The sequence below is a fragment of the Felis catus genome, chromosome C1, assembly GCF_018350175.1.
Source record: "Felis catus isolate Fca126 chromosome C1, F.catus_Fca126_mat1.0, whole genome shotgun sequence".
In the NCBI taxonomy this organism is placed as follows: domain Eukaryota; kingdom Metazoa; phylum Chordata; class Mammalia; order Carnivora; family Felidae; genus Felis; species Felis catus.
Genome location: NC_058375.1, coordinates 76,161,790 through 76,450,147, shown reverse-complemented (window position 1 = coordinate 76,450,147; position 288,358 = coordinate 76,161,790). Strand labels below are relative to the sequence as shown.

The window sequence follows — 288,358 nt, the reverse complement described above, 5'->3', positions numbered from 1 at the left end:
GCAAGAATTTAGTAAGTTGTAGCTATTTATATCAGGTTGTAAATATACACAAACACACGCAATCATCCACATGTGTGTGTGCATGTATGTGTGTGTATAATCTTTTTTCATTTTTAAGGCTACAACAACCTGCTACTTAAGGTTTCTCAGCTAATATACTAATTAGTATTCAAACATTACAGGAAGATATAAGGGAAAAAAACAAATGTCTCCCAAAGCCAGCCGCCATCAACATTTGTGGAAAATTCTTCCACAATTTTTTTTTTAAATGTTTATTTATTTTGAGAGAGAGAGAGAGCGCGCGCGCACGCAAAAGCGTGTGAGCGAGCCCACACACAATTGGGGGAGGGACAGAAAGAGAAAGGGAGAGAGAGAATCCCAAATAGGCTTCGCAATGTCCTGGTAGAGCCAGATGCGGAGCATGAGATCATGACCTGAGCTGAAACCAAGAGTCACACACTTAACTGACTGAGTCATCCAGGTGCCCCCACACCTTTCTCTTTCCATACATGTGTGCATGCAGCCAAGCACACACACACACACACACACACACACACACACACACAAGTCTGTATAAGTTGCCTCACAGTGCTTATGCATTTTGCAGTCTGCCTCAAATTCAACAACCTGGCCTGGTGCCCACAAGGTAGATATTATTATTTCCATTTTGGGGAGAGTTGAGAAATCCAAGGCTCAGAGAAGTGTGTACGTTTTCCTAAGGTCAGTCATTTTGTGACTAAGGAAGCAGAGCTAAAATCTGAAACTTCCTTTATCTAATCCAAACCCATGCTTTCTTCCACACAAAGAAGAAACATATAGTTATGCCTAGTAATTGCAAATTCCCCTTAAGAAAAATTCAGTTTTACACAAATTTACTTCTATAAACCTTTTTAGCAACTTGGTTCTACAAGACATGAATGGCAAGCTAGTCCTTTTGGGAGTAATTTTTAAAAAGAACTGAGGGGCCCCTAGGTGGCTCAGTCAGTTAAGGGTCTGACTTTGGCTCAGATCATTATCTCGCGGTTCATGGGTTCAAGACCTGCGTCGGGGTCTGTGCTGACAGCTCAGCGCCTGGAGCCTGCTTCGGATTCTGTGTCCCCCTCTCTCTCTGCCCCTCCCCCACTCATGCTCTCTGTCTCAGAAATAAATAAACATTAAAAAAATTTAGGGGCGCCTGGGTGGCGCAGTCGGTTAAGCGTCCGACGTCAGCCAGGTCACGATCTCGCGGTCTGTGAGTTCGAGCCCCGCTTCAGGCTCTGGGCTGATGGCTCAGAGCCTGGAGCCTGTTTCCGATTCTGTGTCTCCCTCTCTCTCTGCCCCTCCCCCGTTCATGCTCTGTCTCTCTCTGTCCCAAAAATAAATAAACGTTGAAAAAAAAATAAATAAATAAAATAATTAAAAAAATAAAAAAATAAATAAAAATAGAGAGAAAGAGCTGGGATTTGGGAATAGAAGAGAAGGTAAAGCAGATGGCAAAGAAAAAGGAGATTTTGCACTGTAGCCTTGGGAAAGATAAGGGGAGACGAGGGAAAATCAGTCCCTTAGAACTGTCTTTCTTAGGAAGGAGGAAGAGGGCCCATCAGTGGCTGAATGTAGAAAAGGAGGGAGCATGTGCAGACCTAAGCAATCTAATCCCGAGCCATTCGGGTAGGGAAGAGCATTGACTACCTCCTCACAAAGCGCATTAAAGGCTTTTCAATACCGTTTCCATCTCCAGCAGCCGAGTTCCTCTGACTCCACTGCACACACTGGGGGTGACATCAGGAAAGAGGGCTCCCAGCCACAACATGAGGAAGGCATAGAACATTTGTGTAAGGGGTGAGAAAAACACATAAATATGCTTGTAGGCACACGTTCCGTTTACCGAAGCAAAGCAAATTGACAACTGTCCTAGTGAAATGGTGGGGAAGAAAGATACTGAAAACTTTCAATCAAGCTAAATATGGTGAAGAGAAATAAATATGCTATGCATTATTAATAATTTAGGGGGAGATCATTGCTTGACTATATTTAGTATTTTTATGGTTTCTTTTTAATACAAAGACATTTATAAGAGCTTTTATGTGAATATTTCTGATATTTGTCTTAATAATTCCGTTAAGATCTTCAGTTCCTCAAAAATGAATTCCCTCACCACAGTGGTTTTCCAAATCTGAAGTCCCACAGTTAAGGCGATTCTCCTAAGTAGGAAAATATTTGTCCAGACTCTACTGATTTAGAATTTATAATAATTACATGAGTGTTTTGAAATTTACTTTTGTACTAACCAAACAATGAAGACAATGTAAATGAATGTGTATTATAAGTAAGCCCAGAGAAGGCATAATTCTGTTCCATCAAAGGCAGTCAATAAATATTTGTTGAATAATAAAACTATAATATAGTTTATGTTGACTATATTAATTTACATTTATTATTAATTATTTATATTAACTATATTAGACTATATAATCCTTAGGGTCTTTGGCAACAACTGCTCCCAATTTCTTTTTTTTAATGTTTATTTTTGAGAGAGACAGAGCATGAGTGGGGGAGGGGCAGAAAGAGAGGGAGACACAGAATCCCAAGCAGGCTCCAGGCTCTGAGCTGTCAGCATAGAGCCCGATGCAGGGCTCGAACGCATGAACTGCGAGATCAGGACCTGAGCTGGGGTCTGACACTTAACCCACTCAGCCACCCAGGTGCCTCTTAGATTGCTGATTTCTAATGAGCTTCTGCTCTGTATTAGAATGAGCTGGATCAGAACTCTATCCGGTGACCCTGGCCATTAGTTTGCAGAACTGGCTTCATAGGTGTGCATCCTGCATTGTGCTTGGTTTAACGCCCTCCTGTCACTATACTGAAATCCCTAATGATTTTATCTCTGATCTTGTGTTTTAGAAGTCAAATCCAGTGGAACTATGGAGCAGGGGCAGGAGCAGAGGAGTGATGCTCAATATGCATGTTCTCCCTTCCACGTCACTCCTACCTGATGCCCTAAGAGCACAGAATTCCAACGGACCCACAATGTCTGCGTGTTCAGTAAGACTCAAAGTGAGGACAAGGTAAATGTGTTCAACCTGTGACTGAGTTGAACCAGAACTTGTTTCAAATGCAGAAAGAAAGCAATGGCATTTTAAGAAGCACACATGACCAACAAACCCTATCATATCCTTTCTTACCTCCCTGAATCAGCCCACAGGTTGTGCTGCAGGTGGTGGCTTAGAAGGAAAGGGAAAGAGGGCAACTTGTGATTCCCTTTTCTTTCAGTCCTTCCTTACTCATCGGTAAGGTACAGGTAGAAAGTATTGATAGACTGTACTCATCAAGAAGTGGGGGGGCGCCTGGGTGGCTCAGTCGGTTAAGCGTCCGACTTTAGCTCAGGTCATGATCTCATGGTTCGTGGGTTCAAGCCCCACATCAGGCTCTGTGCAGACAGTTCAGAACCTGGAGCCTGCTTTGGATTCTGTGTCTCCCTCTCTCTGCCCCTTCCCTGCTCACATTCAGACTCTGCCTCTCTCAAAAGTAAATAAAAGCATTTAAAAAAAAAAGTGGGGAAAAAAAGTGAATTTGGTGTACAGTTTCCACTGTTCCAGTAAGAACAAAATACATATGCGTGTGTGAGACACAAAATACAAATTGAGTGAGTGTGGTTATTCTGCAAATATGTTAAAAATGTTCCTGTGTTTGCATTTGAAATGGGCATTGAGCAATATAATGACAAACAGTAAAATTCATACTAATTATTCTAATTTTCAATTTTTCCTTTACATAGAATGACATTAAATGGCAAGTGAAAAAGGACCCTGACACACTAGACTACACAAGAAAGAAAAACGCTTTATATTTTAGCATCTTTAATAGCATTTGTTTCCTGGATTTTGAACTGAGGCCTGCAATTTATGTAGCCAGCTCTTTCTATATTTATCTGACAGTGAAAATAGTTGTCTTATTACTTTTCACTGGCTCATTGTTCCATTCATTTGACCAGGATTCAGCATTCCCTACGTATGAGGAATGTGCTAGGGACTGGAAATGTGGTAATGAACAAAATAGAATGTCCTCGACTCCTTTGGACCTCAGTGAATTTTTCTTGCCAGAAATATATGTAGTGCTTTATGTTTTAGTGTTCTCTAATTCAGATGACATTTTTCCTGCTGGGTCTAAATTAGTGACGTTTAGTTTCCTTTAACTGCAGTAAGGAAGCCTAGTTATTACTATGTTTGAACTCCTTCTGAAGGAGCAATTTTATCACTCAGGGTAAATCAGCAAGTAAACAGAGTATGGGATCCGGGATGAGAATCCAGTGAGACAGGATAGGCTGGGAATCCAGGTGCCTGGGTTTCAATAATCCCCACCTTTGGGTAAATGTGTGCTTATTTACCTGTTCTGGTGTCCGGACCTGAGAAGTGAGAATGTGCTGGCCCCACCCCTAACAAGTATACAGTGACACTGTAACCAGTAAGGAAGGAGCTGCCTTCTTAGTAGGAAGAGTCCCTGTATGCTTTCCAGGTGTCCACATTTGCTGTGTCTCACAAAGATGCCAAGAGCCGACATCCAAAGGGACAGCAGTATGGTTCTCTGACCAGAAGATGTGGGGAGTCGTGGAGGAAGACAGAGAAGCCTGGAGAGGGAAGGTATGCAGCACCACTGGGGGAATGGCTCTCTGGGGCCAAGGTGTGGCTTCCCTGGAGAGGGTACAGGCTGGTCCAATCAATAGAGCCAGTAGCTACCCTCCAGTCTAAACGGTACTACATGTGCACAAAGTCCGATCACATACAGTAACTTTCTTAGTACGGTTAACCGAGGCCTGTCTGGTCACTGGTCACAGCCCTTAGAAATCCCTCCCAAGCTTGCTTGTTCTCCATGGTGTAGGTAGCATCAGGAAGGGATGAATATGCCTCATGGGGGAGGGCTGTGTACCCAGAGCACTCATTCTCACCCACAAGGAGAATGGGGCTGCAGGGAATAGTGTTCCAGCTTTAAAAGAAGAAGCCAGAGTTCAGGGGCACAGACACAGATTTCCCTCTGATTGGCCCCCATGCCCTCAGCAAGTCACTGAGCTTTCTAGGCCTCCGCTTCCTCATTCCTTAAATGGTAAGTGAAGAAGCACATTTCACCTATCAACTAAATTTCAAACATGAGGTTTTTTCTTTATCTTTTGTCTACTGTCTTCTCCAGTTAATTCTTTCTAAAAACATGCCACGGCTCAGAGGTTAAGGACTTCATCTCCTTTGTCCTTGATTCCCCAGCACATGGTGTGCACATGGCACACAGTAGGTACTTGAGAAATGTCTACCGGATGAATGTCTCTGTAAATGATCTCTGTGAACGGATGTTGCTTCCTACTATATCTCTTCCCAGAGAAAAGAGGCAGAAATCTATGGTAATGCAATAAGAGGGGGACAGCATTCTAATAGTTGATGACACAGAATACATTAAAGCAATGCTCAGTCACCATACATTAAGTCTTTTTAATGTAGCTTTTAAACAGCTTTTCTTATTAGCCAAATGAAATACAGTAATCCTTTAACTCTCCTGTGTCAGATTATCAGCTATTTCAAGTAAGTGTTAACATTTCTGTCACTGGCAAAAGTGAATTATGTTTTCCTTCCCAAGCTTGCATCAACATGCCCAACAAGCGGGCTGCACACGCCTCTCTAATGGGACAGTGTGAGGTGCTGCTGCTGGGTGATTATGAAGTAGCTCGACATCAGGGGGAGGGGGTGTGTCAGCCCCACCCGGCAGCCCGAGCAGGGCCAGGGAGCCTTTGCAATGAGTGAATGAATGAATTGGGGTGTCATCCTGCGTGAATAACAGGGCTCCTGTAACCTCCCTGGCTTTGTTCTGTAAATAGCCTGCACAGAAAATTCTAGATGTTGTTATCTCTCGTGGCTTTCTATGTCAGGGACTCTGACAATACAGAGGAGGCCAGCTACTTTATAAACAAAGTCCCAATCTTTAGAAATCTGGAAAATCCTTCCACCAGGAAAATTCACTTGGGTGACACAGAGTTCTCAAAAATTTTGCAAACCAATGGATCACGGTATATCAGGGAGAGATTAAACTAAGAGAAAAGCTGCAATATAAATTCAAATTTCTTAGCAGGTGTTGAAAACAAGACAACAAGCCTAAAATGGATTTGTTTATGCTAAGCCCCACATCTCTAAATCGAGACTTAATTACAGTTTCGGCTCTCCCAGAAATGGAATCTTAAACCAGCAGATCAGGAATCGCCTGATCAGCATTACTTAAACAATTTTCCTTATAGACCCCTGCCATCATCTGTATGGGAAGCAACCCTGCAAAAATCAATCTGCTTTTTTGCCTAGTATTCCTCATCCCTGCTCCCTTCTACAGATAAAAGTCTTTTATTTGGTACAGTTCCTTGGAGCTCCTTTTTGTCTGCTAGATTGGATGCTGCCTGATCTGTGAATCGTTGTATAAAGCCAGTAAGATCTTTAGAATTTACTCAGTTGAACTGTGTTTTTATTAACATGGATAAATGTGATCTGACCCTGGAGCACGTTTCTTGTTCACCTGTCCTCCTACTTTGAGTCCCAGCTGGCCGACTTCCTCTAGCCTGCCCAGTGAGCCGCACCACACCACATCCTCTGCTTCTCTTCCTCTTGCTTGGAGTGACCTCCTCACCTCCTCTACCTGGAGAACTCTGCTCGTCGCCAGAAGCAGCTGAAATGCAACCTCTTCTATGCTCCCTAGCACTTAGTACCCACCTCTGCTAGCACTTCCCAGCCTCATTCTATTTGTGTATACCTCGTGTCTTCCATTAGATGGTGAAATTCTTGAGATCAGAAACTATACTTTATGTCTTGAATTCCAAGTCTTATGGCATATATTAGAAGCCCAATAAAAGTTTGTTGAATCAGTTATAACAATATTACTTATAGTACCTCCATTATTTACACTGCAACACTGGAAGGCAGGTATCACTATGTTGATTTTAAAAACAGGATATAGGATAAGAGGGGCACCTGGGTGGCTCAGTTGGTTAAGCGTCAGACTCTTGATCTCAGCTCAGGTCTTGATCCCAGGGTCGTGAGTTCAAGCCCCGTGTTGGGCTCCATGCTGGGTGTGGAGCCTACTTTAAAAAAAAAAAAAAAAAGGAAGAAAGAAGAAAGAAAGACTTTCTTATTTGGGCACCTGGGTGGCTCTGGGTGGCTTAGTTGGTTGAGTGTCTAACTCTTGATTTCAGCTCAGGTCATGCTCCCAGGGTCATGGGATCAAGCCCCATGTGTGGTTCCATGTTGAACTTGGAGCCTGATTGGGATTTTCTCTCTCTCTCCCTCCCTCTGTCCCTCTCCCAGACTCGCACTCTCTCTTAAATTAAAAAAAAAAAATCATAATTTTTTAAAAAATCATACAGAATGAAAGATTTTTGACAACTTGCCCACAGAAATGAGCTAGTGATAAAATATCCTTGATTCAAAACCAAACCAAATATCTGTGACTCCAAAGTTTAAGCTCCTCCCCTTGCACAATGCTCTGTCTTCTAATGGCAAAGACTTCCCAATAACCATATCACTACAGAAAGTCTTTTCATATGCAAATTATCACCGAATCCAACAACCACCTTCTAAAAAGCTGTCTTATCTTCCTTAGGTTAAGTAACCTTCCCGAAGTCCACAGCAGTGTCACATCTCCACCCAGGTCTTCTGACTTCTAAATCCGGATTATTACAAAGGAATCCCAGGAAGAAATTGTGACGAGATGTGTCTGCAGCAGGAGAGGAAGCCCAGGCACACAAAATCCTATAGGACTCCACAGTCCCTCAGCATCCTCAGATAGCACTCAGGTCAATGATGAAAAAGCCCCAATCCCTGGTACATGGAACAAAGACTACTCTACCTTCCTGCACTTCAGGGCTGCCTTGTTTCTGATTCTCCTGGCCCAGCATCCTTCCTAATCTTCCGGGGCACTTTCAGCTCAGCAGATATCAACATGCACCCCTGCCTCCTCATCTGCCATCTAATCAGTGACATAGCTCTTTTTACAGTTAAAAGAATCAAGCTTAAAGCCAAAAATCTAGCTTTGTTGCTCCTCTTTCCTCCCCTCCCTTCCTTCTTCCTTTCTCCTACCTCCCTCCCTTCCTCCCTCCCTCCCTCCAGCCCTGTAGAGTGTACTGCTATGTGTCAGGTACTAACCCTTCTCAGGACCTAGAGTTCCCTGTCTCCCTGGAATAGCATAATTCAAAGACAATATGGCTCTATTATCAGATAAGACGTTGAAACTTCTCCCCAACCCTGAGGATTCTTTTCTCACAGCAGCAGGGCTGTGTGTTTCTTTTTCAATGGATTACTTTTCAAAAGGGTCAGAACTGGCAAGGGAGCCCAGACAGGAATGTAAATGGTTGGGTCTTCTGCCTATTCTAGTCTTTAGGTGAGTTTGACCCTCCATGGTGACAACAAAGAGCAGGAAGGAAATTGAGGCAGCTGATACACAAAAACCACCTCAAGTCCACACAGAGGTGGCCATGAGCAGTGGCTATGCAGGTGACACTATATGGATCCATAAATACCTGGTTTGCTTTCACTATGACCCCAAAGATTCTTGAGGTTATAGGCTCAGCAAACACTATTTGTTTAAATAATTCAAGACTGTCCCCTTGTAATTTTATCCTTCATTCACTGAACTAAATTCTTCTCTAGACTTTCCCCTAAATTGGACCTAACCCTTCCCTAGATTGGACCTAAAAAGACCCTTTGTTTCTCTATCCTTAATTTCTGTTTAGGTACTTACAAAAGGTTTTGCTCATTGTGACTTTATTGAGTCACTGCCACTCCACATATCTGGGGCCAGCAGCTCCATTCTGGATACCTGTTCTGCCCTTGACTCCTCTCACACTTCAGGTCTCAGTGCTATAACACATTCCTGCCTCCTCCTCAGTGCCTTTCTGTTACACCCCTGCCTTCCATGAATTTACACACTGAGTGTGTCATATTTCTATGAACTAAACTAATGTATTTCCCTCCTCCAACCAAATGTATTTATTAGCACTGATCAATCTTAAAGAACACTAATAGTCTTAATACTATCAGTATTACTCATAAAAATACCATCATTTATGATATCCTCACCATGGACCAGGTCTTGCAATAAATACCTTATGTATATTATTTTAATTACTTCTCACTTGGCATTATTTTTGTTATTTGCATTCCATAAATGAGCCTCAGTAAGGTCGAGTAACTTTTCCAAAGTTATGCCAGTTATAATTATGCCTGTCTTCAAATCTGTGTCCTTGTAATTCAAAGCTCACGCTGTTTGCCAGTTCCTTCTAGCCTAACCCCTAATTTACTATCCTGGAGCAAGGGATGTGAGTGAGTAGCAGACATTGATTATTAGTGCCACTTTTAGAGAAATTGCCATCTTCGAAATTCTAAGTCTTTGTGCCTTTGTAGCCTCTCTGAGAAGGGGAAAGATCAGTGCTCACAATTTTTGCTCCATTCTAGTAAAGTCATGCTTGTGTTTTTCAAAAATTAAAAAAAAAAAACACACCTCATTAATCTAGATCACATGAAAAAAATCCAGCTGGACTCAAAGTGCATTTTGTCTTGGAAAGAGGGATATGGTAGAAAGAGAGGAATATCAGAGAAAGAGAGTTACAAGACTTGGATTCAATTCCCAGCTCACCACTGAGAAGTCTTGTGATCTTGATCTTTCTGACCTCAATTTCTTCATGTTTAGAAAAGGGAGACAATCACCCACCTCCCAGAACACTCCTGAGGACGAAGTGCAACCATGCTTGGGAAGGCACTGGGCACAGGCCTGCGGGCAGCAGACTCAGGTTGGTCATGTCCAAATCTGAATTTCCTGAATTCCCTGGGATATGTGAGTGTGGGTGAGATCTGAAATCAGACCCTCCTCTCTTTACACATCTTCCCTTCAGCCTCATGAGGTAACAGAACTTCCCATTCATCAGCACTCTTTCATCATGGAGTACATGTGCATCGCATGGTGCGTAGTGAAGAAATTCTCTTTCCCACCCTTATCCTTTGGGCCATCTCCTTGCATTAACCTCCATTTGAAAATACTGGAAGCTAAATGTGAATGGAAAATACAAAGTTCGCCAAACTAGAAGTCAGGTCAGTGTTTGGGAACCAAAATCTTGCTTTATTGATACCTACAGAAAATTCCTGGGATATTCACGGTAGTTCTCCAGTGCCTGCTACATCACACAGATGCCTGCAACCCTCTGACCTTTTGATCAATTGCTCGTCTATCATCTAACATCTTCTGCTAAGCGAAGAGCAGGGTATCCCTAAGAGTAGCTATTAATTATTAACATGTATTAATAATGCATTGCATTACCCTTTCACTGGAGTGCTGGCTTTTGGATATAGTCAAGTTTTATAAATTGTTGTCAGTTTGAATAGGGTGATTTGAATAGGCATGGCGTTTCTCAATAAATCGCTGCAATCTAGATCAGTTTATCCCATATACCCTCTGGTCAACTGCCTAGGGAAGAGAAATGTCCATATGAGGATATGATAACTTTGTTTATTCTAATTATATTCCATCTTTTCTTTTTCTGGAATATCTTGCTGGCAGAGTTACCTGAACTCAGCCCAAAGTGGATCAGTTAAGTAAGCCTATTCTTCTTCTGTCCTTGGAGGGGTCATGTGACCCAGTCCTAGCCAATCTGAGTGTGGTATTACCCCCTTCAAGGATGGGCATGTGACCTAATCAGAGACAATCAAAACTACTAATCCCAAGACTTTTTTCCCTGGGCTCCTGCCCTCACCTGAATATGGTGGGGGAAAGGGGTAGGTAGCAGGAGGGGTAGCATCAGGCAGGACACAGTTCATGTGGGTCCAGGTTAGCAGGGTTGGGAGGGAGACATATTTCCCTTATTAAGAACAAGATCTTTGGACCTTAAAATCATGAGGAATTATTTCTAGAAAGATCTTTGTTCCTATTTATGGCAGATGTTAATTTGTACTAGGAACTGTGCTAAGCACTTCATATCCTCATCTCACTTAATTCTCACAATAACTCCGTGAGGTAGACTGTAGCATTATGATCCACATCTCGCACATTAAGCAACTTGCCTGAAGTCATGCGGATAGGAGGAAGCAAGTCAGGGTTTGAACCCCAGTCTGTCTGTCCTTCTCTAGCTCCCAGCTCCTACTTTCCACACAGTGGCCAGTCAGCAATCTCACGGACAATTTTAAAAGGGTTTCTAAGTTTCCCATTATGCAGATTTATTAAACCAAGTCTATGTTAGATAAGAAGGGAAAAATATTTAAGTCATTTTATTCTCCTGATAATGGAATTATTTTGGTCATTGTGCCTTCACAATAGGTGTTTTGAAGAAACAGACATGCAGATGAAGGCCTGTATTCTTTTTCCTTGCCAAACTTTTTTCATGCTGATGTGGGACTTAAGCTATGGTGACTTCCCAGTCATCAGAGGAGACCTAGTGTTACAGTTGTACTCCCCTTCATTGATTTAAAAAATAAAAAGAAGAAGCCTTCAGAATTATAAAGGTCAGTAGAAATCACCTTGAGATGTGACTTTGAATTTAGAAAAATGGAATTGTAAAAAAATGAGGGATAATTTCTTGTGACATGAGTGGGCCTATGAATATGCATTTCTCATCTCCCCATCTTGCCTCAACTCATTTGGTATTTCAGTTTGTATAATAGTTAAAACTCCTGGCAGAACAGAGGCAGTAATTGCAAACAGCTGTAAAGTATTACTCATCTTGCTGATCAAAATGACTTCCTGCTAAATAAACCATGAAAAAAGCTTTTCCACCCACAGAGAAGTGAAGTGTAAATGATATATAGACTCCACCATGAAGAGATCAACAGATTGCATTTTCCTATAACTATGGTTTTATATAGCTACAGTCGCTTTCAAAAATGGCTTAGAAACTCAGCTATGTTCAGGAAAAAGAAATTGGGTAATAGCATTAACATGGCGGTAGGAATTCTGAGAAGTACTTGAAGCTTCAAAGCCTTTAGGAAAGCTGTCTTGCTTCTTTTAGACTTTCTAACTTGATGAGAGAAACTTCCAGTGTGGCTTCTGTATCCTTATTTTGGACATCACTCTATCTTCCCCTTATAAGACCTTGCATCTAAGGAAAATTAGCTAGACTAATCCATGTCTTGGGCTTCCTATAATGGTTTTGAAGGTTCAAGGAAACATGGTGGTGATAGCATTGATGATGTTACTACTACAGGAGCATCTCATGCAGTTTTGGCTCTCTGATTTAAGAACAGTCTGCTGCTGGAGTCACAGAGCTGACCTCTGGTGTCACTGCAGCTGTTTGCCCCAACTACACTGCCTGTTTTTTGTGACTCTCTCAAACTAGGGAATTTGCTAGGCTATCTTCACCAAATTGTAAAAGCTAAAACTGTCTTCTCCACAGTAGGACATACCTGTCCCCCACATATCTTCTTTCCCCAAATCAAGACTCATATAAAAATTGCTACTAAACCTGTCTCTCCAGTTGGACTCTTTAAACTTTCCCAGGTCTGTGCTCCTAACACACGTCAAACCCATCCTGTGCTGCTGATTCAATTCCATCCTGAGAGTGTTTGCTCTTCACTCTATTCTCTCCAGTTCTCTGCACCCCATTTGACTCCATACTTTAGCCTCAGACCTTTCTGTACTACTGCACTCAATTTTTATTCAGCCTTGGTACTCTTTTTGGGAACTGTGGTTTGGATATGGAATGTTTTACCATGATGCTATATCAGAGTTAATAAACCCAAAATAATACTGTTCGTCTTCATGCCTAAAATCAGCTCCTCCTTTCAAATGCAGTCATGTCAATGCCACCATTGTCTCCCCAGCTGCATAGGGAGAAAATGGACAGACCACCCCTGGCACTATAACTGTGTACGTGTTCAATAAATAGTTGTTGAATAAAGGAGTGATGAATTTTCAAACAATACACCCTTGTAAGTGGGGTGACCACTACACAGGTGTAAGTTTTAATCTCTAAAAAGAGAGTGACTAAGAATTTATCCCAAGATTCTACACATCCCTCAAGGCAGACTCAGGATATAGATTACAGAATTATTGACCTTGTGGAATCTGCATATGTAATATTGACAATACATTGTGCCTCATGTGTAAGACTTCTGCCAGCAGGAATCTGAACATCATCAACTCTGAAGGTTGATAATAACGTAGCAAATAATATTGCTTCTATTTCACCAATGAGAAACTGAAGCTCAAAGAACTTAAGGTCATACTCTAGGCTGTGATAGAGCTAGAACTCAAACCTAACTGTGTTTATGGGACTCCAAGCTCAGTATTTTTTCTCCTATAAACAATGTCACAGCTCAGAGATGACTTCTTTCAGGCCCAGTGCTAAGATGCCATAGAACCACATTAGCAATGCTAACTAATGCTTCCAAAACAAGAAGTAGAAGAGGACACATGTCACCATTTGCCCACAGCCTTTTAGGGAGTTGGAAGAGAAGACACGCCTGTTACCCTGAATACTTTTTGTACTCTAAGTGGTTTTTCCCCATGCACAGCAATTGTCTAACATAGGCTAAGTGTCTCCCAATTTAATTTAACTCTGACACTATCAACCTGGAGTTACAGTCAGATCCTACAGCTTAGGGGCTCAGCCCCACAAGATTGCCCCACTTCAGATGCCAGTTCCAAGTCCCAGGTTGTCATCTGTACTTCTGACCAACTGGCTGTAAACCAAGGTTTCCAACATCAGTGATAAAAGGGGATCCCATTGACAATTCACAGCCTTTCCAGGATGTTTAAGAAAATTAGGACAAAAGAATATGAAGAAAAAGAGTGACTTCCATGGAACTCTTGGTAACTTGTCCCTCCTGACTATTCCTTTGCTATACCTTCTCAAATTTTAAAGATGAAATTTCCTGGTTTGACACTGATTTTGGTTTTTTTTTCTTTTGGACTTCCTTCTAAATTATAAGCTTTAGCCAAGAATAAAGCATTTTCTCTTTCCCAAGCACCTGCACATTGACCCTGCAGAAAAGTAGACAGTGATGGACACTTGTTTTAAGCCGTCATCCTATGTATATTTCACAAATCTTTAAAAGCCTTAATGACCTACCTAGTCTTTTCATTTTCACCAACTTAATTCTCAAAAGCATGTGAAGTGGCTTATAATAAATTCAGAGATAGTAGGCAGGAAAAATCTATTAACATAGAATAGAAGACACATGTAGTAAAGAGATCGAGCAACTCAGAAACTCCTTTGCCAGCTATTTTGCTGGATGCTCTACACTCTAGAGAAATTCTTACATATGTTTATAAAGGAACATGTTTATACCCTGGAGAAATCCTTACATGTATGTAAAAAAGGACATGTAAAAATATGTTCATAGGACCACTGTTTGGGAATAAAATCAGAAATAACCTAAATGTTTCTTACTGAGAAAAATAAAATAAGGCAAATTCATATGAAGGATTACTGTATAGCATCTGAAAGGAATGAACTAGATCAATATGCATCAATGTGAGGTTTCAAAAAACATGCAAAAAAGCATAACTGTACGTATAACATCTTAGTTATATAAAAGTTTAAACCACACAAAAATACTTTATAAATGCACACACTCGTGTGCAAAAGTACAGACAATGAACTCCAAAATACTCCACAAATTCATCATAGTGATTGGCCCTGGGGACACTGAAGGAGAGTGGGCCTGGTTGGGAAGAGGAAGGGATTAGCTAAGTGGTGATGCTTTGTTTCTTTAAAAATAATGACCAAAAATAAAGACCATAAAATACTAACAGATGTTAATTATGAGAATTGAGGATATAGGTGCTTATATTCTTCTTTGCACACTTGTTTATCTTTTAAATTTACTAAAAGGTAAAGCAGAGAAGTAAAGGGGAACATTTGTCAAAATATAAATAAAGGAGTGAGCAGTTGAAAAAAAGAAAACCTAGTTCTGAGCATCCTGCCTGCTAGCAGCCAATCAATGAAGGAAATGCAAAGGGTTAGACAGTCCCTGGTGCCCACCATATCACCAGGAGAAACAGACTTTCCCATGTGCCTCAACCTGGGGAGAAATTTGCCACAAGGATCTTGAATGACATATGTACAAGGTCTTTGCCAGCAATGCTACCCGAAGTGCAAAGATGCTCTCCTGGTGCTGTAGGTGTCTTGAATCAACACTCAGCAAGGAATCTGGACACACTGTAAAATTCTAATTCTGTGCAGATAGTTCAACCTAAGGGGTTAGAGTGATGTCATACAAACAGGTGGCTTTTTTTTTTTTAAGCTCTGGCTTAGAATCAATCTGGAAGAATCTGGAGGAGCACATGCCTAATATAGCTTCAGGTCTCAACCACTTGCCTTCACATGCAGATGACACTTTACATGGGACAGCCTCCCAAGGGTATACTCAGAATTACGCACAGTTCCCACACCAGAAAGCACATCCTAATTAATCCGTGAGTGAGGATAGTCTCAGAAGGTCAGTCACACTCAAGTACATAGTTGTATGAGTAGGAGTATAAATCATTCACGAGCAATAATTTGTTAGTAATAACAGACTATCTGTGACATTCCTTTCCTTTGTGACAAAATTTCGTTTTGTTTTCATTTTTTAAAATTCTTTTTAGCGTTTATTCATTTTTTGAAAGACAGACACAGAGCATGAGGTGGGGAGGGGCAGAGAGAGAGGGAGACACAGAATCCGAAGCAGGCCCACCATGGGGCCCGAGCTCACGAACTGCGAGATCATGACCTGAGCCAAAGTCAGATGCTTAACCAAGTGAGCCACCCAGGCACCCCTACAAAATTTTGTTTTGATGCCGTGGTTGAAAACACTTGGCTTAAACCAAAGTTCTCCACTATCTGTTGTTTTCACCAAGCTTTTGAGAGGTGCTTTACGTAGGCAATACTGGAGCACGTGTAGGGCAAAAGGTTGATATCACTCTCCCTTCCTATTTCTATGGCCAAAGCAAAGGAGGAAAAAGATGTCTGAGAGAGATACCACAGCTGCCAGGCCAGAGACCAACCTTGTTCCTATGCTCAGGAGTTCATTTTAAGATGGTAGTACAGCAGAAAAAATGCCCAGCTAGCGGTGAGAGAGCTGGCCCCAGCTGCAGCCCACCTCTAACTTTCTGGATAACCTCAGGTCAGTCAGTCACCTTAGTGACCACTGTGTCCTTCTTTGTAAACTGCAAGGATCAAACCAGATAACAGCCCCCAACATTCCTCCCAGCTCTCCTACCCAGCATGCCAGGAAACCCAATGGTGTTGGCAGGACAGGCTACCTAATTTGTGGGACCCAGTGGAAAATCAAAGTGTGAGGTTCCTTGTTCGAAAGATATTACGAATCGCAAGATGCGACAGTCTTACATGACCTTTCTGTGCTCAGGGCCCTCTGTGACTGCACTTGTCTCAAGCCCAAGAAGCCAGCCCAGGTGTGAACTGATCTGTCACTCAGGGGAAAGTGGGAGGGGGCACAGGTAGGTGGAGACAGGACAGAGGGCAAATAATAAAAGCCCCACACAACGTACTGTGAGGGAGAGGGCAGGGCTGCAGAGGGGCTCTACACAAAATATTCCTGTTCCAGATCCCCTTTCCAGGTCTCAGTCATAGAAGGACTGCCTCAGATTTCAGAGCCTCCCTAATTTTGCTCTGACACCCAGGCAAAGTCTGGGGGTGTGAAGTTGCACAAAAGCCTGTTTTTGGACAGGCAGGAGACAGCCCTGCTGGAGATGGCTGAGAAGCAGGTAGGTGCCTATTGCTCCCTTCTGCTGCCATCACAGCTGCTAGGGCTCAGCAGGACACATCTCTGTTAAGGCCCCAGCTGCCACCAAACGTGCTCGCTCTCAGAAGGATCGACTTGGGTAATTTTCTGATATGTGGCCGGAAGTTGTCAGTGGACTAGTCAAACCCACGTTCTGTGTTTTCTCATAATGAGGTCTCTGGTGTCAGGTGACATTGAAGAAGGAGTGTGGTGAAGAAACACCTCTGGGGAACCGCTTTCCAATTATTGAGAATGCAGCTTTCAAATCACTTCCATTACTAGGCTTAAAGAAATCAGGGTGGCCTTGTGAGAGAGCGGGCATAGGGCCGAAAGCTGGAAAACCACTGAATGGCCACAGAGAAGTCATCTGTCCTGCTGTGCTTCTGTTTTTCCACTGAAAAATGGCAATCAAATACCTGCCTCAGGGGGATGCCATGGCCATACAGTGAGGTAACAGGTAAAGTGTACATATGAAAATAAAATCACTCTGCAACTACTGCATATAACTTGGGTTTCTCAAGACACCATAAGCTTCAGGGAGCCAATAAAGTGAGTCATGATGAATAATAATAATCTTAAGAGCTAGCCCCCAACTTAGAAACTGCAGAAATGCCACTCCCATGCCACGGCCAAGTCTCTTGTGAGGTTCTACATTAATCTGTAGAATCTAGAAAGGGAACCACACATATTAGCAAAGTCACATCAAAATTTTGGAGCTACCCAGGAGGGGCACCTGGGTAGCTCAGTCGGTTAAGCATCCCACTTCGACTCAGGTCACGATCTTGTGGTTCGTGAGTTCAAGCCCTGCATCGGGCTCTGTGCTGACAGCTCGGAGCCTGGAGCCTGCTTCTGATTCTATGTCTCCCTCTCTCTCTGCCCCTTCTCCACTCACACTCTCTTTCTCTCAAAAAAAATAAATAAACGTTAAAAAATTTTAAAAACATTTTGGGGGGGATAAGGAAATAAAAAACAAAAGAGGTTTAAGAGATTTACCGCACCCATCTCTTAGTAATTTTCGTGCTCATTATCAGTAAGCTGTGTTTTTCTTGTAAAAGAACTACTTGGGCATGCAGTGACTTGAGATAATTAAGAATGCATTTACATTTTATGGAGCCACTAATGCCCTCAGCATTCAAGGATTTTGCATTAGTTGCTCATGCTACTTTCCCCCAATCAGTGAATATTAAAATATTTAACCTGTGGTCCAACAGTAACCTCTGAAGACACAGACTTGGTTCAGCGATGTTAAGGAGTCAAAAGGGGGTTTGTCAATAGACAGAAACCATAGCTACCCTCCAAATTCCACTTCAATGACTGTTTTTGCTCAGTTTTAATTGCTTGAAGGATCTCATTAAAATTTCCCAGTTAAAACAGGAATTGGAAGGACCATAGAGTAATTTAGGAAAGGATGGCTTTTAACGTTTTCCAAATGATGACACAAAGAAAGGGACATTGCAACTGGCTCTCGGCAAAGTGAGAATAAGAAAGTGAGAATTTGACCAAATGAACTTCTGAGGTCCCTTCCAACTGTAACATTTATGCAATGTCAAAGATGGGAATAGGTGATTGCCCAGTCCTGGTCCTCTGAAGTCACCTGAAGCACACAGATTCAGACTCCCCTTAGTGCCATGGAATTGTGCCCAGAAAGAGAGGAGTCTTGCCAGAGGCAGTTCCTGAAAGTTGTGTTTTCCAATGCCAGTGGATGGACCCCCCCACCCACCCACCACCGCCGACCTTTGCAAATCTAGCCAGCCATCCTGCAAACTGACATATGACCTGGGGAATGAGATGGGCTGAGTTGTAAGCATGTGTTGCATTGCTACCCCTCTTATTTGGGCAAGTGCACATAAATAATTGAGTAAAATAAATTGCAGCTCAATACAATCCACACGGCATCAGGCAGTCAAAACCATCTGGGACTGGATAGGTGAAGAAGGGAGTATAAAAACAGAGTATTTAGGAGTCTGATCTGTCTGAGGTTCTAATTTTCAGAGTCAGAAGAGACGAGTCCCCTAGGAAACTGGACCCTGCTTAGAAAGACATCTGAACTAGGCAATAAAATAATATGAAAATACCAAAAAATAAAAATAAGGAAGAGAAATAGATATGTAACTTCATCACAGGACTCCTGTGGTATCTCACAACACCATGCTTCATGAACCCCAAAGAAAGCAAAAAAAACCCAGCTAGTGTTGTAAATCCTGGTCAGCTGAATTATTTCACATGCTGCAGCCTGACTTAAGTTATTCATCGCAGAGGCTAGCAGCTCCCCGATGCATCCTTCCATGTCACTGGACAGGGTAAAAATAATAAATTGGCCATTGTGAGACACTCTGAGTTTCGTGGGGTTGAGCAGAGCATATTTTATATTCTTCTCTTGGAACTGCCTCTTGTTGGTAGTAAATGGTTGCTAGCGCTGCTGTTTCTCAATAGACAAGTCCAAGAAGTAAAGATAATTCAATTTTCATTCACTCTTAGGTCTCCTGCTACCCATGTTCTTCCTTGACACTGACAAGGCTGTACCTGTCTTCCCAGCCTGAGGCCTGAAGTAGCACTTGTATGTTTGCCCCTTGCCAGAAAATTCCATGAGCCACTCCGAAGAGTCTCTTACCCAGTGCATCCAGTGAACACAAATTGTCTAGCGGTCTTTTTTGTTGGTTCTTCATCCTTAGCTCATTTCCTCCCAAGAACAAAGATATCAAGGTGTTGATTCAGCAGCAGTTTCAGTTGTCCTGAAAGACAACCTAGTTTGGTTTCAATCTTTAAAGGTTTCCATTACAATGGAAAACAGAATAACAACGGTAGCACCCACTGTTAGGTTGAAATTAGATTACTACTCTCAAACTGTTGGGGAGGCAAGTATAATTCCTACAACCTCTTTGGAAAGCAACAGAGCAAGTGATTAAGGACAACTAAAATGTCCCTACCTTTTTGAACCAACAACCTTATCTCTGGGAACTCATTCTTATGGAAATATTGAATAGTAAAAAAAAAATTTTTGTGTGGTACATATACATGTTTCTTCCTGTGGAAACAATAATATGAAATTGATGAAACAAATTTTGAGACAGATGGCTAAGTAGAAACATGGAACAATGTGTCCCCTACAATGTTAAAGGATAAAAGCTTTAGTGAAAGGAATATATTCTGTGACTGTAACTGCGAAAGAAAACACAGATCTATGTAGGGACAAAGATTATAAATGTTCAAAAACTGGGTGTTAGGGCAGTGGGATTACGTGTGGTTTTCCTGCATTCAAATTTGTCCTCAATATGACTTTTCTATTTTAGCAAAAAAAATCTTAAAGATACCAAGTATGCCTCTATTGATGTTTGACATTTCTCCTGAAACTGGGTCTGGATGACACAGTCTGCTCCAATTTTTTTTAATAAGATGGATGAGGAAAGTTACCTTTTTCATTGTTTGTAAATGGCCAGGCATAGGTCTTTAATTGCACGGTTGACTTCTTTGTTGTGAATATGTTGCTTTCAAGCATTTTCATTATTCTCCATGTGATTTATACAAAAGCTGAGAGGTGTGTTTTGGTATTTCCATGGTCTTGCTCCTCCACCATCATGGGATTGTTAATTGAGTTTTTTAAAGAGCCATCATTCTCCATTTACAAGGGTAGAATGCAGAGGCAAGAGCTGGGATTGTGGCAAACTGCCAGCCAAGAATTCAAGCCACAACACACTACAAACCACTCAGATAAGATGCACCCATCAAGGGTTGGCATTGGGCAACATAAAATGTAAACCACATACCCTCAAATAGCAAATATCGTGGGTGGCCTTGGCACTGGTAGTCAGAAAGATGAATAAATGCAATTAAGAAACCAGGCAAAGAAGTAAACATGCCATGTAGCTTACAAAAGGCCAGCCACATTGTGTTTATTTTAATATTGTTTAACAGTAACACCTAATAAAGAGAGCATCATGATTGTGTGAACTAAATTTTCAGTCATAATGAATGCTACAAACTTAACCTCCCAAGTTTAAATAGGCTACAACGTCTTGGGAAAAATGCAAGAAAAATTATTTGATAAAGGTGACGGTTTTTCACACCTGAAAATAATGTTTTTCTTCCAGCCTATCTTGATCAACAGTCGGCAGCAACACATCGCAGATATAATCTCAAGACCTTGTGGCATGTACTTGTCACTACATGCATAACTTACTATGGACAGAGGATCACGGAGATTTTGAACATAATTTCCCACACGACAGGAGATTAAATAGACCACATTGGAAGAAGGCAAGAAGAAGCTAGGTCTCTAGAGTACCAAAAAGTAAACTTCAGCCAGTTCTCGAAGCAGATAAACAGCAGGAAATATACTTTCAGATAGGCTACTTTCTCAATAGTTCCTGCTTTCTAGAACTCGAGGGAAAGAATGAGTTAGTGGGTAAGAATGTAAGAGAAAAAGGGCCTTCGTGGGAAAGATCTGGAGTAGAAGAAAATCAGTGTCTCCTCGTTTACATCTTGCTGTCTCCCCTCCCCTTTCTCAGTTAATCTACTCCCCCAGAATACCTTGCTGATCACCCCATCTGAACCTACTCCTAAGACTGCATTCCTGACACCTGTAACGAGGTGTTAGGTCCATGCCCTACCTCTCAGTGTGTAGACATCATGTTTTCCAATGAAGAATTATTAGCCATCAACAAAGAATTAGGGTACAGAAGAACTTTCTCAATATCCCAGAAACCATTCTACCCAGCATCCTACAGCATGACCTTGGTCCTGCTCTGCCTAGTCTCCTTGCTTGTGAAAATGTAAGAATAGTAGAACCTAACTCACAGGATTATTGTCATGATTAAATGAGTTCATCCTTGGAAAGCTGTAGAGCAGCTGCCTGACATAGTAAGTGCTGGATATGTATTAATTATTATTACCATTATTATTTGGTATGAAAAACTTTCTGAAACAAAGAAATCACATGAAAGTGTCATTGGTCAAAAAATACATGAGTTAAATAAAGCATGTATGGAACTAGTTTATGATGGATAGTGGCATAGTGGTTAAGAGCTCGGATTTTAAAAGTCAACCACCTGTGCCCAAAACCTGATGTTGCCACATGGCCTCTATGTGACATGGATCTCATATTTCTAAACTGAAAAGTGGGAAAACAATGTCTATTACACAGAAGATTAAACCAGCTGAGAAATATAAAACACTGAATAGTGCCTGACATAAAATAAACACCCAATAAGTGAAAGCAGGAGAAAAAAGAGTGTTCTTCAACCAAGATTTTCAAAAATTGTTGTAAGAAAGAACGAGTATTGGGGCACCTGGGTGGCTCAGTCGGTAAAGCGTCCAACTTCAGCTCAGGTCATGATCTCACGGTTTATGAGTTCGAGCCCCGCATCGGGCTCTGTGCTGACAGCTCAGAGCCTGGAACCTGCTTCAGATTCTGTGTCTCCCCCTCTCTCTGCCCCTCCCATGCTCATGCTCTGTCTGTCCCTGTCTCTCAATAATAAATGTTAAAAAAAATAATAAAAAAAAAAGAACGAGTGTTTGGGGATTTTTTTCTTAGAGCTAGGGAGCTACAAATAACCCCTAAGATGTGAACCAGTGAAGAAATTAGCTATCAGAATTAGCCAGTCATAGATGTGGGGGCCGAATGGACTTCCCATCCCTGCAACCGTGAATAAGGCAGACTTGCCCTACAGTCCTTGGCCAAGCAGCACTGCAGACCCCTTCAAAGATGGAAATGAAAAGAAAAGTTAACAGAGAGGGTACCTGAGTAGCTCAGTCAGTTAAGCATCCAACTCTTAATTTTGGCTCAGGTCATGATCTCATAGCTGGTAAGTTCAAGTCCTACACTGGGCTCGTGCGAGAGCTAGCATGTGCTCTCTTGCTCTCTCTCTCTCAAAAATAAACTAGAAAAAATTTAAAAAAGAAAAAAGGGAGGGGCGCCTGGGTGGCTCAGTCGGTTAAGTGTCCGACTTTGGCCCAGGTCATGATCTTGCAGTTCTTGAGTTCGAGCCCCACGTCAGGCTCTGTGCTGACAGCTCAGAGCCTGGAGCCTGCTTCAGATTCTGTGTTTCCCTCTCTCTCTGCCCCTCCCCCACTTTCACTCTGTCTCTCTCTCAAAAATAAAGATTAAAAACAATTTAAAAAAGAAAAAAAGGAAAACTAACAGAAGCTCAGTTTCACCAACTCAGCTACTTCTTCCAAACACCCTCCTCAGGTCAGTCTCTCCTCTTCCCAAGGGGAGGACTGGGTGAGTCTGTGGGGAAATGCTGGAAACTTTCTTTCCTTATTCTCTCCTCATGAAGAGAGGAATGGAAATGCCATGCCCTCTATTATATAATCTTCCCCCAACACTTGGCCTTGACTAATAGATCTAGATGTTTCTGGAGCCACATGTTCTATATGGAGAAACTAAGTGGAACTGTCCTCCAAAATAACTGATAAACACATTAAGTATAAACATTGTGTACTTTCTTTGTGATAGTTTGTCTTCAAAATGACCACCTACAATTCCTCCCATCTAGAATCGAAGCTTGTTCCTCCACCCTATTTTGACAGGTGAGATACATCAGAAGCTGGCTCTAAGAGAAGGCAGCTTCCATGAAAGTAAGAATCTAAACGCCCTGAAACCTCCAGGCTATGAGGAAATCTAAGGTAGCCACGTGGAGACAGAGATGCCCAGCCAGCCCCCAGCTGCTCCATCCATCCCAACTGACACATGGGAGAGAAGAATCCATCTTAAACATCCTACTTGGTCAGTTCTTCAGATGATCCAGCTCCAGCTGCAAACACATGAGAAATTCCAAGTGAAAACCACAGAGCCAAGCCCAATCAATTCACAGAACTATGGGAAGTCATGAACACTAAATGGTGATTTCAAGAAACTAAGTTTTAGGTGTTCATTATGCAACTGATGTCCAAACACTCCCTTTAACAGACTGTACCAAATTTCTCACCAAACCTGTTTTTTGTTTATTTTTTGGGATCTCATTCAAAAGGCACTTGAACAACTGAGACTAATTTTTATTTATTCAAGGGACTTTAACATTAAAGATAGGTGATGCTTGGCATTTGTTTTGGTGTTATCTGAATAAAACAGCAAAATTCTCCTTCTGCAATCTTCACAAAAGATTGGTCCTTAATCCTCAATTAAAGACCTTGAGAAAAATAAATGAAATTGGGTTCCTTCTGCAAGGCTAAATGTCACGTTTCTAATGCAAATAATAGATTTGAGGACAAAGAAAGCGAATATTTACCATGAAACTAATTTTCTATCATTTGATGCCAATTAAGATTATAATTGCTTCCTCAGTATCACCAGATCTTTCACAGTTTCAGGAAGTATGAGTCTATTTGGTTACATTTATTTAACTTGTATAAACTCTTCTGTGATTTGTTATTTCCAGAGGAAAATGGAATTTGAAAACAGAAACACTTCTGATGTAAATTTCTGTAGATGTAGACCTTAAAATCAGATAAATTAGTTAAGCTAGTCATGCAAATGAGTCTGTGCTCACAAGCTTGATATCCAAAAGAACTTAGGAAGATAATCAAAGATATAACCAGGTAGTAATTTAGTTTTCCTTGCCTATGAAAATCCTTCTTATAGATTTGATGGAATTTTTTTGTGAAATGCATTCTTTTAATAAATGACTATCACATGGATTTATATAGAGAAAGGCATCACATGTTTTTATTCTATGGTTATTTTTCTCAAGGTTGAAGATATTCTGCCTGCAAGACTGTACTTACTTCTCTGGCCTAAGAAACCAGGGTACCTGGGACTTGTAGTCTTTCAATTCCTTTGCTCAGGGTTAGCCTCTTTATTTCTCTGAGCTTCTGTTTATCTTCTTGGGCCAAAAAAAAAAAAAAAAAAAAAAAAAAGATGTGTGTGATTTAGGAATTAGGCACATGAACTCATTCATGTAAAAGTGATCAGCTTGAACTCTGACTTTTATAGCACATGATGTATACATGAAAACAGAAAAAGAGAACTCTCCAATTCCTGAAAGCCCAGGGCACTTGGTTGAACGCTTAAATACCGCTGGAAGCAGCTTACATTAACTCTTATGGATAACAAGTAAATTGCCATATTGGTTAACTTCTACTCAAGAGAATCTTGCCAGGATCAGATCTGTGTTCAGGGGTGATGTTGATGTTTCTGTTCCAGAAGACATCTCTACTCTTTTAAACAATTCTACCCTCAATCCTTCCGTTCTAGATCATCTCAACCCACAATCCAACCAAACATAGAGGGCAGAGCAGCCCTGTCTCAGTCACAGTAGCAGATAAAGTAACTAAGACAAGTGTATGAGAGCTTCCTCACTTTGGGCCTTATAAACAGAAAATGTGTTTTTTGTCTGTTTGTTTGTTTGCATTGCACTCTGGGCATCTTACTGAGTTTGAGGATAAAACATATTGAGCACTGATGTAGCAAGTGACCTATCAGACTTTGGTGAGGACCCATGAGTCCCGAAGAACTATAGTTGAGTTATTTTTCCTAGCCCTGAATCATTTAGGACTGCTTTCAGGCCTCTCCCAAGAATTCAGAACCACAGGAAGGATAAGATGATGAGGTAGGGAGAAGGGAAGTATATAGAGGTGGAAATAAAAACAAGACTGTTGAAGAGGTGGTCTCGAAGAGATTGATCTCCAAAGATAACAAAAGAAATACTTTTATTTTACATATGTTTGAATTATCACTGTTACCAAAAATAGTATGTAATCATAGAGAGAATTGAATTAGAATTTTAAAAATTGGTATTCAGACCAAGTTTAAACTAAGGAAATATCGACATGAACACATAAGTTCCTGTAGGAAAATAAACATGACCCAAGCCAGGTAGACATGACATTGATGGTAGAGGCAGCACAAAATGATCCATTTTCTTCCTTTTTATTCCCTATATTGATGTAAAATTTGTGATTTTTTTTTATCCAATAACAAAATCAATAGAACTGTGACTTAAATCTTACACTTTAAATGGCTGATTTATATACTTTTGAAAATACAATCATATTTTCTACAGTTATACTTTTTTCCTGTTATGGAAAGTTGCAAGGGGACATATCTTAACCTTTCCCCAATGCTTTGTGAATGTTGTTGTCTCTAATGATTTTTCTCTAATTTCTCTGAGGAGTCACCATAACATCTAGGCTTCAACTTATATTGACTTTGGAACTTATATTTGTGGAACAAATGGAACTCAAAAGGCAAAACAAAATACAGAGTAGTCATAAATTTGAAATCCTATAAAAGCTTGTGGATAATTTAAATGGAAGCTACTTGGGGCTCCTGGGTGGCTCAGTCGGTTAAGTGTCTGACTTCGGCTCAGGTCATGATCTCGCAGTTCGTGAGTTCGAGCCCCGCCTCGGGCTCTGTGCTGACAGCTCAGAGCCTGGAGCCTGCTTCTGATTCTGTGTCCCCCTCTCTCTCTCTGCCCCACCCCTTGCTTGTGCTCTGTCTCTTTCAAAAATGAATAAACATAAATGGAAGCTATTTTGATTGTCACTGAAAATAACAATTGAGTACCATACTGACATGGATCATGCAATAAGCCCTTGGCAATTATGAATTTAACATTCATGGTTTTGAGTGTTCTTAAATGATCCTGGAAGCCCATAACATGTAGCAATTTTTAATTTTGCTGAGGCATGAATCTGAACTGCCTGCACCGGGAGGCAGGTGTGTGTCATTGAACTAGATACCATGACTTTATTCTCTTCTTGTTTCCTTGTAGGAGTTCTGTGGTTTTGGGGATTTACAACGGTCTCAGGGACTCCTTCACAAACATTCTCATATCTAATATGTCTAAAATAATAGTAAAGGGATAAAGGGGGCACTACACAGAAACTGTCGAAGTAATAGAATTATAGTATGTAACACTGAAATGTTGTAAAATCTCAATGAATACTTATTTTATTGATTTCTTAGTAACAGGAATAATGTATGTTAAGCATTTAACACACTGTCTGACACATTGTGGAGTGTTCTTTATGTGTTTCTTTCTTTGCTTCACGTGTGTTATTGAAACATTGATATGATAGCTTCTATCTATGGAGAACATCTTTTAAATTAGATAAAGGAAGAAAATATAAAAAGCTATCCCTGGTTTGTTTGTTTTTTCAGGATGTGAACAATGTTTAGTGCAAAATCTGCTTAAGAGAAGGGGTCTCTGTTATAAAGCCCACACTTGAATTAGCAGTCTATATTTATGTGTAGCGACAGAAGCATTGTTTATACATTCTCTTAATCTGCAGCCTCACAGTGTGACAGGATTAGGAATCTGGGCCCATATGCAGATGTTAGGGTGTGTGGCAAAATTGAGACACTTCAATAAATTTGCTTTTGAAGATTAGAAATGGGGGCTTGATACACCCATTTGGCTTTTCTCGGTGTCTGAACACAGAACCTCGGTAATCCTTCTGATGGAAATCTCATTAACGTGTGTTTCAGATCACATTATGTTTATACACATATCATGTCTGTTTAAAAATCAGATAAGGCTTGTTTGTCATTAAGACAGTCTTTTTTAAATGAGAGAATATTTCAATAGATGACACCAAATAACTTCTCCCATAGATTCACTAATTTACATATATTATAGATATTCAAATGAAAGATGATCCAAAATGCAGCCATCATTGTCTAAAGCTCAGAAAGCTGAATGTCGTTGGATGCATTCTTGTAACAGATTGTTATAATGAGAGGAACCTAAGATTTTATCTTTGTGTTTGGACATTTTTGGAGGGAAAGAGTATGTTTATAACATCTTCCCCCCACCTGGGTTTCTCAAGTACTGTACTCTCATAGGAGTGACAAACAATAGATATCAACCAATTGTTTGGTCATCAAAAACATGAATATGGTAATTCATGCCAACAGGAATACTGAGCTACCTTCCCTTCAATCAAAATAATGAGAAAGCAGCTACCATTTGCATGAAAATAGAAATGGGGGGGGGAGCATTACAGTTTTCCAGTTGTAATCTGCTCTTCCGCCACCACCCCCCCTTAACCGCCTAAGGTTTGCAAACTGCTTCAGTAACCATCAGCCAAGAAATGTACATGTCATCTGCAAATCACAGATCTTGACTCAAGTGATTGCACAGGGAGAAGTGCTGAAGGGTTCATAGTGGCCAGGACAAGACTTAAAAGTGATGCGAAATAGGGAGCAAAGAGGGCTGCAATTGCCTTGGAGCCTCAAATAGACTGAGCTTCAATGCCAGAGAAAAAATCACCAGCTTCTCCATCATTTCTTTAAAGGTCAAAATTTTTGTAGGTGGACTGGGAGAGCAGCGGATTGCAGATGCGTTTAACAGCAGGATATTTTCCGCTGCCATGACCAGTTAAGGAAGATTTTCAAAAACACATCTGCTGGTAAACAGTTTGGCCCTACTCTGGGTCATCTGCCTTCTCTGGTCTCCTTGCTGCATGGATTCTTACCTGGGCAGAGTCCCAAGCCTCACATCAGTCAAAGCTAGGCTTTCAGTATAGTCCATTACATTTTTTAGAGAGGTACCTCAGTGGCTTTCAGGGAGGTTTTATGATGTGGGGCTGCCTCTTCCCAAATGCAGGAAGCACACACATGAGGCATTCAGACACAGAGCATGGACTCTCACCATTTCCTCTCAGGCTGCTGCTCAGCAGGCAGGCACCGTCACCCACTCCTCACTGGCAACCATCCAGTGGGAGCCAACCAAACTCAGTCACTCCCTCCATGGAGTTCCCCAAAGGAAACAGAGGCGACTAGCTGTCTGGGTACCACTTAGGGAGATCACCCAATGCTCTACCATGTCACATGCAACTGTTGGTTACTATAAACAAATAAGCCATTTGACAAACTCAACCTAATCCCACAGTCAGAGTCAGAGTGGGTGGTGGGAAATCTTTCATCTCTGCCCATATTTGCACGCTGCTCTCCTGGGGTGCATATGAAGAATGACAAAGGCCCAGGAACTCCTTCAAGGAAATGGGAATGACACCCATCTCACAGGTCCCCAGTGGAGAATATATCTCCAGGTGGGAATGTTGGAAGATAAGGTCCCAGTACAGCTAAATTTTCCAAGTTTTTCCTCTGAGCCAAAAACATGCTGGAAACCACAAACTTGCTCTGTGCCAAAAATGCTTGGGTTAGAATGAGATCCCAGTGCTGGTTAGAAATTACACCTTATCTGGGGCACCTGGGTGGCTCAGTCAGTTAAGTGTCCAACTCTTGGTTTCAGCTTGGGTCATGATCTCACAGTTTGTGGGTTTGAGCCCCACATTGGGCTCTGAGCTGACAGTGCAGAGCCTGCTTAGGATTCTCTCTTTCTCTCTCTCTCCCTTTCCCTCTACCCCTCCTATCAATCTCAAAATAAATTAACTTAAAAAAAAGAAAAGAAAAGAAGAGAAAGTATGCCTGCCTGCAGCAGCTGATAACACCTGGGCACACATGGATGAATGTGTCCATAAGTGGGCTGCTGCGAAGAAGGTGTGTGGTGAAAGCTTCTTGTTTACGAGTATCTTCAAGATACTGTTCATCGTATTCATGCAGCCATGCATTCAGGTTGGGATGCCAAAGTATTTAGTGTGACGCGTCTGGGCACGGAACTCCCTGGAGATGGCTCAGGGTCTCACGTGTTCCAAAAGGATGTGATCAGGCCAGAGAAGCTCAAGGTCTTAATTCCTCTCCCTTGGAAGGAGCGTAAGATGTTCACCCCCAACACATCCCAGTACCTACATTTTCCTTTGACAAAGAAATAACAGAAATTAACATTAACCCCTTCTATAGGTTCCTTATTCGATCCTTTACGGTTACCCCCAAGAAAGAGAGTAGTAACTAGGAAGGGGAAGCATGTATTTGTATAATCTTAGGCAAATTACCTCGCCTCTCCATGCCTCAGTCCCTGAGTGTTCCCACAGGGATATTGCAGGGATTAAATGAAGCTATGTGAAAAGGGCTTAGAATAGGTGCCTGAAACATAATAAGTTTCAGTAAAGAGTTCGATTTAAAAGATTGCTGTTGCTGTTATTGTTATTTTTATCTCTTCAACATTTTACCCACCATCCTTCCCTGTAGCCTGGCATGAGTAAAGATTGTGGCCAAGAGCCGAGGGGGAATTGGAGAAGGCTTCCAGGTTTTGCACTGGGGGCAGATGGATAAAAAATCCCCTGGGTTTCATTCATGTGCAAGGGTTGCTGTAGTTTCTGCTCTAGCTTTTTGACTCCCATAACCCACTTTCTCTCTTCACATGCATCTAGATCTTTCTTAGGGGCAAAAAAGGATCCTTTCAAGAGTTTTCAGAAGCCAGTGCAGATACGAGAATGAGTGAAGCCAGGGCACACTGATATAAGAGCTAACATGGGCCAGGGAAGTCGAGGTGGCAAAATCGTGGGCAGGGTCCCAGGATTTCCGCTCACACCAGTAACTGCGATCCTTGTGAATGAGAACACAATAAAGGGGAGGGAGGAATTCAGTTTGGAATCACTAATCCACTCATGCAGCTTTCTTAGCCCTTAATGATCACGGGATCCAAGCAAAAATGCTTTCATCCATCCTGAGAGATGTAGAGTGGCTCGCTGCTTTTGCCAGGCCTGCCTCTGCCTGCTGCTTTAAAAATGCCCAGAGCCCAAATCTGGGGGGAAAGCAAGTGGTAGTTTATGCTAAAATGCTAAAGCTATTTGAAAGCAAATGCATATAATAGAAAGAATTTAAGCAGCTGGTGGATGTCATTACATTCACTTCTCAAGGAGGCCTGTCTTCTGGTGACACCAATCAAAGAACTGGGTCATCTCTCAACAGTAATTTTCTTGGAGGCCATGAAATTCTTGCATTGATTTTATCCCCCTTTGGCTGAACATGCACTGAGAACAGCCAAGCTGGTGAGGACTCAGGCAGCCCATGGGGCTGTCATCAACTCCATCTGAAGGGTTTATATCCTTAATGGGATCAGAGGTCTTATCGGTGATTCTTGGTAAGTGCAACAGAGAAACTATCTTTCTCTCACCACTGATTCCACACCTGACAATTCTCCTATTTATCAGTTAACAATTATTGTCTGAAAGCAAGTCAATTACTAAGAGGAATTTATGAAGTTCTTAGCAACTAAGAAGAAGCTTGATGGAATCTATCCAGTCTGTTCAGAAAACTGAAATGTGAACTGTCTGAAGACAGGACTGACTTCACATATATTAGCACCACATCATAATACAAATCATTAGAACATTAATTCTTGTGTTTCTGTAGATACCCACCAAGTTACAACTATGTATAGGAGGAAACAAAAACAGATGGCTACTGTAAAATGTGGCATGGATTGTGGCTCCCCGCCCCATCCTCCTCTCTGTGCCTCCTTCTCAATACCCCAGGTAGAGTTGGTTCTGCTCTCCTCACTCCCCTCAAGTTTATAAGGCTCAGAATTCATTTTGGTGTTATTTATCTCTTTACTGTGACACCTGTCCTTCAGCCATGGAAAGCAGGGAACTACTTTTAATAGTCCTTTGTGAGGGATGTCGGATGTCTTGTCTTTCTCCCTTGTTCTGAACACTGTACGTCCACTAACAGCATCTTGCCTCAGAGGCTACGTTGCTTTCTGTCTTGGATTTCCCTGCCACCAGAGACTGAGACACTGGCTGGAACCCACTCAGCCATTTCAGGGCCCGCTGGAGAGGTCAATACTCCCTGGGGGTAACTTCTGACCAATGGTGTGTGGGGGCCAATGAATAATGCAGCTCACTAACAACTTTTAAGGTATGTGCACAGGGTTTCCTAGGTTGTCTCTGAGAGGTAGCCCCAGTTTCCTAGTGTTAGCTCAACAGCACACCCTGGACTGGTCTTCCTTCCATGTTTCACTCTTCTCCATCCCTCACTTTGTCTCTGGACTACTTCTCTAAAAACAAAAACAAAGCAAACAAAAAGCAACTGCAAACATGACTTTGTCACAGGGTCTACTGTTTGGGGAAACTCAGGCAGAGTGCAAGCCATGATCAGATTGACCATGACGAGAAATAAAATGAAGGAATGCAATGCTTTAGCCTGTATCCTTATAAAATACAGGAAATATATAAAGAATTCCATAATTAAGTGTACAAAATTAACCATTCCACAAAATTTTAACTTTTAGTAATTCATATTCTTCCTTTGGATTAGTATGAAAATCAGGCCAATGAAAGAGGTTTTCCTAAGTACTTACCAATAAAAATGAATGAATAGCTATTTCTCAAGAAGGAAGGGACTTAAGTTGTTACTTTATCTCATGAAATGAAATAGCCTCATCCAGGCTAAGGTAAAAGCCACATTGACTTTGCCTAGGTTTTTCTTCCCTCGTAGTTCCCCTTTAATGGGATTCATCACATTTGAGATTATTTGCTTAACGCCTGTCTATTCCACTAGACTGCAAGTCCGTGATGGTGAGAGTTGTCTGTTTCATTTAAAAGCATATCCTTAGCCCTTGGCTTTGCATCTGGTGCACAGTGGGTCCTCAATGAGTGTTTATTGAATTTAACTGTACAAAATATAAACTGCCTGACAAAATCCATACCACTCACATGACGACTCAGAGATCATCCCATACAGCATCAGTCCTCTGTGTTCATGTTCCTCGATGAAGGCTCTGGCTGAATTGGTCCACAGGCCATTGACATAGCAATGGAGACATAGCAAAGGTTCTGACTGGTCAGGAGAGAACCAAAAACAAAGGAAATCTGATTTTCTTTACATCTAATAGGAACTCTCTCTCTCTCTCTAGCCAAGTCACCCAGTCTCTCTTTACCACTAGTAAAATTAAAATGATACTAAATCTCGGGTTCCTGAAATCAAAGATCAAAGTCAGTCAAGTAGCCAAACGACCTAACTGGATCTTACAACTAAGAGTTTGTTGCCACTTGGATTTCAAAAGCCTGCAGACCAAGATATTTGTCAATGATCTTTAATCCAAAAGTTCTTTGTGTGCATATAAAACCTTCCCTGTTAAATTGTCTGTGGAGTAAGTCTACCCTTCATGGAAAAAGAGAAGTTTTATAAAAACTCTATTTCTCCTCTTTCTTCTCCAAAGTAACTCTCTTCATCTTCAAAACTCATATATTACATATCCTACCTCAGGCACATGATCACCTTGGGCTCCTTTAGCTTTTTCCATGGCCGCTACATCTCTTTCTCATGCTGTGAAATCACTTCCAAAACCACCACTTTAATAATACCTCTGATAACTAACCTGTACTATTAGTCTCAGAGTTGAACATGGCAGAGGAAAGGACACTTGTCCAAAGACTCTAGTCTCTGCTCTCTCAATACCTGGCTTCATGGCCTGGGGCAGATAATACACCTTTTCTGAGCTTATCTTCCCTCTGTTGCAAAATCAGAGGAAAGGGGATGGATTTCTAGCATACTTCTTAGCTTTAACATCTGTGAATATTTTCAAAGGAGTCTTGGGAGATGTTTTGTATATTGTATTGTGTCTGTCAGGTATCAATTGGTATGCTTGGTTTATCTAGTGACACTAATGATGGTCTTCATCATAAAGGATCGTGATTTTGGAAGTCAGAGTACTTCTGGCAAATTGGTGGCTTTATCATTTCAATTTCAAAGAGCAGGTGTTCTGAATTGGTGCTGGTCTAAGAAGAAAATCTAGATGAAGTTTAAAACCTGGAAGGGTCTAGAATCTCCTCTCTTTGCAGAGCCAGAAGTGGCTTGCAGAGGGCTCAGTTCATAGCTGGTAGTCAACCATCCCTCTTAGCCCTTTCCCCTGACTTTTTAACTACCATATTGGGCAAGCAGTAGAAAAAAAAATCTTACCTTTGTCTCTATAGTGGAACTGCACCGTACCCATTTAGAGATAGCTTGTAAAGGTTATTAACAAAATAAAGGCAAGGGGATGCTGGTGCCATCATCTGTGAGTCATGGAATATATTTTGGAGTTTCAGACATGTGGTAAAAATTAGAATAACAAGAATAAAATAAATCCTGAAAATAGTAAGGACATGTCACTAAACCCAATATGCATCTTATAAAGGATCACAATGACATGGCCTGTGATTTAAGAATACACATTATTATGGAAAGAGCCTAAATGGATAAAGAAATTGTGGTTTATATACACAACTGATAAATGGATAAAGAAATTGTGGTTTATATACACAATGGAGTACTACGTGGCAATGAGAAAGAATGAAATATGGCCCTTTGTAGCAACGTGGATGGAACTGGAGAGTGTTATGCTAAGTGAAATAAGCCATACAGAGAAAGACAGATACCATATGTTTTCACTCTTATGTGGATCCTGAGAAACTTAACAGAAACCCATGGGGGAGGGGAAGGAAAAAAAAAAAAAGAGGTTAGAGTGGGAGAGAGCCAAAGCATAAGAGACTCTTAAAAACAGAACAAACTGAGGGTTGATGGGGGATGGGAGGGAGGGGAGGGTGGGTGATGGGTATTGAGGAGGGCACCTTTTGGGATGAGCACTGGGCGTTGTATGGAAACCAAGTTGACAATAAATTTCATTAAAAAAAAAAAGAATATGTGTCATATAATAAATGGACCACACCAAATCACATAATCATCTCACTTTTTTCCCTAAATAATGGCCATAACATAGGATGGAATCTATATTGTGATTCTGCAAATTGTCCAGAAGATGGAGATACTGAGGCCACAAAATTTCAGGCTCAGAAATTCAGAAAGAAGTTAATTAGATATTTGGGGGCACTTCCTCTCATGAGAGAAACGTGATTTGCTTTTTATTTAAATATTCATTTTAAAGAAATTCAGAGCTGTTCATCAGAAACCAGGATTTTAAAATGTTTTCACTTGATAGCTATAAAAGAATAATTTGAATAACCTTTCCTCCTTAAAGACATACAGTTGATCCTTTACAGTAGATGTGTAGACCCATCTGTTGCCAAATTAACTCCAGGACATTACTTCTTGACCTAATTACCATTAATAATGGTATGTACTCAATTCATCAAATAACTTTATTTTCAATGTATATTAAAGTGTTATTAATTACATTATTAATATATTGATTAATAATGTGTTATCTAATAAGTGAAAAACTTCACAAATGACCCAAAAAACAAGCAGATCAAAAGGGAATTTTCTAGAATTGCATTCAATATTATAGATATGGTTGATTTCAGGAATGCATTGTCCAACTGATGGATGATCAAATCAACCCATTTTTACATTACAGAAATTCTAAGTCTTCTGAGATTGAAATCCTTATACTATTAATGAAGTTTTTCTGGTACATTTTACTAAACCTTATGTGTTCTTTTCCATTATAAATCATAAGTACTCTTTAAAAGTTTTTTTTATGAAATATGTCAGACAAATGACTAAAAGGAAATGTAACAAATTCTTCAGTACTTTCCACTAGGCTTAAAAAATAATATATCACAACTCCAATTACAGAACCTCTGTGTACCTTTCTTCATTTCATTCCTTTCCCTCTCCATAGTATCAAACACTCATCCTGTGCATGTTTTTATACCTTTACTACATGTGAATGTATCCCTGAAATATACACTGCTGTTTTATGTGGTTCCAAAATGTTATACAAATGGCATCACATTCTAAGTATGTGTCATCAACTTACTTTTATTAGTTTAATATTATGTGTTTGAGATTTATTCGTATCTATGTATGTCATTTTTGTTTGTTCATTTAAACTGCTGGACAATATAAATGTACCTAAATGTATTTATTTATTAATTCTCATTTCCATGACTATTAGTATTTTTTCCCATTTTCCCTCTCACAAACAATGCTACGGTGAATATTCCTATAGATGTAACTTTTGCAAGAGTTTCTCTAGGGTATACACCTAGGAGTTAGAATATCTAGAACACTGAGTTGGTATATTCAACTTTGTGAGTATCACCAAATTGCCGTCTGAAGTATAGACTGCCCCAATTTACACTCCTACCAGCATGTAGTCCCCACTGCCCCACCTTCAGTCATCACTTGGTAGGTCCAACATTTTCATATTTGCCACTCTGATAAATATGAAGTGACATTTTACTGGTTATTAATTTGCATCGATCTCTCCAACTCTTATCTTTATCAGAATAAATACCCAAGCAGAAGATATTCTGAAAGTTTTGTCTCCACCATCCCACTCCCCACCCTTCATTCTGCTGGGAAACTCTGGGAACTTATGTATCAGGGGACACTACTGATGTTTTCTTCCATGTGGAGGTGTGACAGTTATGACCTCTCCTCCTCAGTATTAAGTCAGAAACTGTGAAGGGTATGAGATTTTATCCTACTTGGAAGCTAACAAGTTAGAATGCCATAGTTTTATATACATAAACTGACAGAAGACACAAGACCCCTGGGTCAGAGAAACAGACCATTTTTACTCACAGCATGACTCCTGTCTGACAGAATTACTCGCTAAGTCACATACACAAAACTGTACACTAAGCTGCCCACCATTGCTTCTTGTTCCTTCATGCTTAGGACAAATTTCAACCTCATGACCACTCCTGCAATCTGTATTTGCCTTCCCAGACAAATTGGGAGCAGAAATATACTATGGTGAATCTGGCCCTTTTTATTTCTCTAAGAGCCATGCATACCAACAGAGAAATTTTTTGATAAGTATTTTTAGTCCCTTGTTTTTTGTTTCACCAATTACAAGCTCACCATTGTGGCACATTCTAGCCCAACACAGTTTGATTTATTTTGGAATGCCAATTCTGCAATTTTATACCTGGGTGGCTTTGGGCAGGTTTCTTAATTTCTCTGAGATTCAGTGACTCCATCTGTAAAATAGTAGTAACAGTGCTTGTATCCAAGAGTTGACAAACTTGGACGAGCTACTGCAACTAAAGCACCTGATACATAATACACACCTTGGTGTTATCAGCTATTATTATTCTAAAAGTCAACAACATTTGGTAGAAAGTCATTCCTTTCCTTCAATTTAGCAATAACTCTTCTCCTGAGGTCATTTCCTAATTATTGCTCCCAGGGATATTTCAGATTTGGCAGATAATAGCCACTGCCATTATTGAGTATCTATATAGTAGGTGTTTTTTTGAAGGTAGAATTTGTGCTACGCATTTTAAAGATAAGGATACAAAACAAGAGAGGTTAGGAAACTTGCCTATGGTCATACAGCCAGTAAATGTCAGATCCAGGATTTGAACCCATGTCTGTTTACCTTTAACCCTGGGCTCTTGTTTATTCATCAACACAAAATAGGATGTATATATTCTAACAAAGGATCTAGATACTAGAGTTCTCCAGTCATTTTGCTTAGCCATAAATATGAATTTTAACAATAAATACATATCACAGGTTTGGGGTAGAAATTGTGGCAAATTCTTTTTTGATCTTCATTATCAAAGATATCTATCTCTACCAAACACACACAAAGTGTTCAAACTCCTTACATAGTTTGCTAATTATCAAAGTCTCTTAAGAAAATGAAATATCCAAAAATCAGTAATTTTTTTCAGATATTTCCATTGATCCCACTTAACTGAAAGTATTTTGGAAACCTAGCAACAATTAGAAAGAAGCTTCTCTGACACAGAAAACAATTCCAGGCCAGAGACACTTGAGCTCGGGCACTTCACAACCCAACTTACTTTATACTTTTCATTTTTTATGATCTTTCTGCTTAGCAGTAAAATGAGTCAGAGCTATACAGGAGTATCAGAATTTTCAGTGTTTTCAGAATCAGATGGAAGGCTTTACCTGATCTGAGCAATTCTTTAACTATGTTAACATGGAAATACAGCATCAATGGTGGTGGCTTAGATATAAAGAAGCACATTCAGGATTGGATGGCATGTTTAACTTCTGTCTTTTTATAATTTAGACTTATCTGAAGTTATACAATAAGAAAAAAAATCAATGTTTAAACTCTAAACGATGATACGTTCGGAAATCTACCCCCCAAAGTTCATTTTGTACTGGGTCGCTATTTTAATATGTGATTAAAGCACTGTAATGCCATAAGTGATGATGTGAGATTTTCTGTGAGATTAGTCACCCACACTTAGCTTTCTGTCCTGTGCTACTAGGTTGAGCAGAATCTTGCAACATCACCCCATCTCTCCCCGTCTGTCTGCTCCTATTGATATTTAGAGTTAATTTCAAAATAAGTAATTATAAGAACCTATCTGGGTCATCACTCATTCTATACTGTTTCTGATTTCAAATATCATCTTTCTCTTTGCTGCTTAGATTGTTTTGCCAGGAAACTCCAAACAAATGCTTAGAAATAGAAGCTCCCTGAGAACAGCACAGTCAAAAACCAACATGGGATACCTATGAATCCATTAGGAGGCAACCCATTTCCCCAGCTGTTTGAGATATGTAGGAAGACTAAAGTAATTATTCTTTTTTCACTTTAGGCAGATTCTGGATTTAACTTTTAATCACTTCCTAGGAATGACTACCTCTACCCAATTCACTTAAGCAGATGTAACTACAACCACAAAAACACTCTTGACTGGTGTCCTCCAGAGACCTGTTCATTACCTGTCATTAAATGTTTTAAAAGTTTGCATAATTGATCCAGCCAATAAGTCATCATTGATTTATGGGGTTCTGTGCTGAAGAGTTGCTCTTTAAAAATTCATAACATTGGTATGTGTCTTTACAATCCATTAGCTGTTTACGTACCCACAGTCTTAGCATTGATTGACCTTGGTCTGAGATTCTCATGGACTTCTTTTTTTTTCCAAGTCCTCAGTATAGAAAAGCAATACTTCAGCCTTCTCCCTTGGCAGCTATACTTTGATTTTTTTTTTCCCCTCCATCAAAATGGAAACTTTACTTGAAATGATGAATAAATAAAGCATATTCCATAAACAGCTCTTCACTATTATTTAAGCTTATGGGTTTCATTGTGTGAATCTCCTTTCCCCACCATCAGATTCAAGTGTGTAAATGTTCTAAAAGGCTTTGAAAGTTTTATGATGATTTCAGGGGATGGAGGAGTAATAGCTGAAGAGTGAAGCTATTAGTTTTAATATTTATATTGAGTGCTCTGAAACATTAATGTGACAAGATGTAAGATCAGTGCAGTGGGATATATTTACTTCACGACCGCTGCCACGTGACAAAGTGTGTGTGTGTATGTGTGTGTGTGTGTGTGTGTGTGTGTGTGTGTGTGTGTGTGCGTGTGTTTTCTAAAACTTAGAGGACAGGGTTCAAATGTTATTTGCGGGTTATTATTTTCCTTTCCACAAGATTTAAAGTTCTGATTGACAAATACATTAGCTTTCTTGAAATTGAGCTATTTTTAGAAAGCAGGAAGGGGCTGCCAGACAATAGCTGACACATGGGTTTGTTAATTTGCATGGGCCTGCATTCACATAGTCCTCCAACTCTGTCATGGCGAATACCATCCACCAGATGGGTTACAGTCTGTCCTGCCTTCACCCTCAACTGTGTCTGGGGGAAATCTAAAGAATGATGATTATTAATCTGGATTGAGAAAATCTTTACAACAAGAGCTGCTCTTGGTGACTTCACATGGAGAAGAAATGAGGCAAGGAAGTTCTGAGCACTGGATTCTGCCAGTTCTGGTTTCAGTCTCAGCTCCACCCTGAAAGGATAAGCTGTGTGACCTTGTGCATGTCCCTTTACATTGTTAAGCTCGGTTACTGATTTTTTAAATGAGTATTACAGTTCTAACAATTCACATACTTCTTGTAATATTTAATGCAATAATCCTATGAAGACCTGGCCCAATAACTATGCTCTATTATTGCCATAATCAAATGAACAAATACTTTTGGAGGACCTGTAGTGTGCAAGACACTGAATCTGCACCAGTTATTAGATCTTTAAAGTATATGTTTATCATTCTCAAGGTATTAGTAATCTATTGAGAAAACAAGAACATCTGCCCACTTAAATCAAAACAAAGGCAAAAAGGTGTTTCAGAGCTAGAGCAGACCTAAAAGACCTGAGTTTAAGTCCCCGCTCTGCCATGAGCTGCCTGGAAAACACCCGTCTCGGCACTTAATCTCTCTGGAACTTGATATTCCCATATGCAAATTAGGGACAGTGATACTTTACCTCACACAGTTGCCATCAAGATTACAGAAGATAATGTTAATAATGCTTGTGATAACAAATAATCCAGTTAAAAAATGAGAAGACACGAACAGACATTTCTCCCAAGAAGACACCCAGATAGCCAACAGACACAGGAAAAGATGCTCAACGTCACTCATTATCAGGGAAAAGCAAATCAAAACTACAATGAAATATCACCTCACACTTGTCAGAATGTCTAAAATCAAAAACATAAGAAACAGCAAGTGTTGACGAGGATGTGGAGAAAAAGGAATCCCTCATGCACTGATGGCGGGAATGCAAAGCAGTGCGGCCACTGTGGAAGACAGTATGGAGGTTCCTCAAAAAACTAAAAATAGAAAAATAATTAAAATAAAATTACCATATGATCCAGTAACTCCACTACTGGGTATTTACCCAAAGAATACACTAAAAATACTAATTCAAAAAGATATATGCACCCCTATGTTTATTGCAGCATTATTTACAATAGCTAAATTATGGAAGCAGCCCAGTGTCCATGAATAGGTAAGTGGATAAAGAAGATATGGTGTGTATGTACGTATGTATGTAAATAAGAATGAAAGCTTTCCATTTGCAATAACATGAATGAATCTAAAGAGCATATATAATGCTAAGTGAATAAAGTCAGTCACGAGAAAGACAAATACCATATGATTTCACTCATGTGTGGAATTTAAGAAACCACACAACGAAAAAAAGAGACAAAGAAACAGACTCTTAAATATAGGCAATAAACAGGTGATTATCAGAGGGGAGATAGGTGGGAGGATGGGTTAACTAGATGAAGGGGATTAAGAGTACACTTGTGGTGAGCACTGAGTAATGTAAAGAATTGTTTTATCACTATATTGTACAACTGAAGCTAATATAACCCTGATGTTAACTACACTGGAATTAAAATTAAAAATAAATTTGAGGGGCACCTGGGTGGCTCAGTCGATTGAGCATCTGACTTAGGCTCAGGTCATGATCTCATGGTCCATGAGTTTGAGCCCCGCGTCGGACTCTGTTCTGACAGCTTGGGAGCCGGGAGCCTGGAGTCTGCTTCAGATTCTGTGTCTCCCTCTCTCTCTGCCCCTCCCCTGCTCACACTGTCTCTCTCTCACTCAAAAAATAAAATAAAACATTAAAAAAATAAATTTTAAAAAACTGTAGGTGGTACAGTGAACTACTAAAAATGTGCTATGTACAGATAAGCCCAGGTTTGGGGAGTTTAACAAAGCTGAATGGCCACATGAGTTACTAGCATTGTTGGAAGTCCATAGTAATGAAGATGTTCATTATGAAATAAATGAGACAGAGAGCAGGTAATGGTAATGATCAGTGAAGGAGCTCCTTGCTTTATGCCAGTGACCATGGCAGGGGATGGGACTGGGCAGGATATTGAAAGATAATTTCAACATTAACAGGCAATGAAGAGTACTAAAATATGAAGGCACTCAAAGTGGGGTGAGAAATATGAACAAAGAACACAGGTAAGAGAGCCAAGGAGCATGGGATTTGTGCAAGTGTGGATGGGCATGGCCTGAATGACAAAATGTGGGCAGTGAAGTTAGAAAGGTGAGCTGGGGAAGATGGGAGGGCCTCCCTCGGGTGCCAGGCTCAAGAGTTGTTATCTGATGGGGCGCCTGGGTGGCTTGGTCGGTTAAGCGGCTGAATTCGGCTCAGGCCGTGAGTTCGAACCCTGCGTCGGGGGCTCTGTGCTGATAGCTCGGAGCCTGGAGCCTGCTTCTGTTTCTGTGCCTCCCTCTCTCTCTGCCCCTCCCCCATCTGCACTCTGTCTCTCTCTGCCTTTGAAAAATGAATAAATGTTAAAAAAAAAAATTAAAAAAAAAAAGAGTTGTTATCTGATCCTGCAGCCAGTGTTTTCTTTTCCTTTTTTTTTAAGCAGTATAACATTTTAATAAAGTTAACCTCTATTATTTTATTTAAAATTAACTTTTAAATTGTATTATTTAATCTAAGCGGTTCTTAACCTTGGGTGTATATCAGTACCACTTGAGAGTTTTTAAAACCTCAATACTGAGGCCTCAGCCCAGACTGACTGAATCAGAATCTCTGAGGGTGCAACCCAGACATCAGCATTTTTAAAGCTCCCAGGTGATTCTGGTGCAGCCAAGGTTGAGAACCACTGGTTTAAAGTATCCATTTTTACTACATGAAAAAGAGCTATTCCTCTGTTCCACTCCACCACTCCCCTTACCCTGGTACAGGTTTCCTGACTTCCCACGGGGTTATGATAAACCCATAACATGGTGATAATATCATAAATCAAAAATGCATTCAATATACCTAACTTACCTCAAATGTGCGTAGAACACTTAGAGTAGCCTTTAGTTGGGCAAACCATCTCCCACAAAGCCCATTTTATACGAAAGTGCTTAATATCTCATGTAATTTATTAAATACTATATTGAAAGCGAAAAACAGAATGGCTATGTGGGCACAGAACGGTTGCCAACTGGCTGACCGGGAGCTGGGGCTCCTGCCTCTGCCCGGCAACATGAGAAGGGACTGTACACCTATCACTGGCCCAGGGAAAGATCAACATTCACAGTTCAAAGGAGCTTCTATCAAATGCCTATCACTCACACCATCGAAAAGTTGAAAACTTGTAAGTGAAAACATAGTAAGTCGGACACTACATTCTAAAGGCTGTAACTTCTATCTTCTATTTTCCATATATTAGTATCTCTCTTTTATGTTGGAGGTTTTCCTCAGATGTGTGGGAATCTTTGACCCTCTGTTCATGTTTAAGAAGAAGGTAGTGAAAAGATTGCAAAGTATTCTTTTGCATGGATTTTGCATGGATTATGGAAAATTCCTTTGCAACCGTTGAGCTTTACTGTAGGTAAGTTATCATTGAGCTGAATTTTTAGTTGAAGGTTTCTCACATGTCAACATCCATAGGCCTTTTCTCTGGGATTCTTCAGTTTCTGAAAAGACGACTCCTCTGGACTCCTGCCTGGGTACCACATGTGACTGAGTTCATATATTCTGTGAGCTGAGCAGGGAAAGGATGCCAAGGTCCCTACTACTCAATATGCAAATTATCATTTAATGCCCCTGGTTTTTGTCTCTGGGTCTCATCCTTTGCCCTCTCCCATGGCTGTGTTCCCCAAACCAGAGCCTCCCTGGTTCAGTTTTTCCAGAGATTAAATCTCTGTTTTTTGCAGTGAATGTGGGGGACAGGCAGTGGATTGCAAAAGGTGGGAGAGAATGGAGACAGATTCCTAGCTGTTCTGGACTGGGCAGTAGGCCTGGGAGTCCAAATGCTCCATATCCTAAATTCCCACAAATTCCCTGATTTGTTTACCACATAACACAATACCTAATTTTTTTTCTGGGATTCTATTGGGTGAATCTGCTTTTTCATTGGTATAATCCTCTGCAGGTACTTGTGTTTTAACCTCCTCTGCTGAATCATTTGCCACTCTCCATCTACTTTCTATCTTTCAAAATATGTCTTAGATTCTCTTGTCTGCATTGTCTCCCTTCCTGCCTCTTTGTCCCTGTGAGGTTATATAATTTGGGCTTTGTTCTTTGAATGCTACTATAATGGAAAATTCAAGCACAAGAGGAGAGAAATACATGTGGTCAATCTACCAGGTCTAAAGAAGAGTCCCAGGGGAAGTATTCACAAATACTAGTGCAGAACTACGGAAAACCAGTTAAAAGCAGAATCATTCCATGTGAAAGAAGGGTAGAAGAGTCAGGGGCCCCTTGCCCACCTTCTTCCTTTTCCTCAAAATCCAGACAAACTCAGAGTACACAGGCAGAAGAAAGACCTCGTGTAAACAGAGGCTGGTTGGAGGTGAAGACTGATCTCTAGCTCTTGCTCTTTTAGGTCCTTCTGCCAAAATGTCCAATGACAAGGAGCCTTGAGGGAATTATCTTGTTTCCTATACTAAGATTTTCCATGTTTCTTTTGCAGATTCTGCTAATCAAAGAGTCCTTAAGAACTTTCTTCCTAGGGGTGCCTGGGTGACTCCATCAGTTAAGCGTCCAACTCTTGATTTCACCTCAGGCCATGATCTCACGGTTCATGGGGTCAAAGCCCCTCCTTAGGCTTCATGCCAAACATGAAGTCTGCTTGGGATTCTCTCCCTCTCTCTCTGCCTCTCTCTCAAAAATAAACAAACATTAAAAAAAAAAAAAAAAGAACTTTCCTCCTAAAAATGCTTCAGTCTGTAAAGGAAGGAAAAATAAGATAAAAACATGGGGGTGGCAAGCCATAAGAGACTCTTAACAATAGAGAACTGGGGTTGCTGTGGGGAGGGAAAATGGACTAATTGGGGCATGGGCATTACAGAGGGCACTTGCTGTGATGAGCACTGGGTGCTATATGTAAGTGATGAGTCACTAAATTCTACTCCTGAAACCAATACTACACTACATGTTAACTAACTTGAATTTAAATATTTTTTAATGTGCATTCATTTTTGAGAGACAGAAAGAGAGAGAGCACAAGGGCGGGGGGACAGGCAGAGAGAAAGGAAGACACAGAATCTGAAGAAGGCTCTAGGCTCAGAGTTGTCAGCACAGAGCCTGACGTGGGACTCCAACCCACAAACCTCGAGATCATGATCTGCCCCAAAGTCAGATGCTTAACCAACTGAGCCACCCAGGCAACCCAACTAACTTGACTTTAAATAAAAACTTGGAAGAAAAAAAATTGTATGAGGGATACAAATATCAGCAAAATAGTCTCTATGCTGAAGGAATTGATAAGCTAGTAAGAAAGCTGGAAGGAGAATAACTGTCACCTCACATGCCCTTTCAAATGTTCTGTTCCATCTTACAAGTCCTCCAGAGCTGAGAGGGCCTCCTACCATTCCTCAATCTCATCACTTCATTGTCAAAGACCACTTATATCCTAGAGGTTCAAAGAGGGCACAACTAAAATAGTGAACAGGTAAGATTTGTCTCTAAAATCTAACCATGCTCCAATTCCAACTTCCCTCCTCTACTCTCCAGCCTCAGCGGAGATTGTGAAGAATGAACACTTTAGGGCAATGGAGATTCATATCCTCATATTTAATAAGTATTTCCCAGGTTCCATATTCAAAGTGGGAAATATATATAAGTAGATGGAAGTCTAAATATGCACATTCTCATTTTTAACTTATTTTCTCTTTCTCTTTTCCCCTATATTCTTGCTCGTCCTTTCTTCATGTAAAGGATTCACTTAGAGCACCATCCCAAATGCTCACATGGAGGCAAAAAAATATGCTTTGTTTGTCCCTAGCAATGAGTCCTTTAATGTAAAGGTTACATGGTAAATATTTTCTATCCCAAATGTCAAAACAACCATGGACTTCCCTGAGGGGACTGTTTTTCAAAAACTCCGTGAAATCAGGTTGGCAGGCCAGGAAAGACATAATGCTGCAGCCACACATATCCCTTGAAAAACCACGGGAAATGGCATGCTCACGGTCCTCACAGTAACACTTGGGAACACCCCAAGATGGGGTTCCTGGGGGCTAATAAGGCATCATGGGCGGCAGGTACATCCATCTACCCACTCCTAGTTAAGACCTTCATACCATTGGCTCATTTTTCCTGACCAAGAATATCTCTAGATACACCTCACTCAAAAGGAATAGTTTAAAAAAAAAAAAAAAACTTCTGTGGGAAAAACTCACACACCTTTGTGGACTTGTTCTCAAGCTCCACCATGCAAATATAGTAACAGCAGCTTTCCTGCAAATGTTCCTCCCTCTGCAGAATTCCACAGTGCTGCACCCACCATGTGACAAATCTGGCACAGTAATTCAGATTGGTGGGCAAATTCTGGCATCCTCTTCATATATCCTTCCTCTCCCTTCTTAGAAAGGGAAAAGGAAGAAGACAGAAAGGAGAAGAGAAAATATGAGAAACTTACTAACTTGTCCATAGCTTTCCCCTCCCTCTGCCTGACTCAGAGGTTTTCCGTCTTGTCTGTTTACCTGATCTCCATTCCCTAGTGTTCTGAAAAAGTCATACTGGAAGATTCTACAGAGAAAATCAATAAGAATAAAAGAAAACTGCATGCCCAAGGGGCTGTATGAAATGAGAGAAATGTGGCATATTGGGAGGTATTGTACAGAAGAGGGAACCTGGAGAAGAAGAGTATTAGAGACAAATGCAAGGACAGTAGTTCGGTACTTTTCCAAACCAGGTGAGTGAAAAAAATTCCTGCAAGTTCTCTTAAGCAAAACAATGGAAGACAATGGTTGATGTTAGCATATTTTATGTCGGTCTTTGTAGCTGAACCTCCTTAAGTGATTGAGATACACACAAAAGGAGATTCGAATTTTTAGTGATGCTATGATTCTTTAATTATGATGGGTTACACAAGTTTTCTGAGCCTGCCCATAGAGTAGCTCCATACATATTTGAGCTATCTACCCATCTCTTCTGCGACCTCCAGTGATATTTTGTCTCACTCAGCTACCTCCTTTGAATTGTCCTCCTATGCCATCTTTCTCTCCTTTTCCTCGGGAAACGCACCCTTGACTTTGAATAGTTTCCATCCAGAACACTCACCAAATGGAGGCTTGGCCAGTGAAAGGAGAAAGATGTTCACAACAATGAAAAGTTAAGGACTCTTTGATTGATGTAACTTATTGTCTTTTGCCTACCCTTCCAGATTTACCTTTCTCCACCCTGGTCTAGGCCCCTGGGGCTGATTTGTATAGCCTGATTAACGGAACCCCTTGACTTCTGACTTCCAGTTGAGTTTGACCAGTGTGGAGCACCCGAAGGAAATGTAGGGATAAGACTGAGGCTGGTTATTTATTCCCCAAACTTATTTCCTGCTATCCAGAAGTGACCCTCAACCAAAGGCACAGCCTCAGTCTGGAGATACGCTCTGCCTGGCTCTCATGCTGGGATTCTGGTAGCCACTCTTCCCTGTAGTCATTCAGGCCTGGGGTTCACTAGCTCTGGAGTTTGGTGCTATCCCTTGTGGGTTTTTGCTGCTCCTCACCCATATCCTTGCAAATAGTCTATTAGACTGTCTCCAAATTACCCAATTAGAGTCTACCATCTGTTTCCTGCTGAGACCCTGACTGACGCAGTTGGCAGAATGAAATTTAGCCTATCCAGAAGGTGAAAATAAAATAACGTGCTTTTATTAAGCTGTCATAAAAATAAACATAGGCTGAGAAAAAAAATCCCATTTGACTTAAGATATATAAGAAAGCATGAAAATGTAACAAATAAACCCCATCAGTAATACGGGTTTCCTATACTTAGAAAGCCTATGCTTCTAATCACTGTGAATACTGCAAGAAAGCCTGTTAAAAACCTTGTATGATCATCTTTCTCTTTAAACTTCTATAAAACCCCCAAACACTCCTTTCAGCAAAGGAGCGGAGAAGGGTATAATTTATAACCCTAACAGACTGAGATAAAAAGGATCTGGCTGACATAAGTAAAGATTATAAAGAAACAAAAAATGAAACAGAAGAATTAAAATCTGCACTAGACGCAGTAAAAAGCAGAATTGTCACTGAATAAAATCAAGTCAGTGGGTGGAAAGAACTCATTTGAGGAGCTTTATCATAATGCAGAGGAAACGTATGCAGAGCATCAACTGAAAATCAGCTGAGATCGAAATGAAGTTACTAAACAAGCCACGTACAGATAAATATTCAATAGGCAAAGCTTTCCAATATATCAGAACAATTATTTAGGGAATATAGTAGGAAAGGATAACATTCATGTTAAACATCATATTTAATTATATTTGTTATTTGTTTTACTACTAAATTAATTTATGGGATTTTATGAAGAAACCTTCAGAGCTTTACTTAGTTATAGCAAATAAATGAGATGACTTTATTTTATTGGATAGGAAAATTAACTATTGTAAAAATATCAATTATTCACTAATTAGCATAGAAGTTTAAATGCAATAATAATCAAAATCCTAGTGGGACTTTGGTGTAGAGTAAAAAGGCAAGGACTTGACAAAGGATTCCAAATTTATATAAGAAGATATGTAAAGAAATAACAGAAAATTTTGAAAATCAAGTTCAAAGAAAAAAGACTTACCCACTAAATAATTCTATAAAGTTATAATAATTAAAGCATTATATTACTTTCACAATAATAGAAACGGGCAGTACATGAAACAAAGCAGATATTTCAAAAACAACAATCTCTAAGTGTATAATGAGATGGAACCATAAAGCCATGGAAAAAAGAGAGATTATTCAATAATTAGTGCTGAAGCAAGTGGGTAACTTTTTGAAGAAATGTGTTCAACTTTACCTCGTGGTACACCAGAACCAATTCCGAATGGATTAAAGAACTACACTTTTTAAATTAATACTATAAAAAGGTAGAGAAATTAATAAATAGCTATAAGATCTTGGATCAAGAATACATAAAAGTTATGAGAGACGTCCTAAAGAAATAGTTTATTAGCTTAAAAACCTAATTTCTGTGTGGCTAAAACCATTAGAGTAAGGGTAGATTGCTGTGACAGGGAGTCAACAATTTTGACTTTGCAAGTAACTTTGCTTAAAGAAGTGTTTTATGCAGAGTCACCTAGGAGTCCAAGGTCTGCCATTCAGTTTCACCCAAGTTTTCCCAAACCCTTGCTCTGCCATCTTTCAGGGCCCTCCTGTTGCCTGCATGGTTAAAGCTGGGCCTATATCACATCTGGGATTCCAGCCAGTAAGCAGGGAGGAAGGTGTGAAGGAAGCATTCCCATTGTCTTAAAGGCACAGACAGTGGTATCCATCACTTCTGCTCACATCGCACTGGCAAAGAGTCACATGCCTAGCTCTACTCAACTATGGAAAAGGAGAGAAGAAATCTAGGTAGAAAACAGAAGTATCTACCACACCACTATAAAGACAAATTAAAGGCAGAGAGCAAATCAAGGAAAAATATGTGCAGCTAATATGAAAAATAATTGTCATCATTATAAAGAATTTTGTATCATAAATCAAAAAGAAAAACACCAATGCGCCAACTTAAAAAATGGCAAAGGACATACACAAGAAACATAAACATCATATAAACATGAAAAGTAGACATCATTGCTTATAATAAAAGACAATTACATTGCAACAATTAAATAGCATTGTTTATCAATCTATTTTTCAAAATCTTTCTTAATGGCCATTCTCAATGCTGGCACAAAATGATAAGACTACTCAGGTAGATTATAAATCAGAGCATTCAGCCTTTGTCAAATGCACTTGGTTAACACATACCAAGAGCTTCAACGATGCTCTTCTGGAACCTTGAGTCCACATTAGGAATCTACTCTAAGGGAGCACATGGGTGGCTCAGTCAGTTAAGACTCTGACTCCTGATTTCAGCTCAGGTCATGATCTCATGCTTTGTGAGTTTGAGCCCTGTGTTGGGCTCTGTGCTGACGCTGCACAGCCTGCTTGGGATTCTCTCTCTTTCCCTCTCTCTCTGCCTCTCCCTTGCTCTCTCTTTCTCTATAAAAATAATAAATAAACTTAAAAAAAAAAAAAGGAATCTACCCTAAGGAAGTAACCCAAGATGTGGCCAAAGATGTATGCAAATGCGTTCACGTAGCACAAACAAGTGGAAATAACCTAAATGCCTGACAAGAGAATGGTTAAATGAATTATGGCTGGGATTAACACTAGTGCTATCTCTGTGTTCCCATCTTGCTTTGTGAACAACTTCTGTCCACTTCACCACGTGGGAAGTGCTGCCAAAGACAATATAGGAATTTCTTCACTCCTTTCTTGTTCCTTTCCCTGAGAGAAATAGCTGATTTGTTTTCAGAGAACATCATATCTACTGGATCATATTCCACATAGATAGAGTTGGCAGGAAACATGCTCTATCTTCTCTCACACTCAGGATTCTTAGGAAAGGTCAAGCCTCCACCTCTGCTTCTTCAGAAGTGGTGTGATCTATATTAGAATCAAGAACACACTTTCGAGGCAGTTCTAAAACTTCCATGAAGGCGGTTGGTGAAGTGTCTTGGAATTCGTTTTATTAACTCAATTATTCAGACAGAGCATCTAATATTAGAAGAGGGGGAGCCTCAGAGCCTAGTTTCTTTCTACAAGATAAATTCTCTAGGAAATTCGGAATCCAGGAAACTGTGGGGCTCTGACTGATAAGGATTCTTTGTTCCCTACACGACTTCCTGTGCCCATTTTGTACTGGTAAGAACATGCAGAGAGTTCTTAAGCCTTCAACACTGGGGGACATCTGTAAGTAAAATAGTATCCATTTTGTTCAAGAATTATGTTTATTTTTATAGGAAAATGCTATTAGGAAAATGCTATGTGATAGCGAATGGAAAGGCAAGTGACACACTTTTCATGCAACAACAGAGCAAGCCAAAAAATCTTTCTAGAAAAAGGTATATGAAAATGCTGGATAATTTTTTAAAACATGTTCAAGTTATAGCTGAAGTGGAATGAAAATAGGTGATGCCTTCTTCACAGGTCAGGACATATTGAACAAAAGATGTAAGCATCTCATAAAACTGGTGGCTTCAGCTTTAATACGCTATCTGGAATTAAAGGAAAAAAATGCCTGGGCCACTTGCAAAAGAGAGGTTGTAGCAGAGACCCTCCCACATATAGCTGGGACCACAGATGGCAACTCTTTTGATGGGTCAACATGAAAATTCTCTGGCACCACTCATAAGGAGGCAATTAAGGAAATTTTCCAATCACAGCATTGGCTTGTAGGAGAGCAGAGAAAAACTTCCATGAGAATTTGTAACCACAAGCCAGTCTTCACATGGGTTTGAGGCTGGAATTCACACAATAGTATAGCCCCCAAATACCTAAGCCACTAATTTAGTTTAAAGTATTCCCAGGTATCTGGGAGAATCACACACAAATCTTCTCTAGGGAATCATACCACAGAAAAAGTTGGAAGGATCATGAGCTCTCTCCCTTTCAGACACGCGCACACACACACACATTTGAGAACTTAAGCCACCATGGACAATTATTCATAGGAACAAAAATCAGGCAATTAGATCTACAAAGATGGCAGATATTCAAATAACCAGATTCAGAATATGAAATAAGTATATGTTTAGCATTTTTAAGTAAATGAAAGCAATAGATAAAAGCATGACTAAGGAATAAGAGACTATGAAAAGTGACCAGTCAGGCAGATTAGTAAAAGAGAGAAATAGAACTTCTAGAAATTAAAAGCACAGTGAATACAATTAGAAAAGTAATGAATGGGTTAAAAAGAAGATTAAACATTTAGCAATTCCAATCTCAGAACTGCATCACAAGAAAACAAATTAACAGAAGCAAAAAACCCTATCATTGAGATCTTGTTGTGACAATTTCTACAAAGAAAAGCATGGGAATAATCGGCATGGTCAGTATAATGTTTTCATTAAATAAACATTTGTTAAGCTTTTTTAAAAAAGCAGATTAGACATAGTCATAGTCAATTAACTTGTGTTAATATATTCTAGTAATATCTACAAGTATATGTTTTTATATTATGGCTTAATATTTTATGTCTATATAATTTGCCTTTGATTTCAATTTACAAAGCACATTTACTCATAAATTCACATTATCCTGACAATAACCCATGGGATTTTCAGGGTAGACATTAGTTCCCCAAATAGACTGTAAATTCTCTCAAAGCAGACACTAAAATGTATTTTTGGTCTTCTACAAATGACTACATGCAAGCTGTTGAATAAATATTGTTAAATCTATTCAATGCTTCTCTATTTTGTAAAGTATTTGGACAAAATATCTACTCTTCTCCAGTTTAAAAAGTAGGGTTTTTTTCCACAAGTGATTTTGAAATCCTAAAATTGAAGTTTTTAGAAAGGAAACATTTTGGTGCCTAGAGTCCCAGATCTGCCCCAACATAGTATGTGATTTGGGGCAAAGGAAGAGGTATAGTTGATTTAGGTAAATATTGATTGAGTGTCTGCCAAGTGTCAGACATTGTTTGGTGATTTACATATGTTATAATCTCATTAGTCTTGTGAGAAAATTCCCCAAGTGATTTTTGTGTGTATGACACAATGGATAAAAGAATCATTTATTAGGGCTGCGTTTTGTGTCAGGCACTGTGCTGGTTACGTTACATAAATTTTTTTTTCTTCAAATAGTTACCCAGCTTTCCAGCATTTATGTGGCAAGTTCTCATAGAAATTTCTCCTGCAGGAGGCAGAGTGCCAGTGGAATTACACCTGAAGTCTGCTCTGACTCAATAACCTCCCAAGACTCGGGGTGGCAAGAGAGGCCACAACGAAGGGAAAGTCCTACCGGCCTTCCACACAGCCTTTGGTGGTAATAGGGGGCCAACAGATTCTACCCCCCAAAATGAAAGTGACTAGTAGCAGTTCAGTGGGGGATCCCAGACCCTATCTTAGAAGGGAGACAGAAACTATAGCCCCAACTATAGACTACTATTTTAAGAGCTGGTAATGGATCTGTAATCTTTTGCTCATTTCTTGTTTTAACTTCATTTGGGAAAATTATGTATTTAGGGTTTGCCAGAACCTCCTGGAAAAATCCAAATAAGTCATTCAAGAAAATAAAACCTAACATAGATTAGGGTGGCCAAGAACAATTTGAAACCCAAGCCAGGATCATGGCAGGAGTCCAGCACTGAAGCTGGCCTGACCTGGGTTATAGAGTGTACAGAACAATGAAATGTGAGTGGGGAGAGCTGTCCCTTCCCCATAAATCTAGCTAAAACCTTTAAAAAGAGTAATAATAACAAATATCTGTGCAGTGCTTACTTTATTCCAGGCACTCTTCTAAGTGACATACATACATACTTACATCAAATCCTTTTTGCTGAGTTCTATCATTTGTCCCACTTTTATATGAGGACACATCTGCTAGGATCATGGGTACTCCTGTGACACAGCAAGGTTCAAATGCAGGTGGTCTGGCTCATCACCACTAGCTCTCCTGCCTCTCACACACAAGTCACTCTTATTACAGGAATGTACAAAGGACTTTGGTGACTAAGGCATTAACATGTAACCTGGGTATTCTACACTAGTTGTACAGGGTGTTTACAGACTGAGGGTTCCTGAGTTCAGTCTGCAAGCCTTATTCACCTTGGTCGAACTACTAACTTGGAGAAGCATGCCTCTCAGTCATTAGAGCTCAGTTTCTGTTTATGCCAGAGCAACCTCACACTCATTCATTCAGATACCTTTATAAAATAGCCAGCGCTCCTGTACGAACCTCTCCCATGATCTCACTGTGATCTGTGCCTGTGGTTGCCTTCCCCTGATCTTGGATCATGCATCAAAAGCTGATAATATGAGTTTTCTTAACCTATGTTTCCAAATAAGGAAACTTTTCCAGCTCTGCAGGAGCAGTAGTAGATCATTTACTTTGTTTCTCTAGAGCCCTACCTCTTTTCTGTAAAATCCTCTTCGTCTATCCCCATTGCCCCTTGGTCCTTTAAATCTCTCTAGAGTACACCTCTATAGTCACGTTATGTCCATAGTCATGTTATGACTTGGTAATAACACTTATAGTCATGTTATGTCCATATTTTCCACCAAGAACTAGTAGGAGAGCCCTTAAAATATAAGAAATGTGTGAACTTGTCTCTGATGACACCAGAGAAAGTAGCAGCTGGGGAGAATGGCCAATGGGTATGCGGAGGGGAGTGTGAAAATAGAGATGTGACTGGGGAAGACACTGCACTATGTATACACCACGGGCAACAGAAGTAACCAAAGGAGAGTCAAACAGGGAAGTTCTCAGACCTTACTGAAAAGTGATTTGGCCTGAGACGTGACCTGAAGGCCGAGGACCCTGGTATTTCTTGACTGTCCCACCTCTCCTTTCTCCACCCCTGTTTCTTCCATCTCTTCTACCTCTAAAACTCTTCTATTTTGGTGATCAGAGCAGGAATTTAGGACCAGATGCTCAATACGGAGAAGCAGATTGACTCCTTCCTCACTCTTTTAGCACTCAGAACCCCCATCTTACCATGAAGTTTGAGTGTTAAAATATAGTCACTTCTTACATAGGTACAGAAATCTATTTGGAAACAGAAATATAGACTGTCCATCAAGCTGTTGCCTAATCAAACCTGCTCATTTCAATTACGATGTACTTCATTTTCAAGACACTTCTCAGGGTGTAGTCAACAAGAAGCGTGCCTCACCGTGCAAACCCTTCTGATAGTGGGGTAGAAGACATTGAGTGTCACGTCAGAGAAATGAAGTTTCATCCCCACACTGCCTTTCTGCCTTCCCGTGGAGAACAGTGCGATGAATCTCAAACAATGTCTGATATGTTTTACCCACTCCTTTCCGTTTGTGGTTATGATTGATTTTGAACTAAGTGCCAGTGTCTGTCTCATTACATTGGCCTCAGAGTACTGTCAAGTTTGTTTTCAGAGGAAACTTTTCAAACTATGTAATAGGGCCCCAATAAGAAAAAAAGAATGTTGGTAGCCAGAAAGAGAAGGAAGGTGCATTACTATGGCATTGGCATCCTTCTTTAGAGATCAGGAGAAATATGACAAGCGTGACTCCTATTATTGTTATAGCATATTGCATTCAGCTATGATGAAGCGGACTGTGAGCGTGTATCCTGAGGTATTTTCACTTCATGCATCTGGCATTGTTATTAGTTATTGCACTTAAGATACATTGGTCTGTTTACTCCTCATGTTTTCCTCACAGAGAAAATGTTAACCGTGAAAAAAGAATATTTGATGTTACAAATTATCTAGCTTGCTAGACTCATTTCCCTTTTAGTATGCAATTATTTGTTTAGCTTCCCTTAGCAAATGAAATTTCAAGGGCATTTCAAGGAATATAAATAATATAAAAGGGAAGTAGAGCCCCAAAGAATTTTTCTTTCCTTTTTTTTTTTTTTTTTTTTGTATTCAGGAACAGGATTGAATCATGCATATGTATGAATCAACAAAATCAGGTTAGCTAAGAAATTGGAAATTGCACTCCACTAGAACATTTGTCTTGCTCTAGAGATCTTTGTTACGGATTTGAAGGACTAATAAAAAATCACCAGCATGACTGGAACAGATGTTTTTTATGGACTTGGGTTGTTAATAGTCTTTTTAGCTTCTCCTAAGGACTTAAGCAGATTCCTCACTTGTCCTCAATACCTGAAATTATGTTAACACTGTCCAAAATGTACACTAACAAGGTATATTTAAAAAGCCATAAATCAAAATGGGGATGCTGGAGACTTTGAAAAAGCAGAATAAATTTTAAAAGCAGCAAAGTGAGATACATGTCAGAGAGACAAATAGACCAACGAATAAATAGAAGATGTGGGGCTATAAATAAAGGTAGATTTCAGATCAGTAATATCATGAAACAGTCATAACAAAAAATAATTTGCTAATCACCATTTTCTTGTTAAGGCACAAGGTAACCCCCTTTCTCTAGCAGAAATTACCAGGATCACAGGACACATGGAATAGAAAAGAAACTCAGAACGCTGCTCCTATATTTACCTTGATGGTGTGCCTGGAAATGCTTCCCTAAGAAATCATATGCAACACTTTTTGTAAGCCCTTGTAAGTCACTCCCAGTGGAGGCCAAAATTGATCAATTTTGCAGAGACCAAAATAGGTAAGAAACAGCAGCTAACAAGTTTCCTGTTGTCACCGGGGATGGCTGTTTGTTGCCATCTTTTAAACTGCATGAGTAGGTGCAAATGGGGCACCTGCCCCCAGCCTTGCCCTCTCTGCCCATCTCAGTTGGAACACACTCCTGCTGGGCATGCCCAGTCCCATTCAGCTTAAGGCCATTTTGCCATCTGTTTCCTCAACTCCTGGTGTTGCCCACAATTTATTTTCCTTTCATTAATGAGTGATGGTACAGGATGGGAGGCAAAATAAAGCCTAGTAGTACAAGATGATGCTGTGCACTTTCTCCATCGCCATTAATTACAAAGAGATGGTTTTGATGCTGGGTTCAAGGCCAGCTCCCCCACTGGGAAGTGATGTACACTTGAGCAAGCTGATTGAGCTCTGGGCCTCAGTTTAACTCCTCTGTAAAATCAGGGTATACATTTTCTATTTCTCAAGATTGTTGTGAGGTAGGAATGAGTAATTCACATGAAAGTACCTAAAACTGTAGTGGTACATAGTAAGCAGTTAATAAGTGGTCATTACTACCAGTCATTTATTCATCAATTCCACAAATATATTTTGAGCTTTTCCCAAGTATGTCTTAACTTATATGAAGTTATGAGGATAGAAAAATAAAGACAAGACACCGACCTTTCAGAAAGCTTCTATTCTAGAAGAAACAAACATGTAGACAAATATCTATTTTCCATAATACATAATTAAATGTGCCAATAAAGGCACACATGCAATTAGAATTTGAAAACAAGTAGATGGGGGAGCAAAAAACTACTTTAAAACAATGATGGCTACCTTTCTTCCAAGTTGCTGAAAATCATCAACCCATAGATTTAGGCAGAACTTTTTAAACCAAGCCTAAGCAGGAAAATAAATAAATAATAAAAATGGAAAACTATGCCAAAACACATTATAGTCAAATTGCAAGAAATGGAAAATAAGAACATTTTAAAGTATCCAGCAGAAAAAAAAAGACACATTACAGGGGAACAACAATACGAATGATTTCTGATTTCCAATCAGAAATAATCCAAGCTGGAGGACAATGAATCATATCATTAAATTTCTGAGAGAAAACTAAAACTCTCAACTAAGAATTCTATAGCTAGTGAAAATATATTTCAGAATTTAAGATGAAATATATACAGGTTCAGATAAACAAAAGTGGAGAGAATTCACAGGCAGCAGATCCATACTACAAGAAAAATTAAAGACAGTTCTTCAGACCTAAGGGAAATAATATCAGATGGAAAGACAGATCTATAGGAAGAAATGATGAACATAGAAAAAGGGAAAATTGTGGGGAAATATAGTAAGACTATTTTCTTTCTTTAATTTCTTTAAAAGATACAAATAAGGTTAGTAGCATATTAATAATACATGTCACATATTGGGGTGCCTGGCTGCCTCAGAGGAGTGTGTGACTCTTCATTTCAGGGTCATGAGTTGGAGCCTCACATTGGGTGTAGAGATGACTTAAATAAACTTTAAAAAAGAAATACATGTCGCATCTATAACAACACTTGTACAAAGGATGGGAGGGAAGTGGACATATACTGTTATAAGGCTCTCACATTAAACATGAAGTAGTATAACAACTTAAGATAGATTGTGAGAGATTAAGGAGACATACTGTAATTCCTAGAGCAACTACTAAATAATAAACAAACAAACAAATATATATATTAGTATAGCTAAAAGTCAATAGAGGAGACAAAACGGAATAAGAAAAATATTAATTAATCCAAAAGAAGCTAAAAACAGAGGAACAAAAACAGAAGAGACAAATAGAAAGTAAATAGCAAAATAGTAGTTTTAAACTCAGCAATAGAAATAATTGCATTAAATGTAAATGGACACACACAACAACCGATAGACTGTCAAACTGGATGAAGGAAAAAAAAGTTACAACTACAAGAAACACAGTTGAAATATACATATACAAATGGTTGAAGGTAAAAGGATGGAAGAAAATATACCATGCAAATGTAAACATGCAAAAGCTGGTGTGACTATATTGGTATCAGATAAAGGGGAATTCAAACAAAGGATGTTACTGGAAATAAAAGAAGACATTTGATAATGATATATGAGCCAATTCATTAAAAGACATAAAAGTATTCAATGACTATGTATCTAACAGAGCTTCAAAATACATGGAACAAAACTTGATTGCATTAAAAGGGGAAATAGACAATATATTATTACAGTTGGAAATTTTAGTGCTTCCGTCTCAATAACTGATAGAACAAGTAGACAGAAAAGTAATATAGTGATGGAAACAACAAATATTTCATCAAAATGAACCATACAAATACAAATGAAGTCTCGGTACTTGTTTTGAAGAAACAAAATTACACACAGTGTGCTTTCTGATCATAGTGAAATATACAGTAGAGCAACAACACCACAGTTTTTTCTTCGAAAAGATTAATAAAATTGTTAAGCCCCTAGAGAAAGATAATTTTAAAAAAGGAAAGAAAAGCAATGAGCTATCATTCTACAAAAAGACACAGAGGAAACATCAATGCGTATTACTCAGTGAAAGAAACCAACCTGAAAAGGCTACATACTGTACAATTCCAGATATATGACATTCTGGAAAAGACAAAACTATGGAGAAAGTAGAAAGGTCAGTGTTTGCCAGGGGTTTGGAGAGAGGGAGAGATGAATAGGTGGAGCATGGGATTTTTAGGGCAGAGAAACTACTCTTTATGATACTGTAAGGTTGGATTCATGTAATTACTCATTTGTCAAAACCCACAGAATGTGCAATCCATAGAGCTAATGTAAACCATGGACTTTTTAAGTTAACAATAATATATCAATATTGGCCCATCAACAAATGAATGGCACTAATGCAAGATGTTAATATTAAGGGAAAACTAAAGACAGAGGTGTATGGGAACTCTGTACTTACTACTCAATTTTTCAGTAAACCTGAAATTGCTTAAAAAGTAAATAGTTTGTTTTTTAAAAGGAGAGATAAAACCCAAACAAATATCATAAAAAAGAAAACATTACAGGTTTTATACATTTTTAAAAGATAATAAAGGGAGATTATGAAAACTTGTATTACTAAATTTGACAGCATACATAAAACGGACAGATTCCTTGAAAGACACAGCTTACTGAATCTGAAAAAGAAGAAGTAGAAAATATAAGTAGCCCTGATCTGTTAAAGAGCTAGGATCCATAATTTAAAACACTTCCAGACATTTGTGTATTCCTTCAAATATTTTTAAAATAATCATTATCAATCTTACAGAAAATCTTTCAGAAAATAGAGAATGAAGGAACACTTCTCAGCTTGTTTTACTGACAAAGACATCACAAGAAAAAATTAGAAGCCAATAATTCTCACAAAATATTAGTAAATAAAATCTAGTAGTATTTGAAAAGAATAATACCATATGGTCAAGTGGGGTTTATCCTTGGAATGTAAAGTTGGTTTAACACACTTCAAGACAAATCAACCCAATTCATCACACTAACAGAATAAAGGAGGAAAGCCAAATGATCATCTCAATAGATACAAAAAAAATATATTAAGTTGGCATAATTGAGCATCAGCAAACATAATTCAGCTCAATAGATAATAATAGAAAGGAGATTCCTCAAGCTGATGGAGGACAGCTCTAAAAAACATATAGCTACTGAATGGTAAAAATCCTTTCCCTGCAAAGGTCAACAAGACAAGAATGTCTCTTCTCACTACTACTCTTTCACATTGTAGTAGGACCTCACAAGAGGTCCTAGCAAGTGTGGCAAGGAAAGAAAAAGAAATATAACCATTCAGATTGTAAACAAAAACACAGAATAGTTTTTATTCAAAAACAATATGATTATGTATGTAGAAAATCATAACGAATCAACATACCAAAAAAGGCTACAAGAATAAGTAGGTTTAGCAAGTATCCGTTTATAAGATCAACATGCAAGAATTTATTGATTTCTGTATACTAGCAATTTAAGAATTAAATCTGAAAAAAAAGCTACTAATAGCACCCAAAACATTAAATGCAAATGTTTACATATAAATTATCACTGTGTGTGCAAGAGCTATACACTGAAAACTACAAAACTCAGAGAGAAATCAAAGGTAATCTAAATAAATGGAAAGATATGTCATGTTCAAGAACTGAAAGTTTTAATATTATCAACATGTTATGTTCGTATATTGAAGTCCTAGCACCCTGTCTGTACTTCAGAATGTGACTGTAAAGATAGAGCATTTAAAGAGGTAATGAAGATAAAATGAAGTCACGTGGGTGAGCCATAACCTAATATGACTGGTGTCCTTATAAAAAGAAATTAGGACACAGACACACACACCAACTTAGAGGCAATCCTGTGAGGACACAACAAGGAGGCAGCCATCTGCAAACCAAGGAGAGAGGCCTCAGAAAAAAACAAACTTTGTAGACACCTTGATCTTGGATTTCTAGCCCCCAGAACTGTGAGAAAATAAATTTCTGTAGTTCAAGTCACCCAGTCTGTGGTATTCTGCTCTAATAGCCCTAGAAAACTAGTACAGATTTCCCTTCTCCACAAGCACTGCTATTGTAATCAGAATCCAAGTGGGCATTTGTGTAGAAATTAATAAGTTGATTATAAAATTATATGGGCAAAGAATAAGATAAATGGTAATTCAGGCAAAATACCAAAATGATCTTGAAAAAGAAAAGAGTATATATATACCTATATACTACCTGATTTGAAGACCTATAATAAAGCCACTATAATCTAGGCAGTACCTAATAGGATAGACAAATAGAACACAGACAACATAAATAGACCCATATATATGCTATCAGTTTATTGTTTACAAAGGCACCAAGGAATTCAGTAGGTAAAGGAATCTTTTCATCACATTACTCTGGAATAACTACATAACCATAAAGGGAAAAATGAATTTCAACTCCTACATCACACCACGCACAAAAATTAGCGATATATCACAGACCTAGTCACAAAAGTAAACACTACAAAGCTTCTAGAAAAAAAAAAACATGGAAGAACTCTCATGATGTTGGGGTGGGCAAAAATTCCTTGGGCAAGACTTAAAGAGGATTAACTAGAGAACTTTAAAAACAACAAACTGAACCTTATCAAAATGTAAAGCTCTGTCAAAACAACAAAAAAAAGAAAATGAACAGGCAAAGCAAATGTGGGTGAAATATTTATAATATATGTATTGATCAAAGGACTTCTGATCAAAATATATAAAGAAAGGCCTCCCACTAATCAATAGTAACAAGATAGCTCAATGAAAATATCAGCATAAGATTTGAACAGACTCTTCCAAAACAAGACATGAGAGTGGCCAATATTCAATGGAAAGATGCTCAACAGTCTAGGAAACTATTTCAGTGGTTCAGACACGAGTTGTGTCAATGGTGAAGAGTGGTCACAGTCTGGGTATATTTTAAAGTAGAACCAACAGGATTTGGTGGTAGATTGGGTGTAGGGTATGAGAGAAAGAAAGGGGTCAAGAATGGTTCTCAGTGCAGCCACTCTGGACAACAGTATTGAGGTTCCTCAAAAAATTAAAACTAGAACTATCCTACGACCCAGCAATTGCAATACTAGGTATTTATTCAAGGGACACAGGTGTGCTGTTTCGAAGGGACACATGCACCCCAATGTTTATAGCAGCACTATCAACAATAGCCAAAGTATGGAAAGAGCCCAATGTCCATCGACAGATCGACAGATGAATGGATAAAGAAGATGTAGCATACACACACACACACACACACACACACACACACACACAATGTAATATATACTTGGCAATCAAAAAGAATTAAATCTTGCCATTTGCAACTACATGGATGGAACTAGAGGGTATTGTGCTAAGCGAAATTAGTCAGAGAAACACAAATATCATATGACTTCACTCATATGAGGACTTTAAGACACAGAACAGATGAATATAAGGGAAGGGATGCAAAAATAATATAAAAACAGGGAGGGGGACAAAACATAAGAGACTCAAATATGGAGAACAAACAGAGAGTTTGGGAGGGGCTATGGGAGGGGGGCTATGGAGTGGGGGGATGGGCTAAATGGGTAAGGGGCATTAAGGAATCTACTCCTGAAATCATTGTTCCACTATATGCTAATTTTGATGTAAGTTTAAAAAATAAAATTAAAAAAAAAAAAAAGAATCGTTCTCAGTTTTTAGCCTGAGCTCTGTAAGGATTTGAACCTAGTCAGTATTGCTCCAGAGATAGCAAGTCCTTATAGCTGCCTTCCTCCCCAAGAGTTACATTATTGATGCCTGTCCAATCCAGCTCAGCATGCCGACAAGCCCTGCAGCTATTCATGCATCGTTCCGGCCCACCTGCCACCTTCTCTTTAGAACACGCCTTTCTCACCTCATTGTCTCTGGTCAAATCTAGTTTGTGCCTTTCTGTCCAGTTCCTTCGGATTTGGCGCTCATTTGGACCCTCCGGTCCTCAACTACACCTTTGTCCACAGACTGTCTTTTTGGATTCCACACTCCCGACCCTCATGCTTCATGTCCTGAAGTCTTAGGTTACTGCAAACTCCCATCTTTGCAACAAACCCCAGGTCTAGCAAACCCATGGCAGCTTATACCGACCAAGAGAGAAGTTCCAAAAATCTTAAGACTTTAAACAAAAACTAGGTAAACCCATGTCCTGTACAAGGTACCCAGCCAAAGGTCAAGTTGGGGCTCTCTAGTCTCAAGACCTGAGCCCTAGTACTAGGCTACAGCCTAGAGGAAGCAGTACCTTTTCCCAATTCATTCACTCAAAGGAGAGGTCTTTTATGTAAGGCACTTTTTCCTAATTTGCCCAAAGGCACCATGTGTACAAAAGAAGTCTCTGTTTCATGTCAGACAGGCATGACTCTGATTCACAAAGGTTGGACTTTTTTTTTTTCCCTAGAAATAACAGTGAGAACCTTAACAGAGCACTCTAAACTGCTGTCTCTCTTGCTTAGAATTTTTGAAAAATTTAAGTTGAAAGAAGAAACCAAACTTCATTGATATCGGCATATCAGAAGGCAGTTTTTCTAGGCAGCATCTTTGTTTTGTCCCACATCGGCACGTCACTGTTTCTCCTCCACTCCAGAAGTGCAAACAGCCTTTGTTTATTTCTACTGAACATCATTCCTTTTTCTCTGATATTGTCTCGATTGAACCTGAGAAGCTGACATAATTGTGCAACTCATATCTAGTGAAATTTGAACTTTGAACAGTAACTGGAGATCTGAGCAGATAAAGGCATCTGACAAGAGTTTGTACTTGACAACACTTTTGAATAATATTATAACCGGTTCAACACTCAATATTTTTCTGCTGTTGCAATGTTGAATTCAAGTGACAGTATGACCTGACAGTTTATCTGGTAAAAACTCAATTAATTTGTGTTCAGACTCATTAATTGTTCTTAATTCACATTTGACCATTGTATCTGGTCCCTGACCTCTAGTCCCATTTTTGCATGAAAATCTCCCTCTCGGTAAAAACACATCATGCTCTGGCATATAGGCACTCACTGCCGATTGTGACTAGGGCTCTTTACTGTCACCACAGCTGCTGAATTTCCTTGAACATACCTCAGCAATAGATTCAGGGAGACTTCCTTTTTCAAGATAGAGTGAAAAAAAATTAATCTGTTTATAAATCCTGATAAGCTCTTTCCACGTTACTATAATTCACACAGGAAGGCCTGCAGTGGTGTAAACAACACTAAACTAAATGCAGTGCACACACTAGGTGCTCCATCAGTATTTGTTAAATGAGAGAGTAGTCTTAACTCTCCTTATAACCAGCTTATGTCAGGTCAGGTCATCTCGTAGGCACTCAGTCTCCTAGTTTAACATTAAGGGCTAGGAAAGGTAGGCTCTCAGACCCAGAATGGGGGCCTGTGAAATTCCCATCTCTCCTATCACCATTTTCCAAAGTGCTCCTTAGGCAAATTGAAGACAAGGGCTGAAAAACAAGCTCCTGGAACTCAAATGGTCTTTGGAACTTTCTATTGAGTCAGTCCCCCAGAAGTGGACAACTTCAGAGAACAGGCATGCAGTCCTAGGAGATTTTCTCAAATAGCTCAAGCAGTCTGGAGATTCAATAAATCCAGCCAATATGTTGCAACACATCCCACCCCTCTCTTATTTTTTATCTTTTTCTCTCTACTCCATATAATTTTTAAAAGAAAATTCACCTTTAGGGTCTGGTTTGTTTTTCAGGAATTCAGTTATTTTATCTCCTAGTAACTCACTGGGGTATTATAAAAGCACTGGTTGGGAAAAATCTTTAGGCCATTTAGTTTCTTCCTATCTTTTGAATAAAATCACTGATCTTATCAAGGCTACAATACTAATACATTCAAAGACAAAAAAGTGTCTATGTTGATACACTTAGAACAAAATCTTTGTAAATTCTACACTTAGCAAATATTCTCTCACTCAATCTTCTAAGTTTCAGTCTCTTCCATAGCTATTTTCATGGATAGTTTAATTAAAATCGAAGAAGCAATTCTAAAGATTAGTCATAGACATGTCACTAACCTGGGATTCACAAGAACCCATCTCTACTTCAGCTCTAAGTAGCAATATTTAGCTATGAAACATTGCTCAAAAGTATCCTGGAATTTGATATTTGGGAGGAAATAGAGAAGTCAACTATGCAATGAGGAATTACTTTACAAGAAAGCCTCTCTTGCATAGCCTATGTAATTACTTCCTGTGATTAAAAACAAACAAGACCTTACTTTTTCCTGCTTATTTCCATTTCTGGATAGGTATGGTAGAAAGATCAAACCACCACACTTCAACATTTTGGTTCCACTTTCCAAAGCAACAGAGGAAATTAATAATAGCCTATCTATTTTAAGCATTAACTATATGTATGATTACATTTAGATTCACAATAGCCACTAGCTCTGACCAAAATGGAGTATGAGAGAGTTCTGCATTCAACAACTAGAAAAATAAAATCTATAAAACAAAGTTTTTTTTGACATTTTAAAATAGGCAGCATAGGACTATGATCCCCGAGAAAAGGGTAGGAAGAAAGTTAAGTCTTACAATTCTGCTGCTTATTACCTGGAGATAGTTTCCAAGCCATAGCACAGGAAAGGACACCTATATACAGCCCAATGGTCTCCTTTAGGTGACAAGACAGACAAGACAGATATGGAAGTTCAAGAAGGTATGACAGCTATAATCTATGAAATAGAAAGTCAGGGATGGAGTTGCTGCTCTGAAAGAGTGTGTGAGAGGGAGAGCATGCATGCAAGCTCTGTACATCTATAGAGGGATCCCCTTTAGTCTTTGGATGAGGACTGATCTATACATGTAAGAAAGTAAATTCCCCAAAGCCCAGGGGAAACCTTTGGAAAGCAAAAGATCAAACAAGGCCCAAAGCTTATATCATGTTCCTACCAGAGTGGCCAAACCTTGTAATACACAGGGCATCAGGCAAAATAGTCAGAAGTAGCCACATTAAATTACCCATAAATTAAAGACTGGCATAGACTTGCTGTAACAAGCTTAGAGCAAGCCCCAAAAAGATCCAACTGATTCCCAATAATTGCATACAAGAACAAGTCCAACACTATTTAAAGGAAGATACCAAAGTCAACATCCAACAACATAAAATTCACAATTCCAGGCATCTAATCAAAATTTACCAGACATGAAAATAAGCAAGAATAATACACCCAATCAGAGGGAAAAAAATCAATTACTAGAGTTAGACACTGAAATGATAGATGATAAAATTAGGGAAAAGGACACTGAAACAGGTACAGATTGTCCCTGACTTACAGTGGTTTAACTTAACACAATCTTTCAACTTCACGATGGTACAAAAGCAATATACATTCAGTAGAAACTGTACCTCAAATTTTGAATTCTGATTTCTTCCTGGTCTAATGCTATGTGGTATGATACTGTCTGGTGATGCTGGGAAGTGGCAACCCCTAGTCAGCCACACAATCACGAGAGCAAACAACCAATACCATTCTGTACCCATTCTGACAACCATTCTGTACTCACATAGACAACCTGTTTTGCACTTTCAGTATAGTCTTCAGTAAATTACATGAGATATTCAACACTTTATTATAAAATAGGCTTTGTGTTAAATGATTTTGCCAAACCATAGGCTAATGTAAGTTTTCTGAGCATGCCTACAGTGGGCTAGGCTAAGCCATGATGTTCAGCAGACTAGGTGCACTATACTAAGTGCATTTCAACTTATGATATTTTCAACTTACAATGGTTTTATTGGAACATAGCCCCATTGTAAGTCAAGGAAGATGTGCATTATAAATACACTCCATAGGGTTAAGAACAGGAAGGAAAATATGGGTATGATGAAGACATATATAGAAGATATTTTTCAAAAAGACCAAAATGACACTGAATACTAAAATGTCTCAAATGAAAATATCTTTTAGCAATAAAAACTAAAATTCTCAAATGAAACATTTGGACAGGATTAATAGCAGACATATTAGAAAGAAAAAAAGTCAGTTAACTTGAAGACATTGCAGCAGACACAATCTCAAGTGAAGCACAGACAGAAAAATACTTAAAAAATGAAGACAGCACCAATGGCCTGCAGACTAACAGCAACTAATTTAACAGACATGTCAGTGAAATATCACAAAGAGAGTAGGGGTGGACAAAAAAATATTTGAACATATAATAATGACCAACATTTTTCCAAACTTAATGACTACACACCCACAGATCCAAAGGCTAACCAACTTCAAAATGAATAGGACCATAAAGAAAAGTACATTTACATACAACACAAACATATTACCTAAATCCAGGGATAAAGAGAAAATATTACAAACATCCTAAGGAAAAAATGGGTATATTACAAACATAGGAAGATAAGAGTATATTGGAATTTTTGTCTGAAACTGTTTGAGGCAAAAGACAATGGTGTCTTTAAAGTTGTGAAAGAAAACCTGTCAACACAGAATTCTATACCCAGTGAAAATGACTTTTTTTAAGTGAAAGCAAAATAAAAACTTTTTTAGGCAAACAAAATCTAAGGAAATTCATTGCCAGCAGACTGGCACTATAAGAAATAGTAAAGTAAATTCTGTGGATGGAAGATACAAGATACTAAATGGAAATGTGGACATACACAAAAGAAAGAAAAGACCTAGAAAGGGTAAATGTGTAGGTGTCTTAGTCCATGTGGGCTGCTATGACACAATACCATAAGTGAGTAGTTTATAACAACAAATATTTTTTTTTCTCCCAGTTCTGGAGTCTGGGAAGTTCAAGAACAAGGCACCAGCAAATTTGGTGTCTGGTGAGAACCTACACCTGGTTCGTAGATGGTGCCTTTCCACTGTGTCCTTGCATGACATAAGGAGCAAAGGAGCTCTCCGGGGTCTTTCATAACAGCATTAATCTCTCCTAACCTAGTCATATCCCAAAGGCCCTGCCTCCTAATACTATCACCTGGGGGGTTAAGTTTTAATGTATGAATTCTAGAAGGACACAAACATTCAGACCATACTAGTAGGTAAATATAAAAAACATTTTCCTCACTTTTATATCTTTGAAAGATAAATAACTGTTTAAAGTAAGAATAATAACAATATATTGTGGGATTAACATGAGAAATTAATATGTTTAAAATTGCATAAATGATGAGGAAATAGAAGTAAAACTAGACTATCACAAGTTTCTTACATTATATGTGAAATGTCATGATATTATTTAGAGCACATTAAAAGTTAAAAATGTATGCTATAAATCCCAGCATAATCACTAAAAATAAACAAAAATAATATAGCTACTAAGCCAATAATGGAGATAAAATCGAATAAAAATGCAGTCTAAAAGAAAGCAGGTAAAGGGGAAAGGAGGAACAAAGAAAAGACGAACAGAAAACAAAGAGCAAGTTGGTAGATTGAAATTAATTATCAACATAGCCAGATTTAAAAGTAAATTGTCTTACCCTCCAATTAAAGCCCAAGATTGCCAGAACAAGTTAAAAAGACCATCAAGTTAAATATATACCATCAACAATAAATCTTCTTTCAATATAAAGAAACAAAATAGGTTAAAAATAGAAAGATAGATAATGATATACCATGTAAACACACACACACACACACACACACACACACACACACACACACACAAGCTAGGAGGAATGAAAGAAGCTAGAACAACGGTATTAGTATCAGACGTACTAAGTAAAAAAAAAATAAAAAGGGACATTTCCTAATGATAAAAGGGTCAATTCACTAAGAGAACAAAACAATTCTAAACATTTAGGCACTTAATAACAGAGCCTCAAAATACGTGAAGCAAAAGTGAGAGAACAGAGAGGAGAAATAGACAAATCCATAATTATAGTTGGAAAATTCAACACTCCTCTATCAGTAATTGACAGAAGTAGTAAACAGAAAGTCATTAAAGATATAGAAAACTTCCCAGAGTTAAACAGGAGGCAGACTTCACTTCTCTTTTGATTATATTTTGACTGATATCCCCCTTCTCACTACATATGACATTACGTCGACTTCTTTGCCAACCAGTCATGATTCAGCACTTGGTAAAGAGTATAGTCCAACTAATAACAGGATACATTAAGAAGCTTCCAAACACGTGGGTATAAAAATATAAAGACAGCAAGGTAATTGGGGAGAAGCAGCTATTTTCTGCTCACTACATCAGAAACTCAGACAAACAAAAACCTCAACATCTTTGTCTCCATTCTTCTTTTTTTTTAAATTTTTTTTTCAACGTTTTATTTTATTTTTGGGACAGAGAGAGACAGAGCATGAACGGGGGAGGGGCAGAGAGAGAGGGAGACACAGAATCGGAAACAGGGTCCAGGCTCTGAGCCATCAGCCCAGAGCCTGACGCGGGGCTGGAACTCCCGGACCGCGAGATCGTGACCTGGCTGAAGTCGGACGCTTAACCAACTGTGCCACCCAGGCGTCCCTCCATTCTTCTTACATATAGTGACAAACAGGCTTGCCCTTCACAATATGTGTCCAAATGTACAATGGGTGATCCAGCCATCCCCAAGCATCTATCTCCACATATTTATGTTTGTGTATGGGTTGATAGTGTCAGACATTCTAAGAATTATCCTTCACTGTCTGAGCATCATTGGCAGATAGATCCCACATTCCAGTATATACTCATTCCTTTTTCTGGCTCCAACAGTCCAGATTCTTTTCACACATTATGATGAATACATCAACATCAAGTAGTAGCTTTTCCTCCACAATAAGTTAATTAACATCATGCTTAATTTAAATTAGTCAGCTGACCAACTGGTTTTCCAGGAAAAGAATGGCTTGTGCTCTATCTCTCTTGCTCTAATTTTTTTTATACTATCAAATGAAATCCTAAACTTACCTCAGGGACTATCTTGCAACTTTGAATTGTTTTGTATAAAATATATCTATTCATCAATAATTCAATCATGGAACCCTAAAGGTAAGACTGTCAACAAGTCTCCTGCCTGATGGACTGGCTTTGATGGGCCATAGCTCAGGTGCTGGCCAGCAGCTCCCTGAGAACATTCTCTAAAGGTTCTCAGAACAACTACCACAGGAACTTCTTATTCTTACAGTGCATCATTTTTTCTCCTAAGGTGCCCAGAACAATTTCACATGGGCAAAAATTGAAGCAAGAGAAGGGAAGTGGAGGGGGCTAGTAGAAAATTTTAAGCTTTTGTATTTTTTTTAAGTCTCTGGCATTACATAAGATTCCTTGCATACATTACAAGTGAGCAGCAAGAGAACCTATCTTGAGAAAAAAATTGTTTTCAAAGAAATTTATTCTCCTACTCCCTTTGACTTTCATCTCTATCAATGAAATATCCCCTTCTTATACCTCAGCCAGTCCCTATTACATCACATTACTCCATCCAAAATACATCCTCCTAGTAAAAGAAGATACAAAAAATATGTGCTCTGCTAACTTCCAGGAAATTGCTCACTTATCAAGGATGGTTCTACTATCTTGATAGTTCTTAACTGTCACTAGCTTTTTTTTTAGTAACTAATTTTTAATTTTTCTTAAAGTTTATTTATTTTTGAGAGAGAGAGAGAGAGACAGAGTGTGAGCAGGGGAGGGGCAGAGAGAGAGAGGGAGACACAGAATCCAAAGCAGGCTCCAGGCTCTGAGCTGTCAGCACAGAGCCTGATGCAGGGTTCGAACTCACAAACCACGAGACCATGACCTAAGCCGAAGTCGGACACTTAACTGACTGAGCCACCTAGGCACCCCATTTAGTAACTAAGTTTTAAACTAGTTATCATATTTACCCAGGGCCATGAATTTCCGAAATTAAATCATTTATAAAACAAATTTTTAGAGACCTAATATTGGGCTCAAAAAACTACAAAAGGAAAAACTATAATCCTCACAACAAGGACTGCATATAAAGCCAAACACTGTACTTGAACTTGACAAGGTGTTTGGAATCACACAGCTTTTGATCCTATAACAACTATGAAACCCAGTCTGCGCTGGAAAAGAAAAAAAATCAGAGGCAACTCTTACTAAAATGAAAAGCTGCAATTCCCACGTTTCCTTTCTGGTATGTCCTATGTCATGATGACAGTGATTATATCTATTCTTTGTATATTTCATAATTTATCAAGTGTTTTCAAGTACTTCATCTGAGTCAAAGCTAAAGGTTTGAGCTTCTGCAACATGTGGAACAGAATCCATTAGCAGAGTGGGAAAAGCTAGGAAGATAGAACTCCTGGAGATACAAACATGGTGAATTATCACAGAGCAACAGAACTCGTTCAACAGGCCATAAGTCTTATAACTATGTGACATGTTCATAGAGTACGAAGGGTACTGGGTTGAAATCTGTCACTAAGGACAAACCAAACATTAATACCTATTAATTTACTAATTATTATAATTACTAAATTAGTAAATTTATAAATTACTAAATTAGTAAATTTATAAATAAATTTACTAATTTATTATAGAATTGGATTTAAATTGACTTATTATGGAATTGTAGCACATAAACTGTGGAAATGGCAAATTGTCAGGTAAAACTAATGTGCAGATAGTTATTCAAATTGCATCAAAAAGCCTTGCTCTCGAAATCATAATGTAAACACCAATTTTGGCAAAGCAAAAACTAAAGTGACAATCACGCTGCAGAAGAATTTAATATTTCTGTGTCTGTGGAATTAAATGTCCATTCAGCAAATGGGGGAAATATACTGTCAGTATGCCAGAGATTACCTATAACTGATGTCCAAGAACAAGAAACAATTGTTCTCTAAATCACCTTTAAAAAAAAAAACAAAAAAAAAACTCTTTTCACAATGACTTTTTTTTTCCTCTCCCAACATAATCCAGGGATGTGGGGGTTGATACCACTGAGGCTTCGTGTGACCTGCTCTGTAGCTTTCTGTTAGTGAACACTACTCCCTCACTGAAATTTGTTTTCCTATTAAAAAAAGGATATAACAGGGAAAGGGACACCTTTACCTAATTACAAATGTAGCTTTTTATATTTAGACCAGTATGGGTGTGGCTATAAACGAGTAGGTATGGGAGTAGGATTGCTAATTGTTTTAGAGACTGAGAAAGTATGTCAAGAAAGAGGGGATAGGGAAATAGGCAGATGTTGTAAAAGAAAGAACATGAACTTCATCATCACAAAACCCACATTCAAGTTCTGGTTCTAATTCTTACTGACTGTGAGGCCGTAGATAAGTAATTTATGCTTTCCAAACTTTAGTTCACTTATCTCCAAATTAGGATAATAAGGTTGGTAGGAGGATTCATTTTAACAGTGCAGCTAAAGTTCCTGACATCTAGGAAACATGTTACATGGTAGCAGGGAATGGCTTCCGAACCAAAAATTGAAGCCTCAAATCCAGAGAATCCTCAAACCTATTAAAAAAGACTCCTAACATTCATTTGTTCAATCGCTCCAAATAAAAAAATTAATTTAAAATTTAAAGAAAAGCATTATGGGGGCACATGGGTGGCTCATTCGAGTGTCTGACTTCAGCTCAGGTCATGATCTCACAGTTGGTGAGTTTGAGCCTCACATCCGGCTGGCTACTGCCAGCACAGAGCCCACTTTGAATCCTCTTTCCTCCTCTCTCTGTCACTCCCCCACTTGTGATCTCTCAAAAATAAGTAAACATTTTAAAAAACTAAATAATTAAAAAAAATTTTTTTTAAATCATTATGTACCTTCTCAGAGCCAGGCATCCTATAGAGCTATGCTGCCCTTGACTTCTGCCAGTTCACACAGTCTTATGAGCCACAGAGATTATCTTAACAAATAGAAGCCATGAACTGTTTATAGGTATTTTAAGATAAGCAAATATTGGGGTGCCTGGGTGGCACAGTCGGTTAAGCAGTGACTCTTGGTTTCAGCTCAGGTCATGATCTCAGGGTCGTGGGATTGAACCCCACATTGGGCTCTGCACTGACAGAGTGGAGACTGCTTGGGATTCTCTCTCTCCCTCTCTCTCTCTCTGCCCCTAGTGCATGCACACTAGCTTGCTCACTCTCTCTCTCAAAATAAATAAATAAACTTAAAAAAAAAAAAGATAAGCAAATGCCTTCTATGATATCCTTTGCACCCCTCTGTTTTGGACACAGACCGCTAATGTGTGAGATTTGAAATCTAGTCTCTGAACACGATTTCTTTTGCCCCAGAGCCGACTCCCTGTCACTGTGTGTGTAAGTAATTGCACATGGCTTAGCCAGACGCCCTGGATTCTGGGAGTTAGGGAAATTATGCATAGATCTGCCATTAACACTAATGGGGGGCTACACGCACAAATCCTCCACACACCAAGAAGAGAACAGACTCTTCTCATTCATACATAATAGATCTGTAGAAAAATTAGCATGTACGCTTTTAGGAGCTGAACTCTGAAGATGTACCTTTTATGGGAAATATGTAAATAAGGAGAGAGGATACACTGAAGGACAAGTGCTGTAATGTGCTCCCTTTCTGATGCCTGAGCACCTTGTCGATTTTGTTGCTGCATAAAGGGGGATGGGATTCGGCTGTGTGGAGATTTCCCAGCACATCTATTTTCTCAGTGTATTACCAAATTTCACCCGGTAGAGTTTACTTTGCCCAATTTGCCAGTTCCCCTTAGGGAAAGGGAGGTGGGGAGGTGCAACTGATCAGTCAGTAAGCAAGTACTAATATAAACATTTTTCACACAAGTCTTTGTTTCCTTAGAAGCTTTTGCTACCTTGCCTTATAATTTAAGCTGTCTTGGAAATGAGGAAATATGATATTCACGGTAGAAGTGCGGACCCTTCCAGTCAGTGGGAGTCACCCCTGAAAGCCACAGAAATCTGTCATGCTGGGTTTTATCTAGGCAAGGGAGGAAACACCTTCCTGCATCTTTCACTTTTCTGCCTCAGCCCGTAGAGGAAGGAAATTATTTTCCCAGCTTCTCTATCAACCCATTCTTAGGTCCTCCCTACCAGGCTGATCTGACACTCGTTGGGCCACATTTCACCAGCAGACAAAATCACAACCAAGAACGGTGATTCACATCCAGAGGGATGCAGGTACTGTCTTCCTACACAGGAATACTTCTCAGGCCAGGCCAAGGCCACCCTCTTTCTGCCACAGTAGAGTCCAACATTCTCCCTGTGCTCCCAACCCAGTGCCCTGACCCCTGCTCTCTGTCCCCTTGGGGGTTGCATCCAAAGGAGGGCTGTTCTGCAGGCCCAGCCTTCCTCCTAGCTACCTCTTCTAGATTCCTGACCAGCCAGTGGTTGGCTACGTGGACCTAGAGTTTGCTCTGTATGATTCATGGATGAGTAGAATCTTTCCTGGGAGTCCAATCCTACTTACCATAGAAACCTCTCACCTGGAGGGTGGTCAAGAGAGTTGTATCAGAGGCTTTCCTTGATTTCAATAAAAGCTGCTAAACTTCCATACCTTCTGTATATAACTTCCAGAGTGTGGCCCAGAAAGAAAGAGTATTTAGGCACCAAACCTCACCCTGAATGCCTAACAGTTAAAAATGCTAATAATTGGCTCAGTCATTAAGCATCCAACTTCGGCTCAGGTCATGATCTCACCACTTGTGGGTTCGTGCCCTGCGTCTGGCTCTGTGCTGACAGCTCAGAGCCTGGAGCCTGCTTTGGATTCTGTGTCTCCCCTCTGTCTCCCCCTCCCTGGCTCACACTCTGTCCCTCTCTCTCTCTCTCAAAAATGAATAAACTATTTTTAAATGCTAGTAATTACTCTAGTGCCTCATTTATTCAGTCATTCACTCATTCATCAGTGTTGGCTCACTTCCTAATTTCAGGCATGGCTAAGGCCAGAAGTACTCCCAGGAAGATGAGCAGTGCCTTCACTTTGAAGAGCATACAACATATTGGAGAAGAGGAAGAATCAAAAGGAAATTTCCAGACAGTATGAAAAATATGATGATGGAGATAAGCACAGGTGATGTGATAATAAAGAGGTGTCAACCCAGGCTTTGAGGCTGTGTGCACCATCTTTTACTGAGCAAAACTCTTGAGACATGTTGAATAAGAAACCATAAAAACCAGAGTTAGCCATAAGGAAATAATCACAGAACATTCCAAGTATGCCTAAGTCAGGGAGGTTAACTCCTGAAACCCATTCTAGAATTGAGAAATTCTTTTGGAGAGGAGATGTTTTTATTCTTTAACATGTTACATCAAACCTAGGATATACATTAATCACAGGTTTACTTCCTTCTTTTGTAAATGCCCTTAAGGTTTTGACTACTGACACAGTGGTCCTCGAGGAAGTCCTATCAATGGAGAGAATGAATTGAAGCAATTTGTGTGTGACCTCAAGGATTTCAAGGATTTTCTGTCAAAGGGGTGGGACATTCATTTTAACTCCAGGAGAATGCCTTTGTCAAGCAGGGAATGACCAGAAGATTCCCAGACAAGGGCTAGGCAGCCACCTGAAACTGAGGTCTTGTAAGAGGATGGTGGAAGAAAGTTCAAATGCAGTGCTTTATCTGATCCAGGACCACCGTGACTTGATTAACAGCAATAAACCCTAGCCTGTAGATCCTCCCAAAGCTTGCTCTGTAACAGGGCAGACCAAGAGGCACATAGGCAGACACACGGGTAGCTCTTCCCATTTGAAGTATAGGATTTATCAGCACCAAGACATCACCAGAATTCCCAGTCCCAACCCAAGCCTCCAGACCATGCCATGCCACACTATGCTCTAAAAATTCCACTGAAATGCCCATTACCTTAAAAATAAAGTCACACATGCAGACACACAGAGCACCATCTACTCATGAGTCCAGAGACAATGAGTCTGGGCCCTACTACTGCCTTGTGAAATCATAGCCATGAAGCAACTTGGGCCACCAGCTTCGGTTCCATTGTTCTTTTAAAAATCCAATAGCTTGGGATGCCTGGGTGACACCATTGGTTAAGAATCTGACTCTTGATCTCGGCTCAAGTCATGATCTTGTAGTGTTTGAGTTCGAGCCCCACATTGGGTTCTTCACTGATGGTGTGGAGTCTGCTTGGGATTCTGTCTCTCCTTCTCGCTGCCCCTTCCCTGTTTGTGTGCTCGCTCGTGCACACGCTCTCTCCCCCAAAATAAATAAACTTAAAATTTTTTTAATAAAAATCCAACAGCTCAAATCTTTTCTAGAATCATTATTTACATTTTCCTGAAAGTGGATGTGCAATGGGATGGATAGGAGAAAAAGACAAGAGGCAAACCTCCCAACAACGAGTGCAATTAGAATAAAACTTGAGATCTGACAACATGGAAAAACCCATCCCTCCATTAGAGAAAAAGGATTTATGTATCACCATAATAAGTTTGTCCTATCAGGTATATAGCATGGAAATTGACATTTTTGTAAGGAAATTAAGTCAGAGTCTAGAATTATATCTTTTATGTAGCTTAAAATCTCAATTAGAATGCTTTTTGCTGCTATCAATTTTTGTCCTGAATGACAGCATTTGGAAGGAGAGAGTTAAAGAAGGGGAAAAAGCTGAGAAAGATTGAACTAGCATTGCACATGCAAATGAATGCATTATAGTAGTGGGGTTTTTTTCCACTGAATAAATTTACATTTACATCAGTTAGAGCTGATGTAATTCTACAACCAATGGAACTTAAATATATACATATTTTGTCATGAAAGCCCTCACAGCTATAACCTTTTGATTAAAATCTATTGTAAAACTAAGAATAAATTTCAGTCAACCAACTTTAGATTTGACAACTTTTATTACTCATTTTACCCAGAAGTACACTTTAACTGGTATTTTAGCAGCACTCAATAGAAGAAGTCTCCCCCCGTTTTCCTGTTAATTCTCTAGATTTTGTAACAGTTCCCATAAACTGATGGAATTTTATAAACTCCCACCATAAAGAATGAATGATATAAATTGTCTGCTCTTGGCCAAGGGCACATGTATACATGAATGATACATGGCTACCATTTACGTTTTCCCACCAGACTGAAAATCGATCACAAAATTAGAGGAGTGGGAAAAATTGGTGGAGAAATAACTTCCTTCGGGTTAAACTGTCACCTGTTCCTGCTTATGTGAGTCATTGCAAAACTGGTAAACATGGTCTTAAGCATTTGGCGTGGTCACTTGAGGAACGTGCAAGTAAGACTGTGTAGGAATAAGCAACAGCAGCAGGGCTAATGTTCTAAGTGATCACCCAGGGTAAATATAATTTGTTTCCTCACGGTCATTACAAATGGCAACTTAGTGAAGCTGATATTAGGGGGCTTTGCATGGCCAGACTGTGACAAGGTTAGAAAAGTAGCCTGCCACTAAGTTATCAAATTTGGGGGAAAGATATAATTTCAACACTAGTCTCAGTGCCTGTGTGTCAGGCACTGCCCACTGAACTAGTATTTCTGCCACCAGCCTTATAAAGTAGGCATTTCAGTTTTCATTTTACAGATGACAAAAGTAAGGGGCAGAGAGGAAAAGTCCACGTCTAATCCCCACAGTTCGTAAATCGCAAAGGTAGGACAGAAGCCTGGTACCGCCCTATGAAATCACAGCCATGAAGCGACTTGGGCCACCAGTTTTGGGTTCATTAAGAATCTAATGGCTCAAACCTTTTCCAGAATCATTATTTGCATTTTTTAAAGTAGATGTGCAATGGGACGGATAGGAGAGAAAGAGACAAAAAGCAAGCCTCCAAGCAACAACTGCAATTAGGATAAAACTAGAGATCTGATAATATGGAAAAACCCACCATTCCATTAGTCAAAGAAGAAGGATTTACGTGTCTTAAGTGGTCTGTTTCTAAAGTATGTATGCATATGATACATACACTGGTATGTATCACAACAATTATGCTATCACCTGCCATTGTATCCTGTACTGTGTGTGTGGAGGGGGGGGGGGCGGACGGAGGGTGCGGCAGTAGGAAGGTTTTTTTCCTACCACTTTAAGGAAATGACCACTTTCCTTAGCATAGAGCTGTTTTTACAATAGGTGACCTCAAGCAGTAAATGATGGGTGCTTAGTCCCCAAATTCCATATCCGTCTTCAACTCTTCCAACTCTAGCCCAATACTCCCTCAGTCCTAAGGTGTTCTTCCCACAATGCAGAACCAGTCACGTGAAATTTAAAAAGAAACAGATATTACCAGCAAAAATCACAGTATTACATTTTACTAGCTGTATGGGCAGGAAGAACAATGGCCAAGCTAGAGAGAATTTCCTAACAAGTCCACTGAAATCATCTTTAAACATATTCAAATTAAAATTGCATTGCTATAGACATGATGATGTTTTGGTATTTATAAGGATCTTTTGCCTTAGATGGCTAACACCTCATGATTCAACTACAAAATTAAATAAAATAACTAATGGTAGTTGTACCTAATATTTATATTACACTTTACCATCTGAAAAATGCTTCCTTACACATTGTCTCATTCATGCACGGACGAGAGTGAGATGGAAATCAGGGCATGGAACTATATAGGATATCCCAAAAGGAGAATTTACATCAGTAGTCTTCAAATTTAGTGTCAGAATTGCCTTTTCATTGAAATACAGATTCCAAGGTTCCTGTCCCCCAAATTCTTAACCTGTGGTTTTGCAGCAGGTGGGCCTAGGAATCTGCATTTGTATCAGGCACCTGATGATTCAGTTACATGAGGGTGAGGAGAAGATCCCAGGATCACACTTGAGAAACACCGGTGTGTATCACAAGCATCATGCCATCACCTGTTATTATATCCTGTACTGTGTGTGGGGGTGGGTAGAAATGGTTTTTTCCCCACTACTTTAAGGAGATGACCACTTTCCTTAGCATGGAGCTGTTTTTACAATAGGTGACCTCAAGCAGTAAATGATGGGTGCATGGTTGGCTTTGTTCCCAAATTCTTCAACTCTTCAGACTCTAGCCCAATACTCCCTCAGTCCTAAGGTGGTCTAAACCCTCAGTGAGATCCCACACATTTCAAAAGGTTTTAGGGGCACCTGGGTGGCTCAATCAGTTAAGTGTCCGATTTCAGCTCAGGTCATGATCTTGCAGCTTGTGGGTTCGGGCTCCACATCAGACATTTTGCTGACAGCTCAGAGTCTAGAGTCTGCTTCAGATTGATTGATTGATTCATTCATTTATTTATTCATTCGTTCTCTCTCCTCCTCCACCCCCCACCCCTGCTAGCGCTCTCTCAAAAATAAACTTAAAAAAAAAAAAAGGTTTTGCCAATAATACATATACTTGAAATACCTGGCACCACATCGCAGTCCATCCCCAGCCTCAGACCATGTGCCCAGTAGTTCAGCCAGTTACTTAAGGGCCACAGCAGTGTTTTAAGTTAGGATATGTTTTACCTCTATGTACCAGGGTCACATTAGGAATTCATCACAGGCCCCACATATATCAATCTATCTGCTGGTTCAGGATCCAGGAAGGAAACTTCAACATCAGAATCCATGTACTCAGCCCCAAGCTCCCCCAGTGGCAAGGAGGCTCCCCCTAGCACCTCAGCACACTGGCTCTTATTTTCTCTTTCATCACATCCATCTGCCTCATTGTTTTTAATGTTTACTTATTTTTGAGAGAGAGAGACAGAACGCAAGCAGGGGAGAGGCAGAGAGCGAGAGGGAGACACAGAAACCAAAGCAGGCTCTAGGCTCTGAGCTGTCAGCTCAGACCACAATGAGGGGCTTGAACCCACGAACCCTGAGATCTTGACCCGAGCCGAAGTTGGATGCTTAACTGACTGAGTCACCCCAAGCTCCCCTGCCTCATTTAACCTAGTGTACTTCAAGGGCAGAGGCTGTGCTGTATTCATCCTGAAGTCCCAGTGCTAGGCACATAGGAGACGACCAATAAATGTTTTTAATAAAAATTACATCTAGGAAATTGACAGCAAATTGGAGGGAGCAGGTAGGGAAGCAGCCCATCAAAAAGCCAGTCTCTTGAATTCCTGCACTTGTCTCTCCTTCTTTACACAAGAGGAACCTAACAGACATTTTCTCCCAGACACATTTACTCTATAAAAATCCACAGGATGGACAGAAGCATCCTTTAGGTAGGCTCTTTTTACATTAAATGGAAACTATTCTGTGTATTGTTTTTTTAAAGAAGGAAACACTGTCCCTCCCTGTCTGTGGAAAGGCTTCACTCAGACACACAGAAAGAAAGGCTGGAGGAACAAGGGCTCCTTGCTGTGTGTGCGGTGGGTGTGATTTATTGCACCTTCCTTTAACGCCTGGAAGCTGATGCAGGGGCAGCTGAGGTGACCTGACGTAGGGTCATTATTGCACCCTTGGGCAGCACGGGTGTTTTCCAGGTGCTCTGTAATCACTTATTTACTATCCCTCCAGAACCTCCAGGAAGGAAGGTCAGCATTATCTTCCTGGCTTGGGAGGAGAGGGATTTTAAGCCCAGAAGGGTAGACGGCAGGCTACGCTGAGTCAGTGCCAAACCATCTCCTCCAGCCAGGATTGCAGAATCCATTCCTTTGGGAAAGGCAGCACTTTCCATAGCCTCTGCGGACATCTGGGTGGGGAAAGGCCAGGGGACAAGCTTCTAGATGCCAATTCAGTCTGGTTATTTCAGGAGAAAAAGTGAATGGAAACTGAACTTTAGCATGTATACTCAGGGGATCCACAAACTCTTTAGTGGTGAGGAACTAAACGCAAAGCTTAAGTCATATGTAGAAGTTGTTCACAGAGTATCAAGGTTAATTACCAGGTCCAGACTGCTTGTTAGTAGCAGAGTAGCCCCTACCCAGTGGGCAGGCAGAACAGGGCCACAGTTCCCACAGGCACCCCAGCTTTTCTTAGCTGCCCTGCTTTGTGTTCTGTAAGGGAATGGGCAAGGTAGGAAGTGTGTTTACTTGGGGCAGTAGCTTCCAACACAAAGCAATGCACTCTGATTCCTCTCAGCCTCCCTCTCCCCAACACACATGTGTGCGTGTGCGCGCGCGCGCGCGCACACACACACACACACACACACACACACACACACACAGGCAGTGCAGAATTTTAACCTTCTGGATTCACTAGAGAACCAGAAGTGGGGAGACTTGGGTTTACAAGCTCAAGGAATGAGGCAGGGTTGTCTCCCACTCTGCTGGAAGACACATGGAGGGGAGGTGAAGAGATGGAGGTGAGAGAAAGCCCCAAACCTAGTGGGGATGAGCGTGGGCCTGGCAATAACTGTGAGCCTGGCCTAGGACCAGCAGCATCAGCATCACCAGGGAGCTCGTTATAAATGCTGAATATTGACTCCCACGTTGATGTACTTGATAGACTCTCTGAGGGAAGAGTCCAGGAACCTGTGTAATATTCACCCAGGTGATTCTTAAAGACTGAGAAGCCCTGGCCCTGGGGTCAGACAGCCTGCTCCATTACTCTCCAAATACGTGACCCGAGACGAGTTACATAACCTCTCCAGGCCTCCATTCCTACCTTTGTAAATTGGGTACAATGGTAATGCCTACCTCTTGGGGTTGTTGGTTGTGAGAATTACAAGAGATAGTGTGTGTGAAGTACTTCAGTCAGGATCTGCCACACAGGAAACTGTCACTCAAGTATACAGAAAAAATACAGACTGTCCCTTCTTCAAGTCTTAAACCACACTTCCGCCCAGGGCTCATGCTCCTGACTAGGTTAATTCTTGGCCCAAGGTCAACTCTAACTGGCAACAAACTCTTGGATCCTGCCTATGCCATTCATGACCCATTTATTCATTTATGGATCACAGACATTATTCTTTAGTCCTCCACTAAAACCCCTGCCCCTTCAGCAGCTATAGATTCTGCCAGTCTTGGCTTGGTGTATCTTCCCAAGAAAAGAGAGACTTTCAGAGAAATGCCCATAAAATCTAGAGGTGCTTGTGGAAATAGTGGGCTTGATCTCACTTCTGATCTTAGGTTTGCTATTTAATACATGTTTGTTGAGTAAATGAGTATCATAAGACTTGGAAAATACAGCCACAGGGTATGATGACAAGAGGCTGGCATGGGTTTCTTCTCTCAGTTTATTGCAGAATTTATTTATGGTTCATTGATCCATTTAGAGATACCAGGGCAGCTTGGTTTATTATGGCATCTTGCCAGTTTTGCATGCATGCCACACAAGCTCCTTTCCAGATAGAAATGATATTTGTAGTGCAAATTAAAAAAAAAAAAACCTTTAATTCATCCCTACAAAATGTGTTACAGAAAAACAAAGAAAAGTTAATAAGCCATAGATTCATTTGATGTATTGTTAAGCAAAGTGAAAGTCAAATCTTAAGACTAATGAGACTGATAAACATAAATGTTGATGGTGTGTGTGTGTGTATATATATAAACAAAGGAAGGAAGCCAGGAGGGAAAAAATAGATTCCAGTGATACAGGGGGAGAAAAAACAAACATAGATATGTAGTGATGTGCAAGGAAAGATCTGAGAACTTTTTTCCTTTCTCCAATCCTGCCGAGACCAAGGGGTGCTCTACACTGAAGCTTCTCAAACTATCCATGGCGAAAGACAATTTTTGTTCAAACTTTGGTTTTGTTTTTTCATTTCCTATCACGGAATGTTCTAAATTTGATTAAATTAATTGTTTTGAAAATTATATAACATAAAAGCACACAAAATACAAGGCACTCTCCTTGCAGACAGATCAGCCCCCAAGATTGCCCTTACATCAAGGGAGAAAACTAGACACCATGTAAGAACCCGCTTCTAAAATTCTAGGGGCACGTGCGTGGCTCAGGTGGTTCAGTGTCTGACTTCAGCTCAGGTCATGATCTCACGGTTCATGAGTTCGAGCTCTGCATCAGGGTTTGTGAGTTCAGGCCCCACGTCAGGCTTACTGCTGTCATCACACAGCCTGCTCTGAATCCTTTCTCTGCCCCTCCTCACACTCTGTCTCTCAACAACAAATAAAACTGTAATAAATTAATTAATTAAAAAATTTCTAAGACTATCAAGTGAGCAAAGGATAGGACATGGTTGCCCAAAGTTGTGGGTGACATTGGTAGCAGAAATAGATTAGCTCCCCAGCCCCCTTGGCCCTGGCAGGCAATCGCTCATTCTGGAAATAGCCTGTTGGTTTCACTAATGAAGGTTCATGCGAAAACACTCGAAGCAGCTCAGCAGAGGCCTAACCCAGGCAGGAACTACAAGCAAACCTCCTACCTCCTCCCACTTTCCTTTTTTTCTGGTTGAACATGTTATAAAGAGTCACGTATGCCCAGTGGAGATGGACATGTGACAAGGCTTAGTATGCATATTTGTTATTTATTTTCTCTCTTAATTATAGTTATTTCTTTAATCTTGTGCAAACAGTGCTTGCAAGAAGTAAAGACTGAGGATCCAGACTTGCTGTAAAATGTGAATTCCTAAGTGTGGCAAGGGCACGCTTATGGGAAGAGAATGCCTGGGCCCTTCTTGGTGGCAACACTAATAGAAGGGGGACTTCGACACCATTTTGACTCCAGAATATTTTTTATTTATTTACTTTGAGAGAGAGAGAGAGAGAGCTTGCGTGCACAAGCTGGAAAGGGAGAGAGCCCGTTGTGGGACTGGAGCTCACAAACGGTGAGATCATGACCTGAGCCAAGATCAAGAATCCAACGCTTAACTGACTGAGCCATCCAGGCACCCCAATTCCAAAATTATTGACATTGTTTATGCACCAATTTGGGTCAGGCTGGGGTTCTGTGGGGGGAGGAAAGTACCCAATGCTCTCTAATTGTTAATGAGAAATCCTTGTTCCCCACAATGCCCTGGCCTTTCTTCTCCCTGCCATGTGCACTACTGCTCATTCACTTCCATCTCTGCTTCCACCCTTTCAACCTATCATTCTGTTCCTCAGGTAGGTACTGCCCACCGCCTCTGCCCACGACACTCCATTTCTGCCCTTCCTTTGGGGACTTGTGTCTCTACGACCCGGGGCTTTTTGGCCACAGGCATTTCTTCTCCCAAATATGTCCCTTAAAAAGTATAACCTGTGAATAGGAAGTATATAATATGGTAGTAGTAATAATAATGTGGTATCTTATGAGAAGCCTCCCTGATTCAATCAGGTACCTCAGACTCCACAGAAAAGTATGCCCTTCTCGGAGCCTACAGAGGTATGAATATATTTACCAAACTGTCCTCACTTGCTTTAAACATGAACTTCATTCATTAGCTTGACCTTTGTTGGCTACAACAATCCTGGCTAATCCCTTCACCTAGTGCATTATTCGTTCTCGCTGAGCTTGGAGTTTGAAACGCTTTCTGGTTGGGTTGTTGTAACTGCTGCTCAGCTATCAGTGCTCATGCCAGGGCCCTCAGGGAGCATCCTCTCTCCTCTTCCAAGTCAGAGAAACAGGTTCAAGCCCTGGGTCTGCCATTTAGCAGCTGCATCACTTTGGGCGGGCTATTCAGAGTCATAAGACTTAGTTGACTCATCTATCTTATGGAAATAATGATAGCACCTACCCTCAGAGGGGTATTTTTTTTAACTTTTATTTTTGAGACAGAGAAAGCACTGCCAGCAGGGGAAGGGCAGAAAGAGAGAATGAGAGAGAGAGAGAGAATGAGAGAGAGAGAGAATGAGAGAGAGAGAGAGAGAGAGAGAGAGAGAGAGAGAGAGAGAGAGACACTCAAGCAGGCTCCATACCCAGCATAGAGTCCAATGTGGGGCTCGATCCCATGACCTGAGCCAGAATCAAGAGTCACATGCTCAACCAACTGAGCCACTCAACCCATCTCCCGCCCCAGAAAGTTGTTGTAAGGACTAAATGAGACAATGTATATAAAGCAGTTAGTACAGTTCCTGGGACATAGTAGACACTAAATAAAAGCTATTATTTTCATCTGTCCTGGTGGACAGGATCTAGTCCATGTCCTTTAATGGGTAACAAGCAACATTTAACAAAATTGAGCTTAAGGATAAAGCATAAATTAATAATACAGTTAGATCCTATAAGCCTGCTCATTCATTCAGCTTATGTTTATTCAGGGCCCTCTAAATGCTGGTAACTCCATTAGGTTAGGAGGGCAGAATCCTCTAATAAGGAGCTGAGGACAGAGTAGAAGAAACAGACCCATAAAAACAAAGTAACAGGGGTGCCTGGGTGGCTCCGTTGGTTGGGCGACCGACTTCAACTCAGGTCATGATCTCACGGTTCGTGAGTTCAAGCCCCGCATCAGGCTCTGTGCTGACAGCTCAGCTTGGAGCCTGGAGCCTGCGTCAGATTCTGTGTCTCCCTCTCTCTCTATCCCTCCCCTGCTCCCTCTATGTCTGTCTCTCAATAATGAATAAACATTTAAAAAAAAAAGTAACAATTCTTGTACCTTTTTCCTCAGCTAAACAAAGATCTGAGGGTACGCACTCATGCAGTATCGAAAAACCAGATTCCCTGGAAAAACCTACCCCAAAGTAATGGTCCCTCAGCTCTAGCTTGTCTTTGAGGCAGCTTTGAGTATAGATGCAGGAAGGGTGAAGAAGGGGGCGTGGCTTCCTTTGGGACCTGGCCAAAAAAGGCACCCCCAGACCCAAAAGGGCCAGGGCACATCTGTCAGGGATAGTTGCTATGGCAGAGGCACCACTCACATCAGAAAGGCAACCAGCAAGAGCAAGCCAACCCTCCCCCACTCTTTAACTTCTCAAGGCATCATTCCACAGGGCACACACAGCTGCGGCAGGGGCCCCGCCACCGCTTTCCTTCCCGCTATTGTTTATAAAACGGAAGACAGAAAAAGCAGCCCTGGTCTGAGATTAATCTTCTCCTCCGTCCAAAGAACTGGAGCATCTCCACCATCTCTGAGCCAAACGTTGTGCATATTCTCTTGAACAAAGAGCATCTGTGACCAGCTGACTTACACGCTACCAGTACAGGAAAAAGGAGTCTGTGTCACCGCCGCGGCGGGGGCTGTTTTCTCCCTTTTTCCCTTTTCTTTCCTTTCCTTGTTTTGGGGGATTTCTTTATATGCCTTTTTTCAAGGCAGAAGAGGCTCTCCTTTAGAGAACATTTCGTGGTTCGAGGGAGGGTTAAATAAACAAATGATAACAACACCAATCAACCCTCTTTGCTTACAGCCTGCAGAGTCCATCTGCCTCCTGGCTGTGGAGCTACCCACCAGCAAAGGCAAACTAATTAGACACAGACAAACACTTAGGCGATCACACCTTGTGAATGTAAGCGTCTTCCTGTCATTTGGCAAGTCTCTCGGCCGCCTCTGAGCGTGAGACAACAAATCCCCTGCAAACAAGTTCCTCGCTCTCCCGTTAGTGAGACCTAACGGATCACAATGGCTGGAGGTGAAAGGTGGCAGTCCCGTCAGGTAATGACATCTCTCCAACAGCCCATATTAAAACAGCGGCACTTGTTTAGACTAGCCTATTTGCACCTACCTACAGAGGGCCTTTTTAATGTAATTATTAGCCTCTGCCGCCCTGCTTAGGATCTGAAAATATCGTTCATTTTCATCTTGCTTCAGCTACCGCTGCTACCTCCTACTCACTCAGTCACCTCGTCTTCCCACAACCAAGTGCAGAAACAGGCACAAGCTAGAAGAGCTGAATTAACAAGAACAAGCTGGCAGGTGAGCTATGTGACAAAAAAGAAGAAGAAGGGGGGGGAAAAACCTAAGAGATTTGACAATATATTCTAATCACTACCTGTCTGTAGAAACCTCGGAAAAAAAAAAAAATTAAATGGCTTTTCTTAGAACAAAAAGTTATCACAATCACTGACCAAACTCAAAGATATAAAAGCAAAGAGGTTGGAATGTAATAATAGTGTACGGCCAATAAAGCAACTGTATGTTGCTTTAAAAAAAAAAAAAAATAGAAGGAGGCTGGAATCTATTGACAGGCTGACTCAGGAGTTCTGATAACTGCTCATCATAGCGCAGAATTTGGCCTTTGACATTTTAAGTAGCTGGAAGGGATGGTCCCACCTGACCTCACTCTGTATTATACAAACAAATGCATCACCATGTAAAAGTTTGGCTGATACATTACAGACCTGTAGGTCAAAGACCAGAATTTATAAGTCCCCCGAAAGGTTTCCATCTCTGCTTATAAGCATCCAGGTCATATTCGGGCAGAGCGGTGAGGCGCTTCATCAGCCCACTATTAATTGTTAAATATCTGCAGATGCTGGGGGCTGTGCCCACTTAAAAATGATGCAGTTGACTTTCTGTCGAGATGGTTTTCAGTCTTGTTCCTCAAACCTTATCAGTGCCCTAGTTACGCCATAGATTATGGCAGTGGCTCATGAATGGTTATAAGCAGGGATGATTTTTTTTTTTTAAAGACAACTAGCTTAGACTGATATTAAGGAGAGACTTGTGTATGAAGGAATGCACATCTTCCTGTTTTCTTTGTACATTTTTCCCTCTGTCTCTTCACCTCCTCTTCTTCCCCACCACCCCCTGGAGAAAGAGGCAGATTTTAAAGGAGTCAGTTTCCAGCAGAGTCATCGAGGGACACAGCAGCTCCAGAGATAGAGAACAATCTGGGATAAACCTCTAGGGAAGGGGAAAAAGAAAAAAAAAAAGACCACCTGTAAGGACAGTGGCTAGCAAAGAGCGTTTATTCCCTATTTGTTGACCTGCCTTCTGTGCAAGGTGCTGTGTGGGCAACTGAGGCAAGGGGGAAAATGGGAAATGGTCCCTGGCTCAGTGGACTGGGGAAGACAGGACTAACAATAATTAAGTAATTAGTCCTCTTAATTAAGAGGATCCCATCCTTAACTTTCTGACTCGACATGAGATGCCTAGCAGCACACTGAGCACACTGTCAGCATAAGATTCAGAATTGCCACGAGAGAGTGCTGCTCGAAACTGAAAATGAGAGCAAAAATTCAAATTCAAAACAGCAAATGAGAGGAGGTTAGAGGGAAATGACATTGCTTCTTCCAATAAAGGACACCATTTTAACAAAAGCACTTCAAGAGGAAAATTTTTTAAAACAATAGGTACTGCTTATATTTGCTCCACTCTCTGGCTCTCTCTTCAAAGCAGAGGACAGGGGACTTCTGTATCAAGATGGTGGCATAAAGTTGTGCCGGCATTGCCTACCTGGCCTTCAACCTGTGATAAAAACAATCCAGATTAACAGAAAGACAAAAACTGGTAACAGTCCAGAAGCTAAACATGACAGGTAATCATAGGCCATCGTCAAGGGGAAGGTCCCACCAACTGCAAATGTAAATGAGGATAGGTTGAAAAACACGTTCTTAAAATATACACACACCATCTTCTGAAACCAAGCAACATGGAGAAAAATGACAAAAAAGGACTTTGATCCCAGTCTCAGAACACACCCCAAGGTGCAAGGTCTGCTTGCCAAGAGAGAAGGCAGCCACCCGTCAGCAACACTGGAATGAATGGTCTTCTGAGCTTCCAGAATACTGCTGCCCAGAACAGCTCCCGCCCCTGCACAACCATTCAGAAGGTAGCCATGCAGGGGCTCGGGGGGTAAATGGCAGTAACTGCATCTTGGGATATTGAGTCATCTGCAGAAGATGCATTATAAACAGGGGAGGATTCAGGGACAGCTGTGGAGCAGGCCTCTGGAAGACCATGGCCTCTGGAATGTACCATGTCATAGGAACCCTGCAGCCCCCTCCTCACTTTCCAGCATCGTCAAAGATTGCACAGAGATAAACGGAGAGAGATTTTAAGGCAGTAGAAATAAGCCCTCCTAGTGACAGAATGTACCCGAGTCACTTGAACTATTCATTGGAAGAGCCATCACAGGGTCAGAGACCACAAGCCATTAAGACCCCAAAATTTCAAGAAAACTCAGATTGGAAGAAGAGATGTCCAGCTGTTGGAACTTCCAAGAAGAAGTTCCCCAACACTCGAAATGAGTGGCCAAGGCCAGGGAGGTGACAGCAACACAGAGACAGCATTCTAGAGACCGAGAAAGCTTCAGCCTCTTTGCACTCATTAATTAGTCTGAGGAAGCCACCGTCCTACCCTACCCAGAGGTTCAGGCTGCTGCCCTAACTTCACCTGGCCTTTGCAAGCCTCAGACAATCAACGAAAGGGCGATCTGGCCTCAGGGACCTTTCAGAACAAGTTATAAGGACTTCTCAGGTCAATTTCAGCCAGCTCTTTGTCCATATTATCTAACTCTGAATTTATAGCTCTGACTAGAGACACAGCTAGAGCATATGACGAGGGAAGAAAGGAAAATCATGTTCACTGCATATTGCTTCAGAAAGCAGGGAGGCACAATATCTTTTAGAAATACTTCCATCAAAAAGCCGCCTAAAAATGTCAACGCCTAAGCAGAGCTTATGAACCCAAATGCCTTTGTGGACCAGGCATAGGACTTAGCTGTGTCAATCAGGAGGGCTTGCCATCATAGGGAGTGGTATGAGCCAGCCAAAGTCTCCAGGTACATACACAGCCCAATTTGGCTGTTTGTCCTACCAGTTTCCGTCCCACAGCTTAAAGACTTAACTTTAACTGTCTCTAAATGCAGGTATTTGAAATAATACATTCCCAGAAGGCTCTGCAATGCTAAAGTTTGGCCAAACTCTGATTATAAAAGATGCTCTAGGATCAGATGCCAGGGTACACCTTGTATTTTTAACCTTTCCCTTCTGAGTGAGAGCAGTAGGAAATACCAGTGGCAACTGCGTGACCCAATGGACAATGTGATTTCGGCAGGAAAAGGGGGTCTCAACTGGGGAGTAAGATGGAATTATGCAGTATCCAGGGCTCCATATGGCCCCTCAGTCAGGGGTACCATTAGAGTACATCAAATGCATTACCTTCTCTCAAAGAGCTGGCTGGGGGCCTTCTCATTCCATCTGACCACCTGTCCCCCTTTCCTTCTCTGTCACAAAGACTCCTTCCTCTCTTCATACTGTACCAGTACCGGCAAGCTCGGCTCTTACCCGTCACAGCAGAGGTGGGGGAGGTGTTGAGATATCAAGGGACTATCAGCTTGATCAAGGCCTGACATCTCTCAACTCTCCTTAGATTGGAGAGAAGTCAGCTGTCCCTCTGGGAGGGAGTCCGAGAAGGTCCCTGGTTCAGAATCCAAAAGTCAGTAAGGAGTGTTCATTCTTTAAAGAATCATGAAGCTGTGCAAAGATGGGAGAAGCCAGGCCCATAAACGTGTGGCCAGGGTTTCTGGATTCCCCAGGCTCTTTGGAACTGTTTGCAATGCAAGGCAGGGTGCTCTGCACTTGGCTCATGTCCAGACAGAAATATTTTACATATGCTTGTGAACCTGTGTTTGGAAAACAGAAAAATCCTTTTGTTAAAACAGGGTGACTCAGGAATAAGAAATTGAGTATGGACAGGAAAAACACAACACAACAAAACAAAACAAAAACCCTCCTTCTAGCTCTGCCTAGAATCACGGATGATTTTTGGAACGGCTTTCTGCAATACTTTCCTGAATGTCCAAACTGAAGACTGTCATATTCTGCTTTTATATCCTGACCCCTCCCTCATTTCTATTCACTATTTTTTCCCAGTGGAGCTCTTTGAATAAACCTGTCACTCCTTGAGGCTGCCTGTCCCCAGCAGCACTGGGCGATGCCAGCCTCCATGCCTGCGGACAAACAAGGCCGAGCTCTTCATCGTATTTAACACTCAGGATTGCTGATTCCTACCGACTTGCAATTGAAGAATGGAACTACTTCGTCTCTGAGAGAGCTCAGTATAGGGTGAAGACAAATTCTAACCATAATTACCTTTCAGCTTTTTAAAAAATCTACTTCCTATTAAACGTGCTTAGCACAGTTCTAGACCCATGAAGTAAGTCGTCAACAAATACAGCTGATTGGTTAATTGACCGAGCCTCTTCTGCCAGCCCATGTCCAGAAAGACTCCCCATGGTTCTCCTTAAAGGCTTTGCTGTTGCTCAAGAACACCCTGCCTCAGAAACCCCTGCTTTAAGGTGAAATCACACAGAGAAGAAGAAACATCTGCACAGCAAGGAGCCAACGGAAAGCATGACTTGAAAATGGCCAGAGGCACTGGAAAACCCAATTTCACTTTTATTCAGTAACTTCACTTTTTTAAAGATGAGCCATTGATGTGGAAAGAGAACTTCAACTTACTCTAAAATCTTACTCTAAATTCTCCTAGCTGGGGGAGATCGGGACCTCCCTAATTTGAGTTTCACATTCCACGGTCTGCGACTTCCATTGCCAGCTCTTTTTTGCCACTCATTAAGGGGTGTGGTCAGTGATACTCTGAAACCTTTCTGTTTCCCAGACTCCTGTGGTCACTTAGGAATTGAGGCATCTTCCTGTATTTTACGGTGGCAATGGGGAAAATGGAAAAGTAACCACTTACGAGACATGGTCAGGGCTGACATATTTGACTTTAGGTATTTACATTTTATTTTCAGTTGGAACGTCTGCTCTGGTCTCTCTGCCATCTATAGCATCTCAAAATATGGACATCTTAACCATCTTCCCAGACCCTTCCCAAATGCAGTCCCCTCCACAGAATCCTGATTCTGGGCACCAGATGTGACTTCTTCCAGCAACTGTGGTGTCAGGCTGCCTAGGATCTAATGCTGGCCCTGCACATTCTTGACTGTGGGACCCTGGGAAGGGAATTTGAACTCCCTGTGTCCAAATGCCTCATCCGTAAAATGGGGAGAATAATGCAACCTACCTCAAAGAGCTGTGAGACTCAAATAATGCAAACTGTGAAAAATGCTTAGCACAGTATCTGGTGTGTGTAAATACTTGACTGAAGCTAAGTGCTATGATCGGCTATTAACTATGAAGTCTAAAAGAACTTTTATTCCTCTAGAAGATCTTGCCTTACTTCCTTATATGTATGGTATCTTGCTCATCTCCTTCCTCTCACTGTCCTTACTTGTTTAGAGTGAGCTCTCATCTCCCCCAGACAGCAGGGTTTTAGAAGAGCTGAGGGCAAGTTGAAGGTCCATCTTAGAGGAGTAAGTTGCTTGGAGCAGACACAGCGTCCAGATCTCTGTGGCTGGTTCACGTATGTGTAAAACAAATACATACTGAAATTAAACACACGAAGCTTACACAATGCCTAGCATATGCTAAGCTCTGGAAATATACGTGTTGACTTTTTGCTGACATAATTTTATACTAAGAGGAAGAGCCCAAGTATCTCTGCATCAGTATGTAAAGTACATATCGTTGAAAGCATCCACATACAACTCAGACACAAGGCAGAACACAAAGTCAAATTTTGCCCTCTGGTAACCTGACAAGGCTGAAAAACTCTGACAGCACACAAAAACTTTTCCCAACATGCAGAGCTGTCATCGGCACATCCCCACCTTCCCAGCAACATACCAATGCTGTGGCGGATGCCAGAAACATCAGCGACCGGAGCAAGGACAGTGCCCTGCCCGTAGTTAGTAGTTACTATATTTATTCTCACTCTGATCTGCTGTCAGCTCATTCCCTTCAGCTCTATGGTTATATTGCGAGAGAAGATTGCAAATCCTCATCATTCGGCTCGCAATATCTATTTTCAAAATGTTCTCTTGTGAATGCCAGGTAAACCTAACAGTTTTCTTTCTTTAATGTTCCTGGGCACTCTCTGTAGTCAGCATAAATCTTTCCTACATCCCTCTGTGCTTTATTAGAGTTCTCCCCCGGAGAACGCCTTTTGCCATCCCTCCTTCCTGACGCTCCCACTCTGGCACTTGGTCATTTTAAGCTGCTCTGTCATTCTCCAAAGCGACAAATCTGGGCTCCTCTGTGTCAATATCCAGAAAGCTCTTTGGAATGTGATTCGTGTATCTGCCAGATCCTGATAGGAAGGAGAAGACCCGTTCAGATGGAATTCTGCAGAAATGTAAGGAAAGACTATTCACAGAGTGGGGTCAGGGGAGAAACACTGGGAAGCCATTGCCACCATGGGCCTGAAGAAGCAAGAGAAGAAAATAATGTTGCCGGAGACTGGAGAGAGCTGGAGCCATACAGGAGGGGCCAGCCCTCAGAGCCCTACTCTGGGAGGTCATAGCTCTACCAGGCAGGAAGGGAGAGAGGGTGTCGCAGCCAAGGGGTCAACTGCTTGGAGGCCACTGCAGCAAATCAAAAGACAGAGAATGAATCTCACAGATGAGATGAGGAAGGGAAGCAGAGAACATGCAGCACAATGTACGTAAAGGTTTGGGTATTCAAACCTGTAAATGACATTGCACCCCGTCACGCTGCCCACCATGTAAAAGTCCATCCACACAACACACCTTCCAAGGAGCTTCCCACTTGTCCGACTCTCACTGGCAGTGAGAAAGCCACTGCTTCTCACTAAAGAAGGAAAATAGCATAAACTTACCTGTGATTGTGATTCTCTTAGATGTTCCAAAGATTTGTGGGACACCACTTTCTTCTGGTTGCAGAAATACATTAAGGAAGAAACATTTCTCTTTTCCAGTAATTATACCTGAAATTAAAAACAGCCGTGAGGTATCCACAGAGTATACTTCTTTTTCTTTAAGTGGGAAGTGTTGTGTATTTCAATTCTAGTGGTAATGCAGTGGTCTCAACCTGGATGCCTGTCAGCATTACCTCCAGAACTTGTATCTGGTACAGAATCCCATGACCTGGCCCAGAGATTCTTTACTGAGAATCATTAATTTAAAACTCTGGATGTATGATTAGGAAGCTCTAGACAGAGTTTTTATCCAGGCCTCTTTGATCTATCAATACACTTTAACATGTTAGGTTTTTTAAAGCTCCCCCATGTTAGTCTCAAGACAATTTACTATTTGGAAATGCATATCCAAGGGAAATAGAAATTAACTTTCATGTTAACTTTCACATAATGTCATGCTCTTAAAAAGAAATGAATCTAATTCAGAAACGAGGCTTTTCACATGCAGAATTAAAACTAGTTTGTGACTTAAGGATGAGTTATGTCATTTCTGAAAATTACAATGAACAAACTCAACATTGCTGATATAGTTTTCCAAACCCCGCTCAAATCCTCCCAGAGAAGGACACTGTATGTGCCAGCACATTGTATGTGAAAAGGCACAAAGTTTTTATTCCTCAATATCTCCAATAGGTAATTTTGCCATCCACCTTTATTTTCTTATTTATTGGCTTGTTTACTTTAGCACATTTTATCTTCTGGATTTTTTAAAAACACTCATTTGTGTACATGTATGTTGTGAACATTTTGAGGTCAGAGATTGTGTCTTGTTCATTTTTACATCATCGCCCACAGTGCTAGTCCATTGTAGGTGTTTACTGTATGTCTGTTGAATTAATACATTAATTTAAAAACAAGCGTATTTCTTTGTGGAAAAAAATGTACCTGGTACTAACAGTGCATTTCACTGACATATACCTTTCCCTGTCATACTCACCTACGGTGACATTCTCAAACCTTCCACGCCAGGTACAAAGAAGAAAATCTAGATCTCAGACCCAAATACATTATGTCCAACTTGAACACTAAAGGCACCCAGTGGGTTTCTTATCTAGAACTTCAGAAAACATTCTGTTTCAGACAAATGTTTCTATCTATCCAGTGGACTTTCTTGATTTTAGTATGAGCTCTTTGATTTTCTGTTATTACTCAACCCCTCTACCGGTCTGTTGTGATGAACAACAGGTATCTCTCATTTATTTTTACTCTAAGTCATTTTAAATGAAAGTCTAAAAGCCACCTACAGAATGAAAGATATCATTTAAAAATAAATAACGACAGATAATATTTGGTAGCCAGGGACTTCAGGAAAAGATGTGTCTGGAAATATCACCCTTGAAATCATGCACATAATGAACAAGGGCCGGAACTGATGAATTTTAATGCAACTAGGCAAAGACCCAAGGCCTGTCACACCAGCTGGTCATTCTTGCTTTAGCCATTAAAAGTGGCCTTTTTTGTGGCTAACAACAGAAATGTCGGTCAATCAGGCACAGCTGTAGGTCTGGGCTTGGAGCCCGCTCTCAGCTCTGCCCCCTCCCTCCCCTTCCCCCAGGCTAGGGTGGAATGAAAGGGTTGAGATTGGCAGTAGGCACGGAAAAAGGGAAAACCAAGATGCTGAAATCCAGATGAAAGATTGATTGCTGCAGCATCTCAGGCCTTAGCCCATTAGGTAAAGTTTAACCCCTGCAAAGCAGGTCACTTGGCAAAAATGGATGGAAAATACAAACTTCAGGTTGAAAGACGGGGAGGAGGCAAGGGGGAAGGCTCCACTGCATATGGTGTTCCATTAATAGGTATCACACTCCATAATGGGAACATTTTTATACAAATGTGTTCTTTGGAATCCAGCCAAGAGCAGGGCACCCTAGTGAAATCACAATGCACAGCTAATGAGCTATTTTTGGTGAATTTGGCACTAGAGACTAATAGAACCAATTTGTCCCCAAAATGTTAAATCATTTAGCGCTTCTTTGGAGGTGCTAAGTGCATCTAGAACTTTTCGGGACTGTCGATAAAAATTAGAGACTACTCAAAAGCCTTCGGTCTTGGCTTGCAAGCCTTTATCCTTGGATTAGAGGGCTGCTGGGCACCTGAGGAGACTCGAGCACAGCCTGCTAGCTGTGGGAAGCAAGTGGTCGGGCAGAGCGGCAAATGCGCTACCCTGACTAATGAGAGACTAAAGAGATACTGACCGTTCTTTACCAGCCATGCTGTCAACCCATGGCTCTGCTGTAATCAGGCAGACGGGATCATCTCCTCCCCACGCTCCGCAGCCCACTAATTCTCTGTCGTGTCACTGCCATTCGCCCAAGCCCATAATCTTGGGACTTTGCCTCCTCCCTCACACTTGCCATTTCCCCTTGTACTTTCCTCCGTTCCTCTACACCACCCCTCAGCCTGACACCCCTGGATTTCTGAAACTGTCTGCCTGAACTCCCTTCCACCAGCCTCCCTCACTTCCAACTATCCTGCATATTGATGGAAGATGAATCTTCATTAACTAACGCTCTCAAAAAGTTACTCGCCTATTTGGAAACTTTCAATGGCTCCCCGGTACCCACCACATCAAATTTGAACTCGGCTGTCTGACTGTCACAGCCTTTTATAAGATGACCCTATTCGACCAAGATAGCCTTATTTTCCATGAGCTGTCTTAGCCTGCCTGGCTCAGGAGAATCATTAACCATCGTTGAATAAATAAATCCCTGCTACTGCTCACCCTGGAGCCCACTACAAAGAGTGAGCAAGTTACACAGAGCTGCCAGTGTGAGGAACAGTAAAATCTAAAAGTAAAGCCTGCAATTTAAAGCATCTGCCCTTGTGAATTACATTTTAGAGGTTAAAAAATGGTATTTGTTTTCTTGGTCTGTGACCAGCTCACCCTGTTCCCACAAAAAAGTCTCCCTACCCATGAATCTAACTTCGGGCAAATCTATCAAACTATTTTTTTATGCTGCAGTAACAAATAAAAGCAATTTTATTGAGATGGCTGCTTGCCCAGTACGTCTTCCGCCCTCATCAGACTGGCTGTGTTCCATGAACACCTGCATTCATGCTGCCCCTGTGCCTTCACATCTGCTTTGCTCTTCTTGGGACACTCTTCCTCTCCACTCCATCCATCCAAGTCCCATTCTGTAAGACTCAGCCCGAGCTCCACCTCTCTAAATTTGGCTGTCATAAATACCCTGGTCCTCCAGGACTTTATTCTTGAAAACTGTATGTACAATACTACTTACTATTAAAGGTTAATATTCTCTCTAGTACTGATTGCTGATTACCTCATGGGAGTCATTCTTGCTCCTCACAAAGTCAAAATTTAAATGTTTCTTTTTATTTTTGAGAGGGGGAGGGGCAGAGAAAGAGGGAGACAGAGGATCCAAAGCAGGCTGTACATTCAGAGTGATGAGCCCAACATGGGGCTCGAACTCACGAACTGTGAGATCATGACCTGAGCCGAAGTCGGACACTTAACCAACTGAGCCATCCAGGCACCCCCAGAAGAATCATAATTTAAACTCAAGTTTTCACATAATGCTATAGTTGTAGTAGGTGCCAAATAAATACCTTTGATTGGCTAACCTATTCATGCTTTAATTCTATCCTTACAATGCCTAAGATGGTGCTGAGCATATAATGGGGGCTCAAAAACTCTAGTTAATCAATAATTAGACATTTTCATGGAGCATCTTTTAGTCCTCTCATCAAGTTGGAACATTCTCTAACAGTATGGCCAATGTACCAGAGAAGACTAACCATCCTTGCAAAATTTGTGTGCCTCCTTCCATTATACAAAGTTGTCATTGAGAAGCAACTGCTCAGTCAGGCACATTTCCCAGCCTCCTGACATCTAAGTAAAGCCATATATAACTAGTGTTCACCAACAAAACATAAGACAAAGTCATTTCTGGGCCAAAGTGGCCAAGAAGTAGATCTGTCTTATCCACCCTGTCTCCTCCCAGGTGCCACCTGGATGCAGATCCCTTGAGTATTCACAGGATGTTGGAGCCTGGTGTTGGAAAGACCCAGGTCCCTGAATCACCAACCACATAGAAGAAACTTCCTGCCAATTGCATTGGACTTTTACTTCAGGAGAAAGAGACTTTTATTGTGTTTAGCTACTGCAAATCTGGGCTTTGTTACAGCTAACTAATCCAATTACCTACCTCTGGATGAGTGGAAATGCCACTGAGGAGAAGAGTGGTTCAAGATGAGAAGCGGTTAACCTCTCACGCATCAATACATGATGAACTATCAGGCTGAGAACTAATTGGCTTCCAGAGTGTGCCTCTGTACATTTACTGAGGAATTCAGGCATGTTCCACCAGTCCTAACAAAAGTATTTTATTGTACATTCCAGTGCGCTCAGACCTCTGGTTATAACTATTACCTGAAGTTGCCTAGGTCTCCTATCTCCAGCCCAAACCACTTTTCTGAACTAAAGAACTGTGTTGCTGCTAGGTGTCTCCAGCTGGGTGTTCCACAGGACCCTTCAACTTGAGGTCTCTAACACTGATCCTCATTGTCCTCTCACACTCAACTCTGCCATGTTATCCCTCCACCTGGACATCCTATTTAAGTTAGTGGCACTACCCCCTAACCAAACCCTGCCTATTCTTCCCCTTCTCAATATCTCTCATATCCTGCCCTCTTGTCTTCTCTCACTGCCACTGCTGGTTTAAGGTTCTAATTATCTCTAACCTGAATGACAACCGTAGCCTCCTAACTGTTCTCAAAACCAGTGGTACCTATCTTTTGCAGGGATCACCTGGGGGCCTTGTAAAAAAAAATGCTGATTCATGAGATCCAGTCCCCAGTTTCCAATTAGTGGGTCTGGGCGAAGCCTGGCAAGGCAATTCTGGAATGGGTGATCAATAGAATATACTCTTATACCCCTTTTTCACTCTAGTATCTACCCTGCCACCAAAATTATTTTTTCCACCACACAAATCTGATTTTGTTCACTGATAAAAATTCTTCAAAGGCTATACGGTAAAGTCCTTTTGTGAGTTGGTTTCTGCCTACTCATCAGTCTTATTATCCTCCGTTCTCCACCTGACCATTGATTCTCCAGTAATTTTGTTCAACCACCTCCCTCTACCTTTGTATGTTCTCTTCTCTTTACCTGTTACCCTTCCCCAACATACCGCTTGGACAATTCCTACTCCTCACTCAAGTCTCAGCTCCGACAGTAACTCCTCTGGACAATGGGCTTGACTCCCACAAATAAACATGGATCTTTCTACTCCTTCTACCTACCTCTGCCATAGCAATAATATGTGGGGATCATTGTATGTGCATCCATCTTCCCACTAGCCTATAAACTTCTCTGGGACAGGGACCATATCTTTGTATCTGTGTGTTCACAATACTCAAACACTTGCTCAGTGAAATAATAAATTATCATAGACCTAAATATAAAAGCCAGACTATACTATAAAACTTTTAGAAGAACACATAGGAGAAAATCTTCATGACCTTGGATTGGGTAAAGAGTCCTCAGACATGACAACAAAAGCATGATCCATAAAAGAAGAAATTAGTAAATTGGTCTTCACCAAAATCAAAAAGCTTTGGGATTCTTAAAATACCATTATGAAAATGAAAAGACAAGCCACAGACCAGATGAAAATATTTGCAAATTAGATTTCTGATAGAACCTATATCCAGAACATATAAAGAACTCTTAGTAAGAGAAAGACAAAACCCAACTTAAAAATAGGCAAAAGAATTGAACAGACATTTCACTAAAGAAGATACATGAATGACCAATAAGCACATGAAAAGATGCTGAATATCATTAGCCATTAGGGAAATGAAAATTAGACCTTCCGTGAAATAGCCCATCACTCTCACTAGAAAAAACTATACTACAAAAAAGACACTTAAAAGTGTTGGCACGGACATAAATGGGAATCCTTAAAACACTGTTGGTGAGAATGTAAAATAATGCAGCTACCTTGGAAAACAGTTTGGTAGTTTCCTAAAAGTTAAAAATAAATTTACCGTATGATCCAACCATTTTACTACTAAATGTCTACCTGACGGAAACAAAAATGTAATCTATACAAGAGAAATGTATGTCCACACAAAGACCTGTATGTGAATGTTCACAGCAGTATTATTTATAGCAGCTAGAAAGTGGAAACCATCCACGTGGCCATCAACTGGTGAACAAACAGGTTGGATTGTGGTAATGGCCACACAAATCTGTAAATTTACAAACCATAACTGAATTGTACACTTAAAACAGGTGAATTATTTTTAAAGATTAAAAATTCAGTCTGAAATTATATAAAAGGCCCCTAAGTATCATTCAATTCTCCTTTCCAGTCATTTTCACTGGTTAAAACTGACATTGCTGTTAAACTACTACTATGGAAGGCACAATTTTATATCAACACCGTTATACGTTATCAAAAGCAAACTTTGGAGGCACCCGGCTGGCTCAGTCAGTAGAGCATAGGGCTCCTGATCTTGGGGGTGTGAGTTCGAGCCCCATGTTGGGTGTAAAGATTCCTTAAAAATAAAATCTTCTTAAAAAAGCAAACTTTGCTCATCTTCATTGTACTGCAGTTTGTATATCCATCTTCTGAACACAGAAGAGAGTAAAAGATTCTAAAGCATCAAAGTCAGCCAAAACAAAGCTCCCCACTTCCCTTCCATGAACACCAGCCTCACGCACCTATGCCCATATCTGCAACCATCGCTCTAAAAACTCCTCTGCAATGCCCTCACATTTTCAATCCTACCACTTACCCATACCTTACCATGGGCTGTGCATGTTACTTAACAGAAAATGTCTGTGAAAGCCCTAAGTACACTCCTTATAAGTAATACCAATTGTATTTAAATAAAGAAATCTATTGGTGAAGTCTAGGCCCAACTGCTCTGTAAGTAACACTCTGAAAATGAACAGGAAAAAAAAGATGAAAGCCATAGGACACTACATGATTTTATGTGGCTGGCCTTAAACTCGGGTTTGTGCCTCGCTGGACTGCACATTATCAAATCACTGTGTCAGTCAATGCAGTTAAGTCATGTGAGTGACATACGTGTCAGTACAGAGCTATTCCTTACCCTAAAAAAATGAGGTAGACTTTTAATTCTGCTAAAGGTCCCCTGACCCAAATCCACAGTTGATAGAAATGTTTAAGTTCTGACATTACTGAAGATAACTCGTGCAAGGCAAAAGTAAGATTTCTTTCCCTCTTCCACCCTCTTTTTTTTCAACCTGTCCTCCAGATTATAAGCATTAGCCCTTTTCAGCCGAGACTCAATCGATCATTTCATTTCTTCATTACAAATCTTAAGACGACTGCAGCAAACAAAAAATGAAATTTGACTTGCTGATGTTTAATTATTGATGTGGCCTTTTGAAAACATATTTGGTTCTCTGAAACGGTTTCTCAGAACTGTGCTCCGTTTCTCATTGGCTCCTATTTTGTTTGTTCTTGGCCTCTGCGCTCCTTTTCGATTTTCCGCAGGTTAGCAAGTGCTGCATCGTCTGCTTTTGAAATGTGTCTTTAGGCATGCTTTTGTTTGACAAGGAATGCCAAGGCTGAGCTGACAATCTGTTTGAAAATCTTTTTCCAGGTATACAAGATCAGTGAGCCTGTTCAATGTATACTGTGATTAGAATTTTTCTTCAGATATTTATATCAACATTTCAGTTTTAGGGAGAAATGTTTTCTGAGCCTACCTGTCAAAGAGAAACTTATAAAAAGGTAAGGAACTCTATCATTTATATATTCAAATGTAGAACTACATTGACATCCTCCCCGCAAAGCAACTAAAAAAAAAAGAGGCAGCCGACAAACACACAGCCACCAACCGTCCCATAGGCTGGGACTGCCATCTCCTTGGGAGCCCTGGCCCTCAGCTATGGGACTTCAGGATGGAACCTGGCAAGACTTAGGAGATTTTTATCATATGAGTTCGTTTCCTATACACTTTCCTTTAGAGGCTGGGAGAAGCAGTGGCAACAGCGTGAGAAAATAGAGCTAGTGAAGGAAAAATTGTCCCTACAAACCTGTGTGTTAGGACAATCTGCCAACAGCAGTTTATAAGTAGATGCTTTCTTTATCTGACAGCTTCAGTATTCAACTCAGTTTGGCCAATATTCATCTTATCCCCAGACAAATTTGAAAGTGGAACGCATTTTACCTAAGACCTTACAAACCTGGAACATATTATTTCAAAATAAAAACGTGCTTTAAAAAGCTACTTCTTTTTGAAAAACAAAGTTTCGTGTGTTACAAGGAAGGGGTGCTACTTTGGCCACTGGTTAGTTATCTAGACGACAACAGTCAGGCTTACACTAGTTTGTTGTAACAAGACACCACAAAGGGCAATATAATAAAAAATTAGAGTGGAGGGCCATATCAGCTCAAGAGATAATTAAGTATTTTGGTTTGCAGAAATACCCACGCGGAAAAATTAATTTCAAATTTGGTTTACTGAGTTATTAAATCTATTGAATAAAGTAGACCCGCCTGAAAAGTCTTTCTCAACCTTTCCAGTTGGCCGTGACATGCAATAGAACATTCTGCAGTTCCTTACACACGCACCACAATTCAGACAGTGAACTAATTATCCTTGGTTGTAAAAACCAGATTTTACTGGACTACATTTGTCTCTGTTAAATTATATTTTATAAGTCAACCATTTCAGTAACAAATATTCATTGATCAGTTACGAGATACCAGGCACAGTTCCAGATACTGGAGATTTAACTGCAAACAACACAGTCCCTACACTCAGGGAGGCTCAGTCCAGTGAAGGTGGAAAGACAGATTTACTGTCAACAGGTGAACAACAATAAAAGGACTTAAAGACACCAACATGTAAATAGCAATATCAGCCATTTTAAATTCTCTGCAGAATAAGATGGGAAGAATAAACAGATAAAGTTTGAGATCTTGTGTAGCTTTCTTTGGGGGGAAAAAAAAAGCATCTCAGACGATAATGCTTTAATTTTGTATAATCCATCATTGTTCCCAGAGCAACATTGACATAACTGTGTTCCCTTCTTGATAGAGTCTTCTATCAAGAAAAACAAGTTCACATGCCACCTGATTCTGCCACTAAAATGTATGAATGCAAGATGTTTTTCAATTAAATAACAGTGAGGATTGGTAAATCTTTCTTTTTGTTTTCAAGCGCTAACCTATGATGGTAATATACATCAATCCAAGTTTCTGCGTCCAACAGAGGAGGCGGAGGAGACAGAGGCAGGAGTGTCACAGAGCCGTTTACACTTCACTGAGGTCTGAGTGCCAGAGCCTCATTTTAATTGCTTGTCCCAGGAGCACTGGTTCTATGTGCTGCTCTTATACACACACTTAGAAAGACCGAGAAAAGATGTGCCCATTGTGTGGTTAAGTGGCTCATTTTCACACAAGTGAGGAGTACCACCCCAGATGGATGGCTGTCCTAATATTCCCCTATAGCCACAGAGGAGCCATGGCAATAAAGGGGATGTTTTTCTTGGTGACAATTCATGGTAGTTTGGCTGACTTGGTGCAGCTGTTTCAGTCTTTCACAGAAAGAGGTAAACCCATGCCACATACCTGGAGTGTTGCTTTTAAAAATGTCGCAAGATCCCTGTGATGTGGCCCGAAAAAGTGTCAGAATCGGTACTAGTGAAGTGACATGGAAAAAAATAAATGTCATTTGAAGTTGGAGGAGTATATATACAACCTATCTATTTCATTTTGCGTTTCTGCTCGCTTTAACTGGACACATTATACAGAATCTCTTATTTTTCTGCAGAAATTCCAGCCAGAGTTATACATGAATCCCCAAGATGAGAATACCTAATATACTTTGGTAGGTGTTACTATGCTCACAAATTCAAATGATAAAAACAAACAGGGCTTTGCAAAACATGTATAAAACCAACATACATGTTAATGCCCATGGTCTACCAGCTTAAGATAGAGGGCCCCAGAGAGAAACACTTCAGAATTCCATAACTACACCTACTTCAGGCCCTGTTTCAGGAATGAAGAGTAGATAATCATTTGTTTCGGATGCAGAGGAGGTGAGCAGGGAATTTGAAAGGTGAGAGAAGGAATATTCTTATTGGGGATAAAATGGAAATTATTTACTCTAGCAATCCTCATTATCCTGTTGATTTCCATCCTGCTGACACTAAGAGGTTCTCTTATCTCCCTCCCACCCCCACCCCACCCCCGCTCTTACAATTCTCTATTCCCTTTGATTTCATGACAAAAATTTGCAAGTCTAAAACTTATATTTCACTGAAATATTAGTATTCAAGCTCCATGTATTAAAAGGAGGAAGAGGGAAGGCCCCCACTTTCAAATCCACAGTCAACCCTTTAGTATGAGAAGTTTGACAAGCAGAATCACATGTCCGATGATCAATGCATTATCAACATTTTACCTATGTGGGTTTCATTGGCTTTTTTCTAGTGTAGTTATTCCATGCAAAATTCTAAATTCATATCAAGGTAGAATTAAGAACTGCATTTTTTAAAAGTGTGCCTGATGTGCAGAAAAACAATAAAATCTAATTAATCTTTTGTTTTTTTCATGAGACTAGAAACACATTTTACCTGTGGTCTATCGTATGGAACAGATCTTCCTGAAAAGGAAGGTATCTCTTAGACCAGAAATATTCTCAGGGCATGAGGAGGAAAATCCATTAAAGAGTTTAATTCTGCTAAAGTAAGATCCCTAGTTGCCTTGTGCCCGAGGCAATTGATGCAAAGGGTGCAATTTGAAAACTTGATTAAGTAGGCTCCACTACCATTCCTGCGCATAGTACCCTATCTGGTTGCCTTTAGCTCCCTAAGACCCTGCCTGAAATTCAACTTCCAATTCATCAATACCATACCGTGCAGTAAACTTGAGTCAGCCTGGTGAGAATCCCAGCCCGGCAAATCTTATTAACCACCAGGTCATAAGTCTTAGCTTCTTTGTTGGTAAAATGAGTAAGACACTGCCCTAAAAATTTACCTCCCAAAGTTGTCCAAAAGAAAATGATTTATATAAAGCCCCTAACACAACACCCAACATACAGTAGGTACTCCCTCTATGTTTTGGGGAGTATGTTCTCCCAAAAACATATCCTTACCCAGGACATATTCTGCCCTAAACATTTTGGGAAAAAAACACAAAGGGCAATCCTAAAAATAGGCAACTTATTATGAGCCTATTGCCACTCAACCAGAACAGAATACACTTTTTTTTTTTTTTATCGTGTTACTATACCAATTATATCCAAAGTACTCGCCTTCACTAATTTATCCCAAAGGGGGATTATGCTCGTCGATACAGGCCCTGGGTCTAAATCAACAAGCCAGCACTACTTTGATTGGTTTCCAATTTGTCTAGTTGGGCACAGAACCTAAAGAATTTCCCCAAAGCCTCTCTTTCTTATACATCCTTGCAGGAAATTACAAGGGACTTTTATGCTAGGGTAGAAGACTCTTTCTCAGATGTATCATGGACCACAGAAAAAGGAAGCTGTATAAGTAGGCTCTGCTGACCCCCAAACATGCTTTTATTTAGGTAATCAGGACAAACAAGGGGCAAGCTTCTTGGAAAACAGAGCTTCATCCCTCAGCCCAAGAAGCTATCTCATCCTTTGCCAACCAGGAGATGAAGTAAAGACCAAGTTGTTCAGGATGTTTGTAAGACTCTAAAAGGCTTCAGCACCCAGTCCCAGTTCTGGGTATTCAGAGCTCTGCCATTCTCCACAGTCAAACCACACTTAACACAAACATCCCGACATAAACCAAGTCACAAGACCTTCCTAGAGATGGTAACTTCATGCCTCAGCAGAGAAGATGCAGAATCCTCACCACTGACTGAATATCCTCACCACTCAACCAAAGTGGATGCTGGATGGCAGCCTGAGGTGGGTATCTGTGGGAACACCAATGGATCAAGGTTTATGATGAAGCCCTAAGATCTTTTTGAAGCTCATCACCTACCAAAAGATAATATAAAAGGAAATAAAACCACCGGTTACATATAGTTTGAGCTGTTCTATTAAAATGGAAAGCCAAAATGCTCTTGACAAGAAAAAAAAAATATTTTAGAGAGTTTTCAATCTAGTAGCAAAATGGAATAAAACCATTGCTCTGATTCCAACTACATTATTAAAGGACCAATGACCTAATGTAAAAAAGCAGCTCCTCATTCTCTCTCTCTCTCTCTCTCTCTCTCTCTCTCTCTCTCTCTGTCCCTCCCTTGCTCACACCCTGTCTCTCTCTCAAAAATAACTAAACAAATGCATTTAAAAATGTAAAAGAAAAAGGGGGGGGGGGGCGCTGGCGCCTGGGTGGCTCAGTCAGTTAAGCATCTGACTTCAGCTTAGGTCATGATCTCATGGTTTGTGAGTTTGAGCCCCACGTCAGGCTCTGTGCTGACAGCTCACGGCCTGGAGCCTGTTTCAGATTCTGGGTCTCCCTCTCTTCCCCTCCCTTGCTCACACCCTATCTCTCTCAAAAATAAATAAACATTTTAAAACAGGGAAAAGGGGCGCCTGGGTGGCTCAGTCGGTTGAGCGTCTGACTTCGGCTCAGGTCGCGATCTCGCGGTTCTTGAGATCGAGCCCCGCGTCGGGCTCTGGGCTGATGGCTCAGAGCCTGGAGCCTGCTTCCGATTCTGTGTCTCCCTCTCTCTCTGCCCCTCCCCCATTCATGCTCTGTCTCTCTCTGTCCCAAAAATAAATAAACGTTAAAAAAAATTTTTTTAAACGGGGGAAAAAAAACAGCTCTTCATCAATTTATCACTAACGAGAGCATTACCACCTAATGCAAGGGAACTACCCTTCCCCAGGGTTTCTGTTAATGTGAGGCTTGAGCCAGACCACAAGCATAGATAGGAGCAGGTCAGCCACAGGAGGGAACACAACATACATGTTCAGTGTTCCCAGCAAAGGACGTTGCACCGTGGCCTTTAAAACTGATGAGTTTCTGGCACGTTCAAAAAAGAAGGAGGGGGCTGAGTTGAGGAAACTTTCAACTTTCTCATGAGTGTCTTCTTGAATATTTTTTTTAATTTATTTTTATTTTTTAATATTCTGTGCTTGTTTTCAACATACATTCCCCAGTGGCTCTAAATTCCTGCCCAGCTTCTCACTGTTTGTGAGCATGTAGATTTGCAGTTTGGGAGTGATGCCACCTGAAATAACATGGCAATGTAAATGAGTATATTTTTCAAAGGCTAAGATGCCAGACAGAGCCTATATGGGATTACCATCCAGCAATAACACCAATGTACTTTAAATCCTCTAATGGTATTAAATAATTTAATCCCTCCTTAAGAAATCTAAGTAGATCCTGTTATTTTTCCATTAGACAGATAAGAAAGATGAGGCACAAAGAGGTCTCATCACTTGCTCTTGGGTCACAAAGATAATACATGGTGGAGCTAGGATTTGAACCCAGGAACTCTGGCCTCATAATCTGTGCTCTTAAGCAGTGCACTGCAAACCCTGCCAATCCCGCTAATGATAAAATAAGAGCAGACAAATTAGTACAGAACTCTGAGATAACCACTGCATAATCAAGCATCCACACTGGCGATCCTGGGTTCTTCAATTAGACTGTTGACATTGGAGTCAGCCAAACTCAAGGTCTAATCCTAGGCAGGACCTACTGCCTATTAGTGAGTTAAACTTGAACAAGTTATTCACTATCCCAAGCCTCACTTTCTCAATCTTTACAATGGAGATAGTAACAGTACTTACTTCATAGAGTTTTAAGAATTAAATAAGATATTGCCCGTATCAGCAGACTTACATGACTCTAGTAACATATTTTGTGGTCTGTAAACATTAACTATAATAATTATCATTGTCATCACTATTTATTATACACATGGCTCTCCACTGTAGGTGAGTGTTTGGAAGGAATGTGCCTTCTTCTCTCTATCCAAGCACCCTACTGCTTTCAAAAGCCCACACATGTGAGATGGCTGATGGGGATTAAGGGTATTGGCTCCAGCTAAGGATCACAGCAAAGCTAAGGGGCTCACAGGGACCAAACCCCTCAACCTTGGCTTCATTAGCAAGTTTCTCTAGCTGAGCTAACCCAGCGCATGCCAGTCAAGCATTCCCTTGCAAATATAAATCATTACCCAATAAACCACAGACATACAAGACTGTCCATGGTAGATAAAGCTGTGGGTCAGACTAGCCAATCCCTGAGGCTTTTAGGAAAGGGAGAAAAAGCAACGGCATTAATTATATAAACCATTACTTGGAAAATGCTTTAAGCAAGTGTTTTAGATTCCCCTTTAATTGGGATAAATAATTACTGCATTTTCATTTTTCAATGAGCTCTCCAACCCTCCCATGCCTCATCTTCAAATACCAAGTTGAAACACACAAAGATTGGAGGGAATAAACTAACTGTGTACACTTTTAAAGCCACTTTATCTGTCTGGATCTCAGCTTCACCGTCTGTACAAAGAGGAAATTGAACGAGGTAGGTCTCCAAGGCCCCTTCCGGTAGATTTTCCACAACTCCGGGCAGTGCCTTGGGGCTGACATAATGACTACACCACTTTACTCACCTCATGTTCTTTTCTAGAGAGTGGCATAACATTTGAAGATATTAGCTGCATTTGTTTATTGAGCTTCAAAAACTGTTTTAGAAATGTGAACATCAAGACGCCCAGCATTCCTGTAATAAGTGTGTTGTAATAAGGACACCCAGAATAGCAGGCCTGAGAAATGTGTGGAGACCAGTTCAAATGAGGAATAAAAGAACTGGAGATGTTTTTGGAAAATGACAAAGTTATCTCTTTTAATTAGATTTATTATGTGTACCTCTAGAACTGGAGTCAATGGATTACCATTGCACGGAGAGAGATAGTAAGTAACTTTTTAAGAAACAGCTTTCCACCCAAAATAATAGCTCAAATCAGAAAAAAAATTATTTATATAGTTATAAGCATCACTAAAACCAATGTGAAGACTTCCCATCAATACACATAGAGGAAACTCCTCAGTTGGGAAAGTAGAGAGAGATTATTGAGATCACACTACCTCTGAGCCTGTCCTGATTCCCCAGTAGCTCTACTGGGGCACCTGGATGTGGTTAACAGTTGTTTGTGTCACCTTATCAAACCAAAAATGTCTCATTATCTTTTGCATTTACCTGTCACAGCTCCAAACACATAGTAGATTCTTAAGTTATTCTTAAGTTAAAAATGATAATTTTGGGGGCGCCTGAGTGGCTCAGTGGGTTGAATGTCCAACTTCGGCTCAGGTCATGATCTCACGGTTTGTGAGTTCGAACCCTGCGTCAGGCTCTGTGCTGACAGTTTGGAGCCTAGAGCCTGCTTCGAATTCTGTGTCTCCTTCTCTCTCTGCCCCTCCCCCACTTGTTCTCTGTCTCTATCAAAAATAAATAAATGTAATAAAAAAATTTTTTTTAATAATTTTTAAAAATGACTCAGGAGTTTTCAAAGACTTCCCTTGCCCTCAGCGAGGCTTGCAATGTAGCCAAAGAGTCAAAATTAACATGGCTGAACTAAATTTTCTATAGTTCTAATATCTCATACACATCGGGACTTAGTAAATGTTTAGGAAACAAGTTCATTTGGTAGCAGTTAAGCACTGTGTGATGCCAGGAGTTCATCACTATTCAGCTGCTGAGGCTGGCCTAGACCACTGTCCAGGATCTGGCCCCACCTACCTGATTGCACTTTCCTCCCAAACATGAGCTGATTTCTCAGTCTCCCAAACTTATTCACATTCTCACTCCTATACTTTGGCTCAAAATTGTTCTATTGCCCGGACCACCCTCCTTTCTCTGGAACACTAAGATGTTTCCTCCTCACAATTCTCTATCATTATTACCATTTAATAGTATGTCTGTCATCCGTTTGTTAAGCCAACAGTCACTGGCTCTTCAGTATGTGCAGGGTGAGCTACACGCTAGGAATACAAAGGGAGGAGATGTATTTCCTGCCCTCAAGAGTTTTAAAGTTCACTGGAAGCCAAACGCTGTCTATTAAAATGAACAATTTTAATGCATAATGTCATGAGAGAAACACTGAGGACAACACCTAACATAGTCTGCAGGTTTTGACAGATGGTGAAGCAGGTCAGACAGGGAAAGCTTCCTGGCGGAGGTGTCACCAGAGTGGTCTTGAAGAAATGATGGAATTGAGCCAGGTGGAGGAAGGAAAGATCTTTTCAGGCAGAATAGCATGCACAAAGGCTGTAGGAAGAGAAAGCACAGTGAACTGAGTATGGCTGGTGTGTAGGGAAGAGGTGGGCCTGGAGAAACAGAATAAGCTGAATAAGGAAGAACACACTATGTTGAAAAGCCCATTTTTTTATCCTCACACTTGTAGGGAATTTTTATTTATTATTAAATATAATTTATTGTCAAATTGGTTTCCATACAACACCCAGTGCTCATCCCAACAGGTGCTCTCCTCATTGCCCATCACCCACTTTCCCCTCTCACCCCCACCCCCCATTAACCCTTAGTTTGTTCTCAGTATTTAAGAGTCTTTCATGGTTTGCCTCCTTCCCTCTCTGTAACTTTTCCCCCCCTTGCCCTCCCCCATGGTCTTCTGTTAAGTTTCTCAAGATCCACATATGAGTGAAAACATATGGTATCTGTCTTTCTCTGCCTGACTTATTTCACTTAGCATAATACCCTCCAGTTCCATCCACGTTGCTGCAAATGGCCAGATTTCATTCTTTCTCATTGCCAAGTAGTATTCCATTGTATATATAAACCACATCTTCTTTATCCATTCATCAGTTGATGGACATTTAGGCTCTGCTCTTTCCATAATTTGGCTATTGTTGAAAGTGCTGCTATAAACATTGGGGTACATGTGCCCCTATGCATTAGCACTGCTGTATCCCTTGGGTAAATTCCTAGCCGTGCTATTTCTGGGTCATAGGGTGGTTCTTTTTTTTAATTTTTTGAGGAACCTCCACACTGTTTTCCAGGAGAAACAGGAACCCTCTTACACTGTTGGTGGGAATGCAAACTGGTGTAGCCGCTCTGGGAAACAGTGTGGAGTTTCCTTATAGGGAATTATTAAAGGACTGTAAACAAGAAAATTACCTGAACAGACTTGTCTTTTATAATGTTAACTGAGGCAAGAGTGGATTGAAAGGAAGGTCAGACCTTAGGCCTAGATGCATGTCAGGAAGCACCTGTAGGGAGCCATATATAAAGTGAACTAAGGCAGTCTCAATTTGGGAAGAATGGAAGGGACAGGTAATTCTGAACAGGTTGGATCTATGGGGTTGAGTAAGTTATATTGGAAACCAAGGTGATAAGGAAGTCAAGGATACCTTCCAGGATTCTGCCTGGAACATCTGAGTGGACAGTTATGGTGTTATCAAGAGACACACAGTAGAAGGAGTGGGTTTGGTGAAGAAAAGGGCGAATTTTGTTTTAGACCAGATGAGCTTGATATGCCTTTGAGATAGATAAGAAGCAGTTGGATGCACAAGTCAAAAACTCAGGAGTAAGAACTGGGATGGGGATGTGAATTTGGGAGTCAGGGACATACAGATGGTGAAAAACATGAGCTCTCATGGGGATTATGAGTGAGGAGGGACCAAGTCACTGTCACCCACCCCAACCTGCTTCCAAAGAGCAGAAGAAACCAAAAGAGAGCTGGGACCACCCCTTGACCCAAGTGATCACTTCCCCCAAGGAAAGAAACAGATTTTCATGCAAGCTAGGGGGTCAGCAGTTTATCTGCTAATGATTATTTCTCAATTTAAATGCTACCTTTTTGTTTGGTCTGTAATTGCAGAAACCGTGAAAACTGACCTTTGCTGAAATTCGGTGACCATCGCCAGCCCTTATTTTGATGATGCCCTTCCTCCCTCTCATCTGTCCTCTACTGTGTCTAAGAGAAGTAGAAGCAGCTGGCTTCAAGTTCCAGAGCTGTTTTTTTAGCTGATAAAGACCCTACTTTTCTTTTCCCTGAAGGTTGTTTCAGCTGAGCTGCTGTATTTTGCTGTTTCAATTTCAAAATAAAAGGAAAGACACTGAAAAAGAAAAGCAAAGAAAGAAAAAGAATGCCCCCTAGATACGTGAGTGCTTGAGGTCTTGAAGAAACACTGCAAGGGTTATCCACTTCTCAATGTACCTATCCATCTGGACACCCAAAAGCAACTCTAAGCTCCCTGAAGGCAAAGGGCCAGCTTCTATCTGTAGTGGGTCCTACAGAGCAATCAGTGGCAGGGTGCCTTACCAAAGAAGCTGCTCAATAACTATTTATGGAATCAGCGGTTGTTTATACAGTTAGACTAATTCATAGGCACACTTTTGAAGCTCTTGGAGCATTCCATACTATTTAACTCAATTAACTGCCATCTACTGTTGAAGGTGTGCTTGAGAATAGCTTATTCTAGTCCTGCTAATCTGAGATACATATCCTGTCATGTCTTCCAGAGGTATAATGTAGCAGGATAAATTCCTTCTAGATAAAGCAATACATGTGCATCAACACACATTTATTGAATGCCAATGCTGACCAATAAGCAGTACAGGATAAAGTATAAGCCACCATTCCTGTCTCCCAGGAGTTTACTGTCTAACTGTAGTTCTAAGGATGGCACCTGTGAAATAACCAAAGAACAGGACATGGCCCTGTATGGTGACTAATTGTGTAATTTATTCAGGAGAGTTCCTACTGAATTGGGCTGTAGCAGGCTGTGCATGGGAGCTGCACTATGACCTTCAATGGGAGATGCCCATTTCACACACAGATTTGTAAGCAGCATCAGTAATGTCGTATACTTCTTGTGAATTAAATCAGCAATGGCTTCCGATGTAATGCAGGAAGCTACACTCACGGCAGAGAACATATGGAAAGAAGGGATGAGGTAGAGAGAAAGAAGGAGACAAAAGAGAGTAAGAATATATTCCAGGAGGTAAAGGAAGAAAAAAATGTTTTTTTGCTCATCACAAGCAATCTGCAGCAATGGACCCAAGTTCAGAGAGACCAGGAGCACCCTGCATGGCCTCCATATGGCTTCACAAAGATTCTCTTCATTCAAAAGAATGACAGTAAGCCTTCCTAGAGGAAAGGATTACAACAGAATACCTATGTTTCTCTAACTAGTCCCACCTTGACTCCAGGCTTCAGAATGAATGCGGTATCTTGATAAACATTAAGTCACTGGTTGGCTTGTCAAATTGTCAAATACAGATGGCTGCATATTTCCCCTTTCTAAGAGTCCACAGAGATCACACTGAAGAGGGGGATCAGCCAAGAGATCCTAACCTGGAGAGGTGAGCAAGCAGCCTCTGAAAGCGTGCTCAGGAAACATAAGTCAAATGTCTAAGAAGGCCAACAGGAGCTGGGCTTCTGTGAGCCCATGAGTACAGAAACCCACCGCGTGATCATGCCCTGGGCACTGGAAAACCATGGGGTATGTGCTTATAAATGAGAAAGAATAAAATATTCCCTAATTCCTTCTCTTCCTTTTTTTTTTTTTTTTTTTTTTTTTTTTTTTTTTTTTTTTTTAGCATTTAGAGATGTAAGCATTCTGAGAAATTATGGTCACCATGCTAGGACACAAGTCCAGGTCCTACATTTGAACATGTGAAAATCTGACTTAGCAAGATAGTGTAGAATAAGCTGAGTTTTGGTGTATATGCACCAGTAGAGTGGTCCCTAAAATAATGAAGTAATTCTGCCTGAATTAAACTGCTGCTGCCACAAACCTCTGAGTACCCCTAGGCTGCCCCAGCCTTTCTTCCTAGGACAGTCCAGATCTCTCCACTAAGAGATCAATGCCTGACACTGTAGTGGGCCTCACGTGCCTGCTCTTGGCTGTCATGACAATCTGGTGTTCCTATCAGCCTTATGAGAATCTTATCTCCCTATAGGTACAAGAAGCCCAAGCATGAGAAGGTTGCTAGCTGATCACGGAACTGAGCAAGTGCTAACCTGGCAGGATACAGGACAAGATGGCCTTTTCTTTGGAAGTACAAGCTGGGTTTTAGTTTCTGCTCTGTGGGGTCACCTGGCTTCCATTAAATTGTCATATCTTTGGGTAATTACATTACAAACCTATAATGCATGGGAATGTGCTCACTTCCCCCCAAACTACAAACCCCTAAAAAGCGACCAGTCCTCAGACACAGGGAGCCCACCAAGTCCTAAGCCAAATACATTAAACCCACACCTAGACACAATTTCAGTACAACTATTAAACATAAAGGATAAGGAGAAAAGCCTAAAATATATCAAAGAGAAAAAGAACACATACAAAGGAATGACAATTAGTTTCTCAGAAGGCTTAAAACAGTACATGCTAGAAGTTATAAATATCTTCAAAATGCTTAGGGAAAATTAGTCTCAACAAAGAAATCTTTATCTAGCTAAACTAGTTGTTAAGAGTGAGAGCTAACTGGAGTGGCTGGGTGGCTCAGTTGGCTAAGTGTCTGACTCCTGATTTCAGCTCAGGTCATGATTTCATGGTTCATCAGATTGAGCCGAGGTCAGGCTCTTTGCTGACAGCATGGAGCCTGCTTGGGATTCTCTATCTCTCTCTCTGCCCCTCCAGTGAGCTTTTGTGCACATGTTCTCTCTCAAATAAATAAAACTTAAAGAAAAAAAAGTGAGAGTAAACAAAAGTTAGTTGAGTCTTCACAGCCTCTGAGACGTATGTCACCATGTATAAGAAACAATATTAAGTAAATAAACTAATCAACTTTTGGTAAATTTGAATGAGAAGTAACTACTATTAAGGATAGGAGGGTCTGGGTGCCTCAGTTGGCTGAGCATCCAACTCTTGATTGAGGCTCAGTTCATTATCTCATGGTTGGTGGGATCGAGCCCCATGTTGGGTTCCACGCTGAGCATGGAGCCTGTTTGGGATTCTCTTTCTCTCCCTCTCTTTCTGTCCCTCCCCTGCTTGTGCATGGGTCAGTGCACATGCATGCATGCTCTCTCTCTCTCTCTTAAATAAGCTTAAAGGAAAAAAAAGAAGAATGACAAAAAAAGAATAATGAATACATTTTGGGGATTAAATTCAAGGTGAACTAAAACTTCAACACACATGAAAAAATGAAGGAAATGTTCAGATTAAAAGCATCTTAAGGTCTATGTATTGTTCAAATGATACAGGGTTTCTGAATTTTCCTACATTAAGAACACACATTAAAAGAACAGCCAGTGGAAACAACAGAAATAGAATGGATCACTCCAAACTATAGAGAGGAATAGACAGGACAAGTAAAGGTAATATGTTCAAAGAAATAGGAGGTAGGTAAGGAATGAGGAAGAAGATTTTTTTTTTAACTATGACAATAGAAAATGAGTCTAAATACGTCAGTAATCACAAAAATAACTGGATTACATTTAGTATTACTTATAAAAAGTTGGAAATTCTCAGATATTTTGAAAATTGAAAACAAAACAAATTCCAGCTATTATATGGTGTTTAAAAGAGGTACATGCGAAATATAATGACATAAAAATTTGAAAGTTAAAAGAGTGGCAAAAATATACTGAGAAAATATTACCTTAAATAAGCCTGCATAGCCATATTAGTAAGATACTAAGTAGAATTCAAGGGAAAATGCAATGATAGATAAAAACCTATAAAGGCAGAAGCACCTGGGTGGCTCAGTCAGTTACGCATCCGACTTCGGCTCAGGTCATGATCTCGCAGTTTGTGAGTTCAAGCCCCACGTAGAGCTCTGTGCTGACAGCTCAGAGCCTGGAGCCTGCTTCGGAATCTGTGTCTCCCTCTCTCTCTGCCTCGCCCCCACTCATACTCTGTCTCTCCCTCTCTCAAAAATAAATAAACATTAAAATAAAAATTTTAAAAACCTATAAAGGCCATTGGAGGAACAGGGTGGGGAGGGTCTGGAGCAGGGTCTTACACGTGAGGGTCTGGAGCAGGTCCAGGGTAAGAACCAGGGTAAGCACCAGGTGGTGATGGTCAGGCCCTGTCAGCCAAGGCTGACAATGAATGATACTTTTCAGCAACAGAACTTATGCTCAGGCCTAAGCCTCCTGGACAATATGGGGGCCTAGATGCTTTAAACAATAAACCTACAGTCATCTGATGGTCAAGTGACACAGCGTCAACTAGTGCAGCCTCTATAAAGATAGTTCGTATTTAACGATAAAAAGGAAAACCCTGCCAGGAACACCTTACAATCAAGAACTTGAGTGCACTTAACACAAAACATAAAGAAAAACGTATCCAAGGAATAACACCATGTCACACATGCTATAACATGGATAAACGTTGAGGAAATTATGTTCAGTGAAATATTTAAGCAGGACACAAAAGAACAACTATTGTATAATTTCACTTACATGTAGTATCTCTTATAGTCAAAATTCATAGAGACAGAAAGTAGAATAGTGGTTGCCAGGGCTGGAGGAGAAGGAATGCTAAGAATTTATTGTTAAATGGTTATACAGCTTTGATTTGGGATGATAAAAAGATACCCAAAGTGGACAAGTGGTGACCGTCACAAAACAGTGGTGAATATGTTTAATGCCACTAAAATGTACACTTATGGTTAAAATTGTAACATTTATGTTATGTATGTTTACCAGAATCAAAACAGAAAAATACTTTTAAGAGTGTATTGTATCACAAATAGAAATATCAAATCCATGATTATAGTGGAGATCTTAATATGCCTCACTCAAAAGAAATACATCAAGCAAAAAGAAAACCCACAAAAAACTGAATAAGCTTATTACAACAGAGAATCTCACAGTTAAAGAAGCTAGTTGATTTTTTCCAAGTACTCATGAAGCAGCTATGAAAATTGTACTAATCTTCATAAACAATCTATGAGGTAGGCACTATTATATTCTCATTTTACATGAGGTACAGGGGCAAAGTCGCTTATGCATGGCCATACAACTCAGGTCTAAGTAGAGCTGGGATATGAATCCAGACATCCTGATTCCAGAGTCCAATTTGTAACCATAGTGTGAATCAATAGAGGCAAGAACAAAGAATTAATAGAAAACTGAGAAACAGTAGAGGCGTTCAACAATCAAAAGCTGATTCTCTGCAGGGCACCCAAGTGGTTCAGTTGGTTAAGCATCCAACTCTGGATTGACTCAGGTCAATCATGACTCAGGTCATGATCTCCCGGTATGTGGGATCGAGCCCCACATAGAGCCCCACATCAGGCTCCGTGCTGATGGTGTGGAGCCTGGCTTGGGATTCCCTCTCTCCACTCTCTCTGCTCCTCCCCCACTCTATCTACCTCTAGAAAATAAAGTTTAAAAAAAAAAAAAAAGCTGATTCTCTAAGATGACAAAATAACCAACTGCTTATGAGATCAATTCAAAAATTGAAAAGTAAAGATGTATTAGTCATGATAGAAATAAGAAGGAAGAAATACTACAGATACAATGGAGATTCTTTTTTTTTTTAAGTTTATTTATTTTGAGAAAGCGAAAGCGAGAGAGGGGCAAAGAGAGAGGGAGGGAGAGAGAATCCCAAGCAGGCTCCACACTGTCAGCACAGAGCCTGATGCGGAGCTAGAACTCACAAACTGCAAGACCATGACCTGAGCTGAAACCAAGAGTCGGATGCATAACCAACTGAGCCACCCAGGGACCCCAGATACAGTAGAGATTCTAAAATATATTAGAAAATACTATTATCAACTTAATGCCAAAAATTTTTTGAAACATAGATGAAACACACAATTTTCTGAAAAGATTATATTCCTAAAACTGACTCAAAAGGGTGAGAATAAGCCACTGCAATTAAAAAGACTCAGTAGTCAACTTCCACCACTTCCCCCCCAAAAGACACTAGTTTTATAGTTAACATTCTCCAAACTCTTAAGAAACTATTGTCCCCATCTTATACAATTATTTTGCAGAAGATTAAAGAGGATGAGCTTTATTAAGAAGACCCAAAACAAACTTAAATACAGATGGTGAGAGGGGTGATCTATTACTCTTTATACTTTCCTGTATTGTTCAAATACTTCGCATTAAAGAGGATATGGGGAAGATATGGGGCTAGCTCATCAAACAGGTATATATCATATCTTTGATTCAAGATTTAATCACTCATCAAAACATAAAGGGGAGGGGGCGCCTGGGTGGCTCAGTCGGTTGAACGTCCAACTTCGGCTCAGGTCATGATCTCACCACTTGTGGGTTTGAGCCCCGCGTCAGGCTCTGTGCTGACACCTCAAAGCCTGAAGCCTGCTTCAGATTCTGTGTCCTGCTCTCTCTCTGCCCCTCCCTCACTCATGCTCTGTCTCTCTCTCTCTCTCTCTCAAGAATAAATAAAACATTAAAAAAAAAAAGATTTAATCATCTCTGAATCAATAACTTCCAAGTACTTTTTTTTTTTCTTTTTAAGTTTCTATTTCCTAGGGGATGGGCTCCAATATATCAGACCAACATGGAGCTCAACAACTGTCAGCTTGGAGGTAACTTTCTCCCACAGACACCCTTTCTTTCAGAGATCAGTGTAGGGGTTCTCCTCTAGACAGTTTCTGAATTTGTAACCATGTGATCATGCCACCAGGTGAGAATCCAAGATAAATGTAAGCAGCTCCTACCTTGAGAACCTTTATGAGGCTCTGACATTCTTCAGACATTAGTCCTGCTTCTACTGGGAATTATATTTAGAAATAAGTCACCCTAATTCTTTCCCCATGGGTGCATTCATATTAAATTTCTTGACCTAGAGAAGAAACCATCTTAGGGAAGAAGTGACCCATGTAATGCTCTGTTGAAGTCATGAGCTTTGGAAAGAGCATGATTAGACTAAGTTCAGCACAAGTTACAAGAGGAAGATTACCTTCTCAGAGCGAAAACCTTGTCACACTATTCAGTGAGGCTACTAGAGGAATCTGGAAAGGTCACACACAAGTTTTCAATGTCTTCACTGATCTGGAGGAACAACTACATTCCAGGAAATACATCAGAAAGTTAACAAAAGTAAAGTTTAGATGTGATAAGTGATATTAGAAAGACAGTTTTAATTAGCATCAAGTGATAGTAAAGAGTATTCAACATTAGAGTTCAGCATAAAAATAACATAATTTGTGAATTACAGTATAATGGTGTACATACTATATGATTTAGCTGAGGCCATTCTAAGGGCTGGAAACTCTCTGATAGACAAGTTTTATGAATTTGGGGATGAGTACTTTTGATCATCACTCAGACTTTCACTGCTAATCCTGATAATAAATCATTGCACATTATCCTTCAGTAAGGTTCCCCAACCCAAATGTTGCTGAAGAATGATAGAAATCAGTTTTCTCTACTGAGAACATGCAAAGAACAAGGAGAATCATTTTTTAAATTTATCAGAATATTTAGAATTAACTTTTAAAAGGAAATGTAAAAGTGTATTTTTTAAAAAGTATAGTTTTTAAAAGTAAATAATTTTTGGAAGTAGGCACTTCATTTCACATTAAGTCACTTTTTATGTATTTTTATATAGAAGGATCCTGTTGTTTCAGGGGCCGTGTAATTATCCTTTTCTATTCACATCAATACCGTAGGAGTTGTGAGCTATGCTGATTCTGTGTGCATGTTTAAGTTTACAGTGATCTGTAGTATGCCATATATTGTAAAATAAGTTACCCTATGTTACTCTTGATCCCCTAGGCTAGTCAATATGTGAACATTTTTTTCCATATTAATTTCTGTTATTTTCTTACTGTATTTTTTCTTTTTTTCAAATTTTTATTTAAAATCTAGTTAGTTAACATATAGTATAATATTGGTTTCAGGAGTAGAACCCAGTGATTCATCACTTACATACAACACCCGGTGCTCATCCCAACAAATGCCCAACACCCATCTAGACCATCCCCTAGTCCCCTCCCTGTATCAACCCTCAGTTTGTTCTCTATGATAAAGAGTCTCTTATGGTTTGCCTCCCTCTCTTTTTTTTCCTTCCTATATGATCATCTGTTTTGCTTCTTAAATTCCACGTATGAATGAAATCATATGGTATTTGTCTTTCTCTGACTATTTTACTTAGTATAATACACTATAGCTCCATCCCCGTCACTGCAAATGGCAAGATTTCACTCTTTTTAATGGCTGAGTAATATACTCTGTGTTCTCTTCAGATCATATAAATCTTTCACCCTTTTAAAGGTATTTTTAACAAAATGAATTCTTTGTGATGACTGATCATTTTTCTCAACCTGAGCATCTTTAATTGCCTGCATCTTTCTGTATTGTATTCTACCTTACTTTTCTCTCCACTAACAATACACAGCAACATTGTACCAGAATCTCCTTGAAGTTTGTTCATTGATTTTTTTTGTTATTTTGCTAGAGTGTGTTATTATTGCTTCTTTCAGTGTTTACATTTAAGATATGCTTAACCAACATCAAAACACTGGAGATATTCTATTCGTTCACTTTATCCTTCAACATACATTTGTTTCATGTCTGCCTACTGTACAATAGGTTCTGGAAATGCAAAACCTAAATAAGACGCTTGAGGTATTCAATCTCTCCCTTATTTTTGCCTTTCTTTAGCTGGCTACTTCTTCCTTCAAGTTGAATGCTACAAAGGAGGGATAAGATGATGATTGAAAACAGAAAATCAGAGTTGGCATCAAAGAGGTCACTGGAGACCTTTAACAAGAGCATTTTCAATGGGATAGGATGAGGGAGGCAGGATCCAGACAACAGGTGATGCCAATAAGGAATCAGAGCCAATGAGGACAGTGTCTATTTCTGAAGACAGCAAAAAGAAAGGAGCAGATACAGCAACAACATGGAGGGGAAAGATTACCAAATGGAAAAGCTTATTTGGGGTTTGGGAGATATTTGACTATGTTTATAAACTTAAAAGCAAAGAGCCAAATAGTTGGGAGAAACTGAAGATACATGGAAGAATGAAGATTATTTATGTAGAAGACCCTAGAGTCATGTGTGGTGTTTTATGGGCAGAGATTTTTGTTGTGGGAAGGAGAAAGTAATATGACAACAATTAGAATCAAAAGTGAAGAGGAAGGAAGAATAAGAGAAGTGCCTCTTATTCCCATTGAGAAAAATGGAATAGATTCATGCTCTGAGAGAGAGACAGATAAGCAGAGGCAAACAGTCTGAAGAGAATGACAAAGGTCTGGAACTGTTTCTGTAAGGCTGGTGTGTGGCATGTTCTCTTTTAGCCCCCTAGATCCATTCTCCATACTTCTCCACCCTGCTCTGTGTCCTGAGATGCTGGCAGCTATGTATTGTACCAGCCATTTTCCCTACCCTCTGGCTTTGGCTGGTTTCAACCAGTAGAAGAAAGGAAGGTTTGGGATATTTTTTCCAGGTCTTTCTACCTGGCCATGGGCTGCCAGTGGCTGGTGGCTCCTGCTGGGAGGCCTCTGCTTAGAGTCACAGTCTGAGTGGATTCCTTTTCCCCATCAGCTTAGGTATAGTAGTGGCTTTCCCTCCTTTGCTAGCCCCAGGGCACTTCTCCATCCTTTGGGCAGACATTCTTCTCATTAAATGCTCCTAAAATTGGGTTGTGACATTTGTTTCCCATCTGGAATCCTAACTGATACAGAATACAAGAGGAAGCTGAGTGGAGACAAGTAAAAAGTGATCCTTACACACAGGTGAGGGTAGGAGCTATAAGCCTGTGGTACTTATTTACCCTGCTTAACCTAGCTGCCCAGGAGAAGTGGATGGAGAGGATGGTGTGATTCAATGAAGTCTGCTAATGGAAGAGGACATGTGGCGAAAGAAGAGGGAGAAGAATTGAAGGGGCTGGCGAATGGGTCACTGAAATAACTGCCTTAGGCCTAAGAGTCGTGCTTTCCATGTGCACGTCGAGCAAAACACATTTCTAGGTTTCTTAAGTCTCTGGAACAGAATTATGATCTCCCTTGAATTTACCTGTACATTCAGTAAATCTCTAGAAAATAGGAATACACACACACACACACACACACACACACACACACACACACACTTTAGGTCACTTCAGATCTGAAAGTGTTATTGGATGGTTATGAACTGAATTGTGTCCCTGAAGCCCTAACCACCAATGTGACTGTATTTGGAGATAGGGCCTTCAAAGAAGTAATTAAGGTTAAATGAAACCATAGCAGTGGGACCCAATCCAGTAGGGCTGCTGTCCTTAGAAGAAGAGACACCAGGAATACATGCACATAGAAAGGCCAAAGGAGGACACAGCAAGAAGGTGGCCATCTGCAAGAGGCCTCACCAGAAACTAACTCTGCTGACACCTTGATCTTGGACTTCTACCCTCCAGAGCTGTGAGAAAATATTTATGTTGTTTAGGTCCCCTGGTCTGTGGTATTCTGCTATGGCAGCCCAAGCAAACTACCACAAAGATCATCTAGGCCTTCTAACATATAAGGGGAACCACACTTCTTTGGCCATGGAATCCAATGATGCATAAACTCCTTTCTGCCCTCTTGTACTGGCCCCTCTCCTCCTCTTTACTGAATATTATTTACTCTCCAAGGCCAACTCCCATGTCACTTCCTCTAGATAATCTCCCCTGACCAGTCTTATCCTCCCTAACGGAAGCCACTCCTTAGGGATAAGGTCTATCTGGTCTTAGATTATCACTTGTCTTCATTATTCTCTCTCCTAAGGCCAAAGTCTTAACAATTGTATGAACTCACACCAGCTCTTAGCAATGCTGTGTGCAGAGCAAGTGCTTAGTAAATGTTTGTTGATTAACTACTCGTCCTTGATAATGAAAAGAAAGTTAGTTTCATTTATTTCTACACTTAGGACACATCCTGAAAACAGATGAGAATACAGAGCAAAAAGATCATCATAGCCCTGTTTAGAAGCATAGATAGGACTTCCAAACCTTCACTATATCCACCCCCACCCCATGATGTTCAATCAAGATCATCCATCCCCGGCTGGCGACACAGCAGATATGACAAGGCTGTTGCCTTTCACCACAGCTAGTCTTACTTAAGCTGCCTAAGAGCAATAACCAGTTTGTTCTCATTCCCAAGGCACATGGCCTTGGAATAACTTGCACAAATCAGACCAATGAATCCTTAAGTCCCTTGCTATGCCATCATTCTAGACATTGTCTAAACAGAGCCCCAGCAAGGTATGTCCTTGTCTGAGATTAGGTCTCAGACCTATTCTAGCTTTTGTACCTCAACAGCAATAGCTGCTTCTCCAAAATGAACTTACCTCATTTAACAGGCTTTCTGTAGCAAACACTGTTAAAACCATTTCCTTTGAACCTTGCATTTTACTTTTAAAATCACTGGTAGAGTTAACTCTCCCTTTCTCCTGAAGACTATATCACCTTTAAAACAAGCTCATCATCCGCTAATCCATTTCCAAACCCAGTTCGGGAATCTGGGTTAAGCACGGTATAACAGAGCGAGACTGTGGCTGGATGGAGCACGGAGTTCCTTCTTTATCCTAATTGGCAGAGTCCTCACGAGAGAAGGCAGCGCACCTGGTTCTAACTCTAATTTGTCTTCCTCACATGAATAATTCATACTGTCTCTACGCGACCAGCCACTACAACAGTAGGGGATGGTCCCTATGTGCGAATCACTGGCTGTCCCTGCCCGCCCAGCAAGAAGCATTGGCTTCTGCAAATGTGAGAGTTCTTGCTCAAGGTCGGGTTGATGGCCACTGAATGTTAAGTTAAGGTATTGTCAATTTGGTATTAGTAATTCCCAATTTGGTCTATTTAACTAAGGCTGACCTGCCTTGACATTAACCTTTAAAAGAATGCAAGCTGCTTCCTGGCAAAAGAGCATGTCGGTGAACATATGGTAAGAATGGGTGTATTTGAAGTTTTATAGGCTTGCATGTATCTGAAAATGGAACAGAAACTCAGAGTGATTTTGTGTAAAAACAGAGGGGTGGGGAAAGGGAAAAAAAGAGCTAAGGAGGGAGGGAAAAGAAACAGAAAGTAATGTGATCACGTCACTCCTCTCCTTAAAACCTTCCATACAGCTCTCACTGCTCTTAGGACCAGCTTCAAAACTCTCCACATTGCCTAAGCGACCCTGAAGAATCTGCCTCCTGCCTACCCTTCTAGACTCATTCCACCACCTTGCCCTTTGCTTGCTGTACTCCAGCCACACTGGCATTTTTGAGTCCTTGAACCTGCTCAAGGGCTCCCCATAGATTTTCTTCCCTCCTTACCTCCCCTTGCCCTCATCCCCAAGCCTCCACATGGCTCATCCTTCAGGTTTTGTCCAGGAGGCTGCTTTCGCACAGTGGCAGTGACCTCAGACTGAATTAAGTTCATAGATCCCACCCCACACCATTATATTCCCTGGTGACATAGAAGGTCTGTCATCATATAAGCTGCTTTGTCTTTATGAATTTTACCTCACTTTTAACTAAATAATTCTAGACTAGACTAGGAGCTCCAAAAGTACAGAAACTCCACCTGCAAACTGTATTCCCAGCACTTCCCATAGCACCTGATGCTATATAAAAGGCAGCACAAATGGAGCACCTGGGTGGCTCAGATGGTTCAGCATCCAACTCTTGATTTGGTTCAGGTCATGGTCTCACAGTCTGGGTTCAAGCCCTACATTGGGCTTTGTGCTAATGGTGCAGACCCTGGTTGGGATGCTCTCTCTCCCTCCCTCTCTCTCAAAATAAATAAATAAACATATTTTAAAAACTTTTAAAGGTGGCACAAATGAAAGAATAAATGAACAAGTGAACACACTTATGAATGGGGCTCTTCATATATGTAATTATACCAAAGTGCAACTGGAAAACTCATAGTCTGTTGGCTTGTCTTGCCAAAGTGGAGGACCAATAGTCTCACCTGAAGGAATAAACAGATGAGAAAATGTGGACATCCCCACCAACATCCTGCTTCTAGGTTTCAAGGTCTGAAGAGCAGTTCATTTAGTTAGGTAGGCTGAAAGGATCAAGAGAAATGAGAACCAAGAAAATGTATCTCTGCCTGAGGCCACTGAAGAACAAAAAACAGCCAGCCAGGAGAGGTCTTGTTGGAACATAACTTGGAAATCCCTCTGGCATGCCACACTGAAAAGCCCTCTTGCCATCAAAAGACCTACCAGTTATTCTGTTATTGCCTCACCAAGCCTCAGCTTCTGTGTTAATAGAAATGGGAACGATCGTATTTAGCAGATGCTTGTTCAATTTCTTCATGGCACTTTCCCAGCACAGACTTCTGAACCATTAGGTACAGTAGCCACAGTGCCCAGGACCCATGATGCTTTTAGGGGCTCACCAAAATGGTTTAACTTCTTTTAAGACCAGAAGATAATTAATATAATCTAGCCTGGATTGCATTCATCTTTATATCAAGAGGTCATAAAATATAAATGTTAATATACATATGAAGAAAGAGGTCTACAAAGGCTTCAGTGTTGAGGGCCCACAAAAGTCATAATGTAGCCTTGTCCCCACCCCCTTTTGGAGATCTTCCTCTCCCCCACATTATCTGCCTGTTTACAGCACTGCATCCTCAGCAACCAGCTTTGACTCTGCTCCTGTAGTTTGATTATACCAAGACCTTCACTTGGCCAAGGTGGGCCTGTCAGAGGTGCCTCCACTCAGTGCTCATCCTAGCCATGGTAAACTGGATAGATAAGGGGAGAATATCTGGGGCTGGGCCTCCTGCCTCTGGCCGAGCTAGTCAGGTTCTTCCTTATGAATTTAGATTTGATTCTGAAATCCAGCCAGTCTGACTACTCCTTCTCTGAGAGAAGATGAAAATTTGGGAGCTACTGTTTCCCAGTATATGGACTTTAAGCAGAGAAAGCCAATCTGAAGGAGAATATGTCCCCCCCCCCCGCCAAGGAACAGAGGACTAAGATAGTAGGTCCCAGACATATTCTATTCTCAGGCTGGATGCTGTTTCTATGGCTGCTGGCACCCTCTCTCTTGGATTCTCTGAGACCTCAGCAGGGCTGAATAGGATAGTGGTTTAGGATCTAGGGTAAGGAACTAGGCTGCCAACATTCAAAGCCCAGTTACTACCCTCCAGCTCCATGACCCCAAACTAGTATTTAAATTCCCTGTGACTCAATTTCCTCTATCATAATAGGTATGTGTTGTGAGAATTAAGAGAAGTAATCTATTAAAAGTGCTTAGAATACAGAAAAAAATACAAGTCCAGAAACAGACCTGTAAATATGTTGTCAATTGGTTGTTTACAATGGTGCAAAGCAATTCAGTGGAGAAAGACAAGTCTTTATGACAAAGGATGCTGGAATAATTGGAAATCTATAAATCAAAAAATATAATAAATCAGGGGCACCTGGGTGGCTCAGTCAGTTAAGCGTCCAATTTCAGCTCAGGTCATGATCTCACGGTTTGTGGGTTCAAGCCCTGAATCGGGCTTTGTGCTGACAGCTCAACCTGGAGCCTGCTTCAGATTCTGTGTCTCCTTCTCCCTCTACCCCTCCCTCCATTCATGCTCTCTTTCAAAAATAAAATAAACATTAAATAAAATTATATAGAACAAATCAAAAAATGTATCAAAAACTCAAAAAATATATCATAAATTGACCCTCAATCAATACTTTGCAACATACACAAAAATTAACTTGAAATGCATCGTAAACCTAAATGTACACCCCAAAACTATAAAAGTTCAAGAAGAAACATAGGAGAAAATCTCTATGACTTTGAGTTAGGTAAAGATTTATTAGATATGACATAAAAACTGCAATCCATAAAAAAATTAATTGGACTCCATCAAAATTTTAAATTTTTTGTTTGTTTTTGGGAAGACAACATTAAGAGAAAGGCAAACCACAGGTACAAAGTATCTGCAAAACACACATCAGATAAAGACTTCAAATATACAAAGAACTCTCAAAACTAAAATAATAACACAAAGAACCCAAGAAAAAGTCCGGCAAAGATGTGAACAGAAACATCACCAAAAGCAGAGATACGTGTGGCAAATAAGCCCAGGAAAAGGTGTTCAACATCTTGACTCATTCGGGAAATACAAATCAAGGCCACGGAGAGGTAGCACTGCCCCACCCTTAGCACTGCTAGGATGAACACTGAGAATACCCACAGCTGGTGAGGAGGGGAGCTACTGGAACTCACTGCTGATGGGAATGTAAACCATACAGGCCTTACAGAAAACAGCTTGGCTACTGCTTCTAAAATCAAATATACACTTAACGATGATTCAACCGTCCCAGGATTAGATATTTTTACTCAAGAGACATGAAAACATGTATGCACTCAAAAGCTATACACGGATATTTATAGCAGTTTTATTCATAATCATCAAAAACTGGAAACAACCCCAATATCTTTCAACCGGTGAATGCATAAGCAAACTGTGGCACATTCATACGACAGAATACTTCTCAGCAATAAAAAGAAACCAACAACTGATGCAGATATAGGCATGAATGAATCTGAAGGAAAAAGCCACATTCAAAAGGCTATGTAGGATATGAGCCATTGATATTGGGGCTGGGAAAAGGCAAAACTACAGGACAGAAATAGATTAGTAGTTGCCAATGACTAAGGACAGCAAGAAGGTTTGCTACAATGGGGCATGAGGGAACTTTCTGGGGTGACAGAAATGTTCTATATCTTCACTGTAATGGGGGTGACATGACTGTATGAGTTTATACACTACAGTGAATGTTAATGTATATAAGTGACAGTTCAATAAACCCGATTTTTACATTTTTAGGGGAAAAAAAGTAACATCATTGACTTAAGTTGGTCCCAGTGGGTTTCTGTTACTTGTATTCAAGAATCCTAAATGACACAAACACACAGCTCATAGTGTTGTGACTATTTAATGGCACAATGCAGTTTCATCTTAAGATGGGGTTAAATTCTAACATTAACCCGTAAGGCTAACTTTACCTTTAAAAGCCCATTAACTCCCCCATAGAAGACAGTGTACATTTTTTATGTACACAAATTGGTACAAGAATGCATATATATGCCAAGTCTGAGAACCGTGAGCTATTACAAAAGGAAACGTAGATGCAGGTGACTAGACTATTAGCGGCACGGTGTTTCCAGTCAAATTATCTTGGTTCAAATCTCAATTCCACCACTTTCTAGCCCTGGACAAGTTACTTAACCTTGCTATACTTCAGGTTTTTCACGTGTACAATGGTGATAACAGCACCTAACTCAGAGGGTTTTAGCGTAAGTTAGTTAAACATATGGAAAGCCCTCAGTCAGGCACAATGGAAAGGCTGTATTTGTGTTAGCTGTCAGTGGGTCAGATAGGCCTACAACACAATCCCTTCCGTCAATGATTATCTAGTAAGCTCCTACTGTGTACAGCATCTATTAAGCATGCTGTGTGACGTGTTGCCTCAGGCTGCCCACCCAGAAAACTGACCCTCTCTGTTTAGCATGTGAATTGAGTTTGATCTAGATTCATTTTGAGAAGGCTATACCCATCCGCAGGGGCTTCACCAAGCGTTTTAATACCTAATATTCAAATAAAACCATCCATTTGCCTCCACCAGCACTCTTAAAGCCTGCATGTTTCAACTAGTTGGGAGGATAATCTGGTGACCAGGAAAAAAAAAAAAGTCTATGACAAAGCAGCAGTTATTTGGGGAGCCCAGGCCTCACAAAGGGACCACTCTAAGCCCACCGCTACAACTCCTCCTCGCCTCTCCAAAGCTCTTCGTTTCTGTTCTACTTTGTTTCTGTTCTACTGGCCTGGTTTCCCTTCAGTGTAGGTTCTTTAATCTCAGCTCCTTACCTCTTACCTTTTACTTAGGTGTCCACTCAACAAAGCATCCTGCTTGTTAAGACACCTTGAACCTTTGATTTTGCTTCCTGTACCTAAGCTTTTTCTTATGTCTAAATGGCTTAATAGCACCTGCTCTCCGTTTCCCAAAAAAGATGAAATTAGGTAATCAATGTGACAATGCCTTGTCACTCATAGATGAAGAGGAAGAATCACTTTTCATTTTGTTATAAGATGACCTTCCTTTATACAATTGTTTTTCTCAAATGTTTCTTGTGAATCAAATCCACATTTAAAAGTCCTAGGGATAGGGTTCCTGGGTGGTTCAGTCGGTTAAGCGGTTAAGCATCAGACTTCGGCTCAGGTCTTGATTTCAAAGTTTGTGAGTTCAAGCCCCACATCAGGCTCTGAGCCTGACAGCTCAGAGTCTAGAGCTTGCTTCGGATTCTGTGTCCCCCTCTCTCAACCCCTTCCTTGCTCATGCACTCTCTCTCTAAAATAAATAAACATTTTTTTAAATAATTTTTTAAAGTCCTTTGGGTGCTCACAGCATGGTAGAGAATTGTGTCAAAAAGCCAAATTTGTTATTTGGCCTAACAAATATGGTAGTCTCCCCACTTTATCCACAGGGATACACTCCAAGACCTCCAGTAGATGTCTGAAACCACAGAAAGTACTGAACATATATACTATGTTTTTTTCCTAAGCATGCATAATTATAAAGTTTATCTTATAAATTAGGTACAGGAAGAGATTAATAACTAAATATAGAACAATTTTAACAACATGCTGTAATAAAAGTTATGAGATTATTGTCTCTCTCAAAATATTGTACTGTACTCACCCTTCTTCTTAGGATGATGCAAGACAGTAAAATGCCTGTGTGAGGAGATGAAGTGAAGGATACAGGCATGTGACCTAACATTAGACAACTACTGACCTGACCATAGGTCATAAGGAAGACCATCTGCTTTCAGACCATCATTGACTATAGGTAACTAAAACTGCAGAAAAGGGATGACTACTGCAATTGACACTGATTTTTCTAAGCCTCCATACTGGGTTAATTTAGATGATGGTGATGATAACAACAACAAACATCACGAAAGCCATCTTAATTCATTTAATAATTTATGAATTTTTAAGACACTTTCATGCACCTCTCAGCTGATGCTCATAACTACCCCCAGGAGATCAGGTATTATTATCCCCAGTTGCCAGATCAAGAATCTGAAGCCCAGTTAGGTTAATGATTTGCCCAGGTTATGCAGCTAATGGACACGTGCTGAAGGCTCAGATAGTCTCAAAACTCTTACACTGGACCCGTACAAAACAGACCAAGAACCAAAAGAACCAGGAATCATCTGCAGTCTGCAGAAATGCAAATAACTTCCTTTAAGCATTCATGGCGTCAAACCTTAAAATTCTAAAGCCAATGTCTCCAACACATAAAATTCTAAATAAATAGAGGAGACTGCTGACATCTTCAAAGCAGAAAGACAGTAAATGCAGTATCACCATGATAAAAAATGATTAAATGCTAATCATACCAGCTGAAATATCATCAAATTTTGCATTAACAGCCACAATTAAATAGTAGACTTATTAGCAACATTATGTTTAAGTGCATCCGTCCAGAATCTTTGTATTTTTCCACCAAACATAAAAAAGACTTTAAATCAACTTTAAGGGGATGCAAAGAAAAAAGATAAAATAATGTCACCTGTATACACAGTGTGGGAAGAAGCCTCAAAGACCCTAGAGGAAATAGCTGAGGTCTGCAGTTTCCAAATGTCAATTTGGAGGAGACTATTTTAGACACAGGTAGCCTTCTTGCTAATAAGATTCTAGATAAAACTTTTACATAAATTCAACCTTATCTCTCTCCATCCCTCCCAAATATCTCAGAGGACTTGGAATGCAGGCATAATCCTCTACCAGAAGGAGAATATCCTACTATGAGCTGATACAAGCTCCCCTGAAATCTGAAAGATGCAGGATGGCCGTTTCTTTATTGATCAGACCCTTCACTTGTACACAGTTATCCTTGGATAGATGCCCAGAAGTCTTGGGTGCATGACCAAGAATCTCTCCTCCCTCTGATTTTCCCAGTTTCCACCTTCTCCCAGTATGCCAGTGCTATCCAAGTTTGCACCACTTGGACTGGACCACAGAGATCATGATTCTTGCCTCCATTCTGGGGAGGGAGAAGTTAGAGAGGATCCTTCAGTCAAAAACTCCCTAAGTTCTCCTTGGCTTTGTCTGTGATCTTTCAGCATCTTCTACGTAAAATCACTGCAAGGCAAACAACATCTCCTCTTGGCAGTATAGCTGGTTTCTTACAGCCATCTATACTGGCTTACAGTAGGTCATGTATTATTAAACTAAAAGTTCTCTCTCTTACCAGGAGTAAAGTGATAAAATAAAGGGAGACAAGAAAAATTCGTCCTCCCACATATGCCTAAAAGCAAGGGTACTCTTCCAAACTAACCTTTTTTCTTTTTTTGTATGATCTAATTCAAATGTTCTACTCCCACCCTGCCTCCATAATAGTCTCTCCCAATGTAAAAGATGATTAAAATAGGCATGTCTTAGGATTTTCTTAGTTATAAACAAGTAGATGATTTTTTAAATTGAGGTATGTAAAATTGATTGTGTCCTCATCAACACCCATTTTATGTTTATTTGCCAAATTCCAATGGCGGATATAAACAACTGTGTGGCCAGAAATGATTAGGGCTTTGTTGAGGTCTGTGGTTGAACTGCTTTATGGTTGGATTGTTCTGAACTTCCATTCGCAATGCAAACCCACAGGACAATGGGTCACCTTCCAGACTATGCCTTTGCAGAGTTATGTGTAACAGACTTCAACTTTTGGAAACCTGTTGACATCTATTTGAAAAATTCCAGTTCAAAGGATTCTGCAAATTAAATGTACCCAAATATGATGTCTTTCTTTAAAGCTCTGGAAGGAAAGGGAGCATAATATGTGGATGGGCAACCGTTAAGGTTTCTGCATTCATATATGGTCTGCAAGAATGGATTCATCTGTTCATTCATTCATTCATTCAATTATTTGTTGACTGTCAATTATTTGTTGAGGGTGCAAAGTCCTGGGGATACATTAGTGAATAGAACAAGACAGACTGCATACTTGCTCTTAAAGTGTTCCTGCTCTAGTGAGGAGAGAGCTTAAAGTGATAAACTAATTACAAATATTGCTAAGATGTAAAAAAGAAAAAAGGGTACCTGGGTGGCTCAGCCGGTTAAGCGTCTGACTCTTGGTTTTGGCTCAGGTCATGATCTCATGGTTTTGTGAGTTCGAACCCCACATCGGGTTCTGGGCTGGCAGCATGAAACCTGCTTGGGATTCTCTGTCCCTGTCTCTGTCTGTCTGTCTCTCTCTGCCCCCACTCACTTGCACTGTCTCTGTCTCTCTCAAAATAAATAAACTTTAAAAAAAGATGAAAGAAAGAAAGAAATAGACAGAGGTAGAGAATAAAATGGATGCAATACACCTACTTTCAATGAGAAAGGAAAGCTTTCTGAACAGATGACATTTGAGCCCTGAAAAATGAGAGGCTATCATGCATTTAGGACTAGGGAAATATCATTTTCAGGAGAAGGAAACAGCCCAAAATCTGTGAGAAAGGAAAGGGCATGGTGTATTCATGGCACTAAAAGGAAACCTTGTGTGGCTGGAGTGAGCTAAGAGAGGTAGGCATGGGCTAGATTATTCAAGATGTTGAAGGTCATGATAAGGAATTTTTATTTTATTCTGAGGCAAACTGGAAGCTGCTGGAGATTTAAACAGAAAAGTGACATGACCTCGTCTACGTTTTATATGGTACTGGCTACTATGCACACAATGGACTGGAGGGTGAAATGCATGGCTATGGAGAAACAGGAGACAGTTTTAACAGTCCAAACGGGAGCTTAGGAGAGCATGGCATAAGTACAGAAGTGAGATGGAGAGAAGACAGACTCAACACATCTTTTTGGGTAAAACCAAAAGAACTTGCTGGTAAGTTCAATGTGGAAAATGAGCGCAAGAGAAGAATCAGGGATAATCACAAATTTCTGGCTGGGAGGGTGGTGGCGCCATTCATTAAGATGATGAAAACTGGCCCTGGTTTCTTCTGTTCTAGTGCAAGGCCTGCCTGTGATACACATGTGGGGCCCTAAAAGGTTATTTCATTTTCTTTCTAATAGATCTTCCTGTGGGGGGATCTTTCTGCACTCTTTTGTACTACTAGGGAGCTACACACACACACACACACACACACACACACACACACACACACACACACACACAGTTAGCCAACACAGTCCAAAGGAGGCCTGAGACCTGTTTCAGCTCCTAGCATCAGGTTTCCCAGCCCCAATTAATGTGCAGAATGTTAGCAGGTAAGACCAACTGTAGCTTAGTGATGCTCAAGGGAACAAGAAAACCACATGGTAACATAAAGTCACATTTTTCCTGGGAATTAAGACTTGAGTATCAAACCTTTGGCATGAATTGCATTATTGGATGGACTGAGAATTCACACATATGCATCCACTGGCCACTGGTATCAAGTTCTTTAAAGAAAACCCAAATCAAAGATAGGAAGTTGTTCACTGGACAGAGGAAATGGACTTTCTTGGGAAAGGGCACTGAGAGATGAATTTAGGGTCTGCCCTCTGATAGATGGGCTTCTTCAACAAAATGTGTTGTCAGAGAGACTCTTCCAGCCAGTTCAACTCAAAGCCAGTAGCTTGAAGACCACAGTTTAAAGACATTCTCACCTTTGTGGAGCCTGAGCACCACTTGAAGGTCATCAGTTCAAGGGGGTTTATGAAGCTGAGGTCTAATCAATTAAAATAGCTTTGGGGACATTTATTCCATAGAATTCTAGATATCTTTCTTACAGTCTGTGTGGCTCTTGATGCGAACACAACTGGCATGGAATCATTGGCCATGTGTCCTTCCTTCACCAGCTTACACCATCAGTATTTCTGTGCCATGAAAAATGTGCTTATGAGAATTGGTAAGGGAAATCTTGAAAAGATAAAGACATTGCAGAAGAATAATCAGTACCTAAATAAGGAGTGAAAGGGATGGCAGAATTCATCCCACTGCTCTGGATCCAATTCCCAGCTTCCCTGGTATTAATAGAATATACCATCAAGGTAAGACTTTTAGGAAAAATGGGAAGCACTTCAGTAAGAGATAGCTAAAAGGGGAACCAGGCTTTGCTTCACCATTTCCTAATAATTGTATCCTTATGTTTTGAATTTTTTTTCTGATTCTGTTTGTTTAATGAGACTTATCTCTGCATTGATTTTATAGTCCCTCATCATTTCTTTCATTTATTTTTAATGTTTATTTTTGAGAGAGAGAGTACAAGTGGTAAAGGTGCAGAGAAAGGGGGACAGAGGATCCGAAATGTGCCATGTGCTGATAGCAGAGAGCCTGATGCAGGGCTTAAAATCACAAACTGTGAGATCATGACCTGAGCCGAAGTCAAGAGCCAGACACTTAACCAACTGAGCCACCCAAGCGCTCCTTTCATTTTTTACTGAGCTCTACCAATTTGTTTTTTTTTTTCTTCTCTATGGTCTTATCTCCTTTTCGATCATTTTGCACATGTGTGTGCTTCCTCCTCCCCAAGAGATGATGCTGCCTATAGTATCTTTAAGATTCTTTGTCAAATTCGTAAGAACAATTCGTCTTCTAATTTATGTAAGTTATCTGACTTTCGATTACTCTTTCTTCCTCTATTCTTATGCATATTGTCTAATGTGTTCCTTTCTCAAGATTATTCACCTGTATTGGGGCAGTTCTATCTGAGGCCACCATTTGCTTGAAGACTCAGCCCGGAAATTTAAATGTAGTATATTATCTCAAAAGCCTTCTCACCAAATTTGTCCTCCATCCTGAATGCACATTTCTCCTCCTTTCTCTTCAGTTAGGATGTGGATTTGTGTTGCAACCTGGCGAGCACAGCTTCCCCTCCAACCTCCCCATTGCACACCCCATTAGCTAGGAGGCTAGGGCATACCTGTGGACCCTCCACAGGGGTCCCCATCAGCTCCAACCCTCCCACTTTTCTCCAGTTGACACCTGGGTCTGCCAAAGGACATGCCCACTTCTCTTCTGGCCGCATTTCTCTAGATCCCAGGAAACTGAATGAAGGATCCTTTGGACCTGAAGACTGTAACATGCACTTCCAGAGAAATCTGACTCTGCTAAAATCTGAGGAGATTTCTGGGTTCTCAGTCTCCACCCTTAGTTTTAGTCTCAATTTCTCAGCCCTGGCCAGATTTTGTTCATAGTGAAGTTTCTGTATTTCATCAAAGACAGAGTTTTCTTCTTTTTTTCCATTTTTTCAAGAAAAGTTTTTTTTCAAAAACTTTTTCAAGGTCTCAAGGAGGACTGAAGACTGAAATGCTTTTACTTTGACTTCTTTGACTGAAGGCCCTGTTGTTCACTCCTTGACCCACGGCAAGCTTGCCTCTACTTCAAGTTGCTCAAACTGCTTTCTCAAAGATAACTACTGACTTCCTAATTGCTAAATTAAGTCTTTTTTTCCTGTTATCAGAATTTTATTATTAAAATATATATAATTAACACACAGGTTACATTAGTTTCAAGTGTACAATATGATTCAACAATTCTATATATTACTCAGCGCTCTTTATAAGTGTGCTTTTTTATCTTTTTTACATTTATTTTTGAGAGACAGAGAGAGCACAAGTGGGGAGGGGCAGAGAGAGGAAACGACAGAATCCGAAGGAGGCTCCAGGCTCAGCTGTCAGCACAGAGCCTGACGCGAGGCTCAAACTCACAAACCATGAGATCATGACCTGAGCTGAAGTCGGATGCTCAACCAACTGAGCCACCCAGGCGCCCCAGTAAGTGTGCCTTTTTTAATGTTTATGTATTTATTTTGAGAGAGCACGCAAGAGTACATGAGCAGGGGAGGGACAGAGAGAGAATCCCAAGCAGGTTCTGCAAGGTCACGAAGGGCTCACTCTCACAAACTGCGAGATTATGACCTGAGCCAAAACCAAGAGCTGGTCACTCAACTAACTGAGCCACCCAGGCACCCCCATAAGTGTGCTTTAATTCCCCTTAATCTATTTCATCCATCCCCCAACACCTCCCTTCTACTAATCATCTTCTTTATTCACCTACTGATGGACACTTGGGCTGCTTCTTTAATTTAGCTATCATAAATAATGCTGCAATAAACATAGGGATGCATGTAGCTTTTAAAAATTTTATTTCTTCTGTTATGCCTAATGCCCATTCTCTTGCTGTTTTTCAATTTTCCTTCAATTATAGCTATTCTCCTGGGATTTCTGTTTAAATGATCTCCCTGGTCCACTCCTCATTCCCCAGGCTTTAACTGCCCACTGTGTGCTTTACTTCCAAATGTCTCTCATCTATCCCAATCCCCTCTTGAAATTTATACCCAATTTCCAAAGCCAGTTTGACAGCTACACCTCCACATGCACATGCATCTCCATGTATGTTCTAAACTACTATTTTCTAATCTAGTGATGCTCAGAATGTTAGTGTTATTTGTCTTAAAGAGTCACACATTAGTTTCCTAGGGTTGCAATAATAAGTTACCACAAACTGGACTACTTAAAACAATCAGTTCTTTCACAGTTCTGGAGGCTAGAAGTCCAAAATTAAGGTGTTGGCAAGACCACGCTCCCTCTGAAGCTTAGGAAAGCATCTTTCATTGCCTCTTCCTAGCTTCTAGTTGTTGCCAGTGATTCTTAGCATCTCTAAGCTTGTAGCTGTGTCACTCCAACCTCTGCCTCTATCATCACACAACTTTCTTCTCTAGGTATGTCTTTTTCCAAGCCTCCCTCTTCTTTCTCTTATAAAGACACCATTCATTGGATTTAGCACCCACCCTCACATAGCAATACCTCATCTTAACTTGATTACATCCGCAAAAGTTTATTTCCAAATAAGGGGGTCAGAACTTAAACATTTCTTTTGGAGGAACACAATTATCCCACTACCTCATGATAAAATACATTTTGAAAATATTGACTTAAGCAAAATCAGACAGATTCCATCACTATAGAACTCCTCAGAGCTTTAATAAGCTAATATGAATTGTAGGGGTTTGGTTTTGTTACCATTATATTAGATTCAGGTGTGCAACATGACTCAGTATTGGTATACACTGCAAAATTATCACAATTAAGTCTAGTCAACAGCCCTCCCCATACATAGTTACAGACTTTTTTCCTTGTGTTGAGAACTTTTAAGATTTACTTTCTTAGGACCTTTCAAATATGCAATACGGTATTATCAACTATAGTCACCATGCTGTACATTACATCCTCAGGACTTATTTATTTTATAAGCTTATTTATTTATTTTGAGAGACAGACAGACAGAGGGAGCACAAGAGAAAATCCCAAGTAGGCTCTACACTGACAGTGTGGAGCCTGATGAGGGGCTCAAACTCACGAACCGCGAGATCATGACCTGAGCCAAAGTTGTATGCTTAACCAACTGAGCCACCCACGCACCCCTGGATTTACTTATAACCAAAAGTTTGTACCTTTTCACTTCCTTCACCCATCTTGCCTATCAGACACCCCCACCTTTGGCCACCACCAATTTGTTCCCTATTTCTATGAGTTTGGATTTTTGTTTGTTTTTGGCAGTTTTTTAGATTCTACAGATTCTTTAGATAAGTCTTTCTCTGTCTGACTTATTTAGCATAATGCCCTTAAGTTCCATCTGTCACAAATTGCATAATTTCATTCCTTTTTATGGTTGAATAATATTCTATTGTGTATATATGCCACCTTTTCTCTTCCCTTCTTCCATCAATGAACACTTAAGTTGTCTCCATGTTTTGGCTGTTGTAAATCATGCTTCAATGCACACAGGGGTGCAGCTATCTTTCTGAGTGTTTTTGTTTTCTTCAGATAAATACCCAGAAGCAAAATTGCTGGATCACAGGATAGTTCTATTTTTAATTTTTTGAGGAACGTCATACTGTTTTCCGTAGTAGCTACATCAATATACATTCCCCCCAACAGTGCACAGGATTTCCTTTTCTCTACATTCTCACCAACACTTATTTCTGGTCTTTTTGGTAACAGCCATTCTAATAGGTAATATCTCATTGAGGTGATATCTCATTGTGGCTTTAATTTGCATCTCCCTGGTGATTAGTGATATTGAGCATATTTTCATGTATCTATTGGCCATCAATATGTGCTCTTTAGAAAAATGTCTATCCAGATTCTTCACACATTTTTGAATCAGACTTCTTTTTTGCTATTAGGTTTAGGTATTTTTGGATATTTTGATCAAAAATTGATATGCAAACACTTTCTCCCATTCACTAGGTGCCTTCCATTTAGTTGATGGTTTCCTTGGCTGTGCAGAAGCTTTTTAGTTTGAAGTAATCCCACCTGCTAATTTTTGCTATCGATGCCCTTATTTTTGTGTCAAATTCAAAAAAATCTTGCCAAACCCATGTCAAGATTACCACTTACGTTTTCTTCTAGGAGTTTTATGGTTTCAGGTCTTACATTCAAGTTTTGTATCCATTTTGAATTAACTTTTGTGTAGGGGGTAAGATAGCAGTCCACTTTCATTCTTTTGCATGTGGCTGTCCAGTTTTCTCCTCACTACTTATTTAAGACACTGCCTTTCCCCATTGTATATTCTTGCCTCCTTTGTCATAAATTAATTGAACATATAAGTAGGGTTTATTTCTGGGTTTTCACTTCTGTTTCGTTGATCCATATATCTGTTCTTAGGCCAATACCATACTGTTTTGATTACTATAACTTTCCAACTGTAGTTTACAATCAGGGAGCATGATGCTTCCAGCTTTGTTCTTCTTTCTCAGGATTGCTTTGGTTATCTGGAGTCCTTTAATGTTCCATACAAATTTTAGAATTGTTTGTTCTATTTCTGTGAAATGCCACTCAAATTTTGATAGAGATTGCACTGAATCTGTAGATTGCTTTGGGTAGTGTGGACATTTTAACAATACTAATTCTTCAAATTCATGAGCACAGAATATCTTTCCATTTATTTATCTTCTTGAATTTCTTTCATTAGTACCTAATAGTCTAATAGTGTCTAATAGGTCTTTCAGCTCACTGGTTAAATTATCTCTAATTATTTCAGGGTTGTTTTTTTTTTTTTTTAGATATTTGAAATACAACTTTATTCTAATTCTAAATTAAAAGAAATGGAAAGGACAGTGACAAATGAGATTTCACCACTGGATACTGTGATGTGACTACAGCAGTCTTATATTTGAAACTCAGAAAGGTCGGGGCGCCTGGGTGGCGCAGTCGGTTAAGCGTCCGACTTCAGCCAGGTCACGATCTCACGGTCCGTGAGTTCGAGCCCCGCGTCAGGCTCTGGGCTGATGGCTCTGGAGCCTGTTTCCAATTCTGTGTCTCCCTCTCTCTCTGCCCCTCCCCCGTTCATGCTCTGTCTCTCTCTGTCCCAAAAATAAATAAACGTTGAAAAAAAAATTTTTTAAAAAAAGAAACTCAGAAAGGAAACAATTGTGTTCCAAAACAGCTAAATATGCAGGTTCAAAAAATGAGGGTATACACTGTCACATTCACTCCGAAGCCCATTCTTCTCCTTCAGCAACCCATAGATGAAGCACATGTTCCACTTGTTAGTTTTCTAACAAGCCACAGGAAGGGCTGGTCAAAATTGTAGTTACTTTTGGCAGAAATGTCATAGTGTTGAAGGTTGGTCTTATGGTGGAAGATTTTGCTGTACCTTTCCTGTCCTTGATGTCTACTTTGTTGCCACACAGCACGATGGGGATGTTTTCACATATTTGTACCAGATCTCTATGCCAGTCAGGCACGTTCTTGTAAGAAACCCTTGATGTTACATCAAACATTATAATGGTACACCGGGCTTGGATATAATAGTCATCTCTCTAGCCCACCAAATTTCCCCTGACCAGCCGCGTTCCATATATTGAACTTAATAGGTCCTCTATTGTCATGGAACACAAAGGGATGGATCTCAACACCCAATATGGCTGCCTATTTCTCAAACTCACCAGTCAGATGACATTTCATGAACATAGTTTTTCCAGTACCACCATCACCAACCAATACAAGTTTGAACCAGACTTGGGGTTCTCCTTGGACAAGCATCATGCTGTTGCTCCCAGAAGTGTCTCCGGCCCATCTGACCGAGCAGTTTTTCATTATCCTTGATGTAATTATACCTGGGATTGTTTCCTTAATTTTTCTTTCTGATGGTTCATTGTTAGTATGTAGAAATGCAAGCAATTTCTTTATACTGGTTTTGTGTCCTGCAACTTTACCAAATTCATTTATCAGTTTTCACAGTTTTGGGGTGGAGTCTTTAGGGTTTTCTGTATAGAGTATCATGTTATCTGCAAATGGTAAGTTTTACTACTTCTTTCCAGTTTAGATGTCTCTTATTTCTTTTTCTTGCCTAACTTCTCTGGCCAGGACTTCCAATACCATATTAAATAAAAGTGGCAAAAGTGGGCATTCTTGTCCTGATTCTGATCTTTGAGGAAAAGCTTTCAGCTTTTCCCCATTGAGTATGATGTTAGCTGTGGGCTTGTCATCAATGGCCTTCATTATGTTGAGGTACATCTCCTCAATACCTGCTTTGTTGAGAGTTTTTATCATAAATTGCTATTTGTCAAATGCCTTTTCTGCATCTATTCAAATGGTTATGATTCTTATCTTCATTTTGTTAATGTGGTGTATCATTTTGATTTGCAGGTGTTGAACCACTTTTGAATCCCTAGAATATATCCTACTTCATCATTGTGCTTGATCCTTTTAATGTATTGTTGAATTTGGTTTGCTATTATTTTGTTGAGGATTTTCTGCATCTATGTTCATCAGGGATATTGACCTGTAATTTTCTTTTCTTGTGTCTTTGTTTGGTTTTGGTATCAGGATAATGCTTGTCTCATTCCTTCCTCTTCTATTTTTTTAGCCGAGTTTGAGAAGATTGGTATTAATTCATCTTTGAACATTTAGAATTCACTAGTGAAGCTGTATGGTCTTACACTTTTATTTGTACAAAGTTCTTAAATTACTGATTCAATCTCCTTACTCTTAATTGACCATTCAGATTTTCTAACTCTTCATGATTCAGACTTGGAAAGTCACATGTTTCTAGGAATTTATCCATTTCTTCTAGGTTGTACAATTTGCTGGCATACAATTATTCATAGTCTCTGATGATCCTTTGTATTTCTGTGGTATCAATTGTAGCATTTTCTCTTTCATTTCTGATCTTATTTCCTCTCTTTTTTTGGTGAGTCTAGCTCAAGGTTTCTCAATTCTGTTTATCTCTTCAAAGAACAAGTTCTTGGGTTCATCGATATTTTCTGTTGTCTTGTTAGTCTCTATTTCATTTATTTCTGCTCTGATCTTTGTTATTCCTTTCTTCTAACTTTGGGCTTCGTTTGTTCTTTGTTTTCAAGTTATTATTTAAATTCTAGTTAACATATAGGGTAATATTGCTTTCAGAAGCAGAATGTATAACTTGTAGTTTTTGAATCTCCAAGAATAGTGATCATATGGGTTATCACATAGAGCCTTCCCCCAACTTAAATAACCACAAAGCCCTTTTTGGTATGGAGTCCTTTAGAATGATTGTGTCCCAACAACAGACTTTGTATGTTCTTCTACCAGTGCTTCTCAGATTTTCATGTGCATATGAATCGCCTGGGGATGGCATAAGAGTGCTGATTCCGATTCAGTATATCTGGGATAGAAGTCTGAGATTCTGCCTTACTTAGAAGCTTCCTAGAGCTGCCCAGCACAACCAGTCTTCAAACACACTTTCTAAACAAGCTTCTAAGTCAAAAGCTTTATTTCCACCAATAATGTTTCTCTTTCTCCATTGCCTGACTTGGTCAATCATGTCACTATCCACAGTTACTCAACTGGAAACTTGGACACCAAATTCCCTTCCCTTCACTCCTTCAAATTTAACCCCACCTCAAATCCAACTTATTGCCAAGTTATGTTTGTCTCTTGAATCCAGTCCACCATCTCCATTATCTTTGCCAGGACTTTAGTTTCTTTCCATGGACTATGAGTAGCCTCTTAACACTTCTTCCTGTCTTTAATTGTTTCTGTCCAAATTGTTGCCACACACAGAATTAATCAGGTCAGTCCCTCACTTTAAAATTGACACTGATATCTCACTGCCCACCCAACAAAACCCCAAATGCTCAGCATTGAAATATTCCAGGTCCTGCAAAATCTGATCTCAGGACATTTTGGAGCTTTATTCCCACTTCTAATGCAAGACACAACAAGGGCTGTGGTCATATTAGGTTGCTCACCCTCCCCTGAACACACTATGCATGTTCCCATCTCTGGACCTTTCTTCAAACTCCTCCCTTGTCAGTATGGTCTTTCTCCCACCTTCTCCACCTAGAGGAAAACTCTCATGCTTCCTAGTCTAAATATACTCTCCTTTGCTAAATGTCCCCCAATTATAAATAATTTATTCCTCCTTTATGTTCCCAAAGATTTTTCACTTACAATTTCTTTAATTTGCCTTATAACCATCTATACATGTGTTTTACTGGCTAACTCCTTAAGGGCAATGATCATGCATGGCACATAATACATGTTTATTTATTCCTTTATTCATTCAAGAAATCTCCATATATATGCAATGAATATTAAGCAAATGAGTGTACTGGATGGAGGAGAGTCAAACTTCTATGAATTCTTTACAAAGTATGGTTGAGCCTTAAATAATTTGGAGGTTAGAGGTGCCAACACTCTGCACAGTCAAAAGTCCATATATAACTTTTGACTCCCCCAAAATTTAACTACTAATAGCATACTGTTGAAGCCTTACCAATAACACAATCTATTAACACATATTTTGTACATTCTGTTTTATATATGGTATTCTTACAATAAAAAAAGTTAGAGAAAAGAAAATGTTGTTAAGAAAATTGTAAGGAAGCGGCACCTGGATGGCTCAGTCTTTAAGCATCTGACTTCAGCTCGGGTCATGATCTCACAGTTTGGGAGTACAAGTCCCACATCGGGTGAGCGTGAGCCCCGTTTCATGTGAGTATGAGTGCTCGTGCTTTGGGTGAGCCTCACTTTCTCTCTCTCTCTCTCTCTCTCTCTCTCTCTCTCTCTCTGTCCCTGCCCCTCGCTCACTTGCATCTTCTCTCTTTAAAAAAAAAAAAGAAAAAGAGAAAGAAAATTATGAGGAGGAAATACATTTACAGTACTATACTGTATTCATTTAAAAAAAACCCACAAATATACACACATTTCAAACCCATGTTGTCCAAGGGTCACCTGTATAGACGACAGGCCACCTGAATAAAATGCAGATTACCAGAAGCCAATCCCAGACCTACTGAACCAGAATTTTGAGGAGATGAGACCTTAGAATCTTGATTTGAGCAAGAAATCCAAGTGACTCTTATTCAGGCTAATGTGTGAGAATCACTATAATTTAAAAGTAAATAGGTCAATGGTACCAACTTGTGCTCATAAGGATTTAAAAACATTTGAGATAAAAATTCTCCTGGTCAAAGTGAAAACTCTGTAAAACAACAAAAAAAGTTAAAGCATATTTGGCATCAATAAAGAACAAAATAATATAAATATTTGGTAAGTCTTTTGAACAAAAAACTTGCTGTTGAGTTCATGATAGTTCTTTTTAATATTTTCTGGCCAATGACAACTTAAAGCATGTACGCACTAATTATTTCAGTAAAGCTAAGCTATTCCAGTTGGAACATTTTCCTGAAGCACAAGAATTGTTTTTAAGTTCTGTCTTTTTTCCTGTGCAGCATTTAAAACCAACGGATTCCTAACTCACAGTTGAGATCACCTACTCTTTGTTACCGGGATCGACACAAAACTGAAGGCCATCTTGATGAATATAAGAGCTAAGTGAAAGTTAAATTTGTCACATTCTTTACCATGCTGCACACTTTCAGAGTTTCATTAAAAAAAAAATCCACATAATTAGTTTAGCTTTACCAGGAAAAAAAAATTTTTGAATGACAAGGTCAGGCTCCTGACCTTTTAGTAAATTAGAGAAGATTGCCATAAATTGCACAATATAATGAAACACCAATTTGCATATTTGCTGCTATATTAAAAGGGATCAGTTTTAGCTCACAAAGCAGAACAAACAAAAACATGCATTTTAATAACTCAAATTACTCCCAGGAAGTGACCCTCAGCAGAAAGCCTGATTATCACTACTTAATTAGAAGCCTTGGAAATCTAAATCCTCCTTTAAATCCTATTCTGGGTACAGTGAAAGATGAAGCCATGAGTTTTGTCTAAGATTCAATATTTACTCTTTACTAATATGTTTGCTGGAGAGACTTCCCAAGCATTATAAAGACATGCGAGAAAAAATTTAATATTCAAAGAAAGAGTGCACAAAACCTGTGTTGGCTTGCAGGTGCAAAGCAATTAACAAGCTGGCATTTACAGTACTTTTAATTAATTAATTAAAAATGCAAAGCTGACTTTCATTTCTTTAAATGTTTGAACATTTTATCCATCAATAATAAACCACTACATGCTGCTGGGTGACAACAGCTGGTAAATGAAAAAAGTTAGTCCAGTGTTGAAGTAAGTGAAGAGAGAGCTGGAATTTGCTAGAGCATCCCCATCTCGTCCTCCCGCCCTGCCTGCCCCCTTTAAGGCTATTACGAAACTTAGTGTCAAATGAGAGGAGAAATGGCCTTTTGGCTACTCTGAGTCATGAACTGACAGTGACAATATTTGATGTGGCATGGTCACCTTGAATGGGAATGAAAACCACAAATTACAATTTGTTATAATTACAATTATTCTCACCAGTAAGGACCCGCTGTGCTGTTTCCTTAGGGGAGCAGAGTTGTTTGGAATCGAGGCTACGTACTTCCATCTTATTTATAAAGGTTAAAAACATAATTAACAGAGGGAATTTCAATAATTTGCAAAAGAAGTGGGTAATGGCTTCTAATGTAATGCTGCTGTGACTAATTTTACAGCCGGACGCTGCTCGAACAACGACGTTACCGTTCCCCATGAACACATTTTTGGTCAGTACATATTTAAAAATAACACCATTAATGTCCTTTAATTAAAACATAAATACTACAGTGCTACCTCGGTAGGCATTCACTCAGCTGGAACTAACTGTATTTGCTTAATCTACAATTTTAGATGTATTAGCAAAAATAAATGTTGGTGAATGTAAGAGCCTGATTACATATCTTGGGTAAATTGGTGATAATGAGTCAAGAGACTTTGTGTTCATTCACATATATTAGAATAAGAATCATTATGAAATTAAAGCTAAGATTAATCCTGCTAATGACACCACAGAGCATCTGGGAATAAGATAACCCAGATGTCAGATTCACTGTGCTACTGTGCTGCTATTTGATAGAGTAACCCTTGAAGTGTTCTTCTAAGGCAGATAGCTGCTACCCCCCCCCCCCAGTCCCAGCACTTGAAATGCAAATGAGTGACAAGATAGTCTAATAATGAGAGCAGATTCTAGCAGTAAAGAAAATGAATAAATTAAAAAAAAACCCTCTGCACCACTGATAAGAACGAGCAGCAGGCACCCTGATGTCCTCAATTAGGGTGGATGACATCTGCTGAGCATTTCTCTCTAATAAAGCCCTCACTCGGTATTCCAAAGCACACGATTCTAACACTGTTAACATTTTAATGTCCTGGGCGTGCATGGTAACATTAATTACAAGATGATTTGGATGACTTCTGAATCTCTTTTATGTCTTCCGCAGAAGAGAACACAGCGTTGCAGCTTTGATATCATAAATAAAATGGGGACGCCTGCCAAGCATGAAAGGTATCCTGAAGTCACTTGCGTCTGCTGTGTTGTCCTGAACCTCGGTAGCCAGGCAAAGAGAACCCTCTGGGCATTTACAGAGGGTCAGTTAGCTACGCATTTTAGGGGGAGGCTATGTGGCTCTCAAGGATTTTTTTTTCCTTTATGCTAAAGGTGAACATTTTTGTTGCTGTTTTTAATTCCTAATGAGCTTAAAGTCCAATTAATATTTTTCTAAGCACAGTTTGCCTTCCTAATAGCTATTTTCATGAGCTTTGGCAAATGTCACCAGGGCTTTCTTGTTTGCTGCCTGGAAGATGGGGGGAGTTTCCCCCCTTATTCAACAGACTAACACAAAGCACTGGCACCATAGGGGACCCCAGGTGGAGAGTGAGGCAGGGGGGCATAAGAGAAAAGAAATTTGTTGGTTACCCTACTATGTAACTGGCACTGGATGACCATCATTACCAAGAAAGTACTATTATTGTCTCTATTATACAGAGAGGAAACGGGTGCAGAGAGATAATGTAATTTGTTTGCAACTTATTAAGCATGAAACAAGAAGCAGAATCAGGATTCAAACCTGTGGTGGACTGAGCTCCAAGTCCATGATCCTACTACCCTCTTCACTACACCCATGGCAGTCATTAGGGTTGTTCCCAGATGCTCTGGGTCTCATCCTTTAGGACATATGATAAGGTTAGGTTTCCTTGCTCTTTCATAGCTGTCTAAACTTCTTTGACCACTGATATGTAAACAGAAGCTTTAAGAATCACTGTGTGGTTCACCTGGTCCCCTTTTCCCTATGTGGAGTAATGAATGTCTCTCTGCCTGGATCTGAGGATGACTGGGAGCAGAGCCCACAGCCAGCCCACAGCCAACCCACAATGGACATGAAGAGTGAGCAAGAAATAAATCTTTGTTATTTAGGCTTCTGAGATTGTGAAACTATTGGTTACTGCAGCATAACCTGGCCTATCCTGACAAATTTAATACTAAATATGTACAAATCTGTAAAACCCCCAAGTGGCCTTAGGAATGGATGAAGAAGGATGGAAAAAATAAAAGTGAGGGGAGATGTGACTGAAAAGGTGGCTCAAGAACTATAAAACCTGGGAGAAAAAGACTGCAATGTAATTAATCCTAATGGGTGCCACTTAAATCGTATGTGCAAATGGCTCCCCCTAGAGTTTCGCAATGCCCAACCTGTACCATCATGTGCAGGGGCCCTGCCACTTCTAGCCCTGCTACTTTGAGGACATGGTTCCCCACTCTTTTTACAGATTAAGCCAGATTCGCAGGGTGTGCTGGGTATAGAATTCATATTCAGCCAATGAACACATGCCCAGCCCAAAAAGGAGCTTGCTCACTCATAACGTCAAGAACAATTCATCAGCACATTTATTAGGGTACTTGTCCACAGATCAAAATTAATCTCGATGACAGATCACTGCCACCAGATACATATAATAAAAAAATAATAATAATGTTATAGAGTCAGATGTTTTATCCAAATGTGAAGGGAAGAAGAGAAAAGACCCTTCTGGCTTTTCATAATTAACTCACTGTGGTAGTGATTTAACGAAAGCATTGTCTAAGGGGAAGCGAGAAAGTGAGACACAGCAATGAGGCAATACCTGTGAGAATCCAGCCCCTTTTCTCTCTTGTATCTCCTTCCTACCTCTGTTTAGACCACTTGAGTGACATATCCTAATTCTCTATGCCAACTTGCCCTACTCAAAAGACCAAAACAACAACTCAACAGTAGGATCAAAGTCCCCAGCCACCAATCAAACGTTCTCCAGGGTGGCTCAATGGGTTAAACGTCTGACTTGATTTTGATGCTCAGGTCATGATCTCACAGTTCATGACATACAGCCCTGTGTCGAGCTCTATGCTGACATCGTGGAACCTGCTTAGGATTCTCTCACCTCTTTGACTCTCCCCATGCTGGTGCGTGCGCGCGCTCTCTCTCGCGCTCTCTCTCTCAAAATAAATAAACATGAAAAAAAGAGTTCTCTATAGTATCGCCCAACGTTTCAGAATTAGTCAACAGGATAGCACACTTAAAGAACTAAAGCAAGTTAATAGAACTTTCTAGAATAGAGGCAGAATGGATCTCAAGCAGGCAAACCACACACAGCTGCAGGTCCCTTCCCTTGCTACCCTGTGGCACAGTCCAATGGTTGCATTCCCCCAAGGAACGTTAGAGAGGATGCTCAATGAGTGAATCAGCCCCCTGTATTTGGTAGTCCCAAGTTCTACCTGTCCAACTCTACTTCCAAGAATGCTGGTTAGTAAGAATGAGAATGTCTAAGAAAGCTCTAACCTTGGTTAAGAGTGGGAGACCCCTCTAAAACCAGGTGCATAGAGCAGCTCAACTTCTAAAGATGTAGGAAGAAGGCACACTTAGATCCACATTCATGCTCCAAACCAGCAATTCCCTAGGGAAAGGGATTCAGTCCCAAAGTTTATGTTCTAAAAAATGAGGTAACTTGATACAAATGTTCGTGGAGTCTACTCGCTATAGCACCATGAGTTTTCACTGCCTTGTGCCTTAGACCAGGCCATCTCCTTCACCAAAAATGCCTTCCACTGGAAATCGGTGAAGACCTACTCATCCTTCAAGATACAACTCAAGTGTGCTCATAAAGCCTTCTCAGACCCACTCAACCAGAGGTGCACACACCCTCCTCCGCTCTGCACCTCTCGCAATTCACAGAACTCACTCTCCTCTTGTAATTACGTCACAAGGCCTCCTCTTCTGGACCACAGGGTCCCGGGAGTAGAGATGGGGTGGTTTCCCCAACCGCTAGCAGGATGCCTGCCACATACAAGACACTCCGTACCTACTTCCGTACCTACTTACTGAATAGTGGGAGGCAGACTGAAGAAGGTGTGCCATCTTGGAAGATAAACAATGCCCTATATTTTTTTGTTGGGTGCTTAAGGACTGGCTCAACTACTGCTTCTGACAAACATATAATACCTTTTATCTCCCCTTCCTAAGGCTTCAACATCACCTTTATACCTTCCCAGGTACTTTTTTAGTTTTTTTTTTTTTTAATAAGATGTCCTTAGATAAGCCTCCCCAGTTAGCATTATTTTGTGCCTGGCTGTTACAAGGTAACAGAAAAATCAGTGAAAACAAAGGCTGAATGGCCTGAGTTCTCATGACTGAGTGGGCTCCTAGGTGTCTTTTACACAGAATAATTTATGGAAACATCCTTTAAGTACCATGCATTTCCATCTGTTTCACCTTCACTCTTGAGGGGAAATGAAATAGGAAGATATTTAGTCTGTTTTCATCCTAATATTGTTAACCTCTTCTTCTCAGTATTTGGAACTCTTGGTATCACATCTTTGAACAGTATCTCCAGGGTAGGAGATGAAAAGCAACCAGTGTATTGTCAACTTGGTGCCAGGCAGAGTGATAGGGATTTCAAGGCTCCATGAACTCAGTCTGGTGCGGGAGAGGACATAAAGGCATTTTTCTCTAAACAGATGCTAAAGGGAGATACAACCAGTCCCTGGGTGAAAAAATAGAAGGGGAGAGTTGAGGTGACATTGTCACTCAGCCATAAGAGAGGATGAAGAAAGACCAGGAAGATGATAAAGGAAAAAGAACAAGAGAGAAGAAAGGCACTCTAAGTGCCTCCCCACGCCTGGAGCAGTGGTAGCAGAGGATGTGGTGTGAGGTGAGGTCTGGGTGAGGTCTGAAGGCAGTACAGAGATCTTGTGTGTCATGCTGAAGGCTTTCACTTTACTGACAATGGGGAGCACCTAAACTTTGAAAGAAGAGGTTGACACAACTCGACCTACATTTTAAAAGGATATTTTTGAAGGTTACTGGGGAGGGGAGGCAATTGGGAGGTATCATTAGGAAGCTTTTGCAGAAACTCTAATAAATCATTGAGAGTTTTTGTTCCCTCCCCCCCCCCCCACATTCAGAATAAGGACAAACTGATTGTCTAGGTAATGATTTCATTCAACAGAAAAGATAAGTACTGAATTGGATCCAAAATGGCTATAAAAAATTGCATCTTATCCCTTTAGGTTAAAAATGTTGTAAACACAGGGGTGCCTGGGTGGCTCCATCGGTTGAGTGTCAGACTTGGGCTCAGGTCAAGATCTCACAGCTCATGAGTTTGAGCCCCGTGTCAGACTCTGTGCTGACAGCCCAGAGCCTAGAGCCTATTCGGATTCTGGGTCTCCCTCTCTCTCTACCCCTCCTCCGCTCAAGCTCTGTCTCTGTCTTAAAAATAAATAAACATTAAAAAAAATTTTTTTAAACGTTGTAAACACTGGGCCTCTCTTTTAGAACATGCTCAATGCCAGTGGCAGATGAGTCCCCACAGTTAAGCAAGGTAGAGAGAAGTAAACACAAAGTCAGAATGTGGTATACAGATCTTCATAGAGGTTTGTACATGAAAAGTAGTTGAGAAAAGGAAGGACTGGACTACTATGTAGGAAATAGGAAGAATCAGATAGTTTCCCAAAGGCAACCTGAGATGGGTTGTGACGCATGGATAGAAGTCCGTCACCCAGATAAAAGGAGAAGACAATCATCCTTTGGGTGGGGAGACACTATGGCAGTGAGTGTCTAATCCAGAGAGATAAAGGCTATCCTTCATGACACCAATCCCCAGGCTCATGAAAAATTTCCACATAAATCAGTATTTCCTTTAATTAGCTTTCATGAACCTGCCATCCATGAATTTATTTTACCTCTTTAAAAAGTTGCTTCTGTTTTCACCTCTTGGGATTATGAGCTCAATGCTTATCATTAGCTGCTGCTCATGTGACTGAAATTTACTTCATTTCAGGGTCAAGGAATATGAAATACTACCACTAGGCCTGCCTTTCCAGGAATTGTTGAGAGTTTCTCTCTCTTCTCTTGATACTCCTCATCCTTCAGTATCAGAGAACCTTGACTTTTGTGGTCATATTTATTTATATCTCTGTTTCTTTTCTTATCCCAGATCCAGATTCATTTGGAGTAATAGAAGCTCACTCCATCCACTCTAGTCACCTGGAAATTCTCATTAATGAAACATGAACATCTACTCCCGTATTTCCCCCACACCTCTGCCACTCCACCCCGGTCACTAGATGTTATTCCTTGTTATAATGCCCACTTTAATCTGTATGTTAGCTTTTCCATGGTCCTGAAACAACATATCACGTACAGATTTAATCCAAGAGTTCTAGAGAAAAAGGGCCCCAAGGACCATATTATATGTGGCATCATAAACCCGGACTTTTAATTATTTGACCTGCTCCCCTTGTGCCCAAAATTATTTCCCAATATTTCTCTATTCTTGACAAGCACACTGCACACTAACTCTTACATAACCACCGTTGGTTCTTTACTGTCTCTCTTCTTTCTTTCCTTGGGTAAGGGAGTTCCTTTAATAAAAGTGATGGTCTCAAAGGAAACTTAAATCCCACTGCCTCCCTCCAGTGCTGCACTTAATGCTGTATGTTTAACAACACCTTGGGGATTACACTTAAATCCTGGAAAATCTTTAAGCAGCAACACACTGGCAACGGGAAACTCTCTGTCCCTTGAGATCTCAGGGACAGGGAAGAGCTAGAGAGGTGGGCTGTCTGAGGGAGGGGGGTGTGCACAGGATGAGAAGCTACTTGCAGAATGGAGTGGAGATGACCTGTGGGCTCCCCTTCCATGACCGACCAATGGGCCAGCCACCCACCGTCCTCCAAAGGTGTGGGGTCTCAGAATGAAATGAACAGATGTAGTCTAAGACACAAGTGGTCTGCATGACCATCTACTGTCATCCCTGCCTGCAATCAAGATCTGATTTACACCATTCCAAAGCAGAAGTGTTTGCCAATTTTAAAATATCCTTTCTCTAAAGGAGATTCACCGGCACATGGATACACACACACCATCGCTCAGTCCAGGATTTGACAAAACTTCACCACAGCCCTTCACTGCCTCTAACCAAATTCTCTCTAGCTAAAACTAAAATCCACCTCAGATTTGCTCTCCCCTTAGGGTAGAAGGAAACAGCTGATCATTCTTTAGGGGGAAAAATTTTGCAAACAATACCTCCTCAGATAAAGTATCTGAATTTTTTTTAAAGTAAGCCCAGAAACAATCCCAGAAATCATCGTTATAATTACTTCTTAGATTGGGTCTCTCAAAATCAAGATGCAGTCTTTTTTTTTTTAATTTTTTTAATTAATTTTTTTTTTGAGAGAGAGAGACAGAGAGAGACAGCCAGGGAGGGGCAGAGAAAGAGGGCCAGAGAGATCCCTCTGCAGGCTCCGCACCATTGGCACAGAGCCTGACGCGGAGCTCGAACTCACAAACCGTGAGATCATTACCTGAGCCAAAACCAAAAGGCAGCTGCTTAACTGACTGAGCTGCCCAAGCGCCCCAAAATCAAGGCGCATTCTTTATCCTACATTTATTGGGCATTGACTCTGCACAAACACAGTGCTGGATAGGGCATCATTAGTATTCCATGCTAAATGACCAGGCTTTTAATAAGGCTTTAAAAAAATCCACAACTCTTAGGGAACCCGCCTGGCTCAGTCAGTTAAGCGTCCAACTCTTGGTTTCAGCTCAGATCATGATTTCACAGTTCATGAGTTCGACCACATCAGGCTCTGCACTGACAGTGGATTGGGATTCTCTCTCCCTCTCTCTCTCTCTGCCCCTCCCCCTGCTCATGCACACTCTCTCTCAAAATAAATAAAACTTTTAAAAAATCCACAATTCTTGTTAACTCTTATTATAGATGCATCACTATTGGCAATGATTCTTTGGACTATGAACAAATATTAAAAAATAAATTAAAGGAAAAGTCTCTTTTTAGAGATTACACTTTTTATAAAACCCCAGTGGGCACCATCTGCGATGCCTGATCATACCAGATAAGGAGGACTTTTGCAATGCAGTGAATGAAAAGAGTCATTTTATTCCTTCATCCAAGCCAGGAAACCACCTGGTAGTCTTTGGACATTCAGACTCTGCTCTGGCAAGAAAGTTCAAGGACATAAACAAGGAATAAACCAAATAAGCATTTGCCTTCAAAAATCCATTTCATGTTTTACCACCTGAAGCATGAGGGCTTAAAGAAAAACAGTTTTGCTGTGAAAGAACAAAAGAACAGACGTGTTGGAATGTGGGAGATGAATTCGGTGCGCTTAACTACGGTGGCTGGCAAAATGCGCTGTCCCATGGCAACATCGCTGTACTGCCCCACGTGCTGCATGAAAGCAGTACCTCATCACATTTCTTTAGTGTTCTGTGATGCTTTAGAATTTTCCTGATTTCTTACGCCATGTCAGAGTTTAAGGCTTCCTTCGAAGTTCCCTTTTGAAGTTAGGTATCTGGCTTTTCTGTCAAGTGCGTAAGAGAAACCCTGTGTGCTGATATTTAGCCTACTTAGGTGTTTAATACCTAAGAAAAGTTGTCCAGCTGAAAAAAAAAAATCATTGCAAATTATATTAAGCAACCGATATAATGAGGTTTAATATTGCAAAATGTCTGCTTCGGTTTGGGGCAGTTTATAGCACCTTCCCCAATTTCCTTAAAGCCGTGAACATGAAAACAAGCCTTGCTACTAACCCCAGATGTTTTGTTCTGCTTGACCTCACAGGTGGAACTGTGGTAGAATTTGGCTACAGTTCCATCTTCAGGTAAATTATATCACCGTTAGCTTTTTTATTTCAGAAGAATGGTTCGTTTTCAGAAGACATTGCATCTTTCTTGTAGAGGTTCTAGAGCTCATCTGTTCACTAGTAATTTCCACACTGGTGCTGATTGCAAAACCATTTCACTGTTCCAGCGTCCATTCTCTCAAAGATTATAGAGGACCCATTCTACATCTAGTTGATGAGGGACACAAGGGAACACGAAGATAAATGAGTACTTTCCTCAGGTCGGTCATAGTGTATACCAAATTCCCAAGAAACTGGTGGATTCCTAGGGCACAAATGTGCACAATGACGGGGCCCACAGACTTGGTTCCCTCAAAAGAAACATCATCTTTCCATCTTTTTGATCCCAGTGTTTTTGATGACTAAGGCAATTAATGTTTCCAGATGTGGGCCTGTCACTCACCCTCAGAGATATTGTCAAATCCTAGGAATCCAAGGGCTATAAAAAGGTGCAAAAAGAAGGCTAAGTTCTCTGCTGACTTCAGGATTTTCAGCTCATGATGGTCCAGACACACTAAGTTTGATTTTCCTGAAGCATGGCTGTTCCTGCCCCATCCCACCCCAGCATTACTGTTCTAGGTCATGTAATTTTTAAAACCAAAAGCTACTCAAACCAAATGTAGAGAAAACAAATCTCTGGAGAATAATGAGGACCAGAGGGCTCTGATCCTTGGCTTGCCTCAAAAATCTGTGTCTCGTGATAACAGCACACTTCCCTTTTCTTTGATATAGGGAAATACCAGTGCTCTTTTCCAAAACCTGTTTTTCAGGTGAAAAAAAAAATGTATGGCACTTAGATGGAATGACTGAAGACTTACCCTGCCCCCACTAGCACCACTGCCTGCTGCTATTTAGAGCAGACAGACAAGTACTTTGTCATACTTAGATGTTGCCTTAGAGGACAATTAGTACCGGTTGTTACACATTGCTAAAATGGGGGGTGACAAAATATCTACTCTGACCCTGTGGTTATTATATTTAGCAGCACTGGTCCAGCTCCTCACTGATTCATAGATATTCATCTCAGGCAACAAGGAGCCTCATTCATTTACCTTGGTGCACACTATAGCATTGTTTATCTTGGGGATTAGGACGTACCAGGACACAGGGTTGCTAAAGCTGAGTATGCTGCAGCTATTTGTGTTTTGTTTTTCTTTTGTCAAGTCAGGCATCTAGCTAAATCTATTTCAGCATTTCCCAGTCCGGCCTTATTAGATGGAGTAAAACTCTGGGCCCTTGATCACACATTTGTTTTGACATTGGAACAGACTCAAAACTACCTTCAGTTGAAATAGTTGAAATCTGGACCTTTCCAGAGATACTCTCTTGGCTCATCTTAAAGCAGGGACAGAGCCCTTCTCTCCAGGCAGCCTTACTCAACTGCCATAAATTACCCTTTCTTAAGTATCTGTTAAGATAGATATAACTGTTTATGTGGGACTATATTCCAGCTGTGCTGCGGGTACTTTTCAAGTACATCCTATCCACAATCCCAGCCCAGCCCAAAGGAATGGTTGGAAGGATTTCCTGGAGGAGAGAGTCAATACATTCCTCTAGGGTCTCCAAATTCCACTTCTGGGTTAAGCCAGGTTACAGAGAGCTGGGTGCTTGGACAAGTGTTTCAACTTTCTGTAGCAAAATGTTTTTTCTATTGAAATTGTCGTTTGGCAGGGTATAACTGGCCTATTTTCAGGGACTGGATTTAAGGAGCATGGATGTTTAAAAGTAAAGATTTGAGAAATATTTAGGTCATAAAATCTCCTGGTCTTGGTGACAAATTGGATGTGGGCTATGGAAGGGACAGAGAAAGGAAAGTAAGATTATTCACATGGATTTCTAATGAATGATGGTGCATTTAACATTATTGGATTGAGGCTCAAATGAGGGCACTCAGTTTGAGGGGCATGTGAGACATTTTACGACTTGTGTCCAGCATACATTTGTATAAATGGCTCAGAAGTCAGAAAAGAGGTCAGTACTACAGCAGGGGAAGAAAATCTGGGCAACATCCAAATGATCTAAAAGAATAGCATACAAAGAAGATCCAAGGAGGCCACTTAAAACTGAAACTTTAGGGGCACCTGGGTGGCTCCGTTGGTTAAGCATCTGACTTAGGCTCAGGTCATGATCTCACAGCTGGTGGGTTCGAGCCCTACATCAGATTCTGTGCTGACAGTTCAGAGCCCGGAGCCTGCTTCAGATTCTCTCTCTCTCTCTCTCTCTCCCTCCCTCCCTCCCTCCCTCCCTCCCTCCCTCCCTCTCTGTCTCTTAAAAATAAACATTTAAATCTGTGTCTCCTTCCCTCTCTGCCCCTCCCCTGCTCATGCTCTGTCTCTCTCAAGAATATTTAAAAAATAAACATTTAAAAATTAAAAAAAAGAATTTTAGTGACATCTAAACCATAACATCAATATTCCCAAATGTGAAATTGTTTGACACCAAATGGCATTAAATTGATAATGTGACCATTAAATCTGGAAGAAAAAAAGTCCAGTAATTTCACTGAATGTAGGAATAAGCAAAGACTCATGCATGACAGGTTAGTTCTCACTAAATATAGGTATTTTTATTGCCTTCTACCTTGACAGGAACATTTCAATGAAGAAGAAAAAAATCCAAATTGTTTGATCTAAAGAAAACTATGATTTCAAAGTGGACACCTGCTATTCACAGAAAAGTATCTGCCCAAATACACAATAAATTATTAGTAGTAATTATCTCTTGGGCATGTGTGTTAAAAGAGACTTCAAAAAGAGACTTTTGTTTTCTTGTACATTTCTATAGTATTGGACGTTTCCACACAATCAAGCATTTTTAAGCAGAAAGGTTAAAAGAAAACCAAGTGGACACTTCAATATCTTTCTAAAAATTTTTTTATTCTATCACTGCTGTCTTCTTCAATTCTCAGTACCAATTTAAGGAAAGGTTCTTTCATTTTACCTGTGTCCGCTGGACCAGCAGGTGCCCAAGGAGTCAGGTTTAAGGGGAAAACTGTGACCTCCAGTATAAGAACTAGAACACAGCCTGTCCTTTGGCAGGCCTGCTGCTTCTCTACAGGGGATTGATTACTCAACAGCAACGGAAAGCAGGCTCCTGGTGAATTCTCTAGCTGTCACCCCCAAGCAACCCTGGCCCCCAAAGCCTGCTAGCGAGATAGGAATGAAGCTTTTTGTCCATTTCAGCACCCGCTTCCTCTCCACACACACCCCACTCTCCTGAGGTCAGTCTTTTATGCCATGCTCTATACTTGTGGCTCCATGGAGACCGTATCTGGGTCTGAAAGGTCAGCCCACCTGGATTAAGAGGGCATCTGTCCCTGGCCTTGCAAGGGCTGTTAGTTCCACATTTGCAGATAGAAACTTACCCCCTGTTGCTCACACTGATGAACCTAATGGTTTCCTGGCATGCCAAGGTTCAAGGCCATCTGCTCTGTTGGCAGCATGCCCGTGTTGGAGGTGGTGTGCTCTCTTCAACTGGGGTGGGCCATGGATATCAAGCAAAGAGAGGACTGGAAAGTAAGCCCAGTAAATGCAGTCAGTGACGCCTTATTTGCAAGAAGACCTCCTGGTAGCCAATAAAGCCACATGAAGGACATGTGATGTGCTGCACCACAAGGAAGTAAATCTACTGACACGGTTGACATAGTATCATTGAGGCTGGTTTTATTCTGTATCCCATTTCCTAAGTCGTCATTGAACATGGAATTGTGAGCTTAGAGGAAGTAAAACCTGGCTGGCTGGGCTTCTTCTGAGTGACCAAGCACAAGACAAAGGTTAGAGCACCATGTGTGGGGCAACCTTCCCTGAGGCATGTAAATCCATTTATTAAGCTGTCACCAGAACTGGATCCTGGCCTCCAGTGAGACACCATGGGTGGGAAATGGGCCTTTCTACATACCTCTTACATATGGCTGCCATACATATATTACATAGGACATACTCACACTAAAACTTATTTGTTGTTTATCAGAAATTCTAATTTAGTTGGTGTCCTGTGTTTTTACCTGCTAGCTTTAGTAGGTAAAGATGAAGCTACTCTTAGATGAAGCTAAAAAGGCAGGATGGAGACAAGATAGCAAACTCAAAGAGATTTGGAGCAAGCCCAGGACAGTTAGCAGACATAATGTCTTAGAATCAGGGTAACTGAGAGAAATCCCCTTTCATCTGCAGATACCCCCTTACCTATGACTGAAGAGCCTTTGACTGTTGAAGGATTTCAATAGTTGAATCTCGTTTTAAATGATCACAGCATCTCCCAAGCTTTATCTAATATACATACACACGTCTAGCCATACCATGGTCCCTACTGGTCATTACAATACCACACACAGCCCAGTCACCACAGCTACCTGTATGGTCTAACTTCCTCATTGGTACTTTATGCCAGATAAGGACAGCAAGAAGAAAAGAACATTAACATAGGAGCCAGTTTAACCTGGATTTGAATCCCAGATCTGCTAGTTAATAATTCAAGTCCTTTGGGCAAGTTTCTTCATCATTTATTTATCAACAAATTCTCAGATTTTATTTCCTCATCTTTTTTTAAAATATATTTTTTTAATGTTGATTTTTTATTTTTGAGGGAAAGAGAGACAAAGCATGAGCAGGAGAGAGGAAGAGAGAGGGAGACACAAAATCTGAAGCAGACTCTGGGCTCTGAGCTTTGAACTGTCAGCACAAAAGCCTGACGTGGGGCTCGAACCCATAAACCATGAGATCATGACCTGAGTAGAAGTCAGATGCTTGACCAACTAAGCCACCCAAGCACCCCTATTTCCTCATCTTCAAAGTATGTGTCATAATCCTTTTCCATTGGGTTATTTTCAGAAACAAATATGATAATATACTGAAGTGAATTACCAGACATATAGCAGTTACTTAAAAAGAGTAGTTTCTACTACTGTTGTTGTCAGGGTATTATTCAAGGCCCAGCCCATAGGCACAGGAAACTAGCAACAGACTGAGACTGGGTTTGAATTCTGACTCTCCCTCCCTCTTTCTGTATCTGTCTCTCATAAGCTCAGGCAAGTTATTCTGCAGATCTGTGCCTCAGTTTACTCATATATAAAATAAGCATATATACCATGCCTAGAAAATAGGAAGTGCCACATAAGCACTGGCCATTGTCTTTCAGGAAGCACTCCCTGCCTATCCCAGATTAGTATGGCGCCATCCCTTCTGAATTTTTTTTTAACATTTATTTTTGAGAAAGACAGAGACAGTGCGAACGGGGGAGGGGCAGAGAGAGACGGAGACACAGAATCCGAAGCACGCTCCAGGCTCTGAGCTGTCAGCACAGAGCCCGATGCGGGGCTCAAACTCACAAACAGTGAGATCATGACCTGAGCCAAAGTCGGACACTTAACCAATGGAGCCACCCAGGCGCCCCTCCCTTCTGAGTTTTTAGCACGTTACTAGTCCCATTTGCATTTGGTTCTTAGGATGGGTGTCATCTCTTGACTATGCTCCTAAGAGGAGCTCAATGAGTGATGATGATGGCAAGGAAAGTAAAGCAAACATCTAAGACACTGATCTAAGTAAGCACACAAGTGAGTATTCCTTAGCTTGCACAGCCCATGAGGCATTTCCAGATTCATTCTCACGTGATGTGGTGAAAAATGACCCCTTGTGTACTGGTGGTGGGAATGCAAACTGGTGCAGCTACTGTGGAAAGCAGTATGTAGATTCATCAAAAAAATTAAAAAATAAAATTACCATATGATCCAGTACTTGCACTACTGGGCTTTTACCCAAAGAATACAAAAACACTAACTCAAAAAGATACATGCACCCTTACATTTATTGCAGCATTATTTCAACAGCCAAATTATAGAGGCAGCTCAAGTGACCATTGATAGATGAATGGATAAAGAAGAGATATCTATATTCGATGGAATGTTATTTAGCCATAAAAGTGAAATCTTGCTATATGCAATGACATGGATGGAGCTAGAATATATAATGCTAAGTGAAGTAAGTCAGTCAGAGAAAGACAAACACTATATGATTTCACTTACGTGTGGAAAAAAATAAAAGAAAAAAAGAGACAAACAAAAACCAGACTCTTAACTATAGAGAGAAAACTGATGGTTACCAGCAGGAGGAGGATGGGTGATGGGTGAACAGGTGAAAGAAATTAAAACTCCACTTATCTCAATGAGCACTGAGTGATGTAGAGAATTGTTGAATCACTATATTGTACACCTGAAACTAACGTAACACTGTATGTTGATTATACTGGAATCTTAAGCATAAAAGATACTTAAGTAAAAAAAAAAAGTAATAATTATAGAATTTTAAAAATTAAAAAAAAATTAAGAGTTACCCTCAGGCAACCTGACACTAGAGTCAGTGCTCTAACCTACCCTGTTTGGCCTTCAACAAATTACTTCAATTAGCTGAGCCTGAGTCTCTTCAGCTGTACAATAAGGGTGGTAATAGTAACTCCAGACCGCAGTGAAGGCGAGCTGAGGGAATTCACGGACAGTGCTTAGCCCAGCACCCCAGGCAGGCTCACCATACCCCAGCGAGTGCCAGGCATCAACAGTAACACGCAGCATCATGGCTGGGAACCCAGCCACACTCCCTCTCACTCCCACATCTGTGCTCTTGACTTCGGCCAATGGAACACATACCTGAAGACATGTAAGAGAAACAAAGCCTCTAACACTAGGAATCATTCAATAGCAGGAATTTTTAGGTCTTTCCCGGCATTTTTTTTTTAACGTTTATTTATTGTTGAGACAGAGACAGAGCATGAACGGGGGAAGGTCAGAGAGAGAGGGAGACACAGAATCGGAAACAGGCTCCAGGCTCTGAGCTGTCAGCACAGAGCCCGACACGGGGCTCGAACTCACGGACCGCAAGATCATGACCTGAGCCAAAGTCAGACGCTTAACTGACTGAGCCTCCCAGGTGTCCCATTTCCTGGCATTTCTTAAAGGAGGCTTCATTATTTTTGTTTCACTGTATGTAGTTTTTTTTTTTTAAGTTTTTATTTAAATTCCAGCTAACAGTGTTATATTAATTATAGGTGCACAATATATGATTCAACACTTAAATACATCACCCAGTGCTCATCACAGCAAGGGCACAACTTAATCCCCATCACCTATTTCACCCATCCCCCCACTCACTTCAGGTTACCATCAGTGTGTTCTCTAAAGATTCTGTTTCTTGGTTTGCCTCTTTTTCCCCTTTGCTTGTTTTGTTTCTTAAACTCCACATACGAGTAAAAGCATATGGTATTGGTCTTTCGCTGATGGGACTTATTTTGCTTAGCATTATACATTCTAACTCCATCTACGTCATTGTAAATGGCAAGATTTCATTCTTTTAACAGCTGAGTAATATTCCATTGTGTGAGTATGTGTATATGCGTATACACACACACACACCATTATCCATTCATTAATCGATGGACACATGTACTTTGATGTTTATAGCAGCATTATCTACAACAGCCAGATTGCGGAAATAGCCCCCAGGAGGCTTCATTCTTAACCTGCTGCACCTGCAGCACATTCCTCTCCAAGGAGGTTGGGTCCACTCTTCCTGCCTTCCTCCTTCCCCCACCCCCTGCCAACATGCTCTCTCCCTGAGGCAGGGGCCTGGCACTCCCGGGGGTTGTGCTGCACTTAAAACCACCAGGCCCAGGACCGAGTTCTGGAATCACAACACTCGTGTGTCCTTCCACACAGGGTAGGCTTTCGCTCTGCCTGAGGTCAGGCCAAATTCTGGGCTGGCTTCTGTGGTACTGCCTGGTTCCCAGCATGGACCAGAGTCACTCTGTTGGAAATAACACTTACCTATCCCTCTCCCCAGGTGACAGCTCAGACTTCTCTACCCTACCCCCACCCCTCCCTGTGCTCCTGGGCCATTTACCAACTCTTTTTTTAACCCCAGTTTGTGTTTAAATCTGTGAAAACAGGTTAATAATCATGACTCAGAGCTAGCTTAAAGATCAAAATGAAGGGACATCTCTGAAAATGCCAGGTTCACAGAAGGGATTCAATATTTTATTTATAAACATGTTATTAATATGTTAATTAAGAAAGCACAGTTCTAACAGCTTTACAAGCATAAGCTATTTGATCCTTATAATAACCATACTAAGGTAGGATTGTTTTCATCCTCCTTCTAAAGATAAGGACACTGGGGTATGGAGAGGCTGAATAACCTTCCGAAGGTGACACAGCGAATAAGTGACAGAGCTGAGATTAGAACTCAGGCAGATTTCATACTTTAAACCACCACTCTAAGTACGAGTCATTCTTTCTTCCCCTCCATTGCTGACTTTTGTCTTAAATCCCTTAGGCTAAGTATATTGTCCCAACAGTCTTTCCCATCAGTGACACGTTCTCCCCCTGGTGACAGCCAGGGCAGCTGTAGATGTGAGTCTTGAACAAAGCCCTTCATGATGCTTCTAATTTTCAATGGCCTTTCTTAGAAAAGTATCTATTCCTAAATTACTTTGCCCAACAACTACAATATTCAAGAAATTCAGTTTCTACTAAAATAGTCATCAGAAGCCCAATAGAATACCTCAAAGGAGCATTTTTAAAGCTTTTCAATAATTCATCCAAACATAATTGGAAGAAAAGCAAGTGTCTCTTTCAATGTCATAAGCACCCATATATAGGATGATCACTTTCACCTAGAAAAACACAGGGGCACCTGGGTAGGTCAGTTGTTTGGGATCTGACTCTTGATCTCAGCCCAGGTCATGATCCCAGGGTCATGGGTTTGAGCCCCATGTTGAGCTCTACACGGAGCGTGGAGCCTGCATAAGATTCTCTCTCCCTCTCCCCTGCTCGTGCACTCTCTCTCTCTCTAAACAGTAACAACAAAAAAGAATTTATATCAAGATTTGAAAATACAAATTCAATGGTACAATCATATGTATGTGTTCATGTACCTGTGTATGTTTATGGATGTGAATTTTTGTTGGGACTGTCTCAACAGTATCTTTGGGTGATATTCAACATACTTTAAAAAAAAAAAGATATTAAGATAATGTCATTTTCTCCAACATTGGCTTCCATGGCAATGCTCCTATTAACAAATGCCAAGTTGTAGTTTGGTAATTGGCTGTCATATCTAATCTCCATAAAGAGCTGTATATCCCAGATGTCTCCACTGTACATTCAGCTCTATGTTGGAAAATAAAAGAAGAGGTTTTGTCCCAACATTGACAGAATTATGATGAGGACAAAGCAAAGGCTTACTCTCTCATCCTTGAAAATAAGGCTGAGGCTACCTTTTTGGGTCTTAAACCTTACCCAGTAGACTAGCCCCTGGGCATGCTATCTGGGATGTAGAAAATGTGTGATCATTGAGGCCCAGATCAAATGAAGACCATCTTCTAGAAGAGAGATCCTCTACTGGCAGCTCTTGTACTCATCCATAACACTTCCGTAGGGCTCACTCTTAAAAATAAAAATCTAATGGGTACCTGGGTCAGTTAAACGTCCGACTTCAGCTCAGGTCACGATCTCACAGTCTGTGAGTTCCAGCCCTGCACCGGGCTCTGTGCTGACAGCTTGGAGCCTGGAGCCTGCTTCAGATTCTGTGTCCCTCTCTCTCTGCCCCTCCCCTGTTCGCACTCACGCTCTCTCTCTCAATAATAAATACACATGAAAAAAAATTGTTTTTAATCTAGGTGAGAAAAGATCACAGAGATAAGACCAACTGGGACATAGATGTGATAGGAAAGTTTTTTTTTTTTTTTAAAGAGGATTGACAAATTAGTAACTATTTTATTCAGTTATAATAAATAGTTTAATATAATAATTTATGTGCATTTAAAAGGCTAGGCAGTAGAAGCTCTAGGGTAAGCATGACTTCCATAAAGTTATAGTATCTATTATCTGTTATAGTACCTGTCTAAAAACACTTCGTATTTATTAGTGGAATAAATCCCTAAAATTCCTATCTAAAGGCTTATCAAACCAGATTGGGTCCCAGCCCAACAAATTGAATTAGAAAGCCATGTAAGACTGCTGGGTTATTAAAGTGATCTGCATGGATATTCCCAGTTCGCCAGGAAACATTCTGTTTGGACATTTAGTCAAATGCTGCCCTCTAGTGAGAAAACTCTTTAAAAGGCTCCAAAAGGCCTTGGGATTATAAACACTCAAGGGCTTCAAAGAGACCCAAATGAGATCAAGTAGCATCTTCAACTAGTACCACATTTATTCTACACAGAAACAACCCCTTCATTTTTACTTTGTTGGTAATGCCTAGTTTTCTTTCCAAAATTGCGTTAGAACTGGTAAAACATTCAAATTATAGCCAGATGTCACATGGTTTTACCACTGTGACATTTAGCTGTTTTAGGCTCTTGTATTAGATTATCTACTAATAGTAATCTATAGATGGATTTGTTTCTTTTAGCTGGTGGTGCAGCTAAAGAATTTACATAAAATTGAGTGATAATATGGCTTCCCACTCTGTCAATTAAAACACAGAAGAAGTTATGGATATTCCACAGAACGTATTAATAAGCAATTCTTTACTTCTAGGTGTTTATTTTGCTATAAAAGCCAAGAATTATAATGTTCTTAAATAATACAGGAATTGCTATATCCTCAAATAGACAACTAGTCACTTCTAATTCGGGGAGGGGGGAGGGGAAGAAAATCTCTTTCAAACTTTTTTATAGAATTTTGTTAATACATTTTATTCACTTAGCAGTAACAGGCATTTAGCATTTTTTAAATTGTATGGTATACTTTGTGTAGAGGGCAAATTTCCTAAGACAGGATATTCCTACTAGAAAATGCATTCAGTCATCTTTTGTCTGTTAATGAAATCCTGCGACTCCCTAACTCCGTACCCACACTCTGCTAGTGACATGAGACATAATGATGAAAAAGATGAACTGGTCCTAAAGCATATGACTCCCACAGCAAAGTAAGGGTAACAAATGTGTCATCCGATCATTATGAACTGTTGTTGTAAATGCTTAAAATTGGGATGGACACGGAGCTCTCTGGCCACATGCAGGAGGGAAGGGACACTCGATCCAGTATCAGGAAGCCAAAAATGCTCTGCTCTGCTCTCCAAGGAAGTAAGGGTTGAGTTTTGCCAAGGCTCCACGGCCAGCAAGACAGTGCTAGTAAGACAGCCCAATTTCTTTCTGCAGAAGCAATTCAAAGACTGACTCTATGACAGTTTTGTGATTTCGTCAACGTATATCATTCTCAAATACACAGTGACGACGGGTGCCTGGGTGGCTCAGTTGGTTAAGCACCAGACTTCAGTTCAGGTCATGATCTCACAGTTCGTGGGTTTGAGCCCTGCATCGGGCTCTGTGCTGACAGCTCAGAGCCTGGAGCCTGCTTCAGATTCTTTGTCTCCCTCTCTCTCTGCCCCTTCTCAGAGCTCTGTGTCTCAAAAATAAACATTAAATTTTTTTTAATTAAAAAATAAATATGCAGTGATAACAGTCCCTAACTTAGCACTAGCCACACAAATATTTGAATCCAATCTCCCCATAACTGTCAAGGGAAATATTCCTAGTCAATTTATCTAACAAAATTTTGTTCTCCTTTCTTAGTTCTAAACACATCCACAGAGTGTCATGCCGCCCTTTTTCTGGAAAAATAAAAATTAAGTTACTTGGAAATTGTATAATCCTTGTGCTCTGGTACAGCTGCTAACACCCTATGTGATCTTGGGCAAGTCCTCCATCTATGATCTAACATCCCTTCAGTTCAAATATTCTTTAAGACCACAAGGAACACTATGTATAAACATTATTCTTTATTTTAAAGTGTTGTATTCATTGCTGAGTGTGTTTGCCTTTCATCTCTTCATTCCTCAATTAACCACGGTCATCTTGGTAAGTCGGAGAAAATTTCTGGTTTGAGAAATACTCGACTTTGTCCTTTCTACTCAAATACTTTAATTATTGAAAAAGAAAATAGAAACTGCAGTTTGTGGGGAAAGTTTACAAAGTACTGGTCATGGATTAAAAAAAAAAAGCAATATATCAAGAACACATCTCTAGAAGAAGAATTAAGTTGGGGGCTTGGTATGTGAGAGACCTTTAACAATTTCTGTGAACTTGAATACACATGCAGAAAACTTCGTTTGGATTTTTGACATCTATTAAGATACGTGGTTTTTTAAAGGCCCCTGGGTGGCTCAGTCGGTTAGGGGTCTAACTTCGGGTCAGGTCATGATCTCGCAGTTTTTGAGTTTGAGCCCCACATTGGGCTCTCTGCTGTTAGCACGAGGCCTGCTTCAGATCCTTTATCTCCCTCTCTTTCTCTGCCCCTCCCCAATTCATTCTCTCTCTCCCTCTCTCAACAATAAACATTTTTTTAAATACCTGGTTATTTTAGGGGTGCCTGGGTGGCTCAGTTAAGCATCCCTCTTCAGCTCAGGTCATGATCTTACAGTTCATGAGTTCAAGCCCCACATCAGGCTCTGTGCTGACAGCTCAGAGCCTGGAGCCTGCTTCAGATTCTGTGTCCTCTTCTCCCTCTGCCCCTCCCCAACTTGCTCACACTCTCACTCTCTGTCGCTCTCAAAAATGAATGAACATTAAAAAATTTTAAGGGGCATCTGGGTGGCTCAGTCAGTCGAGCCTCTGGCTTCAGCTCAGGTTATGATCTCATGGTTTGTGGGTTTGAGCCCCGTGTCGGACTTTGTGCTGACAGTTCAGAGCCTAGATCCTGCTTCAGATTCTGTGTCTGCCTCTCTCTGTCCCTCCTCTGCTCGCACCGTCTCTCTCTCTCTCAAAAATAAATCAACATTTTGAATTTTTTTTAATTTTTAAAAAATAATAAAAATAAAGAATACCTGGTTTTTAGACAGCTATTTTTTGATGTCTCATTTCATGTCTCAAAATTAACTGAATGTAGAAAAACGTTAAAACAGAGTTAAAATTGATCTATAGATGTGGGTATAGATATGAATATATATCAAAGGGAAACAGAGTATTCTCAACCCAAACTATGTGTGAGCACAACTTTTAAATGGCACTCCATGTTTTAAGGAATGAAAAGCTGTATAAGTAGGGGCAAGGTTTTACACAAAAAATTAAGAAGCCTGGATTCTGTCTGAGAATATAACCAACTCTAGCCAACCAAGTCATCTAACCTGTGTCTGTGTTCAAATTTCCTCACTTGCCCTATCTTCCATGTGTCACTGGGTTCACGTAAAGATCCCATGAGCTAATCTTTGTGAATGTACATCAAAAATTACAGCAACAACCTAAATCTACCCCAATAGGGGAAGGATAAACAAAATGTGTTATATTCATACAATGAAATACACACACAAAAAAATTACATATATAAGCTAAGTAAAAAATGCTAGATACAGATTGATATACCATTGACTACTTATATTTTTAAAAAGCACTCAAAACAATACTATATGTTGTTTATGGATTATAGATTGTAGATATATATGCATATATATGTATATATACACACACACACACACATATATATATATACACACACACACACTTTTTTTTTTTTAATCAACAGTGGTTGTCCCTCAATAAGAGGGAAAGAAACAAAACTCAAGGCTAAAGGGGACTATAGCCAATCATATAATTATTTTAAGAGACTGGAAGCAAAAGTGAGAGTTAACCATCAGCTCTGAGTGCTAGGAATAAGGTTATATTACCCTTATTCTCTGGTATTTCCCTGTACCTTTTCGATTTCTTTTTAAAAAATTTTAAGGTAACAAAATAAAATCAACAGCAAGAGTAAAGCACTTTGATAGGTTAAAATAGGGCTAGTTCAATGACCCACAGATCCCTCCAATCTTTGTTTCATGGTCAATATATGGATCAATGTAAGAGTCATCTGACTATAAGGTCAACCTACATTTAATAAGTGATGCAAACAAGTGTCTGCATGAATAGATTCTGGGCATAAGGGCAGAGGTGCATTCCTTTAACAGAAAAATTTTGAAATACACAATTTCAATCCCAGGCAACCTGTAGCTTTTCACTTCCTATTCTGTCTTCAAACCTTCAAATAAAATCAAGACTTTCAAAATTAAAAAAAAAAAATGAGGGTAACAACAAAATTCCATCATGGTCTTCATGTTATCAGCTATAGATGTTTTTCCCAACACTCTTGTCCAAAACTTAAAAGAATTGACTGGAATCTCCAATTTCAGATTCCAGATCCATGATTCTGTAGAACAAGCTGGAAAATAAGTGATGTGACTTGTTCTACAGAAGTAACTTAAGACACAAACAGATTGGGGGCACCTGGGCTGTTCAGTCGGTTAAGCATCCGACTTCAGCTCAGGTCATGATCTCACAGTCCAGGAGTTCGAGCCCCACATCAGGTTCTGTGCTGACAGCTCAGAGCCTGGAGCCTGCTTCAGATTCCGTCCTCCTCTCTCTCTGCCTCTCCCCCACTCGTGCTCTGTCTCTGTCTCTCTCTTAAACATCTAAAAAAGAGAGACAAACAGATTGCTTACAAAAAATGAAACACAGCTGTTAAATATGATTTAAGCTAAGCATTTGAAAATATAATAGGAGAAATGGAATTTTAAGTTTTAAGGATCAAATTTATTCACCTATCAGATTGACACAGATCTAAGTGTGATAAGGCACTGAAGGTGCAGTCAAGTGGTACAGACTGAGGCACTTTCAACCCACACTGTTCAGAGTGTAAATCAGCACAACCTCCACAGAACACCATTCAGCAATATTCATCAAAATTACAAATGTACATTTCCTTTGACCAGCAATTCCATATATCTAGAAATCCATCTTACCGATATTTCTTGCATATGTAGGATATGCCATATATACAAGACTATTCTTGCTGCAGTTTTTAACCGCAAAATATTGGAACTAACTTCAATTTTCACCAGTTGAAAACTCTAACTTAACTGTGACACAATCGTAATGGAATATAGTGCTGTCCCTCCTCCCCCCATCAAGGAGGAACTTAGGATAGGATATAGAAACTCTCCAAGATTAATTATTAAGAAGTAACCCAAGTGTGGAGCGATTTGTAAAGAGCACTACCACTTGAATAAAAGGGGAAATACAGTAAGGGGCAGGATATTTCTGAAAGAACAAAAGAGGAAACTGCTAATACTGGCCACTCCTGGGGAAGAGAACAGGAGTGGACATCTGGATCCTAGTGCTGAAAGGCAGGCTTTTTACTATGTATTTTGAATTTGAAACCATGCAAATATGAGTGTGCTACTTTAAAAAAAAATGAAGTTAAAATTTTAAGTGATGACTTAATTTTAGCTATAATGGTGGGAGACCTTTGAAAGAGGTCTTAAACTTTAACAGATGGCCCTAATAAAGGTAAAGAGTACCCTTCCCCACCCCAAGAAAAAAGAAAAACATGAAAAGAAGAATTAAATCTCAACGAAGAGCCAGAGAGGAAAACTTCCTCAGAGGACGGACTCATTTTGTCAGTTCTAGCAAATTACCTCGCCTGAAGGTGCCATACAAAAATCAATCCAGATTTTCTTAAAACCATACCCAATTCAAGATGCTCAACCAGCCTCTGCTAAATGAAGCCCCAGTACAAATTTATAACAAAGCTTAAGAATCCAATAGTGTCTTTCCCTACCTGGTTTTCAATTTGATTATGAAACTCAGCAGGTGTAACATAAAGTACAGAAGTTATTTTCTCTTTTGGCAAAGCAAAAATTCATCTTCTTACCTCAAGAATACATCAACATGTGTTATGTAGAACCAACAGCTAAATCTAAACAATGTGAGCCACACTTTCAAGTAGATGACATCCAGCATATACAAAGCCTAAGCCACATAACTGGTCGTGGGGCAATAGGGATTGGAATTTTCCCTTAAGTAGCCCTGAGCCAAGTTGTTCACCTTAGCCGGTAATTACCGCTAATTTGCATCTGATTACTAGCTTATGCTTTATTTTAGCCCGTTAACGGGAAGGCTATTATGAGGTTAAGAATTTTACAAAAAGACACGAATGTCTCCTTAAACTGGAAACCTCCAAATGGATCTTTCTGTTTTCTGGTATTATATTTGACTACATTTTTCTACAGAGGAATCCACTGCTTTTGCAACGTCTTATTCTGCCTTGCCTTTATTTTCAATTTATTCAGACGCACTGTGCCACCCAGCCATACATCGTCACCCGGTACTAGGGATCCAAAAATTACGATCACTGCTTCCTGGCTCCACCTGCTGCAAAGGTTCTCCAGGCTGCTCTGCACCGGGGCAGCTCAGCCATGCTCTGGGAGGACGTCTGACAAACTAGTGCTGGATCAGGGCACTTGAGTCTTTCTTCTGCTCTGAAGAGCAGTCACTTCCCATTTCCCTTATGAAGAAATTTCTCTTTCTTTCTTTGTGAAATTTCAGGCAGAAAACCCTTCCCAGCATCTCCCTGAGAAGCTTGGTACAGAAAGGAAAGCTTGGTACAGAAAGGAAATGCTCTCCCTATGAATTAATCAGCATTGACCTGACAGAACGAACAGGAAAAAAAAAGAAAAAAGAAAAAAAGAAAAAAGAATTTTATCAATTCACCTCAGTGTCACAGAATTTTTTATTTATTTATATGGAAATTTTTCAATTCCCAATAAAGGACATTTTTCTGTAAGTTACAGAATGTCCTAGAAACAGTGTCAATTTCCCACACAGGAACTCCTTTTAAAGATCTAAAAAGACTTTAAAACCACCTGCCGAAAGGATACCCACACATCTTGAGAGTTACCCACGGAGCTGGCTTTGCAGTAGGCTTTTAGTGCTTTTAGTTAGGATGAAAACACTGCTTCATTTGGACTGGTTTCTCTATCCCATAGGACTTCAAAAATGACTTTCACAACCAGTGTTCGTCAGAGCTCCCACACCACTGCTTCCTCACTTGCGCGTGCCTCACAATTTCCCTGATTGATGCACCTGGCAGCCTGGAGCTGCCTAGGATAATAACTGTGACGCTCGCTTTTCTTCTCTTCCAGTTGTGAATTCATTCAAGAATGAGCATTGCCTCTTGCTAGAGAATTCGGTAGATCCCACACTGAACGTTCCTGTTCCTTCGTTACAAATGACAAGTAGAAATTACATTTACACACACACACACACACACACACACACCCACTGCCAACTCTGCAAATTTGCCATCAGCCCATGGGTGGCAACCGAGACTGACACCCAGAGGCAGGCTGCTTGCTACACAGGGCAGACGCTACCAAGGTACCATCCGCATTTAGGGAAAGAAATTTCTTCATCACACTTATTGACGGCACTTGTGGCTTTTCTGCTTTGTTTCAGTTTTCTAACCTTCTCCCCAGGAGTCATGTATAGTCTTTTCTTGGGGTTCACCTTTTGAAAGAAGCTGAAGCTCTAGATACAAAATTGTATCCCCACTCTGTGCTCCTTCTTTGCCACTCGCCTGGGTTAAAAATGGCCAAGCTGACTTTTAATTTGGTTAAATAGAAAAAAAATAAATAAATAAAATGTCCCCAGGTTAAGACCCGGCATTCCAAGCTCCGGCCCAGAGTGAATTTGTATGGCCAAGTTATAAACCCCTGAAAATAGGAAACTAATGCCATGAGGATTTAAAATAATAGAAAATGTTTCACATAATATAAATCCATAAGCAGTGTATTATATTTAAGTCTTAATATCTACATCCTTGGATTATCTTATATCTTGACAATCACACAAAGTAATCTCGCTCCCTCGCCCCCTTCCTTTGACTCTGGGTTTCATTCCTATGTATTAACAATGCTCGGGGCCATAAAATACTGTATTAATATTAGTTTGTCACAGCAGACTAAATTTAGAACAACTCATTAATATGGGAGAGTTAAAGGCAGTCAGCCAAGAGTACCAAGACTATAAGCTCTTAAGGCTATAAGTTATGCAGATATGCCACTTGAACTGGAGAGGCAGCCATTCTTTTTGTGGCTAATAAGAGATTCTATTAGTTCTAAGCTGATTCTAATTCTAATTAAGAAATGTGGGAAAAGGCAATTTTGCCACTGTAGGTATAGTTGATGTGCAACTGGAATAAGTCTTACATCATCTCGCTTAGCTTTCTGGTCCTATAAGATTAGCAGCACATGCATGGAATGAATATTCTTCCTACCATCCACATTAAAAAAAGAAAGAAAGAAAGAAAGAAACACAACTTGGCCACCGTATTTGCCATGGTGTGATCATAATCGATGTTCCTAGAAGAAGTCTCGTAATCAGTGGTTTTTTTCAAAGCAAACCTTTTGTGGCTCAGAATCACCCCAGTTGTACAAAAAGTTTTGACTTTTTACAAATAAAAAACCTTTCAAATGGATACTTCTGGACCTGTTATGCCTTTCTTTGGGCTTGTCAAATATTAATTTTTTTTAAATTTAGTCCCTTGCTAAGCTACAAATATTCATGTTTAACACCAAGTAGCAGTTCAGGGGCTGACAACTTGGTATGTACCTTTTGAATGATGCATAGAAAGCAGCAGTTAGCACAAAGAAAAAGCCACCAGATTGGTCTCAGGGAAACCCAGTGTCTGAATATTTCATGACTCCTCTAGCACTTAAAGAATAAAAAAACTGGCTACTAGTGTTGGGAGACCAACATCAGGAAGGTCAGAGCCTGGAAACATGCAAGAGATTCCAGTCTTGCCCGGGGAAAGTGAAAGGGGATTTAAGCTGCTTAGGAGAATTAGAAGAAAAAAAAAAAAAAAAAAAGACATTTCTTTTGCTTTGTTTTGTTATTTTATAAACACCCGAGTGGCAAAACAAAAGCTATAAAAGAGTATGCGGTCATACCTCTCTAGGGGTCCTTATTTCCACATCTCTAAGGACACCAAAAACTTACCTTCCCTTTTGGGTTATGAGACCTAGTGTTAAACTTTCCCAAATCGTGCCCTTTCTGGCATACTTGCTCACTCTTGTGGGTTCTCCCTCCCAAGGAAACCGATGAAGAGGGAAAGGAAGCAATTCGATTATTTGTTTCCCCGGATGTGCTAGCAAACATCTCCCATAGAGGCGAGGGGCAAAGGGTGGGGGGAAAGATGATATCTTAATTACACAGATGCCCAGTGACCTGGGACTGAAAAATCTTCCCCCTTTGGTGAACTTCTCTGCAGCTTATGATGATTTATAGGAAACCTAAATTGAATCCAGGAAAACAAATGAGTGACTCTCATGGAAGGAAAAAAAAAAAAAAAAAAACCTGTACAGTGTTTAAGCAACTGATGACTTCACCTGTCACTGTCTCATTAAGCTCTTAATGAGTTCTTTTCTATTCTTGGTCACATCTGATTTTTTTTTAATATAAGTCCCTTTGAACAGCTGGGAGTAAGAATCGCCTTTGATCACTGAATTCTTCTGAATTTTCAGTCAAAACGAGGCCATTTTCATCCTGACTTGGGGTATTTTTATGGGTTTATTTCCCCCAAGTACATTCCTGGGCATAGCTTTCCAGGCTGAGAAGAGCCTGAACAATTAATGTATACATTTTTACATAAATGTTTATAAATTTAACAAAGGGAGAGAGCTTTGCCACAAGAAGCCTCAGCTCTTTTGAAGGCGGTTTTCTAATGATGACCCTTGGCGTGTTGGACCACATGGGATTCCTCTGAGAAGAGTCAGATGAAAATTAGTCTATTCTCATTTCAAACAGAATTTTGCTGAAGTCCTGATCAGAGCATCAGCATGGAGTCCGGGGAGACAACACTCGCTACTTGATTCACTCCGCAGCCTCCCTCTCCTGGTAATTGTTGCAGGAACACATAGTGACAAGGCTCTAGGATGTGAGCGGTCTGGATGTACTCCGGCTGTTACGCTCTGTTTAAAGATTTAAACCATCAGGGTATGATAAGGCTTTTTGATGTTCATTGAACACGGAGCTTGGGTACAGAAGAAGGGGAAAGGGCTTCACCAGAAGGCAATCATCTTTCAGAGCCACAGTAAGACAGAGAGAGGTGGGGAAATCTCAGCCTCAGCATAGACACGGAACAAAGGGAGATGAAAGGGGCAGGGTGAGGAAGGGGCCAGCTCTGGCTGTGAGGCAGAACTCGCTCCACGCTCCACGAGAGTCCGATGCCTTAAAATGCGGGGGAAACATTTAGTGTTCCTTTTTCATTAAAAACACACTTCTGTTCGTGGGGGAGGGGGGATGCCAGCTGCAAATTTGGGTGGCTTCAATTGACCCTGGATTTAAAAGAGCCTCCCCATGGCTTATTTTGAAATTATTTAATGAGTATTTATTTTGAGTCTGATGAATGTCGTTTCCAGCACTCAGCCCTGCAAACCTGGAAGAAGACCTTCCTTAAAAGTACTTTTTTAAGATCCTTGCACAGTGTTTTCTTCCCCCAAAGGTAAAAGCTGGTATTTGTCTTGAAGAACGTAAAGATCAGGAATGAAAAGGCAAAGAAAAAAATTAAAGAAAGTGCCCCCTCCAGAATGCAACCTAATTTCTTCATATTTTTCTTCTTTGGCAAAATACCAGCTTTTCCACCCTCTTCACGGTCCTATTATGCCAGGTTAACTGAGCCTGCACTTTGATCATATTAAGTAGACAAGACCCAAACCAACAATTTCCCATCTTTGTCTTCCCGGCCCCTAGCACAGGGCTGTATGTACCAAAGTCTTAAGAAATGTGTGTTGAATTAATGAATGAATTAATGAATGAACAAACGAACCCATGTGTGCAGGTTCCTAGGAACTGACGGGACACATTTCAATTTCTTTTCTGTGCCTCCATTAAAGGTTTCAGACAACTGCTATGTAAAGAAAGCAAAAAGTTCTGTTATCCCCTGTTGCCTCCTGTCCCAGCAAACACCACCGCAAGGCATAGTTGTCAAGAATGGTTGCTTTGGATGCAGACATACCTCTTATTCAAGGCAGCTTGGCTACTCACCACTGGACTCTAGGAAACTTCACTTTCCTAAGCCTGCTTTTCCCCATCTGCAGACTAGGAGTATTAAAAAGAGCCCCCTTGTGGAGTGAGAAAATCCATGTAGACACCTAGCACCGTATTTGGCATATGGGAAAACTCTCAAAATATTCAGCTATTGCTTTATTATTGCTATATTAGTATTGCTCTCCAAAACATTTTCAGACATGGTGGCACTGGAAGGGGATTTTAGAAATACATAGTTATCAACACCATTTAAATTCAGGATATTATCATCACATACTCTACTGAAGGGTTGTTTTCGTACTTGTCTCTATAGTGACAGGATTGTGTTGTAACCTGCTGTTCTCTTCTGGTCTGACAATGTGCTCTTGTTCCCACCTCATGTAAGTATTCCATAAGCAGGGATAGGATCCCCTTCTCTTAGGTATCAGCAATGGAACAAGAAGTGGGTTTGACCAACCAATACCAGGAAACCAAAATGGATCCTATCTGTTTGAATCTGGAAAGCAATAAACCAGTCAAAACATGTACAGTACTGAGCCATTTCCTCATATATTTCAGTTCACCACAATATAGAAATCACTGCTTTTGAGCAAGCAGAAGGAGATGAGGCCCCAAACCCAACTCCATCCCATGATGGCTACACCCTACCTAAGCCAAGCAAGGGCCATCCCTGATGAGCCATGTCCCAGGAGAAGCTACAAACACCATCACATCTCTGGGAAAGCAGCCCTCCCATGTAATCCTCTCAACAACCCTATGATGAAGGTAGACTTAATAGATGAGAAAATTGACATGCTGAATGTTAGTATCAAGAGAATGACATTTACTGGCATTTTATTGTATTTCTCTTTTAACATTTTGCTCAGTAACCTACTGGACTGGAGTAGGGCACTCATTATGAGACTGTATGAATCCCTCGGTCCTCTGGATCTCCGTGTCCTCATTGGCATCACTGGGGGGCAGAGAGTAGATGGGCTGGCCCTATGGTCTATGAATACTGCCAGGAGGCCTGAGCTCCTTACCTAAGGACACTGGAATCTCTGTAGAAACCACACACCTTACATCGCGACCTTCCTCTCTACTTTCCCCTGGCCTTCCAGCCTCCAATACCAAAAATGAGAGCATTCCAGCCATTATCATTACTGAAAGAGTCCATTTTAGCAGAGCTCAAATCTAAGGGAGCACTATGGCCAAATAACCTGCCCCATGATTGAGCAGTATGGGAATTACGGTTTCTTTTTCCTTAGCCCACTAACACAGAGAAAGTCAATCCTCTAAAAACAAATTGATTGATGATATAATTTAATATCTTCATACGATTTCTAGTGGTAGAATCAATCTGCTGCCAGCACAACCATCCAAGGCAAAGGAAAAGAAAAACTGCACCAGTTGCTTTTCTTTTATCGCACTTCTGGGTGCTCTAAGAGAAAACTCTCTCCAGAAAATCAATAAGGCAGATTTTGATTTCAATAAGGGGACTGTGCCCAGCAGTCCCCCATTACAGAATTAAATCCATATGACAACACAAAACAATGAAGAGACCCAACTAGCAAGGGATCCATTTGCTTTGTTTGACTTTGGCAGCCAGGGAATGAGACCACAAGACTGGCTGTAATTTAATGCAAACCTCGGCCTATCCTGGTTGTGCATATGGCTGACCCTTAGGGCACGACCATCAATTTTCTATTAAAGATCAGAGATTTGACATATCAAAGTCAACATCTAGCTGAATAACTGCAGTAACCTGATAATAATTCTTTTGTGGATTTCACAGTGGCTTTTCAGTAAAGTATCAGAAAGGTAGCCGATTTCAATCCTGACCTGGCAAGATCTGAATATGAAATAAAGGATTTCAGCTTGATCTCCCCATGATGTGAGGATGAATGTTCTGGTAAATGTTAACTTAGTGCTCTGAGTAGCTCAGTAATAGATGGGTTTAGGCAGTAATAGGTTTAAAATGTCAACTTATTGAATAATAATTTCATGTTGTACAAATACTATGTGTAAGAAGGGATTTGTTTTGCAAATTTTGAAATAAATGAATGGATTTATAATGTCCTTGACTGTTTCATTGTTCCGGTCAGAATTTTACAGAAGAATCAAAATTAGTTTTGCTTTCTCTGGTCTTGTTGTTTTCCTGCATTTGTCTCTATTCAGTTTTCACAATTACTGGGTCATTAATGGAGTTTTTCCCTGTTTTGGTCCCCGAAGCCAAGCTGATAACATTATTTTCTAGTAAAAATAAGAACTCAATTATCCATCCCTATAAAATGTTTCATGACACCAATAGCATAAAAACCTTTCACCAACTCAGCTGTAAAACATTCAACTGTTCAAAACATAAGAACCAAATAAAATTCTGTTTCCATAACTGAATTCAGCCCTTCAGTCCAATTATAAGCTGACAGCTCTATAAATCCAGGTGGAACACAAGTGTGGGTAAAACCAAATTGTGATTGGGACACTGAGGACCTGGGGCAAACACCTCCACCACAGCCTGTGGAAAAGGTCCCCAGATTCCACAACTAGCCCCCCGCCCTCCATGCACATACATACCTACATACACATACACATACACACTCACTCACTCTCGCTCTCTTCCAACCATGCTATATAGAGTCAACATCTTTGCTCACGGAAATGGGAGATGCCAAGAAATCACCCAGGTAAGTTCTCTGACTACTTCAAGTCTGATTCTTCAGATCCTCAGCTTACCTCATCTTCCCAGAGGACTCAGAAGGAGAAAACAAAAGGAGCCCACTCTTCAGCCCACCAGCCTGGCAACAGGAGGAGCTTTTTAATGCATAAAGGACATAATTTCCACAAGCCAAAACACCTGTCAGTAGCTTATAGATGCTCACGCTTGGGTAATATCTACACGAAACGGTCCTGGATGAAACTACTCAACCATTCAGCTCAATGGTTGAACACATCACTCCCTGACCCTGTCCTAGTCTGAGTTGCCCCAGAAGCTGACTATAAACCAAGGATTTGAGTGCTTATAGATTATTGGAATGTAAAGAAAACATTGGTAAGGAAGTAAGACAGGGAAGCAAAGGGAGCCAATAAACTAGTGCATCCAACTAGTTACCACCTTGGCTAGATCAAACTTAGTTCTTCTGGAGACACTCTGACACAGTGTGGGAACTGAAGTATTTACACACCAACTCCCCTGTCAGTCATTGGTTGAAGCTGCTCCTTCCTTGGTATTTCCAAGGGGCACTCATTCCTTGGTATTTCCAGCCTACACTATATGGTAGGCAGAGGGCTTCAGGGGCCAGCAAAAGCCCTCAGGAAAAAAAATGCAATTGCTGAAAGCTTGAAGTCAGGCACTGAGAACCAAAACAGAAAGTGAAAGTGATGTGGGCAGGGCATTATTATAGCCTCTGCTATAGACCCTGGCCTTTTATTAACTTTTTAACTTTTATAAAGTTATTTGTAAGTTATGAAAGTAATATGGATCATGGAAAACAAAAACAACATATTTAAACACTGCAGAAAAGCTCAACTATTTCTTTAAGACCCTCTTCCTCCCAGTCACTCAGTCCCATTCTCAGGGATAAGCATTGTTTACAGTTTTTCTATATACAAAACCTATGTATTTAAATACATACACACCCACAAAATTTGAATATCCTTTTTTTTTTTTTTTTGCTACACCAATCAGGTCACAGTGGATATGATTTCCTGTGGTTTGCTTTTATCAGATATTTTATTATCTTGGACATCACTGAATAGTAATACGGCTATATTTATTTGTCTCAAACTTCTTTGTGGATACTAAGATCAACATACCTTAATTCATTTAACCTATTCCCACTTGATAAACATTTAGGTATTTGTTCCAACATTTTTGCTATCAAAGACAATGCTGCACCCTTATCTGCAATATACACATATATTAGATCTCTCTATATATGTGTATATATAGGATTATACAATGTTAAACATGATATATACATAATTCCTAGAAGTGAAATTTCTAAAAGAATATATGCATTTTAAAATTTGACAAATTGTGCCAAAGTAACCTCTAAACATTTCAGCAATTTACACTTCTACCAACAGTGCATGAATGCGTGGTTTTTTCCTTCATCTATACCAACACTGAAAATGATCACACTTTTTTTTAAGTGTATTTATTTATTTTGAGACAAGGAGCGGGGGGGGGGGGGGGAGAGGGAGGATGAAGAGAGAGAGACAGAGAGAGAGAGAATATGAATGAATGAATCCCAAGCAGGCTCCGTGCTGTCAGCACAGAACCACATGCAGGGCTCGATCTCACAAACCATGAGATCATGACCTGAGCCAAAATCAAGTCAGACACTTAACTGACTAAGCCACCCAGGTGCCCTCAACACTTTTTAATCTTTGGCAAATTAATAGGTTAAAAAAGTATATCACTGTCCTACTTTGTGCTTCTTTTATTATGAGTGAGGTTCCTCAACTGTGTTTCTTGGCAACTTCATACATCTTTCTAATGTCGTGGTAGCCTTTTCCTTAATATTTTGAAAGTACTGTTTATAAGAAAATGTATTCCAAGTGTGTGTTTCATTTGTATTGCTGTTTATGGCTTTTTTTGCTGTATAAAAGTATAATATATCTGTGTTTTCAAATTATTTTTATGATTTTGGGGTTTTGTTTCATATTGTAATCTTACTCAAAATTATTTTTTAAAAATTCAACCATTAGTTCTCTAGAACATTTACGGTGTGATTTTTATACTGAAGTTTTTCATCTTTTTTTAATGTTTATTTATTCTGGAGAGAGATCAAGTGAGCCAGCGCACAGGTGGGGGAGGGGCAGGGAGAGGGAGGGAGGGAGGGAGGGAGGGAGGGAGGGAGAGAGAGACAGACGGACAGACGGACAGACGGACAGACGGAATCTGAAGCTCCAGGATATGAGCTGTGAATGCAGAGCCCGATGTGAGGCTAGAACTCACCAACCATCAGATCATGACCTGAGCCAAAGTTGGACACTTAACCAACTGGGCAACCCAAGCGCCTCATTGATTTTTTTTTTTTTTAAATATAAGAAATGAAGTAGAAATACGGTTTAAACAATTTTTTTCCAATGGCTACCCAGTGTCTCCAAACCTTTTCATAAATGTATTTTTAGCATTGATTTGAAATAGCTCTTTTATCCACCATTACCACATGAATTTAATTTTTTATCTGGAGTATTTGTTTTGTTTTAAATGTTATAGATCTATAATACAGTTTATTATCTGATAAGGCTTGTCCTCTCTAATTCCTAGCATTTCCCCATGTTTTCCCCTCCAAATGACTGTAGTATTTTGTCAAGATCACAAAAAGTTGGTATTTTATTGGAACTACTTGAATATCTAGATTAGCCATGGGAGAATTTTCATGTTTATAACATTCAGTCTTATGGAATAACAAAATTTGTTTTTCCATTTATTAGTGTTCTCTCATGTCCCTAGCCAAGTTTGTTTTGTTGAATTGTGATTTTGTACCTCAGAGACAGAAAGGTCCAAGACAGTAATTATTCTCAATTATAGCAAACTATTATCATGTTCTCCCCTTGAGAAAACTTAAAGTTTTCTTCGGGTATTTCCTGAACCTTCCTTGTTGAATTCATTTCTATAGCTCAACACATTCACAGCTTTGGTAAGTGAGTTGTTTTATCCCACTCTATTTACCACCCTCTAATTGTTTCTGGACTAACTGTTTACTTTTGTGTATTAACTACAAATGTAGCTACTTACTGAATTATCTCATTGTGCCTGAAGACTTTCCCACCATGTATTATCTTGGATTTCCAAGATCTATAACTATATCAAATATCAATAATGACTTTTGAAGTCTTCTACAAATTTTTTCTTGTCTAATTGCATTTGCTAGTACAATATTTTTAAAATAATGGTAAATAATAACAATGATTATTGGCAATTTTTCTTGTTCCTGACTTTAATAAAAATGCTTCTAATGTTTTATTACTAAGAATGATGCTATTTTAATTTTTTTTTCAACGTTTATTTTTGGGACAGAGAGAGACAGAGCATGAACGGGGGAGGGGCAGAGAGAGAGGGAGACACAGAATCGGAAACAGGCTCCAGGCTCTGAGCCATCAGCCCAGAGCCCGACGCGGGGCTCGAACTCACGGACCGCGAGATCGTGACCTGGCTGAAGTCGGACGCTTAACCGACTGCGCCACCCAGGCGCCCCAGAATGATGCTATTTTAAACTAAACTATACATTTGCATCAAAGTAAGTGAGAATCACTATTACTTGGAATCCATTTACTATATTTTATTGGGGAGAATGTTTTTAATTCACAGTAAATTTTATGGAATTTTTCCTTTTTTGTGCCTTTTTTGGCAAATCTTAGGATCAACATATTACTAACAATGATGCTTTAGTTTAAAAAAACTAAAACATACATTTCTATCAAATTAAGGGAAACAGCATTATGCTAGCAGCCCTTTTCTGAAAACTAGCAGAAAGGATAGTTCCCATTTTAAGAATTAATCTTCGACCAGCACAGGATTCTCTGGAGGCCACATGATTTCTCTGGACATGACCTCAAGTATGGATATAGCCATAGTTCAATTCTAAAGTATGTACTGAGCACTTATGTCTATGCAAAAACTATGCATAGTCTGGCTCTTAAAATTGGTATTCAAAGCTAGAAAAACTCACATGCTACTCTAACAAAATTTTGAAAGGGATTTTCCTACTGTCTTGAAATTTAAACTGAAGGCCAAAGCAGAACATAACAAATATGCATCCAGCTGATATAAAAACATTTGAAGAATATACATTCTTCAAATACTTACAAGATTAAAAAAATTAAACAATTAAGAAAATAAAAACCCTAGTTCTGTAACCCAAATCCAGGCTTACAAGAGAACTCAAGACATTCAAAATGAAGATTGAGCCAATGAAGTAAAAAGCTGTCAACTCTCCTAAGCCAAGTGAGAAAGGAGCTTCAGGAAAATCTCTCGTAGAGAATGAGTGTTTTCCAGAGAAGACACTGACACATTAATCTCAAACAGAGATGCTGAGCTGCAGGGACTCTCCAGCGTCCCTGGATCAGAGCTGAGCCTGGGGCAATTCCTGGGAGATGCTGACAGAGTCCCAGGCTGAAGAAAACTTGTGTAGACCACAGTGACAAGAAAATACAGCAGCATGAGTGGTTTATCCTTCCAGAATTAGGTGGAGCAAGGATATTGAGCTTTCCTTTGAACTAAGGGGTCATCTCATTAGCTATGATCTTGAAAGGTTTCTGTACCAAAGGAGGTTACCTGCCAGAGTAGAACACTACCAGCAGAATGAGGCTGGCAACCTACCATCCTAAGCAGGAGCAAAGACTTGTAAGAGCTGCGCTAGAAAATGGATTTTCAACAGCGAGTGTCAGGAAAGTGCCACAGATGTCCACAGGCACCTCCAAAGTACCCACAGAAACTTCCCGGAATAAGAACGCCAACTTTCAGCTATCTGTCACATGGAAGGCATCACAGCCAGATTTCATCCATACCCATCAAGTACAGCAGTGCCCTTTTAACTCATCTCATTCTTGCCCTAGCACAGGAGGAACTAGGAACATCAAGAATAGATGAGCAAGGCAGAGTAACAGTGAAAGAACACAATACCGCACATCTTCTCCACCGGTCTATGGATTTTTTAGTGAGGCTAAGGCCTGATGGGGAGTGGAGGAAGGGAAAAGTTTGGAACTGGAGAAAAGAAGGAAAGAATGAAGCTGTGGTTTGAACTAGACTGGCCATTTTAATGCCTTCACAGGAGACAACTCTAAAAAGCCAAAGGTGAGCTTTAGAAGTTGGAAAAGCTATGTGATATGCCCAAAATATTGCCAGGTTGTGGAGACCCAACCGTTCATATCTGAAGGCAAAGGTGAGGTACATGACATAGTCAAAATTACCCTTGAACATGTCTCAGGGGAGTTTACATCAGAGACTGACACCCTCATCTTTCATTAATTCCAACAGAGTATTTCTTCCAGCACTGGAGCTGATTGCAGCTATTTCCCCGAGCACAGATGAAGTAGTCGGCTGAGGTTAGCAGCCATGTTGTTGGAAAAATATGTATTTTTGGGGCGCCTGGGTGGCGCAGTCGGTTAAGCGTCCGACTTCAGCCAGGTCACGATCTCGCAGTCCGTGAGTTCGAGCCCCGCGTCAGGCTCTGGGCTGATGGCTCGGAGCCTGGAGCCTGTTTCCAATTCTGTGTCTCCCTCTCTCTCTGCCCCTCCCCTGTTCATGCTCTGTCTCTCTCTGTCCCAAAAATAAACGTTGAAAAAAAAAATTTAAAAATATGTATGTTTAAACACAGGAATCATACCCGGCACAGCAATACACTCACACTCCAAGAGGCACACAGACATTGGGTCTGTGTGAGAGAATGAAAGATAAAAGGTGATGGCCTCCCAAATACTGTGTATTCAGGACCACAGACTAATTAAAAGCAATGGTGAGTGGCATCCCTTACTTGCCCTACTTCAATCAATCAACCAATCTCTCACCCCCACCCCAACCCCCACAACTATGTATAGTTAGATACATCTGGATAGGTAAGACTCACATACCATACAATTCCACTCATCTCACTCTGAAAAGACCCAAAGGTTAGTAGCACACCCTTCTCAATGAGTTCCCAGATAATGAGAGAGAAAACTATGTAAACAAATGTGTAACAGGTCCTCTAGCAAAAGTAAGCTTAGGATCCAGCAGAGATACAAAGGATACATTCTCGTCTTCACCTTGAGGAAGAGGGACTTCCCAAGGGAAGTAAAGTGGTCTAGCTCAGCCGCACCATCCTTAACAGGCAGTGCCAACCACCCAGAGCAACAGTCTCTTCCTTCTCAGTTTCAGTTGGGAAACTACCACTTAAAATTGATAGTAAAAATAATACCTTTTATTACAAAAATGTCTATAGCCCTTTCAATGGATTGGATGAGAAAATTCCCAAAGAGGTTGAGTCTTGCACAAAGGTATTAAAGTTGGCAGGTTTAGGAACCCAGCCTAGACCCAGTGTGCTGTCTCTTAATTCCATGCTCCATACCTCACTGCCACTGAAGACGAGAGTCATTCATAAGATTTTTAAAACTTATTTCTCCTGGAATGACATTGCATTGATAGTATTGACGGTAACTATAATCAGGTACTGATGTAACTATAAACAGTTTTTTAAAGGGATTTGCAAATATTCATGGGTTGGAAGCACATAAATGATACCAATATAGAAACATAAGCCTGATGTCAAGGACAACCGTGTCTTTGGAAATTTCAGGTCTTTTTCTTCCCCCAGCTTTATTGGGGTATAATTGACAAATTATAAGTTATTTAAGATATTATCTGTAAGATATTTAGAGCATACATGTGCATTGTGAAAGGTTTCCTCTCGTGTAGTTAACACTTTTGTTACCTCACATATTTATCTTTGTGCGTCTGTGAGAACATTTAAGCTCTACCCTCCTAGCAAATTTCAATTACATAATACAGTGTTATCAACTATAGCTACCATCGTATACATTAGATCCTCAGACCATATTCATCTTATGACTGAAAATTTGTACCCTTTTACCAACCTCTCCCTATTTCCCCCTACCCCACAGCCTTTGATGACCATTTCAGGTCTTTGTGTATAACTTGATTCTCAGCGCCAGAAACCAAGGTCAGACATACTATGGCAATCTCTTTGCTCTCCTGGAGTTGTTCTGCCCACCACCCCAGATACCACTTCTGCCCTCTGACTCCATGTATGCTTTATGGTACACTTGAATAACATGATCCTGGGCTAGCATTCTCTGGTTAGTACAGAGGTAGTGGAGTGTGACAGGGCTCTTGCTTGGAAGCCATGAAACTTCAATTCTAGTACAGGCTCAGCCTTACGTAAGTGATTCATGCAAATTCCTGGGGATTTGGTTTCACCGTCTTTAGAACTGAACTAGTAAGTCCCAACTAAGCTTTATCATGAGGGTCTCCAAAATCCAGCTGCTGCCTTGTCCCACTGTTATCTTCAAGGTCTTTACCTGCCATCTTCAGGGACACAATCAGGAATCTGACCAGGGCTATGTCAGCCTGAGATCAGCATTTCAATACAGGCCCAGTCAACAGCGCCATGGAGACAGACACTCTTTTCCTCCTCTGCTGGTAATTGGAAGAAAGCACACTAGAAACCCGATTTTCTGACTCTACTTCAATTCCTCTGCCCACCCTTCTCCAAAACCCTTGGCATGGCATGTAAGGGTCCCCACTGATTGACCTCAATTTTCATGTCTTGCTCCCATTCTGCAGAATTTTAAGTTACACTTCTCGGCCTCCATACCTTGTCTCATTCTCTTCTTACCATTCATATGCCTTTTGTACCTCATTGCTTCAGACTGCCCAATGAAACCCTCATTGTTCACTATAGCTCAACTCCAATGACGGCTCTTTAATAAAACCTTTCCTGATGACAGTCTCAAGGATGGGCTCTCGCTGTTCGTCTTTTACTTCTCTCAAAGCAATTTCCACATCTTGGCTTTTTACTTGACTCTTTCCCACTAAACCAAGGATTGGCAAACTACAGACCAAGAATAAATCCAGGTTGCCACTGTTTGTTTGTTTTTTTAAATAAAGTTCTGTTGGAATACCATGATGCCCAATCATCTATATATTGGCCGTGGCTGCAGAGGCATTGTAACAGAGACCATCAAGCCCCAAAACCTAAGATATTTACTATATGGCCCTTTAGGAAGAAAAATATCAGTCGACCCCTGCACTGGACCATAAGCCCCTTAAGAACAAGGTTATAGTCCCAGCACCTAACAGAATAATTGGCTTATACTAGGCATCTGATAAATGTTGTTTAAATAAATGAGTAGGCTCATGAGTGTTTATGGAGCTCAAATCAGTAACAAAAGACAAAGAAACAGGGAACAGAGAGCATCATAACTTTAAATTTTGGCAAAATAAGCTCTCCAGATTCTCTGTTCTAGTTTCACATCCTATCACTTTTTTGGACAATGAGTAAACACTGGGAATCAACATTAATCTTCTAAGTGTCAAAGCAACTAGAATTTGCTACAGCCTAGTTAGAACAAATTAAGCAACTGTGACACTTACAAAATGCTTTAAAATTACAAAATTACTAAATCCACATCCATTTGCTCTGTAGAATATTTCATTCTCTTTGATTAACAAATCTGACTTAAATGAGGTGCAGACCTTTTCACACAGTATTGTAGAGCCTTCAAAAGTACCACAACTGGTATGAATTGCCTCCAAGCTGAGTATCCATGAGATAATGTAAGTACACTGGCTCAGAGCTTCCAGAAGTAAACACACAGTATCTGGGCCATGGTGATTTTACAGCATATGAAAAAAAAAAAAATCTTAAAATGCAAGCAAATCTGGAAAGTACAGCATCCCAGCTTGTTTATAACAGCAATTTCAGCTAGTACAGATCCACAATTTATTTGCAAACAGATTAATTAATGTTTCAGCAGCTGTTTGCAGCCAGTCTGTGATCTCGCTGAGCACAGATGACACTTTTTTCCTCTTCTATTCCATAGGGGCGATTTTAGCAATGCTTAGATTAGATTTTTACTGTATCAGCCCACATGATAAAATAAGTTGAGTCCTGAAGCAGCCAAGATGGCTTTACAAGATCCCCAGGCCGCCGAGTCTCTGGTGGGTCCCCCATGCCACCTTCCCTGGGCTTCCTTTTAATTACGGCCCCAAAATGCCAGTTTGCAAACAGATCTGCAAGATCAAAACCTGCCATTTTTTAAAATTGTTTTTTTCCTTCTCCTTTTAGGTCCCTCAGGGTTGGTATTCAGCAATGTGTACCACTGGGTGTAATAAAAGCAAATGCTTGAATATTTTTCAGTAACCTGACAGAGAATAAACAAATGAAAGAACAAATGTTGAAGAGCCTACAAGTTAACGCACTGCATAAGCTAGGTGGATCGCTTCTGACAGAGCAAGGCGGCTCTTCTGATTCTATTTCTCTTCTTGAAGAAAAAGAAACAGAGAAGACAAGACAAAATCCCCAAAGCCTCACTAGGCTAAATTTCCTTATTCTCCTTTGAACAGACTACACAGATTTTGTTGACTAATTGAGATCAATCCCAGTTGTAAATCGCCTAGCTATCCTACAGCTTTAATTAAGCTACCAGAGGGAGCTGTTTATCAATTAACACTTGTTACAAATTATTAGTAATTATATGGACTTTGTGTATATACCATAGCCTGCAAGACCAAAATTGCTTCCCAGTTGTTAGGGGAGCAAATTGAATAGCTAATGGGCTATTTGGGTGAAGGCGCTGGGCACCGCCATAATTACAGACCTCCTTTCTTGGCACAAAGATTTAAGGTAAGTTCCAGCACCATCAGCGGTATTTGAATACACACCATTGTAAAGGTTTCTCTCACCAGGACTTTGCCAAATCCTGTTAACTAGTGGACTTTCTGATACAGACTTCGGGTCTGTATTTACTTTTTGAGTAACAAACATAATGAAGATAGGAGCATTAGGTAAAAGTTGATAATGTATTCAAGCATTAAAGCTACCTATTGCGGTATGCACTGCATTCTGTGATAATTTTAATTGGCTTAATTGAGATGCGCAAGCCTGATTAATGTTTAATTCCTTTATATTAAAAAAAAAGAGTCAAGTAGTTCGACATTTCTTCAATTATGTTAGATCTTTCCAGACTTCAAAGGAATGTTACATTAGACAGCTAGATACGGGACGAGCTGATTAAAGAATAAAGACTGCTCATTATAATCTAAGAGTACAAAATTGGTTTGTGTAGCCTTTGAAAGTCAAAATTATGAGCTAAAACTTGAGCTACAGTAATTAACCCAATTTATAGTCATTCTTGCTTATCTATTTGCTTATGATTAGTAATTTAAAATGATCCATGGGATTGATTTACAGATCTGAAAGCCATTCAGGGACCCAAAACGTGTTGTTCACGATTCTTAAAAATGTTGGACAAATATACTTAGTAGCATTAGTAAACATCTATCAGTCAGTGAAAAACACCAGTATGAAAAGACTCGATGGTCAGCTTCACTATCCTAGACGCAAAACATACTAAAATATTTGTATAATGTAATCTACTTGCAAAAAAATTTAGCTTAACTTGAACTTTTCTGTGGCTCTCTGGAAAAATGAAGACAATGTAAAAATTGTGGATTTCTTAAGATCAACTCATAATTTCTCTAATAAATGCTGTTTTTTAAAGGTATATAGATGATATTGTAACATGCAGTGGCATTTACTTTAACGATGTGTAGCAGGAATACTTGTATGGGAGTCATATTTCTCTCTCCCCCTCTCTCTCATATGCATTTTCCAAAATGTTCTAATTTCATTTCCGGAGGTGGGATCACAACAAGCTTTGGGAGAAGTTGGGACAGGCACCCTTAGGGAATTAGGAGATAATAGATATGCACATCTACCAGAAATAAACATTCAGGGGTGCCTGGGTGGCTCAGTCAGTTAAGCTCCTGACTTTGGCTCAGGTCACAATCTCGCAGGTTGTGAGTTTGAGCCCATGTCAGGCTCTGTGCTGACAGCTCAGAGCCTAGAGCCTGCTTCAGATTCTGTGTCTCCCTCTCTCTCTCTCCCTCTCTCTCTCTCTCTCTCTGCCCCTCCCCTGTTCACCCTCTGTCTCTCTCTCTCTCAAAAATAAAACATTAAAAAATTTTTTTGAGAAATAAACATTCAGAGTCATTATCACATTTGCTAAATTTTAACCATCTCTACCACCTTACTGATACAGGGACATGAAAACACAGAACCTTCTATTTGATCAAGGACACACAGAAATTTGAGGCAGAGAAGAAATGGAACTCACAAACTGTTTTTTGGTTTTTTGTTTTGGGTTTGTTTGTTTTGGCTTCTTTTAGCTACAGAAAATACAAACCATTTCATCAGAACTGAGTCCAGGGATTCAGGACAAATCACACTTTCAGTCAGTCATAATATTATGACTCCATGTATGAGTCAATGAGTGTATAACAGCATTTCCCAACATGGATTTCATGGGACACAAATTTACCTAAATGTTACACGAAAAGGAGATTCTGCACATTAGTATGGGAAACCTTGCACTATATCCTTCTCTTGAAATTGCGATGCCTGTTAGCATATCAAATGCTCTATATATTTCACCAAAGAACATTTTTAATTGAATATCAATATTAGCCAACGTTATTGAACCACAGTGGTATAATAATATGTATCTAAATACAATACTGGTACTTGCTCTTCCCAGAGCAGCATTGACCGCATATGTCCAAATAAATAAACTTTTCCCATCCCACCAGCCTCGCTGAGGGAATGATCACATACCACATTAGAAAGCAGTAAGGTTTTATTCTCCTATTGTTTCTGGCCACTTGTATTAATCTATATTTGGTATTCTATGTAGCACATGTGCTAGAGTTCACAAATTTAAAATAAATGTGTGAAATGTGTCCAAGAATTGGGGAGGAAAAGGTTAGTCATTTTTTCACTTGGTGAAAATATGAGTCCTAGACATTTTTTTAAGTGCTAACCACATATAAAATAGCAATTCCTTTCCCTTTGTCCTGTAAACTAAATAAGCAAAAGCTAACCCCTATGGATCGAAATAGAAAGTATATAGGGGTGTGTATATGTGTGTGTGGATGTGCGTGTACCCTAGTGATATCTTGTGACAGCAACTAGAAGAAAAGAGATCTCAGTGTTGATGAACATCCCTAGCACCCAGATTTTGGTTTCTAAGTGCCATTCCTCACCAAAGGGAATTAGGGCCTAATGAAGAAACAATTCGTTCCAGGGCTGGGATAGGATATGTACCAGGTGAGCCTAGAACATGCTGCTATACCAGAGATTAAAGTACTCAAAGACTAGTGAGGCCATGTCAAAAGGACCCAGAAGCCAGCTTCAAATGGCTCCCTGCTAGCTAAATCTGGGTCATTTTGAACATCAAAGTAAATAATTACAGTAAGATATTAAAACCCATAGAACAAATGTGAGACTATACTAAAGTATCAGTCCATCAGAAGGGAAAGCTTTTCTTTAAAGTAAAATGCCAACTAATAAACACAAAAGACATAATGAAATTCCGAGTCACCATTTGACAACTACCGTGGTAATCATTATTTCAGGAAACAATCATTAATGAATGCTAAAACTAGTGGGTTCTAACTCAATGAGAAATTAAAATATTTGCATAGTCTCAAAGTATTTCCCCACAAGATACTTATTAACAAAGGAGAAATATTAACTTTAAATATGATGGACAAATCTGACCAAGTGATCAAAACCTACATTACCATTAATGAGACATTACCATTAATGTATCTGACATCAAGTGCCTCCCAATAAAATGCACTAAGAGGGACACAACATTACTTCATTTTCCCACCCAAAATGTATAATCAGAATCTAATCATGAGGCAACGCCAAGCAAACTCAAACTGAGGCTCTTAAAAAATGACTAGCTTGTACTCTTCAAAAATATCAAAGTCATGACAAAGAAAAACTCTATTCCACATTAAAGAAAACTAAAAAGACATGACAACTAAATTCAAGTACTAATCTTGAATTGGATTTTGAACCAGATTTTTTTTCTTTTCAACATAAAGGACATTAATAGGATAACTGACAAATTCTGAATAGGGTTTGTTGATTAAATAATACTGTCTCCATGTTAATTTCCTAATTTTGAATTATACAGTAGTTAAGATGGTGTCATTGTTTTTAGGAAACACACACTGAAATACACAGGAGTAAAGTTTCATGTCTGTGACTTACTCTCACAATTCAGAAAAGTGTGTGTGCGTGTGTGCACATATGCGCGCACACACACACACACACACACACACCTGGAAAGAGAATGAAAAAAACATATGGTAAAAATGTTAACATTTGAAAAATCTGGATGAAGGATATGTAAGGATGTATGGTTTTTGTAATTTTTCTATAAATCTGAACTTATTTCAAAATTAAAAATTAAAGAAAAAAGAAACAAAAGTTATGGCCCTGAGAAGAGAGTGCTGGGAAAGAAGTGCTGAGACCCAAGTGCTTAGCCAGCTACAAGCGAGGCTGTCCCGTTGGATTCTCCAGGAATGTGTCGGCTGCTACTTGAAGACTGCCCTATCTGCTGGCCTCTAAAGTCACCTTCCCCTCAGCCCTCCCACCCTCGACCCTGCCAAGCTCAGGTCCAAGTGACTGTTACAGGGCCTCAACCCTAAAAATAACTCTGCATTTTCTTCAAAAAATATTTTTAGGTATGTGCACCCAGAGCCACATTGCAGCCCCAAGTGCTATTTCTGGGACAAGGAAAATGGAGTCAGTATAAAACTGCAGGTAAACACACAGCAAAGGTTTTAGAGGAATAGCTAGCTACAAGGAAGAAAAAGTCTTTGAGACTACCCCCCCCCAAAAAAATTACTTTCCCCCTTTCAAAATGCCACTATATTCTATAAGGTGCCCTAACACAGCAACAGCAGGCTGAGAAAACAAACAAGAAAAGGAACTGCATGAAGTAAACAAGATGGTAGGTGCATGGAGTAGCGAAAATGGGCACCAAAAACAATCGGAGAAGTTTTGCCACTGGGATCACTGAGTGTTGAGAGAAACAAGCTAACAATATCAGGCAATAAATTTAAATTAATTTTAATTTTAGTAAAATTATCGCAATAGCACAGGCTTCTGGGATTGAACAATCTTCAGCTCCCTCCCCTTCCCGCTAGTGTCTTCATAGAATGAGTTAAACACACACACACACACACACCACTTATTGAAAAAACAGATTTTGAGGTATTAAGCCTTTATAAGTACTCTGCAGATTTAAGGTTTATTATATATGTTCCTGTCAGTGAAATCTAAGAATGGTTATTGGGTAAGGTCAGAATGTTGCTTATTAAGCAGATATCCCCAGAATTACAAGGTATGATCCCTAAGACTTGTGCCAAGACCTCAAGGAAAAGTGCAGCAGGAATTAGAGTAACATTGCTATGTTAAGAAATGCGTATGAATCAGAATCAAACTGGACTTAATTAGGGGAGGTATGGGGTTATAGAGCAGCCAGAAGAAAATAGTTCCTTAAAAATGGTTTCTCATTCTGGTTTTCCTACTAAACCTTTGTAAGGCCTTGAACAGGTCATTCAAACATTCTACCTTCAACTCCTCTGGCCACTGAATGGAGAACTGTATATAGAAGGACAAGAGAGGGGGAGGGGGAGGCCAGTTAGGAGTCTGCTGCTCTCATCCACATGAGGACTAACAGCACCTTGGGGCAGAGTGGTGACGGCACAAGTGGCAAGTGAGGGAGCCCAGCCAGAGTCCGCTCCCTCCTAGAGCCTATGCATGTATCTGCAGATCTTCTTCAACTAAATCCAAGAGGAAAATCAAATCTATTCCTTAGGTTCCCTAAGCTGTTAATATCTTCTGAGTCATTCACTCAGCATCGGCAATAGCATTTATTGTACTAGGGGCCAAGACCTGTGGTAGCTGATAGAACCTGTACAGGGGTGAATGAGAGAGACATCATCTCTGCACCCAAGGAGCTCACAGCCTAGCTGTGCACAGAGACAAGCAAACCAGCAATTACAGCAAGGTGGAATCAAGCTTTGCTGGAGGAGTTCAGGACTTAGGCTCACAAATGAAGCCCAAGCGACTTTACCTTGGGAGAATCAGAGAACACAGTGCTGGAAGAGGTGACAGGTAGGCTGAGATCAAAGAATGTAAATTAATTACTCCTTTAAGATACGTGGACAGGGACGGGAAGGTATGTGGGCGGACAGAACAGAGAAGAGACAGAAAGGGATGGCAAAGTGCAGGAGCTGAAGGGAGTTTGGAGCAGAGAGGAGTGTGTGAAGGAGGGGGAGTAGGCAGGGGTCTTACAACCCAAGTTAAGAAGTTTGGTCTGTATCCTGAAGGCAAGAAGGACAGCTGAAAAGTTATAGCAGGGGAGGAACAGTTATTTGGTCATTTAACAAATAATGGCTGGGCATCTACCATGTCCCAGAGTGTTCTAAACGCTGGGGAATTAGCAGCTAAACATGATCGGATTTATGTATAGAACAATCACCTTGGCTACCAAATGGAGCACTGTGTATAGAAGGGCAAGAAGGGAGAAAGGGGGACCAGTTAAGAGCTTATTTCGGTTTATTAGATGAGGACCAACACAAGCATACCTTGCTTTATTGCACTTCACAGATACCTTTTTTTTTAAACAAATTGAAGGTCTGTGGCAACTCTGTACCAAGCAAGTCTATCAGCATCATTTTTCCAATAGCATTTGCTCACTTCATCTCTCTGCGTCACATTTTACTAATTCTTGCAGTATTTCAAAGTTTTCACTATTATTTTATTAGTTATGGTGATCTGTGATCAGTGATCATAACTTGCCAGAAGCTCAGATGATGGTTAGCATTTTCTAACAATAGAGTATGTTTTAACTAAGGCATGTACTTCTTTTTAGACATAATACTATTTCACACTCTACACTCTTACATGCTGTGTAGGGTCTACACAGACTCTAGTATAGTGTAAACATAACTTAAATGCACTTGGAAACAAAACACCCATTTGACTCGCTTTACTGTAATATTGGCTTTATTGCAATAGTGGCTTTCTTGCAGTGGTCTGGGACTGAACCTGCAATATATCCAAGGTACGCCTGTAGTAGCTGGGGCCAGGGTGGAGACAGCGCAGGTGACAATGAGGAAAACTTGGACTTTAAGAGGCACAGGCTTCCCCAGCTAAGAGAGTTTACTGCTGTGCTTCAAAACAGGGTAAGAAAGTTTGGTGATAAATAGCATTTAGCACACTACACCCTTCATCTTTGAGGAGAGCAGACTCTTCAAGCCTGCTAGGGAAGCATTAAATTATTGTTTTGACATCGAGCACTTCATCAAGTACATTACTAGGTTTGTCCATCCTTACCCAGACAAACCATTATTAAAAGTACATGAAATCAGAAAGAAAATCAGTCTGCCAGCATAACCAGCCTCCCTCCATGTACAAAAGTAAATAAAACTCAGAAAAAGTCTGCTAAACGTAACCTTTTTCTAAGTCACCAGAAATATTGTTGGCAGCTGCTGGTGACAACTTATTTCATTACATTCTAATGATGTAAACTGCTCCCTCAGGATGATTTAGCTTGCTGCAGACAAAATGCTTATTGCTTCTTTACTCGTGTAGAACACAAATGATTGCTGAGAAACTCAAGCCCGATATTCAGGATTTCAAGCTAACCTAATGGACCGGCAGCACTCTATGGAGAATAGAGGCGGTTCAACAGGAATGCCTTTCACAACCCAAATTACTGCCACGTTGCATTCTACGCATGCAGGCTATTAATGCGGGTTTCATTCTGCAGCCTGGGACTTAGGAAGCCAAGGGAATTTCCTGGCATGATTCCAACACTTCCCCAGCCAGAACTAGGTAATCAATAAATTCATTAGTGAGGACTGCTGTGGGTAACTTAGGGGAGTAAATGCCTGCATAAAGCCCACACACTGCCTCCAGCTGGTGGGTAGCTTCAAGGTAGTCATTTCTCAAGACCTGCCAGGGAACCAGGTGCTTCAGAATTTTCTGAGGTTATTGTTTAAAACATGGATTTGTTGGACCTCCCTGAGACCAATGGAGTCAGAACCTCCGGGAGTAGGACCTGGGTACCAGTACATTTAACAAGATCCCAGAGGAATGAGATGTGCAACCAGTTTTGTCGGCTCCTTTAAGGGACCGCCTGTGTGAGGCCAGGTACGGAAAGCCAGTTTGTGTAAGCCGCAGAAACAAAAGCATCCTGCTCAGGGGTGTTCTCCGGACACCATGTTCAAGCATCTCTTACTGCTCTGGGCCCCACTCCCCAGATGTGCTCTCCTGTCGGTTCCATCTGGGAGACCCTGACCAACTTACTTAACTTTCTCAGCTACAAAATAAGGATAATATCACAACCAATTGTATTACTACAGGAATTGAGTAAGCTAATACACCTAAGTACTTGACACATACCAAGCAATCAATATCTATTACTATTTTTAATTTTTTCTGGCTTTATTTCTGTCTCACCTCTCATTTCTTACTGGACAAACCTTTGTTTGGTTTCTCCTCTAAGCCCAATACATCTTCCTCCACGCTTCCCCCAAATTTGTAAGTCAAAATCTGAACAGGAGCTTGCCCACAGGCTCCAATCCTACCCCATCTGGCCTCCTTGGAACCACCAACTACTATCTGATGCCTGTGAAGCAAAATTCTTCCCCTGAGTGTCATCCTGCACAAGGGAGCCTCAATGGTCCCGAACTCAAGACAATGGGAAATTCAAGGTGATAGTCCTTACCTACACTAGGAAACAGGAGCTTGTGACAAACAAGCTTGTCCTGTTGCTTGTACACCAGTGAACTGACCGATAATACAAGGGTGACGACCATGGTATTAGTAACACTGATTAATAACCAAATCTTGGCCAGGCACTATATTAAAGGTTTCGAACAAAAGCACCTAAAAGATATAAATTGGAAAGAATAGTACCTGTTTGAAAAAAAAACAGTCTTGGAGAGTTTATGAAACTTGCCTGAGTTCACAGAGGTAGCAGCCAGGATCCTAACATATGTAGCCTGATTGCAGCATTCTTTTTTTTGTTTTGTTTTTTCACCATTCCACTAGCAACCTCCCAGAGATCTTGGAATATATATACATACATATCCCAGCCACAGAGTTTTTTGTTTAAAAAAACAATATATATTGTTTGCTTTTTATCAGAAAGTATCTGGCATTCCACATGGAAGCCTTGCTGTCTCAGACTAGTATCAGCCCAAGTCACATCTCCTTGCCTGTGGTAGACAATATGCTGTGAGAGAAATACCAAGAAAGTGAGATATAGGTGGAGGATTTGGGGCAAAGACACTTAAACTCTCTGAACTCCATGTTTCTTCATCAATGAAACAGGGAAAGTAATACCTACCTCACAAGGTTATATACGGAGATTAAATTGGATACTAAATATAGAAATGCTTAACATGGTATATTGCAACTATTACCAGTTACAATTATTTATTCATTCCAGTATTTATTTATGCAATGCTATGTTCTAAGCGTTGAAGGTGTGACCATGAAGTAAATGTAGTCATGTCTATCAATGTAGAGTTTAGAGTCTAGCAAAAAGACCATTAGAAATTCAAGTAGTAAGTGCTGAAACACAGGATGTACATGATACAATGAGGACATGTAAGAAGAATGCCTGCTCCTGACTCACGAGAGCTAGGAGGGCTTTTTGGAAAAGGGGAAAGCTCCATAAGGATCTGGAATGTACTAGGGAAACAAAGTGGGAAGAGATGATGGGAAGGTAAAGGAGAATCAAAGATGTCTACTAGCATTTTGGTTGGCTATTGGTGCCTTTTCATGCTGTAAGAGACCTTCAAAGAAATCCTATTTGGAAGAAATGGCAAGTTGTTTCAGATATGATGAGCCCAAGGTGCCTGCGGCTGGAGAGCGGTGTCTGCTAGGCAGCTGGGTAAAAGGATCTGGAGCTCAAGAGACTGATTTTGCACGAAGCTATAGGTTTGGAGGTCATTGGAATGAAGGTAATACTTGAAAGCATCAAAGAGTTATTTAGAGTAAGAAGAAACAAGATACTCTAGTCCAAGTAGACATTACAGAAGAAGCTAGAAAGGCTTTGGATTCTACTCCTTCCTGCTTCCACATGGACCTACTCTATCAAGTGTCCTATCCTGTTTTGTTTCTTTAGTCTCTCCCTTTATATCTATTCTTCCAATGGGCATTTAAATATACTAAGTCTCAATGATCAAGAAGACAAATAGCTTTTATCTACCCCATAACTCTCTCCAGTCATTTACCCCCTCCCTCTCCTTCATAGCTGAACTTCTTTACAGGGAAGTCTAGAATGGGAATCTCTAGTTCCTCAGTTGCCATTCACTTCTCAACCCACTCCAGCCTGGCTGCTGCTCCTGTGTCTCCAATGAAGCACTCTTACCAAGGTCCCTAAGAGCCTATTTGTTGCCAAAGCTGAAAGATACGTCTTCATTTTTACCTTGACTTCTCCATGGTTTTAGAGATTGGAAATATTCTTTCTTCCTTTTGTTTAGAAAGCACTCATCTCTTGTCCCCCTTAACATGACACTTCCTTGCTTGTCCTCTCCCCTCTCTGTCCCTGCAGCATCCTCTTCCATCTCTCTCAGATAATGCTATTCTTCAGGGTGCTTTCCAAATCTTTTTCTTATTGCACATTTTCCCTCTTTCCCCCAACCTGGTATTTTAATCCATACCCAAGTTATTAGCGAAGATAGACAGAATCCCAATTCCTTCTTTTTAATGGACAAGGAGAAAAGGATGATGGAATCCATGAGTAATTTTTTACATTTGACTGCAAGAAATTAAACCTATATGATATATGTTCTCTGAAAAGTAACAGGCACAGGCATCTGCTGAACATGTGGTAGAAGGTGGTAAGATTCAAGAGTATTAAAAAAAAAAAAGTCTTGAAATAGTCATGGAGGATTGGGAAGAAGGTTAAGTGGGGAAACATAAGCGGATAACTGAGAAATGTTGAGGTTTTAATTAAAGCTAGAGAGGATGGTTTTTAAATGTCTCTAATATACCCATGATTTCTGCTAGAAATCTAAATATAAGCTTGGAGATGGCCACAAGTGGTTTGATCCAATGTGGAATTTTCCAGGTGGGCTCCATAGAACCCACAAACAGACAATAAAGGAGTAAAGGATTTAAAGATAACAGCAAGAGAGTGGCCAAAGGTAATCTGTGGCAGTCTACACTGGGGAAAGAGAGAACTTTATTATTTTTTTAAGTTTATTTATTTTGAGGGGTGGGGGGCAGAGAGAGAGAGGAAGAGAGAATCCCAATCAGGCTCTGTGCTGCCAATGTAGAGCCCGACATGGGACTCCAACCCACAAACCATGAGATCATGACTTGAGCCAAGATCAAGAGTCAGATGCTTAAGCAACTGAGCCACCCAGGTCCCCCAGAAAAGAGATTGGATGATTGGAGAATGAAAATCTTGAGAAGTTTGAATGAACAGTTGTAACTGATCATAAGTGAACAAGCAAACTGGAAAGAATGGTTGGTCTGGTCAGGGAGTGAGATTATGATTTTATGGTTTCAGAGATGGGATGGATGATGAAAAAGCCTAGAATATGGCCATGGGAGTGGCTGAAGATGAACACAGAGGATGGTCATTGGAGATGAAAGGTGAGTTTATACCAGTATAGGGACCCAATTAAAATGTTGCTTCTGTAAATTCATCATCTCCCAACTCCAAAATAATGTAGGCTCTTCTGTACTCTTTCCCAAGGCGTTTCAATTATTCCTCTTATTCCACTGTGTTCTACTTAGCATGGTCTCTTGTTTACCCTCTACTTGACTGTGAGCCCTTCAAGGAGAAGTGTCAGATTGTATTTTTCCCATCCACCACAGTACATAAGGTCAGTAAGCAAACAATGCTGAATGAATAATTAGTAAAAAACTGTTTCAATATGACTTCTTATCATAGGCCTCTTTCTCTAATTCTTGGCATATTTCACTGTTTTATCTATAAATAAAGATAACTATGCATTGTATTTGTGTATTCATAGCTCTTTTTCAATGATAAAATAGATTTTTCTAAATAAATTATTTGCTAAGGTTTTAGATAGGGAACAATGATCATTATTTTTCCTTTCAATAATATTCCTTTATCACTTTTCCTCACATCAGAGCCATGCCAAGGGTTTGGCTACCGTACAAATGAAATCTTCAGATAAATCCTCCCTTGATATAGAATTATTTCATCCCACAAATGATTTATTATTAGTTGCCTACCATATTTCAGGCAGGTTTGTAACAAGGCTCTAGAGATAGAATGGTGAACAAGATGATTACTCCCCTCAGTAAGACCTACAGACAGGGGAGGAAGCAGGTTGATGGCCCAGGAATGGCTCTATCAGTCAGGATACGTTGCAGGGTGCCTGGATGGCTCAGTCAGTTAAGCATTTGACTCGACTTTGTTTCAGGTCATGATCTCATGGTTCATGGGTTCAAGCCCTGCATTGGGCTCTGCACTGACAGCATAGAACCTACTTGAGATTCTCTCCCTCTCTCTGCAACCGCCCCCAACAAAACCTCCCCCTCATCAAAATAAATACACACACTTAAAAAAAAAAAAAAAAAGATATGCTGCAGTAACCAACAATTCCAGAAATCTCAATGGCTAAAAGACAACAAAGGTATATATATCCCATAGCAATGTCTATTGTATGTTTTGGCAGCTCTCCATGCCAGATGTCCTCCACAGTGATTCATCATTCCACCTCCATTAGCAACACATGCTTTCAGAATTTCCATGGCAGAGGAAAACAGGAGGACTTGAGCACAGGGTAACTACATAAATTCTGCTCACAAATCAACCAAATCAAACCATATGGCCACACCTCACTTCAAGAGGGTGAGAAGGTACAGTCCTCTCAGACATTCAGAAATAAAGAAACATACTACTGACCAGTGGAAATACGACCACCACAATAGCAATGCAGAAGGACAGATGCTATGGTATAGTATACTTGGTTATTATAAGAGTACATGGGAGGGGCCTCAAAGAATCAAGGAAGGTTTAATGGAGGACATAACATTTAAGCTAAGAGGCAGAAGATAAGAAAGAATCTAATAAGTTAAATAGACAGTACAGGAAGGCAGAAAGAACTATTTATATAAAGAAAGCATGGGGGGCACCTGGAGGGCTCAGTCAGTTGCGAGTCCGACTTAGGCTCAGGTCAAGATCTCATGGTTTGTGGGTTTGAGCCCGGGGCAGGCTCTGTGATGACAGCTCAGAGCCTGGAGCCGGATTTAGATTCTGTATCTCCCTCTCTCTCTCTCTCTCTGCCCCTCCCCCCACCCTTGCTCACTCTCTCTCTCAAAAATAAAACATTAAAAAAATTTTTTAATATAAAATTAAATAAAATAAAGAAAGCATGGGAAGTCTACCCCCTTGCCTGGTCCTGCTAGTCCCACAAAAATTGCAGCCAATGACATGAATGTAAATGGTGAGGTAAGAACAACCAGGGTTGGAGGAATCAGTAATGAGCCTAGGCACGCACACACAAACACACACACATAGACAATGGAATATTATTCAGCCATAAAAAAAGATACCTTGCCATTTGCAATGACATGGATGGAGGGTATAATGCTAAATGAAGTCAGAGGGAAAAAAATACCATATGATTTCACTCATATGTGGAATCTAAGAAACAAAGGGGAAAAAAAGAGAAACCAAAAAGCAGACTCAACTACAGAGGCCAAACAGATGGTCACCAGAGGGGAGGTGGGTTAGGGATGGGGGACCCTGGTGAAGGAGAGTAAGAGTACATGTATCCTGATGAGCACCGAGTACAGAATTGTTAAATCACTTCTTATACATCTGAAACTAATGTAACACTGTATGTTTATGGAATCAAAAACAAGCTTTTGAAGTGGAGTGGTGGTAAGGATGCCACTGGACTTTTGATGGTAACGCCTTCCCCCACTACCCTCTAGAGACAATCACACCATGATGTGCAGAGGAATCCCAAAGTTACGGAACAAAACTCCATGGAGTCCACTGATAGGGACAAAGCTACTTCCCTAGCAACTGGGTCCACGACAGAGAAATAAGCTGATCATAGATCCCCAACATATTTCTCCTAGTATCCCTGCCCTCAAAGCACCCTCTCTACTGTACTACTCTGCCAGCATGAAATGGTTACTGTAAGGATCCAATGGCTTGAAGCTCATAGTTGCTTAGCACATAATAAGACCTCGATTAAGTCGGCTCTGCCTCTGTGGCCCACACCAAATTAGGTGCTCTTCTTAAGCTACATACTTTCAAACCTCCCCGGCTGGTAAGAATGATCATCTCCATTTTACAGATGGGAAAATTGTGAATGACGGTATGATCTCCCCAAGGATACAAGCCAATAGTGGCAGGAACAAAGAATTAATGCTAGGACTGTCTTAATTTAAATGCTGATTAAATGGTATTTTAATTACTACCAACAGAAGTAAAACTGCCAAGTTCATTTAGAATGAGGATACTACATTTGACCAAAATTTTCTTCATACAGGTATATACATATGAAGCATTAAGCAAGTATAAACCATTTGCCAATCCTAAAGCCTAATCAACACTGTCTGTACTGATGGTGACCCTCTGGCATACACATCAAAGAGACATGGCTAAAGTCTTCCAGTTTAAAGTGTCCTTCTCATAATTCTATGACCCCTCCAAATTTTCATAGTTGGCTGGAAGCAACTCAACTCTCAGAATCACATCTCTTTCACTCATCTGAACACACTTGTTAGTGCAGATTAGAACTTCTTAAAGATTAATTCTTAAAGCATCCTCAAGCTTCTTTTCCAACAAAGGAAACATCAATTATAGGCTCACACATAAACTTTGCCCCTTTCTTGAATACTTGCTGCCCTTTATAAATCTTAGATTTCTTCCCCTTGAGTATTCGTTCAAAGGAGAGATTTTATTGCCTCCAGGGGTTGTTAAACTGATTGCAATACTGCCTATTTAGAGCAGTTCAGTGGGAATTACGCTGGTTCAATGCTGTCAGACCTAGAATATAGCTGTCAAATAGCATTACAAGTAAAACACCCTTGATAAGAAATAATGACCAAATGTCAATCTGTTTTTCACTACCCTTACTACAGACTTCTCCTGCCACACACACACAAAGCAATGTTTTACACGTTATAGTAATAGCACATTTCTGATATATCAGTTAAAATTCTATCAGTGTTTTCAAGGACAAAAAGATAGTTCCAAATGCAGTCTGAGTTCAAAAATTGACTGAAGCATGCTTTTTCCTTGTAATGAAGTATCTGGCAATCTGTTTCAAAATGCACCAACTTTATTAATCAAGTAAATGTGATGTGTCTTAAGCTATTTTTATATGTCACCTGTACTTCAATTTAAAATTTTTAAGTTTCATCATTCATTCATTCATTCATTCCACTAACATTTGTTGAGCTTCTAGGAGTTTGGCATTGTGCTGGATGGTTGTCAGGGTACAGACATAAAGCTCCTTGCAAGCCACTTTAACGGATCTAGATTTAATCCTGTGGGCAACAGCAGACTAAATGAAAAACTTTAAGCATGATGATAAGATTTGATCTTTAGAAAGACTCATTTGGCTATAGGGTCATTCTCTTTCCTCTCTGTTCTTTGTCTTCATAGCATGGGTTATAATTCACAATCAGATAAAGGTTTTTACCCATCTTCTCACTAAATTATAAACCCATGAAATCTGGGATCATGTCTACTTTTGTTCATTGTTATATAAACAGAGCCCAGTACAGTTTCGGGTATAGAAACCATCTGGTAATTACTTGCAAGATAAAGTGAATAAACAAATTTATTGTGAGGGGTTGACACTGTACTTTAAGAGATCAGTAAGACTATCAGGTTTCTGTAGTGTAGTGGTTATCACATTCACCTAAAAGATTAGTAAGACTGTTGTAGTTTATAGACAGTTCATGAGAACCTAAAATAAGGCAGTGATATTATGGCAAAATAGGATGTGAATATATATTTAATTTAGTACATATTTAGATGACAGAGAAATATACCTAGAGTAACTCAGAAATTTCTAATTTGGACCTAATGCATATTGCTATGTTTATATCAAAAAAAGAAATATATAGGAGTAAACATTTATTGACTATGCCCTGATGAAATATTTCTAAATTTTAGGTGTTATGGAAGATGGAGTAGATGCAAATAGACACAGTATGTAACCCTGTAAAAAGGGGTTGTTACATCATTTTAAAAGGATTTTTTTTAATATTTATTTTTGAGTGAGACAGACAGAACATGAGTTGGGGAGAAGCAGAGAGAGAGGGCCCCAATGCGGGGCTCTAACTCACGGACTGTGAGATCATGACCTGAGCTGAAGTCTGACGCTTAACCGACTGAGCCACCCAGGCGGCCCTAAAAGGATTTTTAAAGTATAAATAACTTAAGGATTTAATTAGTGATTTAATCCATTTAATCAATTAATGATCCAGAATCACAATGATCAGCAACAATTAATCTTCCCCCCTTTGATCCTCACCCCCACTTCCATCCTCTCTTGATAATTTTCCATCAAAGAAAATTACTTTGATTCTGAAAGAATGGAGCATCAGTTCACTAATAAATTGTGTCAAATAATTTCCTCAACTGAAAAGGGTTACTATGTCCTTTTAATTAAAGAATATCACAATGTCCTAGATCTCAGAAACATACTAGATTTGGTTTCCCAAACATTTTTCACCTTCCCCTTCATCCATTCTTTACTATACATGTCATTCCACAGCTCAGAAACCTTTAATGGATCCCCCACTGAAGCTAAAATTACATTCCAATTCAACAGCTTTGCAATCCCAGCTTTGAATCCTACCTGCCTTTCTAATTTATCTCACATACATGACCAGTGTCACCCTAAGAGCCAGTTTGGGATTCCTTTTCCCCCTGATATGAGAAAATTGGTCTCATTACACTATGATCCTGTCAAAGGATCATAGACAAAAGACAAAAGTCTTTGACCGAAGAACAGATTGGTTGCTGTTTCAACCAACCCTGTTTCTGAAGGGTCTCTGCTATTTCTAAAAAACAAATGTATTCTTCTAAACAAGACGATATTTCCATTACTGAAAAACATTACCATGATTAACTTTACGTGTCAATTTGAGGGATATAATTACCAACAAGAGCAAAAAAGCACAACAGGCTCCAGAGAAAATTCTAAAAAAAGTGTTCTGTAAATAACCTAAGGATGGAGTGCTTGGGTGACCCAGTACCTGGAATGTCTAACTCTTCATCTCAGGTCTTAATCTCAGGGTCGTGAGTTCAAGCCCTGCATGGGGCATAGAGCCTACTATTAAAAAAATAAATAACATAAAGGTACCATTAGAACAGGTGTCTTCATTTCCAAGATGACCATTTTGAAGGGACTCCTACTTATAAGTACCAAAGGTTCTTTGACAGCTGCTGAAACATTGGTTTCTTTTCTTCAGAGTTCCCATTGGATTCTTAAAGTCTTTATTTCTTATGAAGATTTTATTAAACGTAGATGGTTGGCTCCAGTTTCACATTCTTTTTCTCATTTCAATTAATATTTACATTATTTAAGGTACTTTAAATCGTTAAGACACAAATAACAAAATCAATATATTAAGCAAAAGATTTTGATGTGTTCAATCTTCTCTATTAACAAATCAGAATGAACAAAACTTATGAGTCTTAGATTTTTCACCAGAATGTTAACAAATAAATTTGTTGTCACAGCTAAATTTTCCCAAGTTAAAACTCTAAAATTAAATATTCCTAACTTTTTTGTTTTATTATTTTTTAATTTTTTTTTTAATATTTTTTGAGAGACAGAGAGAGAGAGAGAGACAGAGCATGAGTGGGGGAGGGGAAGAGAGAGAGGGAGACACAGAACCCGAAGCAGGCTCCAGGCTCTGAGCTGTCAGCACAGAGCCTGACATGGGGCTCAAACCAACAAACTGCGAGATCATGACCTGAGCCGAAGTCGGACCCTTAACCGACTGAGGCACCTAGGCACCCCTGTTTTATTACTTTTAATCCCAAGACCAGAATGCATCCAAATAGGAAAAAATGTTTTAGTATTTATTTTTGACACAGACAGAGAGTGTAAGCAGGGAGAGGGACAGACAGAGAGGGAGACACAGAATCTGAAGCAGTCTCCAGGCTCTGAGCTGTCAGCACAGAGCCCAACGTGGGGCTAAAGCTCATGAACTACAAGATGATGGCCTGAACCAAAGTTGGAGGCTTAACTGACAGCCACCCAGGTGCCCCAAGAAAAATATTTTTAACTGCAAAATAAGGTATAAAATAGAAAAGATTTTGCTGTATGTTAGTGGAAATGCTATTCTCTTGAAGAAAAAATAATGTATCTTAGGCTCTCTTGAACATTGTACAGAACAGAATAAAAAGAATACAGAGCTGAAATAAAGAGGGCATGAGACATAAAAATTGCAAAGGTTTTAAAAATAAAAGGTTTTAAGGATTCCTGGGTGGCTCAGTCGGTTGAGCAACAGACTCTTCGTTTCAGCTCAGGTCATGATCTCCCAGTTAATGGGATCGAGCCCACCTCGGGCTCTACACGCTTGGGCTCTCCAAGCTTGGAGCCTGCTTGGGATTTTCCCTCTCCCTCTCCTTCTCCTTCTCCTTCTGTCCCGTCCCCGCTCACACACTCTCAAAACAAATTGTGTCTTCTCTTTCCTGTGAAAACCCTGATACACTAATATAGAGATTTGTATATCAGTCCTCCATATTTCTTAACATCTATGTTAAACTTTAAAAAAGATAGAAAGTATATTTTATTTTTCAGACAGAGAACGTGCAAGTGGGGGAAGGGCAAAGAGAGAGAGAGGGAGACAGAGGGTCAGAAACAGGCTCTGGGCTGACAGAAGAGAGCATGATGTGGGGCTCAAACTCATGAACTACGATATCATGACCTGAGCCGAAGTCAGACGCTTGACCAACTGAGCCACCCAGGCACCCCCTCTTTCTTAATGCTTACCTCAAGACTTCTTTGTCCTAATCTTCTAATTCATTAATTCATTCTTTGGCTATCCATTATGCTAGTCAATCAATTTACTGAATTCCTCTTTTTGACAATTGTAATTTCGCACCCAGTATTTGCACTTTGTTTTCCTCAACTTGTTACAGCTATGTAGCTTGGCTACACTCCATATCTATTTGAGAGTATTTGTTATGCTTATTTTAAACTCTTATCCTGTGGGTTTCATTAATTCCACTTTATGTGGCAGAGGTTTATTTTTTTTTCTGTCATCGTAGTTTCACTCCTTGAGTATTTTCTTCAAGCAGTTCATGTTCCCCTGGAGCCAACTCACTGGTTGACACTGTGCACCTTCAAGAGAGGAGCTAAATCCCAAGCCCCAACTCATTCCCCTTCTAGTGAGAACAAGGATGGGAAAAGTGTCTTCCACTGGACAGTGTCTGGCATTAAAATCTAGGTTTGGCCACTTCCCGTTGGTGTTTGTCGTAGCAGATAAGCATGCCTCACAGGAACCCCCACCCTGGTCTTTTGGATTATCTAGACCTGGTAGTTTGGGTGGGTGTGGAGCAACAGAGACTCCTGGTGTTTGTTATCTGCTCCCATCGCCTGCCTGCCTCAAATACAACTCTCATGTTACTTCCCTACTCTACCAGGAGCTGATCTGGTGATGCAATTTTTTTTTTTAATGTTTATTTTTGAGAGAGAGAGAGAGAGAGAACACGGGCACACACACGAGCACAGGGAAGGGGCAGAGACAGAGAGGGATAGAAGATCAGAAGTGTGCTGTGCTGACAGCAGAGAGCCCAGTGTGGGGCTTGAACACAGGAACTGTCAGCTGGAACTCACAAACCATGAGATCATGATCTAAGCCAAAGTCAGACACTTAACCAACTAAGCCACCCAAGTGCCCCAAGCAATGCCATTTTCTTTTGATGACAGGGAAGGTCATGACCTACTCAGGGCCATGGAGACAAATTAAAAATGGCACAATTGAAAAGTTGTCCTCTGCCTATTCCCTGTCCTTGCCACAGAGCCCCCCTCTGCCCTGAGCCACCACTGCCTTCTTATAAAGGGGCTAAACCACATTCTCTCTCCCCAGTGATTTCTCACTGTTTTATGTTGTTCTCTCAGATCCAACAATTCTCTTCATGCTCTATCACAGCTTCCGTGTTGAGTTCAGGAGACAAATAGCTCATGTTACCTCACCACTACTTTTTCTTAATTATAAAGTGTAAGCTCTTAAAAAGAGAGAGAGAGAGAGAGAGAGAGAGAGAGAGAGAGAGAGAGAGAGAGAGAGAGAGAAAGCATATAACCATTGGATTCATGTACCACATTATCCAGAGCCACTGGCCTTACAGGTCAGGTCATGAAATTATAGTTCAGGAGTTCAAGCCTTGCATCGGGCTCCATGCTGACAGTATGGAGCCTGCCTGGGACTCTCTTACCCTCTCTCTCTCTCTCTGCACCTCCCTCGCTCATGTGCACGCTCTCTAAATAAATAAATAACCTTTAAAAAGAATTTAAAAAATGCAAATGAAGGGATTCCACTTCCATTTATATAGAAAGATGGAAAGAGCATTACAACTACCTGAAAAGAAAAATTCGTGGGAATTCAAGCTGGTGCAGCCACTCTGGAAAACAGTGTGGTGGTTCCTCAAAAAATTAAAAATAGAACAACCCTATGACCCAGCAACTAGATATTTATCCAAGGGATACAGGTGTGCTGTTTCGAAGGGATATACGCGCCCCAATGTTTATAGCAGTGCTATCAACAATAGCCAAAGTACAGAAAGAGCCCAAATGTCCATCGATGGATGAATGGATAAAGAAGATGTGGTATATATATACAATGGAGTATTACTCGGCAATCAAAAAAAAAATGACATCTTGCCATTTACAACTACGTGGATGGTATTGTGCTAAGTGAAATTGGTCAGTCAGAGAAAGACAAATATCATATGACTTCACTCATATGAGGACTTTAAGAGACAAAACTGATGAACATAAGGGAAGGGAAGCAAAACTAATATAAAAACAGGGAGGCAAAACATAAAAGACTCTTAAATATGGAGAACAAACAGAGCGTTACTGGAGGGGTCGTGGGGGGGAATGGGCTAAATGGGAAGGGGCATTAAGGAATCTACTCCTGAAATCATTGTTGTACTATATGCTAATTTGGATGTAAATTTAAAAAATAAAATTAAAACTAAATAAAAGAAAGAGAAAATAGATTCAATATTCTGAAAAAAAAAAAAAAAGAAAAATCCAGATAAAGTCTAAAATCCTAACTTTTCTTGAACATACCAGAGCTAAAATCACATGGCAACCAAGTAGCCCGAAATTTAAGGAAATAAGGAGATAAAATACAAATGCTGACTCACTTGTGGCAAAGCATAGGAGAGAACCAAGGCACCATACAAGAATGTAATAAGTCAAGTAAAATTTTCAACAAATTGTTAGACTGAGTATCAGAGTGTAGAATTACTGATCTCTGCAGAAACAAAGGGAGTTCATACCCCTCTTCTCCTCTGTCATCTATCGTGTGCATACAACATGTTAAGGTCAGGACAGAAGGCCAGAAAAAGCTTCCTTCAGTGACGCAGGCTATGACACAGGCATATACACTTATACACACAAACACAGGTACACAATTCTAAGCACATTATGTTCAAATTGCTAAAAAAAAAAAAAAAATTAGATGGCAAGGGAAAGCTGGAGAAAAAACACACAAAACATACTAAGGAAAAAAAGACATGAATTACAGCAGACTGTTTGTCATAAACTATACAATCCAGAAGACAATAGAATGTCATCCTTAAAATACTAAAAAGGGGGGGGAAAAAAAAAAAAACAAGACAAAACACCCTCTACCCAGTGAAAACATATTTCTAACAAAAGCTGAGAGAATTTATTACCAGCAGACACACAATATAAAAAATGTTTTTAACAACTTCTTTAGTATTAAGGAATAAGAGATCAGACTTGAACCTATACAATGAAATTACATCTCCAGAAATGATTAAAATAAAGATAAATGTAAAATATATTTTTCTCATTTTAATGGCTCTAAAAGATAACTGTCTAAAGTTAAAATAGTACCAATGAATTGAAGGTTAATCACAATATACATAAAAGTAAAATATAGGAGAAGACACACAAGATTGAAGGAAAGAGGGACAGATTAGGAGTATGTTATTGTAAGTTTCTCATGCAATAGGTGAAGCAGAATATTATTGAAGGTAGACTATAATTACTTAAATGTGTGCAGTGTAAACACCTGGACAGCTACTAAGAAGTCTTTAAAAGCAGAAGTAGTAAGTCTAATGATGGGGACAAAGTGGAATTTTTTTTATAAAACTCAATGCAAAGGCAGACAGCAAAGATAATAGGACAAAAAAAAAATCCACCAGCAGGGGCACCTGGGTGGCTCAGTCAGCTAAGTGTCTGACTTCAGTTCAGGTCATCATCCCACAGTTCGTGGGTTTGAGCCCTGCATCAGGCTCTGTGCTGACAGCTCAGAGCCTGGAGTCTGCTTTGGATCCTGTGTCTCCCTCTTTCTCTGCTCCTCCCCAGCTCGCACTCTTTCTCTCAAAAATAAACAAACATTAAAAAAAAAATTCCACCAGCAAAATGGTATGTATAATTCTAACCAATTATTAGGTAAATACACCATTTAAAAAACAGAGATAATCAAATAGTATAAAAAAGCAAAACCTGGGGCACCTGGGTGGCTTAATAGGTTAAGCATCCAACTCTTGGTTTCAACTCAGGTCATGATCTCATTGTTTGTGGGACTAACCTCCCACATTGAGCTCCACACTGACACCACAGAGCCTGCTTGGGATTCCCTCTCTCCCTTTCTCTCTGTCCCGCCCCCCAAATAAACTTAAAAAACATAATAATAAACTTAAAAAGGCAAAACCTAACTGCATCAGTCTACAAGGACTCCCTTTAAACCTAAAAATGCAGATTAAAAGTATCAGATGAAACCATATATGTCTTGTAAAACAATGATTCAAAGAAGGCTGCAGATGCAGGGACTATACTAAGACCAGATAGGGTAGAGTGCACATGATATATTACAAGAAATAAACAAGGACATTGCATGATAAAGGGTCAATTTACTAAGAAAAAAACAGTCCTAAATGTTTACATACCTAACATGTAAGCTTTAAAACATATAACCCAAAACTGATAAAGGTGAAAGGACAGATACAGCCACAATTATTGAGGGTGACTTCAGTACTACTGACTCAATAGTAATTTAAAGGACAAAAAAAGAAACCCAATAAGGATACATGAGACATGAATAACACTATTAACCAACTTGACATAATTAATATCCAACAGCAGTAGAATACACATTCTTTTAAGTGAACATAGATCATTCACCAAGAAATAAATGAGGCTATAAATCACATCCCCCAAATTTAAAATAATTGGAATGACAAAGTATGTTCACTGACAGTGTCAGAATTAAATTAGAACTCAAAACCAGAAATATATCCAAAAACTTCCCCTACATATTGGAAATTAAATAATGCACTTCCAAATAACCCCCTGGTCAAAGAAAAAGTCAAATCAATAATTAGAAAACATTTTCAATTAAATGAAAATAAAAACACAACATAAGCTAAATTTGTACAATGCAGTTACAACAATGCATTAAAAGGTATGGCATTAAATGCTTTTATTAAGGGGAAAAAATGGGTCTCAAATCAATGATCTAAGTTTCCATCTTAAGAAACAAAAAGTACAAGTTAAACCCAAAAGCACAAGAGCAAAAAAAAAAAATCAATAAATGTGAAAACAGAAAATAAGAAAAATGAGTCAAAAAGCTAGTTTTTTGGAAAGATCAATAAAATTGATAACACTCCAGCCAGACTGATTCAGAAAAAAAAAGAGAAGATCCCAATTACCAATGTCAGAAACAAAAGAGACATCACTACAGATCATACAGTCATAGGATAATAAGTAAATATTACCAACATTCTTATGGCCACTTAACAAAAAAAGATGAAATAGAGTCCTTAAAAGACACAAACTGGGGCGCCTGGGTGGCGCAGTCAGTTAAGCATCCGACTTCAGCCAGGTCATGATCTCCCGGTCCGTGAGTTCGAGCCCCGCGTCAGGCTCTGGGCTGATGGCTCGGAGCCTGGAGCCTGTTTCCGATTCTGTGTCTCCCTCTCTCTCTGCCCCTCCCCCGTTCATACTCTGTCTCTCTCTGTCCCAAAAATAAATAAACGTTGGAAAAAAAAAAAAAAGACACAAACTACGAAAGCTTACTCAAAAAGAGATAATTTGAATTTTCCTACATCTACCAAAGAAAAATAAATTTGCAGTTAAAATTTCCCACAAAGAAAACCATAGGCCCAGATGGCTTTACTGGCAAAATTTCTCAGACTTTTAAGAAACAAACAGTATCAAAAATATCTATTCTACAAACTCTTCCAAAAAATAGAAGAGAAATGAGCATTTCCAGTCTCATTTTTAAGCTACACATAACCTTGATAACCAAAGACATTACAACAAACCATTATCTTTCATGAACATAGACACAAAGATCTTCACTAAACATTAGCTAATTAAATGCAGCAGTTCATTTGTAAGAATTAAATAGCATGACCAAGTTGAGTGTATCCCAGGAATTCACGACTACCTAAACATTTGAAAACATCAATGTAATTCATATCAAAAGACTGAAGAAGAAATTGTTACGATTATCTCAAGAGCAACAGAAAAAAAATCCGATAAAAATCAACATCCATTCACCATAAAACCCCTCGGCAAACCAGAAACATAAGAGAAATGCCTCACTCCATAAAAGGCTTCTACAAAACACCTGTAGCTTACGTCATCCACAATGTTAAAGACTAAATATTTTCAGCAGTACACCTGGATGGAGGTCCCGTGCATCTGTCTCTTGCTTCCACAGTGCTTGGGCACAGCAGTCCCGGGGACCCCGTCTTCCAGCCTCCCACCACCCCGCAACCCCCACTCCAGTCCCAACCTTGGGAACCATCGTGGGCCCCCTATGCCTCCCGGACCGGCAGACCCCGTGTTTTGCGCTCGGCTCCTCACAGCGGATCAAGCACGAGCCCCGGGGCCGGTCGGAAAGCCTCCCCTCGAGGGGCCGCCGCCCAGCCGCCCACCGCCTGGTCAACACGCACCCGCGGGCTCGCGCACCCACCTCTCTCCCGCTCCTCTTTCCGCCGCCAGGAGGTGGCTCCGGAGCGCGGCCCGCTTCTCGAGAGCCGGTGGAGGTGAAGCCAGAAGGCCTCTCCTGAACAGGCAGAGCCACGGCGGCGGCCGGCCTCTTCCGGGACGAGCAGAGGCACAAGCCGTCCCAAGAAGAGCGGGGGGAAGCCCTGGACGCCACGCAAACCACCAGGGACCTGGAGCGGACCCTGAACCCGGCCCTTTATCTGCGCGCCCGGTTCCGACCGCGCAGGCGCCCATCTCCGGGGCCTCCTGCAGAACGGCCGCGGGGTCAGCAGGTGAAGCTCATCCAGAAGATGGAGACCACCTGACTCACCTGGGAGGCCGGCGGCCCCGGGCCGGGCTGGGCGGGCACTGCTGCCAAGCGCCCAGCCTCCGGCACCACGAGGAGCCTCCGGAGCCCGGCAGGCTTTGAGGGGCCCCTCCGGCACCCCGGCCCTGGTGTCAGGGCCTCTGGCTGAGGCTCTCCCTGCGGCCCCTAGGCAGGTTTTTGACCACCGGGGAGCCCTCGCCCAGGCCTGGGCCAGGTGGAAACAATAAAGTTTTTTGCCAGTAAAAAAAAAAAAAATTTTTTTTTAAAGAATGAAATAAACTACTATCATATACCATACACGAAAATTAACTCAAAATGGATTAAAGACTTGAACATAAAGCCCAAACCCATAAAACTTAGAAGAAAAATAGGTAACCTCTTTGACATCATTCTGGGCCATGATTTTTTGGCTTTAAACCAAAAGCAAAATTAACAAAAGCAAAAATAAGAACGAGGGACTACATCAAACCAAAAAGCTTCTGCCAAGCAAAGGAAACAAACCATCAACAAAATAAGGCAACCTACCAAGAGAAAAATATTTGCTAATCATATAAAATATGATTTATCAGCAAAAAAAAAATTCTGATAAAAGGTTAATATCCAAGATATATTTCAAAATGCATAGAATTCAATAGCAAAAACCCCCGAACAATCCAATTTTTTTAAATGGTCAGAAGATTTGAATAGACATTTTTCCAAAGAAGATATACAGAGGGCTGACAGGTACACGAAAAAGTACTCAACATCATTAATCAGGGATATGCAAATCAAAATGATAATATCACTCCACACTTGTTAGAATGGCTATTATCAAAAAGACAAGAAATATCAAATGTTGGCAAGGATGTGGCGAAGGGGAACTTTGGGCACTGTTGGTGGGAATGTAAATTGGTGGAGCCACTATAAAAAACAATATGGAAGTTCCTCAAAAAATTAAAAGTAGAACTACCATGACCCAGCAATTCCACTTCTGAATATTTATCCAAAGGAAATGAAATCACTAACTTGAAAGATATCTGCACCCCATGTTCATTGCAGCATTATTTACAATAGCCAAGACATGGAAACAACCTAAGGGTCCATCAATGGATAAGTGAAAAAATGTGAAATAAATATATACAATGGCATATTATCCAGCCATGAAAAAAGAAGGTAATTCTTCTATTTGGGACAAGATGGATGGACCTTGAGGGCATTATGCTAAGTGAAATAACTCAAACAAAGACAAATACTGTATGATTTCACTTACTGTGGAATCTAAAACCAAAAAATAAATAAGTAAATAAATAAATAAAACAAGCTCACAAGTACAGACAGCAGATTCGTGGTTGACAGAGATGGGCGGGGCGGTGGGTAGGCAAAATATATAAGGGGGTGAAAAATTACAAGCTTCTAGTTATAAAGTAAATAAGTCATGAGAATGTGATTTAAGCACGGTAACTATAGTTGATAATACTATATTGCATATTTGAAAGTTACTAAAAAAGTTTTACTTTTTTACTGACTTTTACAAGTCAGTTCAGCTCTCTTTGTCTTAATTTCCTCATGGATAAAATGAGGTTTTTAAACTACAATTTCCCTAAATCCTTTACAAGTGTATGATTTCAGTTGTATCATGTTTGTTTTTTTTTAATGTTTATCTACTTATTTTGAGAGAGAGAGAGAGAGAGAGAAAGAGAGCATCCAAGGGGCATAGAGAGAGAGGGAGGGAGAAAGAATCCCAAGCAGTCTCTGCTCTGTCAGCACAAAGCCCGATGCAAGGCTCAATCCCAGGAACTGTGAACTGAAATCAAGAGTCGGACACTTAACTGAGCCAACCAGGTGCCCCTCCAATTGTATCAAATTCTTCATTCTGCATTAAAGGGAATAGACATATATTTTTTAATGTTTATTTATTTATTTTTGAGAGAGAGAGAGAGAGCACACAAGCAGGGGAGGGACAGAGAGAGAGGGAGACATAGAATCTGAAGCAGGCTCCAGGCTCTGTGCTGACAGCTCAGAGCTCGAACTCACAAACCGTGAGATCATGACCTGAGCTGAAGTTGACCACTTAACTGACTGAGCCACCCAGATGCCCCTAAAATAGACATATATTTAGTGAGAATCCAGTTGTTTGTTCCATGAGCATTTACCAAAGCAGTGCACAAAGACAAATAAAGACACATTTCACCATAGGGGGACTCACAAGACAGACCTAAGTGTTGTGAGTAGCACTGGACCTGGGGTTTACCTCAAAAGAATAAAATTTGGGAGCCTATTCTGTGAGCATAGGTTCTGTTCCCAAATTTAATTATAACGCATAGTGTACCACTCTTAGTGAAATCAGATAAGTACAAATTGGACAACTAGCCTATATTTACCTTGTCCAGAGGTATGAGAATGTAGATATAATGCACAATTATAACAGAAATAGCACCATTCTTCCAAGCATGGAGAGTAGGGATCAAGGAGGATTTATGACATGTTTTTGGACAGGATCAAATAGTCACCCTGTCCTTGGTACTCAACCCCCACATTTAGAGCTTTCTTCCTTTAGCTACAGCATTAAACACCTATTAAAATGCAATTGATCTTGAGAGGGGCTGCAGTCACTTATGTCTTCATATGAATGAGTTTAGTCAGTTCTTTCTCCTAAAAGAAGGAAGAGAAGTAAGCATGAAGACAAAGGTCCCCCCTCCAACTAGAGGGGAAAGGCAAGGCAGGAAGATAACTGTAAAAGTGCTCTACTCTTTTCCCATTCGTAATTCATTTAAATAATGTTTAATTAAGTTAGGTGATTATAATTACAAATAAGCAGAGTTAGGAACAAGCATTGGGACCCACTGTAACCACACACCTTACAAGAGAAGCAGGTGCACATGGGAACACTGGAGAGCAGCCACATGACAGGAGGGTTCAGCCAGCCACGGTCACCAAATGGCATGCGGTTTGGTCAAGAGCTTCCATTGTACTTCACAGCTTGATTAGGGTTGGGTCTGTCTACCATTATCAAACTGTACCTCTGCTGATTCAGAATTCAGTGGAGCACTAAACCCAAATAAGTAAAAGTCATCATCCTGTTGAGCCACATGCTATGGCAAGTACGTTCACTGTGTGCTAAGTGGTAGGCACTGTCAGTTGCTTTATATATTTATAATCTTCTTTGGTTTGCAGCACAGCACAATCCTATGATGGAGGGGTTGTTATTCCATTCTGTTATGAGGAAACTGGGGCATAGACAGGTTAAGTAATTTTCCTGAAGACCGAACAGCTATGAAGAGACAGAACCAGGATTCAAAACCATGTCCGATGACTCCAAAGCCTAAGCTCCTAGTTATTATATTTTGCTGAATTTTGTATGCGTTACTGTGAAATATTGCCAACGACATTTATGGACCGCTCATCTGTTTAAACTGTTGTGGAGCACTAAAGGTCAGACCCTGTGCTGTGCGTGGGGAATACAGACATGAGCACAGTCCTATTCCTGAGGAAATGTGAATCTAGTAAAGAATATAGTCAGATCACCTGGGTTCAAATGCTAACTCTACTTCTAAGTATGTAAACTTCAGGGAAGTTAGTGAATGTCTTTCAACTTCAGATGTCCTGCATGTGAAATAGGATAAGAGCTCCTACCACACAGGGTTGTTGGGCGGAACTATGAGACAAATACATTAATAGCATAGTGCCAAGAAAACACAGTGGACACACAGTAAACATTAGCTAATATGATGTTGCTGATGCTGTGAACAAGCAGGGCTCATAGGAGGTAATCACAAAGCATGCTAACACTGGTCCTTTAAAATTTATGCAGAAGGGACTCTCAGTCGGTTTAACATCTGACTTCGGCTCAGGTCATGATCTCATGGTTCACAAGTTCGAGCCCCGCGACGGGCTCTGTGCTGACAGCTCAGAGCCTGCAGCCTGTTTCAGATTCTGTGTGTCCCTCTCTCTGCCCCTCCCCCACTCACACTCTGTCTCTGTCTCTCTCAAAAATAAACATTAAAAGAAATTTTTTTTTAAGATTCCTAGGTAATAAAAAGATTACTCAGATCACTTTATGGCATAAAAACAGTCTGAATTCAGAAATCAGAATGTCCAGTCCTTAAAAGTACGAAGCTGGTTTAGTGGTAAGTCAGTAAATCATCTCTGGGAGGGGGTTGCTGAAGACTGACAGTGTTTATAGAAAGACAGGCCTCATCCTCTGCCTCTTCCCAGACCATGTGCCTCCCAGTGCTCAGGATTCCTCCTCTCCCAGCTGTAATCACTAGGTTTCTCACCCTGCCAGAGGCGGTATGGAGGAGAGGTAAAGAGGGACCAGGAAGTTCTTGTTTTGACAGATTCTCTTTGGGGCCAGTTTCTTGCATTTGGAAAATTCTTTGCTTTGGGTGTTTAAAGATGATGCTTTCCAACAATTTCCTGAATTGTTCAAAGCCTCCTCTGCAAAAGACTTTTTTTAGTAATATTTGACTACATTTCTTCCTTTGTCAAAGGTAATGCATTTTACTCCGGCTGGCCACCTTCTTTGTCTCCAGCTGTCCTGGAGGGGAGCCTTCAGGTAGCAATCATGGGGAGGACTGAAAATGACCCGGCTGGTTCAGTCTCTCACATGATTCACCCAGACTCTGGGGGGGCCTCCTTGTTCCCAGGATCAGAGCAGCCGTCTGACCTGTCTTTGCCTTTTGCCATTTCCAGGCAAGACTCAAAAAGGACTCGTGTTTCCCTCACTGCCAGAGACACACTATCTCCATGTAGTCCCTGTGAGCCCCTTCCTTGGCTCAAGTTGAAGGTAGAAGCACCCTCCCTGCCCCTCCTGGTAGGGGTGGGGGACTCCCAGCACAACTCTTTCAAAAGAAATTCTCCTCATCAAACCTTTACTGGTCTCTACTCTCTTGATCCTTCAATGTCCACAATGTAAGTGTTTTTGGTGGTGGTGGTTTTTGTTTGTTTTTTTCGGAATCAGGAAACTCATGGAAATGTCCATCTTTGGATGATATCTCAGATATTTTGTACTTATTGCATCTTGGCGCCTCCATCAAAACTTCCAATTTAAAATTCTGTTACATTATTTTTTGTTATTGTCATCAAAATATAAAGCAACTATCATACAGTAGGGTAATTGCTATAATACAAATAGAAACAAAGTGCCACAGGAAAATAGAGGACAGATAAACAAATCTTATCCAGGATTGGGAGAAGTCAGACATAGAAGGCTTCACGGAGGCAATGACATAGAAGTCCAGCCTTCGGGGACCCACTTCTTCACTTAACGAATTATTTATTGAGTTCCTATTATATTCTAAACAGTATTCTGGGTGCTGGGGATCTATAAGTGACCAACAAAGATCCCTGCTCTCACAGAGCTTATATGCTACCTAGCAGGATAGGAGAACAGACAACAAACATAATAGATAAACTACCTAACTTGATAAAAAGAAATGAATTCTATGAGGAGAAAAAGAAAAAGTAGGGCAGGAAAAAGAAGCTGATGAAACAGAAAAGAGGAAGGACACGCCAAGGGGGAAAACAGTATGAACAAGGGCCTGGAGGTTTCAGGGGCACGACGCAGTCAAAGAACTGAAGACAGTGTGACGTGACCCAGGTATGGAACCACATTGAAAGCATGAATGCCCGCCAGTCCCTGCTGGAGGCTCATCCCCGAACAGCCACTTGGCACTGAGCTGCACGCTGTCCCTATCTTACCCCGGGACCCCATAAACCTTTTGTACTTATTCCCATGGACAATGTCCGACATCTGGAAAGAGAAGTACAAGTTTAAAAACTGGGGATAACAACCCCGTTTTTTTAAGAGAAATTTTATTAAAAATCCCATTATGACATTGAAGTGAAAAGGTTGTGGTGCCTATTCAACAAAATGATCAGGTACCTCTTCCGTAGCTCACCTGTGCCAGACACAGCAATATACAGGTAGATGTGGTCCTTGTGTGTGTTAACAAAGCAGACCACAGAGAAGCAAGCCTGGGAGCACAGCCCCGGGGCCCAGAGCGACCTGCACGCTGCAGGTCAGCAGTAGGCCCCACTGTCCTGTGACCAGCGATGACATCACCTGCTGGAAGACAGCAGAGCAGAGCCCTAGGAACAGAAATGAGAAGCTTCTGTGCCCCTGCTTCACAGTCTAGACAGTAGGTGGAGGCTGGGAGGTAAAATGACAGAGATTGGAAAGCACCAGGAGGGACAGCAGTGGGAAGATAGGTCAAAAGGCAAAGAAGTATGAGTTACCCTTGTAAATGTGGCTTCATTTCCCACCCTTATCCCAAGTCAACCTGACTTGAGGAAACCCAGACAATAGCAGCAACAAGGACTGTGGACTGTACTCACCATGACTATAACTGTAATAGTAAAGGTATCTCAAGAATGCGGCTCTGGCGGGCCTAATTTCTTTTCTTTAAATACCAACGGTAGTCTCCAGGATAGAGTCAGCCCTCACGCTAAAAATCCGCAATTCCAGTCCAACGCCAAGCCTTCTACTGAAATAGCATCAGGCCATCACCAGTAAATAAGTTCTTAACTCCTTTTCTTTAAAAGAAGTTGATACATTCAGCTTGGAGGCACACTTGCCCAAAGTTAGCCTTCAGATCCGAATGCTGTACCCAAAGACAGAGACTTTGGAATCAAATTATGTTCTCCAACTTTTAAAAAGGGGATATGGTATCGTTAACAAAAAAAGATACAAGTTGCGGGAGGGGGTGGGGAGCAACGTTTCTTCTGAAGTTGTGGCTGGAATCTCCTTTGAAAAGTGGGACTCTGCTGCCCCCTGCCTTCCACTATAAAAACTGCAGAAGATAAAACAGGAAATCACTAACTCATTGAAGGACAGTATCTTTTTGTCACACACACACACACACACACACACGTGCATATACCCCCTAAAAACTTAAGGGCTCCAAAAGCATCCTCTGTGATCTCAACCCCATTATTATCTAAACACTGGTCCCCTAGACACAGTGACAAACACACACTGAGACCCCGCATGAATCTGCCCGTCTGTGCTCTTCCTGGAATAATCCTCTGACTTCAGGCATCATGTCCATGCTAAAGGGGAATCGCCAACTCTTACCACCCAAGCTTTACTCATACCTGGATATCCAACAATGCCTTCCAACTCCAAATGACCAAAACCAAACGGCATTTTCCCTCACAAACAAGCCGCTACGAGGACTTCCTTCAGCGAGCTTCATTTCTTTTAACGGCACTATTCGCTAGTCACTCAAGTCAAAAACTCGGATTCCTTCTTTGACTCCCCTCTCACTGGCCCCCTACTGAATCAAATGAATTGCAGGTACTCCACCCCCCCCACCCCACCCCCACCCCCCGACCCCCTCCCACCCCCCCACCACCACCCCCCCTCCCCCGCCACCACATTAACAGCTTCCAAACCCACTGCCTCCACTCCATTGTCAGCCTGGGTTAGGTGCTCATTGGGTCCCGGCTATTCCTGTCTGGAGTGTTACACTACCCTTCCAACTGCAATCCCCAGCTCACGCCAGCCTTTCCTCACTCCAGTACATCTTAAAATTGCTGGCAGATTTATCTCCCCGAAGTCCTGCTCTGCTCGTGTCACTCTACCGTCTCCCTCTTGCCTCAGAATAAAACCCATAACCCTTTACCCTGGCAGTCAAGACTTTCCACGATCCGTACCATCTGCCGCCAACCGCTGCTACCATGTCCACGCGCCTTACGCTGCAGCCCCATGGACGCACACGCTGCTCCCTGGAGACAGCCGGTGGCTTTCTTCTGCCTTGCTCCTGATACTTCTTCCTTGCCTGCTTTTCCTCCACCACCTCCACTATCCGTAGTTCTTTCCGTCCAAATCATTTGCATCTTTCAAGCCCTAGGTCGAACGCCACTTTTTCCACAAAGCTTTCCCTAATTCCTTCAACCGGAGCAAATCTTTGTCTAAGGTCCAATCATATTCCATCTGTTCCTTTCTTCGTTTCAAATGAGCAAATATGTATAGAGTTCCTCTCGTATAGGAATATACTAGGCCTTTGCACATTGGGGCAAACAAAAAGACACGACCACACCCCCTTGTGTCTTACAGTCTAGTATTTACCATTTGCCAACTTGTGTTCTCTTTCTGAGAACATGAACACATGAGTAAGGCATCAGTGTTTCAGTGTTCCATCTTTTATGCCTCTCTCACACATAGTCTCTAGCAGAGTGCATTGTGTTTGTTATTCAGTAAGTATTTGAATAAGTTAATAAAAGTATTAAATGGTCCTAGATGGCTGAATTTGAGTCATTAGTCACTTCCCAAGTTCAAGTAATTGATTAACCCTAAGTTTGAGAGTCTAACAACTTTTATGGATTCCCTGCTTTAAAAATTATTCATCGTGTAGGGGTGCCTGGGTGGCTCGGTTGGTTAAGTGCCGACTTCAGCTCAGGTCATTATCTCACGGTTTGTGAATTCGAGCCCCGCATCGGGCTCTGTGCTGACAGCTCAGAGCCTGGAGCCTGCTTTGGATTCTGTGTCTCCTTCTCTCTCTGCCCCTCCCCCACTTGTGCTCTATCTCTATCAAAAATAAATAAATGTAAAAAAAAATTTTTTTAATAAAATAAAAATTATTCATCATGTATACCGTACTCATAACAGATTAAAGTCACAAGCTTTGGAATCAGAGGGAACTAGACATGAACTACAGATCTGCTCTGTCCCTGTTTAGCTGAGTGAACTGGGGTGTGATGGGCCCAGGGGCATTACTTAACCGCTCTGAGCTTCAGCATCCTTATCTGTGGTTGGGTGAGGATTGAGTACTAGAATAAATGCAAGGCAACTAACACAATCTCTGATGTGTCCATGGCTGACAAATTGAGGTTATTATTACTGTTATTTACCACTACTGCTTTCCTCTAAATCAAAGCATAGCAAAACTGTTCCCCAGAGCTTGTTGGAAAACTGACTCAACCATCTTTGCCAACACTTTTCTTCCTTGCCATCTCCCACTACAGACAGCTAGGGATGGCCGTGACCCAGTTCTGGCCAAAGAGAGATAAGCAGAAGTCTGATGAAGAATTTCCAGGAAAATACTGGCTTCCCCAATAACACAGACAGATATGCTCAGGGACTGCCTGCCCCTCCACCCCTTCTTCCTGCCTTAAATGTAGATATATTACTTGGGGCTGTAGCAGCATCTTGAGATGATGAGGGAAGGCCAGAAGAAGCAAGATGCTGACTCAGATGACACCGAGCAGCTGTACCAACATCAGCAGTTAGATCTGACCCCAAAATCCATGGTAGGTAGTGGATTTCCCTGCCCTTTGACTTTGGTCTTGGCCACATGTCTTGCTTTAATCAATGACATGTTTGAGAACATAACAAAAGCAGAAGTTTGAAATATGCTAGCATGATTGGGCTTGCCTTTTTGCACATCTGCTTTTCATCATGAACATGATTCAGGCAGTCACTGATCTAAAGAAAGTGAGAATTTGGAACAGACCTGATCAAATCTGCAGTTTGATCTCAAACCTTGCCAAGCCCAACTAAGATCATCAGCCCAATCCCAGCAAAATTGCAGGTGCACGATTAAGAAAAAACAAACAAATATACATATATAGCTATATGCCACTGAGATTATGCAGCATTAATATAAAAATGGCCAAAACTGTATCTCCAAAACTCTGTAAGAAACAGGTGCACAAGTTCCCCTGCTTTGGATCTCTCTAAAAAGTGGTTTCCAACTGGAAGCGATTTTGCCCTTAGGCAAACATGTCTAGAGACACTTCTGGTTGTCTTAAATTGGGGAGGGGAATTACTGGCATCTAGTGGGCAGAGGCCAGGGATGCTGCTAAACATCCTACAGTTCACAGAACCGACCCCAACAACGAGTTATCCTGTCCAAAATGACAATGATGTCAAAGTTGAGAAGTTTTGTCCTAATACAATATGATATAAATAGGAGTATCTGGGTGGCTATCAGTTGAACGGCTGACTTCAGCTCAGGTTCTGATCTCATGGTTTGAGTTCAAGCCCCACATTGGGCTCACTGCTGTCAGTGCAAAGCCTGCTTCGGATCCTCTATCCCCCCCCCTCCCCCACTCATGCTCTCTCTCAACAAATAAACATTAAAAATGAAAAATAATGTGGTTTTTTTTGTTTTTTTTTTATTTTTTTCAACGTTTTTTATTTATTTTTGGGACAGAGAGAGACAGAGCATGAACGGGGGAGGGCCAGGGAGAGAGGGAGACACAGAATCGGAAACAGGCTCCAGGCTCTGAGCCATCAGCCCAGAGCCTGATGCGGGGCTCGAACTCACGGACCGCGAGATCGTGACCTGGCTGAAGTCGGACGCTTAACCGACTGCGCCACCCAGGCGCCCCGAAAAATAATGTTTTTTAAAAATATAAGATAAATAAGGATATTTTCCCCCTTTTGCCACATACCTCTGCTCAGCCATTTATCACATCGATTGATTGATTAATTAGGTCAGTAAGTATTTACTGAGTGCCCACCACCATTCTATGCACCAAGGATCCAGTGCTGAATTAAAAGAAAATATTCCTGTTCTCACAGGGCTTCTATTCTAGTAAAGGAGACCAGTGATAAACAGATAAATACAATGATTTTAGATGGGGTGGGTAGTAAAAGAGTAATACAGCATAGAGAATGCCTACGTGGGAAGTCATGTCTGAGAAAGTTGCACTTTAATGTAGCTGAATGATGGAAGAGACCCAGCCACACAGCAGTTTGGGAAAAGAACATTCTGGGCACACAAACAGAAGCAAGTATAATGTACGAGAGGAGCAGAAAGAAGGCCGTTCTACCTGTGGCATAACGAGTAAAGTAGGAGAGGAGGTCAAAAGATATTTGCAGGATCACATATGGTAATCTTGGTATGGTACCAACTGTAGACTCAAGTGAAGTTTTTAGAGATGTCACGCAGGAGGGGATGTCAGCGTCTGGCAGAGACCACATGCAGTGCGAGCAAATATTCATGAACGCATGTGAACACTCCTTAGTGCATGTGGAAAGCTGGAGTGGGGAGGGTGGGAAACTTTACAGGAAAACTAAGAATAAGTTAGTGAGCAGATTTGAACTATTTTTGTTACTATGTCCCATCAGCACCTACAGAGACAGCTGACTGATCCTAATCAAATGTAGGGATACATTTGTAACCAGAGGAGAAAGAAAGCTATTCAACACTTTTTTTCCCCCCACTCAAAATCTTGTGCTTTCTTGGAATGTTGCCTCTCTAGGCTCCTGGCAGGAGACCAGGAAAAGGTTTGTTAGGAAGACACCCGTTGAAAACCAGCATTGCCTCATTACTTCCTAATGATAATCCCACCAGAGTTGACCCCAAATTTCCCCCTCTGGTGTTCTAGAACATGGGAAAAGCTATAAAGCAGAATTTAGGCTCTCTAAATCAGAAGGGGGAGCCCGGCAGCCTACAGGCCATGATCCCACTGTGCCATGTATCTACAGGAGGTTTCCAGGCCCCACATAATTTTGACCTGAATGAGCAGGTCATTCCTGGATCGTAACTGTCCCTTAACCATCTGTAAGACTCCAAAGGACAAGGATCCTGTCTGTTTTGTTCATAACTGTATCCTCAGCTCCTAGTGTCTGGCACATAGTAAGCCCTCAATAAATATTAGGTGAATAAATAATGATTCATGAAAATAAAGTCTCACAGGCTTGGAACAATCAAAGAGATAACACAAAGCAAAACAAAATAGCTAGACACATCTATTTTTTTCTTAAAGGTCTGTCATTTTATAGATATATACTTCCAAGAGAAAAATAACTATAACATCCATTCATCCACTCAGTTCATTTTTTGGGCATCTAACATGTGCCATCCACTGTGCTAGAAGCTGGAGGTAGGAAAAAAAGAGGAAGATACAGACCTCTCTGGAAGCAAAGGCCTATGGCATAAAGTGGAGAAAGAAACACCTACAGCACATTTTACTGGTGAAGAGAGGGGAAAAAAGTCAAGAAAGCCCAGAAATACTTCCTAAAACAGTCGAATCGAAGGCAGCTTTTTTTTTTTAATCCTAATATTATCAAGCAGATCATTTAGAGTTCAAATTCCACACCCAACTGCTTTTAATATATGTAGACTAGTGGTTTTCAGCTGAGGGAGATTTTGCCTCTCAGGGACATTTGCCAATGTCTAGAAACATTCTAGAAGAATTAGGAAGAGCCATGCAAATAAATATACGAGTACAGCTGGCCCTTGAACAACACAGGGATTAGGACTGCCAATCCCGGGGCACCTGGGTGGCTCAGTCAGTTGAGCGTCCGACTTCGGCTCAGGTCATGATCTCACAGTCCATGAGTTCGAGCCCCGCGTTGGGCTCTGGGCTGATGGCTCAGAGCCTGGAGCCTGCTTCAGATTCTGTGTCTCCCTCTCTCTCTGCCCCTCCTCTGTTCATGCTCTGTCTCTCTCTGTCTCAAAAATAAATAAATGTTTAAAAAAAAAAAAAAAGGACTGCCAATCCCCCATGCAGTCAAAACTCTGCATAACTTTTGATGCCCCCCCAAATTAACTATGATAGCCTATGGCTGACCAGTCAATTAACACAAATTGACACAGTCAACTAACATGTATGTTGTATGTTATACTGTATACTGTATTCTTATAGTAAAGTAAGCTACAGAAAAAAAAATGTTGACAAAGTAATAGGGAAAATACATTCACAATACCGCAAAAAGTCTGTAAGTGGACCCGCACAATTCAAACCCGTGTTGTTCAAGTTCAGCTGTGTACCATTTAGGCAAGTTTTTTCTAATGCAATTAAAATCATAATAAGAATCATTTAATTGCTGCCTCAATGGTAGGTCAACAAAGTACAAATAGTAATACAATCAATTTTTGTGATGACTATGAATAAAAACCTTAACTCTGACACACAAAGGTGTATATTAATCAGTCATATTCTTAGCATTACAGATCAGATGCAGGGTCTCAGCAACACACTGCCTCATTAGAATTCCAAATTGAAGAATGGCGTACTTACATAGGAATTTGGTTTCTTTTATAGTTTTTAGCTCTAGGATAGAAAAGGCTTAGCCCATTCCCTTTCAGTTTAAAATTACAGTCATATGTTCAGCATCCTTTAGCTGGATACGTTTGTTCCCTATAGGAAGTTTATAACTTGTAAAAGGAGTTTTATGCAGAATACAAATTGGGAGTATTACATGACGACCTCTTGAGGACACTGAGTTGTGCAAACAACATCACTTTATCTGACGTAGCAGCTTGGGATTGGTCTATCTGCCCACCCTTGGGCTGTCTGGAATTATAGATCAGGGACATCACTGTCATACCCCAGCTGCTGCAGAAAGCTACTGGAAGAAAGGAGATTTATGAGTATTTTGGTTGTACTGAACCAAGGATACAGGAGCTATACAACAGGGAGCCTGGTGGCTCTAAATTGTAGGCATTATGCAAAAAGAAAATGCAGACTTTGGTGTCAAGGGAGTCCTCCAGGAGCAATAGGACATCTTTGTAAAATCTCTAAAGAATAAATTTAACAGTTATTAAAGAATACCACCCTGTTGTTGCAGACACTGAACTTTATATGACAAGAAGAGATATGAGGGATTTTCAGGAAAACATCTGTCATTTAACAGTGATAGTGACCTCGGCACTGACAAGCAATTCAAATCCCAGTTGAGGAGAGTTATTTACCTCTTTACAATGGCTGAGTTCGGAGCTCTTATATTAGCAGGTTATTTAATATCCTGGTCAGTTAAGCACCTCTGATGCTGAAGGAGAAAGTTGTTTGGGATAACCATGATTATTAGTTCTGTGTATGAGACACTCATGAATTACTTCCCTTCAATTATATTAAATTATCAAGTGATTTTGTTAATTTTGACCAAAGGCCTGTGCAAACCTATGGAGAAGCGTAGATGTAATCTTCAAAACATATCATGAAAGATCAAAACTATGTTAAAATGAATGTGGAAAAAAAAAAAAAAAAACCCTAAATGTCTGTATTAATTTTGCCATGGACTTACCCAGCCAGTACTTCCACTTCTCTTTTATCTCTACTTAAAAATAAATAAGTGTGCAGTGATATTTAGGTAACAATAAGAAAAATAAAACTTCAATGCTGAGAGCTAACTAAGCGCTCCAGACAATGGTAGGTGTTTTACTTATACTCATTTGATTTTTACAACAGTCATGAAGGTAACAAACATTACCTTCATTTTATAGATGAGAAAACAGAAGCTTTTTTTCATTTAAATGTTTTTCCCTGAAATGGACAAATGGACTGAACTAGAAAAATGATACAGTGGGGGTAAGGGGAGGGCAACAGCAGGAGAGGAAGATCTATTGAATTCCAGGGCTAATAAGCTGTGTTACACTATGCTGCCACAAGAAATGACATTTTTATTTGTGTCAGACACATGAATATTAAAACCCATCACTTGAAAGAGAAAGCATTAATACTCTAAGTTGATCATTGAGCTCCCCTGGCCCCCATACCCATATATCCAATTGCTTGCTTGATATCACCGTATCAGTGCCCTACAGGCAATGCCAACTAAACATGCCCCCACATTGATTTACCTAAAACCTGACATTCCGGTTTCTCTTACCTCAAGGAACAGTGTCAACAACTACGGAGTTGCAACGAAAAATGGAATAAAAAGAAATACACAAAAACTGCTAATGGTACTATTACTTGGATGGTCATATTCTAGGTGTTTTTTTATTTTATTCTTTATACTTCCCTGGGTTTTCCAGATTCTTCTTAAACATTTACATTATAAACGTGACACACAATTACATGCTTGTTTAAAAATCAAAGGAAAAAAACAGAAATAAGCAGTTAAAAAAACACATCACATTCCCAGCGCAACTTCCCTACTCACATGTAAACACTATGTATCATTTCCCACTTTTCTTCTATGTAAATATATTAGTTTTATTTTTATGCATTTCTCTACAAATATATAGTTTGGAACTTATATAGTTCTTCCAAGTAAAATTCTAATGCATATAACTCTTTTTTTCTTTTGAGCAATATATCTTGATGTCAAAACACACAGATCTCTCTTACTGTTTCCAATGGCCAGAGTATTCGATTGTCGTAACAATCAACCTTTACCACGTTTTATTCATTCCCTTATTGCTGAATATTTAGGTTCCCAATCTCTCATCATTACAAATAATGCTGCAAAGACCATTCTTTTAGATACACTGTTTCAGCATTTCTTAGACACACTCTCCCCACCCCCCACCCCCATTTTATCATCTCTCAGGCTAGAATGCATCTTACAGTCGATGGCATCTTACCATTGCTATCAGCCAGGTGGTATTTGTTGTGTTAAAAACCCTTCCTGACACCTTCTGGTAAAACAAAAAAGTTATTAGCCTCAATACATTTTAGATAAGGTGAAATGTTATCTTGGAACTCAAGCACATTTCAGGCATTTGTGATTTCAGGCAAATGAAGAGCTATTTATAGGTTGAATGGCTGGATCAAATAGTATGTGCATTTTAAATTTTGCTAGTTACTCCCAATTGCCCTCCAAGTAAGATTAAACAGTTTATGCAGCCATCAATCATATGAAAAAGGGACTTTTTGTTTTTTCACCAATAGTGGCTATTGTTAGGTCTCTGAATGTCTATTAACATAATGGTTGATAAATTGGATCTCTTTATTGATTGACCTAATCTTTGGTCTCTTGTACATATTGCAAACATTTTCTCCCCTTCAACCACTCTTCTTTCAACTTGAGTGTCTTTCACCCTATGGTAGTTTATGTACCATATTTGTCAATATTTTCCCCTATGTCTGCTGGAAGTTGTAACTTACTGAGAAAAAAATGTGTCCAAAATTACAAATAAGTTTCTTAGATTTTAATACATGTGGAGGCGGTTTTACCTTTATCTCTTTAATCCACTTGAAATTTACTTTTGTGCATAGTGTGACTTAGGTAGGTCTTTTCCCCGTGTAACTATTCTGCCTCCAAATCATTCATAGGCTACTTTATCTTTTACCCATGATGCAAAATTATACCTTTATCTGTACTATATCTACATAATATTCACGGTTTCTTCAATGTTTTACTTATCTACTCATATTTGATATATTGTTTTGTTACGCATTTCTAGTAAGAAACATAAGCTAAATTTTCGTTGTTTTTTAAATATTTTTCTTATTTGCATATGAACTTCTCAATCAGTTTAAATGGCATATACTGCTAGCAGCACCCTAATATCCATTATCCCCTTTCCCCAAGTAGAACCCCTGCTTTTTAGCTGGAAAGATGGCCACATAGAATAAATACAATTCCCTGCCTTCTTGGCAGGTACGTTCCCATGACTGTTGTAAGCAATGGAAATAATGTAGAAATGTATGTAGAAATGTAAGGGCCATCTTCTGGTACCTCTTCCTAATGAGAAGTTGTGTCACTTTCTTCTCTTCTTCCTCTCCACTGACTGAAATATAGACAGGAAGACTGGAGATGAGGTGTTTTGAAGATGGTGGACTATACAGGGAGCCTCAGTTTCTGATACCTGGAAGGGTACCACCAACCCTTCATTACTTACCTGAACTTTTATATGAAAGACTTCAATCCTAAGTGGCTGTTATTATTTTTTAATTTTTTTTTAATTTTTAATTTTTATTTTTTTATTTTTTTCAACGTTTTTTATTTATTTTTGGGACAGAGACAGAGCATGAGCGGGGGAGGGGCAGAGAGAGAGGGAGACACAGAATCGGAAACAGGCTCCAGGCTCCGAGCCATCAGCCCAGAGCCCGACGCGGGGCTCGAACTCACGGACTGCGAGATCGTGACCTGGCTGAAGTCGGACGCTTAACCGACTGCGCCACCCAGGCGCCCCTTAATTTTTTATTTTTGAGAGGCAGAGAGAGACAGAGCATGAGCAGGGATGGGAAAGAGAGAGGGAGATCCAGAATCCAAAGCAGGCTCCAGGCTCTGAGCTGTCAAGCCCAACGCGGGGCTTGAACCCATGAACGAACTGAAGTTGGCTGCTTAAGCGACTGAGCCACCCAGGCACCCCAATTGCTGTTATTTTTAACTTTCTCTTACAGGCGACATTAATTCTAAGTAACAAAATCCTATTGGAATTTTAATTAATTTGATGAATTCGTTTGAGGATAATTAACATCTGGACAATGTTAAGTTTTTACAAACAGGAATATAGAATGCTTACTATTTATTCAGGCATTTTATGCCCTTTATTAAAATGTGTAGTTTCCTCATATAGATCTTATACTTTTCCCATTAAGGTTTATACCTAGATAATAGTTCAGATTTTTATTGCAAATAAGGTTTTTTTTTTAACATCTTATTTTATTTTTTGAGAAACAGAAAGAGATCGCAAGCAGGGGAGGGGCAGAGAGAGGAGACACAGAATTTGAAGCAGGCTCCCGACTCTGAGCTGTCAGCACAGAGCCTGATGCGGGGCTCAAACCCACAAACGCAAGATCATGAGCTGAGCCGCAGATGGCAGCTCAACCCACTAAGCCACCCAGGCACCCCACAAATAAGGTTTTTCAAAATTACATTTCGAATTGGCCATGCTAGTCTATAGAAAGCTACAGGTTTTTATATGTTGACTATTAAATGAAAGTACATTATTTGTAAGTTTTTCAATTAATCCTCTTCAATTAATCCACTATCTCCACATCACATTGCCTGAAATAATGACTGTGTTCTCTCTCCCTGGTATTTCTATTTCTTGTCAGTAAGTGATTGTACAGCCAGTAGGCTTGATCCTGTCTCAAATGTGGATGTTTGATGAAGGCTTCTGTTGATGTCCTCAGCCAAGTTAAAAAGTTTTCTATTCCTAGCCTGACAAGATTTAAATCTGGATTGAGCGTTAAATTTCAGGAAATGTTTTTCCAGCATCTGTTGAGATTATGTGACTTCTTCTCGTTTCATCTGCCTTTTTTTTTTTTTTTTTAAGTTACAATAATAGACTTCCTAATGTATTGAGTTACATTAATAGATGATGCTCTATGCTTTGGATAAACCCTACTTTGCCATGACACATTTTCTTGGATTTAATTTGCTAATGTTTTTCCAATGATTCTATTTTCTCCTAAGTGAGATTGGTCTATAGTTATCTTTGCTGGACATTATGGAATAAGCGTTCTGCCAGTCTCAGAGACCAAATCGAGAGGTATTTCAGATTTCTGTATAATCTGAAAAGGCTTAAAGAAATTCTTCCTTAAAGTTTTGTATGGTTTTGTTTCATTTTAAATGCAAGCATTTGGAGGACCATGTGTTCTGACTAGATTTTATTAATTGATTGATAGCTTTATTAATTTCTAGCTTATTGCACTGTGATAGCAGGACAGAGCCTGTACATAATTTCTTGTGGCCTGCTTCATGGTCATTTCTCACAGTATTTGAAAAGAAGAAGTTCTCTGTAACTATTGAAGTTTCTGAATTAAATAGTTCGAAACCTGTGTCCTCAATTTTAAACTCTTCAGTCAGTAATTTCTAAAAGGGTTGTGTTCAAATACCTCGTTCTAATTGCAAATTTCAGTTTCTCATCAACAGTTTTTCATTATAATTTGAAATCATGTTGTTGTGCATAGTTTTATGAGTTAATTTCTGAATCCTTCCATGTTCTTGATTTTTTTAAAATGTCTTTATTGTGCCCTCTCTCTTAAAATGACAGTTTAGCTCAAGATAGAATTCTAAATTCAAAGTAATTTTCCCACACAACTTTAATGTTTATTTTTGAGAGGGGGGAGGAGCAGAGAAAGAGGGAGACACAGAATCTGAAGCAGGCTCCAGGCTCCGTACTGTCAGCACAGAGCCCAATGCAGGGCCTGAACTCACAAACTGCAAAATCATGACCTGAGCCAAAGTCGGATGTTTAACCAATTGAGCCACCCAGGACCCCATTCCCACACAATTTTAAAAATTAACAGTTGTCTTCTAGCACGCCAACATACAGATGACAAATCTGAGACCAATGTGATCCTTTTCCTTTATAGGTATATTGTTTCTCTTTAGAAATTTTGAGATTGTTCTCATAATCCTAGGATTACACAAATTTAGTCGGAATATGTTTTAAGTGTTCATCTCCTTTTTAATAATTTTTCCTCAGTACTTAGAACGTTTAATATATGGCCAGTCTTTTATCAGAAAAACATTTTTTTCCTATTATTTCTTTTCTTTACTTTTTCTGTTATCGACTTCTGAAACTCCTATACATATACATATATTCAATCATTCAAAAGTATTTACTGAGCATTTCATGCACCTGGTACTGTGATAACATGCAGGATTTTCAATGCTAAACTTCCTACACATATGGCTCCAGACCTCATGAAGTTTCATTTTATCTTTTTTAAACATTTATTTATTTTGAGAGAGACAGCACACATGCAAGTGGAGGAGGGGCAGAGAGAGGGAGAGAGAATCCCAAGCAGGCTCCTTGCTGTCAGCACAAAGCCCAGTGTAGAACTTGACCCCAGGAACTGTGACATCATGGCCTGAGCCAAAATCAAGAGTCAGACACTCAACCGTGTGAGACCCACAGGCACCCCCATGAAATTTCATTTTAAATGGATGGTGTTTATCTGAATCTTCTACATCTCAACTTTTCTCATAATTTCCACCTATTTGACCTATTCTTATATGAGTCTGGAAGTATCCCTCAGCTTAAAATTCTAGCTCAGTAATTTGATTTTCAGCCATGTTTATTCAACTACTTGGCCTAAAATAGATTTTTATTTCAGCAGTTATTTTTTATTTCCAAGATATTTCTTTCTCATAGCAGTTTGCATTTTTTTAAACTAGTGCAATAACCTCTAAAATTTCTTTGGAGAGTATAATGATATGTAACACTGTATCTAAGAATTATATAGAAAACTTATACTTATTGCTATTTTTACATATAATACTAAATTTGCTTTAGTATGTACTAAAATGTTTTAAAGTTTTGTTTTCCCTGAATTGTATCCTCAGGATTATTTCTGCTTATTAAGTATACTACCTATTTTTCATGTTGCTTTCTTCCTTAAACGTCTGTTGCTTCTGTGTTGTCTATTATTGATAAATGAGAAACAAGGGGTCAGCAAACTTTTCTGTAAAGGGCCAGTTAATAGTATTTTAGGCTTTTAAGGCCGTATTAGATGTCTGTCACATATTGTTGTTTCCACAACCCTTTAAAAATGTAAAATCCACACAACAACAGGCAGTAGGAGGCTTACAGATGGTAGTCTGTGAAACTACTAGATTTTTCAGTTTTAATACCTGGAGTTTATTCTCTCAATTTGAGTGAAATACCCTGGCAGATTTTGATTACAAGTAACCTGGCATTTTAATTGTATGAGAGAGGAGGGAGGGGCAGTCAGTAAGAAAATGGGAAATGGATAGCCACCAAGTTTTTCTGTTTGCCTGTTTTCTAAGTATGAGGAACCAGAGCTCTTTGTGGGATCCACAAAACACCTAGGGCACTACCACACTTTGATGGCTGCTGTATATATGCTCTGGGAGTCTACTACATCAGAAGTTACACTCTGATGGGCAAACAGCAAGCTGTGCTATGACTTCATCTTGGAAGAATATATATACTAAGACTTCTGAGCCAGGGACTAGCATAACTATTCAAGTCCTTTAATAGCATGGCTTACCATGCTACAGCCAGCCACTCTCACAGCTACCTCTAAAACATGGAGGCACTTCCTTAACTTTCATCTCGATGTGACTGTGCCTCTCTGTTTCACCAAGATCTGGTTCCTTCTTTTATATCTTGTAGAAATGCTTCGCGGCAACCTTGTTGTCTTTCCATTGTGGTTATGAATTTACTGTTATTACTTGCATTTTTTATCATTGTGTGTTCTGTAATTTTAATAGAACTTCAGAAGATAATGACTTGATTCCAGTATGCCATTTTAATCTGGACCTCTCCCCAAATTCATAAATTATATTCCTCTAATAACTAAGCAGCTTATAGTTGTTCCCTTACACACTCTTAGTCACCAAGAAAGCCATCTCTTATCACCATCAACTCTGCCTCACCCCTACCTCTAACACAGTCTTTTAAAAAATTTTTTTCTAAGGCAATCCCTATCAAAATAATGCCAGCATTCTTCACAGAGCTAGAACAAACAATCCTAAATTTGTATGGAGTCAAAAAAAAAAAAAAAAAAAAAAAAGAAAGAAAGAAAGAAAGAAAGAAAGAAAGAAAGAAAAAAAAAAAAAAAAAAAAAAAAACCCGAATAGCCAAAGCAGTCTTAAAAAAGAAAACCAAAGCAGGAGGCATCACAATCCCAGACTTCAAGCTATACTACAAAGCTGTAATCATCAAGACAGTATGGTACTGGCACAAAAACAGACACTCAGATCAATGGAACAGAATAGAGAACCCAGAAAAGGACCCACAAACGTATGGCCAACTAATCTTTGACAAAGCAGGAAACAATATCCAATGGAATAAAGACCGTCTCTTCAGCAAATGGTGCTGGGAAAACTGGACAGCGACATGCAGAAAGATGAACCTGGACCATACACAGGTTCTTATACCATACACAAAAATAAACTCAAAATGGATGAAAGACCTAAATGTAAGACAGGAAGCCATCAAAATCCTAGAGGAGAAAGCAGGCAAAAACCTTTCACTGCAGCTGCAACAACTTCTTACTCAACACATTTCCGGAGGCAAGGGAAACAAAAGCAAAATTGAACTATTGGGACCTCATCAAAATAAAAAGTCTGCACAGCAAATGAAACAATCGGAAAAACTAAAAGGCAGCCAACGGAATGGGAAAAGATATTTGCAAATGACAGATAAAGGGTTAGTATCTAAAATTTATAAAGAACTTATCAAACTCAAGACCCAAAAAATCCAGTGAAGAAACGGGCAAAAGACATGAAGACACTTCTTCAAAGAAGACATCCAGATGGCCAACCAACACATGAAAAAATGTTCAACATCACTCATCATCAGGAAAATACAAATCAAAACCACAATGAGATACCACCTCACACCTGTCAGAATGGCTAACATTAACAACTCAGGAAACAACAGATGCCGAGGATGTGGAGAGAAAGAGGAACCCTCGTGCACTGCCAGTGGGAATGCAAACTGATGCAGCCACGCTGGAAAACAGCATGGAGGTTCCTCAAAAAATTAAAAATAGAGGGGCGACTGGGTGGCTCAGTCGGTTGAGCATCCGACTTCGGCTCAGGTTATGATCTCACGGTGTGTGAGTTCAAGCCCCGCGTTGAGCTCTGTGCTGACAGCTCAGAGCCTGGAGCCTGCTTCGGACTCTGTGTCCCCCTCTCTCTCCATCCCACCCCTGCTTGTGCTCTGTCTCTTTCAAAAATGAATAAACATTAAAAAAAAAAATTAAAAATAGAACTACCCTACAACCCAGCAACTGCACTACAAGGTGTTTATCCGAAGGATACAGGTGAGCTGTTTGGAAGGGGCACTTGCAGCCCAATGTTTATAGCAGCGCTATTGACAATAGTAAAAGTATGGAAAGAACCCAAATGTCCATCAATGGATGAATGGATAAAGATGTGGTATATATATGTATGTGGTATATGTATATATATACAATGGAGTATGTGGTATATGTATATATATACAATGGAGTATTTCTCGGCCAATCAAAAGGAATGAAATCTTGCCATGTGCAACAATGTGGATGGAACCAGAGTGTATTATGCTAAGCAAAATTAGTAAGAGAAAGACAAATATCATATGACTTCACTCATATAAGGAATTTAAGATACAAAACAGATGAACATAAGGGAAGGAAAGCAAAAATAATATAAAAACAGGGAGGGGGCAAAACATAAGAGACTCTTAAATACGGAGAACAAACAGGATTGCTGGAGGGGTTGTGGGAGGGGGAATGAGCTAAATGGGTAGGGGGCATTAAGGAATCTACTCCTGAAATCATTGTTGCACTGTATGCTAATTTGGATGTAAATTAAAAAATAAATTTAAAAAATAAATAATAAACATTTGAAAATAATTTAAAAAAATTTTTTTTAATTTAAGAAAAATTAGGAAAATCAGATGGGGAAAGGAAGGCAGAAAGAGACTACCATAACTGCTTCTGAGGAGGTCCAAATTGATGGCAGCAGGGACTGAATTAACCACACCCAAGGGTCTGCCCTCCAGCCTTACAGTCCCCCTTGATTTTATTTGCGTATCAAATAGAGAAGTTATCAGGGTAAGGACTATCTACCAAATAAAGTCACATTGTTAATTTATAATATGAACTATTAACTGTCACATGAGCTAAAATACTTCTGGCCGGCATGACTACTCCATTTTCTGTCCATCAGCAGAACTACAAGGGATTCCAAATGTCAATCAAAAGTTTGTTGGGGGACCTGGGTAGCTCAGTGGGTTAGGCATCTAGCTCTTGATTTCATGGGATCAAGCCCCGAGTTGGGCTCTGTGCTTACCGTGTGGAGACTGCTTAGGATTCTCTCCCACTCTTTCTGACTTTGTGCGCTCACCCATGCTCTCTCAAAATAAATGTTTCTTTTAAAAAGTTTGTCAATGGGGTGCCTGGGTGGCTCAGTTGGTTAAGTGTCTGACTTCCACTCAGGTCATGATCTCCTGGTCTGTGAGTTCGAGTCCCGCCTGGAGCTCTGTGGTGACAGCTCAGAGCCTGGAGCCTGCTTCCAATTCTGTCTCCTTCTCTGCCTCTCCCCCACTAACACTCAGTCTCTCTCTCAAAAATAATTAAACATTAACAAATATTTTTTTTTTAAAATAGTTTGTCATTAAAGCCTCTGAAATGTACACTCAAAAATGGTTGAAAGTGGTAAGTTTTAAGTTATGTGCATTTTAAATACATATAAAGTTTGTATTCACAGTAAGGACAATTTGGTAGGCAAAGTAAATGTCAAATAATATAAGCCTGATAATAAGATAACCTGATACTATGTATCTCTAAATAAGAACAACCTTGCCAATAAAAAGTGAATTCTCAGTTACTTTTTAACATGCATAACCAACATTTGCCTTTGTAGTTCTTTTTTCTGTATGTCCATGATTTTTGGTACACAAATTTCTGCAGATATTTTATTTTCACCTCATTCTTCAGATTGTTTTTAAAGATATATTACATAATGTACTATTATAAAATATAATACATATATTTGAAAATATAAGTAATTTTATAATAAGCTATAGTATTACGAAATATAAATAAAACATCTAGATGTTATAACACAGATTGTAGTTAAATCTTGGCAATTCTAGGATCCACTGCCTCCTGATGCAGGATCATAAATTAAAATGTTTACAGGCACAAACAGTTAATATAAATAAGTTAAGACTGACATACAAGGTTGGAGAAGCAGGCAAGGTACAAAACATATAGAACCACAGATGTCACACTAAAAGGATCTCTGGATGTTACACTGACATGTATAAAAAGCCACTGAAGGATTTCAAGTAGGGGAATGATGCAACAGAGAGCTGCTTGTTATATGGAAAAACTGTTAGTCCTACTATTAGAATTTTTTTTTTCCTACTATTAGAATTTCATGGGGGCACCTGGGTGGCTCAATTGGTTAAGCATCTGACTTTGGCTTCGTTGGTTCGTGAGTCTGAGCCCCGCATCGGGCTGTCTGCTGTCAGCACAAAGCCCGCTTAGGATCCTGTGTCTCCCTCTGCCCTTCCCTTGCTCACTCATTTTCTCTCTCTCTCTCAAAAATAAACAAACATTAAAAAAAAAAAAAAAAAAAAAACCTTCACATACTTGTAAGAATTACATAATCCAATGGGAGAAAAAAACAAAAACAAGAACAAGACCCAGTTTTCTCACTCCTAGAGATTTGAAACAGACCATTCTAATGCTTTTGTAAAATATTATAGAGAGAGGTGCCTGCGTGGCTCAGTCCATTGAGTGCTGGACTCTTGGTTTTGGTTCAGGTCATGATCTCACGGTTCGTGGGGTCAAGCCCCACATTCAGCTCCACCTGACAGCACTGAGCCTGCTTGGGATTCTCTCTCTCCCCCTCCCTGTGCCCCTTTCCCACTTATGCTCTCTCGTTCAAAATAAATTTTTAAAAATGAATTTTTTTAAACAGAAGACAACCGTGGCTGGAGAGAAGAATAGCATGATATGAAGCAGGAATGCTAGGCCAGGCCTGATTGCTACAAGGAGTTTAAATTGTACAGATACAAAAAGAAGCAGGAGACTAGTATTACCTGAATTCTATTTTTAGAAAATTACACTTGTGTGTGGAAAACTGAATCTAGCAGGGCAAGAGTAGAAACGAGATTAGTTAATAAACTATTTTAATAATCCAGGTAAGAGATGATGGGGACTTGAACTGGGAATGGTAGTAGCAGATGTGGAAGCAGACAGATAAAATTTGGAAGTAGAAAACTCAGACTTTCCAGTAGCCTGGAGGTAGGAGGTGATAAAAAGGGAAGAATATAGGACGATCCCTAGGCATCTGGCTTAACCAACTGTGTAAATCATATATAAATTTCTTTGGCTATTGTAATTACATGCTTTCTTTTTCTTTAATGTTTATTTATTTTCAGAGAGAGCATGTGCATTCACATGAGTGGGGGAGGGCATCTCACATACTATGAGATCATGACCTGAGCTAAAATCAAGAGTCCAACACTTAGGGGCGCCTGGGTGGCACAGTCGGTTAAGCGTCCGACTTCAGCCAGGTCACGATCTCGCGGTCCGGGAGTTCGAGCCCCGTGTCAGGCTCTGGGCTGATGGCTCGGAGCCTGGAGCCTGTTTCCGACTCTGTGTCTCCCTCTCTCTCTGCCCCTCCCCCGTTCATGCTCTGTCTCTCTCTGTCCCAAAAATAAATAAACGTTGAAAAAAAAAAAATTAAAAAAAAAAAAAAAAGAGTCCAACACTTAAACAACTGAGCCACCCAGGCGCCCCACGTTTTGTTTTTTAATAAACACACAAGTAACACTTGGATAACAGAAGTTGAAAGTTAAAAGATATCATACAAATCCTTATCAGAAAAGTATTGAAAATATAAACTTTAAGGATCACAAAATTAATCTGCCAGCAAATTAAATTGCCTAACTACAGGGGTGCCTGAGTGGCTCAGTCGGTTAAGGTCCCACTTCAGCTCAGGTCATGATCTTGCGATCCAGGAGTTCGAGCCCCACATTGGGCTCTGTGCTAACAGCTCAGAGCCTGGAGCCTGCTTCAGATTCTGTGTCCCCCCCCCCCCCCCCCCGCCCTTCTCCCACTCACATTCTGTCTCTCTCTGTCTCAAAAATAAACATTAAAAACATTTAAAAAATGAAATAAATTGCCTAACTACAAATTATCTAACAGGATATACATAAATTTGAATTTCTAAATTAAGTACAATTAACAAAATATACTTTATTAATAATACTTTGCAAATAAGCTAGTCTGAATGAAGGTTTTTGTATGTTTCCCACAAGTATTGCTACCCACATGTTCTTTCTCTCTTACTCTACAACATTTATAGGTGACCTGGCTGGCTCAGTAGGTGGAGCAGGCTACTCTTGACCTCAGGGATGGAGCCCTACACTGGGTGTAGAGATTACTTTAAAATCTTTAAAAAACAAATAAAACTGGGGCACCTGGGTAGCTCAGTTGGTTAAGTGTCTAACTGTTGATTTTGGCACAGGTCCTGATGTCGTGGTTTGTGGGATCGAGCCCCGAGTCAGATTCTTCACTGACAGTATGGTATATGCTTGAGATTCTCTCTCCCTTTATGCCCTTCCTGCACACACATGCACACTCTCTAAATAAATAAACATTTTTAAAAATTAATAAAATTAAATTTAAATTAAAATAAAATAAAACATTTACTTAGAAGTGGCTATACAGATTCTTGTTATTCAGGATTCTTTCCAAATGTTTAAAACCTCAAATTGCTAGGGACATTCTTTTTTTAAAAAAACACCCACTTAGTGCCAAAAGAACCCACTAATTATACCTCAAAGGGATCTGTTCTCTTTTTACCTTACCCTTCCACAAGTATTTTTAAATAAAGTAGAAACTAAATAAATGAGAAACAGAAGGTCGATCAAGTCCTATTATCCTTAAAATTTTAACTCCTGAGCGCAAAAGCTTTCTTAAGCCAGACTCTTAGATAGGATCGCAATTTTCTCCAGTCGTATTTGGCTCTAAATCCCTGTAAATGGATACAGATGACTTAAAGCTTAAAGATAAGCAAATCTAGCCCACAACACAGCCTCCAAAAATGTAATTTTAAAAGTTTTGTTGTATGCAAAAAAGTGAAATTCTACAAATGCCTATATATTCACACACTCAATGCCTTAAGATTACTTAATATTCCTATATATTCATCCATTCAATGCCTCAGTATTTTGAGAAGCTATTTTATTTCATTGAGTCCCCCTCCAGAGTAAAGATTCAAAGAAATAAGAGCACTATTTTTCAGTGACATAGATGGTCATTTGAAAATAGGCCATCTGGGGGCAGCTGGGTGGCTCAGTCGGTTGAGCTTCCAACTTCGGCTCAGGTTATGAGTTCGAGCCCCACGTGGGCTCTGTGCTGACAGCTCAGAGCCTGGAACCTGATTCAGATTCTGTGTCTCCCTCTCTCTCTGCTCCTCCCCTGCCCTCACTCTGTCACTTAAAATAAATAAACATTAAAAAAAAAAAAGTTAAAGAAAATAGACCATCTGTCAGTCTCATCTCTTTTTCAGTGTGTAAGCTGAAAGAAGTTTTTTTAAACTATAAAAAGTTTTTTTAAAAAAGGAGAGAAATATTCAGGAAAGAAATACTTGTTTTTTAGAAAAGTGATTACTTTTGCTTCTTGGTTCTTCAGCTACAAACAGACATGACAAAAGAACTAACACAACTATAAAAAATTATTTGTATTCAAATGTATTTTCAAGATTTCAAGATCTGACATAGGCACAAAGAAAAGAAAGGAATTAAAACAAGTATAAACAAGTCAGTTATGGACTGACCTCAACTTGAAATATGTTAAAAAATATTTTAGTAGTACTTTTAAAATGATGGAAGTAAATTTCTTCAACTCTTCTCAATCATCTCGAAATATCCGTAAGCTAAACTCCTCCATTAAGGCAAAATCTCATTTTAAATACTAATTTAATTGATGAATCATTTCATTTAAAATTGCTAATCCAGGGAAAGAGTTTTTGTAAAAAACGTTTTATTGCTACAAAGGGAAACATGGTCACAAAAAGCCTTTAAGCGTATCTTAACGCAAATTACTATTCAATGTCCAATGCAGTAAAAAAATACACAGTCAGAGCACAAAATACTTGCCCAATTTATCTCTTCTAGGGTAAGTATTGAAAACATTAATGCACACTTGAATATATACTCCCAACAGCAGCATTTAAGTTCAAATGATTAGAATAGATATACTAACAATACACATCTGTTATCCTTAACACCAATTAAAGTAATAAAAATTAAGCTTAAAAATTATACAAACAATTTATCTAATCTAAGTTGGTAACTATAAAAACTAAACTAAAATAGTCTTACCCTCATTTTATTAAACAAATGCCAAACATTTAGAAATTATATAAAACAAATCTGAAGGTGTGGAATGCATGCAACATGGGTGTTAACTCTCATATTTTAAACTATTAAAATTCTTACCCTTTTCCACATTACGAGACAAATTTAAAGCTTCTTTTAAATCTGACTAATACCCTCTATTTAATTTTCTTCAGGTTGGTCAACAGGGAAGTCAACAGGCTTTTCCTTTGCTGCTTCTTCCTCTACTTCCTCTCCTTCCCCCACTCCTCCCTCCCCCACTGCTTCTCCCTCCCCGGCTGCCTCTCCTTCCCCCACTGCCTCCTGGTCCCCTGCTTCCTCTGTGTCTCCCACTCCCTCCACTCCTCCTCCTTCTCCCACTTCCTCTGCTTCCTCCACTTCTTCTACTTCCTCTACTTCCCCCACTTCCTCCACTTCCTCCTCCTCCTCCTCCTCTTCTTCAATAGGTTCATCAATCTTTTCTTCCTCCTCCTCATCTCCTTCTATTTGTTGATCTTGAGAATGATCTTGAATTTCAAAAGGATTCTCACCCTAAAAACATGAGGAAAAACGGCTTTTAAAATCAGCATATTCATTTTTGTTACCAGTGCAATTTTTATTTGCTGTAACATCAAAAATAAATACAATCTGAAGCTTTTTAATTTACGACAAATCATGACATATTTGTTCAGTACCTATTTCATACCAAAGTGGATAAATAAATTACTGAAGTCATTTCTTTATATTGCATAAACTGGAACGCTTAAAGGCCACATTTTCGTAACCTAATTTCTAAAATCATATGCATATGACCAAAGCAAATATGTGGGTTCTGGTAGAAACAGATAGAGATTTATGTCCTACTTAATTACAGCAGGATTCAATGTACTTCTGTGGTAGGATCTCTGAAAACAGGTTAAGAGTGGAAAAGCTTTGGGGCGTCCGGGTGGCTCAGTCGCTTAAGCGTCTGACTTCGGCTCAGGTCATGATCTCACAGTTCATGGGTTCGAGCCCCCATGTCAGGCTCTGTGCTGACAGCTCAGAGCCTGGAGCCTGCTTCGGATTCTGTGTCTCCCTCTCTCTCTGCCCCTCCCCTGCTCATGCTCTCTCTGTATCAAAAATAAGTAAACATTCAAAAAAATTTTTAAAGAAAAAAAGTGGAAAAGCTTTGAAACAGTCACTGTAGGAAGCACATTACATTGGTTGGTAATGCGCAAAATTACTGTGAACTGCAGCGAAAATCTGGCAAACACAGCAATGGTACAATTCCATGATACTTGCAGTGAGACGGTCTAACCACAGAGGGCATAGTGCTGGGAATTGGTAAGTGGTGGAAGAATGAGTGAGGACTTTTGGAATGGCAGCACTGCATTGTTGGAAGGACTGACCATGAGTATCCAGGCGAGGGGGTGAAGGTAGAAACAGTTGAAGAAATGGGATAAATTGATGAACTGATTATATCTTCATAGGACAAAGATTTAAAAAGATATTCTGTCAGACTGAGAGCACTTAAAAGTTGAAACAGTTTTTAAGACATGACCAGAGCTGACCATGGGCAGAGGATGTTCTGCGGAATAACATCAGGGAACACAGCAGACAGGAAAGCTGAACAAAGGGATACCATTGAGTAACGCGACACCAGTGCTTCTTGAATTTTAATATGTTTCTGAATCAATTGGGATCTTGCTCAAATGCAACTCTCCATTTCTAATGAACTCCCAGGAAATACCAATATTGCTGGTCCATGGATCACATTCATAGTAAAAAATTCTAGAAGAGTTCTCCTTAGTTTAGGTACTTTCTACATAATATGCACATGTGGTAAGCTAAGGAAGCCTACTGCTGTCTAGCTGAACCAGTTAACAGAAGCTGGGGAGATAAAAGTTTATCTAATTTGGAAGTGAAATACAGGGAGCACCTGGGTGACTGAGTCAGGCGTCTGATTCTTGGTTTCGGCTCAGGTCATGATCTCACAGTTCGTGGATTTGAGCCCCATTATCAGGCTCCACAGCTGGCAACTCGGAGCCTGCTTGGGATGCTCTCTCTCTCCCTCTCCGCCCCTCCCCCACTCACACCAGCTCTCTCTCTCTCTCTCTCTCTCTCTCAAAATAAAATAAACTTAAGGTCCACAGTAACTACACATGTTAAGACATATCCCTCAAGTCCTCCTTTGTTTAAAAATCAAGAATAAAGCTAACATGATCTGCTATCAGACTCCTGAATCTCTCTCAAATGATCCACGGTGAGAAAGAAATGAGAGAGGAATGACTTATTGTTCCCTCTCCCAACAAATCCCAACAATTAGGAAAAACAATGTTTTTACCTATATGCAAGATATTAAGTAAAGGTCTTCCTAATGTTGCACTATATTTAAATATCAGTTACTATGTCACCATTTGATTATAAAGATACTACAATGTAACCTAAAAAGGTTTTGCCCTAAAGTCTTACCTTAACAAAACGTTCATATCGTGCCTTCACTATTGGATTATTTAAAATGCTTGTAGCAGTCAAGACACTCTCTCTTTTTATTTGTTCTTTATAAGCCTATGAAAAATAGAACACAGTGAGGTACCTGAAAACCATGCCATGAAAATATTTCTATAATTAAAACAACATTGTATGCTCAAATTGCTACATTTAAATTATTTCTCTCCTGGCAAATTAAGCTATAAAGCAACAACTACTGTGACCACAATCTAAACCATCCATGATTAACATAATGAAGATTCAATAAGCCAATCAGACTCATTCACTCAGTTACTACATATGACACATCCAGGTCTACTAAACAGTTGCTCTCCTTTCTACTATACATGCACTTTCCCCCACCCTAACTATTCTAACTACTAATTTTCATGCTATCAAAAGAGAAAGAACAATTTTTCATACTGCTAGAATAGTCTTCCTCTGGGCTGTAGTTAGTCTAAGACTGTATTATACAAAGGAGGACAGGTTAATATGAAATGTCTAGTTGCCAGGGCGCCTGGGTGGCTCAGTCAGTTAAGCATCCGACTTCAGCTCAGGTCATGATCTTGTGTTCCATGAGTTCAAGCCCCGCGTCGGGCTCTGTGCTGACACTTCAGAGCCTGGAGCCTGCTTCAGATTCTGTGTCTTCCTCTCTCTCTGCCCCTGCCCCACTCACGCTCTGTCTCTGTCTCTCAAAAATGAATAAATGTTAAAAAAAAAAAAAAACGTCTGGGGGCGCCTGGGTGGCTCAGTCGGTTAAGCGGCCAACTTCGGCTCAGGTCTTGATCTCGTGGTTCGTGAGTTCAAGCCCCACGTCAGGCTCTGTGCTGACAGCTCAGAGCCTGGAGCCTGTTTTAGATTCTGTGTCTCCCTCTCTCTGACCCTCCCCCGTTCATGCTCTGTCTCTCCCTGTCTCAAAAATAAATAAAACGTTAAAAAAAAAAATGTCTAGTTGCCAAAAAAGTGTCAAAGGAATGCCAAAAGAGAAGAGAAAGGATGAAGATTTTTAAAAGATTATATGTGCTCAAAGTGACTAACCAAGTCTAAGTTAAATGAAAATCACATCAATACAAAATATGAATTTAAGACTCAGGTGTGCTCTATTTAAAACTTAAGCCTTTAATATTTGAATTTTTAAGTTTGCTTCTCAAACAAGCTAGTTTCTCACAATATAAACATTTATTTGAAATAAACTGGACTAAATAAAACCAACCAATTTAGAAGCAGAAATATGCCAATCAAAAAGAAAACAGTACATTTTTCCTAGAATATTTTAGTAAATTCTACTCAAAAATGTAACAATAGATAGTAACTGGTAATGCTAGTTTTTTTTTTTATTTTTCCCAGCCATCAGAAAAATGTAGGTTATGATTAAATCTTTCCGTTTTGTTCTAAAACACACACTCTCTCTCATAAAACTGTTTTGAACCAACTTAAAAAAGTGTTAATGAAAAAAACAGTTCAATAGCTATGATTTCCTGAATGCTTACACTATGTGTCAGGCACTATTTTAAGTGTCTTTTCTATTGTAACTAACTTAATCTTTAAACAGTCATGCAAGAGTAGAATGATTATCTATCCCCATTTTACAAGTAAGGAAACTTGGACAAAGAAAAGCTAATTTACTTGCTTAACACATCATGTACTGGACCAGGATTCAACCCAGGACTTCTTGCTCCAGAGCCCAATCTTAACCACCATGCTTAACTTAACTACTAGGCTACACTGCCTCTCTAGTTATCTTTACAGTTTTTCACACATAAGATTAATAGGACTGTATGTAAGCAGTTGGTGTGAAACAACAGCCTTAAAGGACAATAAAGGATTAATGAATACTTCAATGACTTCATCAAGACAGGTCAAAACTTACCTGCTTCCCTTTGATATGATCAGGAGATTTTAAGTGCTGCTGCACTGAACTATGCAAAGCAGGGATATACACACTGCATGCACTGCAGTGAACCGTCTCCACTTTCATCATGTGATCATCTGCAGTAACACCTACAAAAGAAAGCCAGTTATTAATAAGTAATGATTCATATATTCTTATTTTTGACAAAATGAGTTTTTATTATTTCGTTTCTATGGTTATTCATACCCCCTTCTTCCAAAAAGAAGATCAAGATATGTAGGTTATGTTGAGTTTTTCTACGTTTCATAAATCTGCATATATAGATTAAAACAATGGATAACAGATTAAAATTATAAAGTAGAATTACATTATATTTCCTTGCATATTCTACAATCCTGCTCTGAGTCCCAGGGGTCTGTCCCCCAAATATATAATATAAGACAAATGTTGATTTTTGTACTAAAAAAAAGAATTTCCATAATAATGAATATGGGTAGGCAAGGATAGGGAAAAAGAGGTCAAAATTGGGATTCATAAAAAACAAAATATATGTTGGACCTTGAAAACTGTGATCAAGATTTATTACAAGTGAAGTTATAATGTATGCAAGGGAAAGGTGAGAGAAAATGGCACTTTGTGGGAGTTCCAAGTAATTCAATATAGCTGGGGCACTGAGAATAAAGAAGGGACAAAAGAGACAAAAAGAGCAGGGCCTACATCATGGAGAACTTTGCATGCCAGGCATAGGAATTTGAAGTTTATCCTATAGAGGATGGAGACCCAGTTAAACTTCTTGAAGTACTACAATCATGTAGTAGACTTAAGAGATAAGACTGAAAGTAAGGGCACTAGTTAGGAAAATAATGTAACTGCCAAGAGAACGATAAAGACTTGAACAGATGCAATATTTAAAGAGGTAAAGAAGCAGACTTGGAAGATATTTAAAAGACAGAACCAATAAGATACAATGTTATAGATATAATAAAGTAAAATTACTTAGGACTAACTTTATACTTGTGGCTTAGATGGTGGGGCTACCTTCCAAGGAAAATGAAAGACCAGTCTTCTAAGTTTTTGTTTTCTTAATGGGGTGGAATAAGCCCAAAGAGCACACAAAATTTTTTTGATACATTCCTTTTGTAAGACTGCGGAAGAGAAAGGCCAATAAGCATCTCGATGTTCAAGAGAAGAGTTCAGAAGATAGATCTGTGTTAGAGACAGAAGTATGTACGTAATCAACACAGAGGAGATAGTTTAAGCTCTGAGATTAGATGAATCATAAGGAAGGAATATAAAAAGAGAAGATCATGGAACTGAAAACAGAATACTGGGAAATATCAACTTCTAAAAGCTTCACAGAGAGGGGCACCTGGGTGCCTCAGTTGGTTGAGCATCTGATTTTTGATTTCAGCTCAGTTCATGATCTCAGTTCAAGCCAAGTCAGACTCGGTGTGGAAAGCACAGAGCCTGCTGGGGATTCTCTCTTCGCCCCTCCCCTGCTTGCTCTCTCTCTCTCAAAAATAAATAAATTCTTAAAAAAATAATAAAAATAAAATAAAATAAAATAAAATAAAATAAAATAAAATAAAATAAAATAAAATAAAATAAAATAAAATAAAATAAAATAAAAACACAATAAGAAAAAGAATAAAGAACCTCAGGACTCTTTTGCTAAATTGGGTTGGTTGGTGCTTGGCCCTTTCGGTGGTGACGCCACTGCATCCTATCTTTCTGATACTCTTACATCTGGAGATCTTCAGATTTCTCTTTTAAGTTCTTCCACCTAGACACGTAAGCCTGCATCTCCCTCTTTTTTTTCTCTCTTCCCTCAACTCAGCAACATGAATACGGATCCATCTCAGCCCCAATGCCTGCCTTGCCCCGAAGCGCCCGATTCTAGGGACTCTTCTCCAGTGCCTGAGATTGATGGGCCTGAAGAAAATTATGCACCCTTGCAAATGTCATCTGCTGAGACCCCCCCACACGGAGACCGTCTCTCCTCTTCCTTCCTGCATGGATCTACTTGTTCAGGGCAGCCCCGATTCTTCCACCAGCCCCAGAGTAAAAGTGCTGCCCACTTCTGCAGAGGAGATCACCGCGAAGAAGGACGATCCAGCTCAGGGCAAGAAACAGAAGATCAGAACCGTCTTCTCTCAGACCCAGCTACACGTACTCAATGATAGATTTCAGAGACAGAAATACCTCAGTCTCCAGCAGATGCAAGAACTTTCCAACATTCTGAACCTTAGCTATAAGCAGGTTAAGACCTGGTTCCAGAACCAGAGAATGAAATGCAAGAGGTGGCAAAAAAACAACTGGCCAAAGAATAACAACACTGTGTCTCAGAACAGCTCTGCAAATCCAGAATACCCAGGCTTCTATTCCTATCACCAGGGATACCTGACGAACACTTCCGGAAACCTTCCAATATGGGGCAACCAGACCTGGAACAGCCAGTCGTGGAGCAACCAGACCTGGAACAGTCAGTCATGGAGCAACCAGGCCTGGAACAGTCAGACCTGGTGCCCCCAAGCCTGGAATGGCCAGGCCTGGAACAGCCAGCTGCACGACTGTGGAGAGGAATCCCCGCAGCCCCAGATATAGTTACAGCAAAATTCTGTCAGCGATTTGCAGTCCATCTTAGAAACGACTGGGGAAAGCCACAGTGTGATACTGCAAACGGCTAAGTATTTTAGTGCCCAGCAAATAATGGATTTATTCCCAAACTACCCTGAACATACAGCCTGAAGTCACGTGACCATGAGCGTATTAATCCGTCTCCATTTGGGCGATGGCTGTATTACTTCTAGGATTTGTCTGTTAGGATCCTGTATCTCTGCCTTGATATTCTGCTTTTCATTATGTTTATTCTGTCCATCAAGGGGGAACGGCAGGAGTCTCATCAAAGAGGATTCCGTAGTTTTGGCTGCTTTGAACAACATGCGGAAATATGTTTCTGGCTCTAGATAACTGGATACAATACTAGTTTGTATATCTTTAGGCTCCAGAATTTAACCACAAGAATAGGAAGTAAAAATACAAAGATGTGATGAAGGATTATTTGTATTTTCTGAGATAGTGAGTCTTAACAACCTCAATTGTTAACGGTGGAGGGTTAAGTTATAATGTGCATCATTGATTTCCTCTGCCCCCTGTGCTAGTTTAACTACAACTCCTGACCTGTTCGTTATTCCAGTATTTGTAGAAAGCTGTTTTTATATTTTAATGTGTCATGATGATAGGACCAGTCTGGCTGGTGGTTTATGACAGATTTAAGTACAAATAAATACCCACTTTATCTTTAAAAAAAAAAAAAAAAAAAGAACCTCAGGACAGTGAGATACCACAGAAACCAGGGGTGGAAACAGATTCACAAAAAATAGTGGAAAATGTTAGAGAAGTAAAATAATGATTCAGAAGAACCTACTGAATCACCCTACTGGTATTGGGAATCTCTGTCAGAGCAGTTTTGGTAGACCACTGGTAACATAAAGTGGTCTACTGTGGCAAAGTAGTAATGGGTAGTGAAGACACAGATCAGTATGGACTATGTTTTAAAGAAGAATGGTTGTTTAATAGGAAAGCAAGTTTTAGGGGAACTAGTATCTGTTTTTCTTTTCTTTTTTAAAGATGGAGATTTTTGGGGGCACCTGGGTGGCTCAGTCAGTTGAGCGTCTGACTTCAGCTCAGATCATGATCTTGCAGTTGATGAGTTCGAGCCTTGTGTCTGGCTCAGTGCTGACAGCTGGGAGCCTGGAGCCTGCTTCGGACTCTGTGTGTGTGTGTCTGTCTTTACCCCACCCCCGCTCGTGCTCTGTCTCTGTCTCAAAATAAAATAAAATAAATTTTTTTAAAAGATGTAGTTTTTTTTTCTTTTTTAAAGATGAAAGCATAGGCTTCAGGGACAGAATCAAGAGGAATAAAAAGACAGAAAAACAGAAGAGTTCACTATTTGAGCAAAAGTCCTTAAAGAGATGAGAAGTGAGAAGACAGAATGTAAGAATTCACTTCCACCTAGAGGAAAAGCTGATTTTTCTTGTAAAACTGAAGTGAGAAACATAATGGTAGGTAGTGATAAATTTGTAAACATGAGAAGAGGAAAGGAGGTCACCTCTGATGACCTACTCACGGCTACCACATATGACTCGATCACACTAGCGGGCAGCATCTACACTGAAATAGATTATGGTAAGTAAAATATATGTGTTAATTTCTAATACACTTTGTTTAAATACTTACCTTCCATAACATCTTTTTCAATTATTTTAACTACTTCTGTTTGATTATTTGTCTGCTGTTTACGAATAGATGTTTTCTTGAATTTATTCACCATACATTCCTATAAAACAAAATAGGAAGAAACACAAAAAGTTTTCACTGAGCTTAGCATCAAACTCAGCCTATAGAAGATAACATCTGTTATATAAGAACTAATATCTGTCCTCAAGGAGTTTATAGTTCAGTTGAAAAAGACTATCATTAAATACAAATACAAATAAATTACTGGGATACTTACAAAAAATATTCACTTTCAAAGTGTATTTTAGGCATAAAGAACAAGAGAAATCAAACAGAGCTGGAAGAGTTAAGAGAGGTCTTCTCAGGGCAGGTGGTACATTAAAGTCCTAAATGACAGGAACCAGTTAAGGAATGAAATGAACAGAAAGAAATTTCTGTAAAGGTACACAATTCTGCATGGATGGGGAAGAATGAATGATCACTGTATTTCTAACCTCCTAACAATTCCATATCTTTGCCCAAAGTAACTATATGTACAATCAGCAGTCCAGCTCTAGCCTCTTCCTTAAACATCCCTGGCCCCAACTATCCTCACCTTTTCCAAACACCCCTGCCTACACCCTCACTCCTGGCCCTCCGATTTAACTGTGTCATCTGTGTATAAATGAGTGTGTTCTTTCCAATTACTGTGAGTTCACTAAGGGTGGTATCTGTGTCTTCAGTCCTTGCATAACACCTTTTGTTAAATAGTCAAGAAAAACTGTTGAACTAGTGACCACACACTGATAATAGAAAGGACACTAAACAGACATCAGCTCTCTAGCTCTGAATTCAGACTGCCACTTAACTGGAAGAGTCACTACACTGCTCTGAGCATGATCTTTCATGATAAAAAAGAACTGTGATGACGCCCAAATGAAATAATGAATGAAAGTACCCAGCACAACACTAGGTACACAGCAGACTCTCAACTTATGATAGCTGATTCTGCATCAATAATCAGGTGTTAAAGGAATTCTTTTTCCTGACACCTCTGCCATAAACTACTGTAAAAACATAAAATATTCTCTCAAATTACAAATCTAAAATCTTTACAGAGGAATTCACATCTAGTTTTAAAAAAAAAAAAACAACTCTCTAAATGACTCTTAAAAACTGAGAACTGAGGGTTGATGGAGGTGGGAAGGAGGGTAGGGTAGGTGATGGGCATTGAAGAGGGCATCTTTTGGGATAAGCACTGGGTGTTGTTTGGAAACCAATTTGACAATAAATTTCATATATTAAAAAAAACTCTCTAAGTAAGTAGTCAATTAAATTTTTAGAAACTTGGGAGGTGGGGAACTGAAAAACTAAGAAATTAAAATACAAATAAAGTGCCTCTTGATTTAAAAACAGCTACTTACATGCAAAAACTCCATAACTACTTTATCAAATTTGGTTTGTTTCTGAATATGATCCAATGTTTCCTGGTGTGAAGAACTTTCCAGATGTAGCTCAATATCTTTTTCTTCAAACGTTCGGAATTTACAAAATGAACATGTGAATGCCATTCTATAAAGAAAAAAAAGTTTTCCTTAAATATTGCCTTATTTACTGAGAGTTCATAAGACCATGCCAATAAAACTAATTTTACCAAAATAAATGATTTCCTTTATACCATCTTATGGTTGATCTAAATTTAGCTGAAGTCAGAAAAAACAGTATTTCTGTAAATATTTGGCCAACACTGCTATTATATACCACTTTGCAAATAATGGAATCAGTGGATCTATTTAATCTAGTCCTAAGCTATCCACTTCAAGTTTAGAATTATAAAGCCAAAGCAAACTTCCAAAAATACCAAGTTCTGAAGTTCCACTACTTATTTTTATACTCTGTTCCACTCTCAAGCTTGCAGTCCACCAAGGTAATAACCAACAAAGCCAGGTGAACATCAGACAACCATAGTTCACTCCTTTGGAGCTGTTGGGTGACCAAAAACCCTACCTTCTAAGGACCACTTCAGGATGACTGACAAGCCTAGATAAATTTAGAAGCTCAGAAGCCACTCCAATATGAATTTCCCTCTTTTCTCCTATAAAGTGTTCCTATCTTATGTATTCTATTTCCTGTTCATTGAATTATAACAATAGTTTCTTCATTGGTTTGTCTCTAGTCTCCATTTTCCAATTAATTCTTTTTTTTCTTAATGTTTGTTTATTTTTGAGAGCGAGCAAGCGAGTGCACACAAAAGCCAGGGAGGGGCAGACAGACGGAGACACAGAATCTGAAGCAAGCTCCAGGCTCTAAACTGTCAGCACAGAGCCCAATGCGGGGCTCAAACTCACCAACCGCGAGATCATGACCTGAGCTGAAGTCAGATGCTTAACCAACTAAGCCACCCAGGTGCCCCTCTAATTAATTCCTTATATCACTATTATATTAATTTTCCTAGTTAAAACTTTGGGATCTGGAGCCTACTGCTGGGTTTATATCAGAGCCCCCTTGTGAGACACTGGGCAAATTACTTGACTTCTCTGGATCACAGTTTTCTTATCTTAATGCAATGAGAACCCTTATAGAAGTATCATTGAGGATGGAAAAAAAAAAAGTATATAAAGCCCTTAGAACAGTTCCCACCACACAGTAATAATTCAATTAATTAGTCACTTCCTAAAAGAGACAACAGCACTTTACTGGCTTCACTGACTTAAGCATCATAAAACAAAGTCAAAACACTTTTAGCTGCCCTTAAAAAAAGTTTTTAATCTCTCCTATATCTTGTTGGCTTTACCCACTAAATACTTTTATTTTTTTTTTTAAGTTATTTATTTTGAGAGAGAGAGAGAGAACACAAGCGAGCACAAGAAAGGAAGGGCAGAGAGAGAGGGAAGGAAAATCCCAAGCAGGCTCCACACTGTCAACACAGAGCCTAAAGTGGGACTCTATCTCACAAACCGTGAGATCATGACCTGAGCCAAAATCAAGAGTCAGACATTTAACCAACTGAGCCACCCAGGTGCCCCCCTACTAAATATTTATAAAGAAAATTTTTTTAAGGTTTATTTACCTTTGAGAGAGATGGAGAGACAGAGGGGCAGAGAAAGAGGGACACACAGAATCCGAAGCAGGCTCCAGGCTCTGAGCTGCCAGCACAGAGACCGACGCGGGGCTCCAACTCACAAACCAAGAGATCACAACCTAAGCCGAGGGTGGACACTCAACCAACTGGGCCACCCAGGCGCCCCATCCCCCTACTGAATGCTTTTAACAGTATCTGGCACACAGTATGTCTTCATTAAATGTTCAAATTAAATCACACTTGCCAACCCCCACTAGAGCCCTGTTCAATCTACACAGCTTTCCATATCCAGAATATGAATGAAAGGTCCCTGTTTCCTTGCTGTAACCTCGAGCCATGCCCTCTACCAGGGCTGCCTAACAGCTCCTACCATTTATTTTATTTATCCTACCATTCCCAAGTCAGTTCAAATACTGCCTCCATCCATTTCCCTGATTTTCCTGCACTCCTACTGAGAAGTCACCTCCTGTAAGATCACTTTGTACTTCTCTTCTGGCACTCTTCCCTTTATACTATTGTTTGTTTATAGCTCTCACACCCCTGTCCCCTCCCCCCGGCTCCCTCTACTCTATTATACTGAAAGCATTCAAATATCCAAAAAGAATGTATCGCAAGAATAGTTATTTATTGTCAGTCTCTTACCTTCCTAACTCAAAGCAAAACTGCTCTGATAAATTATAATTTTAGACTATTGTAAAGGATTCTTATTCTAAAATGACAACTTAATTGAACTGACATACTTTAGCTTATATGAGATTTATATTTATAGCTAAATGAAAGTTCAGTTCTTTCATTTTCTCCAATTCACACATGTATATTAACACAGATATATCATATCCAAAGCTTTAGTTTTTTTAAACTTTTTTTAATGTTTATTTTTGACAGAGAGGGAGCACATGCGCGTGTGCACGTGTGCAGCGGAAGGTCAGAAAGAAGGGAAACAGAGGATCTGAGGTGGGCTGTGCACTGACAGCACAGAAGCCTAATTAATGTGGGGCTCAAACCCACAGCGAGATCAAGACCTGAGCCAAGGTCAGACATTTAACCAACTGAGGCACTCAGGCGCCCCCAAAGCTATAATTTTTAAAGGGGAAAGTATTCAGGGGTAAATAGCAAAATTAATCTCATAATGTAAAATCAGCTTCAGATTCCTATACACTTGAAACAAAGAGTTCATTTCACTGTTTTCACTAATCCCGTCATCCGTCAAAAGAAGGAATTCTATCCACAGTGGCAGGGATACTGTCAAGGAACAAAACTACCTGCCTCTTAACACTAGAACTTCTTTTCATGGGTTAATTCTTAAGAAGCTTAATCCTATTGTTTCTCAGGTGGCAACAAATTAGGAGTAACATATCAGAAAGAGCACAGGAAAAGGTTATTAAAGCTGGACAGAGATTACAGAAGTACAGCTTAAACAAAAGGGGTTTGAACTGCACAGGTGCCTTATACACAGATTTTTTATAGTATAGTTCTGTAAACGTATTTTCTCTTCGTTAGGAAAACCAAGTGGCTCGGTTGGTTAGGCGTCTTGACTCTTGATTCTGGCTCAGGTCATGATCTCACAGTTCTTGAGCTCCAGCCCCAGGTCTGGCTCTACACTGACAGCACAGAGACTGCTTGGGATTCTCTCTCTCTCTGCCCCTTCCCCGTTCACATGTGCTCTCTCTCTCTCAAAATAAATAAACTTTAATATATATATTTTTTTTCTTTTCCCTAGCTTACTTTATTATAAGAATACAGTATATGATACAAATAACATACAGAATATGTTTATCAACTGTTTAAGTTCTCAGTAAGGCTTCCAGTCATCAGGTGGCTATAAGAAGTATTGGAGTTGAAAAAAAAAAATTAAAAAAAAAAAAAAAAAAAAGAAGTATTGGAGGAATCCAAAGTTACAGATTTGTAACTCTGGAGAATTAGCACCCTGAACCCCCATGTGGTTTATGGGCCAAATGTAATACCTATCTCACTAAAATCAAAGACAGTCTAAGCAAACAAAAAAATCTGGGAATTCAGATGCAACTGAATTTTCTTTTACCACATTTTACATAAATAAAATCAATGTATATGTTAAAACCAAATAGTAACAAAGAATATCCTGTTTAATATGAAAGAAAATGGACAACGTAAACATATCTCCATGGAAAGGTCTGCAGATGCTGCTCTTAAAATATTATTTTCTGAACTAAGATAAAGTTTTAGACATATAGAAAATTCACTTACATGTAATATTTCATTCCCCTCATGCTACACAAATTAACTTTTCAAGAGCAAAACTATGTTCTAAACAAAACATACACTGAATTTACTTTTTAAATTTTATAATCTTTATTTTCCTAGCATAAGCAGCAATTTCAGAGAAAGATGATGAAAGAAGTATCAAATACTGTCCTTTTGAGAAATTTTCTTACACGTTTTCATGCACAACTTTACACGTTATATGTATTTTTTTTTTCTATTTTGCCTGCATTTTCTCCATGTTACTACAGGCTTTATAGCCTTCATTTTCAACAATGGCCTAAGACCCCACAGAGGGATGTGTCAAAATTTACACATACTTGACTACTCTCTGTCACTGATATTTGTTTCATGTCTGGAGCTATGATAAATAATGCTGTAAAGGGCAGCTTTTTAGATTAAACTCTTCTACTTTTACATTATCTTCCTGGAGAGATCATGGGCTATAAAAAAAATTCAAGACATTTTTAAGGACTGTTAAACTGCTTCCCAGTAGTTAAAACCATATTATTTGGTTACCAGCAATTATAAGTGTATGCTTTGATTGTTTCCATGTTAGTAAATCAATGTTTCTTTTCTCCTAATAAAATGCCATGCTATTATTTAAATTCCCAGTTTATCTTACAATGAGTTTCAGCGTTTCCCCTAAAACTATGAACTAGCTATTGTTCCTTCACCCAATCATATATTAGGCATCTTGTTTTTACTTTTTAAAAAATACTGGTTGGGTGATATTTACCTTAGAGATTAATCATCCTTGTGTTTATAATATTTTCCAAGTCTGTCTGTTTTCAAGGTGTAAAGTTTTAATGAAACTAATGTGGTCATTATTTCCTTTGTAATTTAATCTACCACTTTTAAGCCTAGAAAAAAGACTTCTGCAGCAATTAAAATATTCTATTTTATTTTCCTGTTATTTTCCATTTTGTAGGTTCTTTAATCCAATGGATTCATCTTCACTGGTCTAAGAAGAGGATCTAAACTATTTTTCTTATTGTTCAGTTGTTCAAGCAACCCCCCGCCCTTTAAGCAATTCTCCTTTTGTTTGCAACATTTGTATTATATATTACATTCTTACATATAACACATGTATTTAGAGGTTAATAATCCTATTATACTAATAGTCTTTTTTTAGTGCCACATATTTTTAACTATTACAGCTTTCAAATGTTTCGATTATCTAGAAAAGCTAGTACCTACTCATCTACTCTTCTTTTACAGAATCTTCTTTGGAATCAAGATTGACGACACTTGTTACATTTCTACTATTTAGTTTTTCTATCCAAGAATATCACTATGTCTCCATGTAGTCAAATCTCAAGACTTTGTGGTTTTCTTCATGTCATGACACGTATTTCTTTTTTAAGAATACTGTATTTCTAGGTATTTTTTATTTTTAAATTACCATTAGGGATGGAACTCTTTTTTCTTATTTTTCTCAGTGTGACTGCACATAAATACCAAGAATCAAAAATATTCCTATATATCTTTGATCAAGCCTTTTCATTTGACCCCATGAATTTTCTCACATTCCAAATGATGTATTTGCATTTCCTAGGAAACTGTTTTTTCATAAGACCAATTTTCAGACTCTACTAAGCACAAACCTGTATCCATCTCCATATTTCTCACTGTTTTTTTCTCTTCTGCGCCTTTGTTTTTCTCGCCGAGCCTCAATACGTCGCTTTTCTTCTTCTTCATTTTTAGGATCAGTTTTTGCTAGGATATCAACAAGAGTCAAAATTAAATATCATTTTTCCATCCTCCCTTTTCAGTTCCCACTTCATAAAGCATTAAACATGCAAGGTATATTTGGTGATCACAATCTAAATTGAACTCACCAGAAAAATCAGTTTGAGATTAACCAGTATTTCTTAAACTTCATTCATTTGAATATCATTACCATGGCTTCAGTGTTTTGGTTTTTTTTTTTAATTTTTTTAATGTTTGTTTATTTTTGAGAGAGAGAGAGAGAGAGAGAGAGAGAGAGAGAGAGAGAGAGAGAGAGAGAGAGAGAGAGAAACAGAGACAGAGCCCAAGATGGGGAGGGGCAGAGAGAGAAAGATGAAGACACAGAATCTGAAGCAGGTTCCAGGCTCCGAGCTGTCAGCACAGAGCCCGACGTGGGGCTTGAACCCAAGAGCCATTAGACCATGACCTGAGCCGAAGTCGGACGCTTAACCGACTGAGCCACCCAGGCACCCCTATGGCTTCAGTGCTTTTAAATAAGTTTCTCATGTTCATGACAAACTGCATAGTAATTACAACTGTAGAAATTAGATCCTTTGAATCACCTAGTGTAGTCACTAATCACTCATAAACATCAAAATTACCCAGAGACACTTTTTAAAAAAGCACATGCCCTGGTCTACCCCTCTTCCCTAAATCCTTATTTAGGATGGAGTCAGATCATCTGTATGTTTTAAAAGGCTTCTCACATGATTTTGATTCAAAGTTTTGCTTTGGATATTACATTTATTTTTGGAAGGTACTGTTGAGGATGTAGTATTATATTACACAGAATCCCCTTTATGAGGACAAAGGTAATAAATTTTTCATGGTTTTTGGTACCAGGAAAAGGTGTATTTCTTCTGGAAATTTAATTTGCTTTTAATCTGGTGGACTGACAATTAGAGACAGTCACATTTTCCATCTGTACATTGTTAAAAAATTGAGAGGCAAACTGAAAATGAAATTAAGAAAACCATTTCATTCATATTAGCATCAACAAAACTAAATAGGAATAAATTTAACAAAGGAAATGTAAAACTTACACAGTACTTAAAAACTACAAAACAGGGGTCCCCGGCTGACTCAGTTGGAAGAACATGAGACTCTTGATCTCAGAGTTGTGAGTTTGAGCCCCATGTTGCGTGTAGAGATTATATAAATAAGAAGATAGGTAGGTAGACATATAGGATGAACTTACAAAAAAAAAAAACAAAAAAAAAACCACAAAACATTGTTGAAAAAAGGTTAAAGAAGATGGAAATACTCTGGAAAGCAGTGTGGAGGTTCCTCAGAAAATTAAAAATAGACCTACCCTATGACCCAGCAATAGCACTGCTAGGAATTTATCCAAGGGATACAGGAGTACTGATGCATAGGGCCACTTGTACCCCAATGTTCATAGCAGCACTCTCAACAATAGCCAAATTATTGGGGCGCCTGGGTGGCGCAGTCGGTTAAGCGTCCGACTTCAGCTCAGGTCACGATCTTGCGGTCCGTGAGTTCGAGCCCCGCGTCAGGCTCTGGGCTGATGGCTCAGAGCCTGGAGCCTGTTTCCGATTCTGTGTCTCCCTCTCTCTCTGCCCCTCCCCCATTCATGCTCTGTCTCTCTCTGTCCCAAAAATAAATAAAAAAAAAAAAACGTTGAAAAAAAAAAATAAAAATAAAAAATAAATAAAAAAAAAAAAACAATAGCCAAATTATGGAAAGAGCCTAAATGTCCATCAACTGATGAATGGATAAAGAAATTGTGGTTTATATACACAATGGAGTACTACGTGGCAATGAGAAAAAATGAAATATGGCCTTTTGTAGCAACGTGGATGGAACTGGAGAGTGTGATGCTAAGTGAAATAAGCCATACAGAGAAAGACAGATACCATATGGTTTCACTCTTATGTGGATCCTGAGAAACTTAACAGGAACCCATGGAGGAGGGGAAGAAAAAAAAAAAAAAAAAAAAAAAGAGGTTAGAGTGGGAGAGAGCCAAAGCATAAGAGACTGTTAAAAACTGAGAACAAACTGAGGGTTGATTGGGGGGGGGGGGGGGGGGGGGGAGGGAGGAGAGGGTGGGTGATGGGTATTGAGGAGGGCACCTTTTGGGATGAGCACTGGGTGTTGTATGGAAACCAATTTGTCAATAAATTTCATATAAAAAAAAAAAAAAAAGAAGATGGAAATAAATGGTTCAGAGATTAGAAGACTTAACGTTGTTAAGATGGTTGTACTCCCCAAACTGATCTACAGATTTAATGCAATCCCTATCAGAATTCTAACTGATTTCATTACAAACATTGACAAGTTGATTCTAAAGCTCATAAGGAAGGGATCTAAAGTAGTGACAACAATCCTAAAAAGAAAAACAAAATAGGAAGACTCACCCTTCATGATTTCCAAACTTACTACAAAGCTACGATAATCAAGATACTGTGTTACTGGCACAAGGACAGACCTATAGATTAGCAGAACAGAATTGGGAGTCCAGAAATAAACTCATAAAACTTTGGTCAACTAGTATTTAGCAAGGATGCCAAAATTATTCTGTTGGGAGAGAACAGTCTTTGCAACAAATGGTGCTGGGCAACTGGACAGCCACATGCAAATGCTAAAATACAAGACCTAAATGCAAGAACTATAGCTAGAAAACTCTTCCAAGAAAACATAGGAGTATATCTTTATGACTTTGGAATTTGGCAAGGAATTCTTAGATATACACCCAAAAGAACTGGGCAGCCAAAGAAAAATAGATAAATTAGACTTTATCAAAATTAAAAGCTTTTGTGCTTCCACACCCCTCCTCCCCCAACCTTTCTTTTAATGGAGGAAAGACGAAGAATATGGCAGATCTTACTCTAGACTCTCAATGTCTTCTATAACTTACCTGGACCTAATATTCAGCAAAATAGTGACTGTTGAGAATGAATTTGGGAAAATACAAAGACACAATTAGATGGTCAGAGTTTAGATTGTCTAAGCAGAATTAGGGACTTAGAAACTATTTCTGGTCTTCCAGAGAACAAACATTCCTAGTTATTCAGTATTTTTATCTTAAGGACATGTCTATGTCTAGTTCTTTTTCTCTTAAGTAAGTAATGCACTGCACCATCAGCGCAGAGCCTGACGCAGGGCTTGAACTCACAAACCATGAGATCATGACCTGAACCGAAATTAAGAGATGCTTAACCAACTGAGCCACACAGGTGCCCCACATAATATTTATTATTTGAATTTGCTTTTGTTGTCACATGTACAATAAAACAAGGTGTTATTCTGTCATTGAAACTTTTTGAAATTAAATTGTATACTATTTCACCTTGTAAATTTTTACTTTTAATGTGTCATGTCTGTGATTTATATTGTTTATATCTGTCACTGAAGTTGGCATTTCCTGATTTTAAACTTTTATAGAAATATTTTGAAGTAGCTTTGGCAGTTTGACCTCTTGTTTCTAAAGTGCTTTCAGGGGCGACTGGGTGGCTCAGTCGGTTAAGTGTCTGACTTCAGCTCAGGTCACAATCTCACGGTCTGTGAGTTCGAGCCCCGCGTCGGGCTCTGGGTTGATGGCTCAGAGCCTGGAGCCTGTTTCCATTTCTGTGTCTCCCTCTCTCTCTGCCCCTCCCCTGTTCATGCTCTGTCTCTCTCTGTCTCAAAAATAAATAAACGTTAAAAAAAAAAATTAAAAAAAAAATAATAAAGTGCTTTCAAAGAGATCATTTTTAATAAATACTAGTTAAGGGGCATCTGGGTGGCTCAGTCAAATGAGCATCTGACCCTTGGTTTTGGCCCAGGGCATGGTCCCAGGGTCGTGGGATCAAGCCGCACATCAGGCTCTGAGCTGAGCATGGAGCCTGCTTGAGGTATTCATTCTTTCTTTCCTTTCTTTTTCCTTCCTTCTTCCTATCTATCGATATTTTTTCCCTCTCTCTCTCTGCCTCGCCCTCCCTCTCCCATTGCCCCTCTCCCCCACACACATGCTCTCTCTCACAAGAAAACAACAAAAACTAGGTGAGTAAATAAGCTAAATCCTTTTTTCAACATTGCATATATTATAATTTCTTAAAGCAAAAGTTTATTAAAATTCATCATCAATGATCAAAACAAACAGAATTAAATCAGAGTACCTGACAATAGCCTGACAGTATTTAATTTTATCCTTTTTGTTCTTATTGTCTAAGTTTTAAATTTTTGTTTCATGTAAAGGTTGCCTGGGTTTTTTGTTTTGTTTTGTTTTGAAATATGAAATTTATTGTCAAATTGGTTTGCAAACAACACCCAGTGATCATCCCAACAGGTGCCCTCCTCAATGCCCATCACCCACTTTCCCCTCCCTCCCACTCCCCCATCAATAAAGGTTGAATGTTTAAGTCTGTGTTTTTATCTCTATAAGTAAGATACAGATGGCTAGAATATATAAAGAATATTTTCAAATCAATAAAAAGACAAATAGCCCAACTAATAAGTGAGCAGAACATCTAAACGTGCATTTTTCCAAGAAAGGTATATGAAGAGCCAATAAGCACGAGAAAAAATGCCCACCCATTAGTTATTAGGGAAATGCAAATCAAGACCACAATGAGATACCATTGCATACTACCTGGATGGTTTGAATCAAATAGATAACAAGCCATAGCAAGGATATAGAAAAATCAGAACTCTCATCTACTGCTAGTGGGAATGTAAAATGGTGCAGATGCTTTGGAAAACAGGTGGTTCCTCAAATGATTATACTATATGATCCAGCACTTCTCCTAGATATATATCTAAGAGAAATGAAAACACATGTTCACACAAAAACTTATACACAGATGTTTACAGCACTATTCATAGTCCCCAAAAGGTAGATACAACCCAAACACCCATCAGTGAATGAATAAAGGAAATTTGATTTGTTCATACAGTGGAATATTTCCAGCCATAAAATGGAATGAAGTACTAATACCTGCTGTAACTTGAATGAATCCTGAAAAGATTATGCTAAGTGAAAGAAGCCCATTACAGAAGTCCACATTTTATACAATTTTTTTTTCATATGTAAATTTAGAATACAGGTATCTATAAAGATAGAAAGTAAGTTAGTAGTTGCTCTGGTCTGTGGGGTTTGTTGGGGGTAATGCCTAAAGGGTACCAGGTCTCTGAGAGGAGATGAAAATGTTCTCAAATAGATTAGTGATATTTGCACGTATCTGTGAATACACTAAAAACCAATGATTGGAACACCTTAAATGGATGAATTATAAGGTGTGTGAATTATATCTCAATAAAGCTTTTTTTATTAAAAAAAAAAAGTTCAGAGCCAAATTACTGTTACTTATCTATGCTGTTTTATTTTATTTTTTAACTTTGTAACATATCTCTACACGAAATCAAGTACACTTGACTAAACTACATGACAGTCAAGGATGTACCTAAATAAAAGCTAACAAAAGGTCTTCTTCAGACTTCTTTGTGAAAACACATAACAGCAAAATAATATACACCAAATATTTTGTCTATTTTTACATGTACACTGAATTACTTTTTGTTTTTTTATATTTATTTTTGCCTTGATGACTGAGAAGTGTTGAGTCTTTCCAAGTAAGGTGCAGTGTAAGTCTTTCTATTTTGTTTCACTTTTTTAGGACTGTTTTCACTATTTTAGATCCCTTGCAACTCCTTATGAGCTTTAGAATCAACTTGTCAATTTTTGCAAAGAAGTCAGGTGGAATTCTAACAGGGATTGTGCTAATAAATCTGTAGATCAGTTTGGGGAATATAACCATCTTAACATTAAATCTTATGATCTTTGAACCATTTATTTAGTTTTTCCATTTATTTAGATCTTCTTAAACTTCTTTCAACAATGTTTTGTAGGTTTTGAATACTGTTTTAAGTTTTATACTACTTTTGCTAAATTTACCTGAGTATTTATAGTCTTCTTGATGCTAATACCAATGAAATGGTTTTCTTCATTTCATTTTCAGATTGGCTCTCAATTTTTTAACAATGTACAGATGGAAAATGTGACTGTCTCTAAGAGTCGTCAGTCCACAAAATTAAAAGCAAATTAAATTTCCAGAAGAAACACACCTTTTCCTGGTACCAAGAACCATGAAAAATTTCTTCCCTTTGTCCTCATAAAGGGGATTCTGTATAATGTGAGAATACTACATCCTCAGCAGTACCTTCCAACAACAAATATAACACCCAAGACAAAACTTTGAATCAAAATCATGTGAGAAGCCTTTTAACACATATAGATGATCTGACTCCATCCTAAATAAGGACTCAGGGAAGAGGGGTGGACCAGGGCATGTGCATTTTTAAAAAGTGTCTCTGGGTAAATTTTTTTTTCAACGTTTATTTATTTTTGGGACAGAGAGAGACAGAGCATGAACGGGGGAGGGGCAGAGAGAGAGGGAGACACAGAATCGGAAACAGGCTCCAGGCTCTGAGCCATCAGCCCTGAGCTTGACGCGGGGCTCGAACTCACGGACCGCGAGATCATGACCTGGCTGAAGTCGGACGCTTAACCGACTGTGCCACCCAGGCGCCCCTGTCTCTGGGTAATTTTGATGTGTATGAGTGATTAGTGACTACACTAGGTGATTCAATGAATCTAATTTCTACAGTTGAAACTACTATGCAGTTTGTCATATGAACATGAAAAAATTATCTAAAGCATTAAACTTTTTAAAAACTAGAAGTACCATAAGCCATAGCAATTATGTTTTCTCACTTACTGGGTGATTTGCTGAGGCTCATCTTCTCCACAGGCTTTGCTAGCTTGGGTTTCTTGATAAAGGTTCCACCAGGCTTATTAAATGGTTGCATCATTTTTCTCTTTATTCCTCTTGCAGCAGCAACTGTCACATTGGTGGGTTTGTTTTGATAGTCAACAACAATTCCAGGTCTATGAATGCTTCCAAAATCACTCATATGCTGCAAATTTGTGAAATCAAGAAATATTAGCATAATATCTAAAGATAAAGTATGAATTCACACAAATTTTACCTGTTATCTATCTAATAATTTTCACCTGAAAATTACCCAGAACTGAACTAAATTTTACATGTCCGCTCTGAATAAACACATGGAAAACCTTTGTAAATTATTACATGAACTCAAATCCAGTGAATTAGTATTTTTATTTCCAGTAAAACAAATATGGATATTTCCTATTTTTTTAATTTTTACAATTCAAAATTGAGATCATAAACAGCAAATGTGCCTGTCAGAATATTACCACTTGTACAACTCTCTGACAACTCCTCTTCAGAGTTCCTAATTGATGTTTTCCCATGAAAAGACCTAAAAAGACATCTTTATTTCACTAAAACCTGGCTTAAAACTAAGATGCATAAAGAAGACCATATATGAAGTTTGAAGTAAAAAAGATCCAGAAATCATTTAGGATTTCTCCCTGTTGAAAAAGGGAATGAGAAGGCGAGATGGAACATTAGTATGAAATAGGAGAGTTAAAGCATAACCATGCATCAACTTCCAGGACACACTTCAGATAAAGAATTACATCTGACGTTCCATTCACATTCTTACCTAGAGAAACATATTCTGACCCAGAAGCCCAAGAAGCAAAAGTTTACAGACGAAGAGTCATGCAACCAAACGACTCTTGTGTCCCTTTCTCTTCTCTTATCGTTAACAAAATCCACTACACCAAGAGGCTACATGTCCATAGAAATTGATTCTGCTAACCTTACTTTTAGAAGATAAAGACTGAGGAGTAATCTGAAGAGAAGGATCCAATGGGAATTGTACAAGTGAAGATTAAAAAAGAAAAGTCCTGTTGGTTCATCTACTTCATTAACAGGAGGAAAGAAAGAAAAGTCCATTCAGACTAGAATGGTGAACACAAAGTACAGGAATACCTGTTTTTCTATTGTGAAAACAAAATTGATATTTGAAGTCTCATTAAGAAAAAAATCATTTGCCTAAAGTAATATACAGCATGAAAAATGTTAAGTGTTTTCCAAATTTTCAAACTGGAATCGATTTTCAATTTCAAAACCCAAAGCCTACTAACCCCAACAATTTTCAATTAACCTATAGTCATTAATTATGGTGGAAGAGCAACGTATCAGTTGCTTACATTTACATATATGCTTAGGAATCCCTATCTACCCTAGTAAACTTGAATAGTTTAGTGTTTCCAGGTAACTTATAGAGTCACATTAGAAATATCTTCATTAATTATCCATTAAAGGTGCAATGCATTTTACATCAGTAAAGGGTAACTGTTATCAATGCAAAATTTCTACACAAAAAGGACAAACTACACTGATGTACCAAAAGCCAATGAAGAGACAAAAACATGTGCCCTACTACATTTTTTATCAGAAGTACTTTCCTCTGCAAAGAGAATATTAAGAGTAACTGACTTAATTAAACCATTTCTTACATTAAGGCAAAAATACAGTATCTTTCATATGACCAAACTATATAACTCCACAATCTACATACACTTACTAGTAAAATTTCATGTCAGTCAAGTTACCTAAGAACATAAGTCATTCTCTTTATACTATGTCCTGAAATAAAACACTTGAAGACTGGTATGTTTACTCATGTAAGCAATAATTTACAAAAGATTACTTCCTAGGAAGGAGCCAGAGACATGTCTGTACAAGTAGGAGCTTATTTCTCAATAGTAAAAACTAGTGACACAAGGGAAAACAAAACACCCAGCAACAGGACATATTGCAAGAGAGTAAGTTAGTAATTATATTGACCACAAATCATTCTACAACCTATTAGACATATCAACTTCTTCACCATGTAAACATAGCTAAGCTACCCTCATCTATTATTACCGACTTTTAGTCCCTTGTGTTATATGTGAAATATGGAGCTCTGAAGAAATTCTATGTGCTAGAGTTAGCAGCAAAGTATAAACATTTTATCATACATTGCACCTTTAACCTACTCAAAAACTCCAAAGGGTTGGTTACCTTTTACAATAATCCAAGAACTGTCCCACCAGCAAAACTGCTAGTGTTTTACAAGGAAAAATGCAACTCCTTTTAACCCCTTTTAGACCAAAACCTAATATCCTCACCTTTTTAATAAAGGGAGATTTGGCAAAACTATGAACAATCATCTCACACTGCCACTTGTTTTCTGAAGTGCTGGAAAAACTTTTACAGGCAACCTAAAAATTATGCTTATGATTCAGCTTTGCTTCAAAATACACTGGGATGAACAGTGTTTATTCTAGTTGAAAACCGTGGTCTTGAAAGGGTTTAAAAGAGTGACTAGTGAAAAGAATCTGAAAAGATTCTGTTGTACTTACTCCTCGGCCTCGGCCTCTGCCTGTTGATGGTCCTCCAAAAGCATCATAGTTTCTGCTTCCAAACGTACTTTCAGGATAAGCAGGCGTTCCTCTCCCCCGAGAGCCTACAGGTGCAGGCTTCATATGGGGTGAAGAAAAACTGCTGTAGGAAGAGTAATTCTCTCTTCCTCTGTCCTCCATAAACCCAGGCCTCAATTTTGAACGGGAGTAAGGTGCTTCCCAGCTAGACCCGCCCTGGTTTCTACCTCCGAAAGAGTCAAGGCTATTCCGGTAGGAGCTCTCAAATCGACCACCATAACTACCTCCGAAGCGGCTTTGTTCGGGTTCATTAAAACCATAGCCAGATCTGTACAGATCTCGCCCACCCAGAGAAGACCTGGAGTCGTAAGACTCATAAGGTCCAAACCTGGAAAAGTTGCACAGTGAGGGAAAAAACAAAAGTAAGCTTACTAATGTTAGACAATTCAAAAGACAAATTATCAGATGACATTTATCAACTAAAATTCATTTATACCATACTGGTTTGCACAGTTCTACTTTTATTCACACCCTGATTAGGGCTGGGCAGTTCAACATGAGACCAGATAGAAAGCTATCTGAGTCAGTTTTTAAATATGAATTGAGTTAAGTAAACCTTAGCTTAAAAATCTGCTTTGTGGCAGCTTTTCTATTTTATTAAAAAGATTTGTCTGTCAGTATTTAAGCCCAGCCCTAGTCTTGGAAAAAGTCATTTGCTAAAGTTCACAAACTACTCAAACTTTCTTTGAATCCATCCCTAGTACTGGAAAATACCAAATATTTACAATATTTTGGCTTTCAATAGGGACATAAATTGAAGACTATACCAATATAGGCTATTTGTGACACAGAAGAGATCCTTTTTGCACCCCTAATAATCTATGTAACAAAACTGCTTGTGTCTGTAGCAGTCAAAATTTGGAGAATTATCTCTGCTTACAAAATTTGATATCCTGCCCAACTTTGGGTAAGGTCAATAATCAATCCTCACTCACTTTCTACTTGTAGACTAGCAAATCTAACAAATCTAGAAGAATAAGCACATAAAATAGAACATAAAAGTAAAAGACCACGAACATATATCCTCTGCATATGAATTTTCAAGGCAGATGAGAAAGAGTACATTTTATATCTTCAATTATTTAAAAAATTATTTCCTGGTAGGAAATTATCACATAAAACTACTCTAAAAAAGGGAGCACACCGTCTCCTCAAGGTTTTAATAGAATCAACAGAAGAAACAAATCATCTTACTTCTCACAAATCCAAAGCATGGATTACAAAAGTTGCTTCATAGCTTACAACATAGTTTTATAAAGGCCCACAATTACACATGAGATAAACGATAACATCTACATAGTTTATCCACATCACATTTACAATGCAATAGGGCAGTAACGGATATATTAAAACAGTTAAATGTGTTACATTACTTCAATTATTTACAGATCACTAAATAGAATGTACTATTTATTTCTGAATCCTGGTAACCGTATAAAAATTATTCCTCTTTCCAGCTCTTTTTAAAACATCTATCACATAAGCAAAATTGTTGTATCTGTTCATTTTCTTGATTTTCCTCTACTATTAAACCATAGTGGCACACTTGAAGCAGAAAGAAGGAAAGTAAAGCATCATTCAGTCCATCCTTAAGGAATCCGGATCCTTCATTTTATGAAGAAGGAGGATAGTTTCAAATGTTACCTAACTAGTTATACTTAGTAGAAATATCTGTGCCTTAAAAGGTATACGCTCTTTGCCTGAAATGTGGTCAACCCTACGGCCTGAGTAGTTCAACTAGTGTTAAGCTTTACACAGTATCAACAGTAAAATATAAAAACAATCTAAACTCTAGTGCATTAAAATAAGCAAAGGTATAGTATTCATGGCTTTAATACAATGCTCCTAGCTTAGAGCACAAGTGTTTTTGGTCTAAGTAGTATCTGCCAATAAATAACCTAGATATGGACTTAAAGAACATTTTATTATTACAATTTGCTCCTACAACTTACTCTAAAATTAAAAGAATAACTACCTTAAATGTTTCTCAGAAAACTGAATGTTGCTAGACTGGTTCAGTTAAACCCATTCCAGTCAAAGACTGCTTTGCTGCTTTATAGAATACCCCACATCAGAAAAGACACTTTTAAAAATCATAAAGAAAAAGGTTCACAGATAATATTTCCAATAACATTTTTATATCATTTGTTCAGAACATTCTGACTGATGAGGAGTTAAAAGTAAAGGAAGTAAAAAAAAAAAAAAAAAAAAGAGTTCACTACTAAAAGACAGAAAAGCTTACTCTATTATAGTGAAATGAAAATAGCTACTTGAAGTTTTCCTAAAATAATGTCTGCCAGTAATCCTGAGGTAATTTTTATAACCATTAATTAACACCTCTAAACATTTAAAGTGATTATTCAATACCAAATAGTGAAATTCAAGCATCATAACATGCCTAAGGAATACTTAAATTAAAATATCCAGAATCTTACAGTCATCTAATCATTTGGCCAAGTGATTAAGCAATTTACCTGCTACCCCCACCACCACCACTGTGATTGTCCATGCCATATGACTGGTTTAGGTAGGAGTCCATGGATCTTTGACCCCCATAGGATCCATGGCCATAGTCACGGTCCATCCCTATAAAGAGTTTAAAAAGAAAAAAATTAAATGATGCTCACCTTTACTGGCACTCAAAAGAAGAATTTTTAGATAAATATCCTTGAATGTCAGACCTCCATAAGATCCGGGGCCATAATCACGATCCATTCCTAAAACAGAGTCAGTAACAAAAGGTCAGTAAGATATACCATCCTCTTCAGGAATCTTTGCATAAAACACAAGATATTCCTATCAATGATCTGAGATAATAATTCATCATTAACATTTAAGCTAAACTCACAGTAGACGTGGAAGGAAAAAAACTCACAAATGAGAATCTACTGAATAATCAGATTTGCTAATAAAACCTATTTTTCAAAAAAACATTATCAACTAAGAAAGTTCTATATTAGAATTATTTTTAATTTAATCAACATCTATTTGACTAGGGTGCTACTTTAAGGTTCTGTATTAGCTTATTCCATAGTACATAATTAATAATAATTCCTACTCTCAAAAAAATCATTTATTAATGTCAAGAAGAAAAACTTTGTTCTAAGTATACTTTTTTGCATCTAGCTGCTCTCAAAAGATCTAAAAACTCAGAAGCAGCCACATTTTCAGTTAGCCTAATTTAAATTTGTTCATATACTAACCGAAATAGACATTTTTAAAAAGTAAAAATCATGGAGTAGGGGACCAACCTGTGGTATTACACCTATAAATAACAACTCAACAAATATTTAAATCCTCAAATACTCTGAATAGGGAATGAATGTGAACTCTAGCAATACAAAACACACACAAAACAAATTCTAATACATTAAGGGTACTAAGTATGTCTTATTACACTGCAATTCCATCTATATCCCAACCTCTGATGTAAAAAATACAACGAAAGAGGTAATAAAATAAATTTACTATGATTATAAAAATGGTATTTTTAAATCATTTAGAATGTGTCTTATAAAGTCCTTTAAAATCCTTTATTGTCACCCTCCTCAAATTTTATACACTAATAAATACAACAATATACAAAGAGCAAATACCTTAATTTACATTTTTTAAAACACTAAATTTTAATTACAACCACTTAAATATTTCTGGTCCTAATAATAATAACAGCAACAACTTCACAAAAATATCACTCAGAATCTTGCAACTTTAAAGCTGGAAGCAACCTAAATGATAAAATTCAATCTTCTTGCTTTATGGATTAGGGAACTACAGTCCAAAGAGATGACATTATTTTCTCAAAGTCCAATATGTATCCACCCTTCTAGCTTTATGCTGTTGCTTCTATGTGAAACACTCCCAGCTAACACCCCAAATATCTGCTTCTTAAAATATTCTCACTTTTAAGGGTGTCTGGGTGGCTCAGTCAGTTAAGTGACCGACTTCGGCTCAGGTTATGATCTCACGGTTTGTGGGTTCGAGCCCAGGGTCGAGCTCTGCGCTAAACACTTGCTCTGAGCCTGGGACCTGCTTCAGATTCTGTGTCTCCTTCTCTCTCTGCCCCTCCCCCGCTTGTGCTCTGTCTCACTCTGTCTCTCAAATATAAATAAATACAATAAAAAACAATTTTTTTTAAATCTTCTCATCTTTTAAAAGTCCATTTCAAATACTAACCCTTTTAAGATCAAATTTAATGATACCATCTCAGTTGATTATCATCTCTTTCTTCTAAATACCTAAAAGTCTACAGCTCTTATACGGTGCTTAGGATACTCTGCCTTATGTTCTGCTATTTGTGGCCTCATCCTAAATGTACACTCATCTTGTGGGCAGGGTCTGATTTCTACTAATTTTGTACATGCCCCAGAACCATTGTTCTCAAAGAATACTCTCTTCACCACCGCGAGTTGCTAGGACCTTTTCAGGGATCCACAAGATCAAACTATTTTCATAAATAACACTGCAACATTATTTGCCTTTTTCACAGTGCTGACATTTGCACTGAAGATGCAAAAGCACTGGTGGGTAAAACTGCAGGTCCCTCACCACAAATCAAGGCAATGGCACCAAAGGATATTAGCAGTCATTGCAGTCCTTAATACTGCACACTTGCAGTAAAAAAATAATAAAAAGAGCCATCTCTACTTAAAAATGTCCTTGATGAAACAGTTAAGAATTATCAATTTTATTAAACATGACTTTTCAGTACAATTTCTTTCTGGTAGTGTCTGTAGCACAAAAAGCAATTTTGCTGCATACCAAAGTATCACGGTTTTTGCCAGGAAAAGCCATTGTGCAAGTGCTTGGTTGTGAAATGAAATTAGCCACTTTTACAAAGAATACTATTTTTACTAGACAGACAGACTGAGCATTTGGCATTTTCTCAAAAATGAACAAAGTAAAACTGTCACTTAAAGGAAAACAACTAACAGCATTTGCTGCCAATGATAAAACTTGAGCTTTTCAGTGAAATTTAGAATTATATAAAACTTGTAAGTACCAATAAGCATAACAGAACACAATAAGTTTATTAATACATTTTTCATACTAAGACTTCAAATGGGGCGCATTATTTACATTTATAGCTCATCTAAATTCCAACTGTCCACATTCAAGTGTGCAGTCACATACAGCTCATGGCTACCATATTAGACAACACAATTCTAGATTAATAAAATAGTCATTTATCGTTGTTTTTTTTTTTTTTTTTTTGAGAGAGAGAGAGAGAGCGCACAAGTGGGGGAGAAGGGTATTGGGGTGGGGGGAGAATTTTAAGTGGGCTCCACGCTCAGCAGAGAGCCCGATGTCAATTATCTGTCTTTAGAGTTGGTAATTTATTCTTATATTATCTCAGATAGAGGGCAATTTTGAAATTAAAATAAAAATTTCAAAATAAAAAGCCTTCCTCTAAACCTCATATTAAAAAATACTCTTAGAGCTAAGTTCAGTTAGATAAACAAAGCAAAAAGTTTCATATTGTTATTTCTGCGAGTTTCAATTTTGAGCTCGCAGAGGCTGCCTTCAGAAACTAAATCTTTTAGTTTTTTATTCTGTGTTTTTATTTCACTATGGAGTCATAAATTACTACTATTTATTGAACACCCACCTTATGCCAGGCACTGTAGAGTACACAAAAATTAAGAAAACTACATAGCAATGATTTTGGCTTATTATTCATAGTATGGTTACTATTCAGTTAATTAAAAAGGAAAAAAGGAAAAGTCTTTATATTGTATGTAATCAGTATGATTATAGGGATATAGATTCTATAAGATGACTGCTTCTGTATAAACAACATTCTTCCAGGTTACCAAATGAACTTAGAAATCACTTTAAAAATAAAACTGGAACAGGGCGCCTGGGTGGTTCAGTTGGTTGAGCCTCCGACTTCAGCTCAGGTCATGATCTCGCGGTCCATGAATTCGAGCCCCACGTCAGGCTCTGTGCTGACAGTTCAAAGCCTGGAGTCTGCTTCAGATTCTACGTCTCCCTCTCTCTCTGCACCTCCCCCGCTCACACTCTGTCTCTCTCTCTCTCAAAAATAAACATCAAAATATTTTTTAAATAAATAAATAAAACTAGAAGAGTATAACATGTCTTTATTATTATAAAATGAAAGTAATTCACTCAAAAACCGACCTCATGTTTTAAATCAAATCTATTCTATTGCTTTGATCACTCTATAAGTTCAACAAATGTTAAAACTCAGTTACAATTAAATCATAAGGAAGGAGCTGAGGAGTAACAGGAAAAAACAACTGACTTATCAAAATAATTAACAAGCTGTGTCACACCAACTCTTGAAATAGGACCTCTGTTCACCACCTCCACACTACTAGCATTTTGATACAGGCCACCAGCATCTCAAATCTACGTTACTACAACAGCCTCCTAACTAGTTTTCCTGCTTTCACTTTTGCTTCCTCTCTGTTTATTCTGAAGAAAACAGCCAGAATAAATCTGTTAAAATGTGAATTTAAATCATGTTCAGGGTACTTGGCTGGCTCAGCTGGAAGAGCATGCCAACTTTTGATCTCGGGGTCGTGAGTTCAAGCCCCACACTGGCTGTGGAGATTACTTAAATAAATAAACTTAAATAAATAAAGTTCAACGCTCAGTAACTTCCAATGGCTTCCCATTTTGCCTGAAGTAAAAGCCAAACCCTTAAATAATCCGTAAGGCCCTATACCAGTGGCTTTGAACCAAGGACAATTTTGCCTTCCAGAGGACATCTGACAATCTCTGAAAGCACTTTTGGTTTTCACAACCAAAGGGCAGGTGCTGTTCACATCTAGTGCACAGAGGCCAAAGATGTCGCTGAACAGTCTACAATGCACAAGACATCCCCCCACAAAGAATTATCTAGTCCAAAATGTCAATACTTGTAGGGCACCTGGGTGGCTCACTTGGTTCAGTGTCCGACTCTTGATTTTGGCTCAGGTCATGATCTCACGGTTTGTGGGATTGAGCCCCACATCAGGCTCTGTGCTGACAGCGTGGAGCCTGCTTGGGATTCTCTCCCTCTTTCTCTGCCCCTTTCCCAGTTCATGCTCGCTCACTCGCTTGCTCTCAAAATAAATAAATAAACAAACATTAAAAAAGAAGGCAACTGCTATATCTGACAAATTCTGCCCTGTATGATTTACCTATCACTTCTTAACTTCATCATCTACCATTCCTCCCGTTATCGCTCCACTCTAGGTATACTAGACCCTCAGCTGTTCCTAGAACACAGTATGCACACACCCATTTTTGCACCTGCTGCTCCTTCTGCCTGGAATGCTCTTTCTCTGTATCTGCACTGCTCAATCCCTCCACTCTTTCAGGTCTTTATTTTCTATTGTCTCTTAGATATAAACAAGTTATCTTTGATTTTCAATGCCTCTGGCTACACCTCACCACTCTAACTCTGTCTTAAGACTGCTCAGCAAAAATCATCAGCTCTAGTCAAAACATTCTTAAGTCTCTCTGAAGCACAATGTACTCAGCTGTACCTGTATTCCTGCTTTCCTCTATCTCGAATGCTCTCCTTTTTTTCTCTGCTGTTTATATAAAAAGAGTTATTGTGAGGCAGGAAGGAAACATGGAATCATTGAAAATACAACTTCCTTCCAAGAAATGGTGTGGAGGAAATTTGGTACTTGACATATTTTCCAGTACCTTCTACTTCATTTCAGTCGCTGGAAAAGACAATGCTAACAATTAATTGTATTGTTGGCTTCATTTGGCTTCGTATTTGCTAAAGCCTACAGCATTCTCCCTTTAGATAGCCATGGCTTGCATCCACACCTTCTCAAATCTGTGCTCAAAGGTCACCTTAGCAAGTCCTTCCCCAACAGACACACACACCACCACCACCACCACCACCACCACCACCACCACCACCACCACCACCACCCTCTGTGGCCTTTTTCTTCTAAGCAATTGTTACCATCTAATATACAATATGTGTTACTTCTTTATCTTGCTTATTCTCCAATTCATCCCACTAGATTGTACTCCCTACAAGGGCAAGAATATTTTCCATTTTGCTCATTGCTATATTGCCAGTTCCTAGAATAGTATCTAATACACAGCAGTCACTCAAGAAATATTTGTTAAATGAATAAAGTCAAATTAAATCTCTGAAATTAAGTTCCTCATTTATGAAGTGTAGATAACCTAGACCTCAAAGTGTTGTCAAATAATGATCTTTAACCAGCAATGCATTCCAAAGTCATTCACAGCACTTTTTCATCACATGCACAACCAGGGATCCCTTATTTAAAACTAAGATTCAAGAGGACTAGAGTATGACCTAAACAGATAAACTTTGGAAAAGCTCCCCACGGGAATCTAACAATCACCCTCAGATGAAAACCACTGTTGGGGGTGCCTGGGTGGCGCAGTCGGTTAAGCGTCCGACTTCAGCCAGGTCACGATCTTGCGGTCCGTGAGTTCGAGCCCCGCGTCAGGCTCTGGGCTGATGGCTCAGAGCCTGGAGCCTGTTTCCGATTCCCTCTGTGTCTCCCTCTCTCTCTGCCCCTCCCCCGTTCATGCTCTGTCTCTCTCTGTCCCAAAAATAAACAAACGTTGGAAAAAAAAATTAAAAAAAAAAAAAAAAAAAAAAAAGAAAACCACTGTTGGAACTAAAATTAAGAGGAAAAATAAAGTTCACAACATTGGTAAAACATTAATCCAAAAGGATATATGCACCCCATGTTCGCTGCAGCTTTATTTAATAGGAGAGGTATGGAAACAACTTAAGTGTCCACTAAAGGATGAACAGATAAAAAAGATGGGGTACACATATACGAGGAACAGGACTCAGCCATAAAAAGGAATGAAATCTTGCCATTTGCAACAACATGGATGGACCCTGAGGGCATTATGCTAAGTGAAATAAGTTACAAAGCAAGACAAATACTGTTACGTGGAATCTAAACAAAACAAAACAAAAAAGCCAAGCTCATAGATACAGAGAACAGGTTAGTGGTTTCTAGAGGGGAGAGAGTGCAGGTGAGCAAAGGGAATCAAAAGGTACAAAAGTCCAGTTATAAAAAAATAAGTCATGAGGGGAAAAAATAAGTCACAGGATATAATGTATAGCATGATGACTTAACTGTTAAGAGATTAAATCTTAAAAGTTCTCGTTGTAAGAAAAAAATTTAATTATATATGGTAATGGATGGTAACTAGAATTATTGCAGTAATCATTTTCCCAATGTGTACAGTGAATCATCATGCTGTACCCTGAAATTAATGTAATGTTGTATGTCAATTATACTTCAATAAAAAATAAAGTGCATCTCTTAAACAAAAAGTCATCACTGTGATAGAAATTGCTAAAGTTCTTTTTGCATCACTGTACGTTAAGAAAATAAACTTCTGGCCTGGTATGACTCTACATGTCAACGTCCTACATTTAGACATTAAATCCAAATCTCTGGTAAACACTACTAGAAATTGAAGCCTTTTATCATTCCAAATGTCTCTCTTTGGTGAACGTATTAGCCCTACTCACTCCAGTTTAAAATCTTGGACTCGTTTTTATTCATCCTTCTCAATTTTCTACTCATTACTAGTCAGTCAGCCTGAAAGTTCTGTTAATTTTCTCTAGAAACATCTTACTATTTTCAAAATTACTACTGTCTTCTCCCAAGTTCAGGATCTTTAAATCCTAACACCTTAATTTATTAAATGGCTTTTTAGCTTATTTTCCAGTTTTTTCTTTTCTTTTCCTTTTTTAAGATTTTATTTTTAAGAAATCTCTACATCCAGCATGGGGCTTGAACTTACAACCCCAAGAGCAAGAGTCACATACTCTTCCAACTGAGCCAGCCAGGCACTCCTAAGTTTCCAGTTTTCAATCTACCTAAATGTGGATACAAATTAAAGTTCCTCTGGTAGTTTTATTATGACATTCTCCTGTTCAAAACTGTGTTCTTCAAGGGCAACTAGCTGCATCAGTTAGTAGAGCATGCAACTCTTGATCTTGGGGTTGTAAGTTTGAGCCCCAGGTTGGGTATAGTGATTACTCAAAAATACATTAAGAAAACAACAACAACAATCACAACAACAACCAGAGGCACGTGGATAGCTCAGTCAGTGAAGCATCCAACTCTTGATTTCAGCTCAGGTCACAATCTCAGTTTGTGAGATCAAGCCCTGCATCCAGCTCTGGGCTGACAATTCAGAGCCTGCTTGGGATTCTCTCTCTCCCTCTCTCTCTGCCCTTCTCCTGCTCATGCTCTCTCTCTCAAAATAAATAAACTTAAAAAAAAGGTATTCTACAGCACTCAATGTATACTACTTCCTACACATTGAGCTTTTTTAGCCCACATCAAATACAAAGTTTCTCTAAATTCTTAAAGATGATACACAGAAATTAATTGGACAGCAATTATTCTCATAAAATGGCACATAGTTTTATTTAGTACACCTGCTTCAGTTTTATTTTGTGAATATATTATATTCTGTACACAGCTGAATTTTCCTTTTCTCTGGCAATCAATATGTGTACTTCCACTCTATGGGGGTCCTTTTTTACCTCACTGAATTCTTCCACGTTCTTTTTTGTGTTATCATCCTGTCTGGCAGAACTTTAATAACCATCAAAATAACATCCAACTGTACTCTGCCTACCTCTTATGATTTTATCTAGCTCTATAGTCACAACTCTAACGTCATGCTTAAGTCAATGAACAATCAGGCTTAGGGACTCCTGGGTGGCTCAGTCGGTTGGGTGTCCAACTTCAGCTCAGGTCAAGATATCACAGTTCATGGGTTTGAGTCCCACAATGGGCTCTGTGCTGACAGCTCGGAGCCTGGAGCCTGCTTCATATTCCGTGTCTCCCTCTCTCTCTGCCCCTCCCCTGCTCATGCTCTGTCTCCCTCTCTCAAAAAGTAAACATTAAAAAAAATATTTAAAAAAATAAAATAAACAATCAGGCTTCTTCATGTGCTCCTCTAGACAGCTCTTTATATACAAACACATTTAGACACTAAAGCAAATGACCTCAAAAACAAGGTCAAAATGTATTACAATAAAAGCGATATAAAACCAAGACAATAATCCACTTAATCTACATTATTCAATACCAAAGCTTCTCAGTCAGCAAAAAGAACTCGACTAGTTTCTTGTAACTCATCACTCAGAATGTAGTCAAGGCCTTTTGGAATAAATTAAAGGAAGCATAATTCAAACAAAACAAAAGAGTCAAACTATACTGAATAGCCCTGACTTTTTCTGATTCCCAAATTCCTTAATTAAAAAACTATACATAGTGTGACAACATTAACACTGAGCAGTGATACATTAAGAGACAAAACAATGACTGAAACAAGGTAGAACTGGCTTTTTACATTGTTACTTTATGTGCATGTAGAGAAAAACTGAAATGCATTCCTTTAACATTATTTAAGAGCAAACAAAAGAGGATACTCACCATTAAAGCCCTGATAAGTATTTCTGCAAGCAGAGTGTGTATAATCTATGAAGACACATTTAACAGAAAGAAATTAGTGCAATATTAGCAAAAATCTGAAATTACATACTCATCTATTCAAATCAAACACAATTTCTTAAAATGCCATTAACTCTATTATCTACAAAAATGGAGTGTAAATAATTACAAACATTTAATATGGAAAAACATGTATCTCTCTTCATTATCTCCCCAAGAGGCAAATCATCCAAATTACTAAAATGTAAAAATTCGCTTTAACACCTGATATACAATAATTGCCAAAAAAGGGAATCCACTACTGATTTATACAGGGAAACAAAAGGAAGGCAGACAGATTAAATTATGTATCAAAAATTGCAAAAAGGGCCATGTGAGAATTGATTGCATGTAATATGTAATTGTTTCAAAGTTAACATATTTCTTTTACCTACTCGCTCTCTGAAGTTTTCAAGATCTTATTTGAGAATGCATATACACAAACATATATGTTTGCCTTCACTGTATCTATCCAGGATGTGACATCACCAAAAACCATATTGGCAATTTCCGTTAAAACGGATTTGGCAATTGTTAAGTCCTTTAATTAATTTTACTAATAAATACTAAAAGAAAGAAAGCTGATACAGTGATCCCTTGAATGCCACAGAATCCAGCTACACTGCATAGGATTAGATTCAGATGTATTGTTAGTCAAATTCCACTCCCAAATATAGCAGTAAAGGAGAAAAGGAAGCGAGAGAGAGAGGAGGAGTGTTTACTCACTGACACTGTTTATAATTTTATTACTAACGCTGGAATTGTAGGCACATGGTGACAATAAAAAGTAAGCAAACTAAGTTTTATTGTTTTTCAACTCTACAGAAAATGGATTCCCTTGGGGGGGGGGGTGGAACCACTCCCATTCTTCCCTCCCCCCACCTGGGTAGCTTCTGCTGTACCCTGAGTGTTGGTACTATCATCAAACTTATTTTTAACTTTCATTCCCAGCTTCGCTACTTCAAATAAACATAGTTTTAAGGTATCTGTATCAAAATGAGTCGAAGTCCAACCAAAACAAACAAAAACACCAAAGTGTGCTACTCGTAACAGCTGGACTTCCTATTTCAAACTAATTGAAAAGGCTCCACCAAAGCGTTATCCCAGGGGCGCCTGGGTGGCTTAGCTTGGTTAACAGCCCTACTCTTGATTTCCGCTCAGGTCACGATGTCAGGCTTCGTGAGATCAAGCCCCACATCTGGCGCTGCACCGACAGCCTGGGATTTTCTCTCTCTCTCTCTCTCTCTCTCTCTAAATAAATAAATAAACTTTTTTAAACATGGCTTCTTTCAGCCCCCTTTCATATACTTAGATTTGGCAGCTTTAATTCTTTTTGGCATGACATCAAATCAAAGATCAAAAGATCGTTTAGTCAGACTCACGCTGAGATCACAGTACGTTCAATGTTTCATATAATTGTGTCGGTTGGGTGAGGGGCTTACAACTGGTTAGCGAGCCGGTTTTAATTAGACACGTCTGGTTACTCAGGATTAAGACCACTTTAATCACTGAAACCCTTTTCCACGTCTCCCTAACCGACTCATTTTATCTTGACACCAATTCCTATAAAAGTTGGGCAAGATTTGAAGACAAGGTGAAAACCAAATTAATTTTACTCTGGGAGCCTGTGAAAATGGTTTCAAGAACCAGCGTGAGAGACAGCTGAAAGGTATTGCTGGAATACGGTTTACTTAAACGTTAAGTCCAACGCAGGCGGCTGGGCACGGAGCTGAATTTGAAGGGCATGTGATGCCGTGCCAGAATTCTAACTTAAGTCCCATCCATACACAATCCAGAGGAAAAAAATGCTTAGGTTCACGCAGCTATTTGAAATTAGGGATTAACGACCAGGTAATTTTGGTGGATAAACAGCCCAGTCTGCTAACCAGTAACAGCTTAGGTTTCCATTCGGCACAGAGATCTACCTATACTTGTCACTTACGGACGCCCTTTAAACTCGTCTTCAAACTAAGACGAGAAACATCACCGTGAACAAGCCTCTGGAAATTGTATCTGTTAAGAAGCAACCTGGTTGGGGATCTACTACGCGGACGAGCTGGGTCGCCGCCCTGTGAGGCGAACGCGACGCGAGGCCGGGGAGGCCCCACCCGCCCCTCTTGCCCGAGACCGGGGAGTTGGGAGGCGTCGGGGCAATTTCCACGCACCGCGGCCGGGGCGAGTCCGGAGCGCGAGTCCGGGGCCCGAGACCGGAGGCCGTGGCGCTCTGGGCGCGCCCTTCCCCTCACCGAGGCCGGCACGGAACTCCCAGGTCCCCGGCGGCAGCGGGCGCCGGGCGGGCGCGACCAGGCGCGCGGGTTCCCACACAGGCCGATTCCGGGCACTGGGCCCGCGGCGGGCGGGCGGCCTCCGGGCCCGCAGAACAAAGCCCACACGGCCATCTTGAGACCGTAAACAGACCCCCGGGGCGGCCACCCCGCCTCCCGCCCGCCGTGGCGACCAGCCAGAGGCGCCGCTTACCGTCTTCGAAGTCCATGGCGGAGGCTCGGGGCTCACAGCCTCGGCGACGCTGGGCTGAGCTGTGGCAGGCGGCGAGCGCCCGCGACCCGCGGTTCCACACCACCCGTCCTCGCGACCGACAGCGGCGCTACCGGCCCGGGAGCCGCAGGCCACAGCGAGGCTGAGGGGCGGGGCCGGCCGGCGCTGCCAGCCGCCGCAGCGCGGCCTGCGATTGGCTGGCGCGGGCTGGTGGGCGGGCCCTCGAGTGGGGGCGGGAAGGAGGCCCGCTGTCGCGCTCCCGAGTGCTGACCCTCTGGGAGCGGCTGAGGAGGAAGGAAGGTAGGAAGAGGAGCGTCGAAGACTGACTAGGGTCACGGGAAAGCGAACTGGGTGTTCGGGAAATTCTGGCTGCGGCCCGCCATGTTTGATCCTGGCAAGAGCGAATGGATCTAGTTGGAATACCTCCCTCCTGCCCAAACTAATAAACCACGTGCCGACCTTTTGCTTTTTATTGGCTGGGGATGACTGTACCGAAAATGTTAACGTGTTTTTGGACTTTTTGCTGTGGAGACGCTGAAGTCCCAGACGATTTTTACTCTGTGAGAAGAGAACAGATTGCAAAATAGGAAATAATTGTGGAAATGATCCAAAACAAGCTATTACCAATTTCTGAATTTTAAGGTCCAAAATGAAAGTGCTGTAAAAGTTCAAAACCAGGGATGATTCGTGGCAGAAGTCCTCCAGAACCTGACGAATGACCATGCACAAATATCCACACACCTTGGCGTTGTATTATCACTACTTTGGAAGTAGTGTTGGGGAAGTGGGCAAAATTATTCATCTCACAGGTCAATATGGAAAAAGACAACTATTCATTCTGACCGTGGAGGAGCTTGAACTCCAGGTTTAATTTTTTTTTTTTTTTTTTTTCTGTTAGTAGAGGAAATAGTGTCAACAACGAGTTGATCGCAGGATAGGAAACCATGAATCAAAACCATTTGCTCTTCTTTGAGGTCCAACCAGTTTCTGGAACCAGTTCCAAGAAGGCAGCTTGTGGAAATAGGGCTGGGGGAAAAACTCACAGATATACTATGTGTATTACCATAGCCCCAAACCTGGACAGGGCCTTGTTTCTTCTTCATCACTTTCCTTCTCCACCCTGATTGATTCACCCATTCTCCACCCTTGTTTTCTTTTTTTCCCCCATCCTATACATGTTTCCTAGTCACCTGAGCTGAACATGTTGAAAACTGAACTCATAATTTCCCTCCTCAAACCTGCTCATCCTCCTTTATTCTTTCATCTCTGTTAGTGGTGTCGTGAGCAACCACCCACTAATCCTAGCCGGAAGCCTGCCGGATTCATCTAGTCAAGGCACAGCCCTCTCCCACTCTCTCACGCCAGTTCATACTGAAGTCTTTCATCTGCTTATTACCTCTTAAAGTTTCTTAAACTTGTTCCCTTCTCTCCATTCCCACCGCACTACCTGCAGTACCTAACTACTCTCATTCTCTCTCTCCCAAACAGTTGCTGTATCTTCCTAAATAATTCCTCTGCCCTTTGGCCTTGATTTCTCAGGCTTCTCAGGGCTGCGGTGTTCTAAACACTAATCCAAACATCTCATCATGCGTCTCTATCATGGATTAGATCAAGGCAAAGCTACGTAACCTAGAGCACGTGCGTCCGGATCTGGCCACTGCCTGACCTACCATCTTCCTACATTTCTCCCTCCCCCTCTCTCCTACACTCTCTCCCTTTTGTGGATCAATTTTAAGCCGCTTCCCAAATCATCCCTATGCTTCTTCATGCCACTAAACTTTTACTTATGCTTTTGTCTCTGCTTGTGATACCACCCAGTTAACCCTACCCATTCTCAAAACATAGCTCAGGATTTACTTCCTCTAAGAAACACACCCACATCCCATCCCAGCACCCTAGGCCAGTACTTCTCAAATATTAACGTGTATATGATTCGCCTAGCAATCTCATTAAAACTCACATGCACACTCAGTCAGACTGGGTTGGAGCCAGAGTCTGCATTCCTCACAGGTTTCCAGAAGATGCTGCTGCTGCTGCTGCTGCTGCTGCTGCTGCTGCTGCTGCTGCTGCTGAAACCATACTTGGAGTAGCAAGGCCCTGAGCTAACCTGTTACCGCACTATCTCCCCTGCAGTAAATACTGTTTGGCTTTATGTCTACCCACATTCGAAGCCCTTTGAGATTAGAATCAAGACTTCCTTTGTATCCTAAGTGCTGAGCACATATATTTGCTAAGTAAAACTGACCTCTCTTGACTTTTTTTTTTAAGGGTAGACTTAATATTTTATTGCGACTTATATAATCAGATGGCAATTGGGTATACAGTCTTCATACCTGATCTTTCCTTTTGGTAAATAAAAAAATTTACAAGTTTTCAACAGCCAATGGCTGGTTATGTTTTCAAAAAACATAATTAGATTAATTCATTAATGGTAGCTTCAAGTTTTTCCTTACTAGCTCCAGAAAGTTCACCCACCTTTTGTCCTTTTTTAAAAAACTGGAAGGTTGGCATGCATTTTGACTTCACACTCTGAAGCAACATCCCAACAGTCATCCACATCTGCTTCAAGGAACGCCATGTTGGAATACTTGTCAGAGAAGGAATGAAAGAAAGGCTTAATCGTTTTGCAAGGCCCACACCACATGGCTGAAAAGTCAACTACTACAAGTTTTTCCCCTGCACTGTTCAAGGCTTCCTGAAAAGCATACTTGCTCTCAATCTGCTTCACCATTTTGGCGGTTGGGGTCTGACAAGCGGCTGTGAGGACCATGTAAGTGGATCCTAAGTGCTTGACAGAGCTCTCTCTTGACATTTTTAACTTTTTATTTTTCTTGGTATCATGGCAAAGGAATGGTTTGTAACCCGTGGTACTCAGGCATGAGTGTAAGGAAATACGTATTGGGTCACACACACACACACACACACACACACACACGCCCTTCTTTCTCTCCTAAAAGAGAAAATTACCAATCATGGAACTCCTAACTCAAGAAGAAAACTGGCCTCAGCACAAACGCCTGGAGAGCCAGAATACATAGATATCTTCTCCCTTTCCTTCCTCTTTCCCAAGGCAGAAGCAGGTGGCCATACCTAGATACCCCACAATACCTGAGAGGCCTTGCAATACTTCAGAGTCCCTCAAGCCATCCCTTAATTCCTTTACCAAACAAATATTGATTGAGCACCAACTATGTGCCAAACATGGTTTTCTTCCTTCACTGTCATCTCTTTCCAGTCCCCCAGAAACTGGCCAGGCAACCGGGCCTGTTCCCACTTGTTTAGGCTTAGATTTTTACCCTGAGGGGCCAAGGTTTTGTACAAAGTCGTAGACTATTTCATTCTCCATTTATTTTGCAGTAGGTGGCAGGTTAGTAAATGCCAGAACACCTAAGCCAATTGGAAAACAGAAGAGAATATGTTTTATTAAGCGCAGAAGTTAAAAGGATGATGTGCTGATGCCAAGAGAAGTCTGCAGGGAGAAGGAGGAAATGGGGAGCTACATCTAAGACCTGATCCTGAGGGAGCCGTCAAAGAAGCCCTACCATCGCCCTCCCCAGAACCTGAGAAGAGCGAGGTGCATGGGCTCCCTGAGGACCCAGGGACCTCTGTTCCTCATCTCCTGACCCTCCACATACATACCTTCTGCTCCAACAACACAGGACCATCTGCTGTTCCCCAAACAAGCTGTGTATTTTCACAAGCTTTTGCTCACCCTGTTCTCTCTGCTTCTATTGTGTTTCCTTTCCTCCTCTGCCATTCTTCAAGGTTCAATATTCACGTCGCCTCTTTTTAAACCTCTCCCTAAGCTCTTAGAATCCCCTTCCCTCTGTGTCACCTTAATAGTGGTTAGCACAGTTGGATTCTTGTTGTAGTAAGTTATTTAGTTGTATTCCTTGTCTAGCTCTTTGTTCATACTCTTTGGGAATGGAGACCCTTCTCTGTACCCCTTTTATATGGCCTATAGGTAGCACAGTGGCGCTGTATGTTAAGGAGGAAAAGCAAAATCACCACTGAAGAAAAGACTGCATCTGACTGAAAGTGAGTGCCCAGAGCTTCCTCTGCACAAAACCACAGCATCCGACAATTATTTTGGAGAATAAGTGACAGTAGGGTTACAAAGGGGAGTTCTGATTTCACAATGCCTTCCCAATTGGCTCCAAATAATTCTTCTTCTCCATGTTCTTTAGGGAATTCATAAATACTTAGAGAGGGAGGTCAAGTACTAAAAATGACTGTCTTAAGGCAGAGCAGCCAAACTTAACATAAGCAAAGTAATTCCTACTGAGGGTTCTGAGGACTTATCAAAGGAGAGCTGGTTACAGAACCACAGCAATAGAAATCGGCTGAAAACAGCTGGTGTTAACAGCACTGAATGGATGTATTTTATACATATGAGAAGATGTCTCTCTCCAATTTTAATTTACAACTTGAAAAAGACACAGGTGTCTCTAAAAGCTAAAAGAAATAGCAATTAAAATAATAATTAGCTTTTATTAAGCCCTATATATTAATAAATGTTCCAAAGAACTTTACATGTATTAACTCCTTTTATCTGCTTAAGAGTCCTATGATGTAGGGGCACCTGGGTGGCTCAGTTGGTTGAGCATCCGACTTTGGTTCAGGTCATGATCTTGAGGCTCATGGATTTAAGCCCTACATCAGACTCTACGCTGACACCTTGGAGCCTGGAGCCTGCTTCAGATTCTGTGTCTCCCTCTCTCTCTGCTCCTTCCCACTTACGTGCACGCACATGTTCTCTCTCTCTCCCTCTCTCTCTCTCTCTCTCTCTCTCTCGAAAATAAATAAACATTTTTTAAATTAAAAAAAAAAAAAAAGAATCCTATGATGTAGGTAGTACTATTGCCCCTACTTTACTGCTAAGGAAACTGAGACCCATAAAGGTAAAGTTACTTGCCCAAGGGCACACTGTTAAAAAAAAAAAAAAAAAGAATAGAGCCAAGATTCAAACCCAAGCAGCCTGGCTCCAGAGCCCATATGTGCATCTCTATCATTCTGAAGTGCCTACTGTGCTGTACCGAGCAGCTCTTGCCTGCCAAGGATTTTGATGGACTCTTTATATGCCTTACTTGTATCCTCACAATAAGATAGGTTATATCCTTTCCGCATGAGGTAAATTAAAGAGAAAGTTAGGTTATTTGTCCAAGACTGCACAATGAGAAATTACTGGTTCCATATACATGACAAATATTATATAATCATGGTCTATTGCTGTTTGGAGCCAACCTTGGAGACTCAATATCATCACCAAAGTTCTCAGGTTAAAAAAAAAAAAAAAAAAAAAAGGAGAGGGGCGCCTGGGTAGCTCAGTCGGTTGAGCATCCAACTTCGGCTGAGGTCATGATCTCGAGGTCTGTGAGCTCAAGCCCCGCGTCAGGCTCTGTGCTGACAGCTCAAAGCCTCGAGCCTGCTTTGAATTCTGTGTCTCCCTGTCTCTCTGCCCCTCCCCCACTCATGCTCTGTCTGTCTCTCTCTCTCTCTCTGTCAAAAATAAACATTAAAAAAAAAAGGAGAGAGATTTTGCCAATCTCCCAATCTTGCATAATTGTACTAATGCAGTCAAAGAGAGTTATGTAGGAAAAGAAGTGATCATGAATGCTTTGGAGATTCCCCACCTCATCCTGTGCTTTTAGGCTTTCCTCAGAATAGAAAAACTCAATTAGTTTCATGTGCATTCCCTTCCCCAAAAAGCAAGGTGAAATTCCAAACGCAGAAGTGCTTTCCTTAGGTATAAATTATATAAAGTATACATTTGTAGAAAATGAGGTTTATTCCCTATTAGGGTCTCGGTTAAACCTCTGAATTATCGCCTCTCATTTCATCTTCTTAATGTGTTTAGTCCATCATAAATTTTAATCTTCTAAGTAAATTGAGAGCAAGCTGTCTGCGACATCTGTCAACCCCACTGATTGCCAGAATTGATTTGGTAGATCTGCCCTGCTGGAAAGGTGTCCCCTTTCTTCCTGGCTCTGCCACATGTGTCTCTCCCAAAGCTGCACGCTTCATTGAAGAGGATGGTTTTCCTGAAGAGGGGAGGACAAGGATCCACAAGGAGTCAAGTTCTCCTGTGGGACTATCCAGGCCTTGGATAGTAGGGTCTCTGCCACTAGACAATGAGCCACTTGAAGGTGGAGATCTCATCTTTGTGTCTCCAGCCTGCTAGAACCATGCCTGGCACATGGTAGACTCTAAAGTGTCTGTTGAATGAATAAGAAGGAAACAGACCCATAGTCAGCTTCTGTATCTAAATAGCTTCAATTCTACATCAGGGAAACAAATGTAAATAAAAATACAAACATACAAAATTCAAACATGCACACATACAATCTAACCCCCATCTTGAGAGTCAACCCAACACATAGAGTTTACAAACAGAAAAAGGGCACAGTCCTAGGAGACCCAGTAGAGGGCACCACACACCAAATATAGTCAAGGTTTGGCTACAGAAATGGAGCACGTGTCTATCTAGTTCCTGCTGGTCTAAGGTGTTGTGAAAGGACACGGAGCAGAAAATATTCCTATGGGCCTGTGCTCTAAAAGTACCTGAATTTCTATTTTGGTTCAATTGTGGATATAAATTTCCCTGTTTGCCTCATTTCAGTAGATTTTGTTTTTAGAGATGATCTTTTAAAGCACGGAACAATGGAAAACACTGTAGTGGTAAATTTGAAAAACAAGATACAAAATTGTATGTGAAATCTGATAATAGCAATACCAATAATTTTTTTTAAAAGACAAAGCATAAAGATAAGATGGAAAGAAAAATTGTAAAACATGAACTGTGATTCTTTTTCATAATGACTTTTTATGTACTCACAGGCATCCATACTTAGTCTTCTATATTCTCCAAATTTCCTTCGCACTTTTATAATGTAATACATATATAATATGTGTGTATATATATATACAATATATATGTAATATATATATTTGATATGTAATATATATATATATATATTTGATCCAAAACAAAATGTAACATGTATTAACAATTAGTTCTCCTTAGCCAAATGTTGTATTTCATTCTCTTTGTAGATACTGTTGGGAACAGAGGAAGGAGCCTCTCTCTATTGGTCATTTAAGTCAGTGGTTCTCAAGTCTGGCTCTACTCTAGAATCATTCAGGCACTTTTAATAAATGCCAGTATTAGGCTTCACTTTGGAGATTCTTATTTAATGATAAACCTAAAACTGTTACCAGTGCTGATTTTCGAGACACTTGCAAGACAAGGTATTGGAATAAGTTCTCTTCTGTTTCAGTAACTTGTACTTATTGAGAAAATGTCAAGTCTAAAAAAGGAACTTTAGAGATTGAATAACCACACATTAACCAATCGATCCATGTGTGGGAAATGGTGTAACAACTACACTCTGAATTGGGGCTAGTATATACACTTGTACATCTTACAGCTCTAAAAGCTGGCTTGGTTCCAGTATTCCCGGTAACTACCCTGCAGCCCTTGGGAGGTAATTAACTAATGACAGTAAAGGGCTTTTAAACTGAAACATGCTGTATAAATGCTAAACACAGGAAACACACAGAGGATTTCCACTGACTGCCAATACTTTTGAACCAGAGAGTTGATGCATCTTTCAGCCAATTTCCCCTTTGCAACTAAAATCTTCCTAATCCTAAATAAATAAATAAATAAATAATAAATAAATAAAAATAAAATCTCCCTAATCCTTATTTCAAGGTAAACAAAAGGAATTTTTTCTTAAATGTCTTTCCCACCAATCAAAGACCCAAGATTACCCCTTTACTTTCTCAGAAGTAAGTTTCTGCCTCAACAAAACGTTGCATGGTAGTGTGGTTTGTGTGAATGGCTGGTTGGATTGGATCCCTGAAGGTAGGTTCTACACAAAAGGAGTCATATTAAGTGGTCTAATATGAGTCCTGGCACCACCCTTCACATCATCTTTGTTTTTAAAGCAAAAGATTTGTGCAAATGGTAATAAATGAAATACTATAAAAGGACTTCCGGTGAAAAGCAACAGTATTTCCTCTTCTCCTTGTTTAACTCTGTTCCCCTCTAGAGATGAAAACTCTGGTTTCATCTTGTGGTAGGTTCCCCTCCCTAAGGAGAGAGAAAAAAAAGGGAGAGAAAACTTCAAGGTAACCTGGCTATGCACCTACATGATATCATCCCTCATGACCTTGTAAACTGAGACTGCTTAATCAAACTACATGTTTGTGTGTGTTACCATATATGGGAGACAAAGAAATAGAAAATAGATTTAAAAAACTATGCCATGTGACGTTCAGTGCTCAATTCTTCAAGTACAAACCCAACTGAGCAGTACCGGCAGGAATAAAGTTGCTTCCTGGAAATTAAAAAGCCTCAGTGTCATGACTGTGTAAGAATCCTGCTACAATCTGAGGTGAGATCATTTGGTGTTTCCTTTCACTGCACTCTGTATCTCTCTTCTTAGATTACCAACGTCAGTCAATATCAATTGATTCCACAGTATGAAAATGAGCATGTATCTCATAGTACCCTTCTCTTCCTAATATTTAATGGCAATGATGGTTTTTTATTTCCTCTATTAGAACTAATCACTTATGTTTCTAAATAAAGACTCAAATTGCTATTTCTTTTTAATAGAGTATCTGTGCATTTCTTCCTCTATAAAATGAAGGCATTGGCCCCTTCCCATTGCTCTACTTCTCCTCTCCCTTTCATTTTCATCAGCAGCCCTGTACCACCAACAGAATTCTTACTGTTTACATTCTTCGCTGCAACCATAAAAAAGCCTTTTCTACTTTGCCTATAGGTTGACTTTAGAAGTTAAAAAGACTATATACTTTTTTCCAAAGAGTACAGTGTGAGTGAGAGAGCAGGTAACTTTACATTAGAGAAAACCTGGCCAACGCAACCTCAGCCAGGTTATCAAGTTCAACAAGAGTGTTAATTCGATATGTCATGTTGATAGCATGTGCCCTTGGTTTGATGTGACAAAATGGCACTTGACCTTTGTGGTCTTCCCTGAAAAACCCATAACCCCAATCTAATCATAAGCAAAACATTAGACAAATCTCAAATGATGGACATTCTAGACCTGTGCTCCTCAAACCTATCAAGGTCTTCAAAAACAAGGAAAGTATGAGAAACTATTACAGCCAAGAGGAGCCAAACGAGACAGGATGACTAAATGTAATGGAAATAGAAGACATTAGGGAAAAACTAAAGAAATCTGATAAAGTATGAACTTTAGTTAATGACAATGTATCAATATTCATTCATTCATTATAGCAAATGGCTAATACTTGCATAAGATGTTAATAATAGTTGATCTGTCTACTGTATTTACATTTTTCTATAAATCAAAAACTTGTTAAAAATAAAGTTTATTAAAATACCAAATAATGGAAACAAGTCAATATGACACATATACTTTATTATTGATATAGACATTATTCAATATCAATATGCTAGGATGACATTTTCCATGAACCCAGTGTTATAACCCCTGGGTCTCTCAAATGAGGCTATTTCTAGCTCAAGGTCAAATTGATTGCCTTTTCTCTGCACTCTTTTCACTGCTTATATTCATGCCCGAATGTAGTTTGCTTCATGTGTGGTCTGTGACTCTGTTGTTCAGAATTTGCTTTTTCTCAAATTTCTAATTGTCATTTTATCTTGTATATTCTAGCCTGTGGCACTTTCTCCTTAATTCAACCATTAATCCTTCCCTTTCACTTTTTATCTTTCAGACATTTTTTGAAATCTCCACTCCATTGGCTTCCACCCTTTCCCCTCACACACTTTTTTCCCCATGTTTGTTTACTCTTATTCCAGTGGAGTCTTAGCAAGGAGGTTAAGTGCACACAGGCTCATGCTCCTGTCTTGAAAAAGAAGCTTACTTTGCCTTTCATAAGGCAAAGTACAGTTTCATACTCAGTCCTGACGCAGAGTGAGCCAGCTAAGATCTGGCTCAAAGAAAGGAAAGTAGTTTCTTCTCTGAGAAAACACCCAATGGCAGATGTTGCCCGTGCTGTGGAAGGGTCCAGGAGGGCCCTGGGGCCATGGCTGCAGTGGCTTCCACAGAGGCTTGGGCAGCTGCAGCTGTCACCTTGGTCAAGGCCAGGCCAAAGACAGAGAGTGGAATCTGGTCACCAAGATGGGGTCACCTGAACAAGGACATGAAGATCAAATCCCTGGAAGAGTTCTGTCCCTCTCCTTGCCCATCAAGGAAACTGAGATCATTGACTTTTTCCTCGGGGCATCCCTCAAGGATAAGGTTTTGAAGATTATGCCTGTGCAAAAGCAGATCCATGCTGGCCAGGGGATCAGGTTCAAGGCATTTGTTGCCAACAGAGTTTACAATAGAGATGTTGGTCTGGGTGTTAAGTGCTCCAAGGAGGTAGCCTCTGCCATCCATGGAGTCATCATCCTGGCCAAGCTTTCCATCATTTCCATGTAGCAAGGCTACTGGGGGAAACACTCAGCAAGCCCCACAGTGTCCCATGCAAGCTGGCCGGACGCTGTGGCTCTGTGCCGATGTGCCTTATCCCTGCCCCCAGAGGCACTAGCATTGTGTCAGCCCCTGTGCCCAAGAAACTACTGATGACGGCCAGTACTGACGACTGCTACACTTTGGCTGCACTGGGCAACTTCGCCAAGGCCCCTTTTGATGCCATTTCCAAGACCTACAGGTAACTCACCACTGACCTCCAGAAAGAGACCGTGTTCACCGAGTGTCCCTATCAGGATTCACTGTCTATCTATAAAGGCCCACACCAGAGTTTCATGGAGAGGACCCAGGCTCCAGCTCAGGCCACCACATGGTTTTATGCAAGAAAAATGAAGTGAATTAAAGGCTGCGAAAGAAAGAAAGAAAGAAAGAAAGAAAGAAAGAAAGAAAGAAAGAGAAAGAGAGGAAGGAAGGAAGGAAGGGAAAGAAAGAGAAAAAAAGAAAAGAAAGAAAGAAAGAAAGAAAGAAAGAAAGAAAGAAAGAAAGAAAGAAAGAAAGGGAAAGAGAGGAAGGAAGGAAGGAAGAGAAAGAAAAAGAAAGAAGAAACGAAAGAAAGAAAGAAAGAAAGAAAGAAAGAAAGAAAGAAAGAGTATATGGAGTAGTACTCTGACCAATATGTAGTCCTTAAGGGGAAACAAGTAGTGCATTTGATCAATCAGTGGCCTTCCTATTACCAGATACTTCTGGAAGCACATTATTCTAACCAATCAGTCCTCATACTTGTTTTCAAAGAAACACGAGTATAGGAAAATGAGTTGTTTATTTTTTTATTTTTTTAATGTTTATTTATTTTTGTGAGAGAGAGAGAGAGAGAGAGAGAGTACAAGGAGGGACGGGGCAGAGAGAGAGGGACAGAGGATCTGAAGCAGTGTCTGTGTGGACAGCACAGAGCCCAATATGGGGCTCGAATATGCAAACCGCATGATTGTGACCTGAGCCGAAGTCCATCATTTAACCAACTGAGCTACCCAAGTGTCCCAGAAAATGAGACGTTTTAAAAAAGAAGGTGACTGGGCACACCTGGGAGGTACAGACAGCTGAATGTCCACCTCCAGGTCAGGTCATGATCTCACAGTTTGTGGGTTCAAGCCCCGCGTTGAGCTCTCTGCTGTCAGCATGGAGCCTGCTTCAGATTCTCTGTCTCCCTCTCTCTCTCTGCCCCTCCCCTGTGAGCTCTCTCTCCCTCAAAAATAAACTTTTTTTTTTTTCTAAAGGCAGGTGCCTGGATCTTTTT

General features: G+C 39.9%; 3 protein-coding genes, 2 long non-coding RNA genes and 3 pseudogenes across 8 annotated transcripts; 3 read left to right on the top strand and 5 right to left on the bottom strand.

Annotated features, from left to right (window-relative positions):
- The first annotated feature begins 2,884 nt into the window (after positions 1-2,884).
- LOC123379688 lies at positions 2,885-8,453 on the top strand. The gene is made up of 3 exons (XR_006584529.1): positions 2,885-3,044; positions 4,492-4,616; positions 7,600-8,453. It is a non-coding gene; the product is annotated as an uncharacterized LOC123379688 (long non-coding RNA).
- Positions 8,454-84,015: 75,562 nt separating this feature from the next.
- On the bottom strand, positions 84,016-209,680 carry LOC123379081. Its single transcript, XM_045033605.1, has 5 exons — positions 209,657-209,680; positions 208,939-209,485; positions 92,050-92,157; positions 88,530-88,993; positions 84,016-86,835 (listed from the first exon to the last, which is right to left on the bottom strand). Exons 1-4 carry the CDS (start codon positions 209,678-209,680, stop codon positions 88,794-88,796), a joined length of 879 nt encoding a protein of 292 aa, XP_044889540.1. The 3' UTR covers positions 84,016-86,835; positions 88,530-88,793.
- On the bottom strand, positions 137,336-140,732 carry LOC123379686 (annotated as a pseudogene).
- A 1,575-nt stretch (positions 209,681-211,255) lies between the features above and the next one.
- Positions 211,256-216,551, bottom strand: LOC111561957. The gene is made up of 3 exons (XR_002745021.2): positions 216,355-216,551; positions 215,596-216,050; positions 211,256-215,349 (listed from the first exon to the last, which is right to left on the bottom strand). It is a non-coding gene; the product is annotated as an uncharacterized LOC111561957 (long non-coding RNA).
- Positions 216,552-237,340: 20,789 nt separating this feature from the next.
- ZNF326 (zinc finger protein 326) lies at positions 237,341-276,775 on the bottom strand. Of its 4 annotated transcripts, none has more exons than XM_006934897.5 (12): positions 276,614-276,775; positions 274,079-274,123; positions 265,331-265,366; positions 265,124-265,235; positions 262,572-262,977; positions 260,005-260,203; positions 253,165-253,276; positions 247,659-247,806; positions 246,256-246,355; positions 242,035-242,165; positions 240,147-240,242; positions 237,341-238,247 (listed from the first exon to the last, which is right to left on the bottom strand). In XM_006934897.5, the coding sequence occupies exons 1-12, from the start codon at positions 276,627-276,629 to the stop codon at positions 237,879-237,881; spliced, it is 1,770 nt and encodes a 589-aa protein (XP_006934959.2). In that variant the 5' UTR covers positions 276,630-276,775; the 3' UTR covers positions 237,341-237,878. The 4 variants fall into 4 exon arrangements, with proteins under 4 accessions (XP_006934959.2, XP_044892086.1, XP_019692959.1 ...); XM_045036151.1 differs by having other exon boundaries at positions 262,572-262,713; positions 276,614-276,774; XM_019837400.3 differs by lacking the exons at positions 262,572-262,977; positions 265,124-265,235 and having other exon boundaries at positions 265,277-265,366; positions 276,614-276,682.
- Positions 243,858-245,178, top strand: LOC101084379 (homeobox protein NANOG-like). The gene is given in 2 exon segments (XM_045036152.1): positions 243,858-243,992; positions 243,994-245,178. Coding segments are annotated over 2 exon segments (906 nt in total). The 3' UTR covers positions 244,765-245,178.
- A 2,109-nt stretch (positions 276,776-278,884) lies between the features above and the next one.
- LOC123379685 lies at positions 278,885-279,874 on the bottom strand (annotated as a pseudogene).
- A 6,253-nt stretch (positions 279,875-286,127) lies between these two features.
- On the top strand, positions 286,128-287,462 carry LOC101094688 (annotated as a pseudogene).
- The last annotated feature ends 896 nt before the right edge of the window (positions 287,463-288,358 follow it).

Coding starts and splice junctions, on each gene's coding strand:
- LOC123379081 (XM_045033605.1), bottom strand. CDS start 209,680: ATGGCCCAGAATGATGTCAAAGAG. Junction 209,486..209,656: donor CCCAGAATGATGTCAAAGAG/GTTACCTATTTT, acceptor CACCTGGCCCAG/GCCTGGGCGAGGGCTCCCCG. Junction 92,158..208,938: donor GAAAGAGGAGCGGGAGAGAG/GTGGGTGCGCGA, acceptor TTTTAATTTCAG/GTATAATTACTGGAAAAGAG.
- ZNF326 (XM_006934897.5), bottom strand. Junction 253,277..260,004: donor GAGCCTCAGCAAATCACCCA/GTAAGTGAGAAA, acceptor TTGATATCCTAG/CAAAAACTGATCCTAAAAAT. Junction 247,807..253,164: donor AAATATGGAGATGGATACAG/GTTTGTGCTTAG, acceptor TTTTCTTTATAG/AATGGCATTCACATGTTCAT.